Below are 288,358 nucleotides of genomic sequence, written 5' to 3'. Positions count from 1 at the left end.
TGTAGAGCAAAACTTGGGTTAGCTTGCTTGCTTTGTTTGTCTCCAGAGACAACAACCCGACCAAATAAAAAACAACAGCAGAAGGTCACCAACAGGTCTTCAATGTAGCGAGAAATTCCCGCACCCGGAGGCGTCCTTCAGCTGGCCCCTAAACACATATATACTAGTCCAGTGATAATGAACGCCATACTAATTTCCAAATTGTACACAAGAAACTAAAATTAAAATAATACAAGACTAACAAAGGCCAGAGGCTCCTGACTTGGGACAGGCGCAAAAATGCGGCGGGGTTAAACATGTTTGTGAGATCCCATATATATATTGTTTAAAGATGTCAATCTTATTCACAAAGCTTGTATATTAACAATTATACAAACAAAGCAAGCAAGCCAACCAAAGTTTTACTTTGCAAGCATAAGGAAATCAGCTGTAATACATGCCGGATCATCATGTTCCATCCTTTTAGACATCTCTAAATAAAACACTAGATTCACTATAAATATTGGGTTTATCAAAATGTCAGATTTGTCCATTTTCATAATTTTTTATTTTTTTTTATCTCCATTGGACACAGATGATGTCCCCTCTTGCATAGGTATAATGTTATAATAAGGGAAATAACTCCAGAACAGTAAAAGTGACCTACCCAAATTTGTACTTGATCTGCATTTAGTGGATATTATCAGGGTGTGTAAGTTTCATAATATTTGGTTAAACAATTTTACCCCATGTCAGATTTGCTCTAAATGCTTTGTTTTCAGAGATATACATTTTTTGTAAGCCAAAATCTATATTTTACCCCAATGTTCAATTTTCCATACAAGGGGGTTAAATTGCCATAGCTGTATTTTGACCTGATGAGGTCCAAAAAAACATATAGGGGCCATCTTGCAATTGTATGTGTTTCTTTTTTTTTCGCTGTGTATTTACTAATGTTGATTTATTGATATATACCATGTATAGTATACCCCTTATAAGTTATCAGTTGTTTCTCTATTGCATTATATCTTTTTTAATAAATTCTCCTTACTATTTGTAACAGCAGTGAATCCCAAACTCTGTCTCACCAACAAGTCTCAGACAAGAAGCAATTTAGACAGAAAGAACTTTCAAGATGTTTTAGTTGAATGTATAGTAGAAAAGTTCAAATTTCAGTTTGGCAAAGACTGTAACAGCAAAGTTACCTTAATATATAGTAATAAAGTTTCAGCATAAATAGTGTATTGAAAGCAAGTTGTCTTACAAAGTACATATATATTCAATACAGTAAGTCTGACAAAGAGCAAAAAACAACGGAAGGCCACGAATTGTTTTCAACACAGCAAAAAAATCTTGCACCATACAAAAAATATACTTACCATTGCTGAATTGTACTTGAAACATTTACTAGGCGTCTTCCCTTGCCATTTTCTTCACCATTTGTGGAATTTTTTAAACATCCATGTACATGTACCTTCCTGACATAGGGGAGGTCAAATTTGATAACTAGTCTATAGGATAAAAAGAAATCCATTTCATAAAAATTTACAGAAACTATTTTCATATTACTTTACAATTACAGACACAGTCTGTGTTTATGTGAAAGCCAAAATGAAGATGATAGATATAAGAAGATGTGGTATGAGTGCCAATGAGACAACTCTTCATCCAAGCCACAATTTATAAAACATGTAAAAGTAAACCATTAAAGGTCAAAGTACAGTCTTCAACATAGAGCTTTGGCTCACAATGCACAGCAAGCTATAAAGGTCCCAAAAAATTACTACTAAAGTAAAACCATCCAATGAGAATTGCTGCAACCATTTTTGAGTTATTGTCCTAAACTGGAAAATCCCCTTTATTTAATGAATAAAACCCCATGCCATAACTCTGAAATGTAAAATCTAAAATTTTAAAATTCTAAAAGGAGCTTCCATCAAAAGATATAAACAAATCACAAAAGTTTCACGAGAACAGCTGCTGAAAGAATTTTTGAGTTATTGTCCGAAAACTGTAAAAATTCCCCATCATTTTATGAATAAAATCTGGTAATTCAAAAACCCAATATCTAAAATTATAAAAATTGCAAGGAATCTCATGTCAAAAGATATAAACAATTCAACAAAATTTCTTGCAAGAAAAAGAAAACATTCTGGAGATATTGACTGAAAACTGGAAAATCACCCTTTTTTTATGAATATAAAATCTGGTAACTCAGAAATCTAAAATTTATAAAAATTGAAAGGGAGTTCATGTCAATAGATATAAAAAATACACCAAAATTTCTTGCAAGTAGGAGAAAACATTCTTGAGTTATTGACTAAAAACTGGAAAATCACCTTTTTTTATGAACAACCCTGTTACTCAGAAACTTAAAATCTAAACTTTATAAAAAAATGAAAGGCAGCTCATGTCAATAGATATAAACAATTCACCAAAGTTTTATGCAAAATGGTTCAAGCATTTATGAGTTAATGTCCAACATGTTGACCATGGACAGACAGACAACGGTATACCATAATATATGTACTCACATAAATGGGCGTATAAAAAGAAGAAACGAGAAAAACTAATGAACTTAGTTACTACATCAACAAACGAAAACTACTAAACCTCAGATTCCTGACTAAGGACAGGTGACACACAATTGCAGGGGGTTTAAACTTTTAAATGGTACCAAACCTTCACCCTTATCTGAAACAATAGTGTAACATCACAACATAGAAAGACACACTATAAAATATTAATTGAAATGGCTGCATTCGTGTTCATCCTCAACCTTTATATATGTTATGTGTTATCATCAAATACAACTTACTTTTCAATATTTTTAAGAATGGACACCAATGCGGCCACTTTCATTTAAGACAAAAAAACGTCTAAAGTTTAACTAAAATTCTAAAATTGTGAAGATTTCAGTAATTTAGCATGACTTAATGATGCTAGTACCCGATATATATGCGTTGTATTGTTGAAAACATCCCACATTTATGTAGCAGTAGCATTCTACTTTCCAATGAATAACTAGAAGTTTACATTTAAACAATTTTGTAAAACTGCTATATTTTGGGGCCAAAAAGGTGTCTTACTGGACCTAATCCTTTGCATGAGGCAACTGCAAACTAAAGTTAACACAAGGAAACAAAAATTGAATCATCATCCAATGTAATACTGAAAGATGGACCAACAGTCCCTTAAATTTTTAATGCCTACATAAGGCAGTCTGCATAATGTCTCAGTGGCAAATATTTCAGATATCAATAAAAAGACAGTATAAACAATTCATGTCAATCAAATAATAAAACTAAGAAGTGTATATTATACTGAACTCACTATATTGGTTGAGGGAATATGCTATATTTTGTATACATTTTTGTATTAAAACAAACCATAGTATAGTTATAACTTGATGCTCCGCAGGGCGCAGCTTTATAAGACCGCAGAGGTTGAACCCTGAACGGTTGGGGCAAGTATGGACACAACATTCAAGCTGGATTCAGCTCTAAATTTGGATTGTGATCAAATAGTTGACACAGCATAGGTTTCTGACACAGAATGAATGTGGTCTAATAAACTTAACATTTTTGTTTTGCCTTTCAGAGCAATTCACTATGCTGTTGAATATTAATCCTCTCAAAAAAATGTTTGAAGAAATTTTCTTTTTATTTATGAAATCTGAAATGAGAAAAATTGACCCCCCCATTTTTTTTTCTTCACATCCCCCTTTCCCTTATTCCAAAACTGATCTCAATTCAAATTTCTAATGGAGTTTGCAACAATAACTACTCATTTAAATATATCATAAAATATTAAAATATAAAAAAACTGCTTGTTATCACTGAATGGTAAATATTGATTTAATTTATCAGTTGGTAGTAAAAGTGAATATACATTGTATATTGTATAAAACAATGATTTAAGTTGATTCAACTACTATTCTGGACAAAGAAAGAAAACTCCAATTGAAAAATTTCTTGCTATTGCGCAATATTGTGCAATTAGATATTTCTTGCTATTGCGCAATACTGTGCAATTGAAAATAATTGCTATTGCACAATACTGTGCAATTGAAGATTTCTTGCTATTGTAACTGCACAATATTGCGCAATAGATTTGTAAGATCTTGACATTTGCTTAGTGTCAGAAACTCATATTACATGTATGTCAAAAATTTGATCAGAATCCAAATTCAGAGCTGTATCAAGCTTGAATGTTGTGTCAATACTCATGATACTAGCCCCAACTATTGATGGTTCACCCTCAGCGGGTCGTAGAAAGCTGCTCCCGGCAGAGCACCTGGTTCTGTAATTTTATAATCCAATTCTCTGAAAATTTGAATTTGATATGACATTCTTAAATAAGATTCCTTAAAGCCCATGATTTATGAATGTGTTCTTACCAGTCACCCCAGATTGAGAAACCAGACCAGGATATTCATTTTATGCCAGGTCACTTGTTTTCACGGTCCTCTAGTCTGGTGTTATGTATTGTTAGCATACCTGCCAACTGTCACTATTTGTGGGGGATTTCCCCCATGAAGGCTCCAAAAAATAATTTTGAAAGATCAATTTTGTCCATAATTTTTAACAAAAGAATTAATTTTAAAATGGCCATAGGCTTGTTAAAGTAAGGAGAAGCCAAAAAACAACTTTAAAGTATATTTGAAGGCCCCATTGTAGGTTTTGTAGGACTGCATTGTTTTACATTATAGCCATCTTGCACGTAAAACCCCAATGGGCATTTTGAAAAGTTGGCAGGTGTCTTAAGTACAAATGTATTACTTATAGTTCCGTAACTCTTTCTCCCGAGACCGCCACCTGCCATGTTATTATTTGTCAGGACTTTGACCTTGCCAGACTTCCAAACCCTATTGGACTCTTTGTCCCTAGCTAGGAACTATAAGTATGATGTCACTCATTGGGTCCAGGAAAGTTTACTAATAGGATTTGAATTGATCGGACGCTCATCCTATGGCTCCCACTTTAGGGACTGTTACAATAACATTAACCAGTAGACTTATATATTCAACCATATATATATGTCTTTTAAATAAACATCTTATTGTTTACGTGCTTTGATAGTTTATCTCAGAACTTGGGAAGACAACAGGAATATTACGAAGCCAGTGTTAACTTCACTCCGGTTTCACTTGCTACCAAAAAATGTATAGTCACCCAAATCCTATATTGATGTGATTCGAGACATCAAAGAACACATCTAGGACCTAAGAACTAAAGGGATGGACATTTGCATCCTATGGACACCAGGACATGCAAATATTCAAGGGAACGATGAAGCGGACTTATTGGCAAAGCAAGCAGCAGAAGAAGCAACACACCTCTTGCCAAAAAACAACATAATTACCCTTCAAGACGTAAAACAAGGTGCACACAAGAGTGTCATGCTGAAATGGCAAAGACGATGGGAATTAAGCAACACAGGAAGATACCTTTTTGAGATAACACCAAACGTTAAAAACATCCCAATCTTTGACTATCCAACCAAAAAATTCTTCAGCATCTTTATACAGCTTAGAACTGGCTACACAACCCTTAACTATTATAAACAACGCACAGGGCAAAACACCACCGACTTATGCAGCTTTGGAACTAAGGAAACACAACAGCACTACCTCACAGTGTACCCCAACTACGAGAGTTATAGAGAAGAAATGTACCACCAAATTACAAAAGAAATTGGAATACGCAAAATCAACACATGCACACTGCTAGGTAGACTAGATCACGAAAACACAGAAGAATATAAACGAAAGTTAGAAATCATTTCGGCCTTTATTTCAAAAACAGGACGTTTCGACTTACCCGAACATCCGCAACCTCAATCGTAACAGCAAAAACAAAATTAAAGTACATGGAGGAAATTACATGGAGGAAGATACACATAGGGCGTAATATGCACCAGTGAGAAGAGTTGTGCCATAAGGCCATAAGATTGAGGATTGAGGATATAGTTATCAAAGAGACATATACATTTCAATGGTTATAAACAGATAAAAGAGGGACGAAAGATACCAGAGGGACAATCAAACTCATAAATCGAAAATAAACTAACAACACCATGGCTAAAAATGAAAAGGACAAACAATAGTTCCCACGACACAACTTAGGAAACTAAAGAATAAACAACACGAACCCCACCAAAAACAAGGGGTGACCTCAGGTGCTCCGGAAGTGTAAGAATAAATGGTCATATGGTTCTACTTTACGGTCTTAACTTAAGTTCGTGCATGTCTTTATAATTTACTCAAACTGGATAAATCACAGAAGATTGATTCGAGTGAAGCTCTACTGTGATATTCAAGTTTGGTATATGTTTACCCCGTTATTGATAGGATTTCAAACTCCTGAGTCCTATGGATAAATAAATCAGTTTTGGAAATGACATTTAAAAATCCTTCGTAAAATGTTAATCGAATAAAATATTAAAGTTGTATTCTTACCCATTTTGTCTTTAGTGTCCTAGATTGAAGATATCCTACATTGTCCTAGCTGCATCTCATATCTTCCATAAAATTTGCGTTTTGCTTCACGAATCATGATGTCAGTATCAGTGTCGTCTGTCTGAACGCTCGTTTCCGGGTGAACCGTACGGGCTAATATTAAACCAAAGGCGAAGCATTAAAAATTCCATTTAAACGGCATTAAATGATTGAAATTCATGCGATTTATAAGTAATAAAAACAAGCAAACATGATTAATAATTGTATGTAACCGATTGGACCTTAAAAAAATATATATGAATGTGGATTCCGTAATTTATTCTGAGTCTCCATGCCAGTGTAATGGTATTTCCCGCGGTTATTTTTGTACAACTTATAAATAAAATACGGTATGACTATCACTTGCCACTGTGTACTAACAGAATGAACAATTTTGCAAAGACTCACTCAGTGTAAGTATTTCGATACGGTGAATTAATTAACATGAAAAAACTCTGTAATTTCTAGATAATTTTACTGGACACAAAACACACGGGCACCTGGTAATTGAATTCGTCACCTTCATTACCTTATTAAAGTCAAATCGGCACCTTTTTTCAGGACATTTCTGCAATTGATTTTTTAACTGTCACCTGATATTAAAAACGGTTTTCATCTTTTATTTGAAAGTAATTATTGGTTCTCTTCTCTACTGCAGTATAAATAATACAGATGAGGATAAAAAGAAAAGAAAACACTTAAATTTTATCAATGATTTTTTTTTTTTTTTAATAATCTGCCTTTTCTGATTTTCCTGATCTTTTCCGTGGCGGATCCATAACTTTTCCTATGGGGGGGGGGGGGGGGGGGAGGCGCTGACTGACCTAACATGGGACCCGCTCCAGTCATGCTCCAATGATTCCCTATATAATCAACCAAATTTTTCCCACAAAAGGGGGGGGGGCGGCCCCCCAGTCCCCCCTGGAATTATGAAATAAAAGTTCATTATAATAAATATAGGTTCCAGTAGGGACAGATCTATTGTGGCTCCATTAATTGTTTGTACAGAGAGCACACAAGCTGATCATGTAAATTTGGTTAAATGTCCAATGGTAGATGGAAAAACAGCACTGTATATAAATAGAGCACCTAGATTCTACATGTGAAAATATGGAGGTTTAAGGATCAGTTCAATTATATTAGATAGTTTATAAAACAATTATGCATAGGCGGATCCAGGGGGGGGGCGCCCCCCCCCCTTTTCGTGGGAAAAATTTGGTTGATTATACAGGGAATCATTGAAGCATGACTGGAGCGCCCCTCCCCCCTTAGGTCAGTCAGCGCCCCCCCCCCCCCTTAGGAAAAGTTCTGGATCCGCCACTGTTATGGGAGTCTTCAACAGTTCACTTGCAAAACATAATATTAATTTTGGGTATGGACTTAACTACTGCGGGTTACCCGAATTAACAAGGGGCAGATTTGACTTGTTATGCCATATTAACTATCAAAGGTGGCTTAGGTGCCCATTTGACCAGGTTTCCAAACATGGCAAAATGACTAGAATTCAGACACAGTGTTAAATAAATTAAGATATATACAATTTTGTGTTGGAATGCACACTACACTGGCAGCTTTATTAACTAAGCTACATTAGATTGTAACTTGAGTTATATTCCTTGTGACTAATTATACATGTGTTAAAAATAATACAATTTTGAATAATAATATTGAAAATAAGGAGATCAATGTAGTATGATTGCCTATGAGATTACTATCTACTAATGTCCATATGAACTGGATTTAAGCATCTATATAGGATACCTTAATACCTTTAACAATGAACAAAGCTCATACTGTCAGCTACAAAAAATGTATAACAGGCCATCAAGGGTTGACATGACAAAATGTAAAATGATTTGCCAAAATAAATCAAATATGGCAGACTGCATCAAACAACAACTAAATTTCATCCGGACTTGGAACAGGCATAAATAGAATGTTGGGACTGTTGTGTAACTGCACAAAAGAGGAACAAAGTGGTGAAATCGGTTAGAAATTGTTTTCATTCATTGAATTGGTACAAAGCTAAAAAATCTAACATGAAGACAAACAATCAAAACTTAATAGTACTTTCAGTTATTGAAAGCTCATTAAAAGCTAATAAAAACTCAAACATTATATATAAACCATGCATGTTTTCCCGTACACATATATATATATATATATCTATACATATATATATATATATATGTATAGATGTAATTATCAGAGAAATTCGTTTAACAATTTTTGTTTAACATGTTTAATTATCTATAACTGATATATTTTTTATTAAAGTTTCCAAGCAAGTCAATACATGCAATAACAAAAAACTTTTGGGACAGAAGACACTGTTTAAAAAACGTGACCAAAGAAAAGAAAAGGAAATGTACTTGTAATCGACAGTGGAGAAAAAATGGACTCTTCAGGTAAGAAGTTTTATTCTGCAATAACTTTTGTTTAATAATAATCTGTTTTTGAATAAAAGAATGTGTAAAATATATTTTAGTGGGACAGCATCCCAACAAACAATAAATCAGAAGAGATATCAAGTGGTAAATATTTTGCTTACTGAATCCAACAAAGTTAATACCAAATGTGCCATGCTATAAATCATCCTTCATCTGAAGAAGGTATGAATATATGCAACAGGAATTTTACAGAAAAAATCTTTCCTTTATTATGTCTATATGCTAGCCGCAAATTTTTCACTGCATTTGCATATCTAGTTAGGTTAGTACTTTTTCATCTTTTTAAAATTTTGTCTTGCAAAACAACACATTGCAGGGATAAAGTAAATGCAACAAGTTTTCATTTTATCCAGTTGTTTTCATGTTTGCACATTCTCTTTCCCATACAATGTTTTGGTGAAGTTAAATAATAGTAGTTTGTAAACATGTTGCCACTTGGAAATATAAATGATATGGAAAATAGCATTGTGAGCTCTCTCAAGCCTATGTGAGTTGTAGGATTTTAGAAATTTTCATCATTTGTTCATAAGTAGGGGGCCACTGACTGCCTAAGAGGGCGCCCGCTCCGGTCCTGCTTCAGTGATTCCCTATATAATCAACCAAATTTTTACCTGGCCCCACTTTAAATCCACCTTTGCTAAGACCAGTTAAATAATCAGCTTTGGTCAATTATGCATTGAAATTCTGTTAAAAAGGAAGGTGTTTGACTTTTTCTAGTTTAAAAATTAAGTGCTAAGAAACTATTTTTACAGGAATTATATTTTCCCCTTTAAAATGGAAAGTATAATGAAAATTGCATTGTCAATCTCAATCCTATTGATCAACTTCATGTTTGTTTTTATATTTTTTTTATCAAATTCAAAGGTTAGTTTTGGCAAGCCAAAGTTATGGATGAGTTCAATAAATGTTGCAGATTAGCTTTTTTTACAGGAGTTAAGCTGCTCTGGAAAACTGCATTTGTTACTTATTTCAAGTATAATAACTTGTTGATTTTGCACATTTTTTTCATAAGAATGTTCAGTATATATTTGCCTTTCGTGAACTTTTAACTTTCAGTTACATTCAGTTCTTGTGAAATTCAACATCTCTTATATAAACATCACAAATGTCTTTTTACTTAATCACCCTTTTTTATGTTTACAGAAGAAATTGTCACACGGAAATGTCTTGGGCAAATTAAAAAGGAGAAGTAACTCTGCTAGGAAGCAGTTCCAGTCATTTGTAGCAACAGGACTGTGACGAATAGAACTTTAATATAAACTGAATCAAAATATGGAATTTACCAAACTTGTGTCAGATAATACTCTCATGCTTCTATTGGAGGACATCAATGATGAGAAGTAAAGGAAAAGACAATAAATGACAGCATATCAAATATCACAATGTATATTTAGTCAGTTAACACATTAATTCATCTACATACTTTACAGCATTTCATTTTAACCATGTGTAAATTTTGTCTATTCAAGCTTAACAAAATGCTTTGAAATTAAAATATTAAATATTTTAGGCAGACATGTTTTTGTAATTTTCATTTATTTTTCAAACTTTCAAGTTATTACATTCTTCAGTGGCGGATCCAGCCAAAAGCCCATTTTTCAAAGGGGTTTCCCAACCAAGGATAAAGGAGAGGTTCCAATCATGTCTTTCATTTATAAATTGTTAATTTCCACTACAAAACTAAATAAAAATAAGCCAAAGATAAAAAATCAGTCATAAAAGAAATATAATTTTGAAATTCATGTAAAACATGTATTTTACATGAGTTTGTATTTACACATGTTTTACACATGTGAAATATTTCATGCGTTTTGTAAAGCATATTTAATATATGTTTTTGCACGCCTGTTATACGCATGTTGTAAAAAACATGCGTTAAACGCACAAAAATACGTTTTACACACGTTTTCTTTACCATGCGTGAAACATGCGTGGCACTTTTTGCTGTGTACCCTATAGGTGTAATACCACCATTGATGTGTCCCTATTAGTCTTTGTTAAATTTGCACTTTTAAAAAAAATTGTACAGTTTTTACCTTTATTTCAACCAAAGAAATACTTTGCATGTGTAAAGTTCAATCCTTTCCAGTGATACAGTGAAAATTTCACACTACATTTCATTGCATATAAGAAAGTAACCACCGCCGGAAGTAAACAATCCAATTTTTACACTGTTATTTACTGGTTACCTGCTTTGGTAACTATGTAACCTTAACGTTCCAAAATATTTTATAAGACCATCAAATAAAAAAAGAATGATGCTTTCAGACATCAACATACATATTTACGACACAGAAAAATTTAAGTGCATTGAAATGCAGGGTTAATTTTCTACAACTGTCAAATTCAAGGGAATATTTGTTTAGGCCTTCTGTACTTTCGTATGCAACCGGATGTGACGTACCATGATTTGGTGGTATTACACCTATAGCGGGTTATCCCTACAGGTGTAAAATTTCAAAATTAGCAACGAAAAAAGTATACGAAATACTCTGGCAGTTATTATTCTGGCGGTTTCAAAACTTTTATGAGTATATTTGAATTTACACTGGCGGAATTTATTTTTGTCGATTTTATTGTATCCGCGAAAATAATAAAATATTTACACACCGCAAAAATTAATGCGCTATACGGTATGCTACATGTATTCTTTCCGAACCATGTGAGTATTTGGATCATACGCGAATGGTCATGACCATGATATGTTTCATAGACAAAAACGAACCAATTTAAAACATCCCGTTTTAACTCTTATTTGTTAATAGTTAATATAAATTAAACATTGGAATACAAAACTAATTCCAGGCTTTATTTAAACTATCAGTGTGCTTTTGTGGTTTTTTTATAACTGTTGAGTTCGTCTTCGTTTTATCAGTATTCAACCAACAGCTGATTCTACATTCACAACATTCCCATAATACATTTGGAACATAATGTGTACTGTTCTATGGTAGGGTTGCTGTCTCATTCTACATTCACAACATTCCCATAATACATTTGGAACATAATGTGTACTGTTCTATGGTAGGGTTGCTGTCTCATTCTACATTTCCATTCTCAATTTTATGTTATATTCATGTGGTCAAGTGAAGGGTTTTAATGGTTCTACCTGACTTCGTAGGACTTAAGTTTGATTGTTTTTGATTAATCGAACTATAATCAGTGAGATCAGCGAAAGAGCCTCTGGTATGCGTGATTATTTAATTTCATGTGTTTGTGCCTTCACCAAAGAAGCCATCAGCTTAAATAATTCTGTCCTTATTATTACATCATATCTAATCGTACCTTTGAAGTAAGGGATGATATGGAATAATTCTACCCTCGTACAAATATAGTAGTATTGTAGTTTTTGTGGTCGGGGAAGGGGGTACAGATGGAGCAATGTTATAGGCTTTTTAAAACAGTAAGTCGTTATTATTGAAAGAGCACTATTAATGGAAAGAATCGTTGACCTTTGGCAAGAAAACTGACAGTCATTGCCAAAATTACGACCTCAGAGCTGAGAGACCATATTTGTCTCATTCTTCTTCAATTCATTTTTTCACTGATCCATTTATTATTATTATTAAGGTGGTACCTAACGCTACAGGGAGATAACTCTGTAAAGCCATCTAAACGTTTTAATTACGTTGTGTTGTTAAAGGAATATTAAGCTTCTCAATGATCAAAATTGGTGTTTGTCAAACTGCTATATAGCCAATATAATTTTTCTGACAAAACGGTTTGTTCAAAAAATTTTTAATTTTTATATTTTTGTTAAAGGCAAATTTTATGAAAATTAGACAAGCCGAATTAATTTTAGTGAAAGTGTTGGGTACCACATAAATTAACGACGTGTTGTTCATTTGATCTCATTTATTCATTGCTCAGCATTTGATTATGACTTCCAATGTTCTTGCTTTCCTCTGCAAATATATTACGACATCGTGAAAAAGTGGCGACAATGCCTGGTGACATAACATAGAAAGAATATATATTTTAATAGGTAATTTGAAAAGAAGGTATAAGATATCTGCATATCGTCTCAAAGTCCAAACAGAAACTAATTCCATCACAAAACCTCCATATGATATATATCCAATCTCGACAATTAAATTTTACTATTCAAAACGCTTGTCGACTCTCGATTTTAATTTTAAAAATCTATCAGTCTTGAGATGATTAATATCGTATCATACTCGATGCAATGGTTAAATCTTTATGTATACAATACGTTTAGCAAGATAAATGTCACTGAATTAAATGATCAAACGCGTGGTGTATGCTATGTTTTGATTAATACAAAACTTACGACAACAGGGCTTGCAACATCTATTACTTCCTGAACAATTTCCAGCGTTGTCCTGATACTCAGTATCCGGACGACACGTGTCAGTACTACTTGTACAGTTGCAATCTACTGCAACTGTAAAATGATAAGTTTTTTTGTTTTTTTAATAAACATGTCTTCGTGTTGTTTTTTTAATAAACATGTCTTCGTGTTGTTTTTTAATAAACATGTCTTCGTGTTTTTTTTTTTTTTTGTCTATATTTTCACTACCCAAAAAAAGGCAACAGCAGAATACCGCTGTTCAAAATTCACAATAAAGTTAAGAAAGGAAATGTGTCAAAGCGACAACAACCCGACCATAGAGCAGACAACAGCCGAAGGCCACCAATGGGTCGTCAATGTAACGAGAATTCCCGCACCCATAACGAATTATACACAAGAAACTAAAATAGAAAATCATACAAGACTAACAAAGGCCAGAGGCTCCTGACTTGGTACAGGCGCAAAATTGCGGCGGGGTTAAACATGTTTATGAGATCTCAACCCTCCCCCTATACCTATAGCCAATGTAGAAAAGTAAACGCATAACAATATGCACATTAAAATTCAGTTCAAGAGAAGTGTGAGTCCGATGTCAAAAGATGTAACAAAAGAAAATAAATAAAATGACAATAATACATAAATAACAACAGACTACTAGCAGTTAACTGACATGCCAGCTCCAGACCTCAATTAAACTGATTGAAAGATTATGTCTTCATCATGTGAATATCAGGCACCATCCCTCCCGTTAGGGGTTTAGTATCATACTATCATAAAATATATGAGAAGAACATAACCCGTGTAATGCCAACAACTGTTTTTTTTTTTTTAAATAAATGTGTTTAGTTCCAATGCAAAGACCCTATAAGTGAATCAATATTTAAGCCAAAATATGCAATCTTTAATAGTATCGTAACTATATCCCTTTTTAATGAGTCTATTTGAAGGTTTTGTTAGTTTCTGAGGTGAATACTGACATTTTTGTGCTTACAAAAAAAGAATATTTCCATTAAAAAATTGGATGTAAAATACCTGGGGTCTGTTGTTCAACTTGTCGTTATTTTAACGATTGATTAAATTTAACGAGTCATTAAATCTTTTAACAAGTCGTTTATTTACTGTTGTTCAACAATATTTAACGTGTCGATTAAATAATCAATGAATTAAAATTTAATCAACTGATTATTCAATGCGTTAAAATTTAATCAACTGATTAATCAAGTGATTAAATAAAACCTACCCATCATGCATTGTTTTGGAGCATCCTGTCTGTAAAAAACAATGGCTGACTCTGCTGAACCAAATCCAAGCAAACTTAAAAGACTGAAAAAGACCAACTTCACTGTGGGAGAAGAAGACCTCATTCAGCAACTTGTGGAAAAACACTCCAGTATTATTAATGGAAAATTAACAAATACCGTAACCAACCAGTTAAAAAAAACGTTTGGGACGACATAGCCATGAAGGTGAATTCACTTGGAGTTGCCCTTCGTACTGCTACAGAAGTGAGAAACAAGTGGAGGAATATCACAAGAGTGGCCAAGGCTGTTTACACAACTCACAGGAGTGAGTTATTCAAAACTGGGGGAGGACCAGCTCCAAAACAACCTAGCTCTGCAGTAGAGAAAGTAATACACCTGATGAAGGACACCACCAGCTTCAGGGGGATTCAGGGTGGTCTAGCTTGAAACCGAATCATTCCAGACAAGTAAGTAAATAATATTTAGCACTTTGAAATATATCCCCAAATGTGTTTTCTCCTTAATTAGAACTTCTCAAGGCTCTACCCTTCTTAATGCACTTCATAAAAAGTAAACTTGATCAGTTTCACTCAACATTGTTTTTATTTTCCATATAAAAACAAAAAAAAAATGATTTGAAGGTTAATAGCTGATCAGACCCTTGATAATCTGAAAAGGGTTGAAATAGGGTCTTATTTAGTCTTGTTCAATATTTTTCAACTTGCAATTTAAAGTAATTGTATCTGAATTTAAATGAATGATGATATAGTATGTATCCATTGCCCCCCCCCCCTTTTATAATAAATAAAATATACCCAAACACAGTATCAACGAATAATTTTTTTCTCATTTATTACAGATCAACCAACTATCAATGCCACTTTACCCGAAGAAGATGCCAGCCAGGATCTGTATGAATCTGCAGCATCTCTGATAAGGGACAGTCCACCCCCGTCCAGTCCACCAAGTCCGTCTCTGCTTTCAGGATATGACCCCATCCTGACACAAGCAGTCGTTCCACATATTCCAGAACAAACAGATAGGACAGATAAGCAGAAGTAAGTTGTAAATGTAAAAAAAGAAGATGTGGTATGATTGCCAATGAGACAACTCCCCACAAGAGACCAGAAATTACCAACTTAAGGTCACCATAAGCCACCTTCAACAAAAACGGCTTTGAGTTCATAAGTATAATGAATATTTTCCCGAAACTTTAGATTTTTTAAAAATATTTTTCTACCCTACTATGGGGGGTTATACAAGAAATCTTTAAAAATGTGTTGTGGAAACAGGTTCCGCTAGTTTATTTGGTCAACACTTCAAGTTTTCTTGATACAATGCATAAAATTAAATTTGTCAATAGATGTTTATATTTCAAACAATGAACCTCAAAGTGCGATTTTGCTATTAAACGGTTATTCATGACAATGCAGCCATATTAATATCATATTAATATCACTAAATCTGACAATCTTTCAAACCTTAACCTAAAAAAGATTGACAAATTCTGTTAAAGATAGAACAATATGTTATAGTGATTTATAGTGATATATTTCCTTATAACAACTTTAAATGTATTCAAGTTTAAACTTTTAGTCATGTCAGCACCTTAATAAGTGGGGGGATTCCAATACTTAATTGATAGGGGTATGTTCTGTTGGAAAAGGGGAATATTTCAGAGGCAGATTTGGGGGGAGGGCCCATCCCTTCCCCCTTCTGTGGGAAAAATTCGGATGGTTATTTAGAGAATTACTGAAGCATGACTGGAGTGGGCCCCCTCTTGTGAAAATTCCTGGATCCATCAATGAAATACGGGCTAAGATTCTGTATGTAATGTTCATTTGATTTATGGCGAGACTTTTTCTGATGTGAAAAATGAGTCTTAGACTACCCTTATTAGTTTACAAGTAATTGGAACTTTTTTTACCTTTTCATATATTTCTGACAGGTTCCCCCACCTATTCACATATTTCAAGCCGGAAAACGTGACATATTGTGCCGGACTGGCACGTCCAATCATTTTGTATATATTCAGATATAGGAAGTGGACCCTAGCTGAGTTGTGAGTAGCAGGCTATTTGATGGAACTATGACTTTGAATCGATCAATAAAAATCGAGATCCAAGAGAAGCAGAAAATTCAGATGGACTTATAAAAGAACAAACTTGAACTACGAATAGAGCTGTTGCAGAAGTTAGTGGGTGGCAGTTCAGAGACTGTTACACTCTCACAGGCACTTGCCTCTATGTATTTTATGTATTAAATTCATTGTTATATTGTTGATTTGTATTTCAGAAATTACTATGAGGCCAACATATTCATTTAATTTTGTGTAAAAGAAAATAGACCAGTAATTACAATTTGCCACACATATTGCACCTCCATCATTCAAAGAATGATAAGTGATACATGAATCAAAAAGTTTTTAATGACCTTAGCTGGCTATACAGTCCTTGCACTGTTGAGCATGGCTTGTGCTTATTTTTTTGGCATATAAATAAAAAAAAAATCCATATGGTAATTGATAATCAATTGGCAATCATACCACGTATTCGTATTCTTGTACTGAAGTACAGTTGCCTGGCTACTGGGTTTTTGATTTCATAGGCGACTAACTGCTCACCATTTACTATACCAATATTGAAGTCGCGAAAATGCACACTTCCTCTCTGAACACATTGTCAAACTGATCAAATAAAGATTTTTTACTATTTTCAAATTTCCTCATTTTTTTTAATGAAAGACAATGTATGAAAATATGGAAAAATAAAAACATGCAATTTATTAGGCAAAAAAAGTAGTAGCAAAATGGTCCCGTATGCCTTTTCCGTCCTGTGGACCATTATAGGGTGTCATCTGAGGTTGATTGTCAATCAATTGTTCTTCTGCAACTTCAGGTTCATTCCTCATGATGGCAATATTGTGCAGAATACCACAAGCAATGATGATTCTGCAAGCTTTATCAGGTTTCATTCGGATCTGGAATACAATTTAAAAACGTTTATTTTAAAGTGTGACAGAAATACTATTTGTATGTAGCATGAATTAACAATGCTCGTGAATAAGTAAATTTATTACAAAAACACTATAATTTAATTTAAAAAAGGACCAACTCAGACATGCATGAAGCTGAACAAACCGTCCGACTGATGATGTACTGTTACATTCACGATTTAATAAAGTTACAGTAATGACTAACTTGGAACAGTTACCCCAAACAGGACTACATGAAGTAACCGAACTAACATAACCAATTTTCCAACTGGATCCCTGTTATCCGTATAATTTTAGGGTTTTGATCTGTGTGATAAATTGTCGATCATTGTGTTCTTGTCCTGGCTTGATATTTAACTGAGGTCAGTTGTATATATAATTATCAGCCCTTTATTATATACCTGTATATATAACTGATTTTTCATTTTTTTTTCGGGTTTTATTACGTAATAAAAATAAGGAGATTTGGAGTGATTGTTAATTTTATAACTTAAATGTATGTATCTTGCAAAGTTAAAATGAAGTGGATGTAAGCAATTATAGGCAACCAAACTCTGGTCAGCAAAAAAAAAAAAGATTGTAGCTATAACAAAAAGACAGAAAAAGGGACCATTATAAAGACCTTAAATGAAATTTAGAGAAATCGAAAAATGTACTAATGAAAGATTTAGTAGACAGCAGTCTCACAAGAAAAAAAACATGACTTTTAAAATATAAGAGCATACACCATGTCAAATATTCATATTACTACTATGTTTATTTGTAAAGAATTAATTGTACCTCTGATCCTAGAATGTGAAAACGCTTCTTCCATATTCCAAATGTCCTTTCTATTGTTGACCTTGTTGAGCAATGTCTTCTGTTAAACCTTGCTTGACCTCTACCAGCAGCTGGTTGTCTGTATGGTGTCAGCAAAAACTGTCTGCAGGGATAGCCACTGTCTCCTAACAATACACCTTGTCCAATTCCTTGATATCCTTTCTCAAGATGTTGTCCTATGGCTGAGGTTCTGAAAACGTGAGAATCATGTGCTGATCCTGACCACCTAGCACTGATGTTGGTGAATCTACCTTTAAACAAAAATATGATAATTAAAAAAGTGGAAAAAAGTAGTTCCATAATTCATTTGTCAAGGCAAACGGCAAGTCAGTGGTTGTGAATAAGTATGGTGACCCAAAGCTGTTTATTTCTGTGTCATTTAATCTCTCTTGGAGATTTGTCCCATTAGCAATCATAACCACATCTTCTTTTATGTGCATGCATGTAGTTTGTTCATTATAGTTCGAGTCATTAAAATATTAGCCGAATTTGAAATGTGATGAAAGCAAAATATATAAAAAAGAAGATGTGGTATGATTGCCAATGAGACAAATATCCACAAAAGACCAAAAACATTAACAACTATGTCACCGTACGGCCTTCAACAATGAGCAAAGCCCATACTGCATAGTCAGCTATAAAAGGCCCCGATAAGATGTATAGTATAAACAATTCAGATAAACAATACATCGAGGATCGAAGTTATATATGCCCCCTTAACATTTAAAAAAAATATATTGAACAATGACTGGCTTTTTTTTTAAGGACTGGTCACTATTTCCCAACCGAAAAGAATGGGTAGGCGAACTTGATATTTGGATGACAGATTGGACACTTATTTTTTGTTTTGTGTTTTTCAGTTTTGTATGTTTTTTTGTTTTTTTAGTTTTTTTTGTTTTGTTTTTTTTTTTTTGGGGGGGGGGGGGGCTTCTCACAGAAATATTTTGAGGTAGATCTAGAATTTCTTCAAACTACATGGGGCACACTATTTGTTGACGTTTCAAAGTTTATAAGCCTGACTGTGACAAATTCTACCTAAAGCAGATAAGGGGTTGGTGGGCAAATCTTTATAACTATTTTGATTAATTAATTTATGTTCATAAACTCTTAGCAGTTCATTCGACCCAGCATATTTAAAAGTGAAACGGTAAAAACAGAGACACATTATTTGTATATATGTCTCTGGTAAAAAGCAAATCATGAGTCTACGAATCCAATAGAAAGTATATGACAAGATCGAGTTGTCTTTCTTTTTCCATCGATTTTCAAATTAGCTGAAAACCAGTTCAACAGAAAACCAGCTATGTATATGGTCAAGGACGATTGAAGATGTCAAAAAAAAGGACGCACACAAAGCATGTTGTAAACATAAAATAGGTATAATACAATGTTTTAAATTACCTTCATGGTCACAAAGGGCTTGTACGTTGATGCTGTGGAACCCCTTTCGGTTTAAAATAACAAATGCTGGTTCATCAATGCTAGGCCCAGTAATCCGTATGTGAGTCTCATCAATGCATCCAACCACGTTTGGAAAAGCAGTCTTTTCATATAACCCAGCCCTTATCAAGTTCTTCCTCTGATTATCTTGCCAAGATATGAAATCATCCTTCATGGCAACTAATGAATCCGTCACACGGTCAATCACCCGAGACACGGTTGATTTGTCAAATCCCATCGTGTCCCCAACTACTTGAAAGTGTGATCCACTTCCATAAAACCTCAAGGCAATCATGACCTGTTGTTCCACTGAAAGGGCTGTCTCTTTCTTTGTCCCACGCTCCAGATCCCCTCTCATTAAATCTGACAGATACCCAATGGTCTCTCTGCCAAATCTATATCTCTGCCTTAGCTCCTCATCAGAAAATTCCCTTTCTAGAGGGTCAAAACCGCGAAAATGTCGCTCTCTTCTTACAACAGGTGGTTGAAACAAAACATTGACAGCCATCTTAGATTGAGGTTAATCAACTGATTAAAATTTAATCAACCTCAATGAGGTCGATTAAATATAACGACACTTTGACAATTTTAAACGACTCGTTAAATTTAACGACACGTTGAACAACATGATAATGGACTGATTAAATTTAACGCAGTGATTAGTAAAATTTAACGACTCGTTTAATTTAACGACAAGTTGAACAACAGACCCCTGAACATATAAGATGTCTGCATGTTCAGTTGTATTTACGAATTATTTCCTTATACCGTTAATAAAATTTAGGAAATGTTTTGACCGGTTTGTGATATCGAAAACCCTGGTGTAATAATTTTTCAGTAATACATAAATTTCTCTCGCTAAAATCTACAGTGAGATGCTTATAGGTGTTACTGTAAAATTTTACCTATAGCTCAACCTGTTTTTAAAATTGTCAACACAATAGGGACATTTAAATTGACCAGTTGGTATTGTTAGATTTAAATCTACCTTGATGCTACCTGTAAAAAATTTTATTCACCTAACCAAAAGTTTCAGCATGCTTTTTCCTGAACTTTTTTTTACCTAGGATTATTCTATTGAGAGATTTTTATTTTACTGTCATTCAAAATCTTATGAGTGATCAAGCCAAACAAGAATGACTTTATCATATATTTTATTTTCTTGCAGTTAATTCAAAATTGCATGACCTAAAATGCACTACATTTCATCGAAATGTTTGCATAGCCACTACTAGCAGTGTTTAATACCCCGAATAATCCAGTCGTAATATTTCACTCACTTTAATGAAACCTCAAAATCATATTTGAATAAACAATTTCATTTTATTTTTTTACACTAATATTTGACATCTCATCCAGAATTCCAAAGATTTTAAATAATTCCCAATTTTATTCATTTTTCACTACTTCACTAGATTTTTTTCTAAATCCATAGTATGAATTCTGATTAACTTCCAATGATATACATCCTAATTTAACAGGTGCAAAATCTATACATAATTCAGAATCATTTCCATTACTATATTCCAAATAGTTATCCTCACTTATATTTTGTAAAATTTTATTTATATTTTTACTGTATATCACCTGATTTTAATATATCCACAGTAAACATTTTATTTCATTTCCTATAATAAATTTCCAAATCAAACAATATTTGATTCAGAATTTTATAATGACTATTTCCAATTTCACTTTCAATTAAAACATTTCCTCATGTTAGGAATATTTTAGAATATTTTACTTTCATTTTTCACTTTATCACTAGATTAGACTATATCCACTGCATTACTTCAACATTTTATTTCATTCCCTATAATAATTTCCAAATCAAACAATATTTGATTCAGAATTTTATAATGACTATTTCCAATTTCACATTCACTTTTAAAAAACATTTCCTCACGTTAGGAATATGTTAGAATATTTTACTTTTATTTTTCCCTTTATCACTAGATTAGACTATATCCACTGCATTACTTCAACATTTTATTTCATTTCCAAGATCCCATTTAAATAGGGAATCATCTTAAATTTGTAATAGATCCCAAAATTAATAATGAATATTTCAAAAATCACATTCAAAGCCACAGAAACATGTTGGATGAACACACACTATATCTCCTACTTGAATTCCAGTTTTGAAAATTTTAAATCTTTAACATAACTAAATCCCATCGTATGAAAATTTGAATTTCCTTGAGTGAACACAGCATTTTATGCACAAAAGTCCCACTGATATGATATTATAATAGATTTCAAATAAAAAACACATCAAGGTATACTCCAAAATTATTTTGAATTTTATATGTACAACATCATATGTAAGCCCCACAAAACGGTTTGAATGAATTATTTCCTCCTTGATGTCCTTCATGACAATAAAATCTTGAAAGAAACACATCACATTTTAAGAAGCAAAATTGCTATAAAAAGTCTGAGTAGTGAATTCAAATAAAATAAATCCAATATTGTACACACAATGACACCAAAAGATTTAAAATATTGCAAATAATAATCCAAAATGAGAATCTTGAAGGGTCATGTGAAGAAAAGAACAACATATCCCTCTGAAAATTTAAACTGTAAACACCTGAGCAGCTATTTCTTGTTTCACTGGCAGCTGGACAATACTATCTATAAGGGTTAGAATTTGAAAGAAGCATTTTGGTGTAAAAACAGTTTAAATTTTCAAACAAATTAATACATATTTATTTTAATCTTTTACTGATTTAGAATTTTAGGTAAAAAATAGATAAATCATATATATCAGGGATTTAAAACAATGAAAACCAAAACTATTTTCTTCCCTATCAATTTTTAATAGAATAATCCTAGGTAAGAAAATCTTCAGGAAAAAAGCATGCTGAAACTTTGGGTTAGGTGAATAAAAATCTGTACAGGTAGAATCAAGGTATATTTTAAATCTAACAATACCAACTGGTCAATTTAAATGTCCCTATTGTGTTGACAATTTTAAAAACAGGTTGAGCTATAGGTAAAATTTTACAGTAACACCTATAAGCCTCTCACTGTAATACTTTGTTACATACACGAGCGAATCGTACAAGTTGAGATATATAACCTTCAAGAATCGATTAAGAAAAAACAAACAAATCCGGGTTACTAAGTAAAACTGAGGAAAATATATTAGATATAAGAGGAGAACTACGACACAACAGAAACACAACACTAAAATGTATCACACAGAGAAATGAACTATAACATTGGACATTTAAATAAAACAAATGGTGGGTTGAACCTGGTTTTGCGTATAGCCAAAAATAGCAATCATATATGCTCTGTGTTGAAGACCTATAATGGTTTTCTTTAATAAATTGTTACTTGGATGGCGAGTTGTCTCATTGGCACTCATACCATATTTTCCTACGTCTATCTACATATTCTATAAGCAGTAAAAATCCTGAAATTTTCTCATTAAAAAAGGTAAAGAAATCCTGAAAACAGAATTAAATAGGCAAAAATTGATGAAAAATGGGATATGCATGTCAACACAGAAGTGTTGACTACTGGGCTGATGATACCCTCGGGGACGAAACGTCCATCAGCAGTGGCATCGACCAAGTGGTGCAAACAATTATCAAAGGTACCAGGATTATAATTTAATACGCCAGACGGGCGTTTCGTCTACATAAGACTCATCAGTGAGGCTCAGATCAAAATAATTATACAGCCAAACAAGTACAAAGTTGAAGATAATTGAGGACCCAATATTCCAAAAAGTTGTGCCAAATACGGTCAAGGTAACTCATTCCTGGGATAAAACAATCCTTAGTTTTTTGTAACGTTCAAAGTTTTGAAAACAGGAAATGTTTAAAAATGGCAATATAATTGATATTCATGTCAACACTGAAGTTCTGACTACTGGCCTCTCTTTTTTATATTAGAAATTAGGCATATATAGATATATCTCATTAACTATATAGAATCAAGATCTATTGTCTTTTGATTTGAAACCCTTGGTTTATGAACTGATATTGAACTCAAGGTCTTAGGTTTAATTGACGTTCTAGGTTTTGACCTTTACTTTTACCTCATATGATAAAGCCATGAAACTTTGTTTTACTTTATTTTAGGTGTTTTGAACCACTTTTGATCTATGTCATGGCTATACGTTTTAATGGGTGGATGGAACCTGAGTGCCTGGAAAGAAACCACCCCCTTTCGAAAGGAAAAATGACACTCCTGGTCAATTAGGATTGTAGACGTGTGCAACCACACCAGCGGGATTCGAATTCACAACCTGAATGTTGACTGGCTAGTGATTTCAATACTTGAACTAATTAGACCACTTGACCACCGAGGCCCCCTCGCCCTTATAATGTTTTCATAATGGTATAATTGGTACTGTACATATGTAGGACTAGCGATAGGGACGCTAAAGTGCCATGCTCACGCTGAAGTAAAAACGATGATCTTTGCCGAAGTACGATTGTCCTTTCGCTGATGTGCGATGGTATGGCATGATGTTTGAATATTATGACTTATTAAAAAAATAATGTTACAAAAATACAACAGGGATTTTGTAGATGAAAATATCATGCATAATAGGAAGGGGAAAAGAAAGTAACGAACAGTTCAATTCCCAAACATTTTTAGCAGTGCAGATGGAGTTTCTCAATTATCTTAAACTACGTCAGGCGAAAATTCTGGGGAACAAAACGGCAAAATGCTGAACTTGGTTTGCAGATGACTTATAAACAGTGTTCGGAAGAATGATACAAACCTTTTCACAACAAATGAAATGTTTTGATTTAAATGTCTACTTTGACTTCTCTTCCTTTAAACTTCACACGATTTTGTGTGGAAAATTTAATAATGAAATTACTTTCTGGTATTAGCAATAGTTTTGCAAGGTGCTTTAATGTGTCTGTAGTCAAATTGATCAATCCAGACTTGTATTAACGTCACCCTAGTCTTAGTTTATTGTGATTACAGTGTTTATTGTCCACAAAAGAGGGACGAAAGATACCAGAGGGACAGTCAAATTCATAAACCCCAAAAAAACTGACAACGACATTGTTAAAAATGAAAAAGACAAACAGACAAACAACATGTTAGACCGAAATTAATATGACTTGCTCCTATGTGTACTTCCCCATTTATTGTAATCTCCTCAGCGGTGTATCAGCTAATTTGAAAGTCTTTGGTGGATATCGTGACCATTTCTATTATTTGGATCTGTAAGCTGAAAATTTTTCATCAGCATAGTTTTTGCAGAATCTCGATATTGACGACATCAAGTCTAAACCTCCTGATTGCACTTGTGCTAGTTGCCAATTCACATATAATCCTGCTGGTCATGTTATTACCGGTGACCTTAACATTGTTAATAACACTTCTCTACGAAATGTGGTATCGAAAGGTCCGAACTATCGTGAGCCTATATCCATCAATTGGATATTCAACTTTAAAATTTTGATGGACTCAGTCGAGGATTATGCCAGGCAATGTGCTAAACGTGAAAAGGAAGACGTAGACACTCTATCCGAATGAATTAAGGCAGTGAGGTCGTTAATACAAATCAGAATTAAGAAACTGAATGGGTCCATCAATGCCCATGCTACGTCAATCTTTAAAGACCCAAATGTTGCTAAACACTTATCCGACATCCATGATAAATATGTTGTTGTCCCCGCAGACAAAGCCCCAAATAACATCGTTTTTGTCTGTAAAAGTCACTACATTAATTGCTTGATAAACGAATTAGGTATAGACAATTCACTGGGAAACTCAACATATACCCTCACGACACTTACCAAAGAGGAAATCCTGGATAATCATAGGTCTGTTCTTTGTTCCTTTGGTATTTCAACCAAAGATGAAGAACTGGATCTTCCATCACTGTATTGGATACCTAAACTACATAAGTGTCCTTACAAACAACGGTATATTGCTGGATCTTCCAAGTGCTCCACGAAATTTCTAAATTATTAACATCTATTTTATCAGCAGTCAAAGACGGGCTTCAAAGTTATTGTGAAACTGCTTATTCTAGAGATGGCGTGAATCAGATGTGGATACTTAAAAATTCCAAAGATCTTTTAGAGTACATACAATCTAACTCTCTTTCGTCTTGTAACAGTATTAAAACATTTGACTTTTCTACTCTTTACACAAGTATTCCACATTCCAAACTAAAAGACAAATTGAAAGAGTTGGTATTACTTTGCTTCATAAAAAAAAATGGCCAACGTAGATACAAGTATCTTGTCTTAGGGAGGGATACATCATACTTTGTAAAGAATCACTCTGATTCAAACAAAAAATTCTCCAATACGATGGGATAGATGCGTTCCACATAGTCACCAAATTTTGAATTGTTTAGTGAAAGAACGTCATCTATATAGCGGAAAGTAGAGTTAAAGGAAATTGCTAACTTCTTATCTTTCTTCCTAAGAAGTTCCTGCATGAAGTCAGCCTCATAATAATAAAGAAACAAGTCGGCAAGTAGAGGGGCACAGTTTATTCCCATTGGGATGCCGACAGTCTGTTGAAAAACACGTCCTCCGAACGTTACAAATATGTTGTCAATCAAGAAATCAAGCATCTTGATAATATCGGTTTCAGAGATTTTTTGTTTGAATCAGAGTGATTCTTTACAAAGTATGATTTCTCCCTCATACGTGACGCTCAGGTCAAAATAGTAAGATATCCAAACAAGTACAAAGTTGGAAATCAATGAGGTCCCAAAATTAACAAAAGAAGTTATGCAAAATGAGGCTAAGGTAATCCATTCCAGGGATACGAAAATCCTTAGACGAAATGCGAGTCTGGCGTAACAAATGTGTTTGTTATCCTCTGGTATCTTTAGTTCTTTTTTTATAAGCAGGGTACCTCTGATAATCTTTATCAATTTCGGGACGAAATTGTGTATGGGGATTTTGTTGGTTCTTTTTCTAAGTATAACTTAAAACCTTTTTGGGAGTATGTTTAACAATCATCTTTTTTTTTTTTATCTTTAATGATGTTCAAAAACAAAACTTAAAAGTTCCAACTGTTGATAATGAATAAGGAAGTATGCTGCAGGCTACGTATTCTTTTAACTCCTTTCTGGTATTATTTTCACTTGGTGCATTTTGTGTAGGAGAATCATCTGCAAAAGAGACATGCATTGCAATTAAAATGGATATACATGTACTTCAGAAATAATAATAATTGATAACATTCTGTTCCATATATTGTTTTTAGTTTTCTATTTTTGTCTGTTGTTCGTTTGTGTGCTCATAGCGTTGACAGTTTATATCCGACTTATGAGTAAGAATGTCCCTTTGGGGTTCGTTTGTGTGCTCATAGCGTTGACAGTTTATATCCGACTTATGAGTAAGAATGTCCCTTTGGGGTTCGTTTGTGTGCTCATAGCGTTGACAGTTTATATCCGACTTATGAGTAAGAATGTCCCTTTGGGGTTCGTTTGTGTGCTCATAGCGTTGACAGTTTATATCCGACTTATGAGTAAGAATGTCCCTTTGGGGTTCGTGTGTGTGCTCATAGCGTTGACAGTTTATATCCGACTTATGAGTAAGAATGTCCCTTTGGGGTTCGTTTGTGTGCTCATAGCGTTGACAGTTTATATCCTACTTATGAGTAAGAATGTCCCTTTGGGGTTCGTTTGTGTGCTCATAGCGTTGACAGTTTATATCCGACTTATGAGTAAGAATGTCCCTTTGGGGTTCGTTTGTGTGCTCATAGCGTTGACAGTTTATATCCGACTTATGAGTAAGAATGTCCCTTTGGTATATTTTGCCTCACTTTTACTTTAATTACAAGATAGGTATAATTCTACATTGATATATGTTTTCAGTAGAAGAACAAAACAAATATTATGATATTGACGGCACGAGTTACTCTTGTGAGATACGTTTTAGTACTTTATACGATATTCGATACTTTGGCACAATCAGGACGACACAACCTTCTAATGCTCATGGATTCTGAAGCTTATTGATTTTTTTCTGGTTCGTTATGCTCAGTCTGCTTCTGGTTTGTATATAACTATTTGATTTGAATGTGTATATCATGCATTTGATAGGATAAGCTGTCACTTACTGTAAGGTTTTATAACTAACACTGAACCCAGGTTTTTGGACTGCACCATCAGTTACGAAGTGAATGATCATCTTATTGGAAGTGGAAGTAAATTCTTTTCCTTTAAAAGGACCGGAAAACAAAGTACCTAGTAATGCTCCGGCTTTAACCTCACCATCATATATCTAATCAAAATCATTTATTATAAATAGATAATGATGTTTTAGTATCACATTACATCTACTGTCCACTGGACGATAACATAATGTAAAACAGAGCATTGATATTGATTTTTCATTACAATAAATATGTTGCTTACAATGAAGTACATATAGTCGACTGTACATTGCATTGACTATCGAGACGTGAACCAATAAATGAACTTGGTCTGCTTTATTTCCTTTCCAGTGTATCTGAGATCAACCTATAATTTATAATGATGCATGCTTCTTATTTGTTACTTTCTGTGTCTGGTTTTGCATACTTTTTTTATAATTCGTTGCTGGTTTTTTTTAAGATGACGGCTTTAACTACAATAACCTATTTTTTCGACTTTTAATTTTAATTTTGATTTTAGGTTTGATTATTCTGTTTTTATTTGTATAAAACAATTTTTAAAGAAAGAAAAATACGGCAAAAAGAAATAAAACATGTGTTGGCAAACAAGTCTTCTATCAATGTTTAGAATCCCCAAAACATACATGAATACAATTATATAACTTAAACAGCATGTTTTAAATATTTTTATAATCAATTGAATATGTATATACCTGCACAAAGTCATAAGGCAGACCGCCGGTATCGCGTCTTCCCGACTCTAAATGAAAGTAAGTGAAGTTCAGCATTACTTTTAAACCTTCTGCAACTGTGATAGTGTAATAACAATTTTGATTATTACAATACATAGAAGGATAGTTCGGTGACGTGAAACTTCCAACTGGTCCATTAAATATTCCACCACATGTAACTGTCATAGTAAATAAGTCAGATGTTTATTAGTAGAATTCTTGTATCTAAATAGATGGTTGTTTTTAAAAGATAAGGGACTACTTTTCATCTTATGAAATCATGGGAACAAATTAGATCATCTTTCCATTTTTATGAAAACCATCTTTTAATATGTTATAGCATGTTGAATACCAAACTTTATGTGTGTAACGTTGTTACCGTTTTCTTTTAAAAAAAAAATAATTTAAAGAAAAAATGAAATGTGGTCAACAGCCTGTAATAATAATGTATCTAACAGAGAAAAAACTTATCAATACAAAACAAGCTTTTTTTTAACTCTTACTCGTTAATCTTGAACATAAAATTATACAATGGAATAAAAAAATTATTTCGAGGCTTTATTAAACCTTTCAGTGTATTTTGTCTTTTGTTATAACTGTTGGTCTTGTCTTCGTTGCATCAGTATCCAACCAACAGCTGATTCTACCTTCACAAACTTTCCGTATAAGCAAGTTCATTGTGAATCTAATGTGTACTGTTATATTCCTCTGGTCAAGTGAGGGGTTTTAATGGTTCTACCTGTCCTGTTTGGACTTTTATTTGTTTGTGTTAGATTGTTCGAAATATACGGAAGAGCCTCTCATACGCGTGATAATTTAATTTAATGTGTTAGTGCCTTCACCAAACAAGCCTGTTTGCAGCGCAATCAGCATTAAATATTGTTGCATTACCATTGCATCAAATTGACTCTTATGGAATGATTCTAGCCTTGTTCAAATATAGTATTATTGAGTTTTTTTTTATTGATGTAACAATGATAATGGCTTTTTCTAGACGGTAAATTTTTATTGATGAAGAAAGCACTGTTCACGGAAAGAACCCACGATCTTTGGCAAGAACACTGATAATTATTACCAAGGAAGATGTAACACATGTGGGTTCGAAATCATGACCTCAGTGTTGAGAGACAATATTTATCTCATTCTTAATCGATTGATCCTTTTCCGGACCTGTTTATTATTCTAATTTAATCGACTAGTCAATCTCAGTTACTCACTGGTCCGAATTTGATTATGACGTCCTATTAACTTGCTCTCCTCTGAAATGTCTATTGTGACGTCATGAAAAATGGCGACAATGCATCATGACGTTACTTAGATAGAACGCATCTTTTTTGTAGGTAGTTCGAAAAGAAGGAGTAAGATTACACCATCAAACCTTGTACAGTACGATATGTATCCACTCTCGAAAGTAAAATTTTACAATTAAATCACTCGTCGAGCCTCGCTTTAAAAAAAAAAAAAAAATATCTGTCTCGTATCACATTCGATGCAATGGTAGAATCTATATTTATACAATAGGTTGAGTGTGATCAAAGTTTTTAGATTAAATGATCAAACGTGTGGTGTTTTTTAGGTTATAATTAATACGAGAACTTACGACAACATGGCTTACAACATATATCACTTCCGGAACAATTTCCATTGCTGTTCTTATACTCATTTACGGGAGAACAAAAATTTAAATTTTTACAGTTGCAATCTTTAGCTGTAAAAGAATATGAAATGTGTTTTGGTATTAATCAACAGGTCTTTATGTTGTTATGTTTGTCTATCTTTTCACTACCCAAATAAAGGCATAAGCAGAATACCGCTGTTCAAAATTCATAAATCGATTAAGAAAAAGAATCCGCGTTACTAAGTAAAACTGAAGGAAAGACATCAAATTTGAAAGGAGAACTACGACACAACAGAAACACAACACTGAAAATGTAACATACACAGAAATGAACTATAATATAAGAATAGCCATTTGCCTGAATAGGTACAGGACATTTAAATAAAACAAATGGTGGTTTGAACCTGGTATTGCGGTTAGCCAAACCTCGCGCTTGGTTTTAAATAGCAATCATATATGCTCTGTGTTGAAGGCCGTACCTTGACCGTTAATATTTTCTTTAATAAATTGTTACTTGGATGGAGAGTTGTCTCATTGGCACTCATACCTTATCTTCCTACGTCTATCTATAAACAGTAACAATCCGGAAATTTTCTAATCATTTCTTATTAAAAAAGGTAAACAAATCGTCAAAACAGTACTAGTAGTTGTGACACACATTTTACTTACCTAGATGTATACACTATGGAAGTGACATGTTCATTACATTTTCTGGCACATTGTTTGTTTCAAAAAGTGAAAGCGACCTACTAAACTATACAACGGGTAAGATATTTGTTACATACCAATGCATGTAGGCGGCTCACAACATCTGTTTGTATTGCAAAAAGGGCCTATGCCTGTATCTTGTTCATTAACATAACACACATGTTTAATATCTCCGTTTTTAGCTTTACACTGGGCATACTGAAGCGTGTCTTAGAATAGATAAGAAAGACAAGACAATGGTCATAATATATTATAAATGAGTTGCACTAATTCTAGGATTTCACGCAAAGACAAGTATCATTACAAATATCTAACATGTAGTCTTCATGAACTTTTTTTTTTTACATTTAAACCTAAAAATAATGTTAGTATAATTTATACCTTAAAAACACATCTGCGTTTGCTTTTATTTTCTTGTAAAAAAAACGAAGTAATTTTAATTTATTTTAGAAAATTACCAATTGTACAAATTCCTGACCATTATTGTTACTTCATGATAAAATGTTTATAAATTAAACGATGTTTGGACAGACGTGTATTACAAAAAATCCAAGTCATGAAAAATAACTAATATTTCAAAACAAAAGACAGATTTTCATGAAATAAATTAAAACTTGATATCTTTGAAGTTGTAGAAATTGCAAAGAAATAGTAGAGCCATTAACGATGTAAAGGTCGTCAATAAACACCAAATTATCTAAATAAAAAAAAATCAATTTCTGTTGATCAATAAGCATGATAAAGTACGACCAACAAATATTATGAACAGAGGATTTTTTCTTTATTGATGATAACAATGTTAATGAATGAAGGTAAGTATACGTTGACCTTAATCCGATCTCTATATTTGACGTGTTGTTGAATAATTTGTTTTCGTGATTTTGCTAAAATCTGCATACCACTTATAGAAAAGGAGTAATTCGTTCGACATTTTGCACTGTATCCCTTAGTCTATAAAACTGTTTTTCGTTTCAATCAACAAATCACAATCAATCAACAGTAATATGTTTACGCGGTTTTCATACCATAATAGGTAGGCGGCAATCAACTTATATCACTATTGCATCATGAACTTGTGTTACACACCATAACATGTAGGCGGCAAGCAACGTATATCACTATTGCAGCATGAACCTGTGTAACATGTGTACGTACCAATACATGTAGGCGGCTGGCAACATCTATTACTATTGCGGCAACATGGACCTGTGTCTTCTTCATCTACAGCACACGTTTGTTTACATATTCCACCTTCAGCTTTGCATTGACGTGTATCTAGATATGCAATTGATACAAATATAATTTCTATTTTTTATAATCCTTGATTTAATTATAGAAAAAATAGAAAAAAAAACTGTTATTCTTAATTGTACACTGTGTCTACATTTCTATGGAATGGTTAACTGTTAGTTATAACACAATGTGACTTTTAACTTATTATGTCTTTTAGTTTTGTTCAATATAATGGATGCATGTGTGACTGTTATCGAAGCAAATGAGCAATAAATCCAAGTTAAATCGATCATGTTTAACTGTTTCAAATCAGGAATATGACAGTTGATATCAATCGTTTGATGTTTTTGATCTTTTCTTTTTAACATTTCCTGAACAACTTTTTTTTTGAAATTTGATCCAGTCAATCTATATTTTTTATTATTTATTTATATGCTAGTTTTATAGCTGTTGATATGCACAATAAGACCAAACAGAAATTAATTGATTTTAGAAAATACGAAAAGTATATATTAGAAAATATACTCGTTTACTGACTATTTAAAATTTAAAAAACCAAGTAGGCCTGACTACTTGTTATCATAGGTTGTTAAAAAACAGATCAAACTAAACAAATTCGTATAAAATTAGATTGAAAAATACGTATCTAAATGCTGTCATTTGTATTAAAAACCAGACTGTAATCAACTCGCAAAAACTAAAACTAAAAATAAAATTGAGAATGGAAATGGGGAATGTGCCAAGAAGACAACAACTCGACCATAGAAAAAAAGAACAGCAGAAGGTCACCAACAGGTCTTCAATGTAGCGAGAAATTCCCGCACCCGGAGGCGTCCATCAGCTGGCCCCTAAACGAATATATACTAGTTCAGTGATAATGAAGGGATATACTTTTAACCGTTAATGCGTTAAAAAAAGCATACAATACAAGCATTTCATGGTTATACGTTTAATCATCAATGAGTTAAAAAAAAAATCATAAAATAAAAGTATTCCAGGGTTTTACGGTTAACCGTTAATGAGTTAAAAAAGCATACATACAAATTTACTTGACTAAGGATGGTAACCCCTAAAAACCTCTTCGAATCGCTTCGATGCTTATTAGCATAACATCTTCAGGATGTAACGAACAATTTAGAAGGACAATTTTGTTAATATCTCCTTTTTTGTTACGAAGGAGATGCATACACCTGATAAACAGTGAAAAGGGGGATAACTCTTACAAAGTAAAATTGTTCAGCTTAGCAGGGGGAAATTTAAAGACGTATTTACTTTTATATTAATACGTATTGTAATTTTCATTGCTATAAAAAATGTTATATCAGTATTACAAACTTTATCTTGAATTATGTTCTAATTCTATTCTATTTTTGAGAAATTCTGAAAGATTCAAACCTGAGGTCACTTTGTGCGTCGATCTCTTCGGCTTACTCGGCTGTGACAATTTCTAATGTGCTGGTTTAGGTAGTTTAATGTATTCATGCTTATTCTGTAGTAGTCACCCCTTAAGTGTAATCGTGTATATCTATTAAATACTATTAGTCATTTTTATAAATTAAGTGTTTGAGAAGTATGATTAATTATAAATGTTAATGTTACTCTTATCTAATGTAGACAACCTTACCCGTATTAGTCTCAACTTTTTTGGAACGTGTGGTCCGCAATGCTCTTGTACTTTGTACTTGTTTTGATTTAGATTTTTTTTTTATATGAACTTAAAAGTCTTTTGATGACGAAACGCGCGTCTGGCGTATCGAATTATTAATCTGATACCTTTTGATAGCTAGTATGTGTGGTTTTGTGGCTAGCCTTACCACTCGCTTTTATGATAAAGGATAAACATTACATCTAACATGACATTGACATTACAAGAAGGGACTACGATCCAAAATAAATTGGAGAACATATAGGACAGAGCAACACACGAATAATAGCTAACAAAAGGTACCAGGTTTATAATTTAATATTTATTCAAATAAAAAGAATCAATGGTAATACGGTTAACGGTTTAGTAATTTATAAATATACCAAAAAATTAATTTGGTAAAAATAGATAACTCCTAAAAATGTCATTGAATCGCTACGATCCGATTAAAAAAAAATCTGAGTAAACAACCAACAATTAAGAAAAAAAAATTGTCGATATGTTTTGTTGTTACCTTGGCCTAATTTTTCTAAGTTAGGACTTAAGGGTCTCAAATAAAAATATTCTAGGGATCAAACGGTTAACGGTTTATGAGTTAAAAAATATACTGACATATTTATTTATTAAAGGTAGATAACTACTATATAATTAGCAAATTAGATAACTCTTCAACAGAAAATTGGTCATCTTAACAGAGTAAAAAAGCACATACACTGTACGATATAATATAGAAAATATTTAAGCGACATAGTGCGTAACAGTTATCACAAGGGCAAAATGAGTTTATACATCACATATTGGCAATGACTTATACTAAATCATCATACAAGCCAAACAGGAAATACTTCAAATATTTCAAAATATCAAAGGGTATAATAAAAACGGTATGAGCAAAAAATCATATCTTAATTTTGTTTACTTTTGACTAGTTCAAACCAGCTTGACCAGTGAAATGTAAACATTTTCAAATATTTATTACAAGGATTATATAGAATCTCCCCTTTTTTATGGGATACAATCACTGTTTTAAATCTTTTTTATTTTTTATACTTCCACAAAAAAGTATGAGTTAATTCTGTTTTAAATAAGAAAAGTACTAAAATTTGAAGATTTGTCAGATAAACGTATATTAATATTAGGAATATAATTAAGAAAATACTTTATTTCAAGAAAAATCATTAAACATGCTAAAAACACATAAATTCAAAAATTTCACTTATTGCCTAAAATCATGTTCGGCAATAGGATGAACAATCATCACCAAATTTCAGGTAATAAGCTTAATGCCTGGAAATTTCAGGCAATAACTTAATGCCTAGGCGGTAGCTTATTGCCTAGGATTGACGCTTAATGCCTAATTTCACTTATTGCCGCTAACATATACATCACATATTGGCAATGACTTATACTATACATCATACAAGCCAAACAGGAAATACTTCAAATATTTCAAAATATCAAAGGGTATAATAAAAACAAATCAAGGAAGTATACAAACAATATATCAATGTGACACGTGAATTGATGATAAAATATTTCAGAAAGTATTTAAGCAATATACATGGATACCAAAAACAGCCAAATCTATCAGCAGAGTTAGTGTAAATCGATTTACTCTCTGTCTGAATATGCACTTTTTTTCGAAAATGACAGTTGTTATGCATTCGTTTGATGTGTTTGAGCTTTTGATTTTGTCATATGAATAGGGAATTTGTGTCTTGAATTTCATCGGACTATAGTATTTTGGTGATTTAACTTTTTTGACATATTTTTAAACAAACTATAACCAGATAAAAAAAGTAAACGGGAGAAAACAGGAACAAAGAACAGACCTCTTCCTATTAACTCATTTTCTTTTTTGAAATATAATGAAGAACGTCCGTAAAATTTACGACGGGATTATTTCAACTTCACCATTTAGAAATCCTGGTTTAATAGCTGCCGTGTGAGTAGCAATACTGTATCAAGTAAATCATAATAGAAAATACAATCCCCGGAATATCGTCTCAATTAGGAGATATATATTACTCGATTTATTTCACTTGACTGGGCGGAGTTCAACCACTTCGCTCATAATAAATCAGTCCATCAAAGGATAGGGGATTTAGGATAAACTCATCAATGAAGTCCAGTCATTGTTTTGTAAATTCCTTTGACGACAATGATACATTGTAGGTGATTAGAAATCAGTCCTTATGCAAATTAAAATGTAAGCTCCGCCCGATAAGTTAAAATAACATTGGTAATACTATGTATGAATGTTGCTACATAGAAACGGAAAGTTCAAAAATTGGGAAGCGGAAATCATCTCTTTTTTCGTAAAGTTTTGTTTTCAACCGACCTACTTTGGCAATTACTAGATGTAAATCAAGATATGAGACAAGCTTAGCTGTATCTGTAGTATTATTTGACTCTAGCTCGATAGGATAGATTCGTTCAACATTGTCAACAAATTTTGTGTTATTCTGTCAGAGAACATCATCTTTATAGCGGAACGTAAAGTTAAAGGATATTGCTAACTTCTTATTTTTCTTCCTAAGAAATTCCTGTGTGAAGTCAGCCTCATGACAATAAAGAAAAAAAATTGGCAAGAAGAGGGGCACAGTTTGGTACTTTTGGTATTAGAAATATTGATACTGACTGATCTTAAAGATAAGGAGGTATATCCGACCGAACTAGTTTATGATGAGAAATATTGCCTAATTTGACGACATCGTGACCTTTGTTGGCAAAGGGAAGGTTTAGAAAATATATTTTCTCTTTTTCATCCTTTCCAATGCGAACTGGTTTGAACAGTCTTTCACTTGCACTATCCGAAATGATAGCTATAAGTTCGTATTGGTTTAAATGAGGGGTTGTAACAGTGGTTTCCAAACATAAATTAAACAGATAATGAAGTTTTATACGGGGTAATTCTAGTACTAGACAAAAAAGGGATAAATCACATGACTGAAAAAAGGATAAATCACGTGACAAAAAAAAACGGATAAATCACATGACTAAAAAAGGATAAATCACGTATCAAAAAATAAGGAAAAATCACATGACTGAAAACAAATGTAAATCACGTGACCATGGTGACTGCAAAAAGGATAAACCACGTGACACAAAAAGAATAAATCACGTTACAACCTTTAACCAGTTGCGATGAAAAAGGACTCATGATAAACAGATCTTACTTCATATAATTCAAAACAAGAAGCATATACATGTCGTAAGATGATGAATTTCCAATGCTTTTTTCATACTGCTTATAAAAAACAAAATAATAAATACGCATAACAATAAATATCATTTAAAACACAAGTTAAAGTAAATGCGTTTACGGCATTTAAAAACGAAAGGTGCGTGCTACTGTTTAAATAATGTATGCAGAGACTATCCAAAAGAAACAGCTGCCTCTATTGCATTGGACCAGCCAATAACTTTTAACACTTATGTCCGTATAAAGAAAATGTATTTGGAATTTAGTTACTAAAGTAACCATCACTAGAAGTTACGCGTTCAAATTTTCATCTCTTTTAACCGGCCTGCGGGTCATCTTGTTATTTTAAGTACAACAAGGATAACAAAAAAATAATTTGATTCTTATGTGAAATTTGGACGCCAAAAAAATACATTATATTTGTTACATGAATACGTGACATCCCGGAGCGAAGACATGTCGGACGACATCTACTCAGACCAGTTTTAAGACGACTTGAACCATATACATGATATAGGAAGATAATTTTGGCCGGTCTAAAAGACCACTGGGATCAGTTTGAAACACAGCTCATGCCAAATATGAAGGTAATACATAAATGTTTGAGAGACTAAATGGTCCGATTTGTTTTTGGTCCGAGTTGTCATGATTCCATGTTACAAGCATGTAAAGCTCGCCATGATTAAAAGCACAATGCAGCTGCTGAGTGCATGTATCGATATAGCTAATCATAAACATTAAATAATTGATTTTATAATATATACGTGTGATTACCTTTTATCAACACAACATTCGTACATGCATTTATATAAATGAAAGACTATTAATAAACATTGCGTAAACAAATTTTCAAACCATTTAAAATGTTTATATTTTTACCCGGTTAAGAATCAAATTTAATTAAGAAACAAGTTTTTTTTTATTATGCACACCTTTGTCTTATTTTCTAATTGTAATTTAAAGTTTCCTGGTTTCCTTTAACAATAACAACTCTAGAGTTCAAGTATAGAAACCAAAATTGGTGTACAAATGTACAAAGATGTGCTGTTCCCGCGTTCCGTTAACGCAATTTAACTTAATCAAAAGAAGGCTTTCAATTTAAAATAATGGGAGAATAAATTTATAAGGAAGAAATCTGATGAAAATATTAATCAAGGGTTTGGCAAAATATCAGATATCTAGAACATCATTCCAGGTTTTCAAAAAATTAATAGTGTATGTTTTTCTAATACGGAAATAGTCGAGTACATACGATTACAACGGAAATAGTCGAGTACACACGATTACAACGGAAAAAAACCAAGAACATACGATTGCAAAATTGGATTCTACGTATACAAAAATCCAGATTGATATAAAAGTTTTACTATTATAATTGTGTATCACCTTTTTGGTTACCAATGTCATTGTTTTCAGAAGACTTAATTTCAATATCTTGTAATTGTATTGACATTTGGGGTTGTGACGAGTCTGATTTAGAAGTTGAATAACTCTTCATTACAGAAATGTCAGACTCTGATTCACTGTCACTGTTCACTTCAGATGGAATACAATCTGCTGTATCGTATATGTTCTCATTTCTCTGCTCGGGTTTACGTTCGATTATCACCCTTGTTTCATTTTTACAAGTTCCGGCAAATTTTTATGCTGGGATATTTTTTGCCGTAGCACCTACTTCCATATCACCCGGTTCTAATTCGTCACTAATTATGTTTAAGATTGGTTCAGTATAGCTATTTATATTCGACCAACACCCAAGGTCCGGTAAAGAAAAGTCGCTATTTGTCCTTTTCATTTGTTTCCCTATACTTCGGAACCATGAACTCCGTTTATCATCTTTCGATATCGTATTGAGGCTCGTTCGGGACTGAGTAATAACGGATCTGAGAAGAGATCCCCATTTGTCTCCTGAACCAGAACTTTCTGGTCGAATTGCTTTAGCAAGTCTTTGCCATTTGTCTTTAATGGCTTCCGCTTTTGTAAGAATACGTTCTTTATTTTCTTTATTTTGTTCCAATAGTTCAATCGCTTTCAGTGCTTTTTTACTTCGCTTCCTGTTTCCTCTGCTCCCTTTGCGACCTGTTCCTACCTTAACAGAAGTTTCTTTCTTACTGCCTTCTTTTTCAAGATCATTGGCTAAATCAAGGAAATTTTTCAAAAAATTTCCACCTAGATTTCCAGTGTGAGGCTTGTCCCTGCGTTTGTTCCTCAACAGTTTTTTAATGGTTTTCTTTCGTTTTACTTTCGGTGAATCGTCCATTGTCACACTGCTATTTTTTCACCGTCCCTACCTATCGTTGAAATCGAGCGGGCATCTTCGTCATCCTCAAACCTTTGCATTTCCTTAACGAGTTGTACCTTGCTTTCAATATCCATTGATGCAACCTCGTTCTGATTCGGCCTCATACAGTTGACTTCTGTCGACGCCATTATATGCAAAAATGTACCAAGTCGATAAATATCATCGATATAAACTGAATCAGCAGACCAATTCCAAACACAGCCATGAAAAACATAGAAATAGGTTCATGTTTCAAGTATTTTCCTTCAGTATCTTTACAAAGAAGAGGAATAGTGAGGCCAGCACCAGTGATAGCATTTACATAGTGCAAACTAAAGATGATTATGACAAATAAAGCATTTAAGATAAAGAACATCAGGCTTGCTTTATTTCTTAATTGTATCAAATCTTTCTGCATTTTTTTCTGCTGTTGCGCATCAGATTGAAGAGGATATACATACTGGCGAATCAGCTCCTTCCAAAAGTGTTTCTCTTTTTTGTTAATGTAACGAATGTTTCCATGACCAATATCAGGATCGTGAATCCAATATGGCGAATCGGCTTCATGGGGAAGCGCTTTTTGTTGAAATATTGGATTATCTGAAATAGACATAATGTATTTAATTCGTTTATTTATATAATCTTACCCAGAAAAAGATTCAACTCCTAGCATAAAATATAAAAGAATACATAGATTACCTCCAGTAGATACCACAGTTCAGATCTTACACATCAATTTTCATGTGTCAATGTTTACGCCAACAGCTCGCTGTACGCCATGATATTATTTTCTAAATTGTCAAAAATACTGAAAATAACAATTAATATTTGTATAACATGTATTCAAGGAATGTAAAATTGTTTTGTCTATAATGAAATACATATAACATAAAAAAAAATGGTGCACACTGAAAAACCTGCGTTGCAGGTTATTTTAAATGTTGAATTTTGAATAGATAAAAAACAATATTTTAATCTTTCTCGTAATTTTAAATTCTAGATTTCAAAGTTATGTCTGTGAGCTGTTAGACAAAACACTGTCAGCCAATCAGAAGACGCGTTACATCCAAAATTAACTTTGTTTAATAATAACGAAAAGTGGAGGGTCTGGGTGATGATATGTTTTCTTTACGACAGGTGCTACATGTGGAGCAGGATCTGTTTACCCTTCCTGGGCAGTATTGATTAGTCATTAGTTTTCTATGTTGTGTCTTGTGTATTATTATTTGTCTGTTTGTCTTTTTTCTTTTTTAACTTTGGCGTTGACGGTTTATTTTCGATCTATGGGTTTGTATGTCCCTCTGTCATCTATCGCCCCTCTAAAGTTTGCCAGTTATACAATTTTTTAACCTGTTTTTATTTATTCTTTATGTTGTTGGCCCCCTATTTTGCATGTTTTGTCTATTATTCTTTATTCTGTAAACCCAATTTACAGCATCAAAGTGATTGTGCTAAAAATAATCCTTGCTTGTGTAAATTTTATTAATGTTAAATCGACTGGTTTCTTGTGATAACCAAAATGAACTCATCATAGATACCAGGATTGCAATGTTGTGTTTGTGGCAGACGCGCATTACGTTTGCAAAATACTCATCAGTGACACTCGAATCTAAAAATGTTTAAGGACAAATAAAGTACGAAGTTGGTCAAGTCTTTCTAGGGAAGAAAATCTTTAAAAACGTTAACGACAGACGCCAAACGACGCGTAATGTTTTTAGAGAGTTAAACACAAAAATTACCACCACCAAAGATGGTAGGACGGTGTCAAATATGTGGGGAAACAAAGGTTATGATAATATTTAAACCCATAGAATTCTATGGTTATTATTGATTTATACTGTATCTTTACAACAAGACATGAACGACTACTTTTTTAACCTCTCTAACGCGCCAAGACGATGTCTTATTCATGCCGCGACCAATCACTGACGTACTTTCTAATCGTTTAAAGTCATGAACAACTGTATGTTACTACAGCTGCAATTTGTTTTGTTATTTGTAATATTCAAAAATACAACATAAAACTAAATGATCTGTGTTCAAAATATAGTGTAAATATCAGTATGAAATATAAAAAGAACACGTTGTTAATTTGAAACGTCCGAAGTGCTTTCTGAATTTACCTTCATCAAGAACGCTCAAAGCTGCATACTTGATAAGATGTATTAGAACCACAAGAATTGAAGAGCTATATCGATTATCGAGTTTAACATGAAACGTTCATTATGTAAACTAAATATTATCATGACAGTCAAATAATGTTAGAATCGTCTAAACTAGTAACAATTTGGTAACACTTCAAAACAAATCGGTATGAACTGAACAGAAAACAATCTACAACAAGCTTATGTGAGTGTTCCTTTCTAGCTCAGAACTTCAAACCTTACAGGGAAGTCGACACAAAAACTAGAATTACAAAATTTGGATTAACGGCAAAACTTGGTAGATCTATCAATACTTTGCGACCCGTTGATGCCTGACCAGCAAGTCGACGCACAACAAAGACATGCACAATTTACTGTGGTTAATATCAAATTCTTAATACAGTAACTTAGAGAATTTTCCATTTTTTGTGTTCGACGAATTTCCCCTGTTTTTAATCTGTTATTAAACAAACTACATATTAAACAACATGCTAGCATGCTCTCCGGCGATGTCCCACATTTAACATATCGTTATTTTTTCTTTGTATATTTTTTTCTGTTTTTTATACATATTTTACAGCAACACTTCATTAAATGCAAGTGGATATCCTGCATATGTCACGCTTTTCTAAAACTCAAGCCAAACTACTAAAAGACACCTTCAAAAGTTATTGAAGTCTAAATTTTGCGTTAACAGAGAGTCGATAAATATAAAAGGGACATGCCAGGTCACAAGTCAGAAATAAACTAACAAAACCATGTAAAATAAATTAATACAGTATACAAAACATAAAAAATAAAGAGAGAGCAACACCAATCCCAAGTCTTATTCTGTAGGTCATATACGTTGGGGGGGGGGGGACAGGAATGGGATAACGATTGGAATATATCCGTTCTTATCTGTAATTCAATCATTTCACGGCGATCATTTACCATATAATTATAATATTTTTGTAATTAAGATATATCTAAAGGGTGGACTTATTATTCCGACAGAGACAAGTGACTATATTTCAATCGGATAGTTTTCAGATGTTTTAAACTAGATAACTCGTCTTATGGGCTTCACAAAATCGGAGAAGTATTTTTTAATTAGAAAGAAAGTACGGAATTATTGAACAACATTTTTGAAAATAATCAGGACCTAAAAGAACCGTGTTAAGTTGAGTTATATATGCTTTGTTCTAGATTTTTACTTAAGTGGAACATCTTGACTATATACATAAACATTTCCGTGTTAGTTCTCAGTTCCACGCAATCATCCGCATACTGAGTGAATAAGTTTCTTAACAAGCATTAATTTTATCAAAGTAGTATCTAACATTTTAGCTGAATGGGTTTGTCTTCATTCTGTTTTACTTTAAGTAATTTGTTTTTGTCTTCACAAAAATCTAGCTAGTATGGTGTAGTTTCTGGATTTGTGTTTGTTACTCCCCTTTGGCCTCTTATAAGATACCAACTCTTTTACATATTACATATAAACATGCATTTTGAATTGTGTTAACACCATTCTGACGGAGTGATTTTCTTGTTTCGTCATTTTTTTTGGAATCATTAAGATCAATCATACAAAAGTAAACTTTGTACAGTGGTGTCAAAAGGAATTGTGCTATATTGCTTAAATACACGAATTTGATATAAGTGCTGATCTGCTTGCAGCAACTGAATTTACGAATGTAGACGGAATACATTGATTGACTTTGCTGTCTTGTTTTTAAATGTCTTGTCGGGTTCATGGTTAAAATAATGTGAAGATAAACATATATTTCAATTTGGTTAAGTTTTATTATTGTATAGATAATAAAAAATAACTTTAAATATCTTTTTATATATAGAATTATTATAGGTAAAAGAGGTTGTTTGAGTTTCTACAAGAGTTGACTATGCGTTAGGATCAAAGAATAATATGAGTTTGACTGTTTCTCTGGTATCTTTAAGATTTTTCGTATACGGGTAATGAACATAGGAATGTTAATTTAGAACTGAGCAGGGTAGGTCCTAGGATAAATTTAAATAGCATAAGGCGATTACAACGATTTTTTTATAACGAGATTACCAGACGGGTCTCTACTTATATTTTAAGATAGTGGGATTTACTTTAGCGAAGCTGAATAGTGCAAAAAGCGCATATGCTTTGAATTACATGTTAATATTTTAATATTTTGTTTTATTTTGTTTGTCCTTGTTTATCCATGTATTCAAAGCCTACCAAAGTGTGTCCATCTGTTTTATGTTGTCGATGTCATTTTGAAGTAACTGTCTTGTCTCTTGGATTGCTGTATAAGTTTTAACGGTACTTTACTTTTAACGAAGTTCTCTGTCGCATCTCTTGAGTAGATTGATACGGTGAAGAAGTGTTTAATTCCTACAGCTTGACGATGGATTTTTAAAGAGCACACGATGGATTTTTAAAGAGCATACGATGGATTTTTAAAGAGCATTTTGAATCTCTTGGATTCAACCACTAGTTTATCTTATTTGGTTTTATTTGTCGGGTATTTTTGGAGAGTATTTGATTTTTATTGCATGCTTAAACAATGCATTTTGTTATTGTTATAACTGTATTTTATTGTGCATTTAAAGTTTATATTTATTTAATGTAATGCATGTTGAATACTTCATAATATAGTTGTATGAATACAGTATACTAATGAGCAAACAAAATTAAGTTTTTCTCTCTAACAAACCAAGAAGTAATTATGCAGGATTTTCTACATGTATTACTCCCCTTTAATCGATTAGTAAATGCTGATTCTGACATGGATAAGGCATTGTGATCACTCCACTTTTATAAATGAATGTTTATCCCTTCACTTCGTATGAACCCTCAGTGAAATCCGATTAACACTTTAACCATACCTCTCTCCGTTCATGTATGATTAATTAAATTGATATCTTTGCATATGTCATGTATGTTTTCCAAAATGGCTTTAGGGGCGAAGTTTAAACGTGTGTATCTAACCGACACTTTCTATAACTGTATTAGTATTTGTATGTGTACATCTTTATCTTACTTTTCTAGTGTCATGTATGTTAATTAAAAAAAAACTATGTTTTGGGATAGACAATTAGTAGTTCACTAAGGCTGAGTGTTTCCCTTAGGACTTCCAAAAATTGCTACTACCAAATGTCTTAGAAGCACACACCATATTATGACTGATTAATAAGTCATACAGATTTAAATCATCTAGTAGACTACTAGAAATTACTTGTTGCTAAAATAATTATAGTCTAAAACATTTCAGTCATATTGAAGACGATAACATGCTATTATTAATCAACTTCTCAATTGTCTAGATTCTGGGGGAACATTGGACCGAAAGGGACAAATAAAGTAAAGTTCAAACCATTTTGCACTGTCTGAAGAATGGGCAATGCAATACACAATTACTTGCCTTTCGAACCTACGTGATTGTGTTAAACAAAAACCAGTCTACCCAATATCATAAATACGAAACCAATAAAGTTGAAGTGACTTTAATGACCCTTTCCTGTGTAAACAGAATACATCGGTTGTGATTTTCCAGAAAAAGTTAACAACAGACCGTTCTTATTCTCAAGAAAGGTTTTTTTTCCGCTGATGGCTTCTAATTTAAAAAGCAAATCATTATGTATTATTACTTTAATAATATGATTCCATATATTTAGAACATATTAAGTACATGTTTATCCTACAATATGCATACTTTTAAACAGGTGACCAAATGTAAGAATATCGCCCCAAAACATCATGTTTTACAGAATTAGACAATGAAAGGCGAAACAAACTTAAAGTTATGATAACAAATTATAAGTATTCACGATATTATATGGAAAATGGTGGATTAAACCTGTATTTCATACAAACAAGGTAAGTCCTCCAATTTACTGATATGTTTATTAAAGCCATGCAGAACTTGTAATTTGCCAAAATCTCATTCTTGTAAAATGATATGTTTTGTATGTGGATTACATGAGTGCTCATTTATTCCAAATTCCTTGACTAGACACTCGTTGTTTTAAGATTTATATAAAGAATCAACAAGTATTTGTAGATTTGCCCTCGGAAACAACAAAATACTTATCGCGAAAAGATGATAAACATTCCTCGGCTTCATTGTCTGAAAACTGTCAACTTTTTAAATTATATGTTTTATCGGATACTTGATTGTTTTGACAGTGACAAGTTGGACTAAAATCTGACGAAAAGCATGACTTTTGGCCAAGGCGGGTGCTAAATGTCTATGTAACCACCACTGACGGTTATTTGATACATAATGAATGATTTTTGGTCTACAGAACTCAATGTTTGCGACAGACGGCCGTTTAGATAACACTAAGGAAAGACTGTGGTGCTCTTTAACAATTTCTGAGGAAATAGTGCTTTACTGAAACTGCTCCAAAGGTTCTACCGGGACCACCATTGAACTCTAGTGACCTTTGGACAGCCATCAGAGTCGATATCGGATATGTTAAAGACCAAATGTATCGGTCTTGCTGAGCGTTTCTTTGCGTTTTGTACCCCGGGATGTGACTTATCATTAAATGATCCATTTTGGTTGAATTTGTGGATGATTGGTGATATTGTAGACGCTACAACTTCAGTCTTCTCGTAATTGTATGCTGTGAAAGGCTTCATTGGATCATGCCCAAAACTGCATGTCGCTGGTTGTCAGAAAGTCCTGGCATTTACTCAGATGTTTATTGCAGTTTCTTAACAATAAGGGCGGGAAAATTCATGACATTAGCCAAGCTTTAAATGACAAAATCGTGAATATAGTGGGTATGTTGAAAAGCGGTGAACTCGGTTTATGTCCGTTCAAAATAACCCTTACTTCGCATTTGTTCCAAAAATCACTCAACCGTAAAATCGTCGACAATTGTCTTAAAAGTCAATTTCAACCAACTATATAAATAGATATAGGAAGATGTGGTGTGAGTGCCAATGAGACAACTCTCCATACAAATAACAATTTAAAAAGTAAACCATTATAGATTAAAGTACGGCCTTCAACACGGAGCCTTGGCTCACACCGAACAACAAGCTATAAAGGGCCCCAAAATTACTAGTGTAAAACCATTCAAACGGGAAAACCAACGGTCTAATCTATATAACCAAAAGTTCTAATATAAATAAAATAAAAATTTCTATAAATAAAATAAAAATTTTAAGATTTTTTTCAAAAACAAAAGTGTTGCGTTTTCATTGGCACTCAGTATATTAATTAACACCTTATCAATTCGACAAATCAATATTTGGTACAGTACAATATGTTGTTATAATAACGCTAAATACTTATCTACGGTGATTGAACATTTCAAATATAAAATACGGAGATGTACTATCCACCTGTAACAATGTTAATTAAATGCCTTTTGTAGTGACATGTCTATAGCATTAATAGGACGCGTTGTTCGTTATATACAATAGCTTCAATAATATACTTGGGGATTTAACGTACTAACTTTGATTTAAATTTCTAGTACTTCGTTTTATACTGTTATTTGGCTTACAAATTGATAGACATAAGTAACGTTGAGTACTATTTGTTGTTAATTAAAGTAGAAAATACATGGACCAAATGTTTAGCCATTTTATAGAATCGAATAGCAATTTATTCATGTGAAGATGAATAAGAAAAACTTCATTAGAACAAAGGGACAAATATTTTTGCATTACCGTTTACACCTTCCTCCATCTTGTCAAACATCAATATGGAACGACACCAGTTTCTTTAATCTCATTGATCAATGCCAAGTACGTCCTTTTGTCTCCATGAAAAAAAAGCCACACCGTCGTATAGTTATTTTCATTTTTTTAGGAGAACAATTGCGTGTATACTTGTTTTTAAAATAAAGCAATCTGGAAGTTTAACAAGTTTTTGTTGATTAATTAATAAGTTAAATCATGTTAAACCTAAGGACTCAATTCTGTCGGTCTAAATTTAGTTTATATCAGTATGACTTTTTATTTACATCTCTTTGGTAATAAAACTTCTCTCGTTTTAAAGTCATATGCATCCTTGGATTTTTTATAGTTTTCGTATTGCTTGACGGTTCCTGAAGAAAGAAGAAAAGTGCATAGGAGGTACTTCCTTATATTCGTGTTATTTTCCTAATACAGTTTTAAAAGCAAATAACGCAGCCAGATCAAGATATGATTAAGAAATAATTCATGGAAGCCATAGATTATTGGAAATTTACACACGGCCCAGGCCATGTGTAAATTTCCAATAATCTATGGCTTTCATGAATTATTTCGATTCTAATAGGACAAATACGATCATTCAACAACTGAAGCGAGGGTGGGGAAAGCTGTGTATGTGGCTGTTCTGTTTTACTCCCTGATAGATAAAGCTCAAACATTCTAATAAATCCGTAGCTTGCATGGATCATTTCGTGAACAACCGCTAAAATAAAAATCTGTTTCATTCTCAAAACCAACAATTGTCATTTTGATTTACATGTTTTTCTCGTAAGCTACCGTCAAATCCAAAGTTGACATTTCGTATTTAAGGAGCCGCCATGTTGCCTTGCTGAAATCAGTAAATATGCGAATAATGCAATAGAATTGAAAATCAAACAAAACCTACCTTGATAATCAATTTTAATACCATAATAACATTTCAATGGTTCACGTAACAGAAAACTTTCAACTCTAGCGTTTTCATGTGTATGACGTCATGTTTTGAAATGACTTAAATGCGCCAAAAACATTAATAGACTTTCGCGGGATTTTATTTTATTTTTATTGTGTTGGTTTCTTGGAGGTCTTGTGCATTACTTCTTTTAATTATGCATCCGAATAAGAATAAAAGTGATTTTTTCTTTTATAATTTCAATTTTTAAAGAAATAAAATCGGCAAAATGTTTGCAAATACTAGGTTTCAATACATGTGGATTTACGTGGGAAGTATATTGTAACAGCCATTATTATGTACACTACGGAGTCTGCGCTAAGTAGAGATATATCGAACATTTTATCACAGTGTTGTTTACAAAGCGAAAAAGCACGTCATATTAGAATTATGATCTATACCCCTATTTTTTTCTTTTTCTCATGTTAAATTTGAAGAGGAAAAACGAGTGATTCCAGAATTGTTTATGTTGGGGAAACGTTTTTGTTCATGGCTTTATCTAAAACAGATTACCTTTTATTGTTCGGAAACACATTATCGTCACTGATTTTCGTTGTCTAAAAATAAAGCCCCTAGTTTTAACAGTGTGTATCTTGCCTATTTTTGTTATTCCCTTCACAAGTTTATTTGTTTGTTGGTCTACAATGTAAAATTATCTGCTCTTACAATGCGTGTTTAGGTCGTCCACTAAAGTTACGATGTGACTTGTTTTGCAACGAACTACCATACACCAGAATGAGATTTGCTCATTGTTGAAGGCCGTACGTTGAATTATAGTTGTTAATTCTGTGTCATTTTGGTCTCTTGTGGACAGTTTTCTCATTGGCAATCATACCACATCTTCTTTTTTATATCAGTTTCTTTGAAGTTTATACTAACACAGATGCAAACCAAAATGTGGATAACAACAATGAGTCATTGCCCTTACAGTTTGCCCGAAATCTTGTTTAAAATTTGGCATTTTACTATTGCGTTGATTAATATGACATTAAACATTATCAAATAATAATGAATTTTTGTTTAGATACCTAGGTCTACCTCTGAACCACCAAGCTTATGTTCAATTTACTTTAACTTTTATATATAATAAAAACTACATTAAGAAATCGGTCATAGCAGGGATTTCAATACAAAAGTTTACATTGAGTATGCAATATCGTTTTAAAGAGTAGGGAAGATATTAAACCAAGAGTTCCAAGTGAAATCATCCATTAGTAAATATTACGGACACTACACGAGTTGACTTACCGCCGGAGTTCATTTTGCTGTGAAATTTCCAACTTTTTTTTCAATACTTATTAGATACAATACAAAGGTAAAAAAGAAACAGGCCGGTGACAACCTTGCCGGATAGTATTCCTTCAAGAGTAGTCAGTTGATAGCCCAAGAAATTGAAATAACTACAAGTGTTTTAAAAAGTATTAGACGGACACTTTTGATTTATACTATTTCAGTTTAACTACTTATTTATATTTACTTTATCGTAATTCATTATCATATATTCTGTTTTATATATGACGATCTTTTAATGATTTATTCTTCCAATGTTTGGGTCTCGTTGAAATCTCGCTCAGGAATTATGTCTGAAACCTTTGATACAACTGGAAAATGTCTATAAATTTAAAAGATATTAAAATCATATAAACTCTATTAAAAATAAGTACTTTCAAAAAGTTGTGTTAGAGTAATACATTTTGAGATTCTATAACTAGTCCGGTCAGTGTTATCAGCCAACGTGATTGAGGGCGACAAAGAAATTATTTTACCCAAAAATTCCAATACCATTTACTTTTTTTAAATTCTTTTAAACAGACACTAAAATGACTTCTCGTTTGTTCTAACATATGAGAAAAATCCCAAAATTAAACAACTAAGAGTATCGTAAAGAAATAGCGACAAGATTTTATTAAACTTTCTATTATTAATCAACCTAAAGTTTTTTTAAGTTACAAAAACCAGATTGGTTAACATTGTAATGTGTCTTCTTACTTATAATGCTCTAAATATAAGTATATTGAATACGTCATGATTTGAAGAAAAGGCTGTCTTTATGTTTATTCATGCACAGAGACCATTTAAAAAAAGACATATATTCGATCATGTTGCAGGAAACAACCAGTAATTCAATTTTGGATTGAAGTGTAAACCAGTGTTTAAACAATGATTTAATAAGATAACAATTCATACTGAAGTGATTACAGATTTATATTTGTACATTATCATGCGTTAAATGTAAGTATTTTCTGTTTTTGCTAGATAAAAAATTTGATATTTGAAATTTTGGAAGCAAAGAATTGATAAAGCTTTTTTTTCATTTCGACATGAATGTTTTAACTTGACTTCCAAAAACTCAGATAATTATGTTTCGTTTTTTGAAATATTTTCAAGTGATATGTTATAAATATCTTGAAATAACGGTTTAGTTTTATTTTCGTTCGTTCTTACAACCATTGATTCTATAGCTAAAGGTGAATTTTAGAAGTATGTTCATGAAGTTTATACAACTAGCGGTGTTTGTCAGATATTGATTCTCAATTACTCCATATTATTCAATACACTGTTTACAATTTTGGAGTAGCAGAAAACCGTTGACTTATCTTCACTGGTGGTCACTGGTCTAAAAAATGGTTTCCCGGTTTGATACTGTACCAACTGGGAGCCGTCCTTGAACATTTGAAAAGAAACCATATGTGCCCTTAATGTCAACGATTATGTTATGAATCATTATCAAAGTATTTGGAGGATTTTTCAGCTACAGCTCGTTATTGTTCCATGTAGATATTTTCCCGATTTATAGGAAAATATATTGTTTATATTCGTCTATGCTTTAAGCAACCGTTGCAATTATCCGTTGCATGTACGGTTTCTAGTTAACAACATTTCCCCTGAAATAGCACAGACAAGAAATTGTCAAACACAAACAGCATCTATATTCTATCTAATGTTTGGTTGTTATATTGATAAAACAGTATAGAATAAATAGGTTGGCATTTTTTTGGGAGGGGGTAGGCTTGACGAATTTTTATTTTTATTTTGGATTACAAAGTTGACCTCATTTTAATGTATTAATAAAGAAATTAAATACACGACTGGTTGCGGTATTGGTTTCAAATATATGCAAAAGTCCTGTTCAAGTCAACTCAAGTATAGCAATATACACCTGACTGAGCAAAAGTCTATGTACAAAATGTATACCTAAAACTCATGTCATATTTGTGAACATGAAATTTTGTTAATAAATAATCAATAAAAACTCTTCGATTGTTTAATATGATTTAATTTCTCATTTATTTGAGTTGTTCGTATTTGTAATGTATACTATGCATACAATTCTTATACGTTTCTGCATCTTTGCCAAATTAACATTGTACACTTTTGGACAAATTTTATCCAAAGTACGAAGAAAGGGTCAATTAAAAGGTATGCTGAAAATGTTTTTCAGTACATTTTACTATAAAAATATGACAATTGTTCCAGCTTTTTTATATTCAATAAAAAGGCCTTGTTTTCTTTATCGGCAACAGAAAAGTTTATACCTACTTTTCTTTTTTATTTTACTTTTTAAAATTCTAGAAAAACAAGTATTCAGTTCTGAATTATAAAATTTCAAGAATCAATATCAAAACGACGCTTTCTGCTCCTGTCCTGCTTGAATGATAGGAATAGTAACTTTTTCAAAACAATATATAAATGAACAAAGCAAAAGCAGTGCCTATAACAAAGATAAAACGCAATTTTTTATAAAGCTGAAGATCTATTTGATTCATACACTCGTGCATAACTAAATATATCAAGAAGAATCAAAAACAAAGTTTTCTAGATACGTAGAACATTTAGAAATTGTTTTCAAATAAAAAAGTTAAGCTAGATTTTAAGTGATTTTTATTACGTTTTTTTTCAATCTTATAATGATGAAATCAAATAATCTCATATTTTAAATGACACCTCAAAACAGAGCTAATCGTTGCATCAATTACAAACTGTACCTGAAATAATTGATTTGTGATTCTGAGTACAATAATCTTGCTTGAAATATTTATTACCGCAAGGCCTGATAAAAATACATTTTGCTAAATTGTTGCCTTGGGCTGTCTTTTCTTTTTAGTTGAATGATGAGATTCCTGTACTTATTCTAACTAAAATTGGAATACACATTTTCTTAATGTCTTCAATCTGAAACATATGAATACCGCATTATTATGATTTTGTACAGTTAGATGGACCATGGAAGTATTATATTGACAGGAACTACTACGACCCGACTTCAAACGTTTTATCTGCGATGCCGCGCGCAATTTAATGACATGTTAATTAGCTTGAAACATGGCACGTTATTTACATACCAGCGTGTGGTGCCCTACAATATTGTCATTCTCGGTTGCTTTCGGGATTACGGAATTAAACGAAGAAATCGAAAGTTGTGATAAATTCTTAGGAAACAAAAATCGGCAAACCTCGGCAGATTCCGTTAGCTTACATCTGCATATGTGTGCCTATTGAGTGATTGATGGATTAATGCGAGTCATCTTTAATTCCATAGAAAACACATTGACGATGGAAATTTGTACCAAATTTGTTGAATAAATGCCCCATTGTTATTGATTTATTTTTTCCGTAGAAATTGGACTATATGTATTATATATATATCGCAAGTTGTGGTTATATTATAAATACTGTTTAGTCCACTGAGTGGCACACATTTCCTGCGTATTTAAGACGTTTGTAAATGATCGTTCTGATGAAATCAAAAGATCAAAGAGATTTTAGATAACTGTAGGAATTATTAAGCTTATTCAGCTGAACCCCGACGTGTTGAAGTTTTTGTTTGTGCTGCGACTCAAGGATCTGTAAAGTGACATTATACAAATTCTTGTGCGAAGGTTCAATAATATTTACCAGTATCATTTGGGCGGTTTCATTTGGTTGGACAGTGATAACATATTTTTGTACTTGTTTGGCTTTATAAATATTTTGATATGCGCGTCACTGATGAGTCTTATGTAGACGAAACGCGCGTCTGGCGTACTAAATTATAATCCTGGTACCTTTGGTAACTATTTAGGGGACAAAAATGTATTACATTATTAGCTATATAACGTAGTTAGATCTCTGAGTTCTTCTGTTGTATTTTGTTAATTGGTACTTGCTCGATTAATTTTCGTATTGTAAACTGGAAATTTCTACTTTCCAGGATTATCCAGTAACTTAACCACATATATTACTCTAAACTTCACAGTTTTAATATTAATCAAATATATTTATTGTTAACCGGCGGTAACCGGAACACACCTTAGTCGCGATTTAAACTTCACCCACAAACTAATAAAATAATGTCACTCACTGTTTCAAATCGTTGTAGAATAATTAATTCTGGGCCGATTTTCATTGTTTATGCATCAATCGATTTGTTTAAATAAGTTGTTCACGAATAAAGGTCTACCGACGCGATTGAAATAAGTAAAGGTGTTTTCCGACAGGTGATATTGTTAATCTGTCTCGATTCAAACCACGTGATTGATAAGAAGTATCTTTTGTTAATTTATGACCGCGGCATCGCAGATTGTCACAAAATAAATTAACGACAGCGTACTAATAAGACAGTTTCCATATCTCTTCTACAGGGCTACCCGGGTTATAAATTAATGCTAATTAATCGTTTTAGTTCCTGTCAATATAATACTTCCATGGATGGACCCTCCTCCTTATTTGAATTGATATGGGATTTTGTTATTTTGTGTTTTACTGTTTTTTATATAAAGGATCCTTAAATATCAATATTTCAAATTATTAACCTATAAAGAATAACCAAAATGTTGTACGGTTGAAAATAGAACAATTTGGAGATAATCTTAAACTGGCGTGCTAATAATCAAATTGCTCTTTACGATCTGCGATTATATCAAATCAGTAAAGCAGGTCTTTTAAAGATTCCTATGTTTATTTTGTAACGTCATTCAAATAATTGTCTACAAAGATTTAAATTTAAAGTACGTGTCCATAGAATATTAATTGAATGTCTTTTGTATATATATATATATATCTATAGCATCAGTAAAGACGCAGTGGTCACTCAAAATAATTGGTTAATGAATACACTATATAGAATATCATGTGGAAAATTTTTCTATAAACTAATTCTTTAATTTAATTTTCTGTCTAAAACTTTTTAAGAAAATCGATTTTTCAAGTTTGTCAAAATACCAATTTATTTATATATATTTATATATAAACAATAATTGATCGAGTTACGATCTTCAGTAAAATTGTTGACAGAAAATAAAGAAACAATAATTAAATTACACATATAATGCGTGCAAAAAATATATACATTTGATATATATTATTGAGCACAATTCAATTACACAACGAGTAAAGGAGTCTTCGAGGAAGTCCGTGTTTATCACATGTTGTAGACTATGTTGCCATAATAGTTTTGATAATGAACGTCTCCGTCCGATCTGTGCATATACTAAATTTACTAACTGCTCGCTGTCGAATGTCATGCATAGGAACTCTTACATAGCTTTTTGCAGAATCGATGGGTCATCGATCCAAGATCATTCATCGATCATTCAATCATAGTAACGGATCAGTCACCGATCAGTCAAGTACTGTAGAAGTATGCTTGTCTTTCTAATTAAGCTTTTCAAAAGACATATCAATATCAACAATGATACTCTACTATTGCTGTTTTGTATTTTTGAGTATAAAGTAATAAGTTTTAATGTAAGTTTGATTTTTTGAATATATGCAGTACTCAGTTTTTCTATGTTGTTGTCTTTATCTTCTTAGTAAAAAGATGAGACATGACAAAACATTTTGAAATCGGGCAACAACTCGTTAAAGGAATAATCTGACAATTTCAACAATGTAGGCTTATATATTATTGTATACAACTTGCTGTATTAGATTTAAAGTGAATATCGTTATTATTCATTTCTATTTTCAATTTTATTATAAAAATCAGATTTACTATAAGCCTTGAGTTTCTACTAAAATTGTTTTTTTGTAAAGCAGGTAACGACCACTCATTATTAAAAAAACATTGCTTGATTTTATGATTGCAAAACAAGTACAATTTCTCTTTCAATTTGCGTACAGAACGATACATTGATCTAAACGATTAAACGTATAAATGTAGTAGAGCTGATATTTGATAATACAAGGGTCAATTCAAACATTTATCTGCGAATCTATAATATTTAAAGACTATATACATTGTACATTTTAATAACAATTAAATATCTTTTGTGTTTACATATCTGTAGCATCAATAGGATTACAATGGTCTTTATATACTATTGTAACCACAAGGATACAATGTGATGGTTTCCTCCGATAATATTGTATTCAAAGGATTCTATTTGTAAACTGAATCTTTTAATTAAGTTTAGTCTGCATATGATTTTACCAATAAATGCAGCAAAGCCTTTGTATAAATATTATTAGTGTTTTGAGAATCAAAGAGACTATTTTACGGAACTAGGGTCCATTATGCAAGTTATCTTGGATCTTCATTTAAATCTTTTTAATCGAAGCGTCGTTGGTGTGTTTTTTGACGAACCATGCATGTACGCATTAATGATGAATTTACACCAGAATGTCTTTAAATGAAAATAGATACACTACTTTTATCTTACTTATCAACTAAATTTGATAAAATTGCAGGAAGACCCTCCTCCTAAGTTATCAAAAAAATGTTTCTATATTGACAATAATATCTTTATGCACATTCTTTGGTTTTTGGTTGACCGTTTTCTAGTGCAGCATCTCTTCATTTTTACATTTGTGTTGAATAGTTGTTGTGATATGAGGTTATTTGGAAAATGCATCTAGATGCTTGACCGTTGTGAAATAACCGTTTCACAAATAATACCGGATATGTTCCGTATGTCGTAACTCCAATTCCCTTCCCTTTCATGAATGTACCCTACCGAATTAGATTAGTAAACGATTTTGTTATCATATAAGCAACACGACGGGTGCCACATTTGGATATGCTTACCCTTCCGGAGCACATGACATCTCCCTTACTTTTTGGTGGGGTTCGTGTTGTTTATTCTTTAGTATTATATGTTGTGTCATGTGTACTTTTGTTTGTCTGTTTGTCTTTTTCATTTTTAGCCAAGGTTTTGTCAGTTTATTTTAGATTTACGAGTTTGTCTGTCCCTTTGGTATCTTTCATCCCTCTTTTACTAATAATTTTGAATACATATACAAATGTAATATAAAAGATTGGCAATGAGACAAATGTCCACAACACCTCAAATGATATAGATGTTAGCAAGTTTATGTATACCGTGTTCGAACAATCTGGAGATAATCTTAAATGGCGTGCTTATGATTATAATGCTCTTTACGATCTACGATTATATCAACTCAGCAAAGCAGGTCTTTCAAATATTCCTTTGTCTATTTTATAACATCATTCAATTGTTTGTCTACACAGATTAAACATTTAAAGTACGTGTCCATAAAAATATTAATTAAATGTCTTTTGTATTTACATATCTATAGCATCAGAAAAGACGCGTTGGTCGTTTAATACAAATCTTTAAAGAATACACTAAAGAAATGATATCATGTGGGAATTTGTCTTTAAATTATTTCTTTTATATACTGTCTGAAACATTTATTTTGCTGGATGATAGGAGAAAATAGATATTTCAAGTTTGTCAAAATGCAAGCTTTTTATATCAACCTTAATCTATCAAGTTTAGATTTTCGTTAATTTTTTTACAGAAAATAAAGAAGCAATAATAAAAACACACATATAATGCGTGCAAAAAAATTTTCTTTTTTGTTATATATAATTTTGCACAAGTTAATTACACAACGAGTAAATGAGTCTTCTTAGAGGTCCGCGTTTGTCACATGTTGTAGACTACATGTATGTTGCCATAATAATTTGGATTATGCACGTCTTCGTTCGATCTGTGCATACACTAAATATACTGACCAGTCGCTGTCGAATGTCATGCATGGGAACTCTCACATTGTTTATTTGATAAATCTGCCGATGGCAATCGATCCCAAATCTTTCACCGATCAATCAAACTTAGTAACGAACCATTAACCGATCAGTCAAGTTTTTTAGAAGTATTATTGTCTTTCTGTCATTTTTTATCAGCACTGCTTGACACTTCTTTCAACAAAAATATCACCATCAACAATGATTTGCTTTTTTGTATCTCTTTCTAGAATATAAAGTAAGTTTTAATGTAAGTTTGATTTTTTGAATGTAAACACTACTAAGTTTTTCTTTGTTGTTGCCCTTACCTTCTTAGTGAACTGATGAGGCATGACAAAACATTTTGAAATCAGACAACAATTTGTTAAAGGGGTAGTCTGACAGTTTCAACAATGTAGACTTATATACTATTGTCTATTAATATTGCCTAAACCTGCTTTATTTAATTTGAGGTGAATATCGTTATTATACGAAAGGGATATGCTTAAGATTTTGAATGATTTTTAATGTAAATCATACACACTATATTATATTACGCTTTATTCAAAAACATGTAAATCTCAACATGTTACAGGGTGTGTTGTCTCTTTGACACATCCCGCATTTCTATTTTCAATTTTATTAATCAAATGTACTATAAGCCTTGTATCTTTGATGAGTTTCTACTATAAATGCTTTTTTTTTGGTAAAACAGGTAATGACCACTTAAATGCAATATATGCTTGATTCTTTGGTTGCAAAACAAGACTTTACAAATAATACAATCACTCTTTAAATTTGCATGCAGAACAATACATTGGTATAAACGATTGAACGTATAAATGTAGTAAAGCTTTCATAATACAGGGGTCAATTCAAAGATTTATCTACGAATCTTCAACATTTAAAGTCTATATACATTGTACATCTAAATATTGATTAAATATCTTTTGTGTTTACATATCTGTAGCATCAGTAGGATTACAATGGTCGTTGGACACTATTGTAACCACTAGGATACAATGTGATTGTTTCCTCCGATAATATTGTATTCAAAGGATTCTTTTTGTATACTAAATAATTAATAAAATTGAGAAAGGAAATGGTGAATATGCCAAAGCGACAACCACCCGACCATAGAGCAAACAACAGCCGAAGGCAACCAATGGGTCTCCAATGTAGCAAGAATTCCCGCACCCGTAGGTGTCCTTCAGCTGGCCCCTAAAATATGCATAATAGTACAGTGATAATGGACGTCATACTAAACTCCGAATTATACACAAGAAACTAAAATTTAAAATCATACAAGACTAACAAAGGCCAGAGGCTCCTGACTTGGGACTGGCGCAAAATTTCGACGGGGTTAAACATGTTTATGAGATCTCAACCCTCCCCCTATACCTCTAGCCAATGTAGAAAAGTAAAAGAATAACAATACGCACATTAAAATTCAGTTCGAGAGAAGTCCGAGTCCGATGTCAAAAGATGTAACAAAAGAAAATAAATAAAATGACAATAATACATAAATAACAACAGACTACTAGCAGTTAACTGACATGCCAGCTCCAAAGTTTAGTCTGCATTTAATATAACCAATAAATGCGAAAAAGCCAATGTAAAAATGTTTATAGTGTTTTGAGAGTTTAAGAGGCTTTTTAACGGAACTTTGGTCCATTATGCTAGTCATCTTCGAACTTCATTTAAAACTGTTTGATCGAACCGTCACTGGCGGGTTTTTACCAGGGGTCAACATTTTGCAACAATTAATTCACGCATTCATTCGTGAATTTGCACCAGAATGTCTTTAAATGAAAATGAATACACTACTGTTAGTACGGTGACCAAGTAAGGAAAAGTCGCTTATTTAAGCAGTTTAATCGTCATTCGGACTATACGGCTATAAATACAGTATTGGTAGTTCAAAGGTTACACTTCACATTTTGACTTGTCGTCAAAAAATCGTACAGTGCAATTTTTGTAAAATGGGCTTTGAAGTTCGTTCCCTTATTTTAAAGAAAAAGTTACTTGCAAAAGATTTTAGGCCTACATTCTAAAAGTACATTCGTGATATGCTTTTTGATATTATATACATTGTTGTTACACCTTGTTTTAACAATTTCAAACAAAGTTAAGCAAAATTAATCCGTTATAGTATTTTTAAAAATTTAACACACTACGAGTATTTTTCATTTTAAAGAGTACGTTTCAATTCATTTTCATCATTTATTTTTACGCAAAATGTATATGATATTTCAACCTTTATTAAACAACAATTTCAAAATCATTTATTTCAGAGGCATTATTTCGACTTGTGCATTGAAACAAAATATACCCTACAAAAAATGAAGATACAGGTTTTCCTCTTGAAATTCGACTTGTACAATAATACTGAAACGGACCGATACTAGTATTTTAATCTATAAATGATATTTCGTATCACAACGATTTTTCATTGCTAAAATTTGTTCAAATCGATCTTTTTTGTTAGTTCATGGTCCCATTTCGTGTTTGTTATCGTGTTTTTTATGTATTTTTAAAAGATTTATCATTTTCGTATGTTTATTTCATATGGGTTTTTTTCTTTTTTTTTAATTTAAAGATGAAGAACCAAGTCTGAATTTGGACATGAAAAATGTTTGAATTAGGAAGTCCTTTACCATTAGGTCCTAGCAGGAACATATATATTGACCCCCGGTCCTAGTTGGTAAAATGTAATAGTTATCAAAGGAACCAGGATTATAATTCAATCCGCCAGACGGGCTTTTCGTCTACATAAGAATCATTACTGACGCTCAGATAAAAAGTTAAAAAGCCAAACAAGTACAAAGTTGAAGAGCATTGAGGACCAAAATTCCAAAGAGTTGTGCCAAATACGGCTAAGTTAATCTATTCCTGGGATAAGAAAATCCTTAGTTTTGTAATAGGAAATTTATAAAAATGACCATGTAAAAAAGGCAACACATGTGTTTTAATCTTGAAAAGTGTAGTGTGTGCCAGAGAAGAAGTACTGAATTACTTATTCTACTGTAAAGAGTAAACGTTGCTTCATAAGTTTCATAAGACTTAATGATGGAATCTGCCAGCAATGTGTTGTAGCGTTTGTTGAAATTCCTGATTTGGTGAACCAGTTCGATTCTAATGTCTTTTTGCACTTTCCCTACCTCCCTTTGGCCCATCACTCACAACTTACACCAGTCTGAGAGGTGGTATCGCATTGCTTTTTAAAAATGTATTGATGAAAACAAAATAGTGAAAAATTTTATGACCTTGCAGCTGACCGTATTATAAACATGTGACCCACTGCTTTTCTCTACCGCACACAGTAGCAGACATTTTTTTACCGCTACGATATGAAAAACTAAATAAAGTTGTATGCTGAAAAGGAAAGCCGCACAAAGACTACAGCTTCCACCAAATCGTATCAGATTATTGAAGGGAGAAGGATTCCTGACTGGAAGAAGTTTATTTCTGTTATAGAAAACCAACAGGCTCTCTCTAATTTCTTTGGTAGTTGTTCTTCTCCAAAACTATGACAAATCTCCTTCCACCTTATAATGGGCTTTACTTAGCCGGAACGTTTGTAAATCCGAAATTGTAGAAGTTATTTCAGACAATAATGTTAATTGTAAATGACTGTCGTAACTTGGTTAGCACTCAACAAGGGTCAATACTCGTATAATTAATGCCTTATACTTTGACATGAAGTTAACAGAATTGGGAAAGAGTGACATAATAATCATACGGACCTCTGATACGGGTGTGATTGTTCTGTGTGTTCACTACTACAAACAGATGACACATGCATGCGAGATGTATGTACAGATGGGGAACATTAGCAATGTCAAGAATAGTTAAAGATTTTTACCCATTCACCAACTATATGTGCTTGCTTTTCCACAACAATTTATTAACTGCCTCCTGCTGTACATACTCTTTCCAAATGCGACACAACCTCGTCTCTGTTTGGAGTAGTGAGAAAATAGTCTACAAGACTTTGAAGGACACGCACGACTATTGTAGTTACATAAGAGTTTGGGGAGTACTGATGAAGATGAAGCCCTTGTTTGTGCAATATTTTAGTATTGAAGATGTATGATCTGAAGAATCTTTTTAAATCATTCCATCATGATATGAATAAAATGCGCGTCAAGCTTGCCACCAGTGAAGATGTAGGTTTAGTTAGGTTACATCTCTGTGAAGCGGCAATTTTGACCGCATCACACATTGCTTAACCCTCTGTTCCGTCATCTTTAGAATACGGTTGGCAAAAATATAGTTAAAACATTACACCCCGTTTTTTTGAAAGGCATATGTCAGCAGAATTCTTGCAGGATCTTGTGTGTTTATGTAAGGGAAAATCTCCATGTAAAAAGTGATTGTGTACGACACTGTGCTCCTGTTAAAGGTCAGAACTATGTAGAAATTCCTTGACAGATGAATCAGTAGATACTCCTGGATGAAATCTGGTTTGTGGATCATTTTGATAGGATTTTTAATTGTAAATGTTTTCGAGGGAATTCGTGGGTTTTGGTTGCAATGAATTACATGACTGTCGGCATTCCAATGGGAACTAATTGTGTCCTTCTTCTTGACGACTTGTTTCTTTATTATTATGAGTCTGACTTCATACATGAACTTCTTAGGGAGAAAGATAAGAAGTTAGCAATATCCTTTAACTCTACTTTTCGCTATATAGATGACGTTCTTTCACTACATAATTCAAAATTTGTTGACTATGTTGAAGGGATATCCCATCGAGCTAGAGATGAAGGATACAACAGATACAGTTAAGTCGACCTCATATCTTGACTTACATCTAGAAATTAACAATTAGGGTCGGTTGAAAACAAAACTTTACGACAAAAGAGATGATTTCAGCTTTCCAAGTAAACTTTCCATTTCTAAGTAGCAACATTCAAGCAGCACCTGCATACGGGGTATATATTTTCCAATTGATATGTTATTCCCGTGCTTGCATTTCCTATCATGATTTTCTTGAAGGAGGGTTGCTGCTCACAAGGAAGCTATTAAACCAAGAGTTCCAAATGGGGAAGTTGAAATCATCCCTGCGTTAATTTTACTGACGCCATCACGAGTTGGTTGACCGTTATGGAATAACCTTTCCCAAATGATATCGGACATGTTCCTTACGTCGTAAATACAATCCCCTTCCCTTGAATGTGACCTACAGCATTAGAATATTTACCGGGTTTGTTATTACATAAGCAACACGACAGGTGCCATATATAGAACAGGATATGCTTATCCTTCCGGAGCACATGATATCACCCCTAGTTTTTGGTGGGGTTCGTGTTGCTTATTATTTAGTTTTATATGTTGTGTCATGTGTCCTATTGTTTTTCTGTTTGTCTTCTTTCATTTTTAGCCAGACGTTGACAGTTTATTTTCGATTTATGAGTTTGACTGTCCCTCTGGTATCTTTCGTCCCTCTTTTTCATGCATGATCTTTTGCAAAATAAACGTTCGGGATAGAAGGCTTTAATTGAAAACAACATTTATCATTTATTGCTGAGGTATAAAAGAACAAGTGTTTGAAAAGCGCCAATTTTTAGAATTAATCGATTACTAAGTAATAAGTTCCTTTTTTACATTTTCGAGATAATTCATTGTCAATTGATTTGAAATTTAACACAAAATGCTGCTGATATCTTTCAATTTTGAAAATATAGAAAGAAAAAAAGAAAACAATATCTTTGACCTTAATTTATGCAAAACTGTTACCACATTTCTTTTTGACGACATCGATATTCCAAAAGTACTCATTTTTCCGAATCCAATGATATATAATAGAGTCATATAGTATGTTTGACGATTTAATGTTAAAAATATTGGGTCTGGTCACCGTACTATCTGACTTATCAACTAAATTTGATAAAATTGCGGAATGACCAATCTCCTAAGTTATCAAAAAGATGTTTCGACATTGACAATAATATCTGTATGTACATTTTTTTGTTTCTGGTTTTTGCTAGATAAAAAGTTTGATATTTGAAATTTTGGAAGCAAAGAATTGATAAAGCTTTTTTTTCATTTCGACATGAATGTTTTAACTTGACTTCAAAAAACTCAGATAATTATGTTTCGTTTTATAAAATATTTTCAAGTGAAATGTATTAAATATCTTGAAATAACGGTTTAGTTTTATTTTCGTTCGTTCTTACAACCATTGATTCTATAGCTAAATGTGAATTTTAGAAGTATGTTCATGAAGTTTATACAACTAGCTGTGTTTGTCAGATATTGATTCTCAATTACTCCATATTATTCAAAACACTGTTTACAATTTTGGAGTAGCAGAAAACCGTTGACTTATCTTCACTGGTGGTCACTGGTCTAAAAAATGGTTTCCCGGTTTGATACTGTACTAACTGGGAGCCGTCCATGAACATTTGAAAAGAAACCATATTTGCCCTTAATGTCAACGATTATGTTATGAATCATTATCAAAGTATTTGGAGGATTTTTCAGCTACAGCTCGTTCTTGTTCCATGTAGATATTTTCCCGATTTATAGTAAACTATATTGTTTATATTCGTCTATGCTTTAAGCAACCGTTTCAATTATCCGTTGCATGTACGGTTTCTAATTAACAACATTTCCCCTGAAATTGCACAGACAAGAATTTGCTAAACACAAAGAGAATTTATATTCTATCTAATGTTTGGTTGTTATATTGATAAAACAGTAAAGAATAAATAGGTTGGCATTTTTTTTGGGAGGGGGGTAGGCTTTACGAATTTTTATTTTTATTTTGAAGTACAAAGTTGACCTCATTTTAATGTATTAATAAGAAATTAGATACACGACCGGTTGCGGTACTGGTTTCGAATACATACAAAAGTCCTATTCAAGTCAACTCAAGTATAGCAATATATACCTAACTGAGCAAAATTCTATGTCCAAAATGTATACCTAAAACTCATGTCATATTTGTGAACATGAAATTTTGTTATTAAATAATCAGTAAAAGTCTTCGATTGTTTAATATAATTTAATTTCTCATTTATTTGAGTTGTTCGTATTTGTTATGTATACTATGTATACAATTCTTATACTTATTTCTGCATCTTTGTCAAAATAACATTGTATACTTTTTGACAAATTTTATCCAAAGTACGACGAAAGGGTCAAATAAAAGGTACGCTGAAAATGTTTTTCAGTACATTTTATTTTAAATATATGACAATTGTTCCAGCTTTTTTTATATTCTATAAATAAAGCCATGTTTTCTTTATCGGCAACAGAAAATTTTATACTTACTTTTCTTTTTTATTTTACTTTTTAAAATTCTAGAAAAAAAGTAATAAAAATTAAAGAATCAATATCAAAACGACGCTTTCTGATCCTGTTCTGCTGGAATGATTGGAAAAGTTACTTATTTCAAAACAATATATAAATGAACAAAACAAAAGCAATGCCTATAACAAAGATAAAACGCAATTATTTATAAAACTGAAGATCTATTTGATTCATACACTTGTGCATAACTAAAAATATCAAGAAGAATCAAAAACAACGTTTTCTAGAAACGTAGAACATTAATTAATTGTTTTCAAATAAAAAAGTTAAGCTAGATTTTAAGTGATTTGTATTACATTTTTTCCAATCTTATAATGATGAAATCAAATAATCTCATATGTTAAATGATACCTCAAAACAGAGCTAATCGTTGCATCAATTATAAACTGTACCTGATATAATTGATTTGTGATTATAAGTACAATAATCTTGCTTGAAACATTTATTACCGCAAGGCCTGATAAAAATACATTTTGCTAAATTGTTGCCTTGCCCTGTCTTTTCTTTTTAGTTGATTAAAGAGTTCCTGTACTTATTCTAATTAAAATTGGAATACACATTTTCTTATTGTCTTCAATCTGAAACATATGAATAACGCATTATTATGATTTTTTTACAGTTAGATGAACCCTCCTCCTTATAAATTAATGCTAATTAATCGTTTTAGTTCCTGTCAATATAATACTTCCATGGATGGACCCTCCTCCTTATTTGAATTGATATGGGATTTTGGTATTTTGCGTTTTACTGTTTTGTTATATAAAGGATCCTTAAATATCAACATTTCAAATTCTTAACCTATAAAGAATAACCAAAATGTTGTACGGTTTGAAAATAGAACAATTTGGAGATAATCTTAAACTGGCGTGCTAATAATCAAATTGCTCTTTACGATCTGCGATTATATCAAATCAGTAAAGCAGGTCTTTTAAAGATTCCTATGTTTATTTTGTAACGTCATTCAAATAATTGTCTACAAAGATTAAAATTTAAAGTACGTGTCCATAGAATATTATTTAAATGTCTTTTGTATTTACATATCTATAGCATCAGTAAAGACGCGTTGGTCACTCAAAATAATTGTTTAAAGAATACACTATATGGAATGTCATGTGGGAAATTTTTCTATAAACTAATTCCTTAATTTAATTTTCTGTCTTAAACATTTTAAGAAAATCGATTTTTCAAGTTTGTCAAAATACCAGTTTTTTTTTATATATATTTATATATAAACCATAATTTATCAAGTTACGATCTTCTATAAAATTGTTGACAGAAATCAAAGAAACAATAATTAAATTACACATATAATGCGTGCAAAAAAAATATATACATTTGTTATATATTATTGAGCACAATTTAATTACACAACGAGTAAAGGAGTCTTCGAAGAAGTCCGCGTTTATCACATATTGTAGACTATATTGTCATAATTATTAGGGCACCGCCTTTAGCGGGTCGCCCTATAGTGATCAGTCTGTCCGTCCGTCCGTCCGTAATACTTTAACTTTGTGTCCGCTCCATATCTAGAGAACCATTATGATTTCATACTTTTTACTTTAGATGTTTATCAACCACCACCAGAGGGCGTGTTATGATGTATGTACAACTTCCTAGGTCAAAGGTCAAGGTAAAAAAACTTTGGTTTCAGTTGACAACCCTGTGTCCTGTGGTGAAGATCGTGTCCGCTCTATATCTTGAGAACCGTTATGATTTCAAAGTTTATACTTGACATCCATATTAACTAACACCAGAAGGTGTGTCATGATGTATGTACAACTTCCTAGGTCAAAGGTCAAGGTCAAAAACTTTGGTTTCAGTTGACAACCCCGTGTCCTGTGGTGAAGATCGTGTCCGCTCCATATCTAGATAACCGTTATGATTTTATACTAAATACTTAACATGTTTATTAACCAACACCAGAGGGTGTGTCATGATGTATGTACAACTTCCTAGGTCAAAGGTCAAGGTCAAAAACTTTGGTTTCAGTAGACAACCCCGTGTCCTGTGGTGAAGATCGTGTCTGCTCCATATCTAGACAACAGTTATGATTTCAAAGTTTATACTTGACATCCATGTTAACCACCACCAGAGGACGTGTCATGATGTATGTACAACTTCCTAGGTCAAAGGTCAAGGTAAAAAAAACTTTGATATCAGTTGACAACCCCGTGTCCTGTGGGGAAGATCGTGTCCGCTCTATATCTTGAGAACCGTTATGATTTCAAATATTATACTTGACATCCATTTTAACCAACACCAGAGGGTGTGTCATGATGTATGTACAACTTCCTAGGTCAAAGGTCTGTTTGTCTGTTGGTCTGTCCATCGCTAACAAATTTGATCCACACTATATTTTGAGAGGACAGCTGTTATTATTTCATACTTTATACCTGACAAACATTTTCAACTTAACACATATATTAACCAACACCAGAGAATGTGTCATAATGTATGCATCCTAGGTCAAAGGTCAGTCCGTCGGTCTATCCATTCGTTCGTTGTTCTTCACAAATTGTGTCCGCTCTACCTCTCGAGAACCGTTAATATTTCATACTTTATACTTGACCGTCTGTCTGTCGGTTTGTAAATGTAATAACTTCAAATAATGCTTCATATCAGATTATCCATACAACTTATTTACCCTACGTTATTGACAGCGGGGCCCACAGAGATGGCTCCCATCTCAATGGTATCTAGTTTTGATAATGAATGTCTCCGTCCGATCTGTGCATATACTAAATTTACTAACTGCTCGCTGTCGAATGTCATGCATGGGAACTCTTACATAGCTTTTTGCAGAATCGATGGGTCATCGATCCAAGATCATTCATCGATCATTCAATCATAGTAACGGATCAGTCACCGATCATTCAAGTACTGTAGAAGTATGCTTGTCTTTCTAATAAAGCTAGCTTTTCAAAAGACATATCAATATTAACAATGATACTCTACGTTTGCTTTTTTGTATTTTTAGAGTATAAAGTAATAAGTTTTAATGTAAGTTTGATTTTTTGAATATATGCACTACTCAGTTTTTCTATGTTGTTGTCTTTATCTTCTTAGTGAAAAGATGAGACATGACAAAACATTTTGAAATCAGGCAACAACTCGTTAAAGGAATAATCTGACAATTTCAACAATATAGGCTTATATACTATTGTATACTACTATTGCCTCAACTTGCTCTATTGTGTTTAAAGTGAATATCGTTATTAGTCATTTCTATTTTCAATTTTATCATATTAATCAGATGTACTATAAGCTTTGTATCTTTGATGAGTTTCTCCTATAATTGCTTTCTTTGTAACAGGTAACGACCACTCCTTATTAAATACATTGCTTGATTTTATGATTGCAAAACAAGTACAATTTCTCTTTAAATTTGCGTGCAGAACGATACATTGGTCTAAACGATGAAACGTATAATTGTAGTAGAGCTGATATTTGATAATACAAGGGTCAATGTAAACATTTATCTGCGAATCTATAATATTTAAAGTCTATATACATTGTACATTTTAATAACAATTAAATATCTTTTGTGTTTACATATCTGTAGCATCAATCGGATTACAATGGTCGTTATACATTATTGTAACCACAAGGATACAATGTGATGGTTTCCTCCGATATCATTGTATTCCAAGGATTCTATTTGTATACTGAATCTTTCAATTTAGTTTAGTCTGCATATGATATTACCAATAAATGCAGCAAAGCCTTTGTATAAATGTTTATAGTGTTTTGAGAATCAAAGATACTATTTCACGGAACTAGGGTCCATTATGCAAGTCATCTTCGAACTTCATTTAAATCTTTTTGATCGAAGCGTCATTGGTGGGTTTTTACCAACTATGAATTTACGCATTTATTGATGAATTTACACCAGAAAGTCTTTAAATGAAAATAGATACACTACTTTTATCTTACTTATCAACTAAGTTTGATAAAATTGAAGGAATACCCTCCTTCTAAGTTATCAAAAATATGTTTCCACATTGACAATAATATCTTTATGCACATTCTTTGGTTTTTGGTTGACCGTTTTCTATTGCAGCATCTTTTCATTTTTACATGTTTGTTGAAGATCTGTTCTTATATGAGGTGATTTGGAAAATTCATCTTGACCGTTATGGAATAACCGTTTCACAAATGATACTGGATATGTTCCTTACGTCTTAACTACAATTCCCTTTCCTTTCATGATTGTGACCTACCGAATTAGACTATTTACCGAATTTATAATCAAATAAGCAACAAGACGGGTGCCAAATGTGGATCTTCTAACCCTTCCGGAGCACATAACATCGCCTTTAGTTTTTGGTGGGATTCGTGTTGTTTATTCTTTAGTTTTCTATGTTGTGTCATGTGTACTTTTGCTTGTATGTTTGTCTTTTTCATTTTTAGCCATGGTGTTGTCAGTTTATTTTAGATTTATGAGTTTGACTTTGGTATATTTCGTCCCCTTTTTACTAATAATTTTGAATACATAATACAAATGTAATATAAAAGATTGGCAATGAGACAAATGTCCACAACAGTTCAAATGATATAGATGTTAGCAAGTTTATGTATACCGTGTTAGAACAATTTGCAGATAATCTTAAAATGGCGGGCTTATAATCATAATGCTCTTTACGATCTACGATTATATCAACTCAGCAAAGCAGGTCTTTCAAAGATTCCTTTGTCTATTTCATCATTCAATTGTTTGTCTACACAGATTAAATATTTAAAGTACTTGTCCGTAAAAATATTAATTAAATGTCTTTTGTATTTACATATCTATAGCATCAGAAAAGACGCGTTGATCGTTTAATACAAATCTTTAAATAATACACTCGAGGGATATCATGTGGGAATTTTTCTTTAAATTATTTCTTTTATATACTGTCTGAAACATTTATTTTGCTGGATGATAGGAGAAAATTGATATTTCAAGTTTGTCAAAATGCAGGCTTTTTATATAAACCTTCATCTATCAAGTTTAGATATTTTTACAGAAAATAAAGAAGCAATAATGAAATTACACATATAATGCGTGCAAAGTTTTTTTTATCTATTTTGTTATATAGAATTGTGCACAAGTTAAATACACAACGAGTAAAAAGGTCTTCTTATATGTCCGCTTTTATCACATGTTCTAGACAATGTTGCTATACTAATTTTGAGTATGCACGTCTCCGTACCATTTGTGCATATATTACATTTACTGACTGGTCGCTGTCGAATGTCATGCGGAACTCTCACATAGCTTGTTTGACGAATCTGGCAAAATCGATGGGTCATCGATCCCAGATAATTCACCGATCAATCAAATATATTATGTGTGTAATATTTTTAATAATATTTTAAGTAGTTTAAAAATAGAGTCTACCACTGCATCGATTGTAATTAGATGTTTCCCCACTTTATGAGTTAAATTTCAAACGTGAAGTTTTTTGTATTGTACACATTTTTGAAATGTCTCTGTCAAGCTTGGAGACATATCAATTTTACGAGAAATATTGGTAAAACATGTTTCTCTGATAAAACTAGAAAATCTTTATCGTTCTTATTTCAATGATCTCAAAAACTACATAAATAAAATAGAGAAAGGACATGGGGACTGTGATAAAGCGACAACAACCCGACCATAGAGCAGACAACAGCAAAAGGCCACCAATGGGTCTTCAATGTAGCGAGAAACTCCTGCCTCCATATGTGTCCTTCAGCTGGCCCCTTAAAAATATGTATACTAGTACAGTGATAATGGACGTCATACTAAACTCCGAATTATACACATGAAACTAAAATTAAAAATCATACAAGACTAACAAACACCAGAGGCTCCTGACTTGTATGTGCACGTTTTATTTATTTTTACTAGTATGTACACGTTTTATTTACTTTTACTAGTAGCATGCATAAATTCAGATTTCCTTTTCGTTGATAAAAGAGCGGATGTAGAAAAACGATCAGCATAGAATATATATTAAAGATTGGTGAGATTTAACGGTAAAAAAACAAACGTACATAGCTCAAAAACCTCATGCACTAGTATTCACATAAAGGCGTCGAAGTATCTTTTATATTATAAATAAACAACAAGATAAGAAATCAAAAGAAAACGCTCAAAAAAGAAACACATGTGGATATGATAAATATCTATTGACATATAAAACAAATATTAGACCGTTGTTTTTCCCGTTTGAATGGTTTTACACTAGTAATTTTGGGGTCCTTTATAGCTTTTTTATCGGTGTGAGCCAAGGCTCCGTGTTGAAGGCCGAACATTGACCTATACTGGTTTACTTTTATAAATTGTTATGTTGATTGAGAGTTGTCTCATTGACACTCAAACCACATCTTCATATATCTATGTCACAAAAGGGGGACGAATGATACCAAAGGAAGAGTAAACAAAAACTGCCAACGCCATGGCTAAAGTTCATAAGACAAACAGACAAATAATAGTACAGAAGACATAACATAGAAAACTAAAGAATAAGCAACACGAACTTACCACTTCTTATACTTAATGAAAGCGTTATCAACGTCAAATTAAACCTGGATGACCTCCTCATATATACTGGTATGGAATTGTCTACGCCAGAGGCGCATTTTTTAAAAATTAAAAAAATATTTTGTCTTATGATAATTGTAACATTTATATCTATAGTTTATATAACATGTATAATATACCAATTAATGCTAGCAGATTTTAAATTATTTCTACATAAAATAATTTTTGCAATCCATCTTCTGATTTGTATCGACCCACCTTTCAAAAGATCTCATTCCAATTCGTTGTATCACTACGTTTTGGTTTGGTATTGATACCAATGCATGAATATATACAATGGTACAACTTTGTAAAGATTAATATGTAATTGTCACCATATTAAAGTTTTACTTCTATTAAATTCATCCTAATGACAGCTTTTCGTAAGTTCAAATGACAGAATGTCCTATTCCTTAAATAATTATTTTTGAAAACTATTTTTTAAAGTGGTTAAAAATTGAAAACAACACGTTTAATACTTTCTTGCGTCCGAACGCTTTTCTTAAGTTACCTTCATCAGAAACGCTAAAAGCCAAACATTTGGAATCCTGGGATGTATAAGTACCGAAACCGTTGAAGAGCTATATGTAAAAAATACGTTAAAGACATAGCCAAATTCATCTAAAGCAAACTTTGCCTGCGGAAGTTGAAAGCTTAGTTTCTAAATAATATCGAAATTTGTAAACGGACAATTTTAGAAAAGTTTGTTAAATCATGTCAGTACTTAAGTACTGACTACTGAGCGGATGATACATTCGGGGGCTGATAGTCCACCAGCAGAGGTTTCGACCCAGTGATGTAAAAAATTGAAAACAACGTTTGATAATTTCTTGCGTCCGAAGCGCTTTTCTGGATCTACCTTCATCCGGAACGCTCAAAGCCAAACATAGCAACCAGTTTATATTTATAATAAATAGAAACATGATTTTTTACCTTAACCTTCAAATCCATACAAAGCAAATCGTTTGACTGGTTTCACTGATATACGAATAACAAAAGCTCGCTAATATCAACGAATAGGAAATCTGTGTTTATACAGGGCTTAAAGTAAAAATAAATAAAAAGTGCACATAGTTTTCGAGATCATTGAAAAAAGAACGATAAAGATTTCCTTTATACAGTTTTGATTAGAGAAACAGGTTTTAACAACATGTGTCGTAAAATTGATATTTATCCAAGCTTGCGCGAGACATTTAAAAATTTGGTTCAACACAATAAACCTCACGTTTGAAATTGAACTGTATCGAGCGGATTAATATCTTATTACAATCGATGCAGTTGAAGAATCTGATTTCCAACAACGTAAAATATTATTTAAAAATATAACACACATCATATACCACCTGATTTAAATGTTGAGATTTTTTAGATTTACTGAAGTGTATTAAGGTTTAAATACACATTGTTTGTTTAAACACGTCATAAGGAAGGCATAATTTCGGAAATTCATTTCTAAAGAGAAGAAGTTGATTGAAGACTTCGGTAAGTTATTTTATCATTCTCGTAAGCAACGGAAGTTCCTACATTCGCCGTATACACTAGTAACCCGAATTTAACTTGATCGGACAAAAACGTGTTAACGCTATTTAAATGAGATTGATCGTTATTTGATAAAGATTGACAAAAATTAAAAATTATATTTAATTCATTTCAATTCATATCAATTCATTTTAACGCCAGTCAAATAGATTTCTCTGCAGTCGATCAATTGAAATCAAGTTAGTGGTTAGTTGCGTCAAACTAATAGGCCACGCCCCTGTTAAGATATTTCAAACATGCATTAATTCGTTTTAAACATGGATGAGACCCGGGCTTTTTACAGGTAAATCACTCAAGCAAAACGACCTCGATGTATCTATCGTTTGGGCAGAATCAATTTGCGCCAATTGCAGTTTTTTGTTTCAAACTTTAAATGCGTACAGTCTTAGTAAAGTCGCATGTTTCACAATTTAATCAAGCGAATGAATAATAGGGCGCCCGAATAATACACGTGACATGTTCATATATAAGGAATGAAAATAAAAACATTAAAATATATATGCACACGCGGTTTAAAAATGCAAAACTTGTGAATCTGTTGAAAATAAAATAGTTAGATATATAACATTATTTTGATTTGCTCAAATGCACTAGATCTTTATCGCATATATACATGCGTTTCAAAAATTGCCAGGTTCTATGAAAACTCGTGGCATGTAAGTTACGTGTGGTCCTTTGCAACTATTTATAAAACTTTATGTATTCCTGTATATTTACCGTTTCTCTTTTTTCTGTTTTCCTATAATAATTCTTTATTCCGTAAGAAAATATACAGCTCATAGGATCAAATACATACACAAATTATACAGTTTACTATATTGTACTCGTATGTAAATGTAGACACGGAAAACTACACAGAAATTATTTATTGTGTACATAATTTAAATCGATGTCTTTCATATTTTCGGTATTGACTGTAAAAAGTGCTTGAGTGCAGTATGACTGAAATACAGAATTAACTCTACCTTTTTTTATATTACTTTATTTGAGAGGTAAGCTGCTGGCCAAGTTTCACTTATTCTGTCGCAAATCATTTACTTCAATAACCAATCAATTGTATTCTGAAAGAAGTTGATTTGTTCTCTGTACGAATACATGAAATATTTCTCACTGAACGTTATGTTTGCAATCGATGATCAAATACAAATCTACAGTATTTATATGAAAGAGACTTAATAATATATTTTTTTTTATTATTATTCTACATATATTTGAAGGATCGAAATAATCAGTTCTACAAATGGATGTTATTTAAAGACTTGAAATTTTACAATTATCAAGTGCATCCATGAAATTTTTATCGACGCACCAACCTTTTCCCTTTCATCGTGCATAGCTCATTTTCCGATTCACTTAAGGTTTCTAACGATCTTCTTACTTGTTCATTGCATTTTAAAATTAAAATCCTACACAAATTGCAAAAAATTTTATTCTCCGGCTAGAATGCGTGAAAGATAAATATTGCTTTGTTTGTGTATACACAATGTTTTGAAGGCCGATATCCAGTTTGGCTAAAAAAGAATAAATTTGCGCCACAAGTTAATTACGCGAATTCTTTTTTTTTTTTTTTTTTTATCACTTTATCATAAAAACTGCAACATTCATTTGCGCCAATAAAACACTCATTTAATTGTGCAAATATTATAGACTTGTTTTCAAATGTTTCTTCTTAGAGCACTGAGGAGGTCCTTTTCGGTATGTACATGTAGGTTCAGAATTCGCAAACTGAAAGGGCCTCCTTAGTGCACTTAGACTGACAAAAAGTGCACTAGGGACCTGGTGGAAAGATAGAATTGACACAAAAAACATGGCATACGGAAGGAGAAGTACATAATTTCGAATTTTAGTAATTATAAAGTTATTTAACAGTTGAAGTAAGTATTATAATGTTACATGTACGTGTAAATATGTTAATAGTTTGGGCAATAGTTTCGAGGTAAATATGACACAATTAATAAAATTGAGAATGGAAATGGGGAATGTGTCAAGTTCCATTTATTGGCGCAATTAATATTATAAAACAGAAGAGATGAGCGCTATTCAAACGTTTACAATATGACAAATTACACCTAACCGTTTTCACAAATCAGTAATTTTTTCGCCCGGGGATATACACCTGCCAGTAATCTACCTTCAGTAACTTTACAATACCCAGCCGTGTCATTTCCGTATATTGTACATGTAGATATCACGTGTTATACATGTATATACACCAGAAATACCCATTCAAGTGATTTTTAATTTCAGAAGAGCTCCATATCGGGTACATCATGTACATAAACATAAAATTACAATAATATGAAGAAAAAAAATGTTGTTTTAGTAAATGCACCTAGGTATGTATTTGTACACTTATGTTAATTCGTTATTTCATGTATCTTTTTTTTGCTTCAATTACTTTTTTGTATCTTATTGACCTATTCGTAAATCGAAAAAAACGCACAAATCTGAAATGAATCGTAAGCATGGCATTGAACATGTTGAATGATTTCTCTAACTCAAAACTAGTTATACATGTACATGTAGATGCCTCTGAAATTATATTTTTCTCGTTGGGTTGCTTGTCCATTAATTGACGTGTACGCTATATTCTTATGTTCGGTATTTGTGAAAACCGCTCATCTATCAATTTTACAAGAAATATAATATTTGTAAGTCATGAACATTGAAGTTTAACTTGCTATCATTTTTTCGTATACGCACAAACATAAAATAAAATGAAACACCTTAAGCTGGGGTCACACATTCACGATTTTTACTACCATCCTCGACAGGACCATTCCCGATTAAAATTTATCAAAAGTCTGATCAAGATCCTGTGAATCGTGGATGGAAATTCAAACTTAAATCAAAATTTGTAAAAAAAAATAATTTGATCGCGACAACAATCAGATAGTGTTCAGGAAGCGACGATATTCAACAGTTTCTAAGCGAATTAGTACCGACAATCCCGTTCTGAATCCGCTTCTAACCCGATTTGTATTTTTCGCCAGGTAAAATTCGACCGAGTATGTCACGACTTCGTCCCGACTCTACCGAACGTAATCCGACAGAGATCAGACAGTGACCAGACAGTGAACCGACGCTGACGGAAGATATCCGTTAGAAAACTCTCGGCATATTCGGGATGATCAGGTACTGACGGAACGTAATCCTATCACGGTCCGCTCTATCGCATTGCAAACGGCTTTGTCTGGTCTCAGTCGTATTGTATTCTGTAATTATCGGGACTCTGACGTGGGTATCATTGATTAATTTCGTATAAATAAAGGGACTGTTTCGGAACGGTTTCGGCAAAAAACGGTTCGCAATCGACAAGATCTGGATGCAATCTGGACTCAATCGGCAGAAAAACAAATATGAAAAATTACTCCAGATCATTCCCGTTCCACAAGACACCGTCCAGAATACATAAGACATTGTTCGGAATTCGATCCGATACAGCAGAATCTGTCACGACATAACCACGGTTGTAATCCGACTAGACAAAATCGGCTGAGTTGTCCCGAATGTTACGGGACGCACCTAACTGTCGGGGTGCTTTGCCGAACTATTCGGACACTTCCCGACCCGTAAGAATCTGTTACGAACTAACACGACTGTGTTCAGACAATGATAGGACATTCCAGATAATTGAGGATACTAATCCGACTTTTTCACTTTTCGTGTCGTATTGCTGTCTGATCTCAAACGGGAGCAGTAATCGGCAATGTGTGAACCCCGCATTAAAGCGGTTTAAATTATGCAGTTCATTTTGAAAATATAGTTTTAAAAAACCGGTTATTTTTGTTTCATTCTTTTTCTATCCCTTTTCTTAAAAATTAGGACACGTGTCACTGGTTAATATAGAATACAATTAACGGTACGAATTTTCTTGTACCAGATGCGCATTTCGAAAATACATGTCTCTTCAGTTATTAGAATTTGAGCTGTTTTATAAGTATATATGATGGTGCCTCGTTTTAAGGGATTGGAATTCTTTAAAATAAATTTATCTATTCATCCATAATTATTTTTTTGTTAAAATACACTATAATTTCACTTTTTTTTAAATGACTTGTAATTACCGGAAGATTTGCAGATATTGACCCCCGTACGTTTGGATTAGCATTAAGATGTTCCTGTATTTGTATAAGAAATACGTTATAACACAATTTGGACTTGTACACGTATATATATGCATCTATAAGTCCAAGCATGTGCATACAATAATGCATGTATGTATATGCATGAGTTTCTCGCTACATTGATGACCCGTAATATAGGCCGTCCTCTTTTGTCTGCTCTATAGTCGGGTTTTTGTCTCTTTTACACATTCCCCATTTCCATTCTTAATTTTGTAATATACGACGGTATATTGGGGAGCGTCTAAACACCACATAGGCCGCTTTGGTGCACTAAGCTCAAGAAAGTGCACTAAGCCTATGATGGGATGGTGCTATGAATGTAAAAAAAGATACCATCGGACGCTGTTTTTCATGAAGATAATGTATCTGATTTTTTAGTCATTAGAAATTGTAGTTAATCCGTAATTTTGATTTTTTCTGTCATCAAAGGTTTTGTCCGACGACACGTGCCAGTAATTAACCAGGTAATAAAAACACTGATCCATGCAGAAATAAAGAAACATAACAAATACACGGCTTCCACCTTTTTGTTTGCCGTGTTATATAATTGTTTTTGTAGGATTTAAAACAAAACTTTGTATTTCTTTCTTTTTTGTGTGTATTTTTTTATAGGTTAATTATTTTGACTTTATGATACTTTTTTGGTTTTTTTTAGTCAAACTTCATTGTAATTCGAAGTTGATGTTTTTTGTAAAACGATTGTTTTAGGTGGTGTTTGTTTCGTTGTATTTGTAAAATTGTATGAAAGACTGGTTTGTCCTATAATAGAATACGGAGCAGGTATATGGGGTCAAAAAACATATTCCTGTATCAACTCTATACATAATAGGGCTTGTAGATTTTTTTTTCTCGGAGTACGAAAATATGCACCAAATGCTGCAGTTACGAGAGACTTAGGAATACCACCTATTTTTGATATAAACAGTGGAAAAGTATTATTCGTTTGTGGTGTAGATTGACTAACATGAGCTCAAATCGGTTAAATGCAAAAGTTCACAAGTGGGCTGATAGTGTGAGTATTAAGCATAAGTGTGTTAAAAACTGGATTTTCTTAGAAAAAAAACCTTCTAGCTAAATTCAAGTCATTTATCGTGTCCTGAAAAATATGGACACTAACTTTGTAATTTTTTTATGTCAAAATTGTTCCTGTAACAAATACCATGTACATGTACATATATGAGGCTATGAAAGTAAATAAATGGAGTTTACAGAAATAAAGATGATAATGGGATAAGCACATAATTACAGAATAAAGAGATGAAAATATAAAGAATAGATTAAATGATTCATGGTTGCTTAACGACCAGTTACAAATATTACATTCTACCCCTCCATGTTTTTGTCCACCTGATGAGTTAAGCCTATTTAAACTGATTCTTATAGTTCGTTTTAATGTTGTACATGTACTTTTATACTACTGACCGAGACTAGGGAGATGATAGGGAGCCCGCTAACATGTTTAACCCCACCACATCATTTATGTATGTGCCTGTCCCAAGTCATGAGCCTGCAATTCAGTAGTTGTCGTTTGTTTATGTGTTACATATTTATTTTGCGTTCATTTTTTTTTGTTATATAAATAAGGCGGTTAGTTTTCTTGTTTGAATTGTTTTACATTGTCATATCGGGGCCTTTTATAGCTGACCATGCGGATTTGGTATTGCTCATTGTTGAAGGCCGTACGGTGACCTATATTTGTTAATGTCTCTGTCATTTTGGTCTCTTGTGGACTGTTGTCTAATTGGAAATAATACCCATTATAGACATAAAAATGTATCATGCTAATTTAACAATTTATATATTTATTCAATAACGACAATGTTGCTGCAATAGGTGCCAAAAACATCAACAATATTTTATTGAAAAGAAACGGCATTTTATTTCACTTGTTCTTAAAGAAAAAGATGTTTAATTTCATTTAGTATACGGACACTGTAAATTTTCAATTTAAATGAATAAAAATTTGTTTATATTTATATATTGTGTCTTATACGTCTCTCATTTATCTTTTAAAGATTGATGCATACAACACAAATGTTTAAATGTTTTGTTCAGTTCTGTGATTCTCATTTTATGTTTGTATGTGGTGAGACTTTGAAATAATAATAATGATAAAATATTGAATCTAAAAATATTCAGAAACTATACACTTTTCTTAAATTTATACTTGAGTCAGAAAATTAAAACCAGCAGTGTCAAAAATATTTTTTTAAGCTGACAAATATTTTACACTCAGCGGCATTCAATATCATTGACATACTATATAGCACTAATCGCATTATACATGTTCATATATTTTGGGAATCTTATCAGTAATCTCTCTATTGAAGATGTTGAAATCTATGTATTATAATTATACGCTTATTAGGCAAATTCATATTCTACAAAGATATTTTCAATCATTTTAGTTTTGATAAATACCATTACAAATAACATATTTGTCTCAGTCTCCTGTGTGAGGATATTCGATTGATATAAAACAATAAACAATTTAAGGTCGTCAGGTAAATGTGGATTACGGATTAAGATGTTAGATGTGAAACTTGAATTAACAAACTGAGGTGAATTTAACCCGAATATGTAGTTTCTCTTCAACAGTGTTTTAATTCCAAGTTCCTTATTTTCATTTAAACTAAATCAATTATATAGAATGATAGAAAGATTCGGAACTAAAGATAGTCACAATTAAAAATATGTATTTTGAAAAAAAGACAAAACCGCCAGATCATATCTGATTTAAATCCAGGATCCGTATATGCATCTTCTGACATCAGACTCAGACTTCTCTTGAACTGAATCTTAATGTGCGTTTTGTTATGCATTCATGTTTCTACATTGGCTAGAGGTATAGGGGGGGGGGTTGAGATCTCATAAAAACATGTTTAACCCCGCCGCATTTTTGCGCCAGTCACAAGTCAGGAGGCTCTGGCCTTTGTTAGTCTTGTATTATTTTAATTTTGGTTTCTTGTGTACAATTTGGAAATTAGTATGGCGTTTATTATCACTGGACTATATATATATATATATATAATTTAAAAGTAAAAAACACAAAAAATCACATCATAAATCGAACATTGTTTCTGTTAGCGCTTTCACCGCATCTCCAGCGGTTCATCAGACAGAATTGTTATCGTTAATAGTAACGACTTGTGACGTTACGTTATAGTAACGACTTGTGACGTTACGTTATAGTAACGTCATGCGGTAATTGTATATATCTTACGGAATTTTATTAACGGATCGAATTTCACTTCCTATTTAGTGTGGGCTTAAAAAGATAAACAACAATCAATTCCTTTTGTTATAACTCATAATCCACGTAATCACCAGATCTTAAATTCTGCTAAAGGGTTTTTACCTATTCTTCACAAATCAGAGAAAATGAAAGATCTTGTCGACAAATCACAGCTTATTGGGAGCCGTCGACAAGCACCAAATTTGAAGAAACTTCTCACACGAGCACAATTCAGTACACAGAAGGTAGAAGAAATACAAAAATGCGGGGATCCCAGATGTGGAACGTGCGAAATGCTAGAAGTGGGACAAAGTAAAACTCTGAAATCCGGCACAGTAATCAAACCGAATAAAAGCATGAACTGCAAATCGGAAAATGTCATTTATTGTGCAACCTGTCCCACTTGTAATAAAAACTACATAGGTCAAACAAATAGACTAATTGATAGAGTGAGAGTTCATAAACAGCAGATAAAAGACCCGTCAATTCGAAATTCTCCCTGTTCTGAACACTTTGACCGATGTGGAAAGGGAAAATTTAAAATATATCCCTTTTTTAAGATGTGGACCGAAGATAAAATTCCGCGTGAAGCCAAGGAACAATATTTTATTGAACTTTATAAGCCCACACTAAATAGGAAGTGAAATTCGATCCGTTAATAAAATTCCGTAAGATATATACAATTACCGCATGACGTTACTATAACGTAACGTCACAAGTCGTTACTATTAACGATAACAATTCTGTCTGATGAACCGCTGGAGATGCGGTGAAAGCGCTAACAGAAACAATGTTCGATTTATGATGTGATTTTTTGTGTTTTTTACTTTTAAATTATATTTTCTGTACCAAGGACTTTTTATTTATCAAAATATATATATATATATATATATATATATATATATATATATATATATAGTACAACTCGTCTAAACATCAACCCAACAATGTTAGATCTGTAAATTTGCTTTCGCAAATTTTTGGTTCTTCCCTCGCCGGGATTCGAACCCATGCTACTGTGATATCGTGACACCAAATCGCCTGCACTGCAGCCGTCCCGCTAGACCACACGACCACCTGGGCTCTCAAAAAAAGAGCTTTCGGTGGGCATGTGTTACCTTTCCACGTCAGTTATATAGTATATATTTGTTTAGGGGCCAGCTGAAGGACGCCTCCGGGTGCGGGAATTTCTCGCTACATTGAAGACCTGTTGGTGACCTTCTGCTCAATGTTGGTTTTTTTCTTTGGTCGGGTTGTTATCTCTTTGACACATTCCCCATGTCCATTCTCTATATTACAATGGTACGTAAATTCAGATTTTATTCGAAAAGACGGATTTTTCTACATGTTCTACAAAAAATTTGTACAACTATTGAATATTGTAAATGTGTAATGCATAAATGTCCATATCTAGATCGAACTTGCTTTGCTTCGTCGAAAGTACGAATATAGAAAAATCACAGATTTATATTACAACTAAAAGGTCCTAGAACAGTTGCAGAAATCATCAGAATTTGTTTATTGTTAGTTATTTGTACATGTATAACTATAATGCGAACCCGAAGTTGTGAAATAGCAACTAAGCGTGAATTCTTTGGAAAAGCGACGGTTCTATGAAAACCTATTGTCAATTTCAAGTTCTGTTTCGACATCATTATAATATATGTCACTGGACGTTAATATTTAATCCTTTATTTCGTCTTCGTCTTCGTCAAATAGTGCTGTTGGTTTCTGCCGAAAAAAATCTTTCAAAAAGTTGTAACCTTTGTAACTTTTTCAGAGATAATTTGACCACATGACAAAAAATTATACAATAAACATTGGTCACGCACGTTAGATTCTGATGTAAGACACGTATCGTTACAATACCCAGTTTAGACGCATCAGCGCACACAGGTTTGTCGAATAGGCCAGTTGATTGGAGGAAAGTTACCAAAAACCACGCCTACCTTTAACTATTATCCAATCAAACGCTTTTGACATAAACATAAATAATGCATGGGTAATATTACAGAGATTTTGAAAAAAGTTGAGACTCTAAATTCGAACTTAAAAGTATAGATTAATGCTCGTAATGCATTTTCGCAATTAATATTAAATTTTAAACATACTTTCACCTATCTAGTGAGGAAAAAATACAAATTTTAAACAATTGCAAATTACAACTATTTTAAATTATAATGCACAGCAAGGACGTATATTAGTTATCCGTCCGTCTGCACTGTTTGTGATAAATGGGTGTCAAAATGTATTAAACAAAAACCTAAAAACCAGTTTCAAGAAGAATTCTTTGCTTTTATTGCAGAATCGCATAAAACATAATATTGTCGTATTTTCAAAAAGAATCATCAATTTGAAAACTACTTTTCCTTTTTACCTTTCTAAATTCATATATTACCATGATTACGCAGATATAGATGTGGTAGTTGCTGATTGAGTCTAGAAGGTGTCAGGATTTACACAGAGAAGAGAGAATATGCCGTCTCTGTGACTCAAACAACATTGATGACGAGGACCATTACATTATGAATTGTAAAACATTTAAACTATAGAAAAAGAAGGAAATGTTTAAGGAACTACTGTTAGTCTAACCCTTATATCTTTAAAGCTGTTCAACAGTTAAACTCATCAAATATTGTAATATTAGAAAAACTATGTAAAAGTTATAAATGTTAAAGTCAGTCCTCCAAGTTTATTTAGTTGTATCGTTTACACATGCATGTAATAATTTTACCTTATAGTTATGTTTATGTATGTTATTGATAACTAGCAATTGAAGTTTTATGAGAAATAAAGTATTCGTATTCCTTTAAACCATAAATTACAGTACACGAAGACAGCCTACGGGTAAAGTACAAGTGAATATTTCACAAAGATCATCCGTACGCGTCCCTTTAAATGCAAAACTCTGGATTTTCTATGATAATTACCCGAGAGGTTATAAAAGATCTAGAAAAGACTTCAAAAGGTGTTTGCCAAAAATGAATTGAAATAAAAGATTTTTGTGTAGACGAGTTACAACATTGCATAAGCATGATTAGAAAATTTGAACAAAAAATGTAAGTGCACATCTTTCTAGTGGCGAAAAACACGCATATCGAGTTACGTAGACGAAAAAGAATGATAAGTACATTCATAATGATTATGATGTAAATTCACGAAATTATAAGGTTATAATTAGAAAACAATCTAAAACACGATTCGTCATTCCCCATGTTTATAGATTAAAACAGAATTATAATTTTAATTCTTAAATTAAATTCTGAAATTCAAAAGGAATGTTTCTGATACTTGACAGTTCAGCGAACACTATTACATGAAATGCACGATGATATTGACCGAAAACAAAGGTGAAAGATTCAAATTGTAAAATCAGCCGCTGAACGGTAGAATTTCTATCAATCATTCAACGATAAAAAAAAAAAAGACTATTGAGTGTAAAAGTATGATAGAAATACTTTTAATTTATTGAAATGCCTGTTAAATTTTTCCAGTCATTGGTTACTAGTGATTGTCAATCCATATCGATATTTCATAGCACTTTTACAAATTCTGAAAAAAATAAAATAAAAATATAATATTCCCATGGGAAAATATATCTTCCCATGAGAAGAAATTTGTCCCGCACAGTGTTTAACTCCCAAAAAAGGGAGTCTAACCAGCAAAGAAATGCTTTATCATCTGTAGATTGATTTTTATATATGAAACGATGTGTATTGATTTTACTTGGTTCAATGTTCAATGGCAAGTATTTTATATATGCGTAGGTCCTGAGACAGAAAATCCAATTACTCATTCACTTATGGTCTTCAAAAATAACGATTGCGGGATGACGGACAGGAAGACTTCAAACGTAACAGTGTGAACTAGCTGTCAGAAACTTAAGTACTCTCAGATCCTTTCTTGCTATTGTCGTTTTGTTCTTCTGGTAAACAAGTGATTCTTTCATTGTTGAAGACTCTCTAGCGACTATAAAGATGAACAGGAATAAAACGCTGACCATTGATAATTTGTATTTTTGTTAAGCTCTGACTTTGTGTTCGAAAAGTCCCGTGGACTTTTACTCCATATTCCTTTATTTTCTATAAATGCGTCTGTCTTGACAGTAAGTTGACACGACTTAATACAAGTTAAACAACCCTTAAATGTAAGACACCAGATGAAAATACTCAAAAAGGAGAGCCAGTTTGGTATTCTGTAAGGTTAGAGTTCAATTCTTCATGAAGAAACGACTATATGTTTTCTGTATTCAGCATAGAATCATATCTTCTAAACTATATTTTTTCGCACAATGTCTGGATATTGGTGGACATGCATCATTGCGAAACCAGACATTTACAAATGAAAATTAATACTTATACTATAGCCATTTAGTAGGAAAGTAAATGCACAAAAGACAAGTAAATCAGAAACATGCATGGATCACGCAAAATTATGCAAGGGCGACACCGGAGTAATGGGAGTTTGCTTCTTGCAAGTCATTCGCCGTGAAAACAATTTGATATGAAGACAAGCCTTTGTTTCAACTTTGTTTTAAAATTTCAAACATGAGGCTGTTACGGCCCAGGTCAATGTTCTTAAGCAACACATATTTTCCTTTCATTTTGCTGTTAGCTTTTTGATATAAATTTTTACATATTATAGACTATTATGATCCTTTTTTTCAATTTCAGTTAAACACTATATCTGATTTGCTTTTAAATCAATTTTTACATGTTTAAATGTCTTTTTCTTTTTCTTCATCTTTTTGAAACCCTGGTTTTGTATTACCACTGACCAGTTCAGTAAAGAAACAGCTGACTCATGTTTGCATAAATGTGTTTTTAACCAATCTAACATGCTATTATTTCCTTATTTTTTATTCCGTGTCTATAGATAGTCTTCATCGGGGAGGCAAGATTTATTTTGTCTGTTGGTTGCTTGGCTAGCGTAAGCTAATTAGGCGAGTGTAATATTTGAAAAAGACGTCTAGTTAAGGACTTTAATGCACCCACCTAACACACGGCTAATTTCTTTTTTAAATGAAAGAATAATGATTTAACTTTGATTTTTGCCCGGTCGTCACAAAATCGTACGGTGCAGTTTTTGTAAAATTGACGTTTATTTCAGAAATTAGTTGAAAATTATAAATTTACGACATGTTTTTCAAGCAAAAGAAATAAGTCGTATCTATTCTTTTAGACAAAATAGTTAAGTGAATTAGATTCTTAAAATAATGAAAAACAATATTTACAACTATAACTCCGCATGCTTTTACATTCCTTCTAAATATTTGACATTTTGTACGAAAATTTTCATAATCCTGACCTTTTTGGATCAACAATTAATTTTTTTATTAAATTCTTTTGCACTCTATCCGTTTTAGAACACACCAAATCATTCATCAGTTATCGTTTTTTTCATTCAAGGTCAAGACTTTATCTCAACATTTCTTAAAATCACGAATTTCTGTAATTTTATGATGTTGGGTAAAATTACTATAGTTTCCGGAATCCCTTATCTATTTCGTTATCGTTTTTTTACTGAATATATTAGTCGATTTCCGTGTACTTAATAGTGCTATTAGAGTACGATAAATCATATATAAACGGTTCTATTTCTATCTTGAACTTCAGTGCTCGCTTCAGTGTAGCTTAAATAGATATAAAATCGTCCGAAAATAAGATCAAATCAAAGTAAAACATAGTTTTTGAGTTCTGTAGAATTCACCCATTTCTAAATAAGGAATCGTATCGGAAAATTGTAGAAAATCTTCCGCGTCGTGTCAAATTTTCACAGTCCAGTTCACAATGAATCCCTTCCTATGCTAAATAGCAAAAACTATGCATTGATTGTCACAGATGCATAGTCTATCATGTATTTACTACATAGAAACTATGTAGTTAAACACTTAAATGAAGATACAGTTGTATTGCCGCAGTGGAAAATAGAAAAGATGAAGTTTACAAAGACTGGTCGATGAATATGAAAAAAATGAAAACATCCCATTTGAAAATATCTTCTGTTTTGTCTGTACAAAGACTTTGTACTACATGTACTAATTCTACCGACCAGTCTCTTCTCATATATCAACGAGGGCAGTAGATCTACAACTCATTCTGATTTGTCTGTTTGTATATTTTCAAATGTATAAAGTCTATAAGCAAGTTACACAACTTCATAAGGTATCCTCTGAGTAGCAAACTCAAGCTGTATTGAGTGTTAATACACATATCTCCTACAATATATAAAAAAGAAGATGTGGTATGATTGCCAATGAGACAACTATCCACAAAAGACCAAAATGACACAAACATTAACAACTATAGGTCACCGTACAACCTTTAACAATGAGCAAAGCCCATACCGCATAGTCAGCTATAAAAGGCCTCGATAAGACAATGTAAATCAATTCAAACGAGAAAACTAACGGCCTTATTTATGTAAAAAAAAATGAACGAAAAACAAATATGTAACACATAAACAAACGACAACCACTGAGTTACAGGCTCCTGACTTGGGACAGGCACATACATAAATAAGGTTAAACTTGTTAGCGGGATCCCAACACTCCCCCTAACCTGGGACAGTGGTATAACAGTACAACATAAGAACGAACTATAAAAATCAGTTGAAAAAGGCTTAACTCATCAGATGGACAAAAATACAAGTGGACGTAATGATCTGATTTACAAAATAATTCATGATAATTTTACTATTAAATCTTTATACCATCTAGCTTGCATCGCTAAATATTTGCTACAAAATTTGAAGTCAGAAATTAAAGAGCTATTTTATTCTGGACATAAAACAGCTTTTACTTACATTTCGACGATTAAAGATGACGTGCCTGTACACAAGGAAGTATTCTGGTTAACAACTTTAATTACTTGATCAGTTTACCGGGCTTAATTTATGCCCGAGGATCGCCGCCGAGAAAACTACATATTAACATATTATCAGCTTCAACAAATACTAAAAATATATGGTCAATTTATAGTTACAATGTACATGTATATACTAGTACATACAGCCTCAACAAGGCCAAGATACATCCAATATTGTATACAGTAGCTCTATAATTTTGTCTTATTATATACATACAGCCTCAAAAAGGTCAAGGTACATCCAATATTGTATACAGTAGCTCTATAATTTTGTCTTATTCTTTTTAACTCTTTTTCATTCTTATTTATCATTACAAATGCACCGTATTTATGGACACATCTTTGATAATTACTAACAAGTTTGACTGATCAACAGATTAGAAAAATTGAAAATGGGGCATACATTCTACATGGCATTATTTTTCTTCTGGGGGTCAAAATTTTATCCAAGACAATGTCGACCAAACTACAGAAACAATAAAAGTTCTCCGTATGACTTTGGTTGGTTAAAAGACATCATCGGTCCGGTATGATGTTATTCAACTTTCTACAAGATTTGATCTGTTCACGCAGGGGGAGGATTAAGATTGCAAAAACATGTTTAACCCCGCCGCAATTTTGCGCCTGTCACAAGTCAAGAGCATCTGGCCTTTCTTATTTTTGTATGATTTTTTGTTTTAATTTCTTGAGTATATTTCAAAGCTTAGTATGACGTCCATTATCATTTCAAACTAGTACATTTTTGTTTAGGGGCCAGCTGAAGAACGCCTCATGTCCTTTTCCAATTTTGAATTCAATCTGTATATAGTAGCTAGACCTTGTGTCCACTTTGAGCAAAACCTCTGCTGTACTGGTATATGCCCATGCCAAGGAAGTTGTCTTTGTACTTGATATTTTGACCGATAAGAATGATGAGATTACAAGTTAAAATGAAGCTATAATATTCCGATATCGCAATATTCCGACACCTAAATGGTCCTAAATCCCATTGGTCCGACGTTTCGATCATTTAGGTTAAACGCTAACGGGATTTTAACATAAGAAAGCCAAATAAAAAGTTCAATATTAGGATAACCTTGTTCTCCGTTTGAAGCGGTGAAACAAGATATAAAAAAAGTAATACGTAATGCCAAAGTAGCCGAAGGTCATCACTAGCGTAATTTAAAAAAAGTACAAACTCCTTTGTCAAGAGTTGTTTGATTAATAAGATATCTCAAGATACACGGCGGCCGACTACAGTAAAATCAAACACAGTTTGAGTGGTCATATTTTCCTTGTGATGTTTTATATTAAAATTGTCAATTTGTTGATATAAATATACTAGTAGCACTTTACTCATTTTAGTAATGTTAGTTAGTACTCTTATCATATCTGATTTGGTGATGTAAATGCAATTGCGGTATGCTCCAGACTTAACATATTGCACTATAATAATGAAAAAAAATCCGCCCTATGGTTGTCTGATCTTGAAGCGGTTAGTGGCTTTCAAACTAACATGAGACCATACGCTTCCTCAATTTTAATGTACAGCTCATCATGTGACTTTCTAAATAATTAAAAATACGTCATATGTTATATTTTCCCCTTGCTTCAAATATTTTGTTTCGGATTATTTATATCAAATTTGCAGTTATATGTTTGTAAATACGTGCAATCAAATGATATGGAGGTATTATAAGATTTAGATGATGCAAGGGCGACTACAGATACATTTGTTTGACTTAATGGTTGATTTTCAAAGACTCCGAGAGAAAACGTTACGTAAAATGCATTACCGTTAAAATCAACCAAAATTAATTTATACTATGATAGAAATATATTTTCCCAACAGTAATACAGCATTCCTATAAAATTGTTTCATTTTTACATTTGTTTTGACTCGATTTTTCTACTGGAAGTATCCGTGAATTGAAATCAAACCCATGACCTTTGACCTCGATTTAAAAAAAAATGCACCATAATTTCTTTTGACGACCGGGATATTTAGAAAGTACACATTCTTAGCTTTCCAGTGATATATAATATAGCCGTGTGTTAGGTAGGTGCATTAAAAATGTAAATTTGGCTCTCATATCACTCGCCTAAATCGATTTACCTCACATTTTGAAGTTGGATGGAGATTGTTTTTAAATAAATGCCGTACCTTTGTACTTTGGTTTCCTGTCGGATTTTTCTCAATTTTAAATTGGAAAGTTTTAACATTAGTTTTGCATAATTATTATTTTTGACTTGCAAATGAACGATTAATAAATCTATTCCCATGTGTGCTAGCGAAATGTCTTTAGTGTAATCTCGGAGTGTAATTTTTATTTCAACTTTTACGTTTGCATCAGGACGACCTAAAACACGAAAACTTTCTTTTTTTTAAGAATGACATTCGTTACCTCAAACAAAGATCGCTTTTATCTTCTTTTTTTTGCAGTAAAAGACCGGTTTCTTTAAAAAAAATCTTTCATACAATCGACTGAACGAAGTATAAGCTTCGGGAAGGTCAAGGATTATAACATATTTTTCGTAATTCTGAAAAATTCAATGGTCGAATTGAAGCTTAATACCTACAAAAAAATCTCAATGAGCGAGAAGACTTTCATTTTAGTTATCTCTGGTGTATTTATGATGGCTTGGTTTGAAGCGAGAACAGACGAACTATGCTTACTAGTGCTGCATAAAAAAAACATGAGGATATGGTTTGTCCTTTATTACAAATTTGACTCCAATAAGGATAATTTTTGTCTCATAGAAAAGTCGGTATTTTTTACCGATAATTTATTTTTCGATTTTTATCGGATATAATAGTTATTTTGAAAAATACAAACCGGATAATTATTTATTAAAGTTTCGTATGCATCATAAATCAAGCTCCGGCAACTTTTGACTTGTTCTAATATAAATAGTAATGATTTTCATCGGAGAAAAAGATAGATATTTTTGTCGTGATTGGAAGAATCGTAAAAGTGTTATTTTTCTAAATTCTGTTTGTTTAATCGGACATCGTAGAGTTTTACTTTGATTTCTTTTTGCCGAACTGGACTTCATATTGTGTATTGATTTGAAACATGAACGCGGACCTCGATGAGAACACCTGGATTGAAAGTTTGCAAACGTTCCGACCAATGAAATTCATTTTAATATGTAACGAGAGCACCTAGATGGAATATTTTATCTATACTACAATCAGTTTTAACTTAGAAATTTTCGCTCAAATATATAGGAAATAAAATTATATGAAAGCAACAATGCAGAATGTTTCTTTTCCATTTTTTGTTTTTTTTTAACAATGTTTATGTTCATTTCAATTTGGTAAGTAGACTTATATTAAACTAGAACACACCCGTGATATCGCGGGTCCGTGACTGAATTACAGTATATATATATCTGCAAGCCTTATTTTAGTATTAGTTTTGACACCTGATAAAGTCATGCCGATTATAAGATACACAGTTGTCTCTGCTTTCAAATATGTCTGTTTGAACCCGTCGAACTGGAACTTATCAATTAATAGTAATATTAATTATTTGAAAAACAAAAGGTCCTGGAATGGAGTATTTTTTTATCAACAGCATTGTCCTATATTAGTTATAAATAAAGTTAAATTCTTTAATTAGCTGTTTTACGTCATGCCCGCTAACAAATTGAAAACTGTACCTATACGACTAATGTTTAGTCCAGATTTTTAGTATTCGTAGTCTCATCTTAGAAAGTCTTTTTGATTAAAATACTACAATGGGTAACAATTTGACAATTAAGTAGTATGAACCCTGTGATTATGACCCGTGTATATAGCATATTAATCATGAATACACCGTTTGGTGGTGTGCCTGTCAGATGCAGAACATACAGATAAGGTAATAAGTAACTGGTGAATATACTATTGGTATCGGTATCGGACTCAACCCGGAACTTCCTAATTATTCGCAATATGAATTACATGGAAAACAAAAGAGCCTGGAGTGGTGTAATTTTTAATCAACACCTTTGTACTATATTAGTTATACATAATGTTGAATTCTTTGATTCGCCGTTTTTACGTGATGACGGCTGACAAATTGGACCTCGTAATTTTAGTATTATAGATGCTCAAAACGTAAAGGTATGTTTTCTTTTAAAACATTAAAAAACGTAGGAGTATGCCGACAAATAGCCTGTCAAGGTCGTTAAACTTAAATCAACTTACCCATCTTTATCGCAGACTAAAATTTATCTCATACAAATGTATATACAGAATACATGTTCATTTATTACAAGTACGTCAGGGTGCATGATAGCACAATAATCTTTTTACAGAATCGTAAGAACAATATTTTTGTTTGATATTTGTTTCTCTTCCACAATTAACGCCCGATTTGGCAAGTGACCGGTATTACAATTTAACACAGTTTTAAAAGTTCAGTGGGCTGCTACTTCATTTAGAATTTTGAGCATGCCTTTCTGTTTATCATATTCAACGTCAACATTATCTTCGTCAATTTTATTATTCAACAATATCTTGTATTTCATTACAAGCTTTTCCAAATATCAATATACAGCAAGAGAATGACTATATGTTGCTTCCCGGAAATATAAGACACATCAATTTAAATTATGTACACAATAAATAATTTCTGTGTAGTTTTCCGTGTCTAAATTTGATTTACGAGTACAATATAGTAAACAGAAAAAAAGGGAAACGGTTAATATACAGGAATACATAAAGTTTCGTTACTATATAGTTGCAAAGGATCACACGTTACTTACGATAGATACATCGAGGTCGTTTTGCTTGAGTGATTTACCTGTAAAAAGCCCGGGTCTCATCCATGTTTAAAACGAATTAATGCATGTTTGAAATAGCTGAACAGGGGCGTGGCCTATTAGTTTGACGCAACTAACCACTAAATTGATTTCAATTGATCGACTGCAGAGAAATCTATTTGACTGGCGTTAAAATGAATTGATATGAATTGAAATGAATTAAATATAATTTTTAATTTTTGTCAATCTTTATCAAATAACGATCAATCTCATTTAAATAGCGTTAACACGTTTTTGTCCGATCAAGTTAAATTCGGGTTACTAGTGATATCTCATGTATATCGTTTATTCGGATAATTCTCATCAGCGTTTTTGTTTATTTCAATGTTTGTTAGCTATATGACCTTCATTGTTTTCTACCAAACAATTGGATGAAAGATAATGTAACGTGCAAAGCAAATCAGTCGTTGACTTTGGTACATTATGTAATATTTCATCATCGTTATTCATACAAAATTGTTTCGGTTGAAAGTATCCTCTCAACGCATATTTTCTCACCTGTATGTGTGATCAACTGTATCATTTCTCTTATTTTAAATTGTGGATTGACAGCTTCCTCATTTCCTGTTTTGGATTTCACTTTTTGTCATTACAGCACTATTGTTTCCTTGGAATGATTTATTGTCCGTTGTTTTGACTTCTTTTTATTGTCTGACTGGTTTTAGCTCTTCAGTCTCCTTGATTGACTTGATGTCTGTATAGTTCCTTCAATGTTTCGATGTGCCTTTTTTAAACGATTCACTTGTCTTCGTGTTTAACATGCCAGATTACATCCATCGTTGCGTATGGTTTGCTTTGTTTATCCACACTACTCTCTAGTATTGTAATGCCCCATTTATTGGCATTATGTGTTCTGGTATGTGCGTCCATTCGTTCGTTTGTTTTTTCGTCAGTCCGTCGGTTCGGCCATTGATATGTTCGTCCGTCTGTCCTGCTTCAGGTTAAAGTTTTTGGTCGAGGTTGTTTTGATAAAGTTGAAGTCCAATCAACTTGAAACTTAGTACACTTGTTTCTTATGATATGATCTTTCTAATTTCACAATAAAATTAGAGATCCCCATATTTTCACGGTCCATTGAACTTAAAAAATGATAGTGCGAATGGGGCTTCCGTGTACTAGGAACACATTCTTTTTCAAGTATGCACTTGTACTAAATTTTCACTTTTTATATTATTAGAAATGATATGGTCAGTGATAAGTCTTTGGAGTATTAACGCGCCTCTGAGGAGGTCATCTAGATTTTATTTGACGTTGACTACGCTTCCGTTATGTATGAGAAATGTTAAGGACGATCTACAAATAAAAAATAATTTTGTCTTTTGATTATTGTATCATTTATTAATTATATTTAATTTTGTACGATAATTTACGTTTGAAGTTGGATTCATAACAAACTGGACATATATATACTATAGTTAATTGCTATTAATAAGTATTGCAATATGCATTGTTTAAATGTAATATCAGTATTTAGTTCTTATATAATCTTAAATCAATCCTAATTCTATTCTACTTTAAATTATAGTTTTTCATATGTGAAGTCACGCTGTTTCTAAATTTCATAAATTCAAATGTGGCGTAATGTTTGTGCCTTTTCGCCATCGTATGTGACGTCATTTTAAAATTTATCTTATTCTTATCCCAAACATAAAAACTACGCCGTATTTGGCACAACCTTTTTCAACTTTTGATCTTCAGTGCTGTACAACTTTGTACTTGTTTTCACTTTCGATCTTTTATATCTGGGTGTCACTGGTGAGTCTTGTGTTGACGAGGCGCGTTTTTGACGTATTGCATTTTAAACCTGATCTGATTCTTTTTGTTATCTATTAATCATGTGTTTCCTTGTCTAATATGTTCTCCTATTTATTTGTATTGTAGTCCTGTAATATTATGTTGCCATTTCAATGTTATATTTAACTTGGCCATTAAAGTGGTTTGGCATGCCACAAAAACAGGTTCAACCCACCATTTTTATTCCCCTTTAAAAATGTCCTGTACCAAGTCAGGAAGATGGCCATTGTTATATTATTGTTCGTTTCTGTGTGTGTTGCATTTACATGTTGTGTCGTTTGTTTTCTCTTATTTTTGAGATATTAAGATAAGACGTGGCACGGTACTTGTTTATTCCAAATTCATGTATTTGGTTTAGATGTTATATGTGTTATTCTAGTGGGATTTTGTCTGATGATTGGTCCGTTTCTGTGTGTGTTGCGTTTCGGTGTTGTGTCATTGTTCTCCTCTTATATTTAATGCGTTTCCCTCGGTTTTAGTTTGTTACCCTGATTTTGTTTTTTGTCCATGGATTTATGAGTTTGAACAGCGGTATACTACTGTTACCTTTATTTATATCTATAGTGTGATAATAAACCTATTTGCTTAAAAAACAAAGACGTCATTCAAGATGTCAACATATGACACTGTTTGCCTTACTGGTTAGAACCATCTTGAATATATTATATTAATGTGTATATTGACATGGCACGACTCATCGAGATTTATTGATGGTTTACGTATTTGCTGCTTTATGCAATCAAGCCACTACTAACGTATACAATTTCAAACTCAGGATTAACCGTAATAGTTGCAATACCAACTAATAAGAAGTTTAACTTTCAAAGTTTATTTTGTCACTACATAAACAATACTATGAAAATATGTTGTTATCAAGATCGAACTGAATGACGTTTTCTTTCTGCTAAATTAACCATCTAAAAAGTAACACAAACATTTCCGTGTATGGCAAATAGTTTTACAGTTAGTCCATACACACAAAATATTCGGAAAAAAATCACCAATAAAAAACCCAAACTATACATATACAAATTCATACTTGACATTTTTCTATTATTATCAAGGATTTTCTGCCAATTTGATTTAAATAGTTAAATTGTTATAAGTCCTGTACGACCGCATGATCTTATTGTTTAAAATCGTTATAAGGATTCAAAACCAGAGTTTGTCGTTTACCAACTGCACAGATCATTTTAACATGATATTTATGAAATTAGACTTTGGTGTTTGGATGATATCTAGAATGTTAAAGTTTTACACCAATATTTTATTACAAAATTAATATTCAAGGTACAACATTATTTCGATTGATAGTCAACAAACAATGTGCGTTGGGTGCTTTTCAATTGTGTCATTGTTTTGTCTTTTGATGATTCCTCATGACAAAATGCACAACACGCCTTATAAATTCTAAGTATTTGAAATTATATCTTGAGATACTGATTTCTGCATTTTTTCCTGATTTGGTTTGACTCCTGTTTTTATATTTCATTCAATTTTTCTACTTCACTATTATAATTAGGAATAGATATCGATAAATACATTGTACATGCAATGGTACAACGTAGTAAATATTAATATGTAACATTTCTATTCTAAGGTGGGTAGCATAGCGACTAACTGTTATCTATAATAAATAGAAATGTGATACTTAACATTTACATTTAAATGCATATAAAGCAAATCAGTTCAATGATTCGAACTGATATACGGATAATAAAAACTCTTTAATTATATAAAAAAAGTAAGATCTTTTTTTCTGTTGAGAAAATTGAATTTGTGTTTTAAATTTAATTTTTTTTTCACTTTATATATAACTTGCATAAATGCCTTTCTCGTTTGCACAGTGGGATATATGATGCATTATAACATTAATTGAAATGGAACGAATATTTGAAATCTCTAGATATTTTTAATGTGTATGATCCTTTGTGGTCTGTACAACATATTGTGATCAAGACCGAAATAAATAAAGCTTTTTCTTGAATCATAATCTATTAAATCACAAAAAAGTGTGTGTACGTCATGCAATGTGTATTTGTGTTCAATGAGAAAGAAAGAGGAAGTTTTTAAACTGTATTTCCATTCAAAAGAAACATATGAAAAAAAGGTTAGTTTTACATTAAAACTTTAATAACAACGATTGATTTGGCAAATAATGGTCCTATTTCTTTACTTTTATAAGTTGGGACACGGTGTCTATTAAAATGAACGTTAGACGTCGTCAAACTCGAATGATTTCATTGTATTGTTTTTCTTCAAATTCAGTCCAAATTATGTGTCTTGTTCATTATATGTACAAAAACTGTGAACTTCTTTACATGTCAGTATTTTGTTTTGAATTTGTTTTATTTTGTACGCGTTGGCAGAATCTACAGTTTGCAGGTTTTACAGGTAAATGAATGAGATACGACCTCACTGTCATGTAGTGTTTCATAGATAACGTCGGGTAGGTTCCAATTGTAGTTAGCAATGTGTGTGTCGTCCTCTTTTTCTCGTTGGTGACTAATTGAATGTTAGATTTATAACCGGTTTCCACAATTTTCTACATTTGAAAATGTCTGTACCAAGTCAGGAATATGACAGTTGTTATCCATTCATATGTTTTGTCCTTTGATTTTGCCATTTGATTAGGGACTTTGTTATTTTATTTTCGAATTATGGATTTGAACATCCATTTGGTATCTTTTGCTTCTCTTTTTAATGTTTTTTTTAAAGATGTTTTATTAAACGATATTCACACCTTAACGGTTTGAAGTAATGACAAATTGCCTTTACAAGCGACATCGTCATCAATTGTATGTTCCTGTCCGAAACTATGTGTATTAAAATGAATAAAAAAAATCTTGAATTGCTGGATCATTAAATAGCTGAATATTGTGTTGTATCTATCACTTTTTGAAGACTTATTTTTCTTTGTCATCCTTTTTTTAAAGATTTTGATCGACTAACGTTTTAATTTTTTTCATTTCATTTTTCGATGTAGCTAATTTTTATTTTAGAATTGATATCGACATATTTATATATACAAAGGTATCTTGTGGTAATAATTTATATGTAAAATGTAAACGTACTGAAAATCTTCTTTCACATAATTCGTTCTAATTACTGCCCTCAGAATTCAAAAGACTGTATGTCTTATTCCTTTCAATGTCTTCTTAAGTGTATTCCAATTAATTGTGGGTAACATAGCGACCCACTAAAGTTGATCATAAGTAGACATTTGATATTCTATCTTGACATTTAAATTCATACAAAGCAAATCGGTTCAATGAATCCACTGATATACTGATAATTAAAGTTGTTTAAATATATTAAAATTAAGATCGATTTTTTTGTCCAGTTTAAATGGAATTTATGTTTTAAAAAAAACATGCTTTTCATAATTTTGTATTCTATATTTATAATCCTGGTACCTGTGATACCTATTAAAACAGTACTGCAGTATTAATGTGTGTCTAGCATTTATTGAATGTCAGAATCAAAGGCTATTAGTATGATACATGTTAATATGAAAATTAAAAAAAAAGTCAGTACATGTATTTTTACCTTGTTTACGGTGGATATGAATAGTCGAAATCCACCAAAAATGTCTTTCTGGCATGTAACAATTATACTTATTTCTTTGAAGCAACATACACTGCGAATATTAATGTTGATGATTTCTTAGATATCTTGCCATATAAGGTGTTAATTTTAACGTTGATAATTTAGTTATGATATGCATGTATCTACTTGTCATTTTCCTCCTCGGTTGGACTTATTGCTAAAACATACTTCCTCCGGTTATGTCTATCTTTTTTTTATTTAAAGAGTGAAATCATAAAAATACAGCACTCAGAGGAAAATTAAAAACAGAAGGTCCGTAATCAAATGCCAAAATAAAAAGACAAAAAGACAAAACAAATCAAACGAACGGACAACTGTACTTGGTAAAGGCATTTTTCTAATGTAGAAAGTAGTGGCACGAACCTGGGTTAATAGCTAGCTACACGTCTCACTGATATGACAGTCGCATCAAATTCCATCATAATGACAACAATGCGTGAACAGAGATTATACGAAGACGATGTAGACGCAAGATAATATATTTAAAATGCCAATGATCAACTATAACCCATCTATTGCAGTTCCGATGTTATTGCTTTCAACCAAGTGTTCCGTGATCTTTTTAGCTTTCTCTCACCTCGTGGTGTCATATGCAATATGATTGAATGGCATTTTGAATATATTCTCTTGCATCTTGATCGTCTTCGTATGATCTCCGTATGTTTTTATCCAAATGTATATCGGTAATAAGAATTTCAAGTATGAAGAGTGGTAATTGTGATGTTATCATGTTGTTATCATGCTCTTAATAAGTAGATACCAAGTTATACTGTCTTTATCACCATTTATCCGAGGGTATCACCAGCCCAGTAGTCAGCACTTTTTGTGCTGACATGAATTATCATTGATATGGTTATATTTATAAATCAACTGTTTACAAAATTTTATAGTTTTTAAATACAAAGGCTTTTCTACCTCAGGCATAGATTACCATAGCTTGATTTGGCAAAACTTTTAAGAATTTTGGTCCTCCATGCTCTTCAAATTCGAACTTTATTTGGACTTTTAGACTTTTTTTTTTATTCGAGCGTCACTTATGCGTCTTTTGTAGACGAAACGCGCGTCAAGCGTATATACAAAATTTAGTCCGGATATCTATGATGAGTTTATTTACAAGTTTATCTTTATTCATCATTTTTTTACATAATATTGTTTTATTTACGATACTTGTATACAGATTTATTCTATATAATTTTATATATTATAACATCATTTCATAGAACGATCAATGTTCACTTAACCTTTGCCATTGACCATTGTATCCAATTTTTTTTAAATGTTTGTATATATACGACAACTTAACATGGACCTGTTTATTTTTCTCTAAGATCATATCGATTATATCGATGTTCAATTATTTGAGAAGATCTTCACCGTTTAAAACCAATAAGCATTTACATTGGGCTTTATTCAAATGTTTACGGATTAACAAGGTCAATACTGTACATCGGTGTAAATGGAACCGCACTTAAATGGATCGATTCCTATTTGAGACCTCGAAGCTGTCGTGTAAATGTCAGCTCTACAACATCATCAGAGCGACAACTCGAATGTAGCGTACCACAGGGAAGTTGCTTAGGTCCCTGGCTTTATTTAGTCTACGCCGGAACTCTATTCGACATTATTCCACCATCTATTACTGTGTACGGATTTGCCGACGACCATACTGCTAATAAACGTTTCGTGCCAACATTAACGAATGAGATGGATGCAATTCGTGACTTACAGGACTGCGCTGTTCATATAAACACCTGCATGAACAGTAACAAACTAAAAATGAACAATGCGAAAACAGAGTTTATTCTCTTTGGCAGTCGACGCCAACTCTCTAAATGTCAGACAAAAGACATAATCATTTGTGGAGATGTTATAAAATCAAAAACATGTATACGGTACTTAGGAGCTTTTCTGGATGAGACTCTAAACTTCAAAGACCATATTACTAAAAAATGTAAAACAGCAATGATGAACTACTACAAAATAAAGTGCATAAGATCCTATCTATCGAAAGAAGCAACTGAAACTTTGGTCTTATCTTTGGTTATATCACATTTAGATTATTGCAATGTTATACTTTTTGGAATTTCACAAACTGATTTATATAAATTGCAACGTGTACAGAATATGTGTGCCAAACTTGTGTTAAACCGTTCTAAGTATGATAGTGCCAAGCAGGCATTGTTTGACTTACACTGGCTTCCGATCAAAGCCAGAATTACATTCAAAATCTTAACATATATGTACAACTGTCATGTAGGTAATGCACCGTCATATTTGATCAATTTGTTAAATCCTCAAGTGTCGAAACGTTCATAAAGGTCGTCAGAGTCATCTATTGGTTGTTATGCAGTCCCATATAACAAAAAGAAAACTTTTTCAGATAGAAGCTTTAGTACTATTGGGCCAAAATTGTGGAATGAACTAGGTACAAATGTAAAAAACTCTGAATCTTTGGATACTTTCAAATGTCGGTTGAAAACATTGTATTTCGAAAATTATTTTGAACTTTTCTGACTTTTTTCTTGTGTATCACAGTGTATATTTTCAATTTTTGGTATAGTACATACATATTGTATTTTTGTATAGTATTTTTGTATTTTATATGTCATTTATGTACAACGCCATTGAATACATATTGTATATGTAGAAATAGGCGTTTAATTAAGTTTTCATGTTTCATGTTTCATTGATATCTTATACCAGACGTTATTGTATAATTCAATTAAAACAAACAAAAAACAAACAAAGACACTCATTGATTTTGAAACCAGTATTTAAATCAGTTTTCTATGTACTCAAATTGTTATTGACAGACATTTCCCATAATGTAAAATTAAATTGAAGTGGTTTTGATAACCAATAACACAACTATCCACCATAGTTCAAATAACGTGGATGAAAGTAATGGTAGGCAACTATACGGCTTTTAACAATGAGAAAACATAAACTGCATAGTCGGCCATAGAAGGCCCCGACAAGAACAAAATTAGCCAATTATAACAAGAAAACAAATGGCATAATTTATTACAAAACAATTTACAAAAACAAAATATCACAGACAAAAACTAACGACAACAACTGACGTACAGGCTCTTGACTTTAGAATCAAATAATTTTGTGAGGGCTTAACACCGTCCCAATTTACTCTCAGGTCATTGTGTCAAATATCATTCTTAGAGTTTGAGCTTATTTATTCTTTTCCGAAACGGATGATATTCCTTTTTAGATTAACGTGTGTTTAATACGATCTCCTACATGAATCTGCATTGGTCAAAGTTTGTTTTGACGTAGCACATGACAACGTTGCATAAATAGAAGGATTTTTTTTTATAGAACTAGATTCTACCAACGGAAGATATAGAACTGATTACTTTAGCAGATGTTATCTATTAAATTACAATCACGTTGCAAATATAATGTAATCGATTACATTACAATCACACCTAAATTGAATGGTTTTTTTTTATAACATTGCATAATTGATTTGGAGAGTAATCATGATAACATGGTATACTGCTTGATAGAAATTATTTTAAAACTTTGTTAGCCATACACAAAATACCTACTTTTGTGAAAATTTGTGTATTGTTTTAACCCATACACCTTAATTATATTCATGGTATTAAGAACTTTGACTTGGTACAGAGAAATATATGCATTGTTTGAAAGCATATACAAGTGGCATCTACTTTTTGTTTTTCAAATTTTTTTGTTATACTATCCGAACAAAAATTAGAATAATGAAATAAAATAATAATAAAGTAGTTTTATCGTCATCGGGATCATGTCAACACATACATTTCCATATATTTTACAGGTTTTAATCACTACTTCAATTTATTTGACACACATAAAATGACCTTTGGTATTAAAAATCAACGTTTACATCGTAATACTTAATTCAGATATAAGTTGTTTACTATCATAATGTATATGACTGTGTAAAAAATCCAATACCTACTATGGTTAGAAAGCACATTTAAAAAAAAAGATGGAAAACAAAATGTAGACTAATGTAAATAAGAAGGTTTGGTTTAAATTACATAATTTTATCAGTGTACTCATTTATATCTATAATCAAAATCATAATTCGATTTAATTCCCCTAAATGCATGTTATATGCTAGTGAATGTCCTTTTTGTTATAACAAAAAATGAAGTTAGTGTTAATATCAGAAAAGTTCAACCAAGGAACATAACATCAATCTGACAATAAAACAACAGCAAACTCATTTAGTAAACTATTAACAAAAAAAATTACACATTTTCATTCTACATGTCAACTGTTTTCTAAACGTGTTATATAATTTGTTATATCCATGCTGAAACATGAATATTTAAAATACAAATTCCTTTTAAAATCGACCTTTTCAATTGCAATGTTGATGTACAACATTAGTTGTAGGCAAGTAATTATATCAATAAAATCTGAAAAATTAACTTAAAGTTATCATGATTACAATTGGTTTTTGAATTATGATCGATTAAATAACAAGCCAATGAGTTTAATATTATATATATAACGTTGAACCGTATGAAGAGGGAACATAGCGTTTTTCAACCGATGTAGTGATAGAATCTATTAAACTAATGAATTATTATGTATATATATTAACACGTATAGTATTCCAACAGATTTACATTTTGAGCTTTTTAGAGTTACTGCAGTGTATCACCGTTTTTGACAAAATTATTTCTTTTGTAGACTGTTTTGTACAAATAAAAACGTCATGAGGAAGATCAGTTTTACAAAAGGAATATCTTAGTAAATTAATTTCTGAAAAGAAGAAACGCATCGCAGAATCGGTAAGTTATTATAACATAAAGCTACGTTAGTTCATTCATTTAGCTATAAGATAAGAAAACAACTCTGCATAATAGACCATGTGATTCAGAAATTGACAACTATAGGTGACCGCACAGACTCAACAACGAGTAATGCCGATATCGTATATATTTGTCCTGTATGGTTATCTATATTTTAAAATATTTTTTAAATAAATAATTTTTATTTTTTTATATATCATGTATATTGAGTTGTATTTTTTTTACGGCTCTATTTTGATTCTATTAACACACATATATATATATATCTCCATGCTTTATATATCATGTGCTGTAGTACGCCGCTAGATTAAAACTGACGTGGAAAGGTAACACATGGCCAGCGAAAGCCCTTTTTTGAGAGCCAAGGTGGTCGTGTGGTTTAACGGGACGGCTGCAGTGCAGGCGATTTGGTGTCACGATATCACAGTAGCATGGGTTCGAATCCCGGCGAGGGAAGTACCATAAATTTGCGAAAGCAAATTTACAGATCTAACATTGTTGGGTTGATGACAAAATGCTCGTCTGGCGTATCCAATTATAATCACTTGTACCTTTGATAACTATTGTAAATGTTGTAGTAGCATCTTAATGTAAACACAACTCTTTTCTCATCAAATTTAACACCAGGGGTAGATGATATTTGTGAATAGATGGGTCATTGGGAGCTCTTTTCTGCGCTAGAAAATCAAATTGTGATGACTATACACAAAAAAAAACACTTTGCCATTATCCTTTTCACTCAAACAATATATCCAATGTACCAGTATATTAGGCGTGTTCATGAAACTCATTAAATTTACACATTTTATCCTTAGGGGTAAACCTACATGTGTGTTTTATGATCTGAAGTATTATTGATTACGTCTGGTGAGGGTTTTACTTTTTTCCTTTTCTATAGCAACAGGGAACGCTTCAAAGCTAAACATTAGAATAACGTTTTAACTTTTTTGGATTCGAGCGTCATTGATGAGTCTTTTGTAGACGAAACGCGCGTCTGGCGTATATACTGAATTTAGTTCTGGTATCTATGATGAGTTTATTTCCAAGATGTCATACTCATTTGGATTATATCTAAATAGGCTTTTGTGGTTTCATTTGCTATCTGGCTTTTCATTACCAGAGACATAGCATAGGACAGATGCTAACTGAAATGACATCGAAATGAGCCTTAATTATATAAAGAGAAAATGCTACTTATTTGGTTCATTTCTTCCACTTCTCAGTTAGTTCCTACAATTAAAAATTACAAAAGAAGAACGTGGATGAATAGAAGTTATTCTTTCTTCTGTTACATGTGTAAGCAACTAAAGTTTGTTCATTTGTATTTTAAATGTTTGAAAAAAAGACTTTATTCAGAAGCACTATATTTCATACGTGTTATTGATCTAATATGCGTTGGGTTCACGGTAAAGATAAAATTCGTATGAGAAAGATACCGGGTGTTTACAACTGTGGTTGGAAATATGAATCATTAACATATCAGCAAAAAATATATGAACAAGCCTTAAACTGTATTGATTCATTGATATACGTTCAAATAGTGGCCATAAAAGCGTTTCTGCTCATTCAGAAAAGGTAGCTTTTTAAAGTATGACACTTCTTAGAAATTCATACTTTAGCAATGAAAAATATCTTACATTGAATTTGTCTTATCTTTTATTTATGGGTTTGTCTAACCCTTACATTTTCTTTTCTTTTCTTTTCTTTATTTCTGAATAAGGGTTGCTGCTTACAAAGCAGGTTTTGAACCAAAAGCTTCAAGTTGAAAAAATTATCAATTTGAAAATGTTACGGACTCAATGACGAGGTTTTTTTACCGTTATAATACATATGTTTTACAGTTTGTCTTTTCCTCGATAGTGACTAAATGATTATTAAATTTTTCACCCGCGGTTTGTACGTGTAACATATATATTAGAAGGATCTGCTTGCACGACCGAAGCACCTGTAGTCCCCAGTGTGTTTCTTTAGACTCAAGTTGTCTATGTTTTTTTAAAAACAGTAACTCGCCTTCAAAATCGACGTTGTCTTTCATTGCGTGTCCTGTTCGTAATTCTCTGCATTAAGAATTAATGTTGTTGGAACATACAAAGCTTGGACAGCTGAATATTTTATCTATGATGGTGCCTAAGCTTAATTTTTGACTTGTTTCTATAAGACTGTTTATGTTCTTTTTTCATGATTTTGTTTGACTCACGTTTAAAAAAAAAAGTCATTTTATTTGTCGCAACACTTATTTATATTTTAGAATTTAAATCGATATATAAATATATGTAAAGGTACCTTGTATTAATAAATGATATGTAAATTTAACGTATTGAAATTCTTATTTGACAAAATTCGTTCTAATAACTGCCCTCAGACGTTCAAATGACTACATATCATATTCATTCAATTATTTCCTACGTGAATTCCATGTAAAGGTGTATAACATAGCGACCCACTGCTGTTTATCATAAATAGACATTTGATAACCTTTCCTAACATTAAAATTCATACAAAGCACATCGGTTGAATGAAACCACTGATAACCTTTCCTAACATTAAAATTCATACAAAGCACATCGGTTGAATGAAACCACTGATAACCTGACAAACAACTCTTATAATATATAATATATAGTATATACTGAACTACAAAAGAAACGTCGTATTTTTGGAAATCCTAAATTTTCCAATGCATTGAAAAAAAATATCTATTTCCTTTTGGTTAAGGTAAACTACATTCAAATGATACTAAGATTATGTTTAAATATCCGTTATGGCTATCTGCGTTCATTAATTCGGTCGTTCTAATAGTGGTCTGGATAGGTCCGTGGGACACATTTCGCAGTCCCATTTCATGATGATGAGATGCACGCTGATCAGTGCCTCTATAAGGGTATTTAGATGTATGAAGTTTTTGTGTCATCATAATCTGTTTGATGCAGTACTCATGCCACGACTCAACCCACGATAAAGAGAACAGGCAATAGGACATTTGGATGCTGAACAGCGACTTAAAGTCGTTGCAAATGCATGTAACTGCAATGTACGCACCACTCAACGTCTACGTGAACGCCGTAATGCAACAAACAGTACAAATGACCGTCAATGTACTCAACGCTAAAAATGGACCTGAATGAAATAAATCTGTGATATGGTAGTGAAAAAGTGTATCAATGAACAGTAAATGAACTGAAGTGATGCGAGTTTATTAAATAACAAAGTTATTTATACGCCCATTTAATCAAAAATATAGTATTTATTCTTCCATTATGTTTGCCTTAAATTACTGCAACGTTTCGTTTACCGTTCAGTATATTAGAAACATATTTTCTCTCGAGTTTAAGTTTAATTCGTATTCAAACATTCAAATTTTATTTTTTTCCTAATTTTCTTTTCTGATACCTTTCTACATTATTTATTTGTGTCCAAAGTATCAGAAGTAAAAACAAATACATTTTTTTAATGTTAAAATGTTAATACAATAAGCCATCATAGAGTAAGCATTTGCTTTTTTTTATGTTAACAGGGAATATATATTGTCGCAATCCACTGAGCGTATGTTTCCGGCTAACACAAATTATTCATATTCTTGTTGAGCATGTGAAACTGCCAATACCAATTTTGGTATTCAAATAGGGTTATTGTCTCATAAAACGAAATAATAAATGAAGCAGTATTTTTATATTCAGTACGACACATAATTCCGTTGCTACATTCTTATCATCTTCATCTCAAGTAGGATTTAAGGCCATAACAAACTGCATCCACTACTGTCTATCCTTTGTCGTAAAGTGTGTTTTCCCCTAGCTGTAATCCATCTATTGTACTTCTGATGTTACTGTTCTTCGCCAAGCGTTGCATTGTCTTCTGACCTTCTCTTTCCTAGTGGTGCCCAATCCGATGCAAAATCTTATGTTTACAATGTGACTTTGTGTCATCCTCTATACATGGCATCCCCTATACTATTGTTCTTTTATTAAAAAAAAAACGATCTTTACCTTTCAAAACCGATAAGAATTCTCTTACAGTTGATATTTTTCTTAAATTCACGTTTGTAAATTTTGATCTCGTATCGGCATTGGAAGCAACACGAACTTGATATGTACCACCAACCACAGAATTGTAAGATATAACTTACCAGTTCATGACATTCATCCAGAATATTTTCGTTGACATTCATTTGCTATCCTGTATGTCTGCTCAGTTGCATTCTTTCTTTGATTTGACATGTTCTCAAATTTCTTGTATGTCTATTCATTTATTGGTTGATTGATTGATTGATTGATTGATTGATTGATTGATTGATTGATTGGTTGGTTGGTTGGTTGGTTGGTATGTTGGTTGGTTGGTTGAAATTCAAACACACATAAAACTGTTTAAATAGGGCCAAAACCACATAATTTGATGACCTTGACCTTTGACCTTGTAACCTTCGTCAAGGTCATTGCTCCACAAGGTCATTGCAAAAGACCCTATGGGTCAAGGACCTTTTGTTTAAGAGTTTTGCCTAAAAATGGCCTTTTAAAAACCATCGATGGGAGTTATGTCCCTTACATGATGGTAAAATCAATATAGTCATAATGTAAAAAAAAGTTGCCCCTTGAAGTACCAAGCATTTTTCACTGCTAAATTTTTTTGTATCTATAACCGTTCAAGAGTTATAGGGAAATCAAAGACATATGAAAATCTAAAGTATGACCTTGACCTTTGACCTTGACCTAATTTTCTAAGTTAGGAATCAGGGGACTCAAATAAAAACATTCCAGGGTTATACGGTTAACGGTTTATGAGTTAAAAAAACATACCGACAAATTTATTCCGAAAAGATAGATAACTCCTATAAAATTTCTTCGAATCGCTTCGATCCAAATACGCCAAAAATTACTGAGGATGTAACGAACAATTTTGTAAAATAAATTTGTCATAATCTTTAACGGTTGCGAAGGAGATGCCATAACAAGGAAAACAGTGTTTGGGGAGATAACTCCTACAAAGAAAAGTATTCGTTTACGCAGGGTAAATTTCAAAAGCGCATAAACTGTTTGATATCATATACAAAATATCTAAGCGACATATTGCGAAACAAATGTTTATCGCAAGAACAAAATTAGGTGGAAGAAAAAAAAAATAATCAGAAGAAAAACAATAGGTCTTTCCACAGAAAAGTGGAAAGACCTAACAAGAAAACTAATTTGTGTACAAACAATTAACGAAAAACAAATATGTTACATATAAACAAACAATTAATAACCACTGAATTACAGGCTCCTGACTTGCATGTTCATGATACACTGAATTAAGTGAATGTTCATACTGAAATTAATAAAAAAAGGGAATTTTGGAAATAAAGGAGGAGGGATAAAAAAAACACCATTTTACTGTCCCCAAGTACCTATGACTTTTGATACATTTCCTGAAATTCTCAAGTCTTTAAATCTTTCACAAAATTCTTCCTACAACACTTTACATACTTTCAATCACGCTATGAATGCCCGCGATTTCGCTGGTGTGTTTTAGTATAAATGAAAGCAAGTAATTAAACGCGTCTTACCCTGTGCAACACAAAAAAAAATCTTCAGGAAGAGCAATTCTATGGCTACTTGCAATTGCACAATTGTTAAATCGTACTGAATTCGGTATCAAATTTATAAAAGTTTCATATCTTGAATTTTGAAAACGGGTTTAAATTATTTACTTGCATTACGATTGATATAAAAACAACTGGTTCGTTCTTTTTTTTTTTCTTGTTCAAGATTTGAGAAAGAAGCATATCTTGTACACTCAAACAATTGATTATCAAAAAACAAATTTTTTTTTGTTGCAGTTATTGTACGAGAAAAAGCTCTATTCAAGATGACTGTTTAGAGAAAAATTATTGTAAGATCGTTTAAGAATAGCAAAATGACTGAACCAACTAAAGATGGACCACTAAAAAGAACGATACCAACGGATTTACAGGAGGAAGTAGAAAAAATGCAGATAAAAATACCAAGAATTGCAGGTATAATCATATAGAACAGATTTTGTAATATATATTTTGTATTCTAATTGTAAAAAGACTCATCACAAATACCAGGCCAATTATACGCATGTTCCGTTTATAGATGTCTGATCAGCGAGTCCCCAACACAAACAGTTGAAAGCCAACATAAAATACGAAGACGAGGAGAATTTAAAAGCAAACATTGCCAGATAAAGGCAACAGTAGTATACCGCTGTTCAAAACTCATAAATCAATGGACAAAAAAACAATATCGGGGTAACAAACTAAAACTGAGGGAAACGCATTAAATATAAGAGGAGAAAAACGACACAACATTCAAATGTAACACACACAGAAACGGACTTAGAATTAGACAAAATCCTATGAAAATAACAAATATAACATCAAAACCAAATACATGCATTTGTGATAGATAAGTACCGTGACACGTCTTATAGTAATGTGAATTCACACTCAAAAATAAGAGAAAACAAACGACACATCGGAAACACAACGTTAAAATGTTATACACACAGAAACGAACTATAATATAACAATGGCCATATTCCTGACTTGGTACAGGACATTTTTAAAGGGAAAAATGGTGGGTTGAACCTGGTTTTGTGGCATGCCAAACCTCGCCCTTTAATGGCAAACCTATGTCTGCAATACTGTTTCGTGAAAATCTAATGATTTCAGCCATTTCTAACTAATTGTTTTCGCAATTTGTTATCATTGTTGTGATGTTTCGTGACTGTTCGCGGTTGAAGGGGAAAGGGTGGGTGTGCTTTGCTCACAAAAGAGTCAACCCCGCTACATTCTTCTTTCTTAAATTATGAGCTTGTTATTTAGGGGTATTGTCTTATATATTTATTTTTTATTATTTCACTTATCATCTTTATATGTTTGTCATAAATGAGGCCTTTGGTGTCTATACGCCAATTACAGACAAGATGTATTTAAGAATTGAATGCTTCTTTTTGTAACTTCATTGGGGTGTAAAAGCGTTGACCGAAGTACATTTTGTATGAAGCGTGGAAGCGCTTCATTCTAAAACATGTCCGCACGGTCAACGGTTTTACACCCCTATGAAGTTACAGAAATAAGCATCCAATACTTATAATTATTTTTTTTTAGCTATGATCATGAAAACACGAATTTTATAATTGTTTTATTTAATTCAACTGTGCACTGTATTGTGGGACCACGTGTTATCGTGAATGAAAAGTCTTATTGAGTAATGCAATTTCTTAAGGAATAACACGTGATGTGCAGTTTGCAAATCAGAATAAAGTAGTATAATGAAACATACCTCTCATGTAATGATTATGATATAAATATGTTCCTTTGTCCTTTCATCCGTCAAAAATTCGTCCTATTTTTCAAATATTCTCATATAATTTTAACACAAAGTTAAAATTGACATAAGACAGTTTCGTTTTGATTTTGAAGATGTGGTGCGTCATCCTTATTGTTTATGTCAATACAATGTGTGATATTTCGCAGTATTTACTACAGTTTTTCTAGAATGATTTCCTCCAAACTTTCGGGGACGTGTTTTTAACAAACAATCGGCACTCACATTGGATATAACTGTTCTCCTTGTTTCTATATGTTTTTATGGCCTATATATTCTCTATTTATTTGTATTGCCACAAAACCAGGTTCCACCCACTACTTCTGTTTTATGAAAATGTTCTGTATCAAGTCAGGATTATGGCCATTGTTATATTATAGATCGTTTCTGTGTGTGTAACATTTTCAGTTATAGTTTGTAACCCGGATTTAGTTTTTTTCTCAATCGATTTATGAATTTCGAACCGCTGTATACTACTTTATCTATATATGCATATTTATATAACCATGCTTTGTTTATTGAATCCTTGTAAGTTTTGCATGTCTGTCTATTAGAGGTTATCTGACCAATGCCTCATTTAGATGGATCATTGATTATGTTTAAGTGATACCTTTACAATGTTGTAATATACTTACAGACTTACTTTGATAGTTAAAGCATTTCAGTATGTGCACTCTTGTTTGATGAAATATGACACTTGGAAATTTTGATATGTGTCTATGCGTATGTCCTCCATCTAAATTAGATTGAAAAGAGTGTTGTCAAGTCACCAAAGATGCTCTTTTCTCGTTTTGTAAAAAGTGGTGTAAACTTGAAAAATCTGATATAAAATCTTTTGATTCTTAATTAAATAAATGTATGAATGTGGTAAATAAGAGAATATCCCATTTTGAAAATAATTTAGAAGTAAATAATAGAGTACATTATACACCTATTTCCAGAATAAGAAATAAACTTCAAGAACTTTCAAAGCGGTTTGTGTTCGTACCGGCCGACAAAGCAGCCAACAATGTGGTGGTGGTATGCCATAAATACTACGCGGACGTTCTTGAGAATGAAAGTTTAAATTCATCTACCTTCAAGTCCATCCACTCCACAGAGTGTGATATAGTAAACAAACATATCACAACCACATCAAAGCGTTAGGCTTCTTCTGAACATTTGAAGGTCCCTACTATGTATTGGCTACCTAAACTACACAAAAAATCATTTGAATATCGTTTCATCTCGGCCTCTAGTAAGTGTTCTACAACTAACCTTTCAGTGCTCTTAACAAGTTCATTAACTACTATTAAAGAGCTCATCATACACTATTGTAATAAAATATATAAACATAGTCTGTGGTATAAACCATTTTTGGAGTGTAACCAATTATTTGAATGTTTTAGATAAATTACGTGCTTTTGATGGTCCTTTTGATTCTGTTGACAGTTTTGATTTTTCTACTCTCTACACTACACTTCCACACTATCTTATTAAACAAAAGTTTTCCTATTTAATTAAATGGTCGTTTGGTAAAGCTGAATGCACATATACTTTCTGCAACTCATTTAAAGCCTTCTTCTTTAATGAGGAAGGTAACTGTAAATATGCTAGATATACTTACTGGAGGTTTGATGAGATGATCGAAGTTGCTAATTTTCTCCTTGATGATATTTATGAACGTTCCGGTAACAAAGTTTATCGACAAGTTGTAGGTATCCCCATTGGCACTAATTGTGTCCCTTTAATAGCAGACTTGTTGTTGTACTGTTAAGAAGCACAGTTTATGACTAAACTCAGTAAAGACCCCTGGAAATTGCATGTAACTGATAAATTCAACAACACTTACCGTTATCTTAATGATATTTTTTCGTTAAATAATCAAGATTTTTTTTCAATATACTGCTGAAATTTACCCCAAGGAACTTACTTTAAATAAATCAAATTTATTCGGTAATAACTGTCCTTTCCTGGATTTAGATATTTCGGTTTTAAACGGGAAACTCCACACTAAAATTTACGACAAAAGGGACAATTTTTCGTTCCCTATTGTTAATTTTCCCTTTTTAGATGGTGATGTTCATTTGGCACAATCTTACGGTGTTTATTTTTCACAGCTCGTTCGTTATGCCCAGGTCTGTTGTGACGTTTTTGATTTTAAAGAACGCAACCTATAGTGCGGTGACTGAAGGCAGATTTTTTTTAATTTAATCTCCCCACAGAACACACACCTACATAATATATCATTGGAAAGAGGAAATCGTGTACTATAATAATATGCCTGTCGTCAGGACTTGATATGGTCACATTTTTTTTTTAAATTGAGGTCAAAGGTCATATGTAAAAATCTGTGAAAATTTGGGAGGGTTTCAATTTTGACATTTTATATATTTTTGAACTCTACCTAAATACAAATGATACTGTTTTGACTTAAGTAATGTCTGTTATTATACGTAAACCTTAATAATTGAGATTTTTTTATCAAAAAAAATCATAAAACGACGATTTATAAACAAAACTTCAAAAATCAAGTTTTCAACCTATAAAATGTTTAGAGCACCTTAACCTTATGACAAATTTCAATTTCAGGTAAACATCAAGTGTCATGCAGGACAATACTTTAAAATTATTCTTTAAACTATCATATTGGGTGAGGTATCAAACCAAAGCAATATAACACTACAGTCAAATATGACCTCAAATTGATGTGATATGATTGCAAATGAGACCAATTGAGACATTAATTAACCTACAATTATAGGTCCCGTACGGGCTTCAACAATGAGTAAAATTCATACTGCATAGTCTTCAATTCCCGAAATAAACATTGTTAAACAAACGGAAAATCTAACGGCCCGATTAAAAATACAAAATAAATAAGAAACAAACAAATATAGTATATAGAAACAATCGACAAACACTGCATTATCGTCTCGTGACTTGAAACTGACACATACAGAATTTGGCGGGGTTTAACTTTTTTAAGGGCGCGCCAACACTCCCCTTACCTGAGTCTACCAGTGCAACAAGCTTTATACCAAATCAACGTTATCTTCATCATCTTCATTTTCATCAACCGTCACAAGACATGTTTTAATAGTTTTACTCATTTCACTCATGGCCACAGGTCTGCACATGAAAGGTTCTGCTCAAAACAAACACGTTACTTTGAGTTTTTCTTTACAAGCATAGACAAGGTATTGTAGGAAGTCCGAAGACATTTGTTCGTAAAAAAATACAAGCTTCAAACTATCCCTATCAATTCATCCAAGATTTAACAGATATCTAAAAGGGGGTTTAGGAAGGTGTGATGACATCCATATGCGCGTCTGCAAAGATGCTGAGGAAACATTATACGAGAGGTTCACACTATCTTGAATTCGCTCAATTTCATGGTTGGAAACACATTAGATAGCGTCGCACTTTACTTTAAGAAGCATAGAATCTATTTGCATTCAATGTTTCAACAAGGTGTTTTGAACCAAACTCATGGTACATTTGTAAAGCCAATCCTAAATGAAAAAGAGTAAAACAAAATTGGCCACACAAACGATTGACTTAACAATTGCTAAGCATTTACGCAATTTCTCTAGTACTAATTCCTGGAAATAGTCTTGGCTGTATGCAGTTTCATCGAGTAACTATAAAAAGAATTGCAATAAAACCGAAGGCATTGCCCGAATTGAAGAAGGAAGAGACAATTCATCCGAAGTTGGGTATTCTTTTTTAGAGTTTCGATGTCTTTTCTAATAAAATTGAGAATGGAAATGGGGAATGTGCCAAAGAGACAACAACCCGACCATAGAAAAAAAACAACAGCAGAAGGTCACCAACAGGTCTTCAATGTAGCGAGAAATTCCCGCACCCGGAGTCGTCCTTCAACTGGCGCATAAACAAATATATACTAGTTCAGTGATAATGAACGCCATACTAATTTCCAAATTGTATACAAGAAACTAAAATTAAAATAGTACAAGACTAACAAAGGCCAGAGGCTCCTGACTTGGGACAGGCGCAAAAATGCGGCGGGGCTAAACATGTTTGTGAGATCTCAACCCTCCCCCCTAAACCTCTAGCCAATGTAGAAAAGTAAGCGCATAACAATACGCACATTAAAATTCAGTTCAAGAGAAGTCCGAGTTTGATGTCAGAAGATTTAACCAAAGAAAATAAACAAAATGACAATAATACATAAATAACCACCGGATTACTAGCAGTTAACTGACATGCCAGCTCCAGACTTCAATTAAACTGACTGAAAGATTATGATTTCATCATAGGAAAATCAGGCACAATCCTTCCCGTTAGGGGTTTAGTATCATACCACCATAACATATATGAGAAGAACATAACCCGTGTCATGCCAACACACTGGTTTTTTAATAAATGTGTTTAGTTCCGATGCAAAGACCCTATAAGTGAATCAATATTAACGCCAAAATATGCAATCTTTAATGACCTGACAACAGTCTCGTAACTATATCCCTTCTTAATAAGTCTATTCAAAGGTTTTGTTAGTTTTTGAGGTGAATACTGACACCTTTGTGCTTTATAAAGAATATTTCCATAAAAAATTGGATGTGAAATACCTGAACGTATAAGAAGTCTGCATGTTGAGCTATATTTACGAATGATGTCCTTATACCGATGATAAAATTTAGAAAATGTTTTGACTAGTTTGTGATATCGAAAACCCTGGTGTAATAATTTTTCAGTAATACATAAATTTTTCTCGTTAAAATCTAAAACATTGTTACATACACGAGCGAATCGTACAAGTTGAGATATATAAACACCGTAAGATGGTGAAAAGGGAACGTCACCATCTAAAAATGGATAATTAACGATAGGAAATGAAAAATCATCTCTTTTATAATAAATAAGTATACTTGAACGGAATGAAATATCTGTCTGTTATTTGTGTCTATTACCGTTGACATTGAGATTTTGAGGTCAGTTTTCAATTGCCTAGCAGCTGATATGGTATCTCAAATAGTTATTTTGCTACTATATATTATGTTATATTTGCCTTGAACTTGTTGAAGTTGTTTGACAACTGAATTTCTATAGAAATCAATAAGTTTAGACCGCATGTTACAAGTAGAATATCTTAAATTATAGTCAGTTGGAAGAAAAGATCTATATTTATCAAGTAACGGTGTCATGAGGAATGACCATTAAATCGTTGTCAATAGCCAAAATAAAATTAGTAAAAGCAGTATCGTAATGTGAGATATCTGCTTCCACGGGTTTGGATTTTTTTGGTCTTTTTTCGTTTTTAGCAAATGATTTGTAATGCAACCAAAACGACAGAGTCCTTGAAGTTTAAAAGATGGACGGAAAAACTATTTCAATTTTAACTTTATCTGACACGGATAAACATTCTTCATACGTTTATCTGATTCAAACTTGAGCAGTTTTTTATATTTCTAAAAAAATGTGTTACAACAAAATATACAAGCGCTCCAGAACGATTGCATTCTAGAACGCATACAAATACTCGAAACTGAGAGACAACAGTCAGATAATTGTATGTCGTCATTCAATATCAGATAAGAAGCTTCCTCGCTCTAAAAGGGGGTACACATATGTTAACTTGTGTAACTTTTGTAGCATGAACATGAAGAACGATGATAAACTGCCTGCTCGGAGTTCCGAAGTTCAAATTAACAGCTATCGCATGAAATCACTGGCACTTGTTTCTGTCAATATGGGGTTTACTATCCATACCCGTACGGAAAATCACAAGGTCGATTTTTCGTACGGGAAAAGATAGTAAACCCATATTGACAGAAACAAGTGCATGTTCATGAAACATCTTGATGTTCACCTCATCCAATCTTTCATTCGATGCAGATACAAAAATCGACTTCCCTATAGGGGTAAACTGACTCAAAATTCCAGTCGATTTTTTTTTTGCATATTAAGCACTGCAGAAAATTGAACGACTTTTGTCCTCTCTTTGGACTAAATGGAGCAAGATGCAACGGACTTATCACGGAATATTTACTGAAACTATCCGTCAATTATTTTGATGTAACAATAAGACTTTTCTGACAAAGTATATTTGGTGTTTTATAACAAAAAACATAGAATATAAACATATTCAAACAAAGTTTGTGTCATATATGTGCACTTTGATTGAAAATATGTGTATATAATAGCTAAAAAGGTAGTAATTTTGTGTATCAGTTGAGACCAAATTATTGACTAATACACAAAATGTGACGGAAGGCAAGTGATTAAGTTCCGTGTTGAAATTGAAGTTTTTTTTTTGTTCATTCTTTTTCCATTGTTTTCTTAAGGTTTTTTTCATATTTTGGTTCCGAAATTTTCATTGTTTATCAGTTTTATGAAATACTTTATGCTTAAAATATTATGGGATAATTGTTATTACTTCTATGGAGAAGAAACTAAAGTTTGTGTCTGAATTTGCAAATAAAATTACCTCAATTTTAAACAGTCCAAACTTCGCAAATGTTATAGATTAGAAGAAAATAAAATTTTGAATATTTTGACGTATACAAATGGCTTCAGGAAAAACTATTTCAATTAAATGTAAGCAAACATACACAATTTTTCATTTTGAAAAAGGGGGGTTGAAACTCTCCAATATACTACTACTCATTAAAACTTATTTTTAGAAAACTGTGACCGTACGAAATTCTGACGACAGGGCAAAAACTAAGGAAGACATATTTGTCTTTAAGTTAAGACCATTTTTAGCCGTGTGTTATTTGGGGAGATTAAACTCGCGATCTAGACGACTTTTTACACTTCTGTCACTGCACTACTATGTACTACTGGTAACTTATTAAACTAGGGATATCGTTACCATAAATTACTTAAAACCTTTACTAAATTTTTCCATAGATATAAAGATTTGGTTTTGAAGTTTGGTTGTACTTGCAGAAACTTTATTTCCAACGGGATAGTGCATCCTCATTTTTACGGAAATGTTGTTAACCGTACCCGGAAATTTAGAAATAATCCATGTAAACTTTTCGCTCCTTTAAATAAACTTATTATTAATAAATAATAAATAAACATTGAATATTGTTTTTATTGGTATAAATATTGATTTTGTTATCAGTAAATGAAAAGCAAACTAAATATTACTAGTATGTTATATACATATACACATTCTTGTATCTACAATCTGTCGATACCCGTAAATTGGCATTGCACAATATCATGTTTTTCTCTGTCTGTTTATGATCCTAAATCCATTGGATGTTGGATGTGTACGGATTGATAGTTTAGTCTTAAATTCATGATTTTTTTTAATTTATTATTTGTTAGTGGCTTTGAACTAGCTGTTAGATGACTGCGAGTACTCTCGGATCTGTCCCTAGTGTCTTTTTGTTGTCGGGATGTACAAGTACCCTGCCACGTCCACTTGTATTTTTGTCCATCTGATGAGTTAAGCCTTTTTCAACTGATTTGTATAGTTCGTTCTAATGTTGTACTGGTATACCACTGTCACAGGTTAGGGGGAAGGTTGGGATCCCGCTAACATGTTTAACCTCATCACATTATTTATGTATGTGCTTGTCCCAAGTCAGGAGCCTGTAAATCAGTATTTGTCGATTGTTTATGTGTTACATATTTGTTTTTCGTTCATTTTTTTTTATATAAAGAAGGCCATTAGTTTTGTCGTTTGAATTGTTTTACATTGTCTTATCGGGGCCTTTTATAGCTGACTATGCAGTATGGGATTTGCTCATTGTTGAAGGCCATACGGTGACCTATAGTTGTTAATGTCTATGTTAATTTGGACTCTGGTGGACAGTTGGATCATTGGCAATCATACCACATCTTCTTTTTTATATTGTATTTCATCTTGATTTTGTTATCCCAGTTAACCCAGTGTTTTAATATTGCTGATTACCGTATATATCGTTTGTTATTATCATAACATGTATAGTGACATATAAAAATTCACAAGCAATCGTATTTTTGTGTTTTCTTTGATTTGCAAGAAAAGAATGATATAAAAGTAAAAACAAATATTCCACATAAGAATAATATACATGTAAATAATGGATTGGTATTTAATGTTTAGTTGCAAGTATTACATGCAAATTATATCTGAAATATGCTAATGTGATATGAAAAATAAATCCCGCATGTACTAGACCGACTCGCTGAGTTTGATGTTTAATGTGTTAGATTACATAATACCAATCCACAAAAAGACAAGTCACTACTCGGACAGATCAAACTCGGACAAGAGAAGTTGTAAATACATTTGAAGCCTGCAACTACAAGACAACATAGACAGTGAAGATAGTTGTTTAAAAAGCATGAAATGAAGAATAGAATAAAATATTACAAACTTCTGATATTAATACATAACACAACATTATTGGTTTGCAAGTAGAGGTTTCCCTTGAAAATACAATATGAAAAAGAAAATATGATATGATTGTCAATGAGACAACTCTTCACAAGACACCGTCCGGTTTTCAACAATGAGCAAAGCCCATACCGCATTATATTTTCATCAGTCAAAGTATGGTTCTTTATATTTTATTTCTATACTAAACAAACAGTTTTCTGTTGATCATGTTGATCAGTACATTACATCAAATACAGAAACAGTGAAAAATCCAACAAATATATAACTAGAGGCTCTCAAGAGCCTGTGTCACTCACCTTGGTCTATGTGCATATTAAACAATGGACAACGATAAATTCATGACATAATTGTGTTTTGGTGATGGTGATGTGTTTGTAGATCTTACTTTACTGAACATTCTTGTTGCTTCAATTATCTCTATCAATAATGAACTTGGCCAAGTAATTACAGTGGAAAATATTTTCTAAAGATTTACAAAAATTTATGAAAAATGTTAAAAATTAACTATAAAGGGCAATAACTCCTTAACGGGTCAATTGACTATTTTGGTCATGTAAACTTATTTGTAGATCTTATTTTGCTGAACGTTATTGCTGTTTACAGTTTATCTCTATCTATAATAATATTCAAGATAATAACAAAAAACGGCAAAATTTCCTTACAATTACCAATTCAGGGCAGTAACCTAACAACGGGTTGTCCGAACCATGTGAAAATATCAGGGCAAATACATCTTGACCAGATAAACAATTTAATCCTGTCAGATTTTCTTTAAATGCTTCGGTTTTTGAGTCATAAGCCAAAAACTCCATTTTACCCCTATGTTCTATTTTTAGCCGTGGCAGCCATTTTGGTTGGATGGCCGGGTCACGCCACACAATTTTTAAACAAGATACCCAAAGATGATTGTGGCCAAGTTTTGATAAATTTGGCCCAGTAGTTTCAGAGGAGAAGATTTTTGTAAAAAATTACTAAGATTTACGAAAAATGGTTAAAAATTGACTTTAAAGGTCAATAACTCCTAAAGGGGTCAATTGACCATTTCGATCATGTTGACTGATTTGTAAATGTTACCTTGCTTAATATTATTGCTGTTTACAGTTTATCTCTATCTATAATAATATTCAAGATAATAATCAAAAACAGCAAAAATTCCCTAAAATAACCAAATCAGGGGCAGCAACCCAACAACGAGTTGTCTGATTGATCTGAAAATTTCAGGGCAGATAGATTTTGACCTAATAAACAATTAAACCCATGCCAGATTTGCTCTAAATGCTTTTGTTTTTGAGTTATAAGCCAAAAACTGCATTTTACCCATATGTTCTATTTTTAGCCATGGCAGCCATCTTGGTTTGCTGGCTGGGTCACGCCACACATTGTTTAAACTATATACCCCAATGATGATTGTGGCCAAGTATGGTTTAATTTGGCCCAGTAGTTTCAGAGGAGAAGATTTTTGTAAAAGTTAACGACGGACGCGAAGTGATGGGAAAAGCTCACAGGAAGACAAGTGGATTATATTAAATTGCATTTTGTCATTTTGATGAACTCCGTTTCTCTCACATGGCTTTTCTTTCAGGTTCTCCGGGAGATTTAGATGAGGAGAAGAAAAGATGGCTGATTGTTGGAATATGTCTACATTCAATTATTTCTCCTCTGCTGAGAAAATATGTTTATTGTATTGTTAGTTCCTTGTATAGATCTCTGGTCGATAGAAACAACATCGATAGGCAAGGATGGAATAGATATCTATGGAAGTTCCCAGATACAAATGAATATTATCTTAATTATAAATCAATCAACAACAACTACGACAATTGGAAAAATGATTACCATATGTATGATTACAAAGTAATGAGCCATGTGGATTTGTCAAAGTTATTTCTACAACCTAATATGACTCATTACTCTGCAATTGATGAATCATGTGACGTATCTGCTCTGTTAGGAATGATCACTAATATCAGTTTATTTCCACCAGCCGTTCAGACTGTTGCCAAAAAGGTATGAATCATTAAGTATTTATTTCGTTCAATGAATGAGCAATTGCATGTAGTTGTTAAAGTTTCAGGATTTAAGTGCAAGTTGTCTGGTATGGATTTTTCTATTCAATTGATTGATCAAACTTTCTATTCAGTCACCATGTTGTTAATCAAAAGTCTTCTTTATTGAAGCCAAACAATAACTTTACCAAAATCAATATTAAGGTTAGAATATATGTCTGAGATTCCTAACACACATGGTTTATGTTTCATTTATAACATATTGAAAGAACTTAAAATTGTTTGCTAACATTTTCTACTAAAAAGTAAAATTACAAAAATACTGACCTCCGAGGAATATTCAGAACAGAAAGTCCACAATCAAATGACAAAATCAAATGATAAAACACATTAAACGACAACAGTTGTCATATTCCTGACTTGGTACAGGCATTCTCTTAATGTAGAAAATGGTAGATTGGACCTGGTTTAATAGCGCGAAACCTCTAAACGGACATTATATTTGGTCAGCAGTTCGAGTAGTATAAATCGTGTTTATTTTTAATTTTTCTAAATAAAAACAATTTTGTTTTGTTCGTTTGCTTGATTTTACTGTGTGTACTTCCAATCTATAAACTTACAAGATTCTTCAGATTGAACATATTTTGAACCTTTAATCATTAGGTCAATACGTTTCCATTGAATTATGATTATACTTTTTTTCTTTACTTTATTTAATTTCTATAAAAGTAAAACAAAACTTGAATTTTATTATGTACTCTTGTGTTTATTTGTTAGATAAAATCAGAAATACGTAATAAATGGGCACATTGTGACTTCAAAGATTGGAATGCCGCAAAATATGAAGACTCCTTCAATTCGATGACACAACTTGTTAAAAACGTTGGAACGAGTAGCACAGAGGAGCACAAAATCTTGGGCGAACTTAATACATGGGCAACAAACGGTAACTATAGATAAATATGTATTGCATTATAATTTTCATATCGTAAAATTTAAACGTTCTGTATTAAGTAAGTGTCAACGAAATTCATCATAAGGGATCATAAATTCAAAAAATTATACAATGGAAATTGATACGTAAACGACTTAATTAATTTATTTTTAATACAGATTTGTGATGGATTCTTAAGATCTTGATGAATACTACACACAACTCGACTTTTCATTTATTTGTAGGTAGCTACTTTTCAGCTTATAGTTGCGGAGTATATATCTCTAAGTAAATACGATATTCCAGAGTTTGCGTTTCCTTTCATGATATCCTTCTTTTTTTTCCTTTTTTTCAGGATAATTATCTTATAGATAGTTTATTCTCATAAAACTATGCAAAGTACAAAGGTTACAGAAAAGTTAAAAAATAATATACATAAAAATAAAAATGCATTAAATCCTAGATGGTTATTGCTAACAATGAGGCTGCAAAACAAAGAGTGCCAAGTGTTGAAAATTTAGTGATTCTTTCAAAATTTTAACGTATTTGACTGTAATATCTGTGTCACTGATAATTGTTATCACCTATGATAACAAAAATCCATAAATTACAAAACGTCACAAAAGATCAATTTCAAACAAAATGAATATGATATTAAATATGTTGCTCTGAACCAAACCGATGACATTAACATGTTTTATGTTATCTCAATTATAGATGACACAAACAGACAAAATTGCTATGATACATAAACACAAATGTATAACACAAAATATTAGTATGGCTCAAATCATAGTCAAATCAAAGTAGATTTCTGCAACATTACCAACGCAGACCAGATAAATCATCTGTTTGTTAGTTTTTTAATCTAAACTATAAACGATGAACTGAAATAATATTTTGATATTATAAAGACATGAATCACAAACACCACAGAATATATTGATATGACATTGGTTACTCACCGAACAACAACTTTGTTCAATTGTTTTTACCAGCACGTATCACACACAATGTCATATATATCCATGTGAAACAAATATACGCCCTCAAACCAAATATTTGAAACTTAAATGGAAGAGATTATGAATATTTCTATGATATAATTTACAGTCAACACAAGAGACGTGATCAAGAAATAGACAACACAATATTGTGTGTGATCCATATCATGGGACCGGTATTACAGACAACACAAGCAAATGTATATAACAAAATGTATATGCAACAGTTATCCGAATTCCATACCTGAATATTTAAAACAATTATCTTATTTGACAGGTCAAAATTTAGTGAGTGGACTAAAACTCGGTATAGATATAGTGGGGGAAATTCGTCAACAAACACAAGTTCTAAGTGAATATGCACAGAAACTAAGAACAGAAACTCAGAGTGAACGGAACCATCTACAAACAGAATTAAACAACTTAAAAAATGATTTACAGAAAAGAATGAGTAATGTAGAAAGGGTATGTAAAATTAATCCAAAAACGTATTTATCAATTAAACCTAAAGAGCACTCACGAATACTTTGGTGCAACCGTATATAAGGTTTTTGTCCGCTTGAAATTTGACTTCGCATGAAGTTAGTTGTAGTTTCCAATAATTTATCGATGTTTTAACATTTGATTCAAGTTTGACGTTCTGTAAACACTTTGAGTACACACCCGTTGTTAAAAGTAAAGTCACAATGATACTGCACTCCGAGAATTAAACAAGAAAGTTCCTAATCAAATGGCAAAATCAAAAGTCTAACACATCAAGCGAATGGATAGCAACTGTCATATTCCAGACTTGATTCCGGCATTTTCTTATGTCGAAAAATTCATATACATATTTCAGCTGATTGACAACATCATGATTTGTTTTGGCTTATCTCATCCTACTCTTACGTCGTAGTTTTTTTTTTTTAAATAATACACCTCACATCAGATTGTGTACATGACGTTATTGAACGATGCCATAAAAATATTAAGGATTTGAGGGGAAAATGTAAGCGTCACTGATAAGTCTTTTGCAGACGAAACACGTTTTGAGTAAACACTTATACAACTGATATTCTTCATGGGTTTTTGTTAGTAACCTTTTTAAAAGTGTCATCTGGCAACGACACGTACGTTTTATATGATGAAAGAACGTCATGTAATAACATAACAACCAGGAAAATGTATAAACCAGCATTCACTAACCATTATATAATTTTGTTACATTGTCTAAATGTTTTACAAATGTTTTTGCTTATTGGCAACAATACGAGATCTACATAAATGCTTGTATAAAAGAAACCATAAGTTGACTTTTTTAAGCAGTAATGGATCTAAAAAGACGATTTATATGATCAATGTGTAAATTATCGATACCTCTGCTGATAGACTATCAGTCACCGCGGGTATCATCAGCTCAATAGTCAGTACTTATAAAAACTAAGGTTCCAACTCCCTCGGGCAAAGTTGACCTTAGATGGATTTGGCCTTTTTATGTATTTTTCGTTGTTTATACATCCTGGGATTGAAAATATTTGGCTTTGGGAGTTCCGGATCAAGGTAAATCCAGAAAAGCGCTTCGGACGCATGAAATCCATAAACGTGTTGTGTTTAATTTTGTATCTTAAAACTGTTACGGACAGGTAGAAACTTTAAACAACACAATTATCAGCAATAAAATAGTTAGGATCGACTTATCCTTCCAGAGCATCTGAGATCACCCCAGTTATTGGTGGGGTTCGTGTTGCTTACTCTTTAGTTTTCTATAGTGTGTTTTCTGTACCGTTGTTTGACTGTTTGTCTTTTTTTTATTTTTAACCATAGCGTTGTCAGTTTATTCTGTATCTTTGAGTTTGAATGTACCTCTGGTATCTTTTGCTCCTCTTTATGAAAATGTTAAATAACGGAAAATAGTTGATGGTTCAGCAGTGAGTAATTGCCCTTAAAGGACGATATTCTTTTATCTCGAAAACTGTAATAGATAAATATAAACTGTAACCGTACAAAGATGAGTAATACACGTGTTAGAAATCAGAATGAAAACGCAACCATTGAATGACATTTTATGAAGATTGTGCTCTCAAATAAAGGTTTTCTATCTAATAATTAAGTTCGTTGCATTTAACCCGAAAAATAAAATATTTTTGCACCACATTCTCACATTTTGAAATGCTAAAGACATAGTTGCCTTCGTTCATTTTGTTGTTTGATATTGTAGATTTATGGACCTTCACATTTTTAATTCATCTTCGAGTTCTTATGTTTTGTTAAGATTTTCAAGGATATATTTTACCTGTAGGCTGAAAAATTTATCAGAGATACAATATATACGAAATATTGATAATTTTGTCTTCATTTCATAATGTTGTTAACTATAAAGACGTTAGCAGATAGGTAGAAACTGAAAATACTAAAATCATCAATGCAACAACTAAACAATTCTACTCAATAAGAACTTTGAATAATCAGACATTAAACATTTGTTAAATGACTATGATAATAAAGGAAGAAATATATATCAAAATGGCATATTCTCACTGGCAGGCGAGTCAGGTTCATAATTATGAGTTTCCATTTTGTTATCTTAAAACCAACAACACAGAGACTTGTTCAGCAAAAATCACAAGCAATTCAAATGTTTTGCCAAACGAGATTTGTATTTCATTGTATTGCATGTGATAGTATCTGCATCATATCTACACAATCACCTAGTTCTCCTTTTTACCATGGGAACAGTTTTCTAGCTTATATTCTAGTTCCGATTTCTTCTCCTTTTAAGCAGAGGGGTTTTCCTTCAAACACAGGAAATTTCTAAATAACAAACGTAAAAGCTCAAAGGATTGATTCGATTCCTTTTTTACTATAATACAATTTAAATTCTATATTCAAATGAAATGTCCGATCTCAATTTTTTCAGCAAAGTAAGAAGAATGCTGAAGATATAAGTGAGTATTTTTATTTTCGGTTATAAACATTCCGTAGAATATTGAAGGTATTTCTTGAAATCACATTCCATTCGTTCGAATTTGTATTTACATATTGATTTTATGTACAAGTTATACTTGGAGTAATATCGAAAGACAGTAGATTTTCAACAGATTACTAAAACAAACAAAAATAAATTTTCCAATATAGCAAATGAATGACCAGCAATATTTCTATGTTATTTGGTATCAAAACTATAAAAATGTATATATGATTCAATATAATCTCATTAATCAATCCAAATGGGAAAAAAGGAAAATAAAAAAAACTAACAAAATTTGAAGACCTCAGTTTGTACATATTTACCTGTATACACTTACGAGCTTACGTAAACATGTGTCAAGATTTTTATGATAAATCATTAGAACTATTTGTAATTTAAATTCACGAATTCATTATTTATGTCAAATCTTTGGTTGTTTCTTTCGAGCGGTGTCATGATTTGACTCTAAATGTAATTCATATATGATATTAATACTTTTTCACTGCTAAGAAATACATATTTTCACGTCCAATTAATCTTTGTTATACTAATAAGTTTACTTTCCGATGACCTTTAATATCCTCTCACTTTGATTACGAAAAATATATTACAGAATGTTAATTATGATCCAGTAAACATTTCGACATTGTATATACTTTTATCCGTGTCGGAATGTTAACACTATAACAATTTCCAATTAAGATTTGACTTAATACTAACATCCCGATATCGTAAGGTAAAGACAGCACAGGGCACTTGAGTTTTTTTCACTGGAAAAAAAATTGTTGAATTTAATAAACACATTCTTGACATGGCTTGTTGATCATTGTGGTGGAAAAAAATATCTAATAAAATTGAGAATGGAAATGGATAATGTTTCAAAAAGACAACAACCCGGTAAAATAGAAAAAAAAAGAAATAAAACACCCGAAGGCTAATATTTGATTGTTATGTACAGAATACCAACTTTCTCTTGCAAAATACCTAGATGTGTTTTAAACTCGAATAGAATGTGGATCCTTTCTACTTTTAATTTTTTTTTGTATCGTTAATGTTATTTCACTCCTTCTGGTTTTGTTTTGCACAGTTTTTAGTTTTTCTTTGTTTTTTACATTTTTGTTAATTTTTTTCTACTTTTGTTTTTTTGTCAGTTGTTTTTTGTTTCTGAAGGTCACTTCGATTTCTATTTTCCGCCACTCTTGAATGTTCTAGTAAACATCACAATATTAAACAGATATGTTCTTTGAGAGATGTTTTGTTTACCCTGAAATGAATTAAATTTAACAACGTTTAACATTAATCACTAAATGATCTCAAAAGTAATTCAATAGTTTAATCCCGCAGCAAATGTTTGCACCTGTCCTAAATCAGGAATCTGACGTACAGTAGTTGTCGTTTGTTTATGTTTTTTACGTGTTTTTTCGTTTCTCGGTTTTTTATATAGTTTAGACCGTTGGTTTTCCCGTTTGAATGGTTTTACACTAGTAATTTTAGGGCCCTTTAAAGTTTGTTGTTCGGTGTGAGCCAAGGCTCCGTGTTGAAGGCCGTACCTTTACCTATAATGGTTTACTTTTATAAAGTTGTCTCATTGGCACTCATACCACATCTTCCTATATCTAATCAATATAGATGAAAATTCATGCATGCCCATAAAAACTATAATACGATCTGTAACATGTAAAAACCAGACACAATTATAAACAAAGCGGAACATAGGTGTTTTGGCAGGGTAAGTTTGTTATGCATCTTACTAATATATATATTCCATCTCAGCATACACAAAAATTAAACAATGACATTCACTACTTAAATAAATGTAAAGGATGTATTCTTCTGAGAGGCTAAGTGATCAATCATACGTGGCTTGTGCATATACTAATACTCTTAACAGTCTTTTGATCTTACGAGTGTTCCATTTTTCAAAATCCAAAAGTTATACAGACCTTTCAAATTATTTTTATAAATATTTTGGACTGATCATTTTAGTGGATGTACCAGTGTGTCAACAAAAACAAAACTTTAGTTAATAATAAACAAAAAAACATAAAATATAAAGCAAATATCATTGCAAACTCCTAGAAAAACACGGAAACAAAGAGAACAATAATGCACAAAAACACCAAAGAGTCTGATATAAAATAAGTGCTAAATTAGGTTGAAAGAAAAGGTAGCTATATGACATAGAATAATACATATACAACACATAATTGATGTTTTGCAACTTGAGCAACTTCAGCAACTAAGTTTTTTTTCAGAGATGCTAAATGAAGAAAAGAAAAATCGTGTAGAAGATCATATTCCACAGCATATTCGGGGTATACATAATTCAAGTTTACTTAGTCTTAAGTGTAAATGATCATGGAAGCACTTAAGTTATTGTATATCTTTATGAGTTTATATAGTATTAGTAAAGTAATTGTGTTGTATTAAAATAATATTGATTTGAACTAATGCAATTTACCTAATATGTCTACCTTTAAATTGGATATGCATCAACAAAATGAGAAGCTGCACGAAAATGTTAAGATTTTTATGCACAATGTAATGAACCAACCTTAATTGTAATCTTTGACCCGTTAATGATTTGAAAACCTGACATTTTATTGAAAATGATATTCAATAAAATTTAATAATAATCCATAATTTTTTTTAATCACCAGAATTATTTTACAATTAGCTGTCCCCACTCAATCCTGTTCCTGTATGTTCTATTGATAAGAACACTTCTCAAATATTATCAACTTGTTTAATTTCCTTTTTCCTATATTGCTATAATGTAAGATAAGGATATCTGACCGACAAGGTTCATGTGACATTGGCATCATTGTTGTCCGCTGCATGCGCATTGTGGTAAACACAGAAATACCAGGCGTACGTCCGTTCGGCCTTTTAAGCGCTCTCACGTATACACATCTTGCCAGTTTTGTTGTGAAATGGATATCAAAGGTGTATATTAATATCCTCTAGGACAATTTCGATAATAAGTGCCAATCAACTATTTCTTAAATAGTTATACCGCTTGGAAATATCAGGCCTATGTCAATTGCACTGTAAGCGCTCTCACATGATTAATTTTTGAAGAAATTGTACGAAATTCATATCAATGGTTCATATCAACAACATCTTGGACAAGTTTGAAAATCAGTGCAGCTTAGCTATTTTTAAAAGAGTAAAAGAAAGATGCACATTCGAAACATTAATACTATGAAAAAATTGCATTGTAATCCTGCCTTACTCTTAGATATTTATAAAAAAATATTTGAAAACACATAAAATAAATATTTAAGTTATTGACCTTGGACACATAAAATGTTTGCAGCATAAGGGACACTGGAACCTTGTTTTTTTTTATTATTGTTCCTTAATCTATGTTTATGTGATTATATCAGTTTCTATATTATAACAAGTAATTGAATTTGTCTATAGCTTGACATTGCATCTTTCGGTGATGTGTCATAAAGAAAAGTCAAACAGAAGTTCTATCAAATCACTTAGTATTTAGTATGAACCAAAAAAATATGGGTTATACACCAACAAGTCAGCAACTCATCAATACAAATAACCAAAATACAATCGAAGAGCATTCTAGAGTTGTCAACAGCTTTCTTAATGCCTTAACTTTGTTTTTAAGTGGTCGTTGGTAAAATTTAGATTATATTGATCTGTTACTTTGTTAGTTTGTTTTAGTAACATGTTATTCAGGGACGATTATTTGATATTTGGACGGGGGAGGGGCATGGAGATTTGGAAATGATGTGTAGAAGCTGAAAATAAATTGATATACTGCCCAAAACAGGATGATGTTAAGATATTGTTTGGATATTATGTCTGTATAATGATAAGGTTGACAATTCTTGGTTCATTTAACAACTTTAAAGTTAAAAAGTTGGCTAATGAATAATTATTCTAATTATCAATAGTTAGATTTGACTTTGGATTGTACTGTAATGGTTCCTTATATAAATCACATTGAGGATGCATACAGTTTGGCTAATCTCCACCTACTGACATGTACAAACTTTTGGTTGATTAAACTATAGAGATGACCTGTGCTGAAATAACTTATTTTAACTTTATTTCAAAATATATTTATTTTGTTATCAAAGAACAGTTCATACTTTATCAAATTTTGTTTACCTATTTTCTGAACTTAACCTTGAGGAACTTCCGTTTTCTTTAGTTAAAAGAGCGCGGGGTTTTAGATGTAGAATTGTTTTCTTTAGTTCATGGTCAAAATTAAATTTACAAATAAGACATCAGCTTTGATTTTTTTCTCTGCAGCTCACCATGGACAGGAAATAAGAGAATGGGAGCAAGACCAACTTGCATTTTTTGAAACAAGAGCAACGCGTCACATACTACAATCTCTCCAGTTGCATAACTGTATTGTTGTGACAGGAAGCTCGGGTTGTGGTAAATCTTCTATCATACATCATGCTGCCTTACACTTACGTGACAGTTTGGGATATGAAATAATACCTGTGTTAACACATGTAACAGGACCAACAGACATAATAAATTATTATAATGAAAACAAAAAACAAGTGTTTATAGTTGATGACATATGTGGAAAGGAAACAATCAATAGTCAGACATTAAAAACGTGGAGAGATTATTCAGAAAAAATGGAGAAATTATTTAAAGTTGCAGAGAAAGATGTTGCCAGTAAAAATAAAGGCATGGTTTCAAAGGTTTTTAAGGTTTCAAGTCCAAAATTACTACTGTCTTGTAGACTGCATATATATAAAGAAGAACAATTTCAACGTATTAAATTATTCACAAAAAAAGAATGCAATCTGTTATCACCCGAGTTGTGTTTACAGGAAACTGAAAGAATGCATATGCTTCAAAAGTACCTTCCAAATGACAAAATTAACAATGTGAAACAAGTCATGGAGAACGTTGATTATTTTCCCTTGCTTTGTAAATTGTCCAGCGACAAAACATCAGAAGAAGTCAAGAAACTGTTCACAGCTCCATTAGTTAGTATTAAAAATAGCATACAAAACATTATCAATGAAAACAATTATCAATTCTGTGCCCTTGTTCTGTGTGTGGTATTCAATAATGGATTAAATACAGATTGGCTGACACCAGGATCAGTTTCTGAAAGGAAGAATGACAAACTTGAGGACATTGTTAAAGAATTTGACATAGACTTGAGCAAACAGAAGCATAGAAATTCTTTAAAAGCTGGATTTTCAACATTAAATGGCACCTTTTTGAAACTAAGAGGCAAAGAGTATAGAATGATACATGACAAAATATATAAAATGACAGTTGTAAGCTGTGGACAAATCCTTACAGAATGTTTCATCAAATATGCTCCCTCTGTATCTATTCGGGATCACTTCATCTTCGAGTCTCTTAAAGAAGTTCATGAAAAAGATCATTCAATTTTACTATTGGAAAACCAAGAAACATATTATTTTGAACGACTATTATGTGACCTAAAAGAACAGGTCATTGAAAGTACATTTCACAACTACCAGTTAATTAGTCAAACATTTAGAGATAAGTTAATAAATTTTTTAGGAGTGAGTGATGATGCAAAAACAGTTTTAAAGACGCTTTCTTCACAAGGTTGCAGAATAAACAATAATCATGATGAACTAGACATGCTAGAATATGAAGATAAGGAGGCACACTTTTATTCGACCCCTTTAATAGAATCAGCAACTACAGGTTACATTGATATTGTTCAATTTCTTATTGTTAACGTTACATGTGATGTGAATAACACAGACAGTAAAGGCAGTTCCCCTTTACACAGGGCATCTGGAAGAGGACATTCAATTGTAGCTAAATTGTTATTAGAGATTAATGCTGATGTTTCTCAGTGTTCTGTTGATGGTTGTTCGCCATTGTATGTGGCCTGTGAAGGGGGACATAAAGATACAGTAGAACTGTTACTGCAAAACAATGCTGATGTCAATCAGTGTTCTGTTCATGGAGTGTCGCCATTGGCGGAGGCCTGTATCGGAGGACATAAAGATACAGTAGAACTGTTACTGCAGAACAAAGCTGATGTCAATCAGTGTGATACGATTAGATGGTCTGCATTGCATCATGCCTGTAATGAAGGATATACAGATATAGTAGGAATATTACTGCAGAACAATGCTGATGTCAATCAGTGTTCTGTTCATGGAGTGTCGCCATTGGTGGGGGCCTGTATCGGAGGACATAAAGATACAGTAGAACTGTTACTGCAGAACAAAGCTGATGTCAATCAGTGTGATACGATTAGATGGTCTGCATTGCATTATGCCTGTAATGAAGGATATACAGATATAGTAGGAATATTACTGCAGAACAATGCTGTTGTCAATCAGTGTGATAAGTATGACTGGTCTCCATTGTTTGTAGCCAGTGAAGGAGGACATAAAGATACAGTAAAACTGTTACTGCAGAACAATGCTGATGTCAATCAGTGTTCTGTTCATGGAGTGTCGCCATTGTTTGTAGCCAGTGAAGGAGGACATAAAGATACAGTAGAACTGTTACTGCAGAACAATGCTGATGTCTCTCAGTGTGATAAAGATGGCAGATCTCCATTGTTTGTAGCCAGTGAAGGAGGACATAAAGATACAGTAGAACTGTTACTGCAGAACAATGCTGATGTCTCTCAGTGTGATAAAGATGGCAGATCTCCATTCTTTGTAGCCAGTGAAGGAGGACATAAAGATACAGTAGAACTGTTACTGCAGAACAATGCTGATGTCAATCAGTGTTCTGTTCATGGAGTGTCGCCATTGGTGAAGGCCTGTATCGGAGGACATAAAGATACAGTAGAACTGTTACTGCAGAACAAAGCTGATGTCAATCAGTGTGATACGATTAGATGGTCTGCATTGCATTATGCCTGTAATGAAGGATATACAGATATAGTAGGAATATTACTGCAGAACAATGCTGATGTCAATCAGTGTTCTGTTCATGGAGTGTCGCCATTGTTTGTAGCCAGTGAAGGAGGACATAAAGATACAGTAGAACTGTTACTGCAGAACAATGCTGATGTCTCTCAGTCTGATAAAGATGGCAGATCTCCATTGTTTGTAGCCAGTGAAGGAGGACATAAAGATACAGTAGAACTGTTACTGCAGAACAATGCTGATGTCTCTCAGTGTGATAAAGATGGCAGATCTCCATTGTTTGTAGCCAGTGAAGGAGGACATAAAGATACAGTAAAACTGTTACTGCAGAACAATGCTGATGTCAATCAGTGTTCTGTTCATGGAGTGTCGCCATTGTTTGTAGCCAGTGAAGGAGGACATAAAGATACAGTAGAACTGTTACTGCAGAACAATGATTTACAGGAACACGAGGAAAAAATAAAGAGTTTAGAAAGTGTATGTAAAATTAACAAATACATATGCAACTGTTGTATCTCTGTTACACTTTAGAAAGACTTAGTGATATACATATTCGTAATATTGTTGGAATCCATCAATATGTTGTATTTTGTATGATAGAATATCATTAGTTACATAGTGTGTTAGTGACTTAATATGATATACACGGGGGATGTAAATTTCATATGGGGTGAGAGCGAAGCTCGAACCCAACATGGAATTAACTGACCCCGCATATATATTATATTAAGTCACTACCACACAATGTAACGAATTAATCTCAACGACTATCTTTATTTGTTGAATTTAGACTAGAGTTGTCTCTTTTGCTATCATAACGCATCTTCTTATTTCTATATTAAAGTGTTCAAGTGTTCAATTTTAAGAACCTTCTTCAAGTGGTCTGCGCTAAAAAAAATAATGGAAACATTAACTATTTATTATCAATATTAAACAGAACTTTCAATAATTTTGAATAATCAAACAGTTCGAAAGTTGTTACCACTACTAACCGTGTATTGAATTAAGCCCCGCCTCCCTACTAACCTAATATTGAATATGCACGGTCTCCATGCGGACGCTTTTAACTCTGTCATTTTTTTCCAATTCCTTTTATACCCCTGTTTGATTTAGTTATTTGTTAAACCAGTCAAAATTATCAAACATGTTAAGTTTGCCATGTTGTTGTCTTTCCATAAAAGATTTGTTTTTTTCATAGCCATTTATTTTAACAAAAAAGAAACTAAACAGCACCACTGTCATATTGACTAAATCGTTTCTTTACTATATATTGGCATTCCAATTATATCTTTTAGATAAATTTGCTAACTTATACTATTTTATTTTAGAAAACAAAGAAACATGACGAATCATTAGGTGAGTAAATTCATTTATTTCAGTCATATAACAGAAAAACAAAGGATATGGAGTATCAATTCATTACACAAAATCAGTATATACATAGCAATTAAAAGCAAAGTAACAGCACTTTTGTTGTTGTTCTTCATCTATACAGAAATTTTTTACATCATATCCGCTGATTTATAATTATATAGCTGGAGGGTGTGCAGTTAACCGTAAAAAAAAAGTGGGTAACTCTATATTATCTCAACTGTTGAGATCAATTAATCCCATTAGTGTTCAACGAATAAACAGCAATATCTTTTTACTTTTTGCATGCATAGTATCAATTAACTTATTGATAGAAATATCTCCAACTTCATACTTTATTTGGCCATTTAACTTTGTTTGATTCTAATGTCACCGATGAGTCTTTTAAAGACGCAAATAAAAAATTCTGAAACAATTCAAACAAAAAAAGAAATGAACTCATACAAGACAAAAAACGATTTTTTTTTTTATAAATAAACACTATAAAAAAACAAATACACAGAAGAGCCAAAAAGAATATTGAAAGATCTTTGTATTAAAACAATAAAAGTAGTCTCATTTAAAACAGGTGTTTAGCTTGATTAGCTTTAGACAGAAAAGATAGAATTTACATAAAAAAATATGTCTGTTCTATTGAACTTGTGAGTAACTGAATTATTTTTCAGAAGAAGTAATAAAACAAGTTGCATATCATATTCCACAACATATTCGAGGTAAACATAATTAAAGTTAATAAGTCTCTATTTTCAATAATCATACAGGCCCATCAGTTGTTATATATGATTGTATGTATAACAGACAGACAGTGCTCTTCATTTATATAAACTGGTACAAATTGATGAGGCAGAAAATATTGAAAACAGCACATTTAATAATTTCATTCTTCCTACGCGCTTTTCTGTGACCTGCTAAATATGTAAGAGCTGAGGATGTCTGAATACCGAAACAGTTGAAGAGCTTTATGACAAAAAATATCTGAAAAATAGCCGATTCCATCTAAAGTCAATTTTGCCTGAGGGAGTTGAAACCTTAGTTAGTCCACTACCGACTAAGTTGAAGGGGTTTTTAGGTTTTCAATCCATCCGTCTGTCTGTCTGTCCATCCGTCAGTCCAGTAAATCAGCTTTCTACCCTTTTTCTTCGTTCTTAAATGTATTGATTTGATATAAACTGTTAATTGGTTTTATCATGACAAGTTATAGATCAAATTCGAATTTTGTTCCATTCTGAAGATGAAGTCCAGAGTTATGGTCCATAAAAAATTCAAATCTAATGTTAGAGTATGATGTTAAACCATAGTTATATACAAAGAGAGATAACTCATTTTTTTAAAGAAATTCTTTAGTAGATTGTTTGAAAAATTTGTGCCAGTTTGTTTGTTTGTTATTTTGTTTTAACTAATTATCTAAATGCTATATATATAAAAAAAAAATTTAAGTGAAATCCTTTAATTAATAGATAATTAATAATCTATTTTTATTAAGGTATATATTTCATTACATAACATTGTGTAGATAAAGTTGTTGACACTTTATAGATAAGTTAGAAATTTATATTAGTTTGTGACATATGAAAGAAAAATTATTTGGAACTATTACTTATATTTTATGATAATTTGAAAACAGATATACATTACTTTACATATAAAATTAACGGTACCAATTTTCTTGCACCAGATGCGCATTTCGACAATACATGTCTCTTCAGTGATGCTCGTGGCCAAAATATTTGAAATCAAAAGCTTATATAAAGATGAAGAGCTATAATCCAAAAGGTCCATAAAGTATAGCCAAATCCGTGAAAGGAATCAGAGCTTTGCATGAGGGAGATACATTCCTTAATTTATAATAATTTCTATCATTTTGTAACAGTGAAATTTAATAACACAAAAAATCCGTATTTTCATGCCAGTACCGAAGTACTGATGAACAGTACTGACATTGCTTATTTTTAACTCCATTACAAAATAGATTTATGTTATCAAAGAACATTGTATCAGTTCATATTATTATTAATTATTGTTTCCTATGCTCTGAACATAGATTAAAAAACTTTCTATTACAATCAGTGAGTGAGGCATTTGAGATTGGATATATCTCAAAAGTTGCTAAGACAGGGCTATGAATCAATCAAATTAAGGTCATCACTCAAAAACATTTATGGTCGCCATCATGAGCTGATTGGCCATTATGACGAAAGTTTGTCAGAAATCATATCTGATATTCTTCCTGAGTCATAATAACCTTCCATCATTACCGAACTGAACAAAGAAATAACACGACGAGTGACGTAGACGGTGCAGGAAATGCTTACCCTTCCAGAGCACCTTATTTCAATTCCGGTTTTTAGCGGACTTCTTGTTGTTTCTTAATTATTATTTATAGCTGTTGATGTTAATGTCCTTTGTTTACCATGTTGACTCCTTGGTTTTGATTGTTATTGTTCTTTTTGGTTCTAGTACAAAATTGAACTTACAAACTCCACTTTCATTGTTTTTGTTATCAGCGCGCCATTCACAAGAAATAAGAGAATGGGAGCATGACCGAACTGCCTTTTTCCAAACCAGAGCAACATGTCACATACTGGAATCTCTACCCTTGTATGCCTGTATTGTTGTGACAGGAAGTTCGTGTTGTGGTAAATCTTCAAACATACACCATGCTGCCTTACACTTGCGTGATAAGTATGGATATGAGATAATACCTGTTTCAACGGGACCAACAGACATTTTAAATTATTATAATGAAAACAGAAAACAAGTTTTTGTTGTAGATGATATTTGTGGAAAGGAAACAATAAACACACACACATTACAGATGTGGAGAGATTATTCAGAAAAAATAGAGAAAATATGTAAAGGTACAGAAAAAGATGTTGCAAGTAAAAATGATAAAACGGTTTCAAAGGTATCCAGTCCAAAATTACTGATTTCTTGTAGATTGTATATATATAAAGAAGCACAGATTCAAGGTATTACATTTTTCACAAAAAAAGAATGCAATTTATCTTCACCCGAGTTGTGTCTGCAGGATGATGAAATATTGTATATGTTGCGGATGTACCTTTCAGATGACATAATTACCAAATTGAATTTAAAGCAAGTTAAAGAGAACTTGAACTACTTTCCCTTGCTTTGTAAATTGTCAAAAGACAAAACATCAGAAGAAGTCAAGACACTGTTCAAGTCTCCTTTGGGAAGTATTAAAAGGAACATACACAACATTGTAATTAAGAACAAATATCAATGTTGTGCTCTTACTCTGACTATCTTATTTGGTGGTGAATTCAATACAGAATGGCTGACACAGATGGATTTAAAATCAGCTTCTGAAACGACAGGATCGAAGCTTGAGAAAATTGTTGAAGAATTTAACATAGACTTAAGCAAAGAGAGACATAGAACATCTTTAGAATCTGGTTTCGCAACATTAAGTGGAAAATATTTGAAACAAAGAGGCTCTGAGTATAGAATGATACATGATAAAATCTATAAAATCGCAGCTTTAATCTGTGGACAGCACCTTACCGAATGTTTTATCAAATATGCTCCTTCTGTATTTATTCGGGATCATTTCATCTTTAGATCTTTATTGGGAAAACATGATGACTCAATTGTTATATTGGAAGACCAAGAAGAAGTTTATTTTGAAAGACTGGTATGTGACTTAAAGAAGCATGTCATTTCAAGCACATTCAGTAATAACATGTTAAGATATAAGTCATATAGGGGGAAGTTAATTAGCTATTTTATGAGAAGTAATGAATCAAAATTATGTTTAAAGAAGATTGATATAATAAGTTGCAAAGAATCTTCAAAATACACCCACTGCTCAAGTTCTTCATTCGTCAGTTCAACATTACTAGTAGATAAACTATGTCATGTATGTTCTGCCTCACCTTTATTGGAAATAGCATCACATGATTTCACTGATTTAGTTAACTTTTTGATTTCTATTAATTTTAATGTCAATGTTACAGACCGTTATGGTAGTTCACCTTTGCACAACGCTTCTAAGGGTGGACATATAAATGTTGTAAGACTATTACTGCAGAACAATGCTGATGTCAATCAGATTAGCAAAATGGGTGAGTCTCCATTGTTTGTTGCTTGTAAAGGAGGACATACAGATATAGTGGAATTGTTACTGCAACACCATGCAAATTTCTCGAAGTGTAACAATTTTGGCGAGTCTCCATTGTATGTGGCTTGTGCTGGAGGACACACAGATATAGTAAAACTATTATTACAGAACAATGCAAATGTCTCTCAAGTTAACTACGTTGGAAAGTTTCCCTTGTATGTGGCATGTGAATTAGGACATGCACATACTGTAAACATGTTACTTCAGAACAAGGCGGATGTTGATCAGTGTAACAGTGATGGGGAGTCTTCATTGTACGTTGCCTGTAAAAGAGGATATACAGGTATAGTAAAAACTTTGCTGCATAACAATGCTGATTTCTCTCAGAGTACCACTAGTAAACGGTCTCCATTGTTTGTTGCATGTGAAGGTGGATATACAGATACAGCAAAAGTGTTACTGGAGAAGAATGCTGATGTGTCTCAGTGTACCATCAGTGAACGGTCACCTTTGTTTGTGGCATGTGAAGGTGGACATACAGATACAGTAGAACTGTTACTGGAGAACAATGCTGATGTTTCTCAGTGTAATAGTTGTGGACAGTCTCCATTGTTTGTGGCTCGTGAAAAAGGACATACAGATATAGCAAAACTGTTACGTATGAACGGTGCTGATATATCTCAAGTCAACTTTAATGGAAAGTTTGTTTTAAATGTGGCTAATGTAAGAGGACATTCAAATTCTGTAAAAATGTTACTTCAGGACAATACTGGTGTTTCCAAATGTTACCATGAGAAAAAAATAGCAATGGATACAGTCTGTGAATTACCACATACAGGTACGGTAAAGATGTTGTGTATTTATTTTGCTCATAGTTAAAATTGAGTTAAAATTTGTTGATATATGTTCCATGTTGCATGTATTAAGCCTTTTGTTATGTATCAAATTCTAGCTTAAATATTTCCCGTTTGAATGGTTTTACAATAGTAATTTTTGGGGGCCTTTATAGCTTGCTGTTCGATGTGAGCCAAGGCTCCTTGTTGAAGGCCGTACCTTGACCTATAATGGTTTACTTTTATAAATTGTTACATGGAAGGAGAGTTGTCTCATTGTCACTCATACCAGTGATCGGGAAGGACGTGCGCACTGCGTCTATAGCGCATATCGACCAGAAATGGTACATAGAGTGACAAATGTAAGCGCCCACGTGACCCACGATATTTTTCACTTCATTTCGAAACGTTTAGATATCGTCAAATAGATTTCCGATCGTGTTCCGTACCGCCATGTGTGTATACACAACTATGTAAAGTTCCTCGAATGATAGGAGCACCTATATATTTTTGGGACGTCTCGGGTGTTTTCCTATTGTAATAGAACCATGCGGTTTAACATCTCGGGTGTTTTCGTATGGAAATAATAGAACCATGCGGTTTAACTGATTACCCAAAAACGTAATTAACCATCATTCTTGATATAATTTTTTATAAACAACTTTAAATTTATCTCTAATTATAATCTTTTAAGTTATTTTAGCTTGCTAATATTTTGATTGAAAAACCCCAAAGCCTTTTAATGAATATAGTTTTTGTCTCCATAAAAGGCGCTTAACTGTCCTTGTCATTTTTTGGTCTTTGGCTCGTTTTGACATTTTGTAAACCAACTTCTGAAGCAAGGTTGTCGGCTCTCCGAACTTTCCCGAAGTCCTGCGTTTAACACCCTTGCCTTCAGCTGTACTCACATGTGCAAGATCTTGCAGAACTTAATCATCCGCAGCGCATGCATACATTTTTTCGTTAATTGCATACACATATATTTTATGATTGCCGAGTTTATGAGCTTCGATCCTTGCTTGGAAGTTGTTTGTAAACATGACTTCGGCGAATTGTTGTTTTGTTTTATCAATTAATGATACTATCTACTGTTAGTCTTGTCATTGTCATGTTAATAATAATACAAGAAGTGCAGAGGAAATGCCAGAAATGTCCTCTGATACGGAACGTCTGGAATAAAGGATGGTTTCGACGAACATGACGAAGACCCAAATTTAATGTACAAAAGAAACATGAACATGTACAAGGCAACAAAACCAGTTTGAATATTGTAAATAAAAGTTATCTTAAATATTGTCCGGTTGAGAGAAAGTTAAAATAACTTATTGTATATTCATTGAAATTGAAATTACAAAATCACAGGAACAATATCCATGATATAATTTAAAATCATAAAGGTAAGTACCACAACCTCTTTGCACAAATATACTCATGTTGGTGATTCAATGATACTGGTTGTGTACACGGCTAATGCAGTTGATGAGGAGTATTAAATGCTTGAACTGATTTAGCTATCTTATTAACCTTTAATCACCATATGTAAACATTCAAAAGAATACCACAATATAAAATAGTTATTTTTTCAGGACAACAAATGCTTTTTAATCCAAAGATACCTGTGAAAAGCTCAAAATATTTTAAAAACCATTCAGAACAAAATATTGTTTTAATATTTATATACATGTATCAGTTTACTTCATTGTTGATATATTGTACATGCTATGAGTTTATTTAGCTGTGATCAAGTCATTATCTTATATACGATATATCAGTATATTTCATGTATATTGAATCGTCTTTGAGTAGTTCTTTGGATGAACTGTTGGACTAGTAAAGGTTATTCCTAACATCTTTATTGCAATATGTTTCTGAATGAGCAAAAGGTGTTACACACAGGTCAGTTTCTTGTTCACATTAGTGATTGGTGAATGGAAAAATAAAAATTGCTAAGTGACAATGTGACAATTACACTGCACCAGATGCACTTTTTGATGATGCCCAAGCCAAATACATATATCATTATACTCTTTTTATTTTTATCATTTTACACGTGATAACCAAGTTGAACATTTTCGTCACATTTTTCTCAGGACCTACATTACAAGGTTTTCTGAAATTTGTTTTCAGAATTTATATATGTCAGCTTTACGGTTTGATGCGTTTTCAGATTCATTACTCAACAACTTCCTGTTTACCGAAAACTTAAATCATTTTACACATGATAGTCAAGTTGAAAATGTTTGTCTAATTTTTCTCAGGAACTACAATATAAGGATTTCTGAAATTTGGTTTCAGAGTATATATTAGTTAACTACACCATGTGATTTGTTTTCGGATTCTTTATTCAACATCCTGTTAACCGAAAATCACATACTTTTACACTATTAAAACTATTCACTTGCGGCGGGGATATCATCAGTGAGCAGTAGCTCGCAGTTTCACTTGCTTGATATTTATTACATGATTTTCATATTATACCATCGTTTTGAATCAAACAACATGGACTGAGAAAAAACATAAAAAGACACAAGTAAGATAAAGTGATCATACCATATAATAGGTAGAAAAGTAGTAAACAGTCCTTAAATTTGTGATTGGTGTAACATTTGTAAATATTTGTTATATCATTGTTTAACAAAATCTCATAATTTGGTTTTTTAGGTTCCTTATTGTTGACTCCAATTGTATGTGATGGTCATGCTATAGATGTGATGGTAGACAAAAGGTTGATTGACTCTCATAATGTGATGAAAAAGACAACTATAGGTATAATATGACAAATGGGAATTTAATTTAAAATAGCTATTAGTTTTTACATATATTTTTTCACTTAAATACATGATGCCCTGATAAAGGAAATGTCTCCAAATACAGAAATATAGGTATATTTTATTTTTTTATCATTTGGTCGAGTAAGCTTGGTTTTGTAAGTACTATTGATAAATTTAAATAATAAGATATTGCTGTTTGGAAGATTTTTTAGAACACTTGACAAATTTCAATCATCATAACTTGGACTGAAGTGTTTTTAGGATAACCAAATCTAATAATTGTTTCTTGATGATCAACCTATATGTCTGAAATTGATAAACTAGAAGGCAAGGATAAAATGCAAGTAATTACACAAGTTTATTATCTTTATTACAAAATTTAAATGATAAAATGGGACAAGGCCATGATTGACATAATGGTAAGATAGAACTTCTTTGCATGTATTCCAAATAATGATACGACTTCATTTAGTAGTTTATGATTTTCAATAGAAATTTCCAAGATGTTTTACGTTTTTGACAATTACCTTGAAAACTATCATTTAAGATAAAATGTGACTCAGATTAGCATGTTGTTTTTTTAAAGAATATGTCAAATAGATCAAAATTGTCCATCAAATTCTGTTTGAGTATTTTCACTTTTACCATGAAGAAGTTAAGATCCTTGATTGTTAATTAAGAAAATGGTCGTTGCATAACTTACTTACTGTCAAATAAATACTTTTCAATATTTTGCTTGTCGTAACTAATGACAATGTAGAGGGATAATGGTAATTGATAGATTGGACAAATGACACTTTATGTCTGAACAGGCAAACTGTCTTAACAAATCCAACAATGATTACACTCAAAATATAAATCATAATTGCTGCTTATTTAAGTTTCAAACAGCCTGATTTGTGACAAAATACTCTTTAAAAAAAAACCCCAAATATCCTGAATATAAAACAGCCACTTATTCACAACCTTTAGCTTATTAACTTACCTGGTCTATAAGACCAAGTGAAATTTTTTCTACACTTTGCGTTTGTCGTCGTCATTTTTTTTGGGGTCAGTCAACGATAGATTTTGTATAAATTTTGCCATATTACATTCTGAAGAGTTTGAAAAACGTCAGATTTGGATCAAAATGTTTTTACAATTCTGATTTTCTTCTCAACATATGCTTATCAATACGAATTATTCTAAACACATTTATACTATCTTAATTTGTTTTAAAAAAAAAGATAACAGTTTTACTGCACAAGATGCACATTTCAACAAATAATATCTCTTTAGTGATGTTCCAGGACACATTATTAGACAATCCAAGACATAAAAAAACAAAGGTTTAAGAGCTGATAAAACCAGAAACAATTTTAAGTATTTGTAAAATGCAACATAAAAGCAGAGCTTTGCATGAAGGCTACATATATTTCTTAATTTAAAAGGATTTCTGATTTTTTTTTTATGTAAATTGCGATTGAAAAATATCCCTTTTTTTGCCAGTACAGAAGTAATAGCCACTGTGCAGGTTCATGTTCAATATCGTAGCAGCTACGTAGAGGCTATCAATATATATGTAGAAACTAAAGGCTAGATACACGTTCAAAAAACAAAAATCTACGTAGCAGCTACGATATTTAAAGCGGACATGGCTGCTAGTAGTCTGTTGTTATTTATGTATTATTGTCATTTTATTTATTTTCTTTTGTTACATCTTTTGACATCAGACTCGGACTTCTCTTGAACTGAATTTTAATGTGCGTATTGTTATTGTTTTACTTTTCTACATTGGCTAGAGGTATAGGGGGAGGGTTGAGATCTCATAAACATGTTTAACCCCGCCGCAATGTTGCGCCTGTCCCAAGTCAGGAGCCTCTGGCCTTTGTTAGTCTTGTATGATTTTAAATTTTAGTTTCTTGTGTATAATTCGGAGTTTAGTATGACGTCCATTATCACTGTACTATTATGCATATTTTAGGGGCCAGCTGAAGGACACCTACGGGTGCGGGAATTCTCGCTACATTGAAGACCCATTGGTTGCCTTCGGCTGTTGTTTGCTCTATGGTCGGGTGGTTGTCGCTTTGACATATTCACCATTTCCTTTCTCAATTTTATGGTAATATCATTGGGAATGACAGATAACCAGCAGAGGTATCAACCCAGTGATAAAAAAAACCCACTTACGGTGCCGATTTTACTGCACAGAATGACAATTGATGTCCAACAACTTATTCATAATTTTGTTCCTGCAATAATGTTAATTGTTAGATTGAATTAAAACATAGTTAAAAGAAAGTATTTCATCAATTACGTCACTACTGATTTATTGGTGCCATCATAAATGTACACGAATTTTGTAAAAACATGAGCATAATATTTCATACTTTATGTCAGTGTCCTGGAAAGATTACAGTGCTGTGGCAACACATTTGTTGAAGTTTGACACACACATATTTTTGCTAACATATGCCTACAATATTCTTAATTTTCCATTGATCACGGAGTGGTGTAACCTATACATGCTATAGCTATCAAATTCTGAAATGAGGTTGAAACATTTCCCGAAAAGAAATTTGATTTTACTTATCCTTTAGTTCTTGTGAATATAATGCAGATGTACAAACTTTCTTATCATACTCTCAAAAAAATAAAATGAATTAAGAAAAAAAAGGCAAGTATGATTTTTAAAGTTCAAAAATACTTTTAGGACCATTTATTAGGGTAACTGGCTGTACTCAACATCTGTATTTACATGCAAATACTTAAGTACTGTCTACTTGACGAGTGATACCCTCGGGAACTTACGGTCTACAAGCAGATAGATGTACGAGTGGTAGAAATAACATTAACGTTTCCAAAATGTATGCATCATATGCACAATTACTGTCTCTTAATAGATGCTCGAGGTTTATTAAATTGATAATACATACCGTAATGTGCACTAATAATAAATGATCATTATTGTTGGTTTATAGATTTCCAGAAGTTAAAAGATGACATCGGAGAAGGAAAAATGAATGAATTTCAAATTTTGAGCTTGGTATCCACTTTTCTAAAGGAAACAAAGCAGTGTTCATTATCACCTTACAGAGAATTGCTTATTCATACTGTGAAGACCAAACAATACATGTTATGTAGATTAACGCTTGCCAATATTATGGATAGGCAAACACCGTGTTCATACCTGTTCGAGGCTCTATCAGTAGCCATTGAGGAAGAAGAAAATTATTGTGCAATGTCAATAGCTTGGTTTATAACGAGATTATTTTTCCTCGCAAACAAAGTTGTTCTTCTAGATCACATACTAGATATTTGGCCAGCCTTTAACTGTAAACACATACAAAAGTCTGAAAAATTTGTAATAGTTGTTGAACTTAAGTGTAAGATGAACAATGTTCATGTACCGCTTAAATATTTTTCAGTTGATATTATATATCTTGCAAATGAGGATATTTCTAAAGACAACACTAACACTGTTAAATTAGAAGAATCAAATGTGGAAGTACTGTTTCCTGATAACAAAAAAATACCTGGACTGTCTGCAAGGGATTTGTTCGCAAAACACAGCAAGCTGACTCTTATAAGCAAATCATCATTTCAACAACGTGGTATTGAAAAACAATGTGTAAATTTATTCTGTAAAGTTAAAGGGTTCTTACCTGTCGGGGAAAATCGGTTCCCTAAAATATTTTGTGGAATGCCAACAAAAGTTGTACAAGGGAGCCCAGAATTTATGTCTAAGCTTAGAGTTGGAGACATGATCGGCACAGATGAATTCAAAAGAGGAACTCTCGGAGGATTTGTAAAGGTAAGGGGGGATACAGCCTTTCTTACATGTCTGCATATATTTTTAAATGCTGAGGAATTGGCTGCGGATAAAATCAGCCTTAATGATAATAAACCTTTGTTGGTAAAATGCTATCCAGCCATTGAAACATTAGGTGCCTCAAGCTCACCCTCATTCATATGTGGGAAAATACGAGATATAGCCTTCAAAACCGACAATCCTGAATCCACTAGTATAGACGCCGCATTGATTAAAGTAAAGAAAAAAATCGAGATGTGTTCAACCGACTATGTGTCCACTGGTAATCAGAATACTATAAAGTATGAACAAATTGGTATGTATGGTCATTTGGTAGTGTGTTACATTTTGACTATTTGAATATTTGACCACAACAGCAGGAAAATGAATAATTTGATACATGTACATGTTAATCTCGTAGAATAGCGTACTTACGAAAAATAGATGTTTTTTGTTTGTCAATCTGTTGAATACTTAGCAAAAGCATTAGTATTGTATTTACTTCTGAATTAATTATTTATTATAAAATGCAAATACAGTCAAAATGCAACACATTTATAATGTTTATTTCTTAATTTAAAGCACTGAAAATTAATACATATAATTAGATAAAAAACAGAAATTTTGATTTGGCCATTATTCTATGTTTGCTTTAGGGTAAATTAATAGCATGTATAACCCTGATTGTCCATACTTTATTAGAAAAGAAAGAACAATGCAACCAATCAGATTTTCAATTTGATTATTACGTATTACCTTGCTATAAAAAGTTTTTGAGACACGATTCATTAGATTTGTATATATTGCGTATACATATAAGATATATAATTGAACATGATGTATAAAAAAATGTATGTTACTAATGAAACAATTTTTTTTTACATTGAGAAACCGTTACAAATCTTACTTTGGAGTAATCTATGGAATGCCATGACTGCCTTATGTTAATTATGATCAGCATTATATGCAGTGCTCACAACATTATATGCAGTGCTCACACCATTATATGCAGTGCTCACATTATATGCAGTGCTCACAACATTATATGCAGTGCTCACACCATTATATGCAGTGCTCACAACATTATATTAAGTGCTCACAACATTATATTAAGTGCTCACAACATTATACACAGTGGTCCAAACATTATATGAAGTGCATGGTCACAACATTATATGAAGTGCATGGTCACAACATTATAATTTTTTGTTGATGAAGGTGATGATCGGTGATGGTGATGATGATGTTTGATGTATGATGAGATTGATGTATGATAAGATCATTCGGTAAGCTTCGTTTTTTAAGCGGAAATTACTGAATCCATAATTGGTAATGCCTAGCAAACAAATTTAAACAGTTATTAAAGTCATGTAATCATTAAGGCAGTATACAACATTTAAAACTGATTGAAATAAGTAAATTAAGAAGTATGATTAATTTACCACAAATTTATTCAACACCAGAGCATTTTAAACTTATTTTGAGGATCAGTTTCACCATATTTACAACTTTATATGTATATATATTTAAGTGTTTAATAAATGGCTTCGCCGAACGCAGTTGGATACGACCGCAGAGGTCAAACGCTGAACCGTTTGGAAAAAAATGGACACACTATTCACGCTTGATTCAGGTCTGAATTTGGAATGTAATTAAATATTTGATACATAATAGGTTTCTGACACAGAATAACTGTAGTCAAAAAACTTGAAATTAGTTATATAACTTGAATTTATACTTAATTTTTTGCTTTTGCACTACGCTTTTGCGAATTGCCCTACCCCCTCCAAAAATTAAAAAAAATACCCTCCTTTTTTGGAAAATGACGCTTTCAGCGTCTTGTTCAAATACTGCTGACCTGAACTTCCATTACATTTCTCTGGCTTCCGCGCTTGGTTTCGTATATTTTCTTCCCCATTACATTTCTCCGCCTACCACGCTTTGTTTCGTATTACTATTTTACATACAAACTGGAATCTGCTTGTATTATCATGTGTAGTAATCAACTTGGAACCAGTTTACATACCTCCGGTCCTTCTTATTACCAAAAAGGTCGAAGTGTACCAACCAATGTAGTTAAGATATTCATAAATCTATTTTTATAACTTTATTGATCATGTGAAGTAAAACTAAAACATTGTAAAAACATTAAAGATATATAATTAATCTGGGAATACTTGATAGTCTTTTCGTTTTACAAACAACTGCCTTTTTTTATAAGAAAATATAATATGTCCGTGTTGGTCCACTTTCTACTGCTTATAAGACAGATCGAAGTACCGGAAATCCATCTTTGTTTACAAAGTAACACCTGTAGAGTATGTAACAGACTGTATCTGTATGACATGTGAATAAATTGTCGATATAGATGCTGGCTTTAACACAATGGTTTGAGAGAGCGCCGCCGATTTATTGGCGGGGCGGGAGAACAGATTTGAAGCTCTCTACGTTTGATTCGTGCACAAGTGTCATCATAGCTGATTCGGTGCGATCACTGTCTTACAAAGGATGAGTTTGCATAATGTACGGTGTTTTACTTAGTGGAATGTCAATAAACTCACAGTAAGAGTCATTCGTTACTTGCTTTTCCACTGTTTTTCACAATAATTGTTACGTTGTATTCTTTGAATTTCTCTGCAGTTATGGTTCTCTTTGGACATGCTTTTTTGAGGAATTCGTCTGGTTCAATAGCGTAAATCAGCCCCTCAACTACTTTTTACATAAATACTAACTTTGGCTTCAACTCCTTGTTCGTCCTTGTCTGGAGATCTTGTTGAAGTTCCAGTTTGGCAAGCATTTTTGAGACTTATCCATCCTCTCTTGACTTGTAATCTCTGGTGATAAATTTTGCCGCTTGACATGTTTTATTTTGTTACCGGGTAGGGGTCCCATACTATGGTTCCATATTAAATAATGAGATCAATTCCTAAAGGTCTAGTTCATTATCCAATCTGACACAAATGTCAATTACTGGAATGCCACCAAAGTTGAATATATGGTGACCCACTATAACAGCATAATTACTTGGAATTGTGTTTAATTCCATGATGGTTCAAAAGCATAAACTTAAATGGAGACAAAAATTTGACATGAAAGATTCTGGATTAGTGTAAATTAAAAATTAGCTTACTATGATATATCGTTAAAGAATGAATATCAAATTTAGCAGAGTTGTTATAAAATATCAATATGACAGAGAAGTGGTTTCAAGTGTCACATAAAGGGACCTGACTGACATGAAATAAAAAATCAAAGGAGTATCCCTATTTGTCTTCAAGGTGAAATAAAACAAGTATAACAATATTATGCTATTGTATAAATCTACAGAAAAAGAATTTGCTTCAAGTAACAGAAATAACTATGTCACCATAGTAACTTATTTAATGAGTATGTGGGTAGTTAGTCCTACATAAACATATGACCTCGGGAGCATTATTTACTATTTCTATTTACTGTTCTGATAATTTTTTTTAACTAAGAATGTGTCACACTTTGCATTCAAAATTAAAAAAAATAATGAAAATATCAGTATAAAAACGTTATAAATTGAATAAGAATGCGAAGTCATATGTTATAGAACTAGTGGGGTATAAGAGCTTGTTACAACAGGCTCTTCATAATCATTTGGTTCGAAAGGATACTAGTCCACTTGTATTTTTGTCCATCTGATGAGTTAAGCCTTTTTCAACTGATTTTTATAGTTCGTTCTTATGTTGTACTGTTATACCACTGTCCCAGGTTAGGGGGTTGGGATCCCATTAACACGTTTAACCCCACCACATTATTTATGTATGTGCCTGTCCCAAGTCAGGAGCCTGTAATTCAGTGGTTGTCGTTTGTTTATGTGTTACATATTTGTTTTTCGTTCATTTTTTTTTACATAAATAAGGCTGTTAGTTTTCTCGTTTGAATTGTTTTACATTGTCTCATCAGGGCCTTTTATAACTGACTATGCGGTATGGGCTTTGCTCATTGTTGAAGGCCGTACGGTGACCTACAGTTGTTAATGTCTGTGTCATTTTGGACTTTTGTGGATAGTTGTCTCCTTATAGCAATCATACCACATCTTTTTTTTTTTATAGTAGTCTGTATTCTTGATTTAGAAAAATGTAATTGCAAGAAAAAAATTACACATTACTTAGAGTACTTTAGATCATTCAGGTAGTCTTTATTTAGTATGTACAAAAGAACAGCCAGTAGCCATTGGAAATTGTAGATCATTTAAATAGTCTTGACCTTTTTATTAGTACAAAAGAACAGCTAGTAATCATTAGATATTGTAGATCATTCCAGTGTTCTTGATCACCTATTTGTTTGTACCAAAACAAAACAGCCAGTAGTCATTGGATACTGTAGATCATTCAGGTAGTCTTGACCTATTTATTTGTACAAAAAAAAAACCAGCCAGTAGTCATTGGATACTGTAGATCATTAAGGTAGGCTTGACTCTTGATCTGTTCATTTGTATTAAAAAAAACAGTCAGTTGTCATCTTCACTTCACACACGCATATACGAATATCAATTATATGCTTACTAGACATGTTGCAATGTTAAACTTATTACGGTATGTGAAAATCAAGACTTGCATAAAAAAATATCCCAATATTAGAGGCAGTGGCGTCATTTTTCCTCAGAGCTTTCAGCTCTTTGATTTGTTGATTTTGTGCAATACACTATGCTGTTGCATACTGACCCCAACCCGAAGAAGAAAAGAAAAATGTATCCCCACGTTTTTTCTTTTTAGTTTCTGAAATCTGATATGGGAAAAAAAAATTCTTTACACATAATTTTAAATCAGTGTAAGGGAGGTAATCAAACATGTCTGGATTACCTCAATATATTTGGATAACTTCCTTACACTTGTTTCAAATTGTCTTAATTGACCATTAACCAAGAAACCCTTGTTTTCCCTCTTTTTTGCCTCTAATTAAGTCTCCCAAACAAAGGTTGGAGACTTATTGTTTTTGCTCAGTTCTTATTATTTTTATTCTTCTTCTTCTTCCTTTTCTTTTTCTTTTTCTTTTTCTTCTTCCGCCACTTTAAAAAATGAACTTTCTCCAAAACCACTTGTCAGATTTACTTAGGGTTTCATAGAATGTTAGACTAATATGTCTAGGTGAACCATCAATCATTCGTTCGTGCATTGGGGTCAATTAAGGGGTATTTTTGTTGGGGGGGGGCTGAAAGAAGGGAGGGGTTTACTATAGAACCCTATGGGATTTTATTTTCGAAAATTTTCAAATGAATATAACTTTAAGTGATAAACACACACAGTCTTCAGAAATGATCATAGGACAATAAAACAAATCACATGAAATAAAAGGGGAATACCTGGGGGTCATTCCCATCCCCTTAAATTTGAGAATATGATATTATCTTGTAAACGGTCCAAATCCCCACCCCTAAACCATATATATTCTTGAATGGGACGATAAAACAAATTTAATGAAATAAAAGGGAAGTCCCTGGGGGTCACCCCTACCCCATTCAATTTGAGAATGTGCTATTATATGTAAACGGTTCAGATCCCCACCCCTATTATTGTAGGGGACAATAAAACAAATGAAAAGAAATAAAAGGGAAGTCCGTAGGGGTCACCCAACCCCCTCTTGTTTGAAAACTTGTAAACGGTCCATATCCCCACCCCTAAACCATATATATTCTTGTACGGAGCAATAAAACACATCAAATGAAATATAGGGAGAGTCCATTGGGATTACCCCCACTCCGTTCAATTTAAGCATGTTCTATTATCTTGTAAACGGTCCAGATCCCCACCCCTAAACCATATATATTCTTGTAGGGGACAATACAACAAATCAAAATGAAATTGAAGGGAAGTCCCTGGGGTCACCCCCACCCCCTTCAATATGAGAATGTTCTATTTTCTTGTAAACGGTCCAGATCCCCACCCCTTAACATATATATTCTTGTAGGGGACAATACAACAAATGAAATCAAATAAAAGGGAAGTCCCTAGGGGATCACCCCACCCCCTCTTGTTTGAAAAGTTGTAAACGGTCAAGATCCCCACTCCTAAAGCATATATATTCTTGTATGTGACAATGAAACAAATCAAAAGAATATGAGAGCTTTGTTTGGGAGACTTCGTAACAGTATCCTGTTACAATTACTTCTTGTTCATAAACGGTTTGAGCCATAACACCTCCCCCACCTACCCCTCTGAGCAAATCATAACCATCCCTTTATGGTTTGGAAACTTGTGGTATAATTTCAGAGAGATTCATACACTTAATGACTGGAAACTACAAAAATGTTTATTTGGATCCCCTTTTTGGCCACTAATTCCTAAACAGTTAAGACCATACCAATTTAATATCTGTCAGATTTATACTGTTCATTGCATTTTTTTATTTTTTTTATTAATTTTGGTCAGCAATTGCAAATAGAATTTTACTTAAACATTTACGATTTCAATCATATTCTAAAAATGCATGTCACAGCAATGTTTGGTGCAAAATAACTAGTTTGTGAATTTAAATTCTTTTAAGATAATAATTCGGACTATGCTATACATAAAAGTCAAATTAGTTTCGAAAATTTTCCATGTTTTCCCTGTGAAAGATCCATATCCATGAGAAAGAAACCCCACAGAAACAATCAAGATCCGTCGTCAAAAGTAACTTTTCAGATAACGAAAAAAATATTCAGATATGAAATTTTCAACCTTTTACATTGATCCTAACATGGGATATGAAAAAAAAATGGTAGCAAAAATAACAGAAATCGCCAGACTATAGACAAGCTTGTATGTGAGAAAAATTAGAACGCCAATAACAACAACGAGAAAAATTCACAGTAAAACAATACTAGTAGTTCTCCATTAATATAATTATATTACAATTATATATTGACATAATAAAGAGTATCGTTTTTTTTGTGCTTCTGTTACAAAAAAATAAATTGTGTGGACTTTAAATAAAATCAAAGAAGTGCTCAGTAACATATAGCATTCCTCTTTTATGTGTTGTTGCTATCATCTGGACCTAAACACAAATTTGAATCTTTTTTCAAGGTCCATTGTTATCAAAGAAGTGCGATCTAAAAGATATTATTCTTCCATGACTTGTAGTTGATTAGATTTTGTATCTTAATGGTCCTTTACCAGAATTAATTTAGGTCAAGATGACTCTTTTTTTCATGGACAATCGTTACTATTCAATAATAGTAAATCATTCTTTTTTACTCACAGTTTTTTTCAATCTTAACCTAAATGCAAACATTAGATGCATGTTTTTTTTTATTAGTTGTTAGTGGCTTTAAACTAGCTGTCAGTAACTGCGAGTACTCTCAGATCAGTACTTATAGTGTCTTTTTGTTGTTGGGATATACAAGTACCCGCCCACGTCCACTCTATGTTTTGGTTAGATGTACAATGTAATTATATTTGTATCCATCTGATGAGTTAAGCCTTTTACAACTGATTTTCATAGTTCGTTCTTATGTTGTTCTGTTACGCCACTGTCCCAGGTTAGAGGAAGGGTTAATATCCTGCTAACATGTTAAAACCGGCCACATTCCGTATATATGTGTCTGTCCCAAGTCAGGAGGAGCCTTTATTGCAGTGGTTGCCGTTTGTTAATGTGTTAAATACATATTCGTTTTTCGATCGTTTGTTTGTACATAAATTAGTAATGTTTTACGTTTATCATTTCGGGGCCTTCTATAGTTGACTATGTGGTATGGGCTTTGCTCATTGTAAAAGGCCGTACTGTGGCCGTTTAGTTGTTAATTTCTGTGGTGTCATTTTGTCTCTTGTGGAAAGTTGTTTCATTGGCAAGCATACCACTTTTTATATATTAAACATGCAGACTGACGAACAAACGTAGTAAACGTTTTATTCACCCCCACAAACTCAGTTTTCATAAGAGATGATAACTTTAAATGAAAATGTTAAACTTGGTCTTGAAAGGGTTATTTTTTCTTATGAAAGTTTATATCTCTATATAAGACTGCTGATCATATTTAGAAGACAAACTACTTGGCGTGCTAAAAAGCTTGTTAAGAAATTGGAATAGTTGATGTAAAGTTATGTTAAACACCTACAATTTAATGCTTTAAACTGCATTTTCCATATCTGTTAGATACTTATTCATGTAAAAATGCCAAAATCTGAAAATCGATGCCAAAAATGACTCTATCATGACATATATAAGCTAGCATAATATGGCACTTAGGTGTTATAGAAAGCTGACTATTTTATTTAAAAGGCAATTAAGCTTTTTTAAACTGAGTATTGACTATAAAGTGGCACCTTGCTAAAGTTCTTCAGTAGGAAATTAACTCGAGGAATATATCATACAAATTTTCCTTCGATATTTCATTAAAGAAACTTTTTATTATTTATCTTACATTTTGCCATTCGCATTTCTTACGACGAACAGAACTAGTTCATTCATTCTCTTAGTTTAATCTTTTCCTTACTTATTTCAATTAGTTTTAAATATTATATACTGCCTTAATGATAACATGACTTTAATTGTTAGCTGGGCATTACCAATTATGGATTCGGTAATTTCCGCTTAAAAAAAGACGAAGTTTACCGAATGATCTCATCATACATCAATCTCATTATACATCAAACATCATCACCACCATCACCGATCATCACCTTCATCAACAAGAAACTTATAATGTTATGACCACTTTATATAATGTTGTGACCACTGCATATAATGTTTGGACCACTGCGTATAATGTTGTGAGGACTTAATATAATGTTGTGAGCACTTAATATAATGTTGTGAGCACTGCATATAATGGTGTGAGCACTGCATATAATGGTGTGAGCACTGCATAAAATGTTGTGAGCACTGCATATAATGCTGATCATTAACATAGGGCAGTCATGGCGTTCCATGGTAATCAATATATACGTTTATTACAATAAAGTGATTCGGATACGGAGGAATATCTGATTGACATACAGTGGCACGCATTTAAAGCTGGCTATGCGGTATTGGCTTTACTCATTGTTGAAGGCAGTACAGATACCTATAGTTATGAATTTCTCTGTCATGTTGGTCTCTTGTCAAATGCTTGTGGAAAGTTGTCTAATTGACAATCATACCACATCTTCTTTTTTTATATATGTTTATTCGGAACATTAACTGGCTTATCACAGAAGCAAAAAAATACCAATAAGAAAGTCCTTAGATTGATCCCAGCGTCGAACTGAACCCATAACCTAGTGAACTCGACGCAAGCAGGCTAAAATCGATATTGAAATCAACATCAATTTCATTATTATTCTTAATATAAAGTGCATAGGAATGAATGAGTGGGGAATGAAGCATATTGAACAGGGAAATTTAAAATGAAGGAATTCTAAAAAACTAGTTAACTTTCTTTACCTATCGCTCAAAAGCTGGATCAGGTCTAGTACTGGCACGGCTCTATAATCAAGCCTATTTTTTATGTACAACGTAGCGTCAAATATTTTTCTTGAAGTTTTTTTTGACAATGATTGCACGCAGATTTAATCTGTGCACATGCTTTTGTGGACAGATTCGAAAAATATGTTCGCATGATGGGTGCGAAAGACTTATTCTTGTTATTTTGGGTCCTCAGTGCTCTTCAACTTCGTACTTTATTTGGACTTTAGAACGTTTTTTGATTCGTGCGTCACTGTCTTTTGTAGACGGAACGCACGTCTGGACCAAATACAAAATTTCAATTATCGTATCTATGAAGAGTTTTTTTTTAATTTTTTATTGTCTTGTTCATATCAAAGTTTGCAGTCCTGTAATTGACTGATCAATAGGATTACATGCAAAAAGTTGATTAAAAATAAATATCCACAAAACTTTTTTTTTGTGCATGTACAAAATGTATATGCCACATGTACAATGTACTAATTTATGTAAAATTGTGATTGAAAAGTAAAAAGTTGTGAAACCCTGAAGTATAAACTACTTTTTGTACTTTCTGTTTGCTGTTTTTACTAGGCCGCACCACTTCCAGGAAACATGATATCTTTCCATTATCCTGGATTGTTTTATTTAACTCCATGTTTTGACATCTACCGAAAGCTGGAGTTGTTATACCATAAGCGGGCTACTTATGGCTGAAACAAGTTGTCAAAGTGTGTTATTTAGTCAACTGAATAAGGAACCATCAATTGTAAGGCCGTGTTCACATTGATCTAAAATCGGTGTTGTGTAAGTATAGTTCACACGTAAAGTAAACACAATTACGTTCTCATAGATAAAATTCAATGTCCACATGTAGTAAAAATCATTCTTTGTCTACATGCAGTCGATAGGCAATGCAGGCTTTGTGTGGATTACGTGTACTCAAAACGAGGTAGTTGGAATATGAATTTACCATGTTTATATACTCATGATACTGAAGAAGGTTTTTTTGTTTTAGATAAAATTGATAGTAGTTTTAACAATTATTTATAAATTTCTTTCCCAAACTAATTGTCTAAACTCCATATATTGTTTGTTTAGATAGCTGTATTACCCCTTATCATAATATCAAGACTCAAAGCGTCATCGTTGCCCAAAGCATAATTCATTTGAAATTGTCTTCCTAATTGAAATGTCCATTTTTGACTCGTTTTTTTTTTATCATCCAAACTGATATAACTGACACCTTTTTTTTTTTTTTTTTTTTTACAAATTTTCATAAAAGTCAACGACTTTTTTTTTACATACATCAAAAATGATTTTTTTTTCTTAACTTCTGAAACTTTGATAAAAACTATTTCAAAAGATTGTTGAACAAATCAAGAGCATGCTTTGTAAGAAAAACTGTTCTGTTCAAGCCTTTAACATGTTTTAAGCACAGCATTTCGGCAAAATGGCTTTCATAACTGCTAGAAAAGTTGTCCGAGTGATTTGAATTTGAATCAATGTAATTGCGTTTAAATGACACATAGTTTACAAGTGTGAACAAATCTTATGTTAAGGTTATTAAACCAGGTGTATGGATGTTAACAAATTTCATGTGAAACCCGTGTACATTACATTAAACTAAATGTAAACATGTTTATTGTACATGGAGTTTGATGAGAACACTGCTTAAGACTAAGATGTTTAGTATGCAGAAATATTATAGTTTTACATTTTATTTTCGTTGGGTCTTTTCTGCCTCGCGTCCCCAGTCATTACCTTTTTGAAATTTCCAATCAGTTAAGAATATTAAAGTTTGAGATTAATTTTAAAAAAGTAGATGTATTATGATTGCCAGTGAGACAGCTCTCCACCAGAGACCAAATGTCACTTAAATTTACAACTATAGGTTATCGTCGGTCCTTCAACAATGAACAAATCCCATACTGCATAGTCATCTATGAATAGCCCCGAAATCACTGCCTAATTTGGGTACAAAGACTGAACGAAAAACAAAAATGTTACACATTATCAAACGACAACGACTGAATTACAGGACTTGGGACAGACACATACATACAAAATGAAGCGGGGTTAAACATATAAGCGGGATCCAACCCTCCGTCTTACCTTGTACATTGATGTACAAGTACAACATAAAGCTGTTGAAGGGTAACTACTGACGGTAACTGAATGTTTTTCATTTTACAATTGTATAAGCCGATCTCGTGTTCATGGAAGGGACGATACGTCATTCATTTTGGGTGTGCAGGATTTAGCAATCATTTTTTTCCCCATTATTATGTTTTCCTGCACCCTTTAGAAATTATCTAACAAATACTTTCTGGACGTTTGCATTCTTTTCAAAATGTGTGATTAGTTTAGTTAAAGGGGAATCATTTGTGGTTAGTAAATGATATTTGGCATGCAATTGTATAAGTATTGATATATTTCATTCCCACGCTACGTTGTTTTTGGAAGAATATTCATGCGCATAGTTTATTGAATTAGTTAAAATGTGAAGGTATACCCATTTTAAATACAACATTTTTATTTGACTATTAAACTGTACACAGAAAAACCAAGTTATGGCAGTAGCTAATATCGATATTGTGTATACGTTAACCGTATACACGGAACTAAAAATAACAACTCAGTTGAAGAAGAGATAGTTTAGACCATGCGTGACAAACTTGGGACGATAATTGCATGATAAGTCCTTGTTTCTCAAATTACAATCGAAAGTTAAAGTATGTAAACAACATAGGGTCTTGTGTTCTACTCAAACATTGATTTGCTATCTTGAATATACGAATACCTAATAAAACACATTTTCATGTCTCTGAATTGTACTTGGTGAGTTACATAATTTTTACAATCTGAATCAATACTCCGATATTCGTATTTACAAAAAAAAGCGATTCTTGTTTTTGTAAAATAGTAATAATCTTATGTATTAAACCAGAACTATCTTTAAAAAAGGTATCCGACGTATTTAAATTTGAGTGTATGTTTAAAACTATCATTTCGATAACCTTCAGAAGCACAAAGATACCATTTAAATAATGTTTTCTCTATTTGTGTTCAGTATTCTCGGTCCTCGTATCTTTCTGTTTACATTCACCAAAACCCCGCGGAAATCGCACATGCGTAGGCAGGTGCGTTCTAAAAGTCATGTACGTTCGTACAACAAAGTTTACATTAAAAATTATATAATTGTCCCGAATAAACAGCTGTCACGGATGCAAAGAGCTATTGGAGAAACAATTATTTTAATAAAAATATAAATCTTTGTAAGATCTAGTTCAAATATTTATAGTTTTTCACTTGCTTTCCATCACGATATAATTAACGAGACGTTTTTTCAAACACAACCAAATCACCCACCATGACAGCATTTTGTCCAAACACAGAAAGGATTTTTGAGCATGCGTATTCTGTTGCCATAGTGAAGCGTTCTTAAGTTCAAAGGGCACAAACCGAAACTATACCGACTACGTCGGAAAAAAGATAATAAGAAGATGTAGTATGATCATGATGATGCCAATAAGACAACTCTCTAAAAGAGACTAAATGACACAGACATTAACAAATATAGGTCACCGTACGGCCTTCCACATTGAGTAAAAGTCATACTTCATAGTCAGCTATAAATTGTCCAGAAAGGACAAAACAATCAACAATGATCAAACGATAAATCTAATGGCCTCATCAATGTAAAAAATAATGAACGAAAAACAAAGTATGATTTACAGCAAAACACGATGTTTATAGAACATGTAGAATCTTAATAATTTCTAAAAGGGAAATGTTGATCGTTAATAGTGATGTCATGATATATTTAAACAGTATTTATTTTTTCGTATAGGTCTTAAATCGGATTTCCTAAATGACAGCTGTGTAGATTACCGCCAGTTTTGTTTCTCTAATCCGAAACTAGCTATAGCTACCGTCTCAGTTGGAGCCATTTCTCGTATACGTGATACAAGAAACTTCAAGGTAGATTCTGAAGTGTCTGAAATTAGAAAGGCATTTGATGTGGACATAGAACCGTTTGATAAGTCATTTAATGATGTGATTCTGGAAAATATGAAAAAAATGGCGACTTCTGTAGTCGCAACCATTAAAAAAACGTTTAACTCATCTTTACCCTTAGAACAACAAATCATAAAGATAGTAGAAGGCGAAAGTGATATCAAAGTTTCAAAAGAAACCAAACAAAGTATTGCTAACATTGCGTTTGACGTGTATTGTAAATCAGAAGCAAATGGAGGAGGTGATGCACCACATGACATTGATAAACTACTTCAGACATCAACAATTTACCATACCTCTAGTATATTGTCGGGAATAATAAGCGATGTACACATGCAAAAGACCTTCTTAAAGATGAGTTTTGACAAAGAATCATTTAAAAGAATTTCACGCAGGATGTACGGACAAATCCACATAACCAATATACGATTTCAGCCTGGAGATTCAGGAATGTGCATCTATATTTCTGATCCTGTTCAAAAGGTTCAAGGCTGTATTGGAATGGCGATTGCTAATCACCCGCAGAATGGTTGCATAGCTACCCCTATAATGGATATTTTAAACTATTTCAATATACGAAATGAGTCGATTTAGTAGATATTGGGAAAAAAATGTACATATGTGTATGAACTAATCTATAGTGTGGTATTTAAAATATCTAAACGAGTATCGATTTTGAGATCTCACATAACATGTGTAACTCGCCGTAATTTTGCTCCTGTTCAAGGTCAGGAGCCCCTGGCCTGTATTAGTCCTGAATGTTATTTAATATCAGTTCATTTATATGTTTTGGAATTGAGTATGACGTCCATTGTCACTGAAATAGACTGAAATAGTACATATTTGTATTATGTGGCTAGCTTAGGCCCACCTCCGGGTACGGACTTTCTCGCTGCGATTAAGACCCATTGGTCGCCTTTGGCTATTATCTGTTCTTTGGTCGGGTTGTTGTCACTCTGAAATAATCCCCAATTCCATTCTCATTTTATAGCAAATCAGTAGTGCACAAGATATCTCTGATATAACAGGATATTGAGACTAAAAGTAAAAACAGGCAAATTATCGAGACCCACCTGACTATAGACTCACTTCATGGGAGAGACACACACAGTATGCCTGTTGTGTCGTTTAACTTGGTGCAAAAGGCTCCTCTCACCTGTGACAGTTTTGTAACAGCCGGAAATTATCATGTCACAATAAAAACAAACTGCACACATCAGGTAGAAATTGCTTATATCTTGAGACTACTAGAATTAAGTATAAAAACACCTAGCAAATCGACAACAGACACAAATAACTGATCTTATACTTATAGTATTCGCCGAAATTAAGTTCAAATATAAAAAAAGAAGATGTGGTATGATTGCCAGAGAGGCAACTCTCCACAAGAGACCAAACTTACACAGAAAGTAACAACTGTAGGTCGCCGTACGGCCTTCAACAATTAGCAAAGTCCATACCGCATAGTCAGCTATAAAAGGCCCTGAAATGACAATGTAAAACAATTCCAATGAGAAAACTAAGGCCTTATTTATTTAAAAATATAAACGAAAAACAAACATGCAACACATAAACAGACGACAACCACTGAGTTAAAGGTTCCTGACTTGGGACAGTGGTATAACAGCACAACATAAGAACGAACTATAAAAATCAGTTAAAAAAAGACTTGAATAATCAGATGGACAAAAAAACAAGTGGACGTGGCCGGGTAATTGTACATCCCAACAACAAAAAACACTAGGAACAGATATGAGAGTACTCACAGTTAATGGACAGCTAGTTCAAAGCCACTAACAACTAATAAAAAAAATCATGCATCTAAAACTAAATTAGCAATCCGTACACATCCAACATCCAATGAACCAAAGCCCTGTTTTAATTTCTACATAGGCAATATGTCCCTGGACATACAAATCAATAGTACACATCAAATTTATCATAAGCATAGTGTTTATGTTTATTTCCATAAACATTACTATTTATGTTTTTAATTGTATTTATACTTTTTTAAAGGAGATTTCCATAATTTCATCATGTGTTCGTCATCTCATTTATTTTAAGATGCCTATTTTATTGTTTTTATGCTTGTCAATACAACAAAATAGAAAAATCAACAGGAAAAAAACTGAATATATTTAAAAAAAAAATCATATTGTTGATTAAATGAGTGCACGGTACTTTTCATTGTCAAGAAAACAATTTTATTTTCTTGAAGCATTTCGTGTAAGATTTTTCTAAGTTCGATTCAATTGATAATATTATCAAATTGAATTTGTAGATAATTACCCATTTAAGTTCTATCCTTTCTTAATGTATTTGTCGAAAAATAAAATGAAAATCATGCAAGTTTTGTACAAGATTCTGATTGCGACTAATTGCTATCAAAAACTGTTTTACATTTTTTTTCCGGGCAAAGAAATGAATAGTCGAAAAAGCGAGACATATATAACGAGCCTACATTCCGTCGGCGCCGGGGTCCACAAATATTCACTCGGTGGTTAAGCAGCAACCATTTGATTTTCTGGAGGGGGGGGGGGGGGGGTGGTATGGTTTTTTTTTTTTGGTGTACAAACTTTTTTTTTCGCCTACAATCTATTTTTTTCGCGACAAGTTGAAAACAATTTTTTTCTTTCAATTTTAGCATTACATATAGTGGCAGCTGAGGGTGAAACAAACAAATTTTTTTTCTCAGAATCAAAAAACAAATTATTTTTTTCTCCAAAAACTGGAAACAAACTTTATTTTCCAAAAAAACCATACCCCTCCCCCCAGAAAATCCAATGGTTGCTGCTTTAAAGTTTATGAAATTTTAATAACTTTCATAAACTATCCTGTCTTTACACGAAAATTAGACATAAGCTTGTTTATGGTCATATGATAGTATCCAGGAGTAAATTTTGTAAAAATAAAATTCCATCTTTTGCGTATTTGACTTATAAATGGATTTAGTTTTTTTTCTGCTTGGAAACATGACATTCACTCTATGGTTAAAGTTTTTAAGATTTGAATATCTTTCGTAAACTACCATTGATTTATACCAAACTTGGACAGAAGCTTGTTTATGACCATAAGATAGTATCCAGAAGTAAATTTTGTAAAAACAAAATTCCATATTTTCAGTATTTTACTTATACACGGACTTAGTTTTTTTCTGTCGTGGGAACACTACATTCACTCTGAGGTTATAGTTTTTAAATTTCCAATAACTTTCTTATAATACCCTGGATTTGTACCATACTGTGACAAAAGCTTGTTTTTGATCAAAAGCTAGTATATAAAAGGACATTTTGTGATTTTTTTTATCTGTATTTTACTTATAAATGGGCTTATATTGTTCTTCCAGTTAACAACATACAGTATGCAGTTAAAGATTTTAAAACATTTATTTGATTCATAAACTATCTTGCATTTTTTCTAAACTTGGACAGAAGCTTCTTACAATCAAAAGATGGTATCGATAGGGATATTTTTATTAATTTGTTTCCTCATGTTTATCGAGCCCGCGATTAAAAGCAAAAATAAGCGCGACACTGGGTTCGGGGAACCCTTACGATTTTGTTTACTTAGAAATTGGTGTGTGATATCTGTCAAATCTTTTAATATTTTCAAAGTGTACTTTTGAAACTATTTTTTTTATTGTCACAAACACATCTGATTGGTAATTTCTGACTTGAAAGTCTCAATTATTAAATACTGTATCAACATTTTGATAATAAACTCAATTTCGTAGAAAACCTGATGTATATACACTGTTCAATTAAAAAAAACCAACATAATGTATATTTATGTTCTTGTTTCGTAATTTTTAAAATAGCATGTCTCGTTATTGTAGATGTTACTGAATTTATAACAAGTTTTTTTAGTGTTAAAAGTAGTGAGATGAACTCAAATAGAAGTATTTAGTTTCTTTTAAACGTTTTACCAATTTAGTTAATAATAATTATATGACATGTAGCTTTGCCATTAACAGTTGGATAGATTTAGTTAAAAAGCTGAGCTTTCGTGTTATTTTCAGATGACAAGTCAGATGTGCTATACAATGTGGGTAACATCAATAAGAAATAGAGAGACATTCTATATAAATAAGTTTTGAAAACTAAGCTCATATTGTCCATACATTAGATTTTTTCACTGATCATGCTGATTCTAATCGTGTATTCAGGATGTTTAGATTTCTTATTTTGGTAAAAGTAATTTTTTTTCAGTTCTTTAACCACCACTATTCTATATCAGAAACCATTGTGTGGTAAAATATTCTAAAATCTAAATTCAGAGCTGTATTAAGCTTGAATGTAGTGACCATTCTTGCCTCAACTATTCAGAGTTCGATATCTGCGTTCACACCAAGCTCCAACCCACGGAGTAGTTTATCGTCTTTTGTCTATATATTTTCTTTGGATATACTGAGAATTTGTAAAGTTAAAATGAACCGATGTTAACATGACTAAACTATTGAAGATATAATAATTGACAATATCGTTGCTTATCTTTAATCGGACAAACATATGCATAAAGTCACACAAAAGACCTCGTAGCATATTCTGAATCATTCTTCAAATAAATGCAGAAAATATTTAAATTAAGGTGATGTCTTTCTCCATCTTGGATTTTGAAGAAGAAGATAACTTTGGTCCAGATATTTGATGAAATGTGCAAATTTTGAGAGTTGTATGTAATTTATGTAAATGGCTTTTTAAATAAATATAGAAATTGTGTGTTTTATCATAATTACAACTGTAATTTCTCAAAAACACTTTGTTTGCGTTTGATTAGATGTTATTCAACTTTGCCAAATAAGGGGAGATAACTCAGATAAAGTTATTTTCAATAGAAAGTGTTATGTATTTACCTTTTTGATATGTAGCAAAACGAGTAGTTCGGTGAGTATATTTTTTCTTTTTCTTATCTGAAAGCATGTTATAATAGGCGAGTGTGTTTTTAACCATACAATTATAGTTTTAATGCACCCTAACACTCGGCTAAACTATATATCATTTCAAAGCTACACACATGTACTATCTGTATTGCCCGGTCGTAAACAAATCGCACTGTGCAATTTCCGTCAAATCCAGAGCAAAGGTCAATGACAATTAAGTGCATATTTTCTAGAATATCAACTTGATTGCATAATATGATTTTTGGAAAATGACGCTTCAGCGGCATTGTTCCGATACCATTGACCAGAACAACAGGAAGTCGATTATTGCCTCCGCATACCGCACTCGGTTTCATATTTACTATTTTACAAACTAACTGGTATCTGCTTGTATTCCGCTACACTCGAACAAAGTGTTGTAGTCAGAAGGGAACCAGTTTACATACTTTATTTTATTAACAACAACAATGTTAACCTGTCCATAGAAAGGCTTGTATAGTCCGACGTTTTTTCTCCAAAATTGGACCTTCCAGAGGGGGTGCGGACTATATAGTACAATAAGCAAGAAATAAGAGAACAAGTTCAATTTCGCGGCAAGGTGGTTGTTTACGTTCCGCCATCATTCATACTGTAGAGGGCGCTCTCTTCATTTTTCAAACTAATAATTTTAACTCATCCATATTAATAAGTTATTTCTATTTAATGTCAAATTAAAACTGATTAATATAAAAACTAAACCTTTCATTACAAATTTCTCGTTTCTTTTCAATGCATTTGAAATAAACTGGTATCTGCTAGATTGAAACGATCCAAACAAAGTAAAAAAGACAACCGTAAACCAGCTTAGAATTTGTAAACTACAACACGTAATCGGTTATTGTTCATTCCGTTTTGGTGTTTCATACCGACTTATATGGTTTGTATAAGCTTAAGACACTTCAAACATTAATGTGATAGGTATTATAAAGACTGTTTTACAAGAGGATAGAACTGTTTTACTTTCAAAGTCGTATTATAGTGATATCTGTCATGTACGGATTTCGACTCTCACCGGTTAATTTCTTCTTTTACACGTGCTTTTTAATCTTCCTGTATAAACATCGCAAGTTTCAAAATTGTCTTTTTAGTGAATTTAACTTATTTTAACAACCATGAAGATTTCTAGAATCATTTTTAAGCAGTTTCTACTTCTGTTTGATGATGGAAAACAGGTTTTCTCAAGAAAATACCGCAAACGATCGCAGAGGATTTGAAATGTACAAGTCAAATCGGCACCTGGTTAAATCGGCATCTAGTCAAATCGGCACCTATTTGAAATCAATTCGGCATCCAATAATATTTGTTATAATATTTTCTATTCAATTGATTAATAAATTTTTACCAAGTACATAGTTAATATGCTGTTGTTTATAAAGGTAAACAACGAAGCCCTTACCCAAGCTGTTGTTTTAACAATGAGACAATTAGAAAAATAAAATGGAAAACTATGAGTCCCTTTCAATAAACAAACTTTCATGCCAAATAATTAGCAAATTTAAGGTGTTTTTTTCCAGAAAAGTTTACACAGCATTAAACCAACAATCCTGTATTTAAAATGCTCAACTGGTTAAAAAAAAAATGCATAAAGAATATCCAATACCTCATATATATGATTAAGAATACACATTTAGTTGAGAGAAATAAATATATACAAAATGTACATTAACCCCCAAAAATGTAAAAATTTATATTTTTGGACAATCCCTTCCTTAGGTATTTAACTCTTTTTGCTTAAATACTGAACAAAATTCTGGCAACCCCTTTCTTATTTTTACTCTTTTTGCTTAAGATACTGTTAAAATATATATATTTAACATGGGTGACGAATTGACTATATCAGGTGTCGATTTAACCAGGTGCCGATTTGACAAGGTGCTGGTTTGACTAGAATTGAATTTCTTTGAAATTACCTGAGTTTCAGTAGACCTAGGCCTTTGATAACAAAATTTTGTGGGGAGAAGGGGGTTCGGACTATGTACCAGTGAGAAACATACAAGCCTTTCTACGGTATTGATTTGTACAATTCAGGTAGTCTTGACCTATTCATTTGTCTTTAAAAAAAACCAGCCAGTTGTCATTTTCACTTCACACACACACATATACGAATGTCAATTATATGCTTACGAGACATGTTGCATTGTTAAACTAATTACGGTATGTGAAAATCAGGACTTGCACAAAAAATATCCCAATATTAGAGACAGTGGCGTCATTTTTCCTCAGGGCTTTCAGCTCTTTGATAATATACTATATTCACATATGTAAACAATTTAAACTTTAGCAGAGAGATAAACAGTCATTAATCAAATGCATTTTAAATATTTAAAGCGTGTGTTTGATAGACAGCACATGGTTCCTGAAATTCGAGTAAAAGTTAACAAAATGTGAGAAAATGTATGCAACTGTTTATCACTTAAAACTAAGTAAAACCTTGTAATAACTATCAAAGAAGTTTTTGACATCATAAATTTACTAAAATTATGCTTACTTCTAACCAAACAGTAAATCATAACAACTCATACAGTTGCCCAAAATACCGCCATCTGCGGAGAAACACCTTTTACGCATTTCTTCCTATTTAAAATTGTATGTGGTCAATATAAGATTTCATAAACAAATTCTTAAGAATCTGAAAATTTTAAAGTAAGAAAATATGTGGGCTAATCATACTATTTCTTGAAATAAAGGGGGCGAACTTAAGAGATTGCAATCTGCATTGTAACTACCTGACTGCAATAAACATCTTTCGACTTTTTAAATTGTTTGATTTGTAGCTTCATTATGAATATTGATGTAGTAAAAAGACCTTTTATTCATTTAATGTGAACTATAAAAAAGAGATTAAATTCAGACAAAATAAATACAAAATAGATTGATGAAAATTGTAATTTCAAAGAATTAAAAAACCAGTAAACACATTATGAAACTTACTTCTTGATTGCTTAAATTGCGTTGTTCATTGTTTAAATGCATTCATTAATCAAACAAGAATAATTTTGAAGAAAAAAGTCCATTTAATACGCAACGATTCTAGTTACACCTAGAATTCCTAAATAGCTTGAATGACTAGTTCATTTTTCATACGGGGATGACTTCATGCAAGAGCTTCTGATGACGACTGAAAAAGACCTACCATTATCTCGTAACTTCACTTTCCACTATATAGATTATGTCCTCTCACTGAATAGTGCAAAATTTGTGACAATGCTTGACTCTTGAAATCGACAATGAGGGTTGGTTGAGAAACAGTTTTACGACAAACGAGAGGAGCACGAATCAACCAATATAAACATTCCTTACTACCTAATTATAAACGTTTCATTTCTATGTAGCCACATTATAGCAACGCCTGCATATATATACTATTAAAGGAGGAGACCGATTTCATTTAGCCTCAACTTCTCTGAAACTATAACAAGTCGGAAATATTTATGATATGACGTGTAAATGTAGGGTTTTGTATTTCCTTAATTTGTCTTTGCATGCTTAGTTGACGTAATGCCCGTGAAATTAAATGAAACTCTTTAAAAAAATATTGTAACACGATTTCGCGGCATCTTCTTGTGGAGTATATATCTCCATGTTAATACAATATTCCAGAGGTTGTATTTACTTTATAAATTTTCGTGATAGTGCGTAACTGCTCACAATGAAGATATTAAATAAGGGCAACTATAGTATACCGCTAATCAAAAGTCATCAATCGATTTACTAGTAGTTGAAACAAATCCGGGTCACAAACCAAAACCGAGGAAAATGCATCAACTATAAGGGGAACACAATGGAATAACAGAAACACTGAAATGCTACAAACGCAAACATACATAGAAACAGATTATTCGATACAAACTGCCATATGCCTAATATGGTACAGGACATTTGAAGGGAAATGTTTGAGTTCAAATGCAAAGTTGAAATCATCCTTTTATGGACGTCACTACGAGTTGGTTGACAATTATGAAATATCTGTTGATGACGACTGCTAAGTTCCAATCGACGTAACCAAAATACCGTCATCTCTGCCTTGAATGTCATCTACTGAATAAGGCTTGGCACCGAGGTAAGCAGTGGCGGATCCAGAATTTCCATAAGTGGGGGCCCTTTGACTGCCTAAGAGGAGGCCAGCTCCGGTCATGCTTCAGTGATTCCCTATATAAGCAACCAAATGTTTCCCAGAAAAGGCGCCCCCCTAAATCCGTCTTTAGTAGGCATAAAAGCAAATAAACTTAATTGAAACCAAGAACAAAATGAAATGAAAGTCCAAGAGACGAACAGCAGTCCACCTAACACAAAATAGCATGAAAACGATCATTGCGAATGATCTTATGAGGTCAGGAAGGGTATTAGACTTTTTCATTTTTTTTATTTCGCAACTGATTATATCGTCTGACATACACAATGACCTGTATATGTATTTTAAAAGCTTATGTTGAAAATACTCAGATCATCTTTCATTCAAATACTTAAAGAGATTAAACTTCTAAACACATTTAATATGTCTAACACGATTTAAAACTAAATAAGAAGCTGCAGCATTATATTTAGTTCGTTTACATCCCGTTTTAGACAACCAAGTGTTTCTATATAAACAATGTTACTTATTTCAATGTTGCCTACGATTTAGTCGTAAAGTCATGTTTCCATTTAAACATGATAACACAAAGTAAATAAGTTTGGCTTCGTAAAAAACATATTTTTAGCTAAATAAGGTCGTATATATTCTTTTCGAACTTTAAATACTCTTCCTTTTATTATGGAACATCATTCTCCTCCCTGATTTTGAAAATTAGCAACGATCTATCTTAACATAGAATATCAAAATGATCGTTATTTGCATATGGCAGTTATTTTGGCAACTGCAAACACTTCAATAGAAGGCTGTTCTATGAACAATAATTAATAATTGCATCTTAAAATTACAAAACAAATATTCCTTGACCTAAAACATATACATTTATCTATTTTTTTACCAGACCCCAAGATATTTTTTGCATTTAGAACAATTTGCACTATTTTTAGGATTTGTGATGAATTTCATTTTTCGGGAAATATTGCGCATGTAACCTCTTTTTTTGTTTGATTTGGAAATAATGTTTCATGTACTATAACGTTAATACAATATTTTGGAAAATGTAATGGTACAAGAATTAGAAAATGGCTTTTTGTTTTTTAATCGCACAAATTTCAATGTTTTTTCATGACCTTTGACCTTGATTAAATAGAATATGCACCGTACGACTTTTTTATGACCCGGCAAAACAGAAAGTACAGATTATTAGCTTTCGAATGATATATAATACAGCCGTTTGATAATGCCTGTACCAAGTCAGGAATATGCCAGTTCTTGTCCATTCGTTTTGATGTGTTTTGTCATTTGATTTTGTCATGTGATTATGGACTTTCCGATTAGATTTTCCTCTGTGTTCAGTATTATGTGATTTTACTTTTTAAAGTCGTTAATTAAGCGTCTTTTTTAAATAAGTCACTCGCCTATAAGAGCAATCTTCTCACATTTTATCTTAAAGTTCTGATAGTACGTTTTCTTTTTATCACAGAAAATTTTATTTTCCATACATAATCTATACAAAATCTGACAATTTTGCGCAACCTGTAGCATGAAAAGAAGCCCATACTACTTAATATATTTTTTGAAAAAAGCATACTAAAAACTTCATTTTGACAAGTTATCAAAAAATTCAATCAATTTTAAATTAAGACTCCCTAGCCACCTTAAGTATATATTTATGATATATCTTGTGGTGAAGATTCTAAATAAACTTTTTGTCAATCTCATCGTTAGTTATGTGTTTTTTTCCAAATGTCTACAAATATGCCAAAAAAAAAACAATATTTGTTTAATACTACTACGCGAGAAAAAAAACCTGCAACATGACAGACATTTGTCAATCTTGGGTATATTTTCATTGTAGAACATGTAGATGAGCCATCGATGTACCGTTGCTTGCACGGAATTATGTGAAGTGTAGGCATCAAAAACTAACTAGGCGAGTCCTCAGGTTTGCTGTTAATGTAATAATCATGGTAGCAATGAACTTAACAAAAGTCTCATCAAATGATCTGTTTTTATACGACCGCAAAAATTAAAAATGGTTTGGTCGTTTATTATGTACTTGCATGGTTTTATGAGAACAAACTATCTATTTTTATATTGATTTGTACTAAAAATTGAAATATTATTATTTTTTGGTACAGACATATGACCAACCGTGATATAGTGGGAGATATTATGGACATAATTGTGCAAATCGTGATACAAGCATGAAATTTGGTATAAAGGTTAACCAAATGATACTTATAAAAAATCCGTTGCTGGCCAGAAAAAAAAATCAATTTTTCAAGATGGCCACCACACATTTTGGAAATGGCGTCATTACAAATTAGCCATTATTTGTTAATCCTTTGAAAGGTGTGTTATATGTAAAATCCAATGTTAGATTTGATAAAAAGCAAATAACAGTTCTTAAATTACGACTAGACAATACATTAATGAAACTTTAGGTGACTTCCGGTTTCAAAATGTCGGCAAAAAAGTCAAAAATTTCGATTTTTATACTTTCAAGCAATTTCACAAGGGATGTAAACCCTGGAAAGATGTGTTATAGGTATAATCCAATGTAAGTTATGATAAAACGTTAAAAACAGCTCCTTAGTACAACAAAACAGCACATAAATGAAGAAAAAGAGTGATTTCCGGTTCCAAATTGGAAGCAAATACGTAGAAAATATTTTAATAATTTAACTTAACAAGTAATAACACTCTTTGTTAAGTTAAAATGCCTAGTTTGGTTAGAAAGACAGGTTGCTCGTCTTATAATTATCTGACAGTTGCCTATACAACAACCCGTACAAGAAGGCCAGAACGGTAGCATTTACGGTCACAAAACAGCTTGATATTTGCCTCCGCATTTCAAAAGTTCCTGACACGAGGATGCAACGGCAGTCAAAAAAGTCCATTTCGGTTTCCAACTGTCATTGATTCTTTCTTTCATCCAACCCCGGTGTTCATGACTTGGTACATTTACCTGTCGAATACATGAATCAGGCTGAGCCCGAACAACTCCCTCTTGATTTACTTCTCTTTTGATGTGCTCTGGAATAGAACCTCTTGTAGGCGAAATTGATTCACAATGCCGCTACTTCCTGGCAAACAATTCACATCGTGCCTCACTTAATACTTAAGCAAAAAAAAAGTCCTTTACATCTGGAAAACCTTCCATTGTTAGCCAAGGTGACCACTTCCCTTTCCCACGACAATTCGACAAAGTGTCATATCCACTGAATGCATGGACAAAAGGAATGGTAGCTACAGAAGGACCAAACGCATTTGATATGTCACGTACAGGAAGCCATCAAAAGTCTTTATTCCTTCCAAAACCTATCCACAATGTGTTCTAACTAGTTTGGCGATTGCTGCAATTCTTGATACTATTGCATATGTGTCAGTACTTCACTTCTCATAATCATGCCGAACATGGCCACACATTCGGGCATCTGCTTCTTCATGATTACAAGGGGTAGATAGGAAGTATCCTTATTGAAATTGCAAAGAATATTTTCACCATGAGTAACATACACATTTTTATAAGTCTCTTAAGAAACTTGAAAAATTTCATCTTCACAGAGAAAACTACTCCAAACCCTTGGTGTTCTACCAGAACCAACACCTTTCCATCTGGCACAAAAATAACTTGCCTTTGTCTTGTCACAGCCTTTAAGGCAGTATGACATTATTTGCATAATTATTAACTATGTTTGCCCAACTTTGTGACCTGGAATGAACCATTGCTGTCCCACCGACGATAAATGCGTCCGAATTTGGATCAGCAAATCGCAGAATGTTTCAAGTAAACCCATTTGCAGCGATTTAATACCACTATTTCAAGAAACATCCTGCGATAAAGACGGAGGAGCGGTTTGGTTTTTATGGATAAAGAAATATTCCAAGTAAAAGTGTCTACTGTGACAAGAAATGAAAAGTCTAGAAAAGTTTCCCAATCACTTTTAAGGTTCTCTAGCTATGTTTTGACAAAGACGTTTCCAGTGTCATTTTGCGGCCAAAATAGGAAGTTGTTATTTTTTATTTGGTTATAAAAAGCAGGTTCTCCTTCGTTTTGGATTTGCTTCAAAAGATCTTCGTTTTGTTTGGACCAATATCTTGGAGTTTATTTACATATCTTACCTGTTCAACAATTTCCTAAATGGAAAATTTTTTTTTTACAAATCTGACGACTCTTCTACATGTTCTAGAAATGAATTTCTAAACTAGTTCATCACTTTACAAAGCCTTCAAATCTGTTTAAAGACATCTTTTTGTGTTTTTTGTAGAGTCTTCACTAAGTCGTTCATTTGTTATAGAATGACCCAAACCACAAGATCTTTCAAATTCATCCTCTAGTATACTGACTCCATCCATCCACTTGTCTAAATGGGATCTTTGGTTAATCCTAAAGCATCAATATCGCCCTTCACAATTGCATTATTCTGTTTTTGTGCCTGATCAATTGTGTTTTAAGAAAGACATTTGCTGGTCTTACGTACAGTGCAAGTATCATTTTCAAATTCCATTGCCACCTTTGGGTGATGTTCGGGAAGGGAAGTCATATCTTGGAGATGGGTCGGTAACGATCGAGCATAATTTACTTGATCAAGACCTAAATCAATACCCTATCATGCTTTATATGGACTGTTTGTAAAGAACGAAAAATCAGAAGAAGTTCTTATTTTATAATTGAACGCCAGGAATGAAACTGTGGTCGAGATGACTCTATTTCTTTACACCAGTCTTTAAAATCATTGAACGTCACAGAGCCATGCCATAATTATATATTCTGAGTTTAGCTTTCATAATCCGAAATTAACAGTTCAAGCAAAATACATGCAGTTATCTGATGCGCCTGTCTAGTCCTAGGTACATTTTAACATACATAAAAAGAATCTGCTGTTCTTGGTGTTGCAATATTGGCTTTAGTAAGACAACATGTCCATCCCCTATCACGCAATATATCACCCAGAGTTTTATAACAAGTCATTTCAATGTGCAATCCACAAAACATGACGACAAACTTATCTTTTCCGTACAAATCAGGCCATTCCCAGTGAATTTGTTTGGCATTTCCAAAAGTGGCTGATCTGCAATTGATGTTTCTGATTCACCACATTTTCGCCTTATCCATCGAATACCTGAGAATTGTCTGGTAGTGCATACAAATCGCTCTTGATTTCTATTAATAGTTTGCACATGCGCAAAAGTGTTAAACATATGTGTATCATAACCTTGAAAAATGTTATTAAACCAATTCATAATATCATTAGAAATAAAAAAACACTAAATATATAGTAAATAGTTCAAATGATTTTGAAAGAATTTTGTAACATTTTCGCGCATGTGCAAATACTTGAAATGTCAAATATTCATTTTTAATAAATATATGATGTAAGGAAGGTAGCCGCCAAACCTGATGATTGTTTTTTACCAAAAGAAGGTAAAAGAAAAGTTTTCCAGAAAAATCAATATTTTCAAACTGAAGAAAACAGCCATTTTAGAAAATGGCCGTGGCCATCTTGAAAAAAATATTTTTTTTAATGGCCAGCAGTTATTTCTTAAAAAGTATATAATAATGATGCTTTGTGGTAATTTTCATGCTTGTATCACTATTTGCACAATTCCCTCGATTTTACTTGCTAATATCTTCCACTAATACCAATATTATATGTTTGAAAACCGTAACCCTAAGAGATAGACAAACTGTCAAAAAGCTGAAAATGGAACAGTGTAACCAAAATTTATATATTATGTCGCATCTATCCCATAAAACTTAAGATAGATGATAAATTAGATACAGTTAAGTATGCCTTGTATCTTGACTTACATCTAGTAATTGACATTGAGGGTTGGATGAAAAAACAAATGACGAGATTTCAGCTTTCCAATTGTGTATTTTCCATTTCTATATACATTTTTTGTAGCAACATTCCGGCAGCGCTTACATACGGAGTATATATATCCTAGTTGATACGATAGTCCCGGGCTTGTAATTCCTAAAATAGTTTCCTTGGTAGAGGTTTACTGATCAAAAGGAAGCTCTTAAACCAAGAGTTCCAAGAAGATGCCATCACGAAATTGTTAACCTGTATGGAATAGCCGTTTCACAGACGATAACGGATATGTTTCTTATAATTTAACCACAATCCCGTTCCCTTTCTACTCATGTGACCCTCCGAATGAGACTTACTACCGGGTTTGCAACTAACATGAGCAACACGATGGGGTCACATGTGGAGCAGGATAAACTACCCTTCCGGAACACTTGAGATCACCCCAGTTTTTCATGGGGTTCGTGTTGCTTATTTGTTATTTTTCTATGTTGAATTTTGTGTACTATTGTTTGTCTGTCTTTTTCTTTTTAAGCCTTGACATTTTCATTTTATTTTCCATTTATGAGTTTGACTGTATCTCTGGTATATTTCGCCTCTCTTATAATGTGTTTTTGAACAAAAAATATACAGTGACACATTCATTAACGAAATAGATTTCACTACGCATCTCGTGAAATTGATATTTCTCCAAACTTGACAGAGATGTTTCAAATTGTGTACATCACATTAAATCTTTCGATTAAAATTGTCAACCTGAACTGTATCGAGTGCAGGGACATCTTATAAAATCGTGTATCGAATCATTATTTATATGATACAACACATATCATATTCCATCAGATTTAAATACTCCACTATTCAGATTTACTGAAGTGTGTTATTGTGTGTGATAAAGTATTGTCCTTGTACACACATTACATTTAAAATAGCGTCAGGAGGAAGGTATGTTTTCCAAAAGAATGTCATATCAAATCAATTTCTGAAGAAAATGAAAGATCATTGCAGATATCGGTAAGTTATTCTAACATTAAACTACTTTAATTTCCTGCAACGTATTCAATTGTACTTCAACGTGTATATCCTATATCTATGTATGAATCACTATCGTGTATGGTTTATTTCAAGTGTTGATAATAACACGTGTTTCAAATTTGCTACTGAGGATTATTTATAACTCAGTTCATGTCTTAGAGAAAGTATATTATTGTTGACATTCATGATAATCTTGTTTTTGTTTTGTTTTGTTTTTATCTAAAGTTTCTTTGGTTAAGATTTATTGTAAGTTATTATGCTCAACTGTTTGTCAGCTCAATATCTTCCTCGTTTCTTTGATTTGACATTTTGTCAAGCTTACTAGTTTCTTCGAAATGAAGTGTTGTCAAGCTTCCTCGTTTTCCTTGATTTGACATGTAGGAAGCCTTCTTGTTTCTTTGATTAGACATGTATGAAGTCTTCTCGTTTCTTTGATTTGACTTATAGGAAGCCTTCTCGTTTCTTTGCTATGACATGTTGTCAACCTTCCATATTCATTTATTTGACATGTCGTCAACCTTTCTCATTCTTAAATTTGACATTTTGTCATGTGTCCTCATTTTTGTCGAGCCTGCAACTTTTGTTGCAGAAAGCTCGACATAGGGATAGTGATCCGGCGGCGGCGGCGGTGTTAGCTCACTTCTTAAAAGCTATATATTTTAGAAGGTGGAAGACCTGGATGCTTCATATTTTGTATATAGATGCCTCATGTTACGAAGTTTCCGTCAGTCACATGTCCAATGTCCTTGACATCATTTTCATGGTTCAGTGACCACTTTAAAAAACAGTTCAGAATTTTTGTAACTTTGAATTCTCTCTTATTATAAGTAATAGGATAACTATATTTGGTATGTGCGTACCTTGCAAGGTCCTCATGCCCGTCAGACAGTTTTCACTTGACCTCGACCTCATTTCATGGATCAGTGAACAAGGTTAAGTTTTGGCGGTCAAGTCCATATCTCAGATACTATAAGCAATAGGGCTAGTATATTTGGTATATGGAATGATTGTAAGGTGTACATGTCTAGCGGGCAGATGTCGTCTGACCTTGACCTCATTTTCATGGTTCAGTGGTCAAAGTTAAGTTTTTAAGTTTTGATCTTTTTATCTAATATTATATGCCAAAGGTCAACTATATTTGGTGTATGGAAATATATTATGATCTATATGTCAGTCCCGCAGGTTTTATCTGACCATGACCTCAATTGCACGGTTCAATGGACAGTGTTAAGTTTTTGTGTTTTGGTCTATTTTTCTTAAACTATAAGTAATAGGTCAACTATATGTGTTGTATGGAAGCATTGTTAGCTGTACATGTCTGCCTGGCATGGTTCATCTGACCTTGACCTCATTTTCATGGTTCATTGGTCTTTGTTTAACTATCTTGTTTAATGTTCAGTTTATGTGACAGTTGTAATAACGCTTTATACTTAGGACTATCAACATAATATCAATGATTAGTAAAGAAGGCGAGACATTTCAGTGTGTGCACTCTTGTTTGATTTGCCGTTATGTCATGATTCTGCCTTTTTTGATATGACATGTTGTCATACATCCTCATTCAATTGATCTACATGTTGTTAAGCTCATTCGTTTCTTTGGTCTGATTTCTTATCGGTCATACTCGCTAATTTTCTTGGTTAGGATGATTATACAGCGTACTCGTCTTCATTTTGTTTTGTTATCTCTAAAGCTCTCTTGTTGAATGTGCAACGAAAAAAATATCTGGTTTACTTGATTTGGCCTGTCCGTATTTGTTGATTTTTTGTATGCTTTGCAAAGGTCTCTATATTTTTCCAAGATCCTTTATGTGTCTTCGATTCTACTATCAAGTAACAGAAAGGCTCAAGAACTGATTTGAAGAGCAATAAAAATGTATAATGTTTATACTAATTGCATCATTTATACTAATAAATATTTGCCTTCTTTAATTAATTATCAAATTACTCTAAAAGCAGACTTAACACAAGGTTTCAACATGTGGCAGTATCTGATTCGCTCGTTCGTTCCATCTGAGATATACTATATTAACATTTGTATTGAACTTGTAATAATAACTGAAATCCATTGATTTCCCCCTCCATTGATTTCCCCCTCCATTGATTTCCCCCTTATGAATGATCTGTCAAACGAATACAAACACAAACCATGATTGTCCGTTAAAATATTATGATAGGAACTTTCCGTTTGGAATTTTCCTCGCAATTTATTTTGTGATTTTATTTTTCATTAGTTCAACTTTTTAAAACTGTCATTTTATCACTACGTACCCATTATTTTAAAACTGCAGTGGTCTATACAATATAATGTGATCAAGATCAAATGAAGCCAAGTCTTCCCCTTGATTTTGTATCTTTTAAAACACTAACACGAAAGTTTCCGTGTACGTCATGTTATTCTTTATTTTTTATATGATTAAAAATAGAGGTGCATTTTTCTATTCAAACGAAACATGTGACAAAAAAGGCCAAATTTACATGAAACAATGATTTGGTTGCAAAGAATGATAATTCTTATTTTCTATTATTAGCAGTGACAATATTAATTTCTATTTCAATGAATGTAAGACGGCATCTTTGCTTGAATGCTTTTGAATAAATCCCTCCAATTTCAGTCTCAATCATGTGTGTGGTTAATCATTTGTAAACCAACTATCAACTTGGTAACATGATATTGTTTTTGTTTTAATTTTACATTTTCTTATCAAATTAGGCCGTGTTAACACCAAACGCCGTGTAGAGTAAACATGTTTACAATTAGTTTAGTGTAGTGTACACTGGTTTCACATTACATTTGTTCACATTTATACACCGTGTTTAGCTACCTGTACATAAGATATGTTCCCACTTGTAAACTATATGTCATTTAAATGTCCATTACGTAGAACTAAATTCAAAATATTTGGACAATTTTTCTAGCGATAAGGGAACAACCATTTGACTTCAAAATGGGGGTGGGGATGGGGGGTTTGTGGTTTGGAATGAAAATATTCCGAACCCCAATTTGATAAAATAAAAATGGTCATACAGATGATAAAAAAAATATTATGAATCAAGAGTTCCCCCATACATTATAGTGTTAAATATTAAAAAAAAAGAATTTGATCACCAGCATCGAAAAAAAAGGAATAAAAACGTACGCGCGAAAAAAATCTGACTCAGATAAAAAAAAATAACCCTCCCCCTTTTTTAAGATAAGTGGTTGCTACTTTATAAAAGCCATTTTTATAATTTGTAGTAGTTTGAATATACTAGAGATGTCTCGATTACGCATTAGAAAACGTTAGCTGCAGCAGCGTGCTTACAGCAGAAAAAAAGGATTCAGATATTAGGGATCACTACATTTTTATCTTTTCTGTTCGTTTCAAATGGTATTTCTTCTCCAAGGAGTATTTAGCATGTTTAGTAAAGGAATAGGGTAACGTTTTTTTTTTAATTTATTTTAAGTGTTATTTAACGAATCTGATATACTAGACAAACATATCATTTACCTCACACTTTTTTTAGTCATGCATTTATGCGTGAATCGTTGTTTGAGTAAAGACCAGTGGCGAATATTTCTGTGTACGTCAAGTTGATTCGGGAAGACCTTTTCAAATGAATTAGGCAGCAACTATTTACTTCATTTTTTGTGGAGGGGAGGGGGGAGCGGAGGACGGGGGACGTGAGCTATTGATTTTTTTCAGGACAAATTTTGACGACAAGTCAAAATCAATTTTAGCATTATAAATAGTGGCAGCTGAGGGTGAAACAAACAATTTTTTTTCAGGGCCAAAAACTGGAAATATTTTTTGTTTCCAAAACAAAATCCATAGCTCACCACCCCACCCCCTTGCCTTTAAGTTTTATACTCAACAATAATAATAGCCTCCCCCCGAAAATCAATTGGTAGCTGCCTTATGGGTTCGGCAATGATGCTGCTTTGAGTCTTGATCAGGAATTAATGAAGTACGTTATTTAAAAAAAACCAAAAAAAACTGTAAAATTTAGACAACAATTTCTGTAAAGAACTATACTAATAATTAGCAAAAATATCAATTTTACTCAAAAATAGTTTCCTCCTTAAATATATACACGGTAAAACTAATGTCCTAAATGCCTAGTTTTGTGTACACTTAACCTACACAAGGCCTACATTGACTATCGACTGTGTGTAGATAAAACATCATTTAAACTACATGTAAACATTGAGTTTTATCAATGGGAACGCAATTGTGTTTAGTTTACGTGTGAGTTACACTAACACAACACCGATTTTAGGTCAATGTGAACACGGCCTTAGACAGTTTTACACAGCAGTTCTATTAGGATATTGATGTGCAAGTTAAAAAACAATTTATGTTCTAAGATCTGTCTGTGTATTATAGCTCTTCACATATCTAATATCTGATTTTGTCTTTTTTCCTCTATTTGTTTTTGGAGCGCTATGAAAAAGTTCTGAAGTCTTTTAATATATGACACTACTTACTTCGTTTATTCACCAATTATTAAAAACTTAATTTCAAATTGGCTTTAAAAACGCCATGGTGTTTAATAAGTAATATCACAAAAAATTCCAAACTCCGAGAAAAATTCCAAACGGAAAGTCCCTAATCTTACGGCAATCAAATAAAGTCATAACTCTTACACATTATACGCTTAGATATAACTATTTTTTTCCGGATTTGGTGCAAGCATTTTCTTTTGAGAAAATTGTGGATTTAACCCGCTTTTAAAGCTGGCTTAATCTCTCACTTGTATTGCAGTTGCAATAAATTTCATAATATTGACAACGATGTGTGAACAAAACTAAGTAATGATTGTAAAGAATTATGAAGCCTGTTTTAGTGCTTAAGTGCGATAAAAAAAAATCAGGCCCCTTGATTGTTAGGATACAAAGTTTAGAAGACAGAATTTTAAATGTATCTATTGTGTTTCCTTATAAGTATTAGCTTTTGGTCTAATTATAGATACAAGCTTATGTACATAGAAGCAAACATTAATATGGTATTTTTCACATGAATATAAATCTTACGTTTATAAAATCTTCCCCCGTAGCTGGCCTCGAAAGGTCAAAAGAAGAAATTTGTATTCTCTCTATTGTTTCTTTATTTGAAATCTATTTTCAGCTAGTTAACAAAACAAATTACTAATGCTGATGCTTTTGATAGTAAAACTTAACACTTAAGTACCTGTCTTTGTAAAAATCATGCAGAAGGTGATTCATGACATGTCACAGAAGTAATTGTTTTTGCCCTATATCATAAGAACTTTGGTAGATGAGTAAAATTCTGTCTTTATTTTCCCTGTATTATGCCCGTTGCCATGGTAACCATCAAATCAACATTTTGCTTGAATATGTGAAAAAAGACCCTTTTTGAAAATATAAAATAACGGAATTTAAAGTCCCATAGAAATATTGTTAATCAATACAAACAATATGTATATTTACAGTATTGACAAACAAAACCCCAAACTATACAAAAACATTAAATTTGTGAATTTACTAAATAGTTTGTTTCCATAGCAACCATTTAAAAATGTGTTAAATTTCGAAAATGAAAAATTTCAAAAACTCCTAAATTTTAAATCTGTTTATCTTCCAAGACCAACAATTCCATGAAATGTCATTGACAAATTTTGAAAGACCACATTCTATATATTCATAAAATTAAAAGAAAGTCGTGCGTTTTTTTTTCTTTAAAAAAAAAATTTTAGTCAAAAATTGTCAATTTTCACCAAAATTCAGATTAACAATCAGATGAATAATCAAACATTTAGTGACTTAAAAAGCTAAAATAATCCATTTATATGTGCAATTCTGACACGCATTTGTTAATTTTAAACAAAAATATATAGTAAATGAAGATAGACTTGTACAAAATAAATAATCATCACTCTGGGTATGGTCCAACCCCCTTTTTTCGATTTTTTTTTTTTTTTTTCAAAATTATAAAATTTGTTGAAAAAAAAACGTGGTATCTCATTTAGTTTACTTGTGAACTAAGTATTTTAAGAATTTAAGCATAACACAACTTCTAAAGTTGAGGGCATCATATGTACCCCCTCCCTTCAATCTTATATGTAAGATTTCTCAGAAGTTTAAAAAAAAATTGGTAATACGCATAACCCGTTGTAGTATCTAAGACTGATGCTGTCAGTGAAAAAGAGTAATGTTGAATCCAAAACTTAATTACTAGTAAGTCTATGTATAAAAATAAGACGATGTGTTGTAATTCTCAGATCCGGACATCCTGGCATTTACATTTTTCAGGGGGTGATGCCAACAGGATTCCTCTAGATTTTTCATCTATTTGAAGGTGATCACTGATTATTTATATTGCGGATTATTTTTTAACCAGAGTTTATAGTACGTTAAAAATCAAAATGGAGATATTATATAGTGTCTTTAACAATATTAAAAGAGTAAAATTACTATTTTCGACTGGTAACGATATATATCAATTAAATTAATTTGCATTAAAGTCTATGGAAAATCTAGAGGATTCTTATCAGCATCACCTCTCAACATTGTTAACATAACACAAATGCTAATCATTGATTGGTCAGTTACATGTTGTGATGTCACTGCAGAGCTGAGAATTGTCAATGAGACAATTAACTCTCCACCAGAGAGCAAAGACATAGACAATAATAGTGCATTGACTTGACATATCAACGATATAAGGATGAGGCTTAGAAACGGGGAAATGCGAGGCTGTGCCGAGCATTTCCCCCGTTTCGGGCCGAATCCTTATATCGTTGATATGTCAAGTCAATGCACTATTATTGTCTTTATACTGCAATCTAAAAAAACATTTTCAATTGTTGTTTATTGTGTTAATGTTATTTATTTGATTAAAATATTGGGAACAATCCCCCTTTAAAAAGGCCTCATATCACACAGACGGAGAAATATATAACACGATGAAATGTACATCATTACCGCAATCAATGATGAACGAATTCGTTGCAGACTAAAATATCAACAATAAACATAAAACATAATGATTTATAGGTTGCAAACAAAAACATAATAATAAGTGAAATATGTTTTCCCAAAAATTGCAAAAGAAACAAGTTTGAGTCGTTAAACGCATCGTTGTTTACATTGGAAACAAGAACAGGTTGAAGAGGTCTTATGAATAATTAAATATAATTTCGACAATTTCTATTTAAATATTCATGAGGAAAAGTGATATCAGGTCAGTGACTGTATATGGCATAGAAATATACAGTCAACGCATTTTGACTGCTCAAATAGAACGAGTGCAGTATAAATAGAAATAAACAACCACAGGTCACCGTATATCCTTCAACAATGAGCATAACATGATTATCTAGAAAAACAAATCTTAATGAACATTTTAAAAAAAATAGCTCAAGATACTTTGTCTTTCAAAATGGCTATAAAAAAGTTACAGGAACAATTTAATGCAACTCATTGTTGGTTTTTGAAACAGATTAATGCTTTAAAAACTTTAAACCTAGACTAAGATCTGTTAAGCAAGAAGGTTCACCCTGAAATGTCTGGTTGGTTTTATTTATCATTGAATTACTTTTGAAACTCTGTAAGTGTTATGTAAAGATTTTAATACAAGTATCATATTAACTTAACATTATCAATGTTCTAAGAAAATGAGGTCAGTGTAAGATGAACTATGTCAGACAGACGAAAAAGAGAGAACGGAAACGGAAAATTCAGCATTTTTTCCAATGTATAAGGGGCATAACTTATTGACAGTACATGTTAAACCAATAACATTCTAACTGTTCTGAATTTTATGGAAATAAGCATTGTGTATAAGTTTCAAAACATTTGATTGTGGCAAACTTCATGAACTTAAGTTAGAGAACGAAAACAAAAAAGTCAGCACTTTTTTCCATTTATATAATGGTATAACTCTGGAACGGACGTACTTACGGACAAGGGTACAACTTAATGCCCCCTTTACTACGGTGGGGGCATACAAATACTACATGTTCTATCTGAGGAAAAATGTACCGACGATCTACATTAAATTGTGCAAGAATTTGTCAATGTTTCTATTGTATATGGTGGAAAAGGACAGCTTGTCTATTATTATTTTTAAAAACCTAACTGATTATTATTTGTATACGGCAGAATAATCGATTTTTTTCATGGTTCTCAAAACATATTTTCCTTGTGGCCTTGAGGACAATTTGCTGGTCCTAACTATTATATACTGTTTTGATTCTCAAACCTTTATGACAACCATGTGCAATGACCATTCATTGAATTTTGCCTAATTTAATCAATTGTTATATTTACACATTTTTATGCCCCCGCAGTGGCGGAGGGGGCATTAAGGTTTACCCTTGTCCGTCCTTCAGTACGTCCCAAAGTTGGTTTCTGTTCTCTATCTTTAGTTTGCCTCAACCAAATGTTATGAAACTTAATCACATTACTTATTACCATAAAACACAGACTTAGTTTGAATTTTGGTGGTGTCACTTAAACCGTCCAAGAGTTATGCCCCTTTACAGATAGAAAAATTGCTGAATTTTCCGTTTATGTTCTCTAACTTTAGTTTGTCTTTACCAGATGTTATTAAAATTATACACAATGCTTAAAACCATCATATACAGATCAACTTTGAATTGTGGTGGTGTCACTTTCACTGTTCTATGCAATGCCTCTTTATAGAGGAAAAAAGTTGCTGAATTTTTTGTTTTGTATTTCTTTCTTTAGTTTGCCTCAACAAAATGTTATGAAACTTTTACACAATACTTATCACCATAAAAGTTAGTACACAATTGGTAAGTGTCACTTTTACTGTTCTTCAGTTATGTCCGTTTATAACTTTTATGATATGCAAGCGGGAGCATCATCTGTGTCCAATGGACACATTCCGCATGTATTTCAAATCTTTTACATAAGTTAGATTAATTTATTATATATTAGAATAGAAAGAAAGGGTCTGTAGTTCTTCTTCAATTTCAATTTTAACCCAGTTAAATTGACATAGTGACAAATAAGTGTTTGCATAAAGGTTTTGATGTACATGTCGATTTACATTGGAGGTAAATAGTAACAGCCATTATGTGTACATAATCTGACTCTGCGCAATAGTATACTAGTCCACAAAAGAAACGATACAAGGCAATGTATTTTCCATAGATAATGAAATTGGATACACTGTACCAAGCTTAAAACTGTCCATTGGTCTAATCTTTACAGAGTGTTATTTTCTTATCAAAACCACTGTTTTAAGACAAAAAAAATAAAATATTTTTTTATTTTTGTTATATCAAAAATAGTATTTTTATAAATAAAAAATTCGAAATTAAGTTCTATAATGATGGACAATGGACTTTTTTTAAAGAGTTATGACCCTTAAAAATATTAAAATTTATGGAAAGTGGCCTCGTTAGCGCTCTCGATGGTACAAGTTTTTAATTTTTTATTTTCAGTTTATTTCTAATAGGACGGACGTATTTCTTTTTAGCTCACCGTTTCAAAGGAACTGTGAAATTTGCCATCACTTGGCGTCCGTCGTCGTCTGTTCGGTGTTAAATATTTGAAACATTTCCACTGAAACTACTGAACCAATTCCAGTAAAACTTAAACTGAATGATCCTTAGGATATCTAGAATAAAGTTTGTGTTTTATTTTCAATTTTGTAAAAAAACATGGCCACCATGGGTAAAAATAGAACATAGGGGTAACATGCAGTGTGTAGCTTATATCTCAAACACTAAAGCCTTGAGAGCAAATTTTCAGATAAATCTAACAACCCATTGTTGGGTTGCGGCCACTAAATTGTTAATTGTACGGAAATTTTGCAGTTTTTGGTTATTATCTTGAATATTATTAATGACAAAGATAAACTGTAAACAGCACAACTTTCAGCAAAGTAAGATCTACAAATAAGTTTATATGACCAAAATTGTCAATTGAATCCTGTGGAGTTATAGCCCTTTAAAGATTTTTTTCACAATTTGTTCATCTAGTTTGCTTACTTTAAAAAAAGTCTTCTTCTGAATATGCTAAATCGATTTCGGCCCAACTTGGGAGTATCTTGTATAAACTTTGTATTTTATTTCCTTGTACTTCAAGAAACTTAGCCACTATGGCTAAAATGGAACATAGTGGTAAAATGCATTTTTCTGCTTTTGAAGAAAAACGACAGATACAAAGAACATTTAAATGGAATTTTTAAGCCACTCATTGATATATATTGAAAGACACAAATAATCATTGATGCAAAATTTATGAAACTAGGACAGAGTCAATTTTAAAGACCATGAAATAGCACTTAAAGATTTTAAATTTCAATTTGCACAAAACAAGTGTAATTAGGGACGCAGCTATCCTTCATTCAGTTTTCAGCCTTTCGGCTATTTTCTGTTGATTGCTTTGGTTGTTGTCTCTTTGACACATTCCCCATATCTAAAAAAAGATCTTAATATATAACCAGGTGCTCCGCAGGGCGCAGCTTTATACGACCCCAGTGGTTGAACCCTGAACAGTTAGGGCAAATTTGGTCACAATATTCAAGCTTGATTCTGTCTGAATTTGGATTGTGATCAAATTTTTGAAATAATATAGGTTTTTGTCACAAAATTAATGTGGTCAAAGATCTAACAAATCTATTGCACAATACTGTGCAATTAAAGATTTCTTCTTGAAACTTTTCAAAATTTGAAAAATTTTGAAAAAAAGGAAGCCCTTCAACAATCGTAAACAAAAAATCCTCCCCCCCCCCCAATTTTTTTAAACCCCCTTGGAGCAATTACCCTTAAACTCAATCCCATGCTTTCCATTGCAGTATTGAACATTGTAGTACAATTTCAGAGAGATCCATACAATTACACATAAGTTATTGTCTTGAAACTAGAAAATGCTTGTTTTGACCCCTTTTTGGCCCTTAATTCCTAAACTTTGGCCCCATTACCCCTAAAATGAATCCAAACCTTCTACTTGTGGTTTTAAACATTGCGATATGATTTCAGAGCAATTGAAATACTTCTACACAAGTTATAATATCCTGAAACTAAAAAAATGCTTGTTTTGGGCCCCTTTGGGCCCCTAATTCCTAATCGGTTGGGACCATCATCCCCAAAATCAATACCAATCTTCCTTTTGTGGCATTGAACCTTCTGAAAAAGTTTCATGCAGATCTATTCACTTAAACTAAAGTTATTATCCGAAAACCAATGTGTCTTCGGGCGACGACGACGCAGACGACGTAGACGACGCAGACGACGACATCATACCATTATACGATCCCAAAATTTTTTTGGGGTCGTATAAAAATGGTGTAGGGGGTTTCTATTATTGCGCTCTCCCTTTGAAGAAATTTCATGTTTTAATGCTCAAAATGTTCACAATTGAATTCCATCTTTTAAATTTTTAATAATTTTTTTGAATTTTGAAAAAAGGGGGGGGGGTGTGGCACCATGCCCAGAGAGAAAAAAATTCCTTCTCTACCAAAATATCTCTTTCAATCATATATTCTCATTTATAATTACCAAATTTGTGTCAGAAATGCACGTATAAATGGAATGTTTTAGCTTTTTCAGTTCAAAATGGTTCAGTATTCATCTGTTTGGTAATCTGAATTTTGGTGAAAATTGACAATTTTTGACTAAAATTATTTTTTTAAAGAAAAAAAAAACACACGACTTTCTTTTTATTTTATCAATATATAGAATGTGGTCTTTCAAAATTTGTCAATGACATTTCATGGTATTGTTGGTCTTGGGAGATAAACATTTAAAATTAAAGATTTTTTGAAATTTTTCATTTTCGAATTTTAACACATTTTTAAATGGTTGCTATGGAAACAAACTATTTAGTAAATTCAAAATTTTAACGTTTTTGTATAGTTAGGGGTTTTGTTTGTCAATACTGTAAATATACATATTTTTTGTATTGATTAACTTTATTTCTATGGGACTTTAAAACCCCTTATATTTCAATTTTCAAAGGCTACTTATGAACGTATTTAGGCAACATTTTGTAAGGATGGTTTCCATGGCAACCAAGGTTCAAAAGAAAAAAATTAATACATGAAACTTATTTTCATACCATACCCTCCTCATAAACAAAATATAAAGACATTTGAAGATGGGTCATGAATCGCCTATCAACAGGAACCTGCATGATTCTTACAAAGACCGGTACTTAATAACCGACAAAACATATCAGTCGAATAATTTAACTGATATACATGTAATTCAATATATTTCTTTTCATTTAAACATTTAAACTTTTATGTTTTCGAGTTTAAGGCGAAGTGTACGCAATTAAACTACTCAAAAGATTTGTTTTTAAATTTCACATATTAATTCTGCTTGTAAATTTACAACAGGAAATTGGATAAAAAGGGGGTAACCGTTTCCGTTTTTGAGATACGAGTTTTTGCAATTAAGAGTATGCGAACAAAAAATACAAAAGATATATAGGGCAAAATCATAAAAATTATCGGATATCTTTACAAAAAGATTTTTTATTTGTTGGTAAAAATGTTTTTTTTTTTAAATTGATATTCGATTCAAAAATGACAGACGAAACCATTGGTGTAAAGAAAGTCTTAGCAACTGTGCTACTGTACAAGCTACTATGTGTTGAAGTTTGATTTTTGCCAGGAAAATAAAATATTTTGCGAAGTTATTGATTTCTACAGTAACGTCGCACCAACTTCTACCCCGTAACGTTTTTATTTTTTGAGTTTGTATTGCTCTTCATGATCTACCATTATATCAATGATTTACAGTTCTTTGTTTAAAGATAAGTCAAAGATTTGTCTACTGAGATTACACATTTAAAGTCTGTGCACACAACAGTATTAATTACATTTCTTTTGTATTGTTTTATCTGAGGACACGTCGGTCGTTGAACACGTTGTATATAATACATTAGGAGGAAAGCATGTGGGAATTTCCAATTAGATCATTTTATTTTTATACTGTCTAAAACATTTTAATTGCTGGATGAGAGAATGAAATAGATTTTTTTCAAATTTGTCAAAATCCATGCTCCTTTTATGTTTAGACATCTATTTACAAATGTATCATGTTACGACACCAGTTTCAATCGCTATAATTAATCAAATCCATTTTACAGAACACCCTTTGGTCTCGTTGAGACCTGCCTCCTTGATATAGATCCACATATCCTCCTTTCTTTTTTATTCCTAACGTAACATAGTTGTATAGCTTGATGGTCTCGTTGTATAGTAAAATTTGATAAAGATTATCTCCTATCGCACATGGTCCGGTTATCCTGTAGAACAAGACGGCATACTCAAAAATAAATAGATGTATTTTTTACCGCAGATACAACAGTTACTGTTATCGCTCGTACAAAATATTTTCCATTATTTTAAAAACATTCTTGCATACATAACACATTTTTGGATATTTTGCAGAATGTTTAGTTGTGTCATATTGAGGGGTTTGATAGTTTTAAAAGACGAATAACATAACTGTCATTATAAACGTGGTTTTTTTTAATTAAAAAGTTGGTATACAGATGAAGTTACACCGCTACTACTTACAATGAGTAATAGGTTAATTATATTTCATAATGGGATCTTCACAAGGTTCTTTAGACAGAATTCACTTAACCTCGACCTCATTTTATGTTTTATTGCTAAACTTGAATTTAAATACCAGGGTCCGTTTCTAAGATACTATTAGCAGTAGGTCAACCAGATTTGTAGAAAGGAACGATTGTAAGGTGTATCTGTCTGATTGGCATGTTTAATTTGAGGTTGACCTCATTTTCATTTTAATTTGTTATGTTATTTTGTTTTAACACGTTAAGTTATAGTTCAACTTCTTTAGTTGTATTGGACGAATGTAAAAAGAACATGTTTGTTGGCTTTGGTCCATCTGACGTTAATCTCATTTTCCGTGTCCATTGTTCATATTCTTATTACAGTGTTCTGGTCTGCTACTTATGTATTATAGGTTGCACTTTGCTAAAATAGCTGATTCACATACTATTCCTCATTTAGGGAGATATTTAAAATACATATCATTCAGATATTTTGTTAAGTCCAGATATGATATCCATATTTCATCTCATAGAGGCACAACTTGGGAGTTTTACCAGTCAACATACTGATTAATAGCGGACACTTTAAATTATCAGGACACCTGAAAGTAAAAGAGGGTAAAAAATGCCTGTACCAAGTCAGGAATATGACAGTTCTTGTCAATTCGTTTTTGATGCATTTTGTTATTTGATTTTGCCATGTGATTATGGACTTTCCGAATTGATTTTCTTCCAAGTTCAGTATTTTTGTGATTTGACTTTTTACATACAGATTTTTTAGGACGAATTCAAAACTTTAATGCATATAATTGTTAAAAATATGCTGCACAGCCCTATGTTTTGATCTTTGAAAAACATGATAATGAATATGAACTAGGGACATTATTTACGTAAAATTAGTAGCGTTTAAGCTTTCAATTAGTTCCTATTGGAAATGACATTGCCTATATTGAGTGAAAAAACGTGTAGAATTCTACCAAGATCAAATGTATTTTTGTAAGATATAATCAAATTGCGCATTGTTCGTCTTGCAGCGCTAAACTAACATTGATCTGTTAAATTACAAGATATGTGTTGATATTGGTCAAAAAGAGAGACGAAAGATACCAAAGGGACAGTCAAACTCATAAATCTAAAACAAACTGACAACGCCATGGCTAAAAATGAAAAAGACAAACAGAAAAACAATAGTACACATGACACAACATAGAAAACTTAAGAATAAACAACATGAACCCCATTATATAACCCCAAAAACATTATTATTGTGCAATACGACCGACCGGAATTTTAATATCCTGTCAATCATAATTCATCCATACAACCCAACCATAATAGAACACCAACAAATTATAGAAACGTTTTCTGGATTTTTCTTTAATTTATAATCACAATAGTGATGTTCTGCAACTGCCATTTGATTTCAATAACTGCGATCAAGGATACTATACCGACATTAAAAGGCCTGGTTCTTATCCAATACACATGTTTACCTTTCCTCGACAACCACACAAATGAACAATTTCAAACCATGATAAATTACCAACGTGAAAGTTACAATTATCCAATCCTCAACTATGCATCTGTCAGCAGTTATATGTACTTCTATTTCATCGTATAATCTTTTAATATGTCACGGTCGTGCATTTTTACACTTTACATATTCCATACCAGACTTGGTATTGCTTTTAAAACAAACGCTGCTTTAAATAGCTATTCGATTCTTTAAATGTGTACTATTCTTTTTTTTTTGTGACATTTTGATAGAGTGTAAAGTTGTATGACGAGTGATGTATGTCCATCAGCAGACAACTATCCTGTTTACGCACCTATCCTTTTTTAATTGAAAGCAATTTCTCAGCTTTCTTTATTTATTTTTAGAAATGTATTTACGACTAGTTAACATCCAGAAATGGCAAACACGTTAAGGTACACCATTGATAATAAAATGCTTCATTTCATGTATTATAACTTTAACTTTATTCTTATAATATGACGGAAATCTAAAGGAAATTGAAGCTGTTCCTCCGTTTTATACGATTCCCCCGGATTTTTTTAAATGTTGTCTCGCTACGTATCTTTTTTATGGCTTTATGAGGCTTGAAATCGGGAAAATAATGTTGTCGTCAACGGTTGTCATTTGCATCTTATTTTATTTTCTATTATTAGCAGTGACAATATTAATTTCTATTTAAATGAATGTTAGACGGCATCTTTGCTTGAATGCTTTTATCGTATAAATCCCTCCAATTTCAGTCTCAATCATGTGTGTGGTTAATCATTTGTATACCAACTATGAACTTGGTAACATGATATTGTTTTTGTTTTAATTTTAATTTTTTTTCATCAAATTAGATAGTTTTACACAGCAGTTCTATTAGGATATTGATGTGCAAGTTACAAAACAATTTATGTTCTAAGATCTGTCTGTGTATTATAGCTCTTCGCATATCTAATTGATTTTGTCTTTTTTGCTCTATTTGCTTTTGGAGCGCTATGAAAGAGTTCTGAAGTCTTTTAATATATGACACTACTTACTTCGTTTATTCACCAATTATTATAAACCTAATTTCAAATTGGCTTTAAAAACGCCATGGTGTTTAATAAGTAATATCACAAAAAATTCCAAACTCCGAGAAAAATTCCAAACGGAAAGTCCCTAATCTTACGGCAATCATATAAAGTCATAACTCTTACACATTATACGCTTAGATATAACTTTTTTTTTCCGGATTTGGTGCAGGCATTTTCTTTTGTAGAAAATTGTGGATTAAACCCGCTTTTAAAGCTAGCTTAATCTCTCACTTGTATTGCAGTTGCAATAAATTTCATTATATTGACAACGATGCGTGAACAAAACTAAGTAATGATTGTAAAGAATTATGAAGCCTGTTTAAGTAAGTGCTTAAGTGCGATAAAAAAATCAGGCCCCTTGATTGTTGGGATACAAAGTTTAGAAGACGGAGTTTTAAATGTATCTATTGTGTTTCCTTATAAGTATTAGCTGTTGGTCTAATTATAGATACTTACCATAGATACAAGCTTATGTACATAGGAGCAAACATTAATATGGTATATTTCACATGAATATAAATCCTGCGTTAATAAAATCTTCCCCCGTAGCTGGCCTCGAAAGTTCAAAAGAAGGAATTTGTATTCTCTCTCTTGTTTCTTTATTTGAATTCTATTTTCAGCTGGTTAACAAAACATATTACTAATGCTGATGCTTTTGATAGTAAAACTTAATGACCGACAAAACATATCAGTCGAATGATTTAACTGATAAAGATGTTATTCAATATATTTCTTTTCATTTAAACATTTAAACTTTTATGTTTATGTACGCAATTAAACTACTCAAAAGATTTGTTTTTAAATTTCACATATTAATTCTGCTTGTCAATTTACAACAGGGAATTAGATAAAAAGGGGGTAACCGTTTTCGTTTTTGAGATACGAGTTTTTGCAATTAAGAGCATGACACACTAAAAATACAAAAGATATATAGGGCAAAATCATAAAAATTATCGGATATCTTTACAAAAAGATTTTTTATTTGTTGGTAAAAATGTTTTTTTTTAAATTGTTATTCGATTAAAAAATGACAGACGAAACCATCGGTGTAAAGAAAGTCTTAGCAACTGTGCTACTTTACAAGCTACTATGTGTTGAAGTTTGATTTTTGCCAGGAAAAATAAAATATTTTGCGAAGTTATTGATTTCTACACTAACGTCGCCACAACTTCTACACCGTAACGCTTTTATATTTTGAGTTTGTATTGCTCTTCATGATCTACCATTATATCAATTTACCAAAGAATGTATTTCATGATTTACAGTTCTTTGATTAAAGATAAGTCAAAGATTTGTCTACTGAGATTACACATTTAAAGTCTGTGCACACAACAGTATTAATTACATTTCTTTTGTATTGTTTTATCTAAGGACACATCGGTCGTTGAACACGTTGTATATAATACATTAGGAGGAAAGCATGTGGGAATTTCCATTTAAATCATTTTATTTTTATACTGTCTAAAACATTTTAATTGCTGGATGAGAGAATGAAATAGATTTTTTTTCAAATTTGTCAAAATCCATGCTCCTTTTATGTTTAAACATCTATTTACAAATGTATCATGTTACGACACCAGTTTCAATCGCTATAAATAATCAAATCCATTTTACAGACCGCCATTTGGTCTCGTTGATATAGATTCACATATCCTTCTTTCTTTTTTTATTCATAACGTAACATAGTTGTATAGCTTGATGGTCTCGTTGTATAGTAAAATTTGATAAAGATTATCTCCTACCGCACATGGTCCGGTTATCCTGTAGAACAAGACGGCATACTCAAAAATAAATAGATGTATTCTTTACCGCAGATACAACAGTTACTGTTATCGCTCGTACAAAATATTTTCCATTATTTTAAAAACATGCTTGCATACATAACACATTTTTGGATATTTTGCAGAATGTTTAGTTGTGTCATATTGAGGGGTTTGATAGTTTTAAAAGACGAATAACATAACTGTCATTATAAACGTGGTTTTTTTTTAATTAAAAAGTTGGTATACAGATGAAGTTACACCGCTACTACTTACAATGAGTAATAGGTTAATTATATTTCATAATGGGATCTTCACAAGGTTCTTTAGACAGAATTCACTTAACCTTGACCCCATTTTATGTTTTATTGCTAAACTTGAATTTAGATACTACCAGGGCCCGTTTCTAAGATACTATTAGCAGTAGGTCAACCAGATTTGTGGAATGGAACGATTGTAAGGTGTATCTGTCTGATTGGCATGTTTAATTTGAGTTTGACATTATTTTCATTTTAATTTGTTATGGTATTTTTTTTAACACGTTAAGTATTTTTCAACTTCTTTTGTTGTATTGGACGAATGTAAAAAGAACATGTTTGTTATCTTTGGTCCATCTGACGTTAATCTCATTTTCCGTGTCCATTGTTCAATTTCTTATTACTGTGTTCTGGTCTGCTACTTATGTTTTATAGGTTGCACTTTGTTAAAACAGCTGATTCACATACTATTCCTCATTTAGGGAGATATTTAAAATACATATCATTCAGATATTTTGTTAAGTCCAGATATGATATCCATATTTCATCTCATAGAGGCACAACTTGGGAGTTTTACCAGTCAACATACTGATTAATAGCGGACACTTTAAATTCTCAGGACACCTGAAAGTAAAAGAGGGTAAAAAAATGCCTGTACCAAGTCAGGAATATGACAGTTCTTGTCAATTCGTTTTTGATGCATTTAATTATTTGACTTTGTCATGTGATTATGGACTTTCCGAATTGATTTTCCTCCAAGTTCAGTATTTTTGTGATTTTACTTTTTACATGCAGATTTTTTAGCACGAGTTCAAAACTTTAATGCATATAATTGTTAAAAATATGCTACACAGCCCTATGTTTTGATCTTTGAAAAACATGATAATGAATATGAACTAAGGGCATTATTTACGTAACAGTAGTAACGTTTAAGCTTTCAATTAGTTCCTATTTGAAATGACATATATTGAGTGAAAAAAACATTTAGAACGTGTAGAATTCTACCAACATTAAATTTATTTTTGTAAGATATAATTAAATTGCGCATTGTTCGTCTTGCAGTGCTAAACTAACATTGATCTGTTAAATTACAGGATATTTGTTGATATTGGTCAAAAACATTATTATTGTGCAATACGACCGACCCGAATTTTAATATCCTATCAATCATAATTCATCCATACAACCCAACCAAAATAGAACACCAACAAATTATAGAAACGTTTTCTGGATTTTTCTTTAACTTATAATCACATTTGTGATGTTCCGCAACTGCCATTTGATTTCAATAACTGCGATCAAGGATACTATACCGACATTAAAAGGCCTGGTTCTTATCCAATACACATGTTCACCCTTCCTCGACAACCACACAAATGAACAATTTCAAACTATGATAAATTACCAACGTGAAAGTTTTGATTAGCCAATCCTCAACTATGCATCTGTCAGCAGTTATATGTACTTCTATTTCATCGTGTAATCTTTTAATATGTCACGGTCGTGCATGTTTACACTACACATATTCCATACCAGACATGGTATTGCTTTTAAAACAAACGCTGCTTTAAATAGCTATTCGATTCTTTAAATGTGTTCTATTCTTTTTTTTGTGTGACATTTTGATAGAGTGTGAATTTGTATGACGAGTGATGTATGTCCCTCAGCAGACAACTATCCTGTTTACGCACCTATCATTTTTTAATTGAATGCAATTTCTCAGCTTTCTTTATTTATTTTTAGAAATGTATTTACGACTAGTTAACATCCAGAAATGGCAATCACCTTAAGGTACACCGTTGATAATAAAATGCTTTATTTCATGTATTATAACTTTAACTTTATTCTTATAATATGACGGAAATCTAAAGTAAATGGAAGCTGTTCCTCCGTTTTATACGATTCCCCCGAATTTTTTTAAATGTTGTCTCGCTACGTATCTTTTTTATGGCTTTATGAGGCTTGAAATCGGCAAAATAATGTTGTCGTCAACAGTTGTCATTTGCATCTTATACAAATATCAATATAATAAAAGAACAAAGTTAAGTCTTTAATAGGCTTTGATCTAATATATGCCTTGTGTAGTATTCTTCGTGTTTATCACGGATCCTTTACTTGTCACATTTTATCTTTGATTAGCCATACCCTAACCGCCATTTAAATTGAGTACATACAAACAATATTTGACATGTTAAGTAGTTTGGGAATAAGATAATTAAGATATAATAATGGATAATTTATAAACTTGTGTTCTGAACAATATATCATTATCAATAATCTACGATCGTGTCAATTCAACAAAGAATGTATTTCATAAATTACAGTAATTTGTTAATTGTTTAACGTCAAGTCAAAGATTTGTCTACAAAGATTACACATTTAAAGTATGTGTTCAAATAAAAGTATTGATTACATTTCTTTTATTTCGACTTTTCTAAAGCATTGTACAGGACGTGTCGGTCAATTGTTAAAACAATACACTGGGTTGATTTTTTACAGATCTTTTGATTAAATAAAACTAGTGAAGATATCATTTTACTACACTTTGTCAATTGTTGGACCACAATTATTGTCATTAAGAGTAGAGAATACAGATAGTAAATATTTTAGACATCTAAGGATCACATATTTATTTATACCTGTTTAATAAATAAACAAGTGAAATAAAATCTAAAAAGTATTGTAGCGATTTAAGTTTAACTGTATAATTTATTATTATGGAAGATGTCCTTCTTTTAAATACATCAGGGTTAACTTACATTTTTATAGGGCAATGCCCAGTATTTCTATCTATATGAACTGTTTCTATATCATTTAAGTTCATCGCCCGGTATCTTAAGAACCGTCCGGTACCCCATCTTTTGAACTGTCGAGGTACCGTCCGGAACCCCGTCCTTGCAACTGTCAGGGTATAGACCGGAAGCCCATCTTTAGAACCGTTGAGGTACACCCGAATGTATGTATATAAGAGGATGCGAATGAGATAGTGAAAGAATATATAGAATTGAGATTGTTAGTTAGAAGTGTTGAGAGTAATATTTTTTTAGTGATTTAGGAATTATTGTTGAACTGTTTTATTATGTCCAACTGATACACATTTAACAGATCACAGAGTGGTTTGAATTGAAACTTTGTGTTGTGGTTTGTTTTCCTTGTGCCATTTGAACATGGATTTTACGTAATTTACGCTACATCAAAATAACACATCGACAAACACGAATCCATACAAAAACGACAACGCTACACTAGAACTAATTGTTTCATTACTGTTTTATACATCTCTTTTCTTAACTATATGTCTTTATGTTAAACACATGTTAAAACACCAGTTTCAATTACTCTCATTGATCAAATCAATTTTTAATCCAACCACATCCTTTGGTCTCTCGCAGACATTGATGTTCATTGGAATAAAATCATATATCTTTATTTCTTTTTCATGTATACCGATAAAAAAATGTGAGTATTAAAAAGCTTGTACAGTACATGAATTTATGATTACGTATCATTTGTTAATCATGATGATGAATTAATTGTCACGGTTTCTAGTCATATATATCCTTGTCATTCTTTTTTTCTGGATTTTGAGTATCCAGAGAAATGCGTAGGATGCACGAAATTATGTTAGAATAAAAATATGACGCAGGTCTATTGATGTTGGATTTCAGTTGTAACAAGATCCTCCCTTTTTTTCTTTGTACAAAAGTGACACCTAACATCCACGTATTTCAACATCAATCCGAATTCCAATAGGAAACAATCTTATTCGGTAGACTACGTATAATTATATTGCAAAATATTAATAACATAATGCTGGTATTACAAGACTTACAATTGCCTTACACCAATCCGAAACTAATTTAGCGTTCAGGTGGTTTTTGGTGACTTTTGAACACCAGCTAACTATTGTTGCCTCCATTCATTAAAAACAATTTTCCCGCAATCGATTTATGAATTTTAAACACCAGTTTACTACATACCAAAAGAAAATTCGAAGATCCAATATTCCAGACAAGAACAAACGATAACCGATGAACTGAACATTGATCTCCAAAATGTTTAATACGAACAAAACAGTAAATATTCAATGTTGATGTACTTGTATGCACCTGTCCTAAGTCAGGCATCTGATGTTCAGTAGTTGTCATTTGTTTTGATGTCGTTCATAAGTGTTTCTCGTTTCTCGTTTTTTACAGTTTTTCCCCGTTTGAACGGTTTTACATTTGTCGTTTTTTACCCTTTATAGCTTACTGTTCGATCTAAGCCAAGAATCCTTGTTGAAGAGCGTACTTAGACCTACAATGGTTTACTTTTGAAAATTGTGACTGTGATGGAGAGGTGTCCCTTTTGAACTCTTACCATATCTTCTGATATCTAAACACCTGCAATACATTGATCCTGTCCTCTGATTAGCTGCTACAAATCAACAGTTTTAATGATATGGACATATTTGGAGTATTACATCGTTTTGCCTATTTAAATTGACATACACAGTAAATTAAGCATAACCAGGGTGAAAATCAAAACAAGTATGTTTTCATATTATTTTGTTTTTTTTACACAGAACTAAAACTTTAATGCTTTATTGTATGTATACAGGAACTTATTATTTTTGATAGGACATTTTGTTTTCATTACTGTATTTTTGCAGTTATTCTCCGAGAAATAGCTCTATAAAAGATGACTGTTTAGAGAAAAGTTGATGTATGGATAACAAAATGACTGAACCAACAGAACACAGGCCATTAAAACGGACTATTCCACCTGATTTACAGACACAAGTAGAAGACATTCAGAAAAAAATAACAAGAACTACAGGTATTCAAACATGTTATTTTTGTACTCTAAACGTCAAACTTTTTAATAACCATCACCGGCATACCCAGCACCAGTTAGCACATGTGCATCTCTAAAAAATTTATACACACCGAAATATTGTTCCCTATAATTATAATGTATGTGTATAGTTGCATTTATTAACTTTGAAAAGGCTCGGTACATTTTTGGAGCTGTCCAATCAAGTATGTTTGTTCTTAAGGATTGTTGATTATGTAATTAGCTTAATTATACCAAACCAGTATGATTGACATATCATGATCACCATTCTAAAAAAAAACATTTTGGTGCCTGAAATACAATGCCCCCTCGTCCTCAAATGCCAATCCGATTGACCACATAACTAATCAAACTCCGTCTATCATAATTATACTTACCCTTCAATATACATTTCAACACACTTTCAATACACAACTATTTGACCTTATAATTGAAAACACAAATGTATATATAATATGTTTGATAGAAATCTATAAAAACGAATGACCAGCAAATTTATCGAGGATCGTGTAAAATAGACGATACTGTGCAGATAAGGAATAAACTATTATAGTCTAAAGATTTGAACAACGGTAAAAAAATAAGATGGTAGTTTACGGAGATGATGTTACATAATCGAGTTGACAAATATTTCGGCTTAACAAATATAATAGCATTCATCCGTGTCAATGATGTTTGTTTAAAGATATGATCAATGTATTCATTGTTTATTACTGTTGATCTTCTTTACATAGAGTGATTATGTGAAAAAATACTAAAACATAAAAGATTATTTAAGGATGTAATTAGGTGAGGTTATGTGAAAATTAATAAATCAACAATCTAAAATTTATGATATAAGCTGTTAGAGCATTCGTTAAGGATAAACATAAGCTAAAAATATTGATAGGTCATGGACCGTCTTTTCCAGATATTTTAGATTTAAAATATGGCGGGAAAAGGCTGAGTCTGTCTTTTACCTTATATTTGCATTGGTATTATTTGTGTCTCAAAACAAAAGAAAGAAAATTAAGAATCTTCAAAATTTGTTGGAAATGACCTTTTATGAGATATTAAGTCTTATATAAAAAAATAAATGGGTGTAATGGGGCAAAATATTTTACCTTGTATTGTATGGAAAAATACCAAGGAGTCCGAACATTTGACACGAATTCCAAAACCTCACCTAAGCATTCATCCGTGTCAATGATGATAGATGTTTGTTTAAAGAGATGATAAATGTATTCATTGTTTATTACCGTTGAATTTCTTTTCATAGAGTGAATATGTGAAAATATTTCTGAAAGATCAATGATTAATAAAGGATAAACAAGATTCATTAAAAATACAAAATGAGATTTAATTTTGAATTTAGATAAAAGGTATGCAAGTAGGGTCTATAATTGATAAATCTCTAATAATCATCTACAATTAATTAATAATTGAAGTAAGTTCACTTATCAGTGATTAACAGTTTGTAAAAGTTAAAAACCTTAAATTAGAACACACTAATATTTTTTTTTAGTTTATTCCACATCAAATGTCTATTAACAATTTTAGCCAATTGAATACAACTGTACAAGAAGCAAATTGAGAATGGAAATGGGGAATGTGCCAAAGAGACAACAACACGACCTTAGAAAAAAACCACAGCAGAAGGTCACCAACAGGTCTTCAATGTAGCGAGAAATTCCCGCACCCGGAGGCGTCCTTCAACTGGCCCCTAAACAAATATATACTAGTTCATTGATAATGAACGCCATACTAATTTCCAAATTGTACACAAGAAACTAAAATTAAAATAATACAAGACTAACAAAGGCCAGAGGCTCTTGACTTGGGACAGGCGCAAAAATGCGGCGGGGTTAAACATGTTTGTGAGATCTGTTTGTGAGAACCCCCCCCCCCCTAATACTCTAGCCAATGTAGAAAAGTAAACGCATAACAATACACACATTAAAATTCAGTTCAAGAGAAGTCCGAGTCTGATGTCAGAAGAAGTTTACACGTATGTGTGTACAATCAAGAAAGAGCTCATATTACAATCAAATATGTTTTTTGAATTGATTATGTTTCATAAGTACATGTCCAATGTTCTTTTCTGGGAACAAAATTGATATCATAAATTGATTAAAATAAACTCTAAAACTTTGAATCTTCAGTGTCATATAATCATGTAAAGTCAATAAGCAATTTGTAGAATTGAAAACTAGTTTACCAAAAAATGTACCAATGTTTCAACTTACAAAATGCCACAAAACATTTTTAATTTTGTTTTGACACAATAAAGTAAGCTTTATTCAAGTTTACCTGTAGGTCCTATATCTTACAAGGATAATTGATAAACTTCATATGCTTATCAAAAGAATCTTTGTTTTGTAATTTCATTTGTTTCAAAAGATAAAATTTAAAAGGTGAATTTTGTAACAGGGAAAATCATTTGGTTAAGTTTATAACCGACAATTAAAATTAAAATGCATTGTTGTTCAAACTAAGGGACATACTTTCATTGAATTTGACTATCACTAAGCTCATTGTATCTATTGAACAAGTTATTATCCTCTAAAAATGACCTGCAGTTAACGCAGTTGTCAGCAACTGTGTTTTATTAATGTTCTTTTTTGTCCACACCATACCTAAATATGATTTGAATTTGTTCAAACATTTCTCTAATCTTTAAATTAGTGATTGCCATAACTTTGAATGAATCAAGCTCTGGAGCATTTATAAAAAGACAAACCTTCAATAATTGATTACCAGAATTATTAAGGGCTTCAAAGATAATTCCAACATGCATTTTGTAATCAGCGTGTTAGTCCTTTTGAATCACAGAATTGACCAGCAAGGCAAGATCTACGTTACAAGTCAAATAATGCCGATAAAGTAAGAAAACTGGTACTCTCTATTGGGGTGATAGTCCTTAAATGAGGTTTTGAGAAAATCGAAGATAGAGAGAAACTATAAAGAAGAACGTATTTCTTAAGAGCCAGTCTGCCATAAAACCATGCAAAATCTCAAATTTCGTCCAAATTGGTAGTTACAACTTGACAACTTATAAATATTTCCAAAATTTTTGGGTATTTAGAAGTTAAGATAAAAAAAATTTTTTTTTGTTAATTCACACTATTTTCCATTTAACAGCCTTATTTGCATATTTGTGAATTATTAAAAAAAAATGCAAAAAACATCACCATATTTAGGTACTTTTTAAAGGTCTGGATAATTGATATATCTCTTAAATACAAAAAAGTAAAATCACGAAATTACAACTTTGTCTTGTTATTTTTTGTAAAAAACATCATAAAAAAAAAAGAAAAATGCTTTTTGAGATTTTTTTACCTTTTGGCAGGTTGCCAGAGAGGTTGGTGCAACAGATGTATTAGATAACTTGCATGTAGAACATGTACTCAGTAGGTGTTTTCTCTCAAGATCATATTTTTTTTTTTAACTTTTAGGATTTTTTTTAAAATGGGGGATATCAGTTCTAAGACAAGTAAAGCAATTTAGCCTTGCAAATAATGGGAAGTTTGTAAGAAATGCTCCCAAAATATCTATAAAATGCACCAATTGTAATAGTTTTTGTCCCTTAATATTTTAACTTAAACTGATCAAAGTAAACTTATATTCAGGACAATAACTTAAGTGTTAGTGTATAGATCTTTATGATTTTTTTCCAGAAGGTTCAATACCACAAAAGGAAGGTTGGGATCAATTTTGGCGATGATGGTTCCAACCGTTTAGGAATTAAGTGCCAAAAAGGGGCCCAAAACAAGCATTTTATAGTTTAAGGATAATAACTTGTGTATAAGTATTTCAATTGCTCTGATATTGTACCACAATGTTTAAAACCACAAGTAGAAGGTTTGGATTCATTTAATGGGTCATGTATTCAAAGTTAGGAATTAAGGGCCAAAAAGGGGCCAAAAACAAGCATTTTTCTAGTTTCAAGACAATAACTTGTGTGTATTTGTATGGATCTCTCTACAATAGTACCACAATGTCCCATATAACAAAGGGGAGGTTGGGATTTAGTTATGGATTAATTGCCCAAAAAATGTAGGAATAAGGGGCCAAAAAATGGCCAAAAAGAAGCATGTTTCTAGTTTCCAAACAATAACTTGGGTTTAAGTATATGGATCTCTCTGTAATTGTACTACAAGGTTCTATACTACAAAGGAAAGGATTGGATAGAGTTTAAGGGTTATTGCTTACAGGGGGGTTTCAATAATTTGAGGGGGGGGATTTGTTTACAATTATTTTAAGGGATTTCTTTTTTTTCAACATTTTTCAATTTTCAAATTTTATTTAACAGTATTGTGCAATAGATTTGTTTGATCTTTGACCACATTTATATTGTAACAAAAACCTTTATTTTTTCAAAATTTCAATCACAATCCAAATTCAGACAGCATCAAGCTTGAACATTGTGACCAAATTTAGTTTGCCTCAACTGTTCAGGGTCCAACCACTGCGGTTGTATAAAGCTGCGCCCTGGGGAGCACCTGGTTTTCACATACTTTCAATTGATGAAAGTCTTTTAAAAAGCTTGTTATATGAAACAGAGTTGTGAACATACTTGTACTTCAAAATATCTTCCTCTTTGAAACTTTTGATTGGAACGAAACCAATTATAGGGGCAATCACTCATTGAGTGTCTAGATTAGAAAGTTGTGTCTATTAGAGCGTATGTAAAAAAATGTGGCCTTTTTTTTATCTACTAAAAAAGTTTATATGTGCATATATAATAGGCCATATGAAAGTTTTTGATTTATATCTCAGATTAAATCCAGATAAAAGAAAGACAGTTGAGGTGACCCTACTTCAAAAATCGAAAGCTTTTCCAAAATTATCTTGAATGTCCCCTCTTCAAAGAGCATCTCTTTCCTGTGTGTTGATACTTTGAGATTTTGATTTTTTCTTAGGTATTTAGTGGTTCAATTTTGTTCCAGTCTGATATTTGTGTGCAGAGTTGTTGTCTTTGGACATAGGAAATTCACTTAGATAGTCAGAATTCAACAATTTTTTTCGTTTTGCTTGAAGATTTTATCTCGATATTTTCATGTAGTTTACACCATGACAAATTATAGTTCAAGTTAAAATTTTATTCCATTACAATTAATTTGTAACGGATTGGGGACTATGTATTGCCATGCATTACTCACAGAATGCTTGTTTTTATCAAAATTTTCTCAACTCTGATGCTGCAAAATTGTTTGATATTTAGTTAAAATAGATATTGATGACTTTATTATGTTAAATGCTTTAAGATCTATCAAACTTTTACTCTTTTTTGCTAATACCTTCATCATGTTCGTTCATGACTAAAAACTTGTATTTATACCATTTTGCACGTTTTTCTTTAGGGCAGACCACCATTTTATTACATGTATATAAACAGTGAAATCATAACCATTTTAATGACAGTATAAAAAAGAAGATGTGGTATGATTGTCAATCAGACAACTGTCCACAAGAGACCAAAATCACACAGACATTAACTATAGGTATCTGTACGGTCTTCAACAATGAGCACAGCCCATACCGCATAGTCAGCTATAAAAGGCCCCGATAAGACAATGTAAAACAATTCAAACGAGAAAACTAACGACCTTATTTATATAAAAAAAAATGAACGAACAACAAATATGTAACACTTAAACAAACAACAACCGATGAATTACAGGCTCCTGACTTGGGACTTGCACAAACATATATAATGTGGCTGGGTCAAACATGTTAGCGGGATCCCAACCCTCACCATAACCTAGGACATTGGTATAAGGTAAAACATAAGAACGAACTATAAAAATCAGTTGAAAAGGCTTAACTCATCAGATGGACAAAAATACAAGTGGACGTGGCCGCGTAATTGTATGTCTGCTCAACAGTTTAACCATTCATCTGTGTATATTTGTTTTTATACGACCGCAAAAATTGAAAATTTTTTGACGTATATTGATATGACGTTGTCGTTGTCGTCGTCGTCGTCATCCGAGGACATTTGGTTTTCGCACTATAACGTTAGTATAAGTAAATAGAAATCTATGAAATTTAAAAATGTTTATGACCATAAAAGAAAGGTTTGGATTGATTTTGGGAGATTTGGTCCCAACAGTTTAGGAATAAGGGGCCAAAAAGGGCCCAAATAAGTATTTTTTGGTTTTCGCACAATAACTTTAGAACAAGTAAACAGAAATCTATGAAATTTTAACATAAGGTTTATGACCACAATAGGAAATTCGGGATTGATTTTGGAAGTTTTAGTCCCAACAGTGTAGGAATTAGGGGCCAACAAAAGGTCCCAAATAAGCATTTTTCTTGGTTTTTGCACAATGACTTTAGTATAAGTAAATAGAAATCTATGAAATTTTAACACAAGGTTTATGACTACAAAAGGAAGGTTTGGATTGATTTTGGGTGTTTTGGTTCCAACAGTTTGGGAATTAGGGTCCAAATGGTCCAAAATTTAACTTTGTTTGATTTAATCAAAAAATGAATTATTGGGGTTCTTTGATATGCCAAATCTAACAGTGTATTTTGATTCTTAATTTTTGGTCCTGTTTTCAAAATGGTTTACATTAAGGTCCAAAGGACCCAACATTAAACTTAGTTTGATTTTAACAAACATTGAATTCTTTGGGTTCTTTGATATGCTGAATCTAAAAATGTTCCTAGATTTTTGATTATAGGCCCAGTTTTCAAGTTGGTCCAAATCGGGGTCCAAAATTAAACTTTGTTTGAATTCAACAAAAATTGCATATGTGTTGTTCTTCAATATGCTGAATCTAACCATGAATTCAGATTTTTAATATTTGGGCTCTGTTATTAAATTGGTTCACATTGAGGTCTAAAGTTTCTAAAATTGAACATTATTTGATTTCATCAAAAATTGAATTCTTGAGGTTCTATGATATGCTGAATCTAACCATGTATTTAGACTTTGGATATTGGACCATAATAGGTAAATGTCAAATTAAATTTTTTTAAGTTTTTAAGTTATTGGACCATAATAGGTAAATGTCAAATTAAATTTTTTTAAGTTTTTAAGTTTAAGACCACACTCATTCTGTGTCAGAAACCTATGTTGTGTCAACTATTTAATCACAATCTAAATTCAGAGCTGTATCAAGCTTAAATGTTGTGTCCATACTTGCACCAACTGTTCAGGCTTCGACCTCTGTGCTCGTATAAAGCTGCGCCCTGAGGAGTATCTGGTTATCACATGTGGTTCTGAAATAAATTTTATTGCAATTTGAAATATTTGTGTATGTCTTAGCTGGTAGTAAAAGACCAACTGTATTTTACCTGTCTTATTCCCAAGCCTTAAATTGCTAGAGATAACATTCTAGGAGAAAACTTAACATTACTGTTATGTCCACTGTTCTCCCAGAATTGACATAGGCATTACTATCTGGTTCATGTCAGCGTCACAAAATTTCAGTTGCAGTTTTATCAGGTACTATTAGGAGTAGTCTCTTTATATTTGGCATAAAGCTTTATCACAATATACAAAATATAGCACTTTTCTAGGTAAGAGGCACAATACCATGTAATTCGCACAAATGTTAACTCTTCCTCTTTTCTGGAAATATATTACATGGATGTACAAGGCTGCGCAGTTTGTACAATTTTGTCTACATTGTCATACTAATTTAGAAAAGAAAATACCCCGATTTCATCTGAAGGAGACGTGCTTAAAATTTTTAGTACTTTTACTTTTTTTGTCTAAATTGCAAGGGGTTGCATTCATGTTGAGTCTCTATCTTTTATATGTTCAACAGTTTTATGAATCATTATCAATTACAACATGTTTTAAAAATTTAAGACTGAACTCAATTGTGGCCACTTTGAATTTAGTCAAAAACTAAAGTGTCTAAAAAGTAGAATATTATAAAATGCTAAAATTGTGAAGAACTCATGATGATATTACCTAATGAGTGTGCATAGTATTGTAAATAAAACAGCCAATTTATTAAAGTTACTAAAGTAATTTTCTTTTGAATAATTTTATATTTTAAACATACTGTAAAAATGCTCAGTTTAGGGGCAAAAAAGGCAAAAAAGGCAAAAAAGGGGTCTTCCCGGGTTTACTCTTTTAGTATATTTTCTAATTTAAACTAAGTTAAACTTGGTTTATTCAATTAATATAACCAGTAAACATTAGTTCAGTCATTATTTTTCTTATATTTTGACTTTCACATACTTTTGAAAAGTTTCTATTGAAACAGATAAAAAAATAAAAAAATCGACAAAATTGCCATCCTGCTTATCTTTAATTATTATTTTATCGTAAGAAGGTAACATTTGCCGAGCACCATTTTCTTGCATTTTGTAGATAAATATATAATCTTCATGAAATATTACATTTTATTGAAAATAAAACATGATCTTACAAGATTCAAGCCTTTAAAAATATACAAATTTTGCTGAATCGGCACTTTTTTCAAAACCATGCAACTTCAACCTGTCAGTATTGAGAAATCTCACAACTTATTGAATTATCATAGTTTCCTTTCATTTTAAGTTGTTTGTTAAGATATTTTGCATCATTGAGCTGTAATTTTTCTATAAAACAATAAAAATTCAGGTCAAAGCACCCTAAAATAGGCTTAAAATGGCCTTTTGTCTGTAGAGAAATGGACAATTATCGAATGTTCGGCATACACAAATAATGGTTGAATAGTTTTTGAAAATATTTTGCACAAATAGTTATTACATATAAGGTATTTAAAATACAAAATATCAGTCTGATTGGAATATTTTGGATTTGGACCATTTTGCACGGTTTTATCACAGACTGGCTCTTAATTGTATATTTATGTACAGGTCCACCAGATGATTTAGACGACAGAAGAAAAAGATGGTTAATAGTGGGTATCTGTCTCCATACAATCATATCTCCAGTACTGAGGACCTTTATTGTGCCCGTTGTCACAAAACTTTGTTATTCACTAACAAGTCGGAACAAAATTCATAAACAAACATATGGAAGTCATTTGGAGAGATATGCTCCAACCAACACACAACTGAATTATGAAGCAATTAACAATAACAAAACTTGGTATGGACGGAATAGAGCCAGATATGATTACAGAATCAAGAGTCCTGTGGATTTATCCCGATTGTTCCTTCAGACACACATGGCACACTTCACAGCTTTCGATGACTCATGTGACTCATCTGCCCTACTTGGAATCATTGTTAACATTGACAGATTCCCACCAGTTGTACAGGCTGATGCTAGAAAGGTAATTTAACAATAAATTTAAGCAATGCATATTGTATTAAAACTAGAGGCTCTAAACAGCCTGTGTAGCTCACCTTGATCTATGTGCAAATTAAACAAAGAACACAGATGGATTCATGAAAAAATTGCGCTTAAGTGATGGTGATGTGTTTGTAGATCTTACTTTACTGAACATTCTTGCTGCTTACTATTATCTCTATCTATAATAAATAAAGGCAACAGTAGTATACCGCTGTTCAAAACTCGTAAATCTATGGACAAAAAACAAAATTGGGGTAACAAACTAAAACTGAGGGAAACGCATTTATAAGAGGAGAACAATGACACAACATTAAAATGTAACACACACAGAAACGGACTAAGCATTAGACAAAATCCGATGAGAATAACAAATATAACATCAAAACCAAATACATGAATTTGGGATAGAAAAGTACTGTGATACGTCTTATAGTAATGTGAATTCACACTCAAATATAAGAGAAAATAAACGGCACAACGGAAACACAATGCTAAAATGTAACACACACAGAAACAAACTATAATATAAAGATGGCCATATTCCTGACTTGGTACTGGACATTTTTAAAGAAAAAAATGGTGAGTTGAACCTGGTTTTGTGGCATGCCAAATCTCGCACTTTAATGGCAATGTTAAATATAACATTAAAATGACAACATAAAATTACAGGACTACTTGGCCCAGTAATTACTGTGAAAAATATTTTGTAAAATTTACAAAAATTTACAAAATTTTTGGTCATGTTGACTCATTTTCAGGTCTGACCTTGCTGTTCATTATTTCTGTTTACAGTTTATCTGTGTCTATAATAATATTCAAGATAATAACCAAAAGCTCCAAAATTTTCTTATTTTTTTTGTTATCTTTTACAAAAATCGTCTTCTCTGAAACTACTGGGCAAAATTTAACTTATCTTTGCCACAAACATGATTAGGGTATTTAAAATGTGTTCGATGACCCAGCCTGCCAAACAGAATGGCTGACATGGCTCAAAATAGACCAAAGGGTAAAACACAGTTTTAACACAACCACACACATGTTTTGAGGATCATATAATGGTATGATGTCATTAGCGTTGTCGTCTGGGTCCTCGAAGTCTGTGTCGTCGTCTGAAGCCACATTTGGTGTCCGGACAATAACTTTAGAAAACTTGTATGAAATATAATAAGAAGGTCCAATACCACAAAAGGAAGGTTGGTATTGATTTTTGGGATGATGGTGTCAACTGTTTAGGAATTAGGGCCAAAAAGTGACCCAAAACAATCATTTTTCTACTTTCAAGATAATAACTTGTGTATGAGTATTTCAGTTGCCCTATAATTGTACCACAATGTTTAGTACCACAAGTAAAAGGTTTGGCTTCATTTTGGAGGATATGTTGCCAATATTTTATGAATTAAAGGCCAAAAAGGGGCCAAAAACAAGCATTTTTGTAGTTTCAGGAGAATAACTTGTGTGTTAGTATATGGATCTCTCTGATATTGTACCACAAGGTTCCATATCATAAAAGGAAGACTGGGATTAGGTTTGGGGGTTATTGGCCAATTCCTGCATGAAAAAGGGGCCAAAAAATTGCCAAAAACAAACATTTTTTTTTTGTTTCCAGACAATAACTTGTGTGGAGCTCTATTAAACTGTACTACAACGGTCCATAATACAAAAGAAAGGTCAAGATCAAGTGTGGTTGTAATTGCTGTAATGGGAGGGGTGGATATTCAAAAAGCTTGGGTGTTCCAAATGTTTTTAAGGGGTTCAATTTTTTTTTCAAAATGTTTTTAATTTCAAATTTTTTAAAAGTTTCAAAAAGAAATTTAAAATTGCACAGTACTGCCCAATATATTTGTAAAATCTTGACATTTGTTTTGTGTCAGAAAACAATATTATGTCAAAAATTAGATGATTATCCAAATTCCAACAGTATCAAGCTTGAATAGTGTATCCAAAGTTGCCCCAACTGTTTAGGATTCAACCTCTGCGGTCGTGGTTGTTATCTTGGATACTATTATAGATAGAGATAAACTGCAAACATCAATAATGTTCAGCAAAGTAAGATCTACAAATAGGTCAAAATTGTCAGTCGACCGCTTAAGGAGTGATTGCCCTTTGTAGTAAATATTTAACAACTTTTTGTCATTTTTAGCTCACTTGACATAAAAGGTCAAAGGTCAAGTGAGCTTTTCTCATCACTTGGCATCCGTCTTCGTTTGTTGTCCATCTTCCGTAAACTTTAACAAACATGTTCTCCTCTGAAAACTACTGGGCCAAATTTAACCAAACTTGGCCACAAAAATCATTGGAGTATCTAGTTTAAAAATGTGTCTGATGACCCCGCCAACCTACCAAGATGGCCGGAATGGCTAAGAATAGAACATAGGGGTAAAATGTAGATTTTGGTTTATATCTCTCAAAAAGCATTTAGAGCAATTCTGACATGGGGGTAAAACTGTTTAGCAGGTCAAGATTTATGCCCTGAAATTTGCAGACAAAGCGAACAACCCTTTGTTGGGTTGCTGCTCCTGAACTATTATTTTATAGAAATTTTGCAGTTTTTCGCTATTATCTTAAATATTATCTTACATGTCATAGATAGAGATAAATTGTAAACAGCAATTATGTATAGCAAAGTAAGATCTACAAATAAGTCAACTTGACCAAAACGGTCAATTGACCGAGCCCTTTAGGAGTTATTGCTCTTTATAGTAAATTTTAAATTGTGTTTGTAAATTATGTAAATTTTTGTAAACTTTTACAAAAGAGTTTCCTTGAAACTACTAAGCCAAGTTCATTATAGATAGAGAAAATTGTAAACAGTTAGAATGTTCAGTACAGTAAGATTGACAAACACATCATCATCACCAAACATAATTTTGTAATGAATTATATTCTCATCTATAATGTGTGTCCTTTCTTTAGTGTGAACAGAGATCAAGGTGAGTGACACAGACTCTTTAAAGCCTTTAGTCTGTAATCTTGTACAAAAATCTTCTGCTCTGAAACTACTTGGCCAATGTTCACTTATAACTTGGCCACAACCACGACAAGGGCATCTAGTTTACAAAATATGTGTGATGGTTTGTGGAATTGTATTAATGATTTATTCATGGATATAAAAGTGATATTTATATATATATTTCTTTATTAGATACGATCAGACATACGGAACCCTTGGGCACATTGTGACTTTACAGAATGGACTGCTACAAAATATTCAGATTCCTTCCAGTTGATGGGACAACTTATAAGCAACCTCAGCCTGAGTAACAGAGAGGAAAACAGAATCTTAGGAGAGCTAAACAGATGGGCAATGAATGGTAAGAGTATTGTTTAATATAAGTTGCTTTGCTACTGTCTCATTTATGAATACAGGTTAACCTGTCTAATCCATCACCTGAGTTTCCAACATCCAGGAGCCGGTTGTTCATCACTTGGTTACATTTAACCCTCTGTTAAATATAACCAAGGGTTAAATCATTTAACCTACGGTTACTTAACCAAGGGTTAAAATTCTGTTGTTCAACATGATTTTAACCCTTGGTTATGTAACCGTTGGTTAAAAAAAATTAACCATGGGTTAAATTTAACTGAGGATTTATGTTCCCACAATGCATTATTCCTATGTCTTATTTCCTTGGACAGCAATAATTCAATATGGCAGAAACACCAAGCTCAGACAAAAAAGGTTAAAGAAACCTAATTTTAGCAAAGATGAGGAACTGAAAGTTCAACATTAAGTTGAGAAATATTATCATATTTTAAATTCAAAACGAAACAACACAAAAACAACAAACAAAAAAGGAAAAAAAAATGGCAAATTGTTGCTCACCAGACCAGTGCCTTTATCCGTTGGCTATTTTAAGTCCTAAGTAAATAATCCTAAAGCAAAAATAAGGAATAAACGGCCAATATTACATACCTGTTCCATGCAAATTAAGATTTCAACTGCGAGTGTTTCACAATAGTATTCCTAACCATAGGTACAAAAGGATATTTTATTTAATGTAAGCATAGTATAGTATACTGAATACACTATAAAGTTAGGGTAGACTGTAGTGTTGCTATATATTACACCAAAGAAAATATCCTCTTGTACCTTTGGTCGTAACCTGTAACGTAAACTTACAAAGAAGAAAAGGGGTGCTCTCTAACACGACCGCGTTTATGTCTAAAAATAGAAACTGTAAACCCGGAAGAAAATTATCATCACAGATTAAGTTGAGCTCAGCATTAAATCGTATATTGATCATTAGTCATTTTTTGATATGGTGAATAGATGTACATTTTTTTATTTGTTTTACGCTCCTTTTCAGAGGAGGGGGACCAATTATTTTTATATTTTTTAGGGGAGGGGGATATTAGGAACACACTTGGTCTGTTTTGAATATTGTTTAAGAATAGCGAAATAATTTTAAAAAAATGACATTCATTGAATGTAATGTATTCCAAATGATTATGACGTCTTGAAAGGCTATTTTATAATTTTTTTTGTAACGCCTTTCAGGCTAGGCGTAACAGAAAAATAATAAAATAGCCATGTCAATACCAGAAAGAAAATGTTAATTCATAGTTGGACGTGATACTGGCACACATAATTAAAGGTATTTTATATGTGGTTATGTTCTGGATAATATGCATGAGTACTAGGACTACAGGGAAACATAATTGTTTGGTTATTAACTGTCATATATATGTAGGACTCTAAAGTGCGATGGGAACGCTGAAGTACGATGGTCACGCTAAAGTGCAATATGGTCTACGCTAAAGTCCGATGCCTCCATACGCTAAAGTGCGATGGTCCGCGAAAGTATAGACGTACGAAACGTACGTAGTTGGATTATGACGTTAACAGTCGTTTATTCAAATCAAAAATGAACATGCCGAAAGGTGAAATAAATAATAGAAGCGAACAGATGCATATTAATGTTTACGTTTACGTTAAAATGTTGTCGATTTTATTGAAGAGAATAAACGTCGGTAAAATAAAGCCTTTTAGGTACACGTACGCGTTTTCAAGCGTAAATCATAAATTGTTCTAAAACATGAGTGTGTACATTGTAGTAAAATATAACATGTATTAATAATCGCTACGAAAAAAGGGGAAAGCTCGAACAACAACCCCTCTCTCACGCATTTAAATTAAAGCTTGTTCAAATAAATTTTATTTATTTCGACAATGACTGAATTTTGTATTTGCAACTGACAAGGGGATGCGTTTACATTAATATGCTGTGTAAACGGCAAGCTACATCAATTATCCAATACGCCCCTCGTCCTGAACATGCATGAAATATTTGCCACTGGACGCCCGAATTGTTAAAAATTAAATTTAAGGAAATATAGTATTTTGAGACACCTAAATAACCTAATAGGACTTAGACAAAATAGATATTATGAATTAGATTACAATTTTCTTCTCAGGAACAAAATGTTCTAGTTCTCTGAGCCAAACTTTGCACTGTTTAATGACTGAAATTGTCTGAATCTTGCTGCATCTGTCGTTATTGGGTGAAACCACAAGTATTTAAGGGTTTTTACTTTAAATACACGATTAGATTTGGCATATTTAAGAACCCCGGTGTCATATGGTATTTTGAACCCCATGGTAAATTGACCCTGGGGTCAAAATACCGCTATGGGAAATTGAACCCCCTGTATGGAAAATTGACCCCCCATGGTAAATTGACCCCCCCTCTTTTTTTCATCCTAGATGATTATTAGAACATTATACATTATTTTAAAGCTTATTATAGATTAAAAAATCATTCATACAAGAAAGGGAGGTACACTTTCCATGATTGATTAAAAGAAATATCTTTGCTTGGTATAAGTGCTCTGAAGTCTTTACCAACAAAATGTCATTCAAAATACTTATTGACGCATTATAACTAGACCATGTAGCTTGAATCCTTTAATTATTTGTAATTATAACATATGTATATATATATATCAGGGTAGTTTTGATTTTCCATGGTAAAAAAGGGGGAGGGGGTCAAATTACCATGGCTCAGTTAAATTTAAAAAGTAAAATTTGTAAAACATCTGTTCCAGCATATTAAACACATACAAACTACTTATTGGAGTATTATTACTATGTGAAGGAGTTATAATAGCTAGAATTTTTAAATTTAAGGTCTGTAGCAGGGGGTTCAATATACCATGGTAAGGGGGTCAAAATACCATGGCAAAGTAAAATTTTCAAAATATCTTTTCCAGCAAGTTTAATACATACAAACTACTTATTGGTGTATTCTAACTACATAAAAGAGTTAGAATTGCCAGAATTTTAGAAATTTAAGGTCTATAGCAGGGGGTTCAATATACCATGTGATTCGGGTGGGGGGGGGGGGTCAAAATAACTACTTATTGGTGTATTCTAACTACATAAAAGAGTTAGAATTGCCAAAATTCAATTTTTTATGAGACCAAATGAAGTTTAATTAGGGAAAACTACGAAAAACGATGTAAAAAACCAAAATTTGAATACACAGTTTAGCATATTAAAAAAAAAAGAATTCAAGACTCTGTTGAAATAAGTCAAGAAATGAGAAATTTATACAAAGTATTGGTAACTATTGTCCTGTTTTGGTCTATTAATTATTTCTCACGGTTAGGGCCATAATCCCAAAAATCAATGCCCCTTATTCCTACAAAAATAAAGAGACGAGGGAATGATCACGATTCCCAAAGGGACAATTTTACACCTAAGTTCAAATGAAGTGGATGTAAGCAATTATAGGCAACGGTACGACCTTAAAAAACGTGAAAAAACAATACCGTGTGGTTGGCTTAAAAAAAAAAAAGATCCAGGCGCGGATCCAGGGGGGGGGTCCGGGGGAACCCCCCTTTTTTTTTTTTACGATTAATGCATTTGAATGGGGACATGTAGTTGGACCCCCCTTTTTGTCCTGGATTTTGTGCTGGATCCGCCCCTGAGATTGAAAATACCATTATATATGTATTATGAGTATTTGACTTCATAATATGATAATTACCAAAATAAAACACCACAACTTGGCACAAGTGAGTGTTTACTTTGTCCGATATACCGGCGGAAGTAAAGTAAAGATTTTTTTTTAAGGGGATGGGGGAGGAAGTGAAATTTACATTGAGATCAAATTGTCATGGGGTTCAAAATACCATTTATAAAATATATTTAGGTGGGTTATAAACAATGAAATTATCTGAAACTTGAAAATATGAATTTAAAATCAATCTCAATGCCGTGTTTAACCAATGGCAATGACAAAAACTTAACCAGCTTCAAAGTACCGGCTAAATTTATCCAGCGGATAGAACATTTTATCCACTTGATGCATTCTAAACAATAGGAATAATCCTCAAATAAAACTCAATCCTGAACTCCCAAAAAAGTTAAAGATAAATGATTAAACTGAAAAAAGTTACAAAAAGAATATATACTGATAATAGGAAAGAGTCTATTAAGTTGGTGAGATTACTTTCTCCCCGAAATTCTCGCGGTTTTCTTACATAGTAATTTAGAATATTGAAAAAAAGTTGTTTTGAAAATTTCAACCCTTGGTTAAATATTTAACCCAACCCCTAAAGGTGGGTTAAATATATCTACTTTAACCAAGGATTTAACAGAGGGTTTAATTTAACCACAGGATGAACAACAGAAAATAACCAAGGGTTAAAATTTAACCAAGGGTTATGATATTTAACCCTTGGTTAAAATTTAACCGAGAGTTGAACAACTGGGTCCTGCTTTAACCAACACATTTTTCTGGTCCAAAAATTTGCCTGTCATTGCTGACAAAACTTTTAAGTATTCCAACACCCAGCTTAATTAGATACATGTATTTGTTTTTAGTCCCCCAGTGATTCAGATAAGACAGGTTACACTATACCAAGAACAATAATCAAGGATGTAAACAGTGTTGAATTAGTTTATCATGTTTATAGAAGCATTGTTTGGTTTGTCTGATAGTGTAGATCTGCAATCAAAACATTTTGACCTTTGCACTCTATTAAAAATCAACTTACAAATCTCCAGTGCACAACAACTGTATTACCATCAAAACAACAAATAGTCATGATAGTGGTAAAATCAAAAAAGTGAAATCATAAAAATACTGAACTCAGAGGAAAATCAAATTGGAAAGTTCATAATCACATGGCAAAATCAAATGACAAAACACATCAAAAACGAATGGACAAGAACTGTCATATTCCTGACTTAGTTCACGCATTTTCAAATGTAGAAAATGGTGGATTAAACCTGGTTTTATAGCGCTAAACCTCTAACTTTGATGACAGTCTCATCAAATTCCGTTTTATATCTACAATGATACGTGAACTAAACAGATATAATAAATAAAATAGTCAAAATATGGATATAGAATTCATCATCGTGTAACAACTTTTAAAGGGAACAATTTAACAGAACACAAAAACATTTATCTCCAAACACATTCATTGATTGGCTAGTCTGACGTCAGAAAATTTTATACGTCACATATTTTTGTCTTCAATGTTTATACAAACAATTTCAAAATTTCACATGGGTAATGTAAGCATACAGGGTTAAACATCAAAAGTATGTAAGAATGAATGTCAGAAATAGAACGAGATTTAAAATAGTCCAACAGTTCTATAGAATTTATGAAAATCCACAAATAGTTCATTCCTCTATATATAGCTACATGATTAAATAATTAAGACGTTTGTGGTTACGGATTTTTGATTTAACCTGATAAGGTATAATGATTAACACACTTACACAATCACAGACGACAAAAACTATATTGTTAGAACATATTACAGAAAACTTAAACTATACAACATGATCCAGATAGAGGACAACACAAAATATATTCCTCTTTTATGAAACACACAAAATATGTGTCTGGTACATTTATCAGCAATCCATACATGATTATGCAAACAAATGGTCTTGTTTTACAGGTCAAAACTTCCTGAATGGAACAACACTTGGTTTAGAGGTAGTGGGGGACATTCGTCAGCAGACACACGTTCTTAGTGAATATGTACAGACTTTGTGTTCTGAAACGGACAACCAGTTTATCAGAGTGCAAAAAGAATTATCAAACTTTGTAAACAGTTTACAGGAACATGAGGAAAGATTAAAGAGTTTAGAAAGTGTATGTAAAATTAGAAAATAAATATGTAACTATTGTAACTCAGTTAAAAGTTAGAAATCCACAAAGATATTAGCTGAAATCCATTAAAGGATAAATCTTTTTGTTTCATTCAGCAGTATGATGTATGATAAAATAATTATATATACATGTAGAAATCATAGAAATAAGCTGGCAAATATATAGTCATTGTCTGTCAAAACATGATAGAAAAAGTGCAATAATCTGTCCAGAAAATTGTCTGTCTGGCAGTAGTTACTTGTGTCCTTTTTTCCCCATTCCTGTTTTACCCCTGCTTGATATAGTTATTTATTAACCATGTCAAAATCATCAACAAATTTCTTGAATGAGTTTCTTTTTCTTCGAGAAGGATTTTAACACGTGTTTGCAGATGTGAAATTATAGGAGAATAACATAAAGTGTAGAAAAAAAAATAATCAGAAAATGATATTTAGCAATTTGGAATAATTACTAAAATTTACTTATTTTCTTGTAAAATGCTGGAGATAGGGAAAAACTTGGTTCAACCAAAATTATCAATACACCAACGTTTTCAATTCAACACATATTCTTATTGCTATGTAATAAATGCGAGGCTTTTCATATTGTACCTAGACATCTAGTTTATTTTGACATAGTATTGTCTTTCTATTTATTGATGATTTTCTTTGCTATTTATTCTCACAAACACTAAACTTAAACTAAACAGCACCACTGATTGACTTGATTGCTTCTTTACTATAGTTACATTTGAGTTATAGCGTTGAATTAAATGTCCTTAAAGGTACTCAATTATTTTTCAGAAAACTAATGAGCATGATGAAACATTAAGTGAGTATATTAATTGTTTTGGTCATATAATAGTTACAACAAAGTATATGGTTACCCATCCATGACGCAAAATTATTACATACACATCAAAAAAAGACACAAAAAACAAAGAAACAGTGCTTTTTGTTGCTGTTCTTCATCTTTACATTTATACAGAATGTTACAGATATTTATCACACCACATTCACTGATTGACAACTATATAGAGGGATTGATTGTGATAGAAATATTTCTTGAATTTAATGTAAAAAGACAACAAACTTCTCAAAACATATGACCCTATATTCTATCTTAAATGATTCACAGGCAGGACTGTTGAGATCAACATATTTGATAAGTATTCAACGAATGACCAGCAATAACTTTTTTTTACAAAGTATAAATCAATTTATTAACAGAAGTCTACACTCTTAATTCAGCAGTTAAAGGCACTGACATAACAAACTCTGAAACAATTCAAAAATCAAAAATCAAAAGTCATTACAAGCAAAACACTGTAAACAAACAAAACACAGAAGAGCTATAAAGTACATTGAAAGAACTTCATAATACAGATATAATTATTTAAAAAAACCCTGATGTATTGCTACTTGATTAACCGAATTATTTTCAGGTAACCTGAAGAAAGAAATGAAAAAACAAGTTGAAGATCATATTCCCCCACATATTCGAGGTATGCATAATTGTAGTCTCTTATCAATTATCACACCAGCGCATCAGTTGTTATATATTTATGTATATATAAAAGATAGACGGTGCTCTACATGTATATGAACTGTTAGAAATTGCAGGTTTATAAACAATAGTACCCAATCAATCATGAAACAAGTATTTTATGAAGGTTGTGTGTAATTTTCAGTTTCAATTTTCAGAACCAACATACAATAATATACAATTCGAAATAACAAAAAACTGCTGCAGGAGATATAACTATTTAAATAATTAATTATTAAAATCTAAAACAAATTTCAAAGTTTATAAAACCAACAAAACCTAATGTATAACCACATCCAGGTAAGGAATTAGAATCTTTAATTCTCGGTAGATTCCTGCTTTGTTTCTTGGTGGATTCCTACTACACATTTGTATGTAAAGTCACTTATTCAGTGCAATGAACACAATCCACATTCAGAGCTGAAATAAGCTTTAATGTAGTGTTTTTAGTCGCCCATTTGTTCGTTGTTACCCATGTACAAATCAAGCTACATCCGCAGAGTATTAACAAGGAAATTGAAATATAGAGTAAAAGTTTAGTTAGGATATATGTGATACAGGAACAATTTTTTCTCAATTATTGTTTCCTCCAGACCATTTCCATTCTCAACTTAATTGTTTGATACCATTATAATACTGATTCAAATCAATGAATTTTACCTATGGTTTATCATTTAAGTTGGTTGCACACAAATGTAATGATTTATATGCGTGTACCTTAATTTAATTTTTTGATCTCTTAATCTTTGTGATTTGAAACTGACATGTTATTAATCAGGATCACTGTTTACTAAAATTGTCCGTTAATAAATTTAAAAATTATTAAGAAACTAAGGTTTCAACTCCCTCAGGCAAAGTTGGCTTTAGATGAGGCCTAAATTAAAATAATGTTTGTTTGCCCTTTTCCGACCCTATGTTTTGAAACAGGGTAGGTAGGTAGGTAAAAAATTTTGTTTTTTTCTCCAAAAAAATAGATTGGCTCGGCATATTATTTGTCATGCGTAGGCAGGTAGGGATAATACTTTATTTTATAGATACAAAATCTGCATAATGTCATTCTTGTCCGTTTTGTTTTAGCAAATATGTTTTCTGGGACTATTAGTTTTGAAAAAAAAATATCACGTAGAATGTGAATATAATGTATATGCACTACTATTTTGTTTTCAAATATCAAAATATAGAGCTGTGTCGCATATCTTCAACGTTTATATGCCTGGAATTTTGAAGAGTTTGAACTTGCACTTATATTCTTCACTACGTACCTTGTACGCATTACTAAAGGTTGTCTGTAAGAGATAGCTTTGTACTGGTAAAATATGTCCAGGCAGACATCAATTACAAGTAAAAAAGTCCCTAGAGTTAAAAATTCCGTGTTTGCCTTTCTTTCCAATAAAAATGCTACAAGACTTAAAACTCAAAACGTATTTCACATCGCATTAATAAATGATCTGTATTGAAAACTTGGCAATTTTACTGCAAGATATTCTCAACTTTACAGTGTTTTGTCACCTTTGGTTCATTTCAGATATAAATAATAAAGCGGCATCGTTCACATAATCATCCTGATCTGCGGATCACAAAAGGCCATCCCTACAAAGAATACAACGTCCGTTTACAAATTAGTTTGTACAGACGTTGATAATTTTGTATCAAACGAACTTTTTTGTAAATGAACCCTGCTCTTTAAGTATAAAGGTACAGAGTAACGTACGTCATACATTTTGTATCAAGATTTCAGGAAGCGTTCAACATCGATTTCAAACAAGTGCTTTGAAACTTCAAATGCAAGTGTTCATGTCAAACACTCAGGTGATACCAAATGGACTGGACCTTATACGTTAAAGATAAAACCCGAGGATTCCTGTAAAAAAGTTTTGAGCGGGAAATACAAATATAAGATTTTTGGTAGGAACGAAAAAATAAAATAAAATAAAATCTTGCTGGTAAATACAAAAAAAAAGATTTTCAGGCGGAACGAATTGATATGATCGGTCGGTAAAGGGCAAACAAACAATATTTTAATTTAAAGCCTGAATTTGGCTATTTATTTTAGGTATTCTTAATAATTATCTCTTTAAAGATTGAATGAAAATGTTATAAAAGAAGAATACATTAATAATCCATTGTCTGTCATTTTTAGCTCACCTGGCCCGAAGGGCCAAGTGAGCTTTTCTCATCACTTGGCGTCCGTCGTCCGGCGTTGTTAACTTTTACAAAAATCTTCTCCTCTGAAACTGCTGGGCCAAATTAAACAAAACTTGGCCACAATCATCATTGGGGTATCTAGTTTAAAAATTGTGTCCAGTGACCCGCCCAACCAACCAAGATGGCCGCCATGGCTAAAAATAGAACATAGGGGTAAAATGCAGTTTTTGGCTTATAACTCAAAAACCAAAGCATTTAGAGCAAATCTGACTGGGTAAAATTGTTAATCAGGTCAAGATCTATCTGCCCTGAAATTTTCAGATGAATCGGACAACCCATTGCTTGGTTGCTGCCCCTGAATTAGTAATTTTAAGGAAATTTTGCTGTTTTTTGGTTATTATCTTGAATATTATTATAGATAGAGATAAACTGTAAACAGCATTAATGTTCAGCAAAGTAAGATTTACAAATAAATCAACATGACCGAAATGGTCAGTTGACCCGTTTAGGAGTTATTGCCCTTTATAGTCAATTTTTTACCATTTTTTGTAAATCTTAGTTATGTTTTACAAAAATCTTCTCCTCTGAAACTGCTGGGTTAAATTAAACCAAACTTGGCCACAATCATCATTGGGGTATCTAGTTTAAAAATTGTGTCCAGTGACCCACCCAACCAACCAAGATGGCGGCCATGGCTAAAAATAGAACATAGGGGTAAAATGCAGTTTTTGGCTTACCACTCAAAAATCAAAGCATTTAGAGCAAATCTTTCATGGTGTTAAATTGTTCATCAGGTAAAGATCTATCTGCCCTGAAATTTTCAGATGAATCGGACAACCCATTGTTGGGTTGCTGCCCCTGAATTAGTAATTTTAAGGAAATTTTGCTGTTTTTGGTTATTATCTTGAATACTATTATCGATAGAGATAAACTGTAAACAGCAATAATGTTCAGCAAAGTAAGATTTACAAATAAGTCAACATGACCGAATGGTCAGTTGACCCATTTAGGAGTTATTGCCCTTTATAGTCAATTTTTAACCATTTTTCGTAAATCTTAGTAATGTTTTACAAAAATCTTCTCCTCTGAAACTACTGGGCCAAGTTAATTATAGATAGAGATAATTGTAAGCAACTAGCATGTTCAGTAAATTAAGATGTACAAACACATCACCATCACCAAAACACAATTTTGTCATGAATCAATCTGCGTCCTTTGTTTAATATTCACATAGACCAAGGTGAGCGACACAGGCTCTTTAGAGCCTCTAGTTTGTCGAGCCATAGGAATAGTGTTCTGGCGGGGGCAGTGGGGTTGACGGTGGTGGCAGCGGCGTTAGCTAACTTCTTGTAAGCTTTATATTTTAGAAGGTGGAACACCTTCTTGCTTCCTACTTTGTACATAGAGGCCACCTGTGATGAAGTTTCCACCAGTCACACGTCCAATGTCCTTGACTTCATTTTCATGGTTTAGTGACTACTTGAAAAAAGAGTTAAATATTTTTTGTTATGTTGAATTATCTCTTATTATAAGTAATAAGATAACTATATTTGGTATGTGGGTAACTTGCAAGGTTCTTATGTGTACATGTCCAACTGGCAGGTGTCATCTGACCTTATTTTCATGGTTCAAAGCTTATAGTTAAGTTTTTGTGTTTTGGTATGTTTTTCTTATACTGTATGCAATATGCCTACTATATTTGTTGTATGTAATGACTATAAGGTGTACATATATAGCCGGCAGGTGTCATCTGACCTTGATCTCATTTTCATGGTTCATTGGTCAAAGCAAAGTTTTGAGTTTTGGTCTTTTTTTCTAATACTTTATGCAATAGGTCAACTATATTTGGTGTATGGAAATATTTTATGAGTGTTATTTCAGTCGTGCAGGTTTATTTGACATCATCTTAATAGGTTCATTGCTCAGTGTTAAGTTTTGTGTTTTGGGTCTGTTTGTCTTAAACTTTAAGCAATATGTCAACTACATTTATTGTATGGAGGAATTGTTAGCTGTTCATGTCTGCCTGGCATGGTTCATCTGACATTGACCTCATTTTCACGGTTCATTGGTCAATGTTTAGTTTTCTTGTTTAATGTTGAGTTTATGTGACAGTTGTAATAAAGCTTGATACTTAGGACTATCAACATATTATCAATGATTAGTAAAGAAGGCGAGACATTTCAGTGTGTGCACTCTTGTTTAACTTTCCCTATGCTTAGATTTTTGATGAAATACTTATTAATTACAAAATTTCTGGTCAAATAGAAATAATTCATTTTCTTAAAGATTTGTTACAGATAAAGTAATATGATAAATATAGAATAACCATACATTGTCTCGAAATATCAATGTTATTTGTACAAGGCTTAGAAACAGGTAGAAAGCAAGGCTGTGCCGAGCATTTCTATCTGTTTCGAGCCGAGTACAAATAACAAATTGATATTTCGAGACAATGTATGGTTATACTTTATATACTGCAACTCTTAAAAATATTCTAAATGAAGTTTTTTTGGTAAAAAACATCATTTCCTAATTTGAAGCGGACGACGTTAAATTTCCGCGAACCTGTATGTTTTATTGACGTCATAAATAAAACTCTACTGAAACCCATTGCCAACGTCATCAACAAGGTGATATACGGTCATGGACTGTATATGACATATGAATATACAGCCAATGCAATTTGACTGCTCAAATAGCACATCTGCAGTATATATGACATTTTATATTTTTTTCTTTTTCTTAAGTAGATTGTGTGATGAATTTAGTGGTAGGTTTTTAGGAAAAATTGCATTGTAACTTCTCTCACTCAGTCATGTGTACAATTATTGACAGATTTGCATTAAATTGATAACAAAGGTTTATATCAACAGCCACTTGGAAAAATTCCAAAATCAGTGCTGATCAACTATTTTATAATAAGTAAGGCCCTGGGAAATATCCACTATATGGACAGTTGTATTGTTTCACATTCTCAAGTTATTGCCATTGTTTTTCAATGCTCTAAACATGGGTTTAAAACTGTCAGTTACAATCAGAATTTTTTTTTCTTTAGTTCATTACAACAAATTAATTTACAAATCAGACATCAGCTTGTACAAATTGTTTTCTTTTCAGCTCACCATGACGAAGAATTAAGAGAATGGGAGCAAGACCAAACTACATTTTTGGAAACCAGAGCAACACATCACATACTTGAATCTCTACCCTCGCATAACTGTATTGTTGTGACAGGAAGCTCGGGATGTGGTAAGTCTTCAAACATACATCATGCTGCCCTACACTTACGTGACAGTTTGGAATATGAGATAATACCAGTGTTAACAGGACCAACAGACATAATGAATTATTACAATAGAAACAAAAAACAAGTGTTTGTTGTAGATGACATATTTGGAAAGGAAACAATCAACACACAAACACTACAGATGTGGAGAGATTATTCAGAAAAATTGGGCAAAATATTTGGAGTTGCAGAAACAGATGTTAGAAGTATAAGTGATGGCACGGTTTCCAAGATATCAAATCCAAGATTACTGATTTCTTGTAGACTGCATATAAATAAAGAATCACAGTTTCAAAATATTGCATTGTTCACAAAAAAAGTATTCAATTTATTATCACCCGAGTTGTGTCTGCTGGAAGCTGAAAGAATGCATATGCTGCACAAGTATCTTCCTGATGACATAATTGACAATATAAAACAAGTCAAGGAGAATGTTGATTACTTTCCCTTGCTTTGTAAATTGTCAAAAGACAAAACATGTGAGGAAGTGGAGAAACTATTTACAGCTCCTCTGGACAGTATTAAAACAGACATAATCACAATTATTGATACAAACAAAGAACACTTCTGTGCTCTTGTTCTGTGTATTGTTTTTAACGATGGATTTGATACAGATTGGCTTAAATTAGGATCAGTGTCAGAAAAGAAAAAAAAGGACAAACTTGAGCACATTGTCAAAGAATTTGACATAGACTTAAGCAAAGAGAGGCATAGAAATTCTTTAAAAACTGGCTTTTCAACATTACATGGCACATATTTCAAACTGAGAGGCACAGAGTACAGAATGATACATGACAAAATCCATGAAATGGCAGCTGTAATCTGTGGACAACACCTTACAGAAAGTTTTATCAAATATGCTACTCCTGAATTTATTCAGGATCATTTTATCTTCGAATCTTTAACAGAAATTCAAGAAAAGGATGATTTAATAGTACTATTGAAAGATCAAGAAGAAGATTATTTTGAACGACTGTTATGTGATTTAAAAGAGCATGCCGTTACAAGCATATTCAATAATGCACAGTTAATTAGTCAGAAATTTAGAGATAAGTTAATAAGCTTTTTAAGAAAGAGTGATGTAAAAACAGTATTAAAGAGCTTTGATACAGAAAGTTGCATTATAGACAATAATTATGATGAACTAGAATATAGAGATCAGAAGAAACACTTTAATACGACACCTTTAATAGAATCAGCAACAACGGGATACTTTGATATCGTTGAATTTCTAATTGTTAATGTTAAATGTAATGTGAATAACACAGACGAAAGAGGCAATTCTCCTATACATAAGGCATCTGAAAGAGGACATACAGCTGTAGCTAAACTATTATTAGAGAACAATGCTGATGTATTTCAATGTAACAACTATGAAATGTCTGCATTGTATGCAGCCTGTGCAGGAGGACATAAAGATACAGTAGAACTGCTTCTTCAGAACAATGCTGATGTCAATCAGTGTGATAATGATGGTGAGTCACCATTGCATGCGGCCTGTATACAAGGACATAAGGATACAGTAGAACTGTTACTTCAGAACAATGCTGATGTCAATCAGTGTAATTGGTATGGAGAGTCGCCATTGTATGTGGCCTGTGTAAGAGGACATAAAGATACAGTAGAACTGTTACTTCAGAACAATGCTGATGTCACGCAGTGTAATTGGTATGTAGAGTCACCATTGTGTCTGGCCTGTGTAAGAGGACATAAAGATACAGTAGAACTGTTACTTCAGAACAATGCTGATGTCAATCAATGTAGTAGAAGGGGAACGTTTCCGTTGTATGCGGCCTGTGCAGGAGGACATAAAGTTATAGTAGAACTGTTACTTCAGAACAATGCTGATGTCAATCAGTGTAATCAGTATGGAGAGTCGCCATTGTATGTGGCCTGTGCAGGAGGACATAAAGATACAGTAGAACTGTTACTTCAGAACAATGTTGATGTCACGCAGTGTAATCGGTATGGAAAGTCGCCATTGTATGTGGCCTGTGCAGGAGGACATAAAGATACAGTAGAACTGTTACTTCAGAACAATGCTGATGTCAATCAGTGTTATAGTTGTGTTCAATCTCCATTGTTACATTCATGTAAAAGTGGACATAAAGATATGGTAGAACTGTTACTTCAGAACAATGCTGATGTAAATCATAGTGATGAGTATGGCCAGTGTCCATTGGTTGTGGCCTGTGAAGGAGGACATACAAATACAGTAAAGGTGTTACTGCAGAATAATGCTGATGTCACGCAGTGTAATGAGGATGGTGAGTCGCCATTGTATCTGGCCTGTGCAGGAGGACATAAAGATACAGTAGAACTGTTACTTCAGAACAATGCTGATGTCAATCAGTTTAATCGGTTTGGAGAGTCACCATTGTGTCGGACCTGTGCAGGAGGACATAAAGTAATAGTAGAACTGTTACTTCAGAACAATGCTGATGTCAATCAGTGTAATCAGTATGGAGAGTCGCCATTGTATGTGGCCTGTGCAGGAGGACATAAAGATACAGTAGAACTGTTACTTCAGAACAATGTTGATGTCACGCAGTGTAATCGGTATGGAAAGTCGCCATTGTATGTGACCTGTGCAGGAGGACATAAAGATACAGTAGAACTGTTACTTCAGAACAATGCTGATGTCAATCAGTGTTATAGTTGTGTTCAATCTCCATTGTTACATTCATTTAAAAGTGGACATAAAGATATGGTAGAACTGTTACTTCAGAACAATGCTGATGTAAATCATAGTGATGAGTATGGCCAGTGTCCATTGGTTGTGGCCTGTGAAGGAGGACATACTAATACAGTAAAGGTGTTACTGCAGAATAATGCTGATGTCAAGCAGTGTAATAAGGATGGTGAGTCGCCATTGTATGTGGCCTGTGCAGGAGGACATAAAGATACAGTAGAACTGTTACTTCAGAACAATGCTGATGTCAATCAGTGTAATCGGTTTGGAGAGTCACCATTGTGTCGGGCCTGTGCAGGAGGACATAAAGTTATAGTAGAACTGTTACTTCAGAACAATGCTGATGTCAATCAGTGTAATCAGTATGGAGAGTCGCCATTGTATGTGGCCTGTGCAGGAGGACATAAAGATACAGTAGAACTGTTACTTCAGAACAATGTTGATGTCACGCAGTGTAATCGGTATGGAAAGTCGCCATTGTATGTGGCCTGTGCAGGAGGACATAAAGATACAGTAGAACTGTTACTTCAGAACAATGCTGATGTCAATCAGTGTAATCGGTTTGGAGAGTCACCATTGTGTCGGGCCTGTGAAGGAGGACATAAAGATACAGTAGAACTGTTACTTCAGAACAATGCTGATGTCAATCAGTGTAATCAGTATGGAGAGTCGCCATTGTATGTGGCCTGTGCAGGAGGACATAAAGATACAGTAGAACTGTTACTTCAGAACAATGTTGATGTCACGCAGTGTAATAATAATGGTGAGTCTCCGTTGTTTGTTGCCTGTAAAGGAGGACATACAAATACAGTAAATGTTGCCTGTGCAAGCGGGCATGAAGATACGGTCGAACTGTTACTTAAATATAATGCTGATGTATCTAAGTGCAACAGTTTTGGTATGTCTCCATTATATGTGGCATGTAAATTTAGACGTAGAAATACAGTAAAACTGTTACTACAGAAAACTGCTGATGTCTCTCAGTGTGAACAACTAGATGGAAAGTCACCATTGCATGTGGTTTGTGAACTTCGTATACATGACAACAATGAACCAGATGGCAAATTTTGGGATCCATATCTATTTTCAAAAAATCATTACAACGGCTGGATAAGACCTGATGATAGAGAACTCGAAGATACATATCAAGGTACCATTGAAACTGTAAAACTATTACTGGCATGGAACGCAGATGTTAGTTTGTGTGACAAGAATGGTAAGACACCACTTGATTATGCCCGTAAATCACAGGACACGAGAATCATAACACTTCTTGAAAAAAAAAATCATCAAATACAATTATCAAATTTAAAGTAAATATTTTATAAATAAGAAATTTCAACAAAAAATAATACGTGAAATGCAAGACTCTTTATAGAAAATCTGTAACAACATCTAGATCATGAACTAAGTGAAGACAATACTAAAAAAAAAGGTGAAATGGAAACAACGTTTTATAATATTAAGGCTGTTGAAATGTTGAAATTTGATAAATCCCATTGAGGAGACGGAATTGTTAATGCATTTTATAAAATGTTATGGTATTTGATAAGTGACTACCTCATAAACGTGGCTGTTATTAAGAAAAGATTTGACAAACATTTGCTCTTTAAATCTGAATAAAACTGCTGATTTTTTTTTTCACAAACCTTAATTTAAATAAACAAACATATTTTCCAACTCTGCCCTATATCATGTATATAGTAATAAACACAACTATATCTTTTTGTATGTATGTGTGTTGTGTTCAGGCTGAAAGTTTGTTTAAAATCTAATTTATATTTGGGTTCTGAATTAACTTATAAGTTTTTTTTACACGTATGTTTTCGCACCAGGCGATAAACGTTGATCTTCTAAATTAATCAGCTAAATGGCTTTAATTGAAATCAATCTACTGAAACCTAATATTAAGTGCCACTCTCCTGGTGTCAAAAACTGGGAATAAGGACACCTGAATGGTTTAAATTATATTTTATTGTTTTTCCTTATACTAAAATCATATCCATAACAATGCTTGTTGTTGTTTTAATAATTATTAGTATTATAATGTATAATTTAGTCCAACCCCCAATCTGTGCAAAATATAAGTTGTACAACATTACAATTTTAACAGAATATATACATTAATTTCAATAATTCAGCAATTAAGTGTTGCTATTCAGCAGAGAACGTATCAGTGTGACTCTAAAAGGGGTTGCATTATTTGTCATTCTGCATAGCAATATGGATATCTTTTACTGACATTTCCATTGATACATTAATTCTACTTACGACAATATGTTCATACATTTCTTGATATGTTATCAATTAAACTGAGACAATAAGACAATGTATCAACATTTTTTCATGCATATTAAGTAAATGTTGTTCTTGATTTTTCTACTTTGATGCATTTCCTGTTTACAATGTATTTACACTACTAACTGATAGACATGATTCATAGTGTATGCATTGAAAAAATATTTCTAATTTATAGTTCGACTTTCGGATATTCGTATTTAAGATTTTGTATTTTTTTTAAAATCAGTTTGACATTTTGTTCGAATATTTTGACTAGAAAATCTCGCCAGTATTAGATAGATAAAACATTTCTATGTCTTGCCTACGATAGAAAATTGGCAATTTGCTGCTGGTCTGTTTTTCCTTCAATTCGACTGTTTGTCTGCCCCGTATTATTGTACTGTAGATACCATGAAGTTGTGGTCACTTAAAATTGAGAATAAGTACCCGTATCCAATATGAAGCAATATTCTGTTGCAAATATTAATGTCATGGTTCACTGAACATTGACAATTGATACTGTTGCCTTTAATTTCTGGCGTCAATTTCATTTTACTTTTATGAATAGTTGTCTCATTGGTAATCATGTACAAATGATATTACGAGCAAGGAAATATTTTGTTTCAAGAAAGTGATAATGAAAACATTAGTTTTTAAATATTCCGTTTTGTAAAATAATGAGATTTTCGAAATTCAGTATGCGATCCTGAAAATACCTCTTTTACTTCAATAGTGTACAAAGCACGTCGAAATTGTGCATATGCAACTAAATTTAGAGTACATTTTGAATAACAGAGATTGCTAAAACAGTCAACCGAAACTGAAGGCTTGTAATGAGTCAGTTTATATATAAAATGTATGTGATTGGGTTGGTATATACTTGAAGTGTATGTTATTTGTCAGTATGTAGACAGGATATATGTAATTGGTCAATGCATGTATGGAGTATATGAAATGAGTCATAATATGCATATTTATTTATTGTATGCAATTGATTTTATACCCGTTATATAAATATACCTTCTATATGTTAATTGTAATTACTAGCTTATGATGGTTTTTTTTAAAATACAAGCGTACTGTTTTATCATGGCATAAACTGTAAAAATGCAGTCTTGTATGACTTGTAATCAGCACTCATTTATAATGGCAAACACTGTTATCTGTAAAGTGCATTCTTGTATGCTTAACTGTTTATAATGGCATACACTGTTATATGTGAAATACAGTTGTGTATGCCTTGTAAGAAACAGTCGTATATTATCTTAATTACGTGTTAAACGGTTATTTTATGTCTTTGTTAAAGAAATTAATTTTTACAGTTTAGTTCATTGTTGTTTATATTACTTAAGGGTGGCTCGGAACTTCTGCATCAAGCCATTGTGTTGTTGTGCTGTGGTCATTTATGTATTAGTGTCTTTATATTTTCTGATGTGCTTTGTCTATATGCCATTCTGTTTTTCTTTGTTGAGTTTTTTTTATAGTGATTAAGATAACAACCAAATGTTGACTGCTGTACCCCTTTTTGACATTTTACCCTGTTATGTGTTTGTTTTGTTCACCGATTGTGTTAAAATGAAATTGTATGTGTCTGTCATACTAGTGAGATGTTTAGCTAGTTATAAAACCATATTTTTTCCATCATTTTCTACATTAGGAAATTCCTTCACCCAATTAGAACTATGACAGTTGTTTTCCATTCGTTTGGTGTGGCCTAGCATTTTTTATTTTTTATTTTGGCGTTTAATAAGTGACTTTCCAATTTGAATTTTTCTTTGCATTGGGTATTTTTGCTATTTTACTTTTTTCATATTGTTGTATTGTAATAAACAATAGTATTACATTATTAACACTATGATTTTGCAATCAAGCAAAACTGCTGATTTTATATATGTTAGATACATGAACCATGTAAAATCACAATTAGTCTGCAAATTTACAAAGGTTTATGATTAAGGTTTAACAGGTGCTACTGTAATTGAATTCTACAACTTGTAAAACATGATGAAATCATTTTTGAATTCAAATAAAATTGAGAATGGAAATGGGGAATGTACCAAAGAGACAACAACCCGACCATAGAAAAACACAACAGCAGAAGGTCACCAACAGGTCTTCAATGTAGCGAAAAATTCCCACACCCGGAGGCGTCCTTCCGCTGGCCCCTAAACAAATATATACTATTTCAGTGATAATGAACGCCATACTAATTTCCAAATTGTACACAAGAAACTTAAATAATACAAGACTAACAAAGACCAGAGGCTCCTGACTTGGGACAGGCGCAAAAAGGCGGCGGGGTTAAACTTGTTTGTGAGATCTCAACCCTCCCCCTATACTTCTAGCCAATGAAGAAAAGTAAACGCATAACAATACGCACATTAACATTCAGTTCAAGAGAAGTCCGAGTCTGATGTCAGAAGATGTAATCAAAGAAAATAAACAAAACGACAATAATACATAAATAACAACAGACTACTAGCAGTTAACTGATAAGCCAGCTCCAAACTTAAACTAACTGAAACATTATGATTTCATCATATGAACATCAGGCACAATCTTTCCTGTTAGGGGTTTAGTATCATACCATCATAACATATATGAGTAGAACATAACCCTTGTCATGCCAACAACTGGTTTTTGAATAAATGTGCTTAGTTCCGATGCAAAGACCCTATAAGTGAATCAATATAAACGCCAACATATGCAATCTTTAATGACCTGACAACAGTATCGTAACTGTATCCCTTCTTAATAAGTCTATTCAAAGGTTTTGGTAGTTTTTGAGGTGAATACTTATACCTTTGCGCTTTATAAAGAATATTTCCATAAAAAATTGGATGTGAAATACCTGAACGTATAATATATGTATAAGTGTATTACAAACAAATGCATTTTTTTTTAATGAAACAGTGGAATCCATTATTCTCTGTATTTTGTAAATGTAGAAATTATGTTTATAAACCAAGTTACTATTAATAAAAGCTAGATTCATATTTGTACAAGTATTTCATCAATATTTATATCAATGTCAATATTTGAATTAACTTGATTTTTTGTTGAATAGTTTCATTTTCCAAAGCCCATTTCGACTTGTAGTTTGACCTTTATATCAATATGTTTTTACTGTATATATATTGAATTTACCATTTGACCTACATGCATATTAGAACTTTTATAGATTAGTGATTGGTATTGTATATATTGAAATGACCATTTGCCTTGTAGTATGACTTTCGTATATTAGTGTTAAATACTGTTTTCATTGAAATGACCATCTGACTTATAGTATGACTTTTATATATTAGTTTTCTATACTGTATCTATTGAAATGACCATTCGACCCATAGTATTACTTTTATATATTAGTGTTTTATACTGTATAATATGGCAATTACCATTTCACTTGCGTGTATAGTATAAATTTTATTTTTTAGTGATTGCTACTGTATCTATTTAAATTACCATGTTGACGTTTAGTATGACTTTTAGATATTATTGCTTTATACTGTATATATGACCATAAGATGCATATAATTTCTTTCATATATTAGTGTTTTATACTGTATATATCAAAATGACCATTTGACTTAAAGTGTGACTTTAAGATACGAGTGATTTATATTGTGTGTATCAAAATGACCATTTGACTTAAAGTATGACTTTAAGATAAGAGTGATTTATTCTGTGTGTATCAAAATGACCATTTGAATTACTCATAGTATGACAATAAGATATAAACATGATAAATTAGATATTCTGTATCTATTAAAGTTATCATTTTGACTTACAGTTTGTTTGACATTAACATATTAGTGCTTGCTACTGTATGTAATAAAATGACCATGTGACTTTAAGATACAGTATATATTTAAATGGCTATTTGAATTGTAGTTTGACTTAAAGATATTAGTGTTTTATACTGTATATATTGAAATCACCATTTGGACTCATATTATGACTATACAATTAAAATGATTTATACTGTATCTATCAAATTACCATTTTGACTTATAATTTGTTTGAATTTTAGATTAAAATTTTATTTGTATCAATACTTTTGTTTTACAACAATACATGTTTCAATTACATCTGTAGAATATATTAAGTTTAAAATACAACTGTGTTCATTTATCCCAGACGAAGGTTTTTAACTTTAGTTTTTTTAAAAGATTGTCCTTTTTATCATTCGAAAAGCAACGAAAAGGTCAAATTTCTGAACTAAATGGGGTTTTTTTAAACTAAATTCTTGTTTTATAGTGCTATATATGACACATTGGTATTACACACAATGGTGAACTCGTGGATATATACATGATTGAAATTCAAATTATAGTATTTACTTACAGATATTCGTGTTTAATAGTAGAATACAACATTATTGTACGATGTTCCATATATAAACACATATATTTTATTATTTGACTGTAAAAAATACCTTTTTTGCAATTAGTTAAATAATACCGGTACCTTGTAACCTTAAATTGCTTTCACATTTGAACTAACACTCATTATGAAATACAATAACGCTCAATTACATAATTACTTCTGAATTTTCTTTGCTTTTTACTGTTTAAGTGGGGTTCGTGTTGTTAAATCTTTATTTTTCTATGTCGTGTTTTGTGTACTTTTATTTGTCTGTTTTTCTTTTTCATTTAAGGCATGGCGTTGTCAACTTTTTTTCGATCTATGAGTTTGAATATCCCACTCGTATATTTCTACCCTCTTTTTTTTTTAAATTGCATAATCAAAATTCAATGAAATAAATAGAAATTGGGTAACTTCAATGAGACAGCAACCTGACAGTTTTCCGCGAAAGGTTTGTGTATAATAATTATACATCGGCATTTCCCATTCACATTCACCGTCAAATGTATAAACCAGTTGAAATCCTCCAAATCTAGAAAGACACAATGTTACATTGAACAATAGTGTATAGTGTTCTACATACATATAACCAACAATGAGGAAGCACGAGAACAACTATGACTACCGTCTGACATCGATTCTCTACATTGAGAAAAAAATAACAAAACATTTTCTTATATTGGGGAAATACATAGGGAATAAACACAGTTCTTCAAGTACTTTGTACTTTTTATATGACGACGTTGTTGGTGACCATAAAGGCAAAACAAACAAATTATATAATACTACACAGAATCAAAACTGTTTTGAACACTTTATGAAACACCAAAGTAAGAGTGCCTAACAATAAAATTGAAAATGGAAATGAAAATGGAGAATATTTCAAATTGACAACAACCCTACCAAAGAACAGCTGGAGGTGGTTCTCGGTTGGCCCTTTAAAAAATTCTGTACAAGCTCAGTGAAAAAAGACGTCATATCAAACTCAAAGACATATAAAGGAACTAAAATTAAAAACACACAAGACTAACAACGGTCAGAGGCTTCTGACTTGGGACAGGCACAAAAATGCGGCGGGGTTAAACATGTTTTGTGAGATCTCAACCCTACGTACTCTATACCTCTAGCCAATGTAGAATAAAGGAATACATATCAATACGTACAGTAAAACTCAGTTTAAAAAAAGTCTGAGTCCGATGTCTGCATAGGTAACAAAACAACCTCAAACATGTAGTACTGTTTTTCTTGTTATATCGATATTAAGCTGCTTTGTAATTGTCGTCACCAGTGTCTGAACAGAAAGTTCATGAACCATGGCTATGTTAAAAAATGTCTATTCCCTTTTCTAAAAAAAACCTGTATAGCAAGATACCAAGAACTTGTTGATAAATGTTGACAGTATCGGCTTCCAAAATAATACATTGTCGTTATAGTCGTCCGAAGACATATTTGGTTACCGGACAATAGCATATATAGATATAGGAAGATTTGGTATAAGTGCCAATGAGAAAAACTCTCCATCCAAGCAAGTCTGAAATTGTGCATTTTCCGGAAAAGAAATAGTCTGCAGAATTAAAAAAAAAATTAATTGGGAGAAGTTGAAAAAAATGTATGTTCTATGTTTTGTACTTGAATAACATTTTTGGGGGAAAGGATTAAAAAATAAACATGTTTAACTTGGTACAGGCATTTTCTCTTTAGAAATAGATTGATTAAACCTGGGTTTATAGCAAGCTAAACTTCTCATTTGTATGAAAGAGAGACGAGAGATACTGGAGGGATAGTCAAACTCCTAGATTGAACATAAACTGACAAGGCAATGACTAAAAATAACAGCAAAATAATAGTACAGAGGACACAACATAGAAAACTTAAGACTTCGCAACACGAAAAACTGGGGGTGATATATTTGCTCCTGAAGGGTAAGCAGATCCTGCTGCACATGTTGCACCCGGTGTGTTGTTTTTTGTTTTCAATGGTCAGATTAGACGAACTAATGAGACATTAGATACTTGCTCACCAAATTTTGCTGTTGATGTCAGTCATAACCACAACGAAAAATCTTCAAAGTCAAAGAAATCACACTACGTGACAGATACTTCTTCAATAGACGGCATCCATCCAAACACAGAGCTAGGAAGAGTTTGGCTAAAAAAGATCGCAGTACATGTGCAGAAAGACTGTTGGGGCAAGGTACACAGTCATAGGTGGGAGTATCCACGACGCACTATTTGTGCCTGACCCATTCACAGTTCTTTATCCTAGTCGATCTATTGTTTAACTTATATTTTGAACTTTAGTGACAGAGCTTTCAACGATGGTATTATCCACTACGTGTCAGCTCTGTTGTTTGATTTAAAAACTGCATTTACAACTATTTCTAATAGTAATCAACCTCTGGATATAAATGAAGCCACATATACAAAATCATATAATTGGAATATTGAAAAATCTTTAGCAAAGAAAATGAATTCTGCAAAATGCAATCAAATACCATACAATTGCACAGATGGTGGTTTTACAGCCGACCCAGATGCTGTCACGTTTGAGCTTTTTCTCAATGCTTGTGAAATATACTTCTCTCAATCAACACAAACCTTCAGTGGTGTTAAAAAAGATGTATCTGTTGATAAATCTTGAAAAAGAGTGCAACAAAAGTACATTATTCGTAAAAATGGGAATATATACTTTACAGTCATTTATTATTTTACCAAATTCTCAATACTTGGAAAGAATGCTTGCAATTTTATAAATAGTGACCTTATCAAACTGCACGAAATCATAAGCCAGACTGCTATCAAAAAGTAAAATCACAAAAATACTGAACTCAGAGGAAAATCAATTTGGAAAGTCCATAATCAAAACGCATCAAAAACGAATGGACAAGAACTGTCATATTCCTGACTTGGTACAGGCATTTTCAAATGTAGTAAATGGAGAGTCTGTGGCGCCATAAACAACTATACTGTACTCAACGACAGTGCAAATCCTATTGAAAAAGGCTACAAATACAAAATAACCTGTAGAAGCAGAGCTGTTTTTTTTTGTAAAAATAACCAATGGGTACACTTCAAATGCGAGAGACTTTCTGAATCTGAAATTGAACATCTTGAAAAACAAGACGGAAATGCTGTATATTAATGTTAACAATGTGTTAATGATTTAAATGATGGAAAGATAACTTATCACTAAATAGTAAACGTCCTGCTATTTTAAATGATAACAATACTTACTTCTAGATTTGATAACTCAATCCCTTCTACAAACAGCAAACAACCTTCTTTGGCTCAACAAATTTTATTAGATGAAACTATTGAGATATGTCCAGCTTGTTGTGATATTCTGACAGTAGATAAATTGACCTGCCTAACCTGTTGTCAACAATTTCACATTAGATGCTTCAATATTGACTTAGGTGTTTGCTATGCCTGTTTTGGTAGAAATTAACAAATTGCTTTGAACATTTCTTTAACTCAAAATTCTGAACCAGTGAAAAATAATACATTGAAAAAAGAATACTTGCCTACAATCTCAGATTCTGCAAGTACAGGGGTGACCCTACACACTCCGATTATGAGTACAATTCAGAGTAGTCCATCAATTCCTCTTAACAACAATCCAGGAAAACAACAAGTAATGCCAGACAGACAGCAAGATCCATCTACTTAATTAAATGATCTACGACAGCTTGAACAGAGACTTAAAAAGAAGGAGGAACAAATTAAAATCAAAGAGACAATGATGAATGAGGACTTAAAAGATAAAGAAAATATCATTGAGAGACTATTCAAAGCAGAAAATATAAATTTTGAACTTGAACAGATTATCGAAACTTTAAACCGAAGAATCTCCAATCTAGAAGTACAACCAACTCAACAGGTTAAGGAAACTAATTCACAACGGTAAAGTAGTTGTACACAGAGTTCAACCGACGAACTCATTAAAGGTGTCCGCGATCAAGTGACCCGCTTTGTCCTATCAAAAATTGACCATAAAATTGCTGTCAAATAATGATCGAAAGATTTAATTGGGCCTTTCAGTAATAATTCCAAGGTAGTTCAACCAATTTCACGAAATCATGAAAATATCTCTTTGACACCAACAGCAAAAACATTGCACTGTGAAAGCATCCACCCTTATATGAAACAACACCAATTTAATACTTCATATACCAACAATTCTGAGGTTAACCCTGTTCAATACAGCTCTACTTCGCCAAAAATGTCACAGAAAATTGAGGTACAGCATTCAATCAGAGATTAATTCAGGACAAACCTATATTTAAAAAATGTACGCTAAATGTCCCACCGCATCACAACCTTGCTACCTCAAGGCAAATTGTAAAGTTGGACAATCTATTTTTTATACCACTCCAAAAACATCAGACTATCATTTTTTGTCCAGAAAAGGACAGAAATACCGAATAGGCTAAATGACACAATATACAGTACACAAACTGACTGACAGATTGTAGATAGCGTAAATAGTGTAGATATATGTCACAAAACTGTCAGAAATTTATATATGTCTGATACAAGAGCATTGGTTATTCAACTACCAATTAAAAATAATCAATGAATTAAATGAAAACCTTATCGGTATAGGTAAAGCAGTGGATGACAGAGATCAACTGCCTCCTTCCCATAAGCCTAGAGGATACGGAGGGGTCGCAATACTATGGAAGAAAGAATTAAAGCATCTTATCACCACATTACCTATAGGAAATGAAAGAATGCAATGCGTCGAAATGAAAGGAAGCACTAACAAAAGAGGGACGAAAGATACCAAAGGGACAGTCAAACTCATAAATCTAAAACAAACTGACAACGCCTTGGCTAAAAATGAAAAAGACAAACAGAAAAACAATAGTACACATGACACAACATAGAAAACTAAAGAATAAACAACACGAACCCTATCAAAAACTAGGGTTTATCTCAGGTGCTCCGGAAGGGTTAGCAGATCCTGCTCCACATGTGGCACCCATCGTGTTATGTGATTACAAATCCGGTAAATAAACTAATTCGGTAGGTCACATTCATGAAAGGGAAGGGGATTGTAGTTACGACGTAAGGAACACATCCGATATCATTTGTGAAACGGTTATTCCATAACGGTAAACCAACTCGTGATGGCGTCGTAAAATTTACGAAGGGATGATTTCGACTTCACCATTTGGACCTCTTGGTTTATCAGCTTCCTTGTGACAGCAACCCTCTATCAAGAAGATCATGATAGGAAATGCAAGTACGGGAATATCGTAACAAATTACTACTTGTATCTATATATATGCCATGAAGAAGCTCAAACAATAGTACTGCTGAATTTCAGGAATATATTGTATGAAATTATACGAACTTTTGAATTAACACATATAATCATGATTAGGGGAGATTTAAATGAAAACCTGCTGGTCACCTCTTATAACAAAAGAAGCAAATATTTTTCTGAATAAATAAATGAATGTAAGCTGAAAACCCAGAACGTTTGAAATACATTTATACATTCTAATGATAGTGACTGTACAGCAATTGATTATATTTTGAACTAAGAGCACTTTAGTGACAATATATTACATCATATGATATTAGAAATAACAAGTAACATTTCAGATCATTATCCAGTGTGTGCAAATATTAAATTCATTTACTCAATGAAAACTAAGCAAGATACACAGCTAACTTTGCATAGGTACTATTTCTGTACTAATAATAGGTAGTACTGGAAATTTACTCTTAATTTTTAGTACTATTTCTGTACTTTAAAATTATTGTAATATGTAGGTTCTTGTATTTTACATTACTTGATTTGTACTTAATATTTTGGTACAGAAATAATACAATATTCCATGTTTGAAAATCATAATTGTAAGGGATTTGAAATAGAAGAAATTTCAAAATGCTGAAAATGTAACGGTAGTAGCCAAAAATCTGTAGTATCTAAATTTCAAGTACAAATTAAGGACTGTAAAATACAGGTACCTAAATATGTGTATAAATAGCAATAATGGACAAACTGTTCGTTCGTAAATTAGATTGGCTGAAAATTGACAAAGCATTAAACAGACAGGTATTATCTGATGAGATTGATAAATGTGTCTAACCAATTTGTAACCCACTAGAGATTGATAAAGCAGTTACCAACATCAACAATGCAGTGTCTAGAGCTTTAACATCTTTTGAAAAGGAAAAAAGCGTAAACCTTTACTGAAATGTATGACCCACAACATATTTTTTGCAATAAAAGCAAAGAGAAACGCTTCCTGCGAATGGAAACTCGACGGAAGACCAGAAATTATTACAAATCCTTATTTTTAAATAAAAAGCAAACTACCTACGAACCTAGAAAACTATGCAGAATCGAAAATTCAAAACATCCGATAACAGAGAGACAACAACTCGTTGACGCTAGAACAATGGACTGTTAACTCTTCTATCAACTCATAAAAAAAAAAGAGGGAAATTAAATCGATTCATTGATGAACTTCAAGTTGGTGAATCTAACCTAACAGATGACAACAATATCCTTGGAGGATGGAAGACCCATTTCGAAAACTTAGCGAAAGAATCAAATCCTATGAATTTTGATCAAGACTATTTAACCTAGTCGATGCTGAATATCTTTAAATTATTCAGATATGTCTAGTTGCCAACACACATGAAGAAGTAACTACAGATGAATTACAAAAAGCTCTAAATAAGCTAATTAGAAACAAGTCTGCTGATATATTTAGTATTACTGCAACATGCCTTCTATTCGGCGGTGAAAAATTTGATAGTATACTGCTTATAGTCAACAACGCATCATTTTAGCACTGCCATATTTCTGATTGGCTGATGTTATTTTGTTTTGAGCCCATAGACATAATTTAGTCATGTGACCGTGACGTCATCGACGTTTTTTCATGGTTTTCTACGGTTTAAAATGGAATTTAGAATTGAATTATAAGAAATGACTGTAATATATTTTCTGTCTATTCGAAATAACATAAAAAAGGGGGTGCACACTGTTAGATAACCCGCTACGCGCGTTACTCAGTGTGCACCAAATGTTTTAAGTTATTTCTTCATAGACAGAATTTTTTTTTCAGTCATTCCTTAAATTGAAGAATTTGGTGAAACAGAAAGTCAATATCTATTGGTCAAATCGAATTGAAAAAGAAATATTGTTAACATCTCTAGAACATCTTGGAGAAATATTTACTATTGGGAAATGTCACTCAATAGCAAGAACTATATCAGTCAATATAATAGACATAGTAGCATAGTACTAAATATTTAAAGTAAATTTCTAGTACTATATATGTTTAGTACATAAAATAGTACCTATGCAAAAGTAGCTGTGTATGTGAACCAAATTTTGTAAAACTGTAAATAGTGCATTTTTTCAATGTTGATAAATATACAGCAAACAAAAATACGTTTTTTCTCAATTCATGACCATTTGAATAAAAACTGCATAATTTTTTAGAATACTTCCCCTGCAAGATGAAATTCATGAACTGATATACCATCATGAACTGTTCATGGATCTCCATGAACAATAAGCGTTTGTTCATAATGAGTTCATTAAGTTTTTTCATGAATTTAGATCATGATTAGTTCATAACACATGTTCATGAATATTTTATGAACTTTTAATGAACAAATGAATTCATAAAGTTCATAAATTTATCAATAAAATAGTTTTTTCATGAAGATTTTAAGAATTTTTAAGAAACAATAGATATATGTCAACATTGAAAAACTTATTTTCAATTAAGACTTTCAAAATTCAACTCCGATTACTTTTTTTGTTTTAGTCAGTTATGAGTTCTCATAAATTATGACATCCATACATTGTATCATGACGTCACAATTAAAGTGTTTTTAACATGACTTCAAGGTCATTCATTGACAGATCTTGAGACAAAACTCAGTTGAATAGCAAAAGTATAAATATGTTTATTAAAATAGGTACGGCAGAGACATGATTTAAAACAAATCATACAGACTTGAACTACCCTTTCTCAGGTAAAGCCTCATATTACTTCGATACATGTGAAACATGATGTGTGTACAAATGTAGTGAAAGCAATAAAGCAAAATTATGTCCATGCAAAAAGATTTCCTTTTCATGTAACAACAGACATTAGCTCAGCACCTTTTTCTTTCTTTATTTGAGAGTCATACACAATTTTGGACTCAATTTTAAGTGTTGTTTATTACTTTAAACTGGAGATGTTTCTCATATTTTGTTTTTACAATGGTAGACTCAATTTCTTTCTTCCAAAGATGTAATTTCTGACTGTCTCTCCAAGTTCAAACATTGCCTTTTTTAACCCTAATACGGCACATAGAGGAACTTGAAAAAGCACAGATTAATGACAATTCATTCTTTCCCAGACATTGCAGACCGGTGTCAATAGTTATCATTATTAATGAATTACGTTTACCTATTGCAAAACGCTTAAATGACTTTGACAAATCATTGCAATGCAAACAAATGATTGCAAAGCATTCATATGACTTAGATCAGTAGAGCATTTATAGGAATAAACAATCGCGTGAATAACTTGGAATAGAAAAACGTCATAAATTTTGTCAGCAATTTGGTGTTGACTGACATAAGTGGCCCCGCTCCTGTCATGTTTCAGTGATCCCCTATATAATCAAACCCTTTTTTCCAACCAAAGGGGGGCCAGTCCCCAGACCACTCTTGGATCTGCATAGGATATATGCCCCCCTTTAAATCCATAAAGGGGGTTCCACACACACCCCAACAAACCCTCCTCCTGGATCGGGCACTGACCAACTACAAAATGATGAACGGAAAACAAATATGATATACAGCAACAAACGACAACCGCTGACATACATTACAGACACATCGTGACAGAATGTCTTATTGAGGTCAGGAGCTGGCATGACAGTAACGACCAGTAACTGCAGTCCTTTGTTATAGTAGTTCAACCGACAAAATTGGAATTTCAGGTTGGTGTAATTCATTTTCTTAAGAACGATATTGTTGTGATTTGAACACATAATATTTTATATTCTACGTATAAGGATAGGTGGAATATGTATTATAGGTTTGTTATCAGCTGTTTTTGTATCATGGAACGTTTGAGAGTAATAATCGTAGTGAAAGATTTGAAACGGTTTTTTTTCGGCTAAGGGATTGCTGATGATTTTTTCCTGTATGGGTATTTTTATTTTATTTTTTTATTATTTTTTTTTTTGGTTTCTTATAATAGGGAACACATTAATACTCAACGTAGATATTTTTAGAAACCTCGCATAATATGTTAGTCAGTGAGAGACACTACCAATCTAGCCCTGTGAAGTTTTGACAGTTGTCCTTTGTCGGAAATGTGGTTTCTCCGCTTAAAAATTGAGGGAGTGTAGTGTTATTGCCCTGCATATCCTCTTTGGAGTTTTCCCAACCTATAACCTTCTACTTGTAAGGAGCCATTAAAGACATTATGATACTGGTAGAGTCCCGAGAGATCCCAAAACGGATGATGACACATAGAGGTCATAGTTGACCATGCTCAGCCTCTTTATGATTCACGCCTGACCAAATTAGCTGCATTGAAAACCCTTAAAAATTGATACAGATTACCGCAGATAATGGTGGATATATCTCCATATATTTACTACCATACATAGTCCAAACTTCTGGTCGGACACTGCGAGACAGGCCAAATAATCATTTAATGTCTAACCTATATCACAAGTTTATTTTAGAAATCAGTTTGATATATTATTATTATTGTTTCTTCCAAAATCTTAAATGTTTTGTCTGTTTGATTATAACAACACATCAGAAGATCGTATCATATACTGAGTGGGATTTGGTTATCGATTGATACAAAGAGGCTTGTAAATTGTTATATTGAATTTTATATAATATATAGAAAAAAGGTGTGGTATTATTGCCAATGAGACAACTATCCCCAAAGGACAAAATGACACAAACATTAACAACTATATGTCACCGTACGGCCTTTAACAATGAGCAAAGCCCATATCGCATATTCAGTTATAAAAGGCCCCAATAAGACAATGTAAAACATTTCAAACGAAAAAACTAACGCCCTCAATTATGTAAAAAAATTAACGAAAAACAAATATGTAAACACATAAATAAACGACAACTACTGAATTACAGCAATATTCAACTCGCACGAGCTTTCACATCTATTTTTATCATAGTAATCTAAAGACAGATTAGATAAGTGCACAGATTGTGATTACAAATCCCACCTCATGAATAACAAATCAAATCAAATCAAATCAAATATTTTATTGTCATATAAACTTTACAGTTTGTGACCAACATATATTAATACAATAAACACAATAAACATATATACATATATATTAAACATACAAAATATGAACAGCATTAAAATTTATAACAACAAACAAGTTGTTAAGAGTCCCCTGCCCTCAGTTCTAATGACTTTTTCAAGAAGGATCCTAACTTATTTGTTTGTAAAGGCGATGATGGATTTAGTAAGTAATGAATTTTTTCTTCTTCATTTAAATTATTAAAGTTATTATTTTCTGCACATATGTGACGAAAAAAGTCATTTCTTAGAGTTTTAATATACTCACATTATAGTAAAAAATGTTTCTCATCCTCTAGTATTTTACATTTATGGCAAAGACGTTCCTCTCTTGGGATTTTAAAATATCTCCCCTTTTCAATCAAGAGGGAGTGATCACTTATTCTAAATTTAGTGATTAATCTTCTTATCTGAAAATTAGATGTATTTAGATAATATTCTAGTTTGTTATCTTTTTTAAGTTTTTTATAGAGAAAAAATTTACTTTTATGATCGATGTTTTGAAATTTATTTTGAATTAAATATTCATATCTATTTTTCATTTTTAACTTTATATCGTTTTTTATTTTATCTACATCTTTTATGTCTTTACAAGTAGAAAGAATATTAAGGTCAACGTTAGTCTCTTTAACAATTTTTTTAGCATATGTATACCATGAGTAACTTCCTGTCAAATCTAGAGACTGTGCTAGAGAAAAAGCCTCCTTTAACAATGGATTCATATTAATATTATATAGTCTAGCTAAATATAAAAGGGTTTGTGTTTTAATAAAACATCCTATAGGCAATCTTCCTAATTCAACTCTTGCTCCAAAATTGGATGCATTTTTTCTTATCCCTAGAGTAGATTTACAAAATTTAAGATGCATATTTTCTATGGGGGTTTTGTCTATAAAATCAAGTTGATTAATTTCTTTTCCTGAAGTTAAGGCTCTGCTTTTGGCTCGATGAAAAGAAATATATGTATCCATATATGTTACTTCTGAATTATAGGTCATAATTAGTTTTACTAAAGAATCGAAAAGATTATTTGCTACTTTTATAGGTAGATTATTCAATGATTTAGTATATGATTTTATTGCAAAAAAATACTTGTTTTGCTTTTTTTGTCAGCTCTAAAGTACTTTGTAATAAATTTCCATTACATTTTATCAACATTCCTAAAAATGAATATGCTGTTACACTCTCTATGGCTTTATTCTCATAGTAAATATGTGATGTTTCGTTTTTATGTTTTAACTGACTAAAAATCATGGATTTAGTTTTGTTTGTATTCAAAGAGAGATGCCATTTGTTACAATATAATTTAACGTTATTTAAACTGTTTTGTAGACCCTCTTTTGATTCTGACAGGATTAAAAGATCATCCGCAAAAAGAAGGCATCCTACCTTACTATTTATAAGCTTAAGGGGACTTAAATCATTTCCCTCAAAAAAATTTACAATATCATTTATAAAGACATTAAATAAAGTGGGATTTAGTGTGTCACCCTGTTTAACCCCTCTAGCAATATTAAAATATTCTGATACATAATCTTTATATTTTAAAGATGATTTAGTATTTAAGTATTGTTGTTTTATAACTCTATAAAAAGACTTGCCAACTCCCATTTTACATAATTTATAAAGTAAAGCAGTTCTCCATACTGAATCAAAAGCCTTGTTCAGATCTACGAAGCAGGCATAAATCTTTTTTTCTCTTTATGTGAATATTTAAGGGGGTACCCAACACTATACCCCAAAAAAAACCTGTCGTTTAATTTTTCTTATTTTTACATCATTGATAAGTTTGGCATAGCTGAGCATTCTGTAAAAATTTTTAAGAAATTGAACCGTTGGTAAAAAAGTGTTGGCCACCCAAATATGGCATAGATCACATGCTAATTCCGGTCGATTTTTGAATTTCTAAAAACATGGGTATAGGTCTATACATGTTATTTTTTTTTTTAAATTTAGCCTGAATCGACAAAAGCTTAATTGAGAGCGATGAATAATGCAATTTTGAGTCGATTCATACCCTTTACTTATAGTTTTGGTGTCTAAATTAAAATTTTGGTCTGAATTAAAAAAAGGGGTCTCAGAGGAAGCAACCCAAAATGACTATGATTGGCAAAATATTTTAATCTAAAAACTTGGATTAAAAAAAAATGTGTCGTTTATTTTTTTTTAAAAACTAACCATTTGTAGTATTATATTAGTTGGTTATTCTGGCAAAAAATTAGAACAATTTAACCGTTAGAATGTTTTTAATTTAAGATTGAAATAACCCCCCCCCCCCTCATTTAAAATGGCAAATTCCATTCTGAGATTACATTTATGCTATAACTTTTTTGTTTTTTTTATCTAAGCCTTATATATTTTGCATGTAGATGTATCATCAAGAAGCTAAGTATATTATAACATGATTACCTTTAAGTGACCTTCAAATTTGACCCCAAGGTCAACTTAAATATTTTTTTCATAAGAAACATGACCACAGGTCACCACTGTTTTGTCCTTTGACTTATGCCTTACATCTTTGGCATATGGGTGTATCATTATGAGGTTTATATGCCCCTTTATAATTATGACCTCCATGTGACCTTGACCCTAGACCTGAAGGAGGATAACTGTATTTTTGGCGATAAACACTTGACCTGGCTATGACTTGTCTTTGGAGGTAGGTTTGAGATATTTGTCTGTGTCATTCAAATCAATTCAATACAATTCACTTCAAATATTTATTTGAAGTTGGTATTTAGTAATATCCAACAATCTTTAATGATCTATACATATAAAACAATATAGACACATACATTATCACGACATATAAAAAAAAATCCATGCATACAAAATACATATTTTATTATTCCATGCATACAAAATATGGAAACTATCTGTTACAAGACAAAATTTACTTGCGGTTCCATACAATTTAAAGTAATGGCTTAGTTTCTATTAAGACAAATTAAACTTACAGACCAAGTACAATTAAAATGTACATGTATCTTTCAAGATTTTTAAAATTTTAAAAGCAACAAAAAAAACCAAATACAGATTCGCTGGACTGAACTTCATTAGTAAATTAGTAATATTTTATAAATTCAAAAGAAAGAATAAAGTCAAAATATTGAACACCTTATCTGTTAAGACCAAAAGGTATGAGAATACATTTTTTTTATAGGAATTAATTATGCTTTATTGAAGAAGTTGTATCTAGAAGACTTAGACAGATGAACATTCATTGTGATTTCTTTTGATACACAGGTAAACAAACCTTACAAAAGAAAATTAACTAGACCATCAGTACCTAAACTTTGGGACCAAACTTGAGAAAAAATCATGGGACCAGAACAAAATTAAATCTGTAGCTGTAAATAATGTCATGGTCTATATCTTCAATCATGACAAATAAAAGTATCAAGCATGATAGAAAAAAGAGTGAACTGGCATCAATAAATTGGTCATCATCCGCAACTTTTTTCCTTTCTTCCATTATCTTTAGAAATACTGTTTGATAACCATACTCAGTCCTACATGAGTGAGAAAGACAGGGATTATTGTATCATAGACCAAATAAAACTAACATGAATGAGATAGAATCCATCTCTGTATGCCCCCTGAAAAGGTTCTAATGTAAAAAAAGTGAGGAAGACTTAATTAAAGATTCTGGGTCCTGGGTACCCATCTGTGAATTACATTCTTTGACTTTAACCATTAACAAAGATATGTGGACATCATTTGAGACACAACTTCATATGTGATGCATATAAAATTATATATGAACATGGATATAATCGTGCCATATAATGTCACCCCAGGCTACTTTTAGCTGTTCTTAAGTAAAACAAATGAAATATTTTCAAACACAAATTCAGCTATCCCACATTGAATTCAGTAATTTACCTGGATTTATGATTTAAAGATTTGCCAAATAATCATGATATTCTTTTTGACAGTGCTAAACAACCATGTGGGTACCTTTACATTACTTCAAATTATTCTCAAGTTTATTTATAATCACAGACCAGCTGATGCAAGTGAACATACATGCAAAGTATAGACTTTAAAAATCAGGAGTAGATCTTTACTACATGCATAGCATTGGGTTCACAACCTTAGTTTTAACCTTATGATTTTATATAAGTATGAAACATCTTCTGGTGTTAATGAATAAACATGTGGTATGGGTTTTGCTCATAGCGGAAGGCTGTACAGTAACCTGTAGCTGTAAATATCTGTGTCAGATGGTCTCTTTTGAAGAGTAATTTAATGTCTCATTGATATCATATAGCCACATATCCTTATTTATATTTACAAGTATAATCTTTAAAATCATGACTGTAAAAAACTCATTGAGCTGACAAAATTTGATACTGGTGGACGGACTGGTTGACAGACAGATCAAATTATGGTTGAACCATAATATCCAGGTATTCTTATTCAATGAATGACATTTCAAGTAAATAAATATATATAAGCAATAAATTCTTCATTATGTCAATGGAACTGTTATTCATTCTTCATCTTTCAGGTATTCACTGAAGGCTTTCACACTTTTCTGTGGAACTTTATGGTCTTCGAATACAAATTTTATCCCATTGCTATCTCTTGAGGCAGCCAGTTTAAGATGTTTAAGAGAAATACCCTCTTTCGCCAGTCTTACACAGATCAGCCTACTTACTGCCTTGCTCTTTAAGATATCGGAGTAAGAATCCAGACATTTGTGGTAAACAAATGCATACAAATCATCAGATTTGATGTGGTGAGCCAATTTCATTTCATATAAACTATGCAAGGATTTAACATCCTCAATAGCATTGTGAGCCAAGTAAGTTTCTCCTAAAAAATGCTTCACAAGGGTTTCCTGTTTGAAGTTAGGAATATCTGAATTTGAAACATATTTTTTGGCAACTTTCAAAGTGTCAATAAATCCTTTAACAATAGTAGAAAATGTTGTAAAAAGTTTACATTCCTTTAATTTTTCACTAATTATTGGAATGTCAAAATTGCAAATATTATGTCCAATTAGAATTGGATTGTTAAATTCTTTGATGAAGGAAATAAAATCTAGCAGTGCTTTCTGTAGTGTTACAGGTTCCACTTTTTGACCTCTTACATACATTGTGTTTGTTGAATGACTATATGTTATTCCAGTTACCTTACTGGCTTCAATATTAATTTCAACTCGTGGAATAACATATCTCTGAAACTTTTTCCCATTTGTAAGTGCTGCTATTTGAGTGATGTCACTTTTTCTACCTAATCCGGTGGTTTCAAGGTCAAAGAAAACATAACTTTCAGTTCTATCTATTTTCAAAGGCGGTGGAATGTCAACTCCTTGGTCAGGGTCTTCTTGAATTGACAATTCCAACTGGTTTTCATAAGTTTTACCCTCTTTTACCAAATCTTTTCTGGAATTAATATTTCGCTTCCTTTTTTTCTGAATTCTGGTGATCTTGAATTCTTTTGACTGTTTTTTTATCTTTCTTTTTTCCTTTTTTTTGTCTCGAGCTGATGCAATTGACATAGTCAATTCACCAGGAGAAAGGCTGGCTGCTTCATTAACCTGAAAGATACGAAAAACTAACATGATCCATCTATTACACCAGTACACTGTCAATTTCTTGCAAAATACCACATAAATTGGGGTCAAATGCTTATTTAATTTAGAAAGATCATATCATAAGCAACAAGTGTACTAAGTTTCAAGTTGATTGCACTTCAGCTTCATCAAAAACTGCCTTGACCAAAAACTTTAACCTGAAGTGGGCCTAACAGATGCACAGACAAACGAATGGACAGACAGACAAACGAAAGAACAGAGGCACAGACCAGAAAACATTATGCCCCTCTTCTATCGTAGGTGGGGCATAAAAACTTAGCATGTTGACCTTAATTCAGCAATCTGCATAAGATCTAATAACTGACAGAGATTTCAAAATATACACATTTGACTTTAGTAATAAATAAGCAAACAGTTTTCTTTTTCTTCTGCTATTTTTGATAATGAAAGAATATATATTTAAGTCAGATCTAATAAGTCATTGCTTGATTTATGGTTGCTTAACGTTCAGTGGCAAATATGTCATGCATGTTCAGGACGATAACAAATGAACACTGGTGGCCTCACATTCTGTAAAGTAGTTTCAGTGGATTTTATATTTATCTCCACATTCCTGGTCAACCTTCTAAAATATAAAGCTTAACACGGCCATAGTTGCGGCCTGATCACTTTTCCTAAGTCAAGCTGTCTGTGACAAAAGTTGCAGACTCGACAAAAACCAATAACTTACTTTTGACAAATAACCATATCCCTCATTTTTCTGCAGAACTGCTGCCGACAGCCTATTTTGAAGGGAACAGGATCCACCATAATGTCTGAAATAGAATGATTGATTAATTTATTTTGCATATTATTAGTTACACAGTGTGCAATTGTCCTTATAGGAGAATGTTATTGGCCCAATAAATTCAGTATTAGGACAATTGAACACTGCAATGAATTTATCCTGCTTTTGTTATATGACATATTTAGACAATATATGTATAGTGTCTTGAAATATGAAATTTATTTGTATGAGGCTAAAAAACGGGAAAATGCCGCATACAAATAAATTTCATATTTCAAGACACTATACGTATATTGTTTTTATACTGAAATCGAAAAAAAATATTTAAAAATGAAACAAGAGTGCACACACTGAAATGTCTCGCCTTCTTAACTAATCCTTGATACTATCTTGATAGACCTAAATATAAAGCTTTATTACAACTGTCACATAAACTCAACATTAACCAAGAAAAGGAAACATTGATCAATCAACCATGAAAATGAGGTCAAGGTCAGATGAACCATGCCAGGCAAACATGTACAGCTAACAATTCTTCAATACAACAAATATAGTTGACTTATTGCTTATAAATAAACAAAAAAATAACCAATCAAATTGCGAGAAATTACTCTAAATCAGGATAATGTTTTTGTGGTTATACCTTATACTTTATATTGATTAATATAAATTAAAAACAAATTAATTATGAATGCAATAACTATATATATGATCATGAATATTCGTAAAGTGTACACACAAGCTGTAAATTACTAAACATTATAAAGTATGTACAGAAGTCAAACTATAACTATGAGTCGATTCAAACACTAAAGAAAATATTCTGTCCCACATTAAACCAAGAACATTTGTAAGTTCAATTATCTCCCTTGAAATATTTCAGACATAGATTATACTTAGTCATATTCATATCATAGTCCAAATGTGTAAAGTTTCATCAGTATCAGTCCATTTGTTCAGGATAAGTTGCTCTTCGAAGACATATGGACAAACAGACATAAGGTGATATATTTTTTGTTGGGGATTTTACAACAAAATGAAAAGACCCAATTTGCATACACATATTGGCATGTCATGCATTAGCTCTTTGTGAATACTGTTGTAGATACCTTGCTTTAGGTGCCTTTACTGATACAAGTTGATTAAAACTTTCATTGGCTTGTGTTGATCCTAAATCAGTTATGGATTCACTCCTACTTATCATCTTTCTGACTAAGCTGTTTAACTCCTCCTTTAATCCATCAGATGTCAGTGGTTTCCCGTTTGGCAGACTTTTGTACCTAAATTCAAATAAAAAATCAATACTGCAAGTATGACAATTAGTTTATGTAGAGTTTAAAAGTGGCTCTAAAGAGCCTGTGTTGCTCACCTTGGTCCAATGTGCATAATCAACAAAGGACACTCCCAAAACTTTTAAAACAATATATGAAAAAATTTCTGTTTTGTTGATATTTATTAATGGTTGTTTAGTCTATTTAGTTTCTCTCTATCTTTCATAGTATATTAACCATATTTGACTTGTTATTTGACTGGCTCATCATTTTTTTTTTAAATTCAGATTTCTATTATAATTTATCATTATTTACAGCAAATGCAAAAATGGAAAAATGGTCCCTATGGGCAATAACCCTAAATAGAAGATGTCAAACTATTTCCTTCATTGCCTCATATTAGATCTTGTATTGCTGATAATCCTCAATAATATTATAGGGTTAGTTACATGAATATTGGAGAATATTGTCCCGAGTAGAATTTTATGTTGCACAAGCTTGCAAGTGTAATATATGTTCTATGAGGGACAATATTCCCCAATATTCATGCAATAACCCTTTTATTGTATCATTGTATAGCAATATAATATTTGAAAGTAAAATTTGGTTTAAAGTAAGATTTTGTTGTTGATGACGTCATTAATTTTTGAAGATTTATTGCACTAGTGCTATATTGTAATTTATCATATACTTAGACTAAATAACATATGATTTTTACTGTGATAATAGCATTAAATGAACGTAAATTCCATATTTTTTTAATTGGTGCTTAGCGGGCTGATATGAAAAGTTTATCACATGCTTCGATTGTTATCACATGCTTTTCCGTAACGTTATCGCATGGCATTCCAGTGATACTTGGCAAATTCCACAAAATACACCTCAAATGCTACGTATTCAATGAAAAACATTACAAAGTAGTGTACAAATCAATGATTTGGATATTAGAAAGTTAATTGTGTAAAATAATAATAAAAAAATAGATAAATAAAAAACAAACAAACAAACAAATTATTAGTAAATGCATTTTTAAAGTTTTAAACAATATAATTTTAAAATTACTTTTAAAAAATTGATTTGCCAACATGTTTATTATGTATATTTTTGTCGATTCGTCCATATTAAAATATTTTTCTTCTCTGTTTAGTCATATGATAGAAAGATTTCATATCGAATGTACTAAATTTGGGGTTCGTGAACTTTTCACTCTTTGAACTCCTATATGGGAACCACGTTAAAGGATCAATATATAATTCTTTTTTTTTTCTCCACTGTTGAAGCATATGCGGCTCTTGTGCTGATATTGAACCTTGGGCTGATAATAAATGTGATATGAAAAAAGCCATGTAATAATCTGATATTATTGCATGCTATACTTTTGGTTACTTTCTGTGGGAAATATTATTTAAGAATTGAATGCTCTTTTTTGTAAATTTATTGGGGTGTAAAAGCGTTGACCGAAGTACATTTTGTATGAAGCGCGGAAGCGCTTCATACTAAAAATGTGCGCACGGTCAACGCTTTTACAACCCTATAAAGTTACAAAAAAAAGCATTCAATACTTATAATTACATTTTTACCTATAGTATCATGAAAACACGCCTTTTATCAAGTTTTTATTTCATTTACCTGTGCACTTTATTGTGGGACCTTGTGTCATCATGAATGAAAAGTTTTAATGTGTGATACAACTGCTTAAGGAATAACACGTGATGTACAGTTAGCCAATCTGAATAACGTATTATAGTGAAACATACATTTAATGTAATTATATAGCTATGCAATAATGGAATTTATTGCACACTAACTTTTGGTTACTTTCTGTGGGAAATATTATATTGCTATACAATAAAATGAGTTATTGTGCTTACTTGAAATTTTCAGGATTTGTGTTATATGTACACCAGTCAACATCTTCACATTTTTCATGACTACCAAATACATGTGGCACAATTCTTTCCAGATTACATTTGATGTCATCTTCTGTCTCTCCTCCTTTTATTGCATACATAAAACATCTCAAAATGTACTGCCTGGTTTCATCTTTCTGTAACTCCCTGTAACTGCAATATAAATTATTAAATAAATGTGCATGCATAGAACATTAAACTGCAAGTTGCAATAACTCTTTAAAAAATATGCATATCAATGAAAATAATGTAAGTATAATAAAAAGGGGCATTTTTAAAGCTCAAAATGTCAAAGTCTGGATGTTGGAATATATAAATTTTTATCAAAGAAGCCCAAGAATTAATTTTTTTATTGAATAACAAAAAATCAATTTTGGACCTTTTGGACTTCAATGTGGACCAGTTAGACAACAAAATATCAATAATCTAAATCCATGGTTAGATTCAGCATATTAAAGAACCCCATTTATTCAATTTCTGTTTAATTTTGGACCCCAATTTGGTGCATCTTAAAAACAGGGACCATAATTTAAAATCTATTGACATGTTCAGATTCAGCATATATAAAAGTATCCCTAGAATCAAAACTTCCAAAATCAATTCCAACCATCCTTTTGTTGTCATTAATGTTGTTTGCAATATCTGATAGATTTCTATTCACTTATAAATACTAAAATTATTGTGCAAAAACCAAATATGTTCAGACGACTACAACAACTTAAGGTGGTACCCAACACTTTCACTGAAATTAATTTGGCTCTTTTAATTTTCATAAAATTTTGACAAAGTATTTACGGCCCTTTGACAAAAATATAAAATTTTTAAAAAATTTGAACCAACCATTTTATCATAAAAAATACACTGGTTATATAGCAGTTTGACAAACACTAATTTTGATCAATGAGAAGCTTGATATATCCTTTCCAACACAACGTAATTAAAACGTTCAGCTGATTTTACAGAGTTGTCTCCCTGATAATCAGGTACCACCTTAATATCAAATACGCTTATCTAGCCAAAAAATGTTTTTGCGGTCACATAAAAATCTAAATTTGTACATACAAAACTTTTTTTTAAACCACATGTCTGTATTTTTAAAGGTTTGTTCTTTGTTGTTTTTTTCCAAAATTATTGATTAACAGAAGTATATACCTTTTAGAAATATTATGCAAGCTTGTAGATATTCCCTTTTTGACATGGTTCTGGTCGTCCTTTTTTGAAATGTTGTCAAACTCAACTTGTAGTCTTGCTGTTGTTGATGCATCATTATCTGCATGCACAACTGAAACAGAACTTGAGAATATACATAAAGGACTAAAATTTAGGACCAGAAAAAAATTGGCAATTGAAATTTTCATTAAACATGACAAACATACCATATGGGCTTTACTCATTGTTGAAGGCCGTACCTTGACCTATAGTTGTTAATGTATGTGTCATTTTGGTCTTTTTGTGGGTCATTTGCAATCATACCACATCTTCTTCATGGTTCATGGTTCATTCTGACCTAACTTAATGTTGAATTTGTATAAAACATTCAATAGAACACCATTTCCTAACACACATAGACTTAGGAAATCTAGAGATGATCTTATGTAATTGCAACTGCATATTATAATAATAGTTGATGTAGTTTTTGATTGACCTAGAAATGACCTACTGGAACATGCTTAAGTTAGCTTATCAAAGATGTGAACCTGAATGGCATTGTCAAAATCACAAAGGCAACACTTTAGTGTAACACCTTTTGGCTTCATCATATAACAGAACTGTAATGATGCTTTATTGTAAAGATATTATTAACCTTTGATTTCACATCCATCATCTTTCAACCTGTGAGCCATTGTAACAGCCATGTCCGCCTCCATAGCTTTACTTGATCCATGCCAATTCAAATGGCAGTCATGGTCTGGAACAGTTTCTTTCCTGGATTGGTGGTACTCACAAGTCTTACATGCTTTACTACGTAATTCAAAAGACAGTACTTTCCCAGATTCTTTTCCAATGAAGGTTGAGTGTCCTGTAGAAAGTTTAAATGTAATTATTATCCCGTACAGAAATTAATGGCTAACAAAAGCACATGAGTTTCACATGTGAAGCACATGAGATGCACGTAAGAATTGTATGCAAATAAGTTTGCTCACATGTGCAGTTAGATAGTTTATATGTGCACAAAAAAATTCCAGAACTGATTATTATAGTCCATTCTTATGTTGTACTGTAATACCACTGTTCCAGGTTAGGGTAGGGTCAGGATCCTGATAACACGTTTAACCCACCACATTATGTATGTATCATGTCTGCCCAAGCCTGTAATTCAGTGGTTATCATTGCTTATGTGTTACATATTTGTTTTTCATTCATTTTTTTAAATGAATAAGGCCATTATTTTATTAGTTTGATTTTTTTTACATTGTCATTTCAGTGCATTTTAGAACTGACTATGTGGTATAAGCTTTACTCATTGTTGAAGGCTGTAGGGTGACCAATAGATGTTAATTTCTATTTTTTTTGGTCTGTTATGGAGAGTTGTCTAATTGGCAATCATACCACATCTTCCTATATATTTTCTCAAACTCATTGCATTAATAAATCAGACATAACATATACAGTAACAAAAAAAACCACCATATTTAATTACTTTGTTTTGTTTCAATAAACTGGAGGTTTAAGAGTAAATTATTGCTTGATTGCTTTGATTTTTTAAGTTTGGTTTCAACTGGTTTTACTGAAAACATCATTCTTACCAGTATTACTATTGTAATTCCACCCAGAGCCTCTCTTTTGCCAACCACCATCAAAACTAGCTTCAACCTATCAAAATATAATTTTATTTCTAGTATTATATATATATATATATTATATCTGCCTGCATGTAAATATAATTTGAAAGAAAGTGTATCTATAGACAGACTGTAAGTCAGGGTAAATTTAATGACCATTTTATTCTTTTTATTCTTGTATAAAACATTCAATAGAACACCATTTCCTAACACACATAGACATAGGAAATCTAGAGATGATCTTATGTAATTGCAACTGCATATTATAATAATAGTTGATGTAGTTTGATGTAGTTTTTTTGTGCACATATAAATATTTTATTCTTCCTAATTTTTTAAAAATTAATTGGTAGAAAGTTTTTTTAATGTAAAATGTTTCATTTATATAGTTATGGGAAGATGTGGTATGAGTGCCAATGAGACTTGTAACTCTCCATCCAAACAACGATTTATAAAAGTTTAAAAAAAATAAAATGTATATATGAATCAATATACATGTATATGGTATATATTGGATATTTGTAGGAATAAAATATCTTAATAAAAAAGAGTAATTAAAATCAATTTTATAGTCTATATAAACTATATATATTAGAACAGGAACATCAAATCAGGTATATAAGTGCATACAATGTATCATAAAGGAATTCTGACTAATTTTCATAAAGTGTCCATATTTTATACCCTTTGGTCTATAGTTTTGCAGTCAATATATATATATTATATAGTAAGCTAACATGCATGAAACCTGACTGAAAACAGTTGTTAAAAGTTTGATCTTCTGTTATGCTGTAAAACAATGGTTTGGATTGGCAGAAAATACATTAAACCCCAAAAATGATGTTACACACCATGTTTCATTAAAATAAAAATTGTTTTTCTTCATTTCAAGGCATAAATTTATATTTATTAAACTTACATTATTATTGGTACTCTGTGCTTTTTCTTCTTCCTGTGCAGTTCTGCATGATGTGTTTGCAACTTCCCCAATCTGCTTACTTAACTCCTTCTCCTTCTTCCTCAGAGTGTTTTCACTGATAGATGGCAAATTACATTCAGCTAGAAAGTTTTGTAGATGGGTAGGCCCTATTCCTGCATGTATCATTCCTGAAACACATAAAGATAGTTAGAAAAAAGATATATTAAAAATGCATGTAATTTTCTCTAAACAAAGTTTTAGGTTAAGGTATGAGACATTTTTGAAGATTTTTGAATATATTATAAATAGACATTTGGTGATTAATATACTTTTTGCACTGGATTTGTCATAAGAACAATTTAAGAAAAGAATAGGGTTGTCTGCATGTGCATGGTGTATACATTATTGTACATTTAGTTTCTGCTTTAATGATGGCATTGTGGTATTTGTATAAATCATTTGTATTCATGGTTAATGTTTGAAAAGAAATACATTTCATTCACCAAATCAAAGACATATTTTCTTAGTTAACCATGATTTAAAAATGTAATAAAAAAATATAGGGGGCCTGGTCCCTCCTATTATATAATAAAAAATGATGCATTCTTTAAAGGGATCACTGTAGCATAACTGGAACACATGCCTCCTCTTACTGGAGCCTTAGGGGGTTGGGTGGGGGAGGGCTTATAAAATTTTGCATGGTTTTAATTTGCATTTAATTGCAAGCTTTAACATGTTTAAGCAGGGAGGGGAATATACAACTTACAAGTACAATACATGAGTCTACAATAGAATAGAATATTTTTATTTCCCAAATTACAGGGCCCATAAAGGGCATTAAATCAGATACTATGTATCTTAAATCTGTATGAAGTACAAAGGGACTCTCTATTACTAGCTACATTTATGGAAGATTCTAGCTAAACTTGATTAGGTTTTTTATGTTAAAAATTGTATTTTTTTCTAAATGTAAACCTACCTAATGCTGCTTTTGTGTTGATGTCATAACTGCCTGTTGGTCCTCTTTTTCCTGTCTGGACATCAGTGACTGTTTCACAAAGATCACATCGAATCATGATAATTCCACTTAAACCAAACAGCTTTTCTCCTACTGTATTTGACAGGTGAAGAGGGGACTTGCAGATACAGCAATACATTCCCACTGCGAGGAGATCTAATTCAACTATCCTCCTCCCCAAACCCCAAGACTGTTGTTTCCCATAAAGTGGGTCAGTGAATTCAGCCTCTGCTGCTATATCTGTGTGGTTATGAAAGTAGTTGGAGTGGTCATTGAATACTCCAACTACCTCAGGGTCCTTCTGCTTTAATTCATTTGACCATTTAAAAAAATTTGACCTCTTATTCTTTTTAACACTAGCTTTACCAAATTTGCCTGTTACATCTCTTTCCTGGTTCATTTAAGCAAAAATTTTAAATTATATATAGATTGGAATAGTACAACAATAGCCTGATCGTCTGCTCTTAGCAACAAGTAAACATTCTGATCTGGATCTTTAAAAGTCTTGAATATTGCATGTTATTTTAAAACGCTGCAATGAATTAGACCAAAGCACAAGAGTTATCTTTCTTAGGTGTTCTGTACCCCCTTAATAATCAAGGACTTCAATAAAAAGATGCTATCAGCTGTTCTGTGATTTTCTCTGAAACCAAACTGACAATCAAATAAACTTATATATGAATTGTTATATTATATTAGATACATGTATGAAGAAATGTTTAGATGAAAAGAGATGGCATTTGGTAAAATCATACAAATGGACAGAATTGTCATCTTCAAAATTAATTGATGTTCTATCAACAGAAAATGTTAAAAAGGAAATTTTAGATTTAGAGATGTAACATTTTGATAGCAATAAACTAGGCGTTGATGGTGCAACTGAAAAACTTACCAAAATTTTACAAACTATTGCAGAAAATACATGTAAAGTCATATCTTAACCAATAAAAAAGAAAAAGAAAAAAAGAAAACAAGTATGGTCAGATAATGTAGCATATGAAACAAAAAGACAAATAAACTATTTAGGAAATAAAATCAAGAATAACTTAAATGACAAAAGTTTAAAATCTAAATATTTTAAATTATGTAAAAAACTAAAAAAAATGATTAAACAGAAAACATTTGAATATCACCAAAAACTTTATAAATCACTTTCAGATAAATTAAAAAATAATCCAAAAGAATACTGGAATGTTCTAAAGGCAATAAAAAAGAAACCAAATATTGAAGAAGATATTCCTGAAATTTTAATGAATGAAAATAAAATCATAAAACATTTTCAGGATCAGGGTACACCAGCCTCATATGATAAATCCTTTGTAAATAAACTGGAACGTGAACTAAACATTATGTACTAAACCCAGTATACACATAAAAGTAAAATATCCCAGGGAATCTCCAAAACAAAACGACCATTAAGTATACGTAGCCTTGAGGACGAACATAATTCAAGTAATTTATTCCCCAATGTATTCAAAGTGCTATCTTGGTTAACTCTTCTGATATCAATATCAACATTGTTCGTAAATGTATATGAAAATTTTCTAGGCGCTTACAACGACACAGATTACAAATTGTTTGATAAAACATGTAAAAGCGGAACGAAAAATACCAGTGGACCGTCAAATTCATATATTGAAAATAAACTGACAACATCTTGGCATGGATAACGTTCTGTTTGGACAACAACATTTGATGACGTTTAGCAAGCAACAATGACTACATCATTTATGTGTGTGTATTTATGTAAACAATCAATGTATTGTTTAATACATGCCGTTCACCTCAAAATTAAAATAATCTTGCATAAATAGTTCAATAAGGAATTTTTCTATCAACTGCGTTGATTATACAATTTTTTAAATGATAGAAACCACTTTACAATACAACGATTAAAGAAAATAGTTTTTGAAAACATTTATTGACAGTGATCAGATAATTGATTAATCAACTAATTTGATTTATTTTTTTCAAAATTGTAAAAGTGCAAATCCATGTGTAATATATCATTTTACAGTGTATTGCAACTGTTAAAGTTGATTAAACTTTGAAATAAATATAATCAAAATATAAATGTCAATGTATTATCAACAGATAGAAAAAAAAACATATAGTATATAACGTTTATATGTGTACTTTAACCAAATTTTGAACTTATTGAAAAGCTAAGGATTTTCTTATCCCAGGCATAGATTACCTTAGCCGTATTTGGAATTTTTGATCATCAATGCTCTTCAACTTTTTAATTGTTTGGCTTTATTAATATGTTTACCAAGTATATTTAATAACATTAACGGTACCAATGTTCCTGCACCAGATGCGCATTTCGACAATACATGTGTCTTCAGTGATGCTCTTGGCCAAAATATTTGAAATCCAAAGCTTATATAAAAGATGAAGAGCTATAATCCAAAAGGTCCAAAAAGTATAGCCAAATTCGTAAAAAGGAACAAGAGCTTTGCACGAGGGAGATACATTCCTTAATTTATAATATTTGTTAACATTTTGTAACAGCAATTTTTAATAACACAACAAAAATCCGGATTTTCATGGCAGTACCGAAGTACTGGCTACTGGGCTGGTGAAACCCTTAGGGAATAACAGTCCACCAGCAGAGACATCGACCCAGTGGTATTAAGGTTGCTAGTGTGTAACGATGATGTGATGTGATTATACATTTGTTAAACTTGATCTATGAGTACATATTTCTGTTAAATAATAAGCTTTTAAATAAGTCGATTAAGTCGAATGTGGAGACATCAAAAATTGTCGACGAAGAGCACGATGATGGTGATGTATATGGCAGATACAAGAATATCGATTTTGTATTCGCACAATTATCGTATTGGTTATTACCAAAGTTAAAACTATTCCGTTAAAAAAGTAGTCATCATTTGTTCTATTCAAGGGGTTATTAGACAGTTTTTAACCGATCGAAACGACTGTACATGTTCAATAATTGTTTGTTGATTTAGAAAGCTTGTTGTACAATGTTTAGATCAGCGAGAACATATGTACTGCTGTATAAGTACAAATGCATGTCTCATCATTAGAATTGATTAAACTTTACAAACGTTAAACAATGTATGAATACAAATTTATGTATAACTTGTTCTGTTTCTATGCAACAGATTGAAACAAATTCATTTAAACTACATGTTGAGTGATGCTAAACTACCCTGCATTTCCTGTCTGATATCTTTATTTCATGTAAGACAAAATTAAAGACTTATTTTATAGTTTTACCACTTTTTAATTAAAGGGCTGTACCTTGGTGTTTTGGACTATTTTACCTTATACCATCACCTATCATTTACACCTAGAGGGAAAACAGTATTACCGAAGATATAAAATATTAAAGACTTTTGAAAATTAAGAGTAAGCATGTTAGATCCTTAAGATCTAACTTTCGGAGGAATTGCGCTTGATATTAATTTGATGACAAGATAAGCTTTCAATCGGTTTAATTGAGGTCTGGAGCTGGCATGTCAGTAACTGTTAGTAGTCCTTTGTTGAAGTAGTTCAACCCACAAGAAATGGTAGCATTATCGTGACCTCTGTATAAAGAAGCATTTCTAGTAGAATAATAAACTTGTTAAATCGGTGATTTTCTATTGCCATATGCTATTATCCCAGTTATTGCCTTTTTTTGTCTTTTCCCGTTGGGTTTATTTTAAAAGGGCTTGTTTTACCTTTTTGAAAAATTCAGGGTGGTGTAAAGTGTCTAAAGGACGAACTTTTAGTGATTTGTACATTTTTGTAACATTTTTTTATTCTATATACTTATAAGAATAGGTGGAACACTTGTATGTATTGTAGGTTTACTATCAGCTGTTTTTGAATCATGGAACATTTAATAGTAATAAACGTAAGATAACAGATTTCATACGGTTTTTTTCAGCTAAAAGATTGCTAATGATTTTTTCCTGTATGGGTAGTTTTAAGGTTTCAAAATTATTTTGGTTTCTTATAATACGGGACAAATTAATACTAGGCGTATATATTTTAAGCAACCTCACGTAAGAGACGCTACCAGTTTAGCCCTGAGAACTTGTTACAGCTGTGCTTTGGCGGAAATGTGGTTCCTCCTCTTGTTTTTTGGAAAATATATATTGACAGCAACAATGATGAGATATTTAATTAATCAACTAATTAGATAATTTTTGTTCTCAAAGTTTTAGAAGTTAAAATCTATGTGTAATATATTATTTTACAGTGCTTTGCAACTGTTAAAGTTGGTTAAACTTTAAAAGAAATATAATCAATGTCTAAATATAAATGTTGTAGTATATGCAACAACAGATTGAAACAACATATGTAGTAAAATATACAACGTGGATATTGTACTTTTACTATAATTGTCCGTTTTGCAACTTTTAAAAATTTTCTAAAACCAAGGTTACAACTCCCTCAGGCAAAGTTGACTTAAGATGAATTTGGGTATTTATTTTAGGTATTTTTGACGTATAGTTCTTCAACGATTTTAGGTTCTTATCTATCTTTGGATTTCAAATGTTTGGCTTTCAGTGTTCCTGATGAAGATAAAGCGAGAAAAGCGCTTCGGACGCAATCAATTATTAAACGTGTTGTTTTCAATTTTTAAATACACGACAAACCCGCTATCAGTATTATATAGTCATTGATTAATACAATGAACATTATGAATAAACTCATCATAGATGCCAGGATTCCTTTTTGTACTTTGTTTCGTCTTAACAAAACTCATCAGTGACGCTCGAATCCACAAAAAAATTAACAGCAATATTAGTACGAAGTTGAAGAGCATTAAGGACCAACTTCCTGAAAGTTGAAAATTGTCGACATTTAACTCTTAGCTAACAAAACATTTAAACAGACTTACGAAGAAGGTATTTATTCACGACTCTACTGGCATGATAAGGGTAATGAACTTCTCATATATTTTATCATGGTATGCCCAGTAGTCGGCACTTTCGTGTCTGGTACTTTTGATAACTATTCACACTACTAGGTCGATGCCTCTGCTGATGGACGTTTCGTCCTCGAGAGTATTTCGATTCCAGTTGCTAACACTTCGGTGTTACATGAATATCAATAATGTGGTCATTTTTTATAAACTTCCTGTTTACAAAACTTTGAATTTACGGAAAAACTAAGGATTTTCTAATCCCAGGCAAAGATTACCTTAGCCGTTTTGGTTCAACTTTTTTGATTTTTTTTTATCCTCAATGCTTTTCAACATTTTACTGGTTTGGCTTTATAAATATTTTTATATGAGCGTCACTGATGAGTTTTATGTAGTCGAAACGCGCTTCTCACGTACTAAATTATAATCCTGATAACTATTTACGACCAACAACAATACTGGTACCTTTGATAACTATCGTGTTGACTTGAACTATAATTGATATGTTCCTGATTATCAATAAAAATATAACAAAACTTTGAATTTTTGAAATAGTTAGTCTTTTCTACCTCAGGAATAGAATACCTTTGTTGTATTTGACAAAACCTTCTGGAAGTTTTCGTTTTCAACTTTGTACTTGACCGTTGAACATGTTTTAATACAAAAGTCTTTTGTAGTAGAACCGCGCGTTTGGCATACATATTAAATTTTAATTTTAATTATGGTATTTATGATGAGTTTAATCAAACTAACCCCAGGCCTTGCGGTCATAAAACTTTCGAGCACGAGTTTTATACTCAGTCTCAAGAATCAACCAATCAAAATGCTTGATTTCCTGTTTCAAGCATGATTTTTGTGCTTCGAGCACTGAGCAAAGTTTCATATATAGACTTCAACCCATGGAATTTTCTTAAACCTTGAGTTTTCAATGGCCATTGTTATATTATAGTTTGTTTCTGTGTGTGGTGCATTTTTAGTTTTGTGTTTCTGTTGTTTCGTTGTTCTCCTCTTATATTGATGCTTTTCCCTCAGTTTGTAACTCGGATTGATTTTTCCAATTTGATTTTTGAATTTCGGTTAGTGGTATACTACTGTTGCCTTTGTGTGTCCAATCTTGATTTGTTTTACCATTGGACCTTATAACATCACCTACCTAGTAGGAAAAACAGTATTGCAGAATATATAAGATGTTTAAGACTTTTAAAGATTAGGGGTACACGTGTCAGATCCTTTAGATCTAACATCGGATGGAATTGAGCTTGACATTCATATGATGAATTGTTTAAGTACGAAGGCATGTCTCATCGTTAGAATTGATTAAACTTTACAAACGTTTAACAATGTATGAATACAAATTTATGTATAATTTGTTCTGTTTCTATACAACAGATTGAAACAACAACTCTAAATATAGCATTCAACGTGTATGTATTGTACTTTTAAGACAGGACAATCACACGATCAACATTATATACATATATATATATATATAATGTCTCTATTACATTAATAAGCAGCGGTGATAACTCAGCAAGTTAAAAGTAAGACTTCTTTACAGTGCTTGAACATATATCTTAATGTATTGTAAACTCGGCATTTGTCTTTTGTCTTATTAAAAATAAAATACGAATTGTATGTGGATTTAAAACACAAAGTCACAGTTCAATTATACCTAAACATTACCGTTTTATAGGGTTGTTGCATGAATATTGGGAAAAATTATCCCGAATAGAATTTGATACTGCACGAGCTTGCTATTGCAATATGTGTTCCACGAGGGATAATACATGTATTCCCCAATTGTCATGCAATAACCATGTCAAGGTATACGTATAGCAATATGATATTTAAAATTAAAAAATAATTTTATCTAAGATTTTGTCGTTGATGACGTCATGGATTTTAAAGATTCATCTAGTGAAATATTATAAGTTAGTGCTCGCTAACTTTTAGTTACGTTCTTTGGGAAATATTCTATTGAGTTTCATTATTTGTAAAAACCGAAGAAGTCAGACTTACTTGATTGTTACAATTCTTGATAGTAATTTAAAGAGGGGAAAACAATATTTATCTTTTTTCATATTTTCTTAACTCAATTTACTTCTTTTCTATATCATTGAACAAATCAAAAGCCTCAAAACCAATCAATAAATTAATGAGAAAATATCAAATTTATAAAGGGAAATAATTCAGGAAATGTTAAAATGAATAGTCTAAAACACATTAATAGAATGTATTCCTAATAAGAAACAGTTAAACATGATAGATTAAACTTGATTTTATAGCTAACTCAACATTTTACTTGCATAACAGTCACAGATAAATCAATCATCTTGATAACGATTTGTGAACAAAATTAATAGACATAATAAATAAACAGGTAAAAAAAACGAGAGCAGCAGTCACATTGTGTTATACCAACACTTAACCAGCATTGGGGTAGACACAGTGTAACAATTAGGAATAACACTAGGTTTTTTTATTTTCTTACACTTAATCAGGTATTCTAAAAAAAACAGAAATAATATTTGTATCAATGTTTCTTATCTAGATACATGCTGGTAATGGAATATGTAATCAAACGTGTGCTGTAGATGAAGACGACACAGGTTCATGTTGCCGTCATAGTTATAGATGTTGCCAGACACCTACATGTAGATGAAGACGACACAGGTTCATGTTGCCGTCATAGTTATAGATGTTGCCAGACACCTACATGTAGATGAAGACGACACAGGTTCATGTTGCCGTCATAGTTATAGATGTTGCCAGACACCTACATGTAGATGAAGACGACACAGGTTCATGTTGCCGTCATAGTTATAGATGTTGCCAGACACCTACATGTAGATGAACACGACACAGGTTCATGTTGCCGTCATAGTTATAGATGTTGCCAGACACCTACATGTAGATGAAGACGACACAGGTTCATGTTGCCGTCATAGTTATAGATGTTGCCAGACACCTACATGTAGATGAAGACGACACAGGTTCATGTTGCCTTCATAGTTATAGATGTTGCCAGACACCTACATGTAGATGAAGACGACACAGGTTCATGTTGCCGTCATAGTTATAGATGTTGCCAGACACCTACATGTAGATGAAGACGACACAGGTTCATGTTGCCGTCATAGTTATAGATGTTGCCAGACACCTACATGTAGATGAAGACGACACAGGTTCATGTTGCCGTCATAGTTATAGATGTTGCCAGACACCTACATGTAGATGAAGACGACACAGGTTCATGTTGCCGTCATAGTTATAGATGTTGCCAGACACCTACATGTAGATGAAGACGACACAGGTTCATGTTGCCGTCATAGTTATAGATGTTGCCAGACACCTACATGTAGATGAAGACGACACAGGTTCATGTTGCCGTCATAGTTATAGATGTTGCCAGACACCTACATGTAGATGAAGACGACACAGGTTCATGTTGCCGTCATAGTTATAGATGTTGCCAGACACCTACATGTAGATGAAGACGACACAGGTTCATGTTGCCGTCATAGTTATAGATGTTGCCAGACACCTACATGTAGATGAAGACGACACAGGTTCATGTTGCCGTCATAGTTATAGATGTTGCCAGACACCTACATGTAGATGAAGACGACACAGGTTCATGTTGCCGTCATAGTTATAGATGTTGCCAGACACCTACATGTAGATGAAGACGACACAGGTTCATGTTGCCGTCATAGTTATAGATGTTGCCAGACACCTACATGTAGATGAAGACGACACAGGTACATGTTGCCGTCATAGTTATAGATGTTGCCAGACACCTACATGTAGATGAAGACGACACAGGTTCATGTTGCCGTCATAGTTATAGATGTTGCCAGACACCTACATGTAGATGAAGACGACACAGGTTCATGTTGCCGTCATAGTTATAGATGTTGCCAGACACCTACATGTAGATGAAGACGACACAGGTTCATGTTGCCGTCATAGTTATAGATGTTGCCAGACACCACATGTAGATGAAGACGACACAGGTTCATGTTGCCGTCATAGTTATAGATGTTGCCAGACACCACATGTAGATGAAGACGACACAGGTTCATGTTGCCGTCATAGTTATAGATGTTGCCAGACACCTACATGTAATGGTATGTAACACAGGTTCATGTTGCCGTCATAGTTATAGATGTTGCCAGACACCTACATGTAATGGTATGTAACACAGGTTCATGTTGCCGTCATAGTTATAGATGTTGCCAGACACCTACATGTAGATGAAGACGACACAGGTTCATGTTGCCGTCATAGTTATAGATGTTGCCAGACACCTACATGTAGATGAAGACGACACAGGTTCATGTTGCCGTCATAGTTATAGATGTTGCCAGACACCTACATGTAGATGAAGACGACACAGGTTCATGTTGCCGTCATAGTTATAGATGTTGCCAGACACCTACATGTAGATGAAGACGACACAGGTTCATGTTGCCGTCATAGTTATAGATGTTGCCAGACACCTACATGTAGATGAAGACGACACAGGTTCATGTTGCCGTCATAGTTATAGATGTTGCCAGACACCTACATGTAGATGAAGACGACACAGGTTCATGTTGCCGTCATAGTTATAGATGTTGCCAGACACCTACATGTAGATGAAGACGACACAGGTTCATGTTGCCGTCATAGTTATAGATGTTGCCAGACACCTACATGTAGATGAAGACGACACAGGTTCATGTTGCCGTCAAAGTTATAGATGTTGCCAAAAACCTACATGTGCAGGTTTGTAAATCGAATACACATGTTACGATTTAAAATACGAATTGTTTGTGGATTTAGCCTCTGGCTTTTGTTAGTCTTGTATTTTTTTAATTTTAGTTTCTTGTGTAAAATTTGGAAATTAGTATGGCGTTCATTATCACTGAACTAGTATATATTTGTTTAGGGGCCAGCTGAAGGACGCATCCGAGTGCTAGAATTTCGTGCTAAATTGAAGACCTGTTAGTGACCTTCTGCTGTTGTTTTTCTATGGTCGGGTTGTTGTCTCTTTGACACATTCTCCATTTCAGGCGCGTAGCAACGAGATATTAAAGAGAACAGAGTTAGTCTTTTTAGAGAAATTGACTCATACACACAAGACAGATGCATTGTTGGAATTATTGGCTGTCGGAATAGTGGGCTGTCGGAGTAAGGGGCTGTCAGAATATTGGGCTGTCGGAGTAATGGGATGTCGAAATAATGGTTGTCGGACTAATGAGATGTCACCAGTCAGGTTCGTTTGACTTTATAATTATTTTGATCTGAGCATCACTGTTGAGTCTTATTTAGACGAAAAGCGCGTCTTGCGTATCAATATAAAAAAAGAAGATGTGGTATGATTGCCAATGAGACAACTATCCACAAAAGACCAAAATGACACAAACATTGACAACTATAGGTCACCGTACGGTCTACAACAATGAGCAAAGCCCATACCGCATAGTCAGCTATAAATGGCCCTGATAAGACAATGTAAAACAATCTAAACGAGAAATTATAAAACGGGTACCTCTGATAACTATATTCAACACAATGTATAGAGTATAACTCAACAACGTTAGTGATGTACATGTATAACGGAACGTTGGACTTGTGTGACGATTAACACATGTTGTGCCTGTAGTGACGTATACCACATTATGGCAGGTTGTGACGTATAACACAACTTTGGCATAGTGTGACGATTAACACATGTTTACCTGGTGTTATGTATAACACATTATGGCAAGTTGTGACGTATAACTCAACTTTGGCCTAGTGCGACTTAGATTGTGTAACAATACTTTTGCCTACCAGTAAGTAGTTACGACACCTTCCAGGATGAACTTTGGTTCGAGAAAAATTTAGTAAGGCTTTATATTTGACAATTTACTACAAGCACTTAAAGAAACATAGAATTATAGAAATCATCAATATAAACGTTGAATGTAAATAGTTCGCATCACTGGTCAGCTGAACAATTACCCCAGCTACATCTGGTGATTCGATTATCTGAATACCTGAAAAATAAATTATAAATGAATACATCAACGTTATTGTAGTGAAAAAAAATCAAAGCATTCAGTCAGAAAGAGAGTAACAATAAAACACCAATCCTATGTTGAACATCAATACAACTTAATTGAATAATTTGATCAAACATTATGATACAAGAGCAACCATAACACTTCAAGGGGGTAAGTTTTTTCCCAAGAAAACTTTAAGGTAAGCTTAGTCTTTAGACAAAATTAAACACTATAAGGTATAGGTATACACTGCATTCTGAGTAATTTTTTTTGGTCATCTGCTTCATCAAAAAACATACCCCCTTAAATGGGCGTTCCTTAATGGTGGTCGATAACTATTTTCAAAGCCATTACAAATTGTAGGTGCTGTGTTTAAGACATGTAAAATAGTGTGGTAACTTGATTAAAGAGTTAGTGGTTTTAAAAACTTAATGTTGGTCCATGTGTAAAAAGTGTGTCATCGGTATCAGGGATGTTGTCAGAACGTCATTGCAGACCTAAAGAAAACGATATACACAAGTTTGTGTGTATATGAGTCAGAATAAGGGATGTTGTCAGAACGTCATTGCAGACCTAAAGAAAACGATATACACAAGTTTGTGTTTATATGAGTCAGAATAAGGGATGTTGTAAGAACGTCATTGCAGACCTAAAGAAAACGATATACACAAGTTTGTGTTTATATGAGTTAGAATAAGGGATGTTGTCAGAACGTCATTGCAGACCTAAAGAAAACGATGCACAAGTATGTGTGTATATGAGTTAGAATAAGGGATGTTGTCAGAACGTCATTGCAAACCTACAGAAAACGATATACACAAGTATGTGTTTATATGAGTCAGAATCAGGGATGTTGTCAGAACGTCATTGCAGACCTACAGAAAACGATATACACAAATTTGTGTTTATATGAGTTAGAATAAGGGATGTTGTCAGAACGTCATTGCAGACCTACAGAAAACGATATACACAAGTTTGTGTTTATATGAGTTGGAATAAGGGATGTTGTCAGAACGTCATTGCAGACCTAAAGAAAACAATATACACAAGTTTGTGTTTATATGAGTCAGAATAAGGGATGTTGTCAGAACGTCATTGCAGACCTACAGAAAACGATATACACAAGTTTGTGTTTATATGAGTTAGAATAAGGGATGTTGTCAGAACGTCATTGCAGACCTAAAGAAAACGATATACACAAGTTTGTGTTTATATGAGTCAGAATAAGGGATGTTGTCAGAACGTCATTGCAGACCTAAAGAAAACGATACACAAGTATGTGTGTATATGAGTTAGAATAAGGGATGTTGTCAGAACGTCATTGCAAACCTACAGAAAACGATATACACAAGTTTGTGTTTATATGAGTTAGAATAAGGGATGTTGTAAGAACGTCATTGGAGACCTAAAGAAAACGATATACACAAGTTTGTGTTTATATGAGTTAGAATAAGGGATGTTGTCAGAACGTCATTGCAGACCTACAGAAAACGATATACACAAGTTTGTGTTTATATGAGTTAGAATAAGGGATGTTGTCAGAACGTCATTGCAGACCTACAGAAAACGATATACACAAGTTTGTGTTTATATGAGTCAGAATAAGAGATGTTGTCAGAACGTCATTGCAGACCTAAAGAAAACGATATACACAAGTATGTGTTTATATGAGTCAGAATAAGAGATGTTGTCAGAACGTCATTGCAGACCTAAAGAAAACGATATACACAAGTTTGTGTTTATATGAGTCAGAATAAGAGATGTTGTCAGAACGTCATTGCAGACCTAAAGAAAACGATATGCACAAGTATGTGTTTATATGAGTGGGACTGGAGGGGTTACCAGCAATGAGAATAATGGACGAAAAAATGGAGAATAACGAGGTGCTAAAATATCAAGACTAGAAAATAGAGTGAGATGTTGATGGATTTTGTGATCCGTTGCACTGTCTGATATGTTTAGTATTTTCTGTTTTCCTTTATCTGTATTAATTCATTCAAACTAGCTGTTCAAATAAAGTCATTTCGGACTCTCTTGTGTTTGTTAGTGAGTCGTTTTCGCCAAAATTCTTATAAATAGCCGTTATTACATTCAACAAATATACAGTAATGATACGGCAGGAAAAAATAAATCGATTCCGAAAAAAATCCGCCTAGCACTTAACCGTACAAATAGACTTAACTCGTTCAATTTGCTTGTTGGCTTAACCACAAAAAGAACAACGCTCTGTGATGATCTCTATACGAACAGATTACCTTACCTTATTTGGCAAAAATTTTAGAAATTTTTGGTCCTAAATTGTTTTTAATTCTTAAACTCATTATTTTATTTTGCATTTTTAACTTTTTGGGATTCGAGCTTCATTGATAAGTCTTTTCTAAACAAAACGCGCGTCTGGCGCTAAAAAAAATAATTTAATCTTGGTAACTGTGATGAGTTTCTTGATAATGAATATCAAATGGTATTGTAGAACCCGTTCTCACCCTTCCGGAGCTACTGAGATCACCCCCAGTTTTTGAAGGTGTTCGTATTGCAGTCTTTAGGTTTCTATGGTGTGTCATATTTACTATAATTTGTCTCTTTGCCTGTTTAATTTTTCTGACATGGCGTTGTCAGTTTTTTTCATAAATCTAGGAGTTTGACCGTCCCTCTGGTATCTTTCGTCCCTTTTTTTTACTAGAATATATGCGTTTATTAAGCCCATTAAGCATTTTTCAAATCTGGGGTAGCGATTTTTGTCACCTTTTATTTTCATATCTGCTACCGTGGAATCTCCTGTTGCCTTGGTAACTGGTCTTGTCGCATCTAATACAACGTATGTTTCATATCCTGCAGATGACAGAAAACATGGACATTTGAATTAGTATGATAAAAATTAGACAAACAAGAAATTGTGACGCTATGCTCAAAATAGGTTTATAACCAAACAAGTACAAAGTCGAAGACCATTGAGGACCCAACATTCCAAAAAGTTGTGCCAAATACTTAGGTTAACTTATATGTAAATTGCACATGTAAGGTCATCTGGACCCTCCTCCATAAAAAAAAACTTGATTAACAAATACTCATAGGATGAATGAAGAAAAGATCAATATGTCACTAGTTTTAAAAACGTGTATTGATTTGTAACAGTATTGAAAACATTTAAGAAATTATGGCCGGTTCATGTTAACGTTACAATAATCAGAAATGAAAATCACACATACCTAATTTCTTAGCATCCATTGCTGTATAGTAAACACAGTAATCACGTGCCAGTCCTGTTATAATTAAAGAGTCTATTCCGGCTTCCTGGAGCTTATCGTGCAATTCCGTGTGGCGGAAACCGCCATTATCGTAAAATGCAGAATAAGAATCTACCTAAAGTAACACAAGAAAATCAGGTGTAGAATGTTTCGTGTTTAGTGGTTTTTTTTCTATCTTTCTTTTTAATATTTATTGTTTCACTTGCTGTATTTTATTGTGATCATGTCTTAATTACCATAAGAACGAGTAACTTAAAAGACATGAACATATAAGGTAAAACAAAGTTATGAATGTCTCCTAAGCTGATGTTCATAACATATATATGTTGAAGCATACTGTAATGTAGAACTAGTTATTAGAGATTTTAAACATGATTTCATTTACTTTCCAGATATGCTACATTCCGATTGTTCAAATATTCTCGTTCCATTAAAGTTTAACGTGATATTACGTTAGTTGGTAAGGATAAACCAACGGGCAACTTATTTTAAAGTACTTACCTTGCAGTTATATCCTTTTCTAACAACAAGGTCGGATGGCTCATGAACCAAGTTGTGTGAAAAGTTAGCTGATGGAGTGTTTATAACGCAATGGTCAGGCCACAGGTGCTGTGTCAGATTGTATGCCACTTCAGTGCAACTGTTGTTTTCATCACATAAGGAACCTAATTGAATATAAAAATAGATATAAATTACTCAAATGGTAATCTAATATCACAAGTTGGAGGAAACAAAACAACGAATAAGAACTAAATCAAATAAAAATTTAAATACAAACAACAGTCTAGTTAAAAAAATAGCACAATCAGAAAGTAATGATGAACTCAATAACTTGAGATCAAGGATTGGGAGTTCATATTGTGATCTCGTGTTAAGGAGGTACAAAACAACACCTTACAAAAATAAATTTGGCTGGAAAATAATTTTCAAAAAATGTTGACAAAATATTTACATTGACCCTTTGACTAAATAAATCCAACCTCACATTTCATTCAGGATACTAACTATTCATTCACTTAAACATATAGCAGTTTAACAAACACTGATTTGATTATTGAGAAGCTTAATATTTCATTAACAATAGAATGTGATTAAAACGTTCAGCTGATATTTACAGAGTTATCTCCCTGTAGTGGTATGTACCACCTTAACAACATTTGAAAGACAAATATCTTACGTGTTCTACTGAAATGTTCATGGACTTTTTTTTTTAGATGTTGTCAAATATATTTTGTTAAAATATTATATAATTCAATTCAGAAATTTCTGCGTGTCTATTATTCCCAATGTCGTACATAGCCATATTTGTTTATTGTTTGTCTGTTGGTCTGAGTTTATTTTCGGCTTATGAGTTTGAATGTCCCTTTTAGTATCATTCATGTTTCCTTCTTTAAAACTAAGATTTGATGATTGTTACCTGATTTATCATACAAAAGCTGAATTACTTTTCTGGCACCTTTATGCTGAGACGCAAATGAGATGTGGTCACTGCAATGCCAGTCTTGTGATAAAACCACCAATGAAAGGTCTGCTTTATATTCTGACCGGATATTGTTTATTACTGGTATCACCTGATCTCCTTCGGTTACCGCTAGACTTCCACCAGGTAGGAAACAGTTTTGGACATCAATAATCAATAATGCTATCTGTCTTGTACACGTTAAATCCAACAGCAAGATGAAAGTTATTGCCGATAACCTGCATAATATATCAAATGAAATTGAGAATGGAAATGGGGATAGTTTGCTAGAGAAATCAAACCGACAAAATATCAGAACGCTTGCCAAGGCCACTAATGGGTCTTCAACACAGCCAGAAACCTCTTACCCGGAGGAGGGCTTTAGCTGGCCCCCTAAACCAAGAAATTGTACAAGTGTCAGCGAAAATGGATGTCACTGCTATGGAAAAGTCTTCAGCTTTAATCCGCAGGGTGCAATTTTCATTTTTTTTTTACAAATTGTTCTTATTCTAGTACTATAAATATATGAGTTTAATCTTTTAGACCCATTATGCTCTTGTTTTAACGAAAATAGGATGTAAAAATATGCTGTTGCAACTTTTAGCTTTCCAAGAAGTCTTTTGCATATTTCAGTTAAGCGTAAGACTATTTGAAAAAAAAATCTTATTTGAATTTCCTATCAATTTTTGACAAGTGGTGAAACAAGAGGCTTTCACGAGGCTGAATCACTCACCTGTATCTCAGAGGAGAAGGTTTTTTAATGTTAGCATGCTTGATGAACACATTGTGTAAAGTTCTCTCTAAAGAGCAATAACTCTTCAAGGGGTCAATTGACAATTGTGGTCAGATAAACTTTTGTGTAGATCTTACTATGTTGAACATTATTGCTGTTTACAGTTTACATCTATTTGATAACAATATTCAAGATAATAACAAAAAAATGCTGAATTTTGTTAAAACTACCAATTCGGTGGCAGCAAGCCAACAATAGATTGATCGATTCGTCTGATAATTTCAGGGCCGTTACATTTTGACCAATTCAACAATTTTACCCAGCCAGATTTGCTCTTAAAGCTTTAGTTTTTGAGATATGTGACCAGCCACAACATATTCAGGCTAATGGAGGTAGAAAGTCATTGTGAGAAAAACGCCGTTAACTATATGTGACTAGCCACTTCAAGTCTTAGGAGGGTACATTGTCTAAAATGCTTTTTGTATACTTATCTTGAAGATCTAGTCATGTTATTATGACATATTTGTTGCAAAAGCAACGAGTTATTTCGAATACCTGTATGAAAATGAGACTGTTCAATGATGACTTTTATTTATTGAAGGCACTAATTTATAAAACACAAAGTTATTGAATGAATGAATGAATGAATGAATCTTTATTTCCTCCATGTATATGAAGATTTTGCATACAAAAAGAAATTAATAATTATTTACACAATAAACAAAATATCATACATTTCGAGATAAATACCCAATGAAAAACAAACATATTTAGATAAACACACAATTCATATAATGACATATTCTTGTATACACAACAAACACACAATGTTTTTCAATCAAAGTCTATTCAAAATTCAAAATTAAATCTGTTTTCAAATAATACATGTCTGAATTTCTTAAACATGGGGTAAACATGTTTTGCTATGTAATACATCATTCTAGACCAATCTATAGGATCGAGATCGTATACTATATCATTAACAGATCCTAGTAGTACTTCAAGAAGGTCATCGTCGTCTAAATTGAAAATGTCCACAGATTTTTGAATGGGAAGTTCTACAATTTATAAAACATAACATTTCTCTCTGTTAATAGAATATGACACTCCATTATTAAATGTTTAACGATATCGAAAGATTGTTTGTTACATAGAGTACATGTAGCTTTCTTAATGGCTGCCGATCCTAAAGCCACAAGTACTAGCATTTTTTGGCTCTTAATGATGTTCAATAGAGTATTTAAATAAAATATCAAAGACTTAAATTTACTACAATACAACACATGTAATTTACACTTGTTGTAATAAAGTTTGTTTAAAATTTGTCAAAGTAAACTTTAAGAATTCCTTTTTTTTAATTAAGATTTATTAGGCATGTCTCTAAGCATAGTTTGCGATGCGTGCAGTTTATGAGGTTTTCTCATGTACATGCATTTGATACGGTTAATTTATTATGGATAATTATATTTCGGACTTCATGTATGAAAGAAAATCTTTAGAGCAGAGCATTTTTGTTTTGTTTGTACCTCTATTTTAGAACATGTAATTTAAACTTAAAAGTTGAAATATGTTTAAAATTTGTCAAATTACGTTTTCATTTGAAAATTTATTATGGATATATTTAAAACTTCATTTATGATAGGTATAGAGCTGATTTTTTTTTGTATCAATTTAAAATGTAGATTAAAATATTTTTCTCTTCAAACGATAAACTAAAACTTTTTCAAAACTTATATAGGATGTATAGTTCGGCGTCTAACAATGACTTTCTACCTCCATAACGGCATATATATATATAAGCCTGCAAATGTCATGACGGCTCACATATAAGCTAAACACTACGTTTGACCCTTATGTTCTATTTTTAGCCATGACGGCCATGTGTGTCATTGTATCAAAACTTAGGATGATATCTATAAAGAAGATACTTTAAGGAGCATTTAGCTATCGTTTGAAGGTAATTGGACCAGTTGTTTCAAAGAAGGAAGAATTTTTAAATGCTAGCATACTTGATGAGGAAATTGTGTAAAATTGTCTTTAAAGGGCAAAAACTCATTAAGGGTTCAACTGACACTTATGGTCTAATTAACTTTTTTGTTATCTTGTGAACTATTAGTTTAGTGGCAGAAACACAACAGATTTGCTCTAAATGCTTTAGTTTTTGAGATATAAACCAACAACTGCATTTGATCCCTATGTTCCATTTTTAGCCATGGTGGCCACAGTTGTCGATTGATCAAAACTTCGGATACAAGTATTACACTACATACCCTGAAGGACATTTAGTTAAAGTTAAAAGGTGTTTGGCTCAGTAGTTTCAGAGGAGAAGATTTATTTAATAGTTTATGACGACAGACGACGACGGACGCCATGTGATGGCATAAGTTCAGATAGGCCCCGGTGAGCTAAAACGCGTTTTTTAGAGAAAGTGGGCAGGACGTCAACTGAGCGTGCGCGAAAATGTATAAGAAAATATACGGAAGATGTGGCGTGAGTTCCAATGAAACAACTCTCCATCCATATAACAATTTAAAAAATTAAACTATTATAGGTCAATGAACGGCCTTCAACACAGACCCTTGGCTCACACCTAACAACAAGCTATAAAGGGCCCCCAAATAACTAGTGTTAAACCATTCAAACGGGAAAACCAACGATCTAAAACAAGGATCGAAAACGGAGCGTGTTCTGTGGGAAAAAAATATTGTTTAAAAGACATTGGAAGTAAAAATCGCCACATTAATACGTCAATTTACAAATATTTCTGACTTAGTATGGTTTCAGAGGAATTGCGCCTCCAATAAAATTGGTATCTTCCTTTAGCAGTATCAATGATGTATCAAAAAAGAAAAAGGGGGAATTTGAACAAACTTTAAAACACTCCACATGTGCATTTAGAAGGTCGGTAGAGGAGGGGTCATACATGTATCTGAGTTGATATGGTCAGCTGTAAGATTGTGTCTCGAAGACTGTGGTGATCTTTGACTGTTGAACCAATTCTCATGTTTTAAACTTTAAAATTTTTAACCCTTTTTATTACCGAAAATCAGTATCAAAAATGATGGTCTGCATGGGTTTTATAGAGTAGAGACATACAAATAAAAAAGATGCAGAAAATTAAAAATAACTGTAAAATATAAAATTATTAGGGAATTCTTTACTGGTAACACTTATGATCAATGATCGATGTATTGTCAAATTAAAATAAAATGCATGATTTAAGTACAGTTAAATTCAGAAAAAAATACATTGATAAATAATATTTGTCAAGCGTCAAAGTCAATGAATTTCGGTCCTTCAACACTAGTATATGTCCATTTAGTTAGAAATATTATATAATGTACTTGGCAAAAAGTAAATAAACGCCTCGTTTCAGTGTTGAATTAAAACATATGATATGTTTAGTTTAACACTTTAGACCAAACGAAATTCTATATTCATGTCTCAAAATGCATATCCTAAACGTTTGAAAGACATCATTCACTCACGCCTTGGTAGTACATGTAAATCGTAGCAGAATTAAAAGCAGTTCATACAATTAAATCAGAAAACAGTAAAACAAATCCCTCTTAAATAATTTAGCTATTTTCATTAAAAGAAAAATCCGCAACACAACTAGTTAATATGTCTGTCCTATTATAAAGTAAATTTACTTGCTTAATGACTTGAAATATACCACACATAGTTATGATCAAATTTTTGAGTCAAACCGTACATGAACAATCTTTATCAAAAAAGACCTTCTAAAATACAATTTTTCAAATGGTTCAACATAAATATGCGAGACATATTTGCGACTGGACGTTTAGCAACAAACAATTTTAAAATAATCTTTAATTGGATACTACTCTACTCAATTTGCTGAAAAGAATGAAACAACGAAATTAAACGGTACAAAATGTGAAAACTTAGTTTCTGCTGTAGTACAGAAAACACACCTGCAATACTGAAGAACAGATATATGAAATTCTTGTCCGATGCTATGTTCATTTGTTTTCTGCAAATGGTTTTGGGACAAAACAGGCGGTCCAAATACTGCCCTTTGTGTACTTTATCCGTTCAATTTAGCTTGCATCGTAGATCTGATACCCATTGGTGGACTTCGGTTGTGTTCTGCTTTTTGGTCGGGTTGTTGTCTCTTTGGCACATTCCCCATGTTGTCTGTTTGGCATATTACCCATCAATGTTGTTTCTTTGGCACATTCCACATGTTGTCTGTTTGGCACATTCCCCATGTTGTCTCTTTGGCACATTTCCCATCCATGCTGTCTCTTTGGCACTTTCCTTATTTCTATTCGCAATTGTAGATACCATGAACACGTTGTATGCACTGTATATGTACCATAGCTGAGACCACACTCACACCAATTATCATCAAATTTATGTTTGTCTTTTTTATCATTATAATCGGAAAAAACACATTATGTGGCTGATATAGTGTTTGTGTGGGAGGGGTGGGGTCGGGAGTTAGACCCTTGCAACTCTCCTTTATCCTGGGTTCAAAATGGCTGGATTCGCCCTAGAATTCATTACTTTTATGTTGTTAGCAGGTCGATCAATTCAAGAAAAAGTTTGATGTTAATATTAAAACTGCATAGATTTATACAAAAAGGGGTAGTGGCGGTTGGGATATTTCTATGTGATTTTAACTCCTGACTAAAAAGTGTTTTAATCCTTTAGATGGTTAGAGATGAACTGGGTTGTGGGAGGGTGATATTTGCATGTGTTGTTCCTATTGGTTTATTTTTACTAGACTCAGAATAAATAAATAGACAGGGAACTTTGTGATAGTTTTATACGAAAAGGAGTACGGGCGGTTGGGATATTTCTATGTGATTTTTACTTCTGACTAGTAAGTGTTTTAATCCTTTAAAGGGTTAGAGATGGAATGGGTTGTGGGAGGGTGATATTTGCATGTGTTGTTCCTAATGGTTTATATTTACTAGAATAAGAACAAATAAATAGACAGGGAACTTTGTGATAGTTTTATACGAAAAGGGGTAGGGGCGGTTGGGATATTTCTATGTGATTTTTACTCCTGACTAGTAAGTGTTTTAATCCTTTAAAGGGTTAGAGATGGAATGGGTTGTGGGAGGGTGATATTTGCATGTGTTGTTCCTACTGGTTTATTTTTACTAGACTCAGAACAAATAAATAGACAGGGAACTTTGTGATAGATTTATACGAAAAGTGGTAGGGGCGGTAGGGATATTTCTATGTGATTTTTACTCCTGACTAGTAAGTGTTTTAATCCTTGAAAGGGTTAGAGATGGAATGGGTTGTGGGAGGGTGATATTTGCATATGTTGTTCCTACTGGTTTATTTTTTTACTAGACTCAGAACAAATAAATAGACAGGGAACTTTGTGATAGTTTTATACGAAAAGGGGTAGGGGCGGTTGGGATATTTCTATGTGATTTTTACTCCTGACTAGTAAGTTTTTTAATCCTTTAAAGGGTTAGAGATGGAACGGGTTGTGGGAGGGTGATATTTGCAATTGTTGTTCCTACTGGTTCATTTTTACTAAAATCACAACAAATAAATTGACAGGGAATTTTATGATAGTTTTATACGAAAAGGTATAGGTTAGGTGTGTTATTTCTTTGTGTTTTTCTCCTGACTAGTAGGTTTTTTTCTTATCCTTCTTAGGGTAAGAGATGGGGGGGGGGGGGGGGTAGGGGGCGAGTGTTGTTCTTTACTGGTTCACAAGATTTACTAGACTCAAAACAAATAAATTGATACGGCCTTTGATTTAAGTGTACATCCAAGATGTAATCTGGATTTTAAACCTCAATTTAAGAGCATAACATAGAATAAACAGATACAGGTAAGAAAACAAAATGCCAACTTTACAGCTAATTTCCTAATGCTTGTAGAGTCAAATTTTGGTAGGCTTTATTTGTTTGCATAATTGTTTATTCAAGCTTTGTAATTAAGATTGCCATCTCCAAACAATATATATGACATAGTTAAACCTATATATATATACTATTTTAATTCAATTAGACATTTTCCAAATATAATTGTACAATATACAAGCAAAGCAAGCAAGCTAACTAAAGTCTTTATCTGCATGCATTAGGAAAATAGCTGTAATTGAAAAAAAATATCTATTCCTCTTCATGTGGGTTCGGGTGGGGTTATCAGAATAAAGAATTGCAGACGATAGATATAGAATTAAGGGCAAATAAAATAGAGAAAAAAAGGGGCCAGCTGAAGGACTCCTCCAGCTGTGGGAGTGTCTTGTTGTATTGAAGGCCCATTGGTGGGCCTCGGTTGTTGTCGGGTTGTTGACACTTTGACACATTCCCCATTTACTTTCTCAATATTAAACTCTGGGGTTCGAAATTATAAACAAAAGAGAAAAATGGCATAAAAGAATAAAGTATATCGAAATGAAGGACCTCATAGTTTGCACCCTATCCTATTCAATACTTGTATTCGTAATTTTCATGTTTTTAAGCATTGATTAAAACCATTCTAAAGAAAAAAGAAAATAATTTAACATGTACAAACAATAATCTTACCAGCACGGAGATATCATAATGTCCGAATTATTCTGTAACTAGATAATTTAACATTCTTTTGATTTAAGGATGTATATGTATCGTAATCACTTAGTTTCTCGGAGGCTCCCGAGGGTTAATTTGATAACGTCTTCTGGGTGTAAGTAACGTAATCACTTAGTTTCTCGGAGGGTCCCGCGGATTAATTTGATAACGTCTTCTGGATATAAGTAACGTAATCACTTAGTTTCTCGGAGGGTCCCGCGGGTAAATCTGATAACGATGAGATAGAAGTAACTCATTCGTCTAAATTCGGCCGATTCCGTACCCTGATCGGAGAGAAGCGGACTATACCGAGGATTGCCGAAGAGCAGTTACTATCAAGATTGTATGAAGTGGATTAACGTAATATTTATAAGTTAACCATTCACAACAGAAGGATGAAGTGGATTAACGTAATATTTATAAGTTAACCATTCACAACAGAAGGATGAAGTGGATTAACGTAATACTTATAAGTTAACCATTCACAACAGAAGGATGAAGTGGATTTACGTAATACTTATAAGTTAACCATTCACAACAGAAGGATGAAGTGGATTAACGTAATACTTATAAGTTAACCATTCACAACAGAAGGATGAAGTGGATTAACGTAATACTTATAAGTTAACCATTCACAACAGAAGGATGAAGTGGATTTACGTAATACTTATAAGTTAACCATTCACAACAGAAGGATGAAGTGGATTAACGTAATACTTATAAGTTAACCATTCACAACAGAAGGATGAAGTGGATTTACGTAATACTTATAAGTTAACCATTCACAACAGAAGGATGAAGTGGATTAACGTAATACTTATAAGTTAACCATTCACAACAGAAGGGTGAAGTGGATTTACGTAATACTTATAAGTTAACCATTCACAACAGAAGGATGAAGTGGATTAACGTAATACTTATAAGTTAACCATTCACAACAGAAGGATGAAGTGGATTAACGTAATACTTATAAGTTAACCATTCACAACAGAAGGATGAAGTGGATTTACGTAATACTTATAAGTTAACCATTCACAACAGAAGGATGAAGTGGATTAACGTAATACTTATAAGTTAACCATTCACAACAGAAGGGTGAAGTGGATTTACGTAATACTTATAAGTTAACCATTCACAACAGAAGGGTGAAGTGGATTAACGTAATACTTATAAGTTAACCATTCACAACAGAAGGATGAAGTGGATTTACGTAATACTTATAAGTTAACCATTCACAACAGAAGGATGAAGTAGATTAACGTAATATTTATAAGTTAACCATTCACAACAGAAGGGTGAAGTGGATTTACGTAATACTTATAAGTTAACCATTCACAACAGAAGGATGAAGTGGATTTACGTAATACTTATAAGTTAACCATTCACAACAGAAGGGTGAAGTGGATTTACGTAATACTTATAAGTTAACCATTCACAACAGAAGGGTGAAGTGGATTTACGTAATACTTATAAGTTAACCATTCACAACAGAAGGGTGAAGTGGATTTACGTAATACTTATAAGTTAACCATTCACAACAGAAGGATGAAGTGGATTTACGTAATACTTATAAGTTAACCATTCACAACAGAAGGGTGAAGTGGATTTACGTAATACTTATAAGTTAACCATTCACAACAGAAGGGTGAAGTGGATTTACGTAATACTTATAAGTTAACCATTCACAACAGAAGGATGAAGTGGATTTACGTAATACTTATAAGTTAACCATTCACAACAGAAGGATGAAGTGGATTTACGTAATACTTATAAGTTAACCATTCACAACAGAAGGATGAAGTGGATTTACGTAATACTTATAAGTTAACCATTCACAACAGAAGGATGAAGTGGATTTACGTAATACTTATAAGTTAACCATTCACAACAGAAGGATGAAGTGGATTAACGTAATACTTATAAGTTAACCATTCACAACAGAAGGATGAAGTGGATTTACGTAATACTTATAAGTTAACCATTCACAACAGAAGGGTGAAGTGGATTTACGTAATACTTATAAGTTAACCATTCACAACAGAAGGGTGAAGTGGATTTACGTAATACTTATAAGTTAACCATTCACAACAGAAGGGTGAAGTGGATTTACGTAATACTTATAAGTTAACCATTCACAAATCAAGGATGAAGTGGATTAACGTAATACTTATAAGTTAACCATTCACAACAGAAGGATGAAGTGGATTAACGTAATACTTATAAGTTAACCATTCACAACAGAAGGATGAAGTGGATTAACGTAATACTTATAAGTTAACCATTCACAACAGAAGGATGAAGTGGATTAACGTAATACTTATAAGTTAACCATTCACAACAGAAGGATGAAGTGGATTTACGTAATACTTATAAGTTAACCATTCACAACAGAAGGATGAAGTGGATTAACGTAATACTTATAAGTTAACCATTCACAACAGAAGGATGAAGTGGATTTACGTAATACTTATAAGTTAACCATTCACAACAGAAGGATGAAGTGGATTTACGTAATACTTATAAGTTAACCATTCACAACAGAAGGATGAAGTGGATTTACGTAATACTTATAAGTTAACCATTCACAACAGAAGGGTGAAGTGGATTTACGTAATACTTATAAGTTAACCATTCACAACAGAAGGATGAAGTGGATTAACGTAATACTTATAAGTTAACCATTCACAACAGAAGGATGAAGTGGATTTACGTAATACTTATAAGTTAACCATTCACAACAGAAGGATGAAGTGGATTAACGTAATACTTATAAGTTAACCATTCACAACAGAAGGATGAAGTGGATTAACGTAATACTTATAAGTTAACCATTCACAACAGAAGGATGAAGTGGATTAACGTAATACTTATAAGTTAACCATTCACAACAGAAGGATGAAGTGGATTTACGTAATACTTATAAGTTAACCATTCACAACAGAAGGATGAAGTGGATTAACGTAATACTTATAAGTTAACCATTCACAACAGAAGGATGAAGTGGATTAACGTAATACTTATAAGTTAACCATTCACAACAGAAGGATGAAGTGGATTTACGTAATACTTATAAGTTAACCATTCACAACAGAAGGATGAAGTGGATTAACGTAATACTTATAAGTTAACCATTCACAACAGAAGGATGAAGTGGATTTACGTAATACTTATAAGTTAACCATTCACAACAGAAGGATGAAGTGGATTTACGTAATACTTATAAGTTAACCATTCACAACAGAAGGGTGAAGTGTTTTTTTTTAAAGGACTAGTCATCTTTATGGATATTTTTAAAATCCTTCAGTTGATTTATAGATATAACTCGATAAACGTCAAATATAACTTGAAATTTTATCCTGTCATAAAAAAACGCTTGGTTGAACAGTTCAAATTCATTTAAAAAACATTATGAACGTGTATAATTATAATACACTCCATTTAATATTACATTCTTTCTTATTTCCTTGGATTGTCCTTTTTTCATGATTTTACATATATGTCCCTCAAAATCCACCTCCTCCTCCTCCCTCCTCATTATCATTATGTGTTATTTTGTTATACCATGGACAATCTACTGTCATTACTATGAATTATTTGAAAAATGAAAGCTTTCATTATTGTTGCTATTTTTTGTAGAACGAACTGTTTTTTTTTTATATGAACATAAGAATTAGTCTAGGTATGATAGCCAATGAGACCATTATCAACAAAAGTTGAAATAAAATGGATGTAAGTAATTATAGGCAACCGTACGGCCTTCAACAATGAAAATCCCATAAAGAAAAATGGGGGTCAATGTGCAAATTTTGTTAAGGCATTCAAATGGATAAATCAGAGGATTGCGAAATAAGAAAGATATCTGCCGTTAGATATTTTTTCACGATCAGTTCTCTCGTAAAACCGAATGACACCCGTGGAGTTTGTAATAACACTAAATGCTTATCCTTCCGAAACACCAAAGATAATCACAGTTTTTGTGAGGTTCGTGTTATTCTATAGTTTTCTATGTTGTGTCTCAGTGTGTACCCTTATTTGTCTGTTTGTTCTTTTAATTTTTAGCCATGGCGTTGTCAGTTTATTTTCTATTTATGAATTTGAATGTCCCTATGGTATCTTTCGCCCCTCTTTCAATTCCCCCCTCCCTAAACCGATAGAATGTACATTTTTTTTGATTGAGTTAAGTCTGCCAATTGATATTTTATCGTTTGTTTTTCTATGTTGTGATGTTATGCTATTGTTTCAGAAAAAGGGAGAAGGTTTGGATCCATTAAAACGTTTAATCCCGCTGCAAATGTTTGCACCTGTCCTAAGTCAGGAATCTGGTGTACAGTAGTTGTCGTTTGTTTATGTAATATATACGTGTTTCTCGTTTCTCGTTTTTTTTATATAGATTAGACCGTTGGTTTTCCCGTTTGAATGGTTTTACACTAGTAATTTTGGGGCCCTTTATAGCTTGTTGTTCGAAGTGAGCCAAGGCTCCGTGTTGAAGGCCGTACTTTGACCTGTAATGGTTTACTTTTTTTAAAATTGTTATTTGGATGGAGAGTTGTATCATTGACACTCACACCACATCTTCCTATATCTATGTGTAAATATGTTTTTGCGTTATTTTCTTGATAACGTAAACCCTTACATTTTCTCTCTGGATATTTCATCTTAAAAGATCCTTTTGTCTGAAATTCATTCGATGTCAAAAGTTAATTTGTAAATAGCAGCTCGGTCGTGATAAGTTTGGGAGAACAAGAAAAGTACGATAATGAATTCCGATGATCTATAACCATCAATGAGGGGGGATAGGACCTTAATCGGCACTCCGGGATCGGGTGTTTTTAAGCTCGGGATTTCGGGATCCAGGAATTCTATTTTCGAATTTCAGGACCTCGGAACTTTGTGTTTTTAAGCCCGGGATTTCGGGATCAGGACCCCTCCTACTGTCCCCCATCAATCAAACTTGTTGATTTTATTCAGATCTACAATCAATTTTCCATGGTATTTCTTGATACGTATTTTATTTTATCAAAGAATTCCGATCAAACTCCCATGTTCCCTTAACTAGTACACCATTTTATTTAAGGGCCAGGTGAGGACCACCTCCGAGTGCGGGATTTTCTTACTGCAATGAAGACCCATTGGTTGTCTTCGGCGATTATCAGCTTTTTGGTCGGATTGTTGTCTCTTTAACGTATACCCCATTTCTATTCTCAATTGTACTAAAAGTGACCGTCTTTCAGTGAGGTGAGAGTTAATTTAGCTCCGTGTTAAAGGCCTCACTGTGATTTAGATATGATGAACTGCAACAAAAGCGCTGTTCCTTTGTTTTTGTGTGTTATTTTGTTGTTGTTGTGCATGAATTGATTTTTTGTCATGTATATATACGCTATATTTTTTTATTTTAGGAACTAATATAATTGTATTCCTTTAAGTAGACTCTACTATACATGTACTGTTATATATAAATAAGTTTACTTAGAAAAAAAATCAGGATGATTGGTACATGCAATTGAGTGTACACAACAAAATTATATAAGCTGAAATGAGAAGTAAGTAACGCAAGGTCAAAGTGAACGTCTTATACTGATCTAAAGGTCCAGAAAAAAACAATCATACAATCACATGTATCAACGACATTGTAGTCATGTTTGAACATCATGCAATCGGTAATACTCGGGTGAATCCGCTACAAAATCGGCCGAGTTGTGACGAATGGTTTGAACACCAATCGGTAATACTCGGGTGAATCCGCTACTAAATCGGCCGAGTTGTGACGAATGGTTTGAACACCAATCGGTAATACTCGGGTGAATCCGCTACTAAATCGGCCGAGTTGTGACGAATGGTTTGAACACCAATCGGTAATACTCGGGTAAATCCGCTACTAAATCGGCCGAGTTGTGACGAATGGTTTGAACACCAATCGGTAATACTCGGGTAAATCCGCTACTAAATCGGCCGAGTTGTGACGAATGGTTTGAACACCAATCGGTAATACTCGGGTGAATCCGCTACTAAATAAGTTGTGACGAATGGTTTAAACGTATCAGGCATTCTATACATGCTCCTGAGGACGTTAGAACGAAATTTGACAAGGTATTAGAGGTGATGTAACATCTTAATTATCAACAATTTAGAAGACATGTGACGTTATCATGGTTTAGTATCGTCCCCTTGACGTATATTATTTTTTAACTTCTATGTAACATTTGTACTGCATGGTTTTATGAGAATAAACTATGTATCTATTTAGGCATGACAACTGCTGAAAATCGAATTACAATTAAGATACTAATTTCTGTGTATGTTATTTGTTAACTTCTCTGTAACCTTTGTACTTGTATGGTTTTATAAGGATGAGGTATATCTTTATCAAAGTATTATTATAACGTAAGTATTTAAAGCAGGCATTTTGTATTGCTATGAGTTACAATTTATGACAAAAATCAGCAAAGACCCATCGGAACAACATCTCGTAAACAAATTTAATAATAGTTTTTATTACTTTTAGATATTTGGATGATATTTTGGCTCTCAATAATGACGACTTCAGTATGTATACTTTAAAGAAATTTATCCTGTTGAATTTACTTTAAATGAAGCTAATACTAACAATGACCACTGCCCTTTCCTCGATCTTGTTATCTATATCACTAACGGAAAGCTTAATACTATAATTTATGATAAAAGAGATGATTTTCATTTCCTATTGTTAATTATCCATTTTTAGATGGTGACGTTCCCTTGTCACCATCTTACGGTGTTTTTATATCTCAACTTGTACGATTCGCTCGTGTATGCAACAATGTTCCAGATTTTAACGAGAGAAATTTATGTATTACTGAAAAATTATTACACCTGGGTTTTCGATATCACAAATTAGTCAAAACATTTACTAAATTTTATCATCGGTATAAGGACATCATTCGTTAATATAGCTCAACATGCAGACTTCTTATACGTTCCGGTATTTCACTTCCATTTTTTTATGGAAATAGTCTTTATAAAGCACAAAAATGTCAGTATTCACCTCAGAAACCAACAAAACCTTTAAATAGACTTATCAAGAAGGGATATAGTTACGATACTGTTGTCAGGTCATTAAAGATTGCTTATTTTGGTGTTAATATTGATTCACTTGTAGGGTCTTTGCATCGCAACTAAACACATTTATTCAAAAACCAGTTGTTGGCATGACACGGGTTATGTACTTCTCATATATGTTATGATGGTATGATACTAAACCCCTAACGGGAAGGATTGTGCCTGATGTTCATATGATAAAATCATAATCTTTCAGTCAGTTTAATTGAAGTCTGGAGCTGGCATGTCAGTTAACTGCTTGTAGTCTGTTGTTATTTATGTATTATTGTCATTTTCTTTATCTTCTGACATCAGACTCGGACTATTATGCGTTTACTTTTCTACATTGGCTAGAAGTTTAGGGGGAGGGTTGAGATCACATAAACATGTTTAACACCGACGCATTTTTGCGCCTGTCCCAAGTCAGGAGCCTCTGGCCTTTGTTAGTCTTGCATTCTTTTAATTTTAGTTTCTTGTGTACAAGTTGGAAATTAGTATGGCTTTCATTATCACTGAACTAGTATATATTTGTTAAGGGGCCAGCTGAAGGACGCCTCCGGGTGCGGGAATTCTCGCTACATTGAAGACCTATAGCTAGGTGACCTTCTGCTGTTGTTTTTTTATATGGTCGGGTTGTTGTCTCTTTGACACATTCCCCATTTCCATTATCATTTTTATTTGGTTTTCTTGTTTGAAATGTAACGATTTTCGTCTTGAATGAGCCCGCAGATTTTGTTTTGCGTATTGTTGAAGACCAATGTTGAACTACATAGGCGGATCCAGGCAGGGGCTCCTCCCCTTTTCGTGAAAAAAATGTGGTGAATCACTGAAGCATGACTGGAGCGGGCCCTCCCTTATGTCAGTCAGCGCCCCCTCCCTCTTAGGAAAAGTGTTCTGAATCCGCCATTGAGTCGGTCGCTTGTGGATTGCAGTCTCAATAGTTATCATAAGATATATTCTATTCTTTATATATAGAAAGACCTACTCTCTCTGCTTATTAAGAGCAAATTACTACAATAAATCTTCGATGGGCCCGTAAGAAAGTGGCCTGTTGCATGAATTTATTTCTGTCTATTTTCAATATAACCTCTTTGCCAGCGGCAGTCCAAATCATCGTTACCTGAACCCCCAACGGTATGCATATATATATACTGCAAGACCTACCTTTTGTATTTGTAATTTTTTATTGTCATGTGTTTGTATAAAATATTTGCCACTGGACGTTAAGAAAAACTGTTTTATTAATTTGATAGTAATAGATAAACATTTCTATTGAAGATATGCCATAGTCTGCTCTGTTCTGTTTTATTATAGAAACTCCCTCCTTCAAAGGAGCACTTTCCACAATGTAGAATTAATAATATACTATAGTGAAGCATACATATTTATTATGTAAATATGGTTTGTGTACAAATAAACAAATATCATATTACATGTATTCATATACAAATGATTCTCCAATCCTAACACGCATTAAAGAATAATGGTCCATGTTAGAACAAATTAACTTCAATACACATACAATATCAAAATACAATATCACTTTTATCCTGAGCCATTTATACATAAATGGAGATATGCATACATAACGTTCCAACAAACACAAAAAATATTTAAATACTATATACACACAGTTTAAATACAGCATTGAAAGTTCATTCGCTAAGTAAAATTACAGATAAAAATTTCGTTCTTTGTGCAACTCGTCACAACCTTAATTGATTAACGCATTTAGTGTGTTATAACTGATTTTTAGGCAAAAAATGTATGCATGTGATTGCAAACATTGATTCACGCGACTTAAAAAATCATAAATCACGTGACAAAAAAAAGGATAAATCACATGACTGGAAAAGAGGATATACCAAGTGACAAAAAAAGGATAAATAACGTTTAAAAAATAAGGATAAATCACGTTTAAAAAATAAGGATATATCAAGTGTCAACAATAAGGATAATTCACGTGACAAAAAAGGATAAATCACAAGACTTAAACAAAAGATAAATCACGTGACAAAAAAGGGTAAATCACGTGACAATCTTAAACCAGAAGGAACTCATGATAAAGAGATCGTACTTCATATAATTTAAAACAAGAATCATATATATGTCGTAAAATGATTCATTTCCAATGCTTTTTTCCTACTGCTTATTAAAAACAAAATAATAAATACGCATAACAATAAATATCATTTAAAACACATGTTAAAATAGAAGCTTTCATGGCATTTGAAAACGAAAGGTTCGTGCTACTGTTAGAATAATTCAGGCAGAGACTATCCAAAGAAACAACTGCCTCGTTGCATTGGACCAGCCAATAACTTTCAACACTTATGTCCGTATAAAGAGAACTTATTTGGAATATAGTTACTGAGGTAACCATCACTAGAAGTTAAGCGTTCAAATGTTCATCTCTTTTTAACCCGCCTGCGGGTCATGATGTTATTTTAAGTACAACAAGGATAACAAAAAAACTAATTTGATTCTTATGTGAAATTTGGACGCATAAAAAATACATTATATTTGTTACATGAATACGTGACAGCCCGGAGGGAAGACATGTCGGACGAAGCCTACTCGGACCAGTTTTAAGATGACTTGAACCATATAGGAAGACAATTTGGGCCGGTCTAAAAGACCACTAGGATCAGTTTGAAACACAGCTCATACCAATTATGAAGGCAATACATAAATGCTTGAGAGACTAAATGGTCCGATTTGTTTTTGGTCCGAGTTGTCATGATTCCCTATTACAAGCATGTAAAGCTCGCCATGATTAAAAAGCACAATGCAGCTGCTGAGTGCATGTATCGAAATAGCTAAACATCAACATTGAATAATTGATTTTATAATATACACTAGTGTTACCTTTTATCAGCACAACATCCGTACATGCATTCATATAAAATCAATGAAAGACTATTAATAAACATTGCGTAAACAAATTTTCAAACCATTCAAAATGCTTATATATACTCGGTTAAGAATCAAATTTAATTTAGAAACATTTTTTTTATTATGCACACCTTTGTCTTATGTTCTCATTGTA

General features: G+C 32.4%; 4 protein-coding genes and 2 long non-coding RNA genes across 6 annotated transcripts in view; 3 read left to right on the top strand and 3 right to left on the bottom strand.

The window, feature by feature from the left end:
• The window catches only part of LOC143059085 (uncharacterized), a 6,851-nt gene extending 226 nt beyond the window's left edge, over positions 1 to 6,625 (bottom strand). Inside the window, exons 1-2 of the long non-coding RNA XR_012973379.1 lie at positions 6,440 to 6,625; positions 1,359 to 1,490 (exon numbers count right to left, since the gene is read on the bottom strand). This is a non-coding gene — a long non-coding RNA (uncharacterized LOC143059085). The remainder of the gene's footprint in view (positions 1 to 1,358; positions 1,491 to 6,439) is intronic.
• Positions 6,626 to 6,813: 188 nt separating this feature from the next.
• LOC143058955 (uncharacterized) lies at positions 6,814 to 10,443 on the top strand. The gene is made up of 3 exons (XR_012973305.1): positions 6,814 to 6,891; positions 8,756 to 8,886; positions 10,072 to 10,443. It is a non-coding gene; the product is annotated as an uncharacterized LOC143058955 (long non-coding RNA).
• Positions 10,444 to 72,265: 61,822 nt separating this feature from the next.
• Positions 72,266 to 227,810, top strand: LOC143058174 (uncharacterized). Its single transcript, XM_076231637.1, has 13 exons — positions 72,266 to 72,321; positions 101,505 to 101,605; positions 107,439 to 107,615; positions 118,881 to 119,305; positions 120,082 to 120,250; positions 121,520 to 121,707; positions 124,139 to 124,166; positions 126,445 to 126,504; positions 128,471 to 131,541; positions 215,252 to 215,279; positions 215,893 to 215,952; positions 221,256 to 225,332; positions 227,749 to 227,810. Exons 3-13 carry the CDS (start codon positions 107,516 to 107,518, stop codon positions 227,808 to 227,810), a joined length of 8,268 nt encoding a protein of 2,755 aa, XP_076087752.1. The 5' UTR covers positions 72,266 to 72,321; positions 101,505 to 101,605; positions 107,439 to 107,515.
• LOC143059859 (uncharacterized) lies at positions 136,385 to 159,806 on the top strand. Its single transcript, XM_076233428.1, has 4 exons — positions 136,385 to 137,354; positions 140,011 to 140,115; positions 143,081 to 144,226; positions 157,139 to 159,806. Exons 1-4 carry the CDS (start codon positions 136,517 to 136,519, stop codon positions 157,897 to 157,899), a joined length of 2,850 nt encoding a protein of 949 aa, XP_076089543.1. The 5' UTR covers positions 136,385 to 136,516; the 3' UTR covers positions 157,900 to 159,806.
• Positions 227,811 to 245,458: 17,648 nt separating the features above from the next.
• LOC143059711 (uncharacterized) lies at positions 245,459 to 255,741 on the bottom strand. Its single transcript, XM_076233262.1, has 9 exons — positions 255,292 to 255,741; positions 254,313 to 254,500; positions 253,358 to 253,424; positions 252,415 to 252,630; positions 251,763 to 251,892; positions 250,572 to 250,763; positions 248,539 to 248,709; positions 247,373 to 247,457; positions 245,459 to 246,645 (listed from the first exon to the last, which is right to left on the bottom strand). Exons 1-9 carry the CDS (start codon positions 255,728 to 255,730, stop codon positions 245,593 to 245,595), a joined length of 2,541 nt encoding a protein of 846 aa, XP_076089377.1. The 5' UTR covers positions 255,731 to 255,741; the 3' UTR covers positions 245,459 to 245,592.
• A 10,354-nt stretch (positions 255,742 to 266,095) lies between these two features.
• LOC143059733 (nicotinamidase-like) lies at positions 266,096 to 278,363 on the bottom strand. The gene is made up of 6 exons (XM_076233278.1): positions 278,212 to 278,363; positions 270,910 to 271,190; positions 269,994 to 270,157; positions 269,454 to 269,607; positions 268,990 to 269,076; positions 266,096 to 266,241 (listed from the first exon to the last, which is right to left on the bottom strand). Exons 1-6 carry the CDS (start codon positions 278,226 to 278,228, stop codon positions 266,114 to 266,116), a joined length of 831 nt encoding a protein of 276 aa, XP_076089393.1. The 5' UTR covers positions 278,229 to 278,363; the 3' UTR covers positions 266,096 to 266,113.
• Between the last annotated feature and the right edge of the window lie 9,995 nt (positions 278,364 to 288,358).

Source organism: Mytilus galloprovincialis, chromosome 14, assembly GCF_965363235.1.
Source record: "Mytilus galloprovincialis chromosome 14, xbMytGall1.hap1.1, whole genome shotgun sequence".
Lineage (NCBI taxonomy): Eukaryota > Metazoa > Mollusca > Bivalvia > Mytilida > Mytilidae > Mytilus > Mytilus galloprovincialis.
Note: the sequence above shows the minus strand (reverse complement) of the source record. Positions and strands in the feature narration are given on the sequence as shown.

Coding starts and splice junctions, on each gene's coding strand:
- LOC143058174 (XM_076231637.1), top strand. CDS start 107,516: ATGACTGAACCAACTAAAGATGGACCACTAAAAAGAACGATACCAACG. Junction 119,306..120,081: donor TTCAGACTGTTGCCAAAAAG/GTATGAATCATT, acceptor TTTATTTGTTAG/ATAAAATCAGAAATACGTAA. Junction 126,505..128,470: donor TATTCCACAGCATATTCGGG/GTATACATAATT, acceptor TTTTCTCTGCAG/CTCACCATGGACAGGAAATA.
- LOC143059859 (XM_076233428.1), top strand. CDS start 136,517: ATGGGTGAGTCTCCATTGTTTGTTGCTTGTAAAGGAGGACATACAGAT. Junction 137,355..140,010: donor CTGTGAATTACCACATACAG/GTACGGTAAAGA, acceptor TTGGTTTTTTAG/GTTCCTTATTGTTGACTCCA. Junction 140,116..143,080: donor GATGAAAAAGACAACTATAG/GTATAATATGAC, acceptor GTTGGTTTATAG/ATTTCCAGAAGTTAAAAGAT.
- LOC143059711 (XM_076233262.1), bottom strand. CDS start 255,730: ATGAACCAGGAAAGAGATGTAACAGGCAAATTTGGTAAAGCTAGTGTT. Junction 250,764..251,762: donor TTGCATAATATTTCTAAAAG/GTATATACTTCT, acceptor TTTATATTGCAG/TTACAGGGAGTTACAGAAAG. Junction 246,646..247,372: donor GATATGGTTATTTGTCAAAA/GTAAGTTATTGG, acceptor CGTATCTTTCAG/GTTAATGAAGCAGCCAGCCT.
- LOC143059733 (XM_076233278.1), bottom strand. Junction 269,608..269,993: donor GAAAAGGATATAACTGCAAG/GTAAGTACTTTA, acceptor GTGTTACTTTAG/GTAGATTCTTATTCTGCATT. Junction 266,242..268,989: donor AGCAGATATGAAAATAAAAG/GTGACAAAAATC, acceptor TTTATTTTTCAG/GTATTCAGATAATCGAATCA.